Source organism: Atractosteus spatula, chromosome 17, assembly GCF_055471065.1.
Source record: "Atractosteus spatula isolate fAtrSpa1 chromosome 17, fAtrSpa1.hap1, whole genome shotgun sequence".
NCBI lineage: Eukaryota > Metazoa > Chordata > Actinopteri > Semionotiformes > Lepisosteidae > Atractosteus > Atractosteus spatula.
Window position 1 is genome coordinate 11435330 of NC_142722.1, and position 267517 is coordinate 11702846.

At 41.4% G+C, this 267517-nt stretch overlaps 2 protein-coding genes across 4 annotated transcripts in view; one reads left to right on the plus strand and one right to left on the minus strand.

Moving 5' to 3' along the window:
• Window positions 1–17487, plus strand: part of rflna (refilin A) — an 18852-nt gene extending 1365 nt beyond the window's left edge. For all 3 annotated transcript variants that reach the window (XM_088935962.1, XM_088935961.1, XM_088935960.1), the window contains exons 3-4: window positions 10131–10240; window positions 11634–17487. In XM_088935962.1, the coding sequence (XP_088792088.1) occupies window positions 10131–10240; window positions 11634–11967 (444 nt within the window). In that variant the 3' untranslated portion in view covers window positions 11968–17487. The remainder of the gene's footprint in view (window positions 1–10130; window positions 10241–11633) is intronic.
• Window positions 17488–26979: 9492 nt separating this feature from the next.
• On the minus strand, window positions 26980–206646 carry ncor2 (nuclear receptor corepressor 2). The gene is made up of 49 exons (XM_088935499.1): window positions 206164–206646; window positions 170857–171035; window positions 167610–167737; window positions 148377–148554; window positions 129438–129620; window positions 120234–120347; window positions 114458–114514; window positions 111791–111843; window positions 106248–106314; window positions 102923–103095; window positions 101516–101606; window positions 100782–100805; window positions 98647–98825; window positions 92179–92233; window positions 90538–90636; window positions 83477–83649; window positions 78782–78942; window positions 76138–76200; window positions 68278–68420; window positions 67557–67683; window positions 66133–66589; window positions 63365–63485; window positions 61331–61682; window positions 58190–58237; window positions 56535–56705; window positions 56121–56260; window positions 55354–55459; window positions 54804–54914; window positions 53030–53136; window positions 51056–51203; window positions 50179–50328; window positions 49631–49717; window positions 48750–49087; window positions 48239–48566; window positions 47316–47546; window positions 46499–46744; window positions 45801–45953; window positions 45287–45430; window positions 44253–44427; window positions 43417–43862; window positions 39820–39972; window positions 37835–37971; window positions 37036–37241; window positions 36356–36487; window positions 36124–36266; window positions 35935–35988; window positions 32949–33176; window positions 32001–32177; window positions 26980–31876 (listed from the first exon to the last, which is right to left on the minus strand). The coding sequence occupies exons 2-49, from the start codon at window positions 170959–170961 to the stop codon at window positions 31707–31709; spliced, it is 7632 nt and encodes a 2543-aa protein (XP_088791625.1). The 5' UTR covers window positions 170962–171035; window positions 206164–206646; the 3' UTR covers window positions 26980–31706.
• Between the last annotated feature and the right edge of the window lie 60871 nt (window positions 206647–267517).

A 267517-nucleotide genomic window follows, 5' to 3' on the forward strand; every position in this document is an offset into this window, starting at 1 on the left:
GTGGTGGCTATGATTCAGAACCATCCACATTATATTATGCACCTGGGTCACCTATACAGATCATCGATCTGTTTATGCCATTAAAGTCATAAATTGACAACAGGGTCCTGCAGCTAACGTTTAACCAGAATGGAAACCATTCTGTTACAGTTATTTCTTAATTTTGGACTGCCTAAAGCAAACGTTGTCAAGTTTTAGACGCAGCTTCCGAAAATAAAGGTTGGCTGTAGCAAAACAATATACTTAATTTAACATCTTTGTATCCTACCAAACCATATTTAGCAGGGAAATAAATAGATGACTTTCAAGTGATCTTTAATGTACTGCACAGTCTTAGCAAAGCAGACCTATACAATGTTCTTCGCATAGAGTATTTAATGATCAAATGCAGTTTTACTGACCAAGCAAGCAGTAATGTATCACAAAACTGTAATGTGTTCTCACATAATTAAAAATTAATTAGATTTGTCTGTACAGTTCTTTATAGATCACAGATAACTGCAAAAAAGCCAATCTGGAAATCTGGAACATGTGTTAACATTTTTATATATAAAATTGTATATACTATATTATTTACTATATGTTGGAGCAAAAATAGTTTCTATTGCAGTTAGACAAATTAGATTCAAGACTGTATTTCAGTCATGCAATCACAATTACAGATTTCTGTGGTTATCAGCTATGTCACTTTTACAAAATGTACTTTGTAAATCTAAACATGTCACCCCAAAACCTAAATATATAGGTTTTAGAATTTGTGATCATTCATTTTCCTTAAAATTTGTAATGAATATCATGTTTCTAAAGACTGTACATAGAATGCAACACGTCTTTTAAGAGAGTAGCTCGTACATGGAGAAAAAGGTTTAGCCTGTAAACTAGTGAGTTTAAGTTTGCATGCCCAAAACAAGGAGATGAAACAAATCAAATTCCTCTCAAAAGGGGCCAGTATCAAACCATATTCTCTAACCCCAACCCCCTCAGACACAGGCAAAGTGTTGTCTCTAGGACTTGCTGTAGGTGAATTTACTGCAGGTGGAATTGTTCTACAAGTCTGTTTGACTGAGTCCTGCAGCTGGCTATTACTATTTTATGTTTACTGAAGAGTCTGGTAAGAATCGCTGAAACAGAAATGTGACTGCACTTAATTACAGTATGGAACTATTTTGATCTGAGAAGCACAATGCTATTCCATTTACTTTGGAAGAGCCTTAATTTAGTAAATTGTTTCTGTATACAGTATCTGAAATAGTAATGGGCAACCTAGGAATCAATTCTAGGGCATTATGTTTATAAGGAGCCCCCACTGAGCTCAATTTCTTATTATGTAACTTAAGTAAACCATAACAAAGATAAATCTGAAAGGTGTTTACTGACCATCAAAACAAAAATAATGTGTTTATTTCAAAATGTTAGGTATTCTTTTTCCAGTTTGTGTCTTGTATGGATTAATTATTTTGTACTGTAGAGATGACAATCAATAAGGCAGTGGGGTTTTAGTTTGGGTTAAAAGTTAAGCTTCATCAGTACTTAGAAGAATGGCTCATTAGAAATAAGGAATCGTAGCTAAAGTATTAGAACTTCTTAAAACCTTCTAAAGCATTTTTTAAACAGGATGTGGTATTAGCTAAACCAAATCTTGTGATATAATTTGCTTAAAGTTTTGCATTTAAGAGTATTTTCAAATTTAAATGTTTCACTGAGAAGTGCTACCTTTTCTGTCATTGTAAACGCATCGACGTGCTCTCTTCACCAACATATATGCACAAAAATCCAGTTTCAACATACATTATTTTGCAAGCTCTACATATTATTTTAAAATCTCTGTAAGCTGTTACCTGTTTCCTACAGGGACAGTTTAAATCAATGTTATAATAGCACACAATCTATTAACAGACTAAAAAATGAATCTGCTCTGCATTAACTCATGTTAGCTTGCAGAATGCAATATCATTTGATTAACAAGCTATAGTAATCCCATTAATTTTGGACTAATGACATTAAAGGTGCAGCTAATGTCTACCTATTAGCACCCTACTAGTAGCTGTGAAAATGCACTGATTACTTTGCTGAAGTCCACCACATGCCTGCACTTTCCGAATAGCAGGCTGACATGCGAGACGATGCAGGCTGTCAATCAGGAGCTCAGAGGGACAGCTCCTGTTGCCGAATGAGTTCAGCTATTCTCCCACACATCTACATTTCACTGCAGCAGGGAGTCTGGTCAACTCTGAACAACGTGTAGTTTCAGGCCAAATTTTGTCATTCAGAATTTCTCATGTTATTTGTTTTAGGACTGAGGAAATACGTATCGTAGCATTCGTGAAGTACTGAGTTGAATTTCTTGAGGGGTTGGAAATGCAAGAATTATCCTATTAGTTGTCTACTGCTGGTACTCCTTTGTTTGAGAAACTGCGTAATAGTTGCACATGTATTAAAAGAATTGTGCGCTGATACAGCTGAGTACACCTGGGTAGCTGGGGCCTTGGTTTGCTTGCTTGGTTGCGAGCAAGGCTCCGAAAGGGGTACTGACAGTGCACCTTTGAGAGTCCACTGATTTTTTGTATCACAAGAGCCACCCTGCAGCATGTCTTATTAGTGTTCCTGCTAATTGGCTTCATGATCAACCCACAAATACACCACATAAACATGTTAGTACTGTAGGAAGAAGATATGAACTAAAACACAGATGAAAGAATGAATTAATTTGAGCTTAAGATTGAAATTGTCACTTAAATTGCCAGTACAATGGAATGCACTAAGATAAAAAGCCTCACTGTCATGTATAAAGCACTAAAATGTACATAAAAGCTAATGGCTTTTATTCAGACTTGAAAAGTAACCATAACATGTAAACAGGGCTATTTACTTATCACTAGCACAAACACTGACATTTAGTTGGAATAAAAGGTAAAAAAATGACCCAACTGGCAACTCTCATTTCCTCTCTTAGCAAAGTGCTGTTCACAAGGTGGCTTATACTTTCACGCCAAATTTCACCAGACTACGCAACAGAAGAGTGTTATTCAGTTTAAAAAGTAGTGCAGTTTTCACATCAGGTCCAAAATTATTTTTATCAGTCTGGCTTTTATTTTTTTTTACTTTAAATCCTGAAAGTTCTTTAAGAATGCAGCACTGTATATTCATTCAGCACTTACAGGAAAAGCGTTTTTAAAAATCTTTTAAAAACAAGATAACATACAGTAGCTTTAATTTTCCATTTTAAAAATTTGCATGGTTTTAAAATCTTCATCTTGAGGGGCGAACTAAGAGATTTTGAGAAGCTCTTAGCTAATTTCCTGAGATTACAGTTGTGTGATTTGGTTGCTTTTAACCCCAAAATTAGGGATCTTTCGCAAATCCCTTGTATGTCACTGGCTGTTAACTCCTATGCTCTGTGGTTTTTCTGGATAATAGGTGCTTTGATAATTGATGTTTGGCTCAGCACACTGTAACCTTTTATAGTGTGTTAAGGAACAGTAGTTTTGCTTGCATATTGGTTCAGGGTTTAGCAATGACTGAAGTGAAAGCCTATTTCCAGGCTTTTACCAGAAGTATTACTACAATACTAGCAAAAAAAACATTTAGAATACATACTCTCTAGGAAGAGGGTATTGAAATTCCTGATTTTGCTTTTAGAACTTCAAGGCACGTCTTCCTGTCTTGGAATAGAATTAAGACATTTTTGAGAATGACATTTAATGACATTATTCTCTGCTAAAACTAATGTACCTTATTGTATGAATACTGAAAGACACTTTGTGCCAAGATGCTAAGTTATGCTATGTGGAATACAATTTAACTTCATTTACAATTTCTTGTTTTTTTTAACATTTGTATGCAAGATATTGTGATTCAGGTTATTCCAAAAGTTTTAGGTAGGTGAAAACATGCCTTAGTTTCCTCAAAAGCTGACCGGTTTCTGAACACAAGTGAGATTCTGTGTTTAAAAAAAATGCTGGAGCAAAGCACATTGTGTTTGACTTCATCACTGGAATTAGGAATGTGATGCTTCAATATATGCAAAAGAAAAAGCTTTGTACTTAATCTACTTTCTAGTTTTACGTTTTGAAAATGAGGCAACCTGTATTTTTATACAAAAGTTGTATACTGTAGTTTTTACCACTCCACTGTAAACCAGTTGCAGTCCACCCCCTGAAATACCATTACACAGTTTCTCTTCATGAACGGCAGAAAAAAGCACTGGCTTCCAGTGGGATAAGGGTTAATATGGAGGGAGCATGTGGACCAGTAGCGAGCATTGGGAGGAAGGTCAATAAACACTGCTAAAGCAGTTAAGCTTATGAAGTGTTATCTTTTTTCCACTCTGGTTTATTTTTCAGTTCTGATTTACAGCAGTTCCAATAGGCTTAGCCGCATTTGTCAAAGTTAAATTCCCAGATGTGTTTCTTAGCCATAGAGAGAAAGTCAGAATGCACTGGCTGGATGCACTCAAGTAAACAATATACACTATTTTCTTTTCCAGGGAGACCAGGAAACCAGCCTGCCTCACCTGAGATAAACTTTCAGTGCGGTGTTCATTTGAGACGTCATGTAATGAAAACGGTGGCTTCATTTCAGCTATAGATTAGGGTTGCATTTAACTGCGCAGTTAGTTAGATACTGTAGGGCAGTCAAATTCAGCAGCACTGATTCTTCAGCAGTCAGCTCCTTATGTGTGCCTTAAATGTATCCCATGAGAGGACTAGGGTGTCGACAGGACCCAAGGCCCTCCTACCATTCTGAAGTGTTTATGCTTTAAAACTAGGCCAAGACATTTGTGGGTATAAACAACCAAGCTGTATTTATGACTACAAAAAGAAAAGACAAGTTTTTGGTGAGGGTGGAGTATCACTTCTGGGGTAATTAACGGCTTTAAAGGCTAACAGCACTTTGGAGAAGAGTAAGGACCTGGAATTTCTGGTTTTGAAATGCAAGCTTTTGCAAATACTTATTATATTGTGCCAGGCTGTCATAAGTAGATATCATACTCCTGTTTCTGCATGGCTGTCAGAAACTACTGTAAGTGTGATGCAGAGAAAATGATTAAAAGACTGCTTATTTTTAAATTTTGCAGTACAAGATGCTAATTGTATACATAGACATTTTTCTCAAGAAGATGCACATGACTTAATGCTTGTAGTTCTCCCTGTTATTGTTCTGGATTGACTGGAAGCAAAGGTCTGTTTTCAAATACTTCACTCGGATGTACTGTATATTTAGAGAACAAATATAATTACTGAAATAATTCCCCTCATATTTTGAATAATCAAATAATCTCAACTTGAAAATACTGTAATGCACCTGTAACATACAACAGTATGTACAAGTACAACACTCAGAGACAGGTATAGGAGTAAGGAGTAACTTTTTACGGCTACTCCAGGGCAAACTGTAAAACGTTCTGTGTTATGGCCACATTTTAATTTCATATGACCAATGACAAGTCCAACTTTCTAAACGTCCTTCAATAAATTAAAGGGAAGGTGGTTGCACTTCTTATGAGCTCATAAAAAAAGTGTTGCTCATGGTGTCTTCAGGCTCTATCAGACATTCAGACAGAGTGCCTTTATTAATTTTACAGATTCAAAGTCAGGATATGGAAAATAACCAGAGTCCAAAGCTGAAGCTTGAGGAGTCGTCTTGCACAGCCTGGTTTTGGGAAAGTGATGTGGAGGGGGAGTACCGTAGGTCACAATTTGTATTTTGCAGTCAACCGTGCCAATATCCACAATGACCCCTCCTGCACCCCCACCCACCGTCTCTGTGGTGTCCCCGATCCACCCTGTAGTCTGCACATTTTTTTAGGAAGAGCCTGCATTTGTACTCCCCAGCCTAAGAGCCTACAGAATATACTAGTTCTGTTCATACTAGTGGCAGTAAGACTGCAGGAAGAAACAGCTGCTGGCAGCACATGAAAGGACTGATTAATTTTGCACTGTCAGCTGCAGCTGCATGTTTAAATAATAGAGCTCTCTCTTTTTTGCTTCGATTGAATCAGCTGGTGTTATTAGCCACACAAGGTTAATCATTTTATTAATGACTATTGGAAATAATAGACAGCTTGGGATAATGTTTTTTTATTAAACAGAACATGGAATCAGGCTTATTATTTAAGTTTTGTTCAATTCAATTTCAATTCAATTCATTTTTATATAGCGCCTTTCACACAAGTTGTGCACAAGAGTTCGCCGTAGATTTACAGCATGTTGGCAGAGTCTTAACAAATGTTTGGTTCACTTCAGTGCATACAAAGGCAAAATCATAAAGTAAATATTTTTTTGTACTGCTTTTTGCACTACAAACTGGCACATCTTACATGTGAAACTGTTGTTGTTTCACTTGCTAAAATGAAGTCACATCCTTCAAACACCTGGGAGTGAACAGTATGCATAAGTACTGTACCTTACCACCGTAACATTTCAAATGAAAATCTGTTTAAAAAAATAAAGCACCCTCAAAAGAGAAAATGAGCAGTAGAGAACACAGGAGTTACATAATGCATTGTATTTCCTGCTGAATATTCTGCACTCTATATCACACATGTTTTTCTTAGGTTGCTGCCAGTAAATCATCTCCTGAACCCAGCCTTTTGAGGAAAATGCTGACAGTGTTATTTGTTCAAACGGCTCTCTTTGTTTTCTTTAATCTCAGCTAAAGGTTCATGTGCAGGGAGCAAAGGTTAAAGGTAACCGGAAAAGCAAATTTTGCAGCTTTTGGAAAGATATGGAAATGTTTATGTTGGAAAAGGCGCCATGATTTGATTAAACCGGTTTTGTTTTTTTTTATCAATCCACTCCATCACCCACTTAGATATACAGCAGTTTAAAAGAAATGTACTGTAGTGCCGCACCTAAATAAGGCACAGACATAAGAAACACAACAACATGCTGGACCACGGTTTGGCGCAGTAGTGTTGTTTGGAACAAGTAGAAGGATAAAAACCAGCATCAGGAAGAGAAAGCGAGCAGGAATAATAGACTGCTGCCTTGACATTTTGACCATATCTTTGATAATTCAGGAATCCTTAATTCTACTTTTATTCTCCTCGGGCTTGCAGGAAAATGGGTGAAGTGGCAGGACGTTTTGCTGTTCTCGCTTTTCACAAGCCACAAGCTGCCCTGCATTATAACAGCGGAGCTTATAGTTCCCTCTGTGTTGTGTGCAGAATCATAAAATAATAAAAATGATATGTACAGTATATGGCCTCCAAATATCAGCTATGTTCAGGAGTACAGTAAAAAGCCTGGCTTTGATGTCAGTATTGTAAACTGAACATGAATGAAGAAATACTGTAAATGCTGCTTTGACAGTTTTAGGGAAGTTATAGGAAGAACTGTTAGATTAGGGACTTTTGTTTTGTCCAACTTCTGCATAAATGCAGGACAATGTGAAAAAGTAAAGATTAGTTTCCCCGACTGCATTCAAAAAAAGATGAGGCTGTCTACACTTAAGATTTCAAAGTGGTGTTCTTTCTGCACACAATAGTTTGAAGGTGAAAGCAGACAGAGAAGCACTACCTCATAGGGCCACAAAACGCAGAAAACATAAGAACTCAAATATACCTTTCTCCCACCCAAAGTGCACGGGGATGAGACGACGAGAGTTTGTGAGAAACCTCTCTGACGTCATTACACAATTTTCAAAGCTAGCTGGAAATAAAACTGCAGATAACTCTTTTGGCAAGCTAGCCGGCCTCTCCAGCGCCTGGAACGCGCTCTAACTTGTAAACAGTATTATAGTAATTTATTGATGTGTGCTGATGGCTTGAGCAGGTGGACTGAAACTGGTGCCCTAATGGGGGAGACTAGGAAGGACAGATTCCTGCTCCTCCAGCTACAACAAAAACAGACGGGGGAGCTTTCTGTTTACTGTCAAATATTCTGAACTGAGTCTCTCATCTTAAGCAAAACACTTATTTGCAGTACTTGAAATCATTATATTAAAATATTAAAACTTAAAATACCAATGGGCTACAGTGCTTTGTTTAAATAGTACTGCCAGTGTGACTTATTGCATTTTTAAATACGCTTCGAAAAGGACCAATTCTTAATCATTGGTGGTGGCAGTAATGGACAGGAAGGTTTTCTGTTTTTTCCTAGTGTTGTAACATTATGAGTTACAACATTGTCACATTAGAATTTAGTTGTTTTTAATTAGATATATAGTCTTTGTGGCTGCAGATTAAAGGATTCCACACAACCACCCTCCTGCTATAGGGCATCTATTAAGTCTTTATGGTGTGGTTATTACAGGTGGGACCTAAAATATGTTCTGTTTTTAGGGTGTTGACCTAAGAATACAGTTTTATATGCTGGTTCCCTCCCTGCTAGTTATGCACTGTAAGCAAGAGTGAAGATAACTGACTGGAACATCCCACACTATAACAGCAGTTATGGACTCCCATGGTCCTGCACTGCAGGGCAGTCTGTCTGTCTGTAATTTATGGAAATCTAAACCCAAAACCTTTGATGTCAGCAGGGAGATAAATGTCACCATTCCTAGCTGATAAGTATAGTGCAGCACAATGCTGAACACTGCTTCTCTGGCGGAATGTGCAATAGCATATTCTTAAGTGGGAATCTCAGTTATTTCTTGAATTCTAATTTGAGGTTTGCTGGAACAATACTTGATCATTTGCATAATGTAGTCTCATCTCAAAAATTATGGAACAGAAAGGAAAAGAAGACACTGACAAAAAACTGCAAATTCATCTCTATTTGCCTTTTTCAGTTAATCGTAAATACGTTAACATTGTAGAATCGTTAATACTCTATCGCAATTTTCCCCCAATCTTTTAAGATCATGTCAAAAGGTAAAAATAAATCCTATATGTTTAAAAGGTTAAAGTACATATTAAGTATGCTGTATGTGCCAAATTATTAATTTAAATATGAAGTTTACAAGAAGACTAACGAACTGTCTTTTAGTTACTGAACAGTGGCATGGCTTACTGAGTTATAAAACGCTTTGCAGTTAAATGACAAAAGACCTGATCTGACATGTGCTTCGTCAAGCAAATCTCTGGCTCCACTGCAGGGCTAGACAGAGGGATTGAACATTAAACCCAACTGAATTACAAAAGGAATATTGTTCTCACGTTTCTGCTTAGTTCAGCAAAAGAACTTTCAGCTCCAGTGAATAAAAGACCCATGAAAGGGTAACATGCATCGTATCTTAAATTATATTTACTAATGACAATAAAAGATTCCACAGGTTAAAAGTCACTAGCCGAAAACCTGCTCTCACATTAGGTTTAAAAGCAGAAACTGTATTAAACAATATCTGAATATTGCATACATGCAGCAAGATGTACTGTATACCAACAAAAGACAAGAGTAAGACTAAAGCAATTACAGCTGTGACAGCATTTTGAAAATATAAATCCCATTATTATTATTGAAGCAGCGACTGTGCTTTTTGTAATTTAATAAAGTAGTAGCACTCTGTACGTCGCAAGTACTTTTGGCAGCCCACCCCTTTTAAAACAACACTCTCTCACAAAAAGAGTAATTGCACCTTTATCCTGTGGAAGGATTTAACATAAAAAATAGACAACAAGGGTATTCTTAAAAGCCACCTGCTATATCTGAACTAGTGATTACAGAAGCCTTGGATTAGCAGCATTATTTTGTCCTTGCCGTTGACTGTTAATGTGAATGCTGGGTGTTCCTGTCAAAAATTAAGGAAAACCATTTGTCCTCACACAGACTTTCACAGTTGCTGCCGATTCCATTAGTGAAAACTTCACTACTGCTTTCCTTAATGCCTGACTACAAGCTGTCCGAATTCCAGTTTCTGGTTGCAAAGAAGCACGATGAAAAGGTGGTTTCCAAGGCATCAGAGCAGAAACAGTTTATAGATCTGGATATCAACGAAAAATGGATGCAGACAGAAAATAGGAACTTTGGACTGGCAGACAATTATCACACCTCAAATGCATCTATAATAATGTTGCTCTCGGAGTGCTTTGGCCACTTAAGCAGTAGAATATAACTTCCAAAAGCCACAACATTCACAATTCTTGGGTATTTTTGTCTAAGTACTGTTTTTTTCTGGATCAGAATGTGTCATTCCCTGTTGTGCAGAATCTTTCTAAACAATCTGTTGTGCTTGCCTTCTATCCCCAGCTGCCTTACCTGCTGCTGAACTGCTCTGGGACGGAGATGAAATCGAGGATGTACCCAGTGTTCTTTGGGGAGAGCATTGAGGTCTGCCCCAGGCCAAAGCGTGAAGTCAGGTGAGAGGCCTGTCTGAGGAATTGTATATATATCTATCTTTCCAAAAGAAGCATGGAATTGTGCATTGCATTTGTAAGACTAGTGTAAAAAGTGAATGCATGTTTTGTTCATTGTCATTCAGTGATTTTCTAGCATTTCACCAATATTGTGAGATTCAAAATACTTGCAATAATTCCACTTTACTTGTGATGAAAGTGTACTTTTGTCTGAACCTCTATTCCTATATAGAACTTTAGTATCTGATGAATTACTTGTGTTCTTTAAAAGTTTTCATTTAGTCTCAGAAGGATTAAGTACTGTAGGTACTGACCAGTAATGAAACACATACTGTACATTAAGAGATTTGATCAGTGGAAGTATTTACTTTTGAATAATTAAATAACCTAGCCATAAAGCATTAAATTATGGCATTTTCCCACCATGTACAATGGCTGACTTTATTATTATATGAAGCAGGTTTATATAGTACATAGCAAAAATAGGGCTCAGTGGTTTTCAGAAATTCAGTTGGATACAGTGCCATCTAGTGACAATATCTGTAATTATTATTCCCTTTGCCAATTTTTGTTGGAAAAAGCTCACACCTTGAATTTCAGTTTTTTGGGATGAAAACAGCTCAGATTAAAGAATCTTTTCAGAATGGGTTATACTTTTATCGATCCTACTCCATTTAAGGTCATCTAGACTTATTAATCGATTCAGATCAATAACAAAACTAATCACTTTCTTAAATCACCAAATGCTCAGAAAGTGGGTCTTAGCGGGAACTTGCATGAAAACAGAAAAAAGGAAAAGTGGAGCTAATTAAACACGTTTTAGTTAGAATTCGGCAGCCAGAATCCTGACCAGGTCCCATGCAAGTGATCACTTTACTCCTGTCCTGGAGTCCTTGCATTGGCTTCCTATCAGGTTTTGTGTTGACTTCAAAATCCTCAAGCTCACCTATAAGTCTCTTCATTGCTGGGATTCTCTGACACTCTATGGGCAATAGGGCCTTCTCTTGCTACATCCCAGAGCTCTGGATTTCTTTCCCCAACGATATCAGAGAGTCATGTTTCCTGAGCGCATATCCAGACTCAAAACCTACTTCTTCAGAAAGTCTTTTACTTAATCAGTTCCTTGTCTGCTCCTTGCACCTTAATCTGCATTCTAAGCCCTTGTTTTTAATTGTGCTAATTTTAATTCTTCTTCTACCTAACTTCTATATAAAATATATCCAATATATCAAATACATAAAATAATTTATTAGATAATATGATATACAATTAATATATAATTTACTATCATTATTTAATTAAAAGCAAACAAAGGTGTAAAAGCAGGAACAAGCGTGAGGCAAAAGTTTTCATTTACCTGCCTTATTTCTTTGCTGACCTGTGCTGGAAATGACAGGTGCAACTCGGAGGTGAAGTACGACTCGGACAAACACTACAGGGACAATGTGTACTGCGCCCCAGTTCCCACCGTCACCTCCTACAGCGAGACCGTCATAGCGGCCCCTAACTGCACGTGGCGGAACTACAAGACGGAACTGCAGTTCGAGCCCCGGCAGAAACCTCTGCGGTTCCAAAGCACGACCATCATCTTCCCCAAGCACGCCAAGAACATTTACAGGACCACCCTCAACTACAACGGCTCCAGCGCCGACAGGTGGTTTGTCTCCCGCGTTCAGCTGGAATCCAGCGAGGATGCCAGCCCCTGTATAATCTACACCGAGGACCTCTGAGTTCCCCACCGCCACCTCCTTGTGTAGATTGGCAACACGCTTCAGTGAGCGAGAAGAGGAAAGAGAGAGAGAGACACTTGACATGCTGCGCTAGAGGGCTCTTTGCTATCGGTGAATAGGTACTTGAAAACTCAATGGCAGGACATGAAAGATGCGAATGAGTGCCTGTGTGTCTGTGTCTGTCTCTGCATGTGTTGCCACAAACAGGAATCTGAAATTATATAGCTTTCTTTTTCCTTTAAATTATTGCTTAAGTCCAGGTGGTATAGGGAAACACTCTTTTGTGTGTTTTTTTTGCCTTTGCTGCAATTCTGTTTGCTGCTGATTTCTGCAGTACGGCTCTCCTTTCGCTTGTAGAAGCTTCTGAGTTTGACCAGATCGGGAGATGCTTTTCCTTCATTCCTACAGCAGGGCACTTCTGCTCTGGCGGTCAGTGGCCCATGTGTGGCGTTCTTTAGCAGGACAGCGTGATAAAAGTAAGCGAGGGATCTCCCACATGAACCTTGAGAACCTTGAGACAAGGGGACTGTCAGGATTAGGCCCCTGCGCCAAAACAACTGGAGAACATGTAGTTAACAGAAAGAGTCAGGAGGGATCTCTGCTTTCATTTTCAACTTTAAAAAAGTGATTAAACTGCAGAAAAAATATTAAAAATGGATATGGAAAGAATAAAAAAATTGGAAACTACTGGGACAGTAGAAACCATGGGATTAGTGTGTAATTTTGTCAGCAGTTATGTCCCATGTTAGTAAAGGTTTTTGATATTTTATTGTAATTAATATTTTAACTGTTTTCAGCCACATGAAAACTACATATCAGCTACAGAAAAATAGTTGTTACATGTCAGAACTGTCTGAACTCCATTGGTGTAAAACTCAAAATGCCAGGATATAACCTTAAATATTTACATTTTGAGATGATTTTATCCTATATAGCATTGCTGATCGCCAGAAAGTATATTTAGAGTTTAAGAAAGAAAACCAACTTTAGCAATTGTATATCTGTTTAAATAAACAAAGAGAGATATGCCAGAATCAAGACTAGGCAATACATTTTTGTACATGAAAATGTGTTTCCTGAACAGCTTTTGTATGTTCTAGAAAAAAGGTGAGTGTTCAGTTAACATAAAGGAGGCATCACTAACACAAAAATCTGTAGTTTTATTTAAACTAGTACGTTAACATCTGTTGCAGATAAAAGGTCACTATACATTATTCTGTGAACATACTGCCTAGAAAATGTCATATACTGCATAATGAATTCAAAGGAGAATGTATTTATGAAGATTAATAAGGTCAGACAAGTATGTGCTACAACTGATTATTGCTGTGTAGGGAATGTAACATGATCATTAGTCATAAAATACAGTTTAACGCTTTGATTATATTTCTTTAAAATGTTTTAAAACATATACACATTTTTCTGACAAAGAGAAAATTTGAAGTATCTATCACTTTTAAGGCAGGACCAAGTATTTAATAAAACAATAAAATCCATTAACTCATTTTGTGCTTCTGTCACACTGTACTGTACATGTATTAGTCTGTGCAGTGTGATCAGGTGAAAATAGTCTTATTAGTCTGATTGTGTCTGAATATTTGTCATGTTTTATTTCATCATAATTGAAACACCTCATAATCACATCATAAATTATTCTTCTGAATAATTATTATGGAAAAAAATTGCAAAGACACTAATATTATACTCTTCAAAGTTTTTCAACTTTTTTCTTTTAAAAAGACCTTGTCTATTAAGCAATGGGTTAGCACTATTAGAAAACTATGTGGTAGGCCACAGCTCACACCTCAGTTATAAAGAGCTTTTGACTGGGTTTTGCTTCATTTACCTTCTGCAAGTTCTTTGTAGTCCTTTTTATGTAGAACTAGCTGTTTTATCACAGCTAAAAGACTAGTGTAAAACCAAAAAGCGTGGTTAAAGGGTATTTATAGTGAAATTAGATCTCTTTTTCTATAAATCTGTCATTACAAAAAATATAAATTGGCCAACACAAACACACAGCCATAATTTACTTCTGACTGTTCCCTCATTGGCGAGTGCTTGGACACACAAGTGCAGTGTTTGTACAGAAAGGGCTGTTTTCCACACCTAATTCAGATGGGCTTCTACAGGGGCTGAACTACTCTTCATTCAGCAGGAATCGTGACCAACCTTTTGTTGTTGTTTTTATTGCACCTCTGGCACCAGGGCCGGAGTTGGGTGTGTTAGGAGGCCGAGTCACACAATTTGGTTTTTGTGGGACAGAAAATAAAACAGATAGGAAATCCCTTTAGTGAGCCTCTGCTTTGAGATTTTACAAGCCTGGTACACTGGCTTGGCCCAAGAAGTGGGGGATGAAGCAGGAACTACAACAAATAATAAATCTGATTTTTACAGCATGTCAACAGTGTTTATAAATACTGCAGAAGAATTTTAAACGAAACAAAACAGTGCAGCAGCACTGCCTGTCCTGCCCAGATTCATGTTCCTACTTGAATCTACGGAGTCTCAGATATAACAGTTATAATGAGTTATTTCGAAAAGTTTTTTGAGTTAAAAGTTGTTTAGTAGAGTTTACCGTTAGGGTCTTCCTTACAAGAAAATCTATCAACTAAGTTACCAATTATTTCTTATTTCACTCAGTTGCTCACGAGCCACAGAAACTTCCTACGTAACATACTGTGACATAGAGCTCATCTCTCAACACAAGATTGTTATAGTTTAAATACAGACTAAATTCAAAGGCGACTGGAGTCAAGAGGCAGCGTAAAGGAGAAGAAATTAAGAGTAATTTTTGTAATATTTCCTTTTTGTTTGCCGTGCAAACTGGGACATCTTTCCCACAGAAAGCTTACCTAGGCAGGATAACTGTACTTGCTAGGTAACCAGACCAAAACAGTTTTTAAATTAACAGGGCAGATCTGTACAAGATGCTGTTCCTCTTGGGATAATTTTAAATAACCTTTAAAGAAAAATAACTTTCCTCATTGTCCCTGGTGCAGCAGCTGGGAGAAGGGATGAGGTCCTGCGATTCAGGTTGGAAACTGAACTGGAATCCTAGAAATGTGGCAGAATGTCTATAACACATCCTCTTTATGTAGGTGATTCAGGCTTAAGTCCCAGCAGCTACTGTAAGATATTTTAATGGATATGTAAGGAACTTACTTTATAGCAGAAGGAGGTGCAGCTAGAGAGATTCCAAAACCATTCTTTTTGCTGAAGCTTCAAGTACTGCAACCATCTAGTGCCAGGAGGACAGGGGAGCACACATTCACAAGCAATTTGTTAAAAAAAAGCCCTTTTTTACATTATAGAATGACTGGTGCCAGTTTTATTTAAGCTGAACTCTTTCCAGGTTTCACATTTCATGGTCCACTAATGTTTTCTTGTTTGTAAGAAACTTTGTAGTACTTTTTTCTGCCAATATTAAAAAATACATTGCCAAGTGAAATTCTCCTAAACTGTCAAATCCAACTGGCTTCATCCCCGTTACCATAACCTATCAATTAACCTCAGGGCCCGTTAGCAATAAAGTGGCACCCTCCTCCTGCAGCAGTCATATTGCTGCCGTAGCTTCACTGCAACGTGGCTACAATATAATGGGAAAAAACAACAGCTTTCTGAACAGTACAAATTTAGGATGAATGGCGTAATTACCATGAGGAATGACGTACTTCAAGGACTGCATGAATCGTTTGGGGTATACTGTAGCACAGTCTATAAATCAGCCTTCTTGATTTTCAGAAACTCATGGTTTACACGTCTGAAATGCCTTCATCGCAGTCTTAGGGAAAATTAAGATCTCTACAGGCAATGCTGTGGACATGACTGTTAACACCAACTATGGCCTGGGTTAGAATTATGACCTATCAACAGCAAATTCCAATCCCAGTGCTTGATGGTGGCTTTCCATTGGAGAAACCCATGACTTCACTATACAGTCCCAACATTTATAATTGGGTTAGGAATTTGGCAATGGCTCAGCTTTACTTCTAGGCTCATGTCAGCCTTAGTATATTTCAAGACTAACCTAATAATTATGCTTTTTATAAATATAGTACTGTAATTACTATGTATTTAGAAACACTTCAACATGGAGCAAAACTTTCACAGATCACAAATTATGCAACTGAATGAGGCAGGTAATGAAGTATTTGGTATCTGAACTTCTTTCCTTTATTTTCTTCAATTGATTTAGATTGAAGTTCTATATACATTTGCATTAACTCAATAATTGCATTAACTCAATAATATGTACAGTACATATATATAGTATATTGCCTGCCATACTGTAAATAAAGACAAGACAAAATCCTAAATTGTGAACCTGGCACTGGATTAAAATTCATTAATGGTTTTAACTAACATGGTTTATGTTTATGCTGTACAGTAAGAAGCTGAACATGCCCTGGGAATTACTAAAAAATAATATATATTCTGGTAAAGATGGACTTACTCTAATGATGGAAGTATAAAAAAAGGGTCTTCTCATTTTCATTTCCAAATAAGTAAAAAAGTAGTCGCTATTAAAACCGACAGTAAAACACTTTTTTATACTTCTACTAAGCAGAAATGTGGTTTCACAAGGATGTTTGTAGTATTAGTAGTTCAAGAGTGATTTAAGGGAGGATGCAGATTTTAAAGACTAAAGCTCTGTAGCTTGTATCAAAGCCATAATTACAGCCTTAACATTGTTGGGAAACAATGTTCTTATGATGAAGACATTTTACGAGTGCTGCAATAATGATAAACGTTTTGGCTGTTGTATATGGTGAGAGATTAATGGGGATCTTTAGCATTAACTGATTAAAGCAATCATTAGAAATCTGATGTTATGGGTTATATTGTTACATCCATCAGCAACAAGCAAGAGCAATGTGGCTGTGTAACTCTATAAACATCTTGTAATCTCGTAATGAAAGGCAAGATTTTCATGATATTTATTTTAAACTTTAAAAACTTCTTGGACTCCAGAGAAACCCTTTGAAAATGACAAGATAGTTTATTGATCATTTGTATTGTACCTATTCTTACTGTACACTGTAAGTGGTCATTCAATAAAAAGTTATTGGACATCCCAGAAGAAGAGATACTGGTCTCTCTCTCTCACTTCTGGGGTTCTTTCTGGATACAAATTCAGGATTTTTTCTGAATGTGTTTTACCTTTAGAAAAATTGAATTTCACTGTGCCCAGACCTGTGCTTTTCCAATGGCTGAGGAAGTTACCGATGGTTTGCGTAGAGTTGAAAACAGGGAGAGAGGAAGAGACGGATGAGGTTCTAAGACTCTTAATGCATAAAATTGTACTAGATTTTATTAATGGATTTTGATTTTTTTTCTTAACATCTTGACATTTTATGTGCTTGTAAAATACTTTTCATGTTGTATATGTGGCAATAAGGCACTTCATAATTTCCTTTATATTTTTGTATCTTTCCCCAAATATGCTCTTCTTCAATGATGGATAAGAAGATAATTTAAAGAGACAAATGTGTATCATAATAAAACTTTATAAAAACCCCATGCCATGTGTTTTCAATCTGTTTTCCCCTAAATATCATATTAATTAGCTGTGTCAATGTGTTATAGTATATACTGTATAATCTGATTCTTTATGGCAGAATAAAGAGGAAAATAAAGTGGAATAAAGAGGAGATGCTAAATTGGTCATTTGTGGCTATTTACCAGTGTTGATGCAAAATCACTACTGTATGTACTGTACCAACGCATCGAAAAACTGAAGTATGCATTTTTACCTTAACAAAAATGCCAGTACTACACTTATTTTTAAATGTTACTCATAAAAGGTGCTCCGATATTTCAGTGTTAAAGCAGAAATTCACAGCAGTGCTTAAGTCTTCATAGGAAAATGGAAAGGAATAAAAAACAACACCACAATCATTCATCAGAATGCACTATTTTCTTTCAAAGCTCATTATCAAGAAAAGGCATTTAATTTGTCGTGCTCAGAAAGAAGGAAATTCTCCAGACATCCAGGGGACTCGTGGAAAAGGTCATATAATTAATGTGGCCAGCTATTAAAACTGAAAAATCAGCCCTAACACTTCAGAACAGTCAAGCAGTCCCTTTGAAGTGAGTATCATGATCTCCAGCTCTACACTGGAGTCAGATCCCTTTCTCATTAGAGTACCAGCAGCATCAGACTTCACTCTTTAAATCTGTCACCATAGCCCACAAAGACTTCATCCGTTCTGTTCACATGCATATTTATTTTAAGGTGGAGACTTCTTATTTTTTCCTGTGATGCTCTTGAGAAGGAGGTCACTTAGTGTATCTTTGCAGCAGGAGAAAAGTCCTTAACATACTGAAAAATGTACGTTATTTTGAGAAGGGTATGCAAAACTGAAAGCTTTAATGTTTTGTGTATAAAACAGAAAAGCAAGAACCATTCAACAGTCCTCCCTCTACATGTAACTGCTTTGCAGACAGATATTATCAGTTGGGACATTATTAAGCAGAGTGTCAGAAAGCAGACAGTACAGAAAAAACTGCACGCATCATCTGTCTACATGGATAAAAGAACCATATTTCTAAAACTTTTCAAAGAAAAATGCCCACTGATTCAACAATATTCTAGCTGGATGTTTAAAGGAATCATATAACATCCCCTTGTAAAAAGTCAACAGAAAAAAGTCCTTCAGCCTTTGACCCTTCAGGCCAATCTGCAAACCTTCCATCAGTAGCTCTGAGGCCATGTCTATGAATTTACTTGAACTCCTTGACTGCTTCAGATTTACAGTGGAACGGAACAACTAACACAATACAGTTTTCACACTTACAGTTAAAAAACAGTTACAAGCAAGTTGAATATTAGCAATTACAGTAATCCTACATACCAATTTACATATATGTTCCTAGCGATGAACAGAAAGTCACATCTCTTAAAATAACATGACCTGAAGAGGGCTCCACAGCAAACATTGTATTTCTTTTCTTCTCTTTTCAGCATGGAATAAACCTTTACTTGTTCTCTTAAAATAACGCCAAGAACCTTTGAATATTACCTTTGGAGTGGTATCAGGTTCACCCAGAACACACAGCAGAAAGCCCTCCAAGCCAGACAACGTCCTGAGTCATTCTGGGCAAAAGACTCCGAAGCAAAAGTTGCTGACAGTAGTTTAAGCAAAATGGAGCCTAATCTTAACAAGATCACATTTGCTTAAATGCTGTGGGACACCATGATGGGAACAATACTGTACAAATACTGTATGTACGTTTATACGAGTGAACTCACATATCATGTACTGTACGATGTAATATCAGTCACTTCTTACTCTGGGATGAGAGCTTCAATGAAAACCGATGCACCTGGAAGAAGAGAAAGGATTTAGGAAAATCAGAGATTACAGCATAACAGTGACCCGAACACAAGGTGCAGCAGGTGATAGCATTTTGCCACCCGCAGGACCTGATGCAGATGCTCATAGAAAGGGCTGATGTTTGAAAGGCTGGTTGAAACTATGCTGAGGAATTCTGCTATGAGAAAATGGCAGAGATGTGTTTCAAGAAGACCTTTTGTGAGAAGGGAGTAAGGTTGACAGCTGTTTGACTCCAGGGAATCTCTCCCTTCTGTGTCCAGATGTTGCGATCTTTTAGGCCATTCCCAAACAAAAGGCACTCCTGGGTTTCATTCCACTACACATCACAGCAAATAAAAAATGATCATTACACAACACCTTAAATAGTCTTTTACAGTCTTGTAGAAGGAACCAGACCCTGACAGCTTAATGTCCCCAGTTACATGGATATTGTCACAAAAACACATCGACTCCAGTGTTCACAAGCACTACTCCCACTTTAGGTAAACTGTACGTACATGTGAAGCAGCGCATGTATACACAGTACTTTATAAATGGCTGTGTCAAAATTTAACAAGAAGCAAATGCTGTTGGCTTTTTTCATATTTAAGGACAGGAAATGTGTTTCACTTGAGAAATTTTAGTTGGCTGCATGTTACACAGCACAGACCCAAATAAAATCTTAGGGAAGAGGTGGCTTTCATGAAATGGAAAATGACTGAAACAACATGCAGAAGGAAGTCATTCTTCTGCAGCAAAAACTTCACAGAACTCTACACTCTGAGACTTTTCAGCATTTATTGTATTTTATATAGAAACGAATTAAGCCAACCAAAGATAGTAAGGTCATAATAATGGCCAATATTTTGCACTTTGCACTTCCAAAGTTACAAAGTAAAACATCTGGTCAATACTGTTGTCAAGACACTATTAGCTGTTGTATTAGGCTTTCCTGGCTCAATTCCAAATCAGGTTTCCACAATCAAACCTAAACATGCATGCTGTCATTTACTGTACTTAATCACTTCTTTACATTAATGGCTGAGTGTTGTGCTTTCACAGCAAAATGGTTACTATAAAACAAGACAGAGTATCCAAAACCATTGGAAAAGGACCTGAATTGCCACCTTACCCTTTGTAAACATTCTATTGTAAAATGCTTTGGTATCCCTTGAAAAGTAAAAAAGACATACTAATTCAAAAGGCTTATTTCAAATATTACTAAGATCTGGACCTTTGCTGTATTTTATTTTTTATTCACATGATTTTCATCAGAATGTAAGCTGATACAGTTTTTAAAATGAAAACATAAGAAAATGCTAAATTGCTTTGAATTGCTTGTGCTATTACCCACTAGAAGACAGAGGCTTTTAATGGCAAAGCCTCTAAATTGATGATGACACATGGGGGGAAAAAGGTGTCTGACTGAGATTTTAGCATGCGTCTGTTTTTATTAATTTATTTCAGTGTTCTAATATGTAAATCTCCACATACTTTATCAATCAAATAATACACCAAGAGTAATAATGAAGTAGCTACATTTCCAGAGAGTACAACTCCTTCTGCTAGCAACAGACATTGCAAATGTAGATGACTATGTCACAGTAAGTAAAGCCCATGTGTTAAACAAGCCATCCAATTCCAGCAGTGCAGACCTTTTGGAAAGAAATATTTCTCACTTAAAAGAAAGGAGAGGCAAGACAATAAGAAAGAAGTGCATGCAAATGAAAAATCAACATGTTACCCCAAGTCTCTGGTGCCACAGACAGAATGACCTCAGTTTCAACCCATTCAGTGAAGAACAGGAAAAAGATCCTTCTGTTCTCTGGGGCTGCCTGAGATTATAATTCTCTTTGTCTTTCAACAGTGAGCAATATCAAACCCTTGAATATTTATTTTACCATTATTCGTCCATTCATCCATTTTCTAACCTCTTTATCTTGTACAGGATCGCTGGGGAAGCCAGTCTGTTCTGGCAAGCAATGGGTCCTGGGCAGGATACACTCTGGACGAGTTGCCAGTCCACAAACGCACACACCATGGCCAATTAACCTGCCAGAATGTGTTCGGACCACGGACCCAGAACTTGGGGAAATCACTTCGACTCTAAACAACACTTACCATTATTCATATGCAGAGTCATTTACTTGTAAGGGATCAGGTTATCACACATCTGCGATTTAATTAATGCCATTGCTTCTATCTGCTCTGCAGTAACCCTGATGGAGTGGCGCAGGAAAGAGGGAGGAGGGACTGAATGATTATTAAAATCCAGATCTTTTTAGATTTGGGAAAATATTTTTAAAACAGAACAATTTGTGCGATTTACATCAAATTATACTTTTGTTACTATTGCTGCCTTCATCTCACAATTCACATGTGAGAAATACAGTAACTGCAGTCTGTTTCAACATTAACTGGAAAACAATGATTTTGAAAACAAAATGCAACTGTCTTCTGTGAGTGTAAAAGCAGAAACCGATATTATACGTAATGAATATATACTTTTATTTTTCTCTTAAGTATGGGTCTAGAATGAACCAAGTCTAACATAAATAACCTAAAAATATCACATTTACGTAATGTAAATTATCACTGTCTTCAAAGTCTGCAATAAGCTGAAGGAGTATTTCATTCTAGCTGCTGTTTAAAGGTAAATAATGTGGTCCTGATTCGTCTTTACACAAGTAATACATTTTTAACATGAGGCACTAAACAAACACTGCTGAATTTTAAAATATGAGATACATCTAATGTGTTCTGTGGGTTCTGATGCATGTAAGCTTATATCACTGTCTGCTTTTATTGGTAACTTAACCCAACCAATATAGCAAGGCTATGCAAGGGACTTCAGAATAAAGATTTATTGCTCTGAAGCATTCAGTAGCCCCATATAGCAAATGCAGCAATGTTTTTTTGATAGTCTAGCAGTTTATCAACTTCACAAGTTCAGGAGCTACAGCACTTGAAGGCCCTCAAGGAGTGTATTGTATCTTCAGTATACACAACCAGAAAAGTGTAAGCTTTAATGTAACATTATGTGATAATAATAACGGAATACATAAATCTCAGACTTGCAAACCAGCAAAAGGTAACAAACTGCTCTTCTTTTGATTTTTTTAAAATTAAAAACACATCACATTGTTTTATAAAAATTGCATGTAACTCAGATCAGAAACCCATTCTATAAAATTTAAGAGCTTTTTCTCTTTACATACTGTATACTGTGCTCTCTGACAAATGGGTAGTGATAAATGGTCTATTCAGTAAATGTTACCACAATAACACCTCATGTACTGTATTATTATTTGTAATACTGTAGTGTATTATTTCCTACTGTATATCACAATACGGACACTTTTGCAATTTAAAAGCATTTATAATCTAAAGGGTGACAGTGGCCTTTATGCCAGACTGGTTTCTGAAGAGGTAAGATCATACCAGGAACACCAGAAACAGTGTATAGCCTGTCAGTTAAGAAGGTTTGAAGTGCAAATGCTGGACTCAAAGCAGCTGCAGTCATGCTGCATCCTGAGGAACCATGAGGTACGTGCTGGAACAGACAGACAGTGGGCGACAGATGTCTGAGAGAAGCATTTCAATTCAGCTCACATGGAAATCCTGGACCCTGCCTGATGCATGTTCTTCACCAGCCAAAAAAAAAAACAACAGCTATCCACTTCCCACACTGCTCGCTGTAAACACCAGCCAGCCTGGCCACCTACACGAAACACAATCCCTTTAATAGGTCAGAAAACGAACACTGACGACCTGTTTAATATCTGTGTGGTGTCTGGGAGAGAGACCTAGCTTTGGCTGCTCAAAAAGTAGACTTTTCCTGCCCTGACAATTAATTCAGGACACTAGATTCTCTTGCTTGTTTTTTAAACAAAGGAAATGCGCCCACCTCAGAAAGGCTAGCACACAATCACATATCTTCCTGCTCTGGGAATTCATTTAGGACACTAGCCACTCGTGTTTGTTTGTTTTTTTTAAACAAAGGAAATACGCCCCTCTCCAATAAAATGTTCTAATACACAATAGAAGCAGAATGAAAGGCGCTGCACACTGCTTCGTTAAACCAAGAGTGAAATTAGTTATCATTACTTACTGTAAGTGAAAGGTCTTTGAGCGAGTTTTGAAAATGTCTCCAGACTGTTGCACTGTCTAAACTAGGATATGAGCACCTACATAGACGTTGTGTTGGACATGAAGGACAGGAAAGGACAAGGTTCTTCTTCCCATTGCAAGAAGACGGGTCTTTGCCAAAATCCGTGCTTAGGCCTGAATTAACACGTCTCAGAGAAGATGGACCACTCTATAATCATATACTAAATCATTATAATTCAAATTTTGAACATCTTACTTACAGTATAAAGGCAGTTATCCACGTGGACCTTACTTCCAAACTGCACTTACAGAACACCCCAAACGCAACCGCATAAAACAACATATTGTAAACACCCACCAATGTGAAGCACCCACAGAAACACATGAAAGACTGTCTTATCTATGGCAATATCAGACATTGATGTTCAGAAGTGTTAGCATTCACAGAAAACAGCGGTAAACATTTTTTCTTATGCCTTACCGGGAACAGAGCTTCCTTTCAGTAGTGGTAGCATCCGGTGAAATGAAAATCAGCCGTCAGCTGCGCATTTTGAGGTTTTTTTTTCCCCCCTTTGACAAGAACAGACTGGTCAGATTTTGAAATAAACGGTTGCCGTGCGACTCGGTGTCGTTTTGCATTAATTTGTGGTTCGGTTCGCAACTTATGCAAGGAACTAGTACACCTGAAATGTAGATGATACACCTGTCGTTTTCCCTACTGTATGTAGTTACGAGGTTTTGACTTTTCCTTTTGAAGGTCACGAAGTTTGGAATTTAGTAAGATACAATAAATGAGCCATAAACGCAGAGTTAATCCTGGGTCTTTTTGGGTTTTATGTGAAAAAGTTAACGGCGCAGTTGCAAACCGGTTGGAGGGAGTTTAAAAATCCAATCTCTTTGTATCTATTAAATTCTTCACAGTGCCCTTCTCCGAAGACTGCTTTATTCCACATTGCACACCTCTGAAATGACAATTACGCACAGTGTATTTAACAAAAGCATGTAAGTTTAAGGATTTTCTGGGTCAGCTGCTTACTAGAGTCTGGGTTATTGGGCCTTTTTTCAGTAAAATAGCTTGATACAGTATGTTCCGTACCTCTTGTTTTCCCTTGTGCTCATGGGTTGATTTTGTTAAAACTAAGGATTTTTAAATATTGCATTGATAAAGTTCCACCCGACTCCGTGATTGGATTAAAAAGATTTACAGGACACAACAGATTTTTCTTTTAAATAATAGTCAAATACTTTGATATTAAACATACAAAGATGTAAAAGCTACATGGTGCCTGCTTCGTATGTGCTCTTTTTCCCCCACCGCTAGAGGCCACTACTGCTTTATGCAAACTTTGGCCTTACCTTCGCAGGTGAGACAAGAATCGTCACAAAATGGCGGCATGCGAGCCCAGACAAAACCTGTTTTTTTCCTAAGTAAATGATATGAAATATAAATGCATCTAGTTAATTTGTTACTTTGGTGAACGCCTTTGAGGGAAACGGACTAATACACATCTTGGGCATTTCAGATGGTGAAAATGCCGCTGAAACCTCATCGCACAGTAACCCGTTATAATGAAACGGGACTGCCCTGATGCCGTGAGAGGCACTGGAAAACACCAGCGACTGGCAAGAAACATGAGCTTCTGAGTATCTCACCTGCAGGCCCGTATTGCCACTGCGACATGCGTGTACAATGTAAATGTAGAGCAAGGATACTGGTCACCGGACGACTGTTATAGTTCTGGTTCTTCGAAAAACTCAATAGTTTAGACAGTCTTAGAGTTAGCTATTTGCTTTTGTGTATGTCTTTTTCATGAATGCCAGAGGTACTCGAAATGTTGTTAAAAGAAAAACGTTTTTTTTGTTTTGTAAAAAACTGTGTGCTGAGTTTTATTTTTTACAGGAAACGCATGCATATTGAAACTAAATTTTATAAATAATTGAGAAATATTAAAGCAAGGAAAATATGATACGTGTAAAATATACAATTTGATCACATAATTACTTAATTACCTCTGGTAGTTAAATGCTTTTTTCTGCTGCGTTTTTTTCTCTTGTACATGATTCTGATCCTCTTGTTGTATTTGTATCTGTAAATTCTATATGTTTAATAAAAATTAAAAAAAGGAAAAAAAAATACTGTTCACCGGACTGATTGGTCACTTGTGAACAGACAAAAAGCATCTTACAAACCACTCCAAAAACGCACACCAGCCAACCGCCACAACAAACGCTAAATGCTTAAGAGTCAAAACGCACAATAGACCTTTTCTCCTCTTCACCTGTCTTACGCTAAGTGCAAAAAAAAAACACAACGTCTTTAGCCACTTGAAAGTTGCTCCGATGGGTAGCGCTACTGTATGTTCTCAATTATAAACCCATGTCGCCGCTCCTCAACAGTTTTTCTAGGCGAGTTTCGCTGGAACGAAAATTCAATCATATTGCACGGTGTTCCGTTCTTATAAACAAATCACCTAAACACATTTTTAGATTATATGTAAAAGTTGTAATTAAAACTCATAATAGAACTGACAGTGGAAAAATATATTTTTAAAAAATGCCAATGGTTTTGCCATCTTTCTTTAGTCGCGACTACAGAGATGACATTTTAAACGCGAATTACAGAAGTAATTTAAAACATGACATATTGTATGCCGGATATGAACCCCAAAGTTAAAAGGACCTGAGTTTATGGAATTTATCGATGTGCTTAACCTTCACTCCGATTTCTGCCTTAGATACATGAAGGTCTCTAAACAAGTCAAGGTAAAGACTGACTTCTGAAGCTTATCATTTCCCTCTGCTACTGAACTAAAATACATTTTAGATTGTAATAACAAAAATTAAAAAAAAAGAGCAGTCTAGGTAAAATAATGTAAATGATGAATATAGTTGTTTCAGCTCAAAAAGAATGAGATATTTATGGTTTAATCGGGAAAACAAATTGCTTATCCCTGTGATTCTTACTTCTCCCAAATTATACTATAAACCTCCCCGGATAAGGTCAAACATTTTAACAGCAAAACTGCTACAGAAACTTTGGCAAACTATTACAGCCTGATCTTTACACTGCAGATTGTGGAAGACATTTTTAAGGGTTTTAGATGAGTTAATCCAGAATAAATAGTGACCCCTAGTGGAGCATTAGGGAAATAGCCTTTTTCTACCTCGATTTATCTGCCCTCTTAACGAGAAGACGAAGTAAACACCCCTCATTTTTCACTCAGATTTACATCGATCGCAGTTGACAAGTGTACAAGTACGGATTTTTTTTTCCTTGATAGCAGCAATGCTCTTCTGTTGTGTCGGCGCCTGATCCTTGTTCTTACATTTATGTGTCTTCTCTTGTCCAATTGCCTCTCTCAAACTGCGCTTATCTTCAAAGATCAATGTCGTAAAAACCTGGAGTGTCTGTGGAGACCTTGGTAAATGAAATTAAACTGATTTCCGAGGTGTCCTTCTGATGTGACTGCACTGTTTTCAAATGAAATGCCAGGAATCCTTTACACACTAGCACGTGTATGCTAACTGAAATTCTGCCAGTGTTAGCTATTTTGTCTAGAATCTGGACAACACCAAAAAGAGCATCTTTAATGGCAATAAGCTTTTTTATTTAAACATTTAAGGCAGTGTTTTTACACTGCTATCCACAATGCTTGCTGGTGGGCATATTGAATAAAACAAGTGAACAAAATCTTCTTCTGTAGAAGAAACCAATCTTGCAGCAAGCAACATAAATATTTACATCTTTTCAGTTCTATATACAAACCTTTCTATTATACACAGGGTTCGAAAAAAAATCATTATGCACAATATGGTTGTACAAAATATACGTTTTTTTCTTCCCATTGTACATTTGTGACAAGATTGGCCTTTCTTGTTCCTTTTTAATTACAAAAGAAATAACACTAACATCCTTTGTTGCTTTCAGAGTAAAAACGTTCTCCTGATTGCACAGTCAACTGATATCAGAGCAGGTAGCACAAAAAAGACACATTCTGCCAAAGAAATGAACAACAATAACAAAAAGCAGACATTGTAAAAAGAACAAAGTTTCTTTTTCGCAAGTGTTAAAATGTGAATAGTCCTGATTTGTAAGTCTCATTCCTGGCTATTTTCAGTTTTAGACTAAAACTCCACAGTTGTCAGTACTGTGGTTCAGAGTTCTAAACCAACAGGCACAGGTGTATTAAGACAAAAAGGGTATTGTACAGCAATATGAAGGGAACAGTAGAAAAAGTACAATACCACAGGAGGATTTTTGTTTCAAACATTATCTTTCAAGAACTACAATAATGAGCTCCTGTTCCAATCATAGTTTTTTTTTTACTGACCCTTTCTTGACTGAGAAACCAGAAAACAACAATATGAACAGGTCTGAATTGCTGATTCTTATTCTTGGCATGACTTCACCTGGATTTTGGGCAACTATTTTGTGGTGGCTGCTATAGAAGCTCACCTTGTCAGGTGCAAAGGAATTTGCAAATAACTTGTTTTCCTGATTCTTCACCCTAGCACTCCCTCCACTCTGCAGGAACTAGTTGGGCTCCGCATGTTTCCCCCCCCTTTTGAACCAGAAGGGGGCAAAGATCTGATCTAATCCAAAGCAAGGACAAATACTCTCTGAATTACACTAAATGTGTGTTAAAGCAAAATAAGCAGCATAGGACCAAAAGACTGGAGCTGCCTTAATGGAAATCAACAGAAATGACACTTTCACAAGTAACATTTGATACCACACTGTAACACTGAGTTGTGCATTCTTCAATCTGTAGTGGTGTAGTAGCCTGTCTTCCTTCCCTCCTACAATAGGTATAAAATCACTGGATAAAGAATGCACAAATCAAATATTCTCACTAACAGAAGCGTGGGTAAACAGCTTAATTCAGACAAGTCATGTTCGAATTCAGCAGCCTTTGCTGTGATTAAGTGCAATGAGAAAAAGGAAATTAAACCCACAAAGGGCTGTGTTAGACATCATTAGTACAGCTCGCCTTCTACATTTCCAAATTACTATAGTATCAAGATGGATTTTAAAACACAAAACCCCCATAAACTATGTATTTTTCCCAAGTGTATAGATAATGGTTTGCCACAGGAGGAGAGCGAGGACGAAGTAATGAGCTGGTAGTTTAGTAAAGGCTAGTAATCTCTCCTTGTGCCTTTCCCTGTACACACATACAGAAACCACTCCATGTGTAAAACAGTTTTTTTAAAGTCAGTTTCGATAAAGCATTTGAGAAAGGAAGTGTAAACAGCACATTGGTATATGGACTTTATCCCTGTAATATTGAGTATATTTTAACTTGCAAAAATCTTTAGATCAGCCCAGCATGGTTTTGAACTTGGCGACATCAAATAAAACAGAATTTGCATTAAACAGTGTTGATGCTTTTGTCTCTGCTTACAAAAAGGCTAGAAGAAGGATCCTGGGTGGTGTGTGATACCGAAACATTTAAAGATGGAAAAGTGTTGTTATCATTCCTTTCCAGTTGATTTTTTGCAGTTCCAGCTATGAAGATGATCAGATCCTTTCACAAAGAGGGATGATCATGTATATCAAACATGTACAACTTGGCAGCTCAAACACTTGTGCGTAGTCACTTGGTAACATCAGTTCTGTCTACTAAAGAAATGGCACTTTTAACACTAGAAATACTTAACTGTACAAAAAAAAAACTTACTCCACCCAACACGGAGAACAGGTTCCGTCTGTAACAACTAAATACAAATGATTAAGACTGGAAAAAAAAAAAGGATCCTTGGGCAGCTATTCAGACTGACAAGATGCTACAGCCATGAGGTCTGTGTTTAACACGCATGTATCCAGCAACAAGTTGGAAGAGCCTGCAAGGTTAGGCACAGCCTTAGCAATGGCAGTAACTTGGCAATAAGTGTTATCGTTTGAGTGCATTCACCATGTTCTTAACCAGTTACCTTACACTTGATCATTTTTAGAGTTTTTGCACATCCATTGCAGCATCATATTACTGGATATTATGAGAAATGCTTATGCAACCAATAAGCAGACACTTTTCTTCTGCACAGTGTGATCTCCCACTGGATTTATGCTTTGCTGAAGTGCAGTCTTGAGTAAATCAGAGATATACCAAAGGAAGACCTCTGTTGCTCTACAGTATTCTAAATCCCTGTATGTACTCCAACAGCGCTAGACAGATGTGGACAAGTTGCAGAAAAATGGAGGGTGAACAAGGCAAGACCCCCATCTCTCAAACTAAGAAAATCACCGTCAGTAAAAGACCACAGTGGGCTCTGATGGCAGCAAAATCGGATAATGCTGTAACTGTCCGATATGCTGTAACGGCTATAAGGCGCAAAATGTCAGGATGGGAACTAGAAATCCGGTTCCATCCAAGTGGTAATGTGAGAGGTCATTTCCAAAGTGTTTACATGACCATATACATTTCTGAAACAGTGACTCTTACAAAATTTGCAATATATACACACCTGTATGAGCAAACCTAAACTGGGATGTAGAAATGCTTCTAAACCGTTAAACCGGAAGTAGCTGACATGGGCTTCTGCTGATCAAAGCAACTTATGGGCAGCATACTGTATGTCTTCATCTTCAGATGGCATCATAACACGAAGTCCCAGAAATCTGTGCCAGTATGAATCCAAAACTCAGTAACTCTAAACCCAAATGTATTTTTACCTGACTAATCTGGACTTTCACGAAACAATGAAGATTTATGACAAAGTGACTGATATCCAAAACAGCTTCAATACTGTCAATATGATACATTTTTATAATAGTAGTAATTAAAAGGAAACAAGCTGATAGAAAATTGCCTCCTGGTTGTTAATCCACACCAAACAGGTTTCTCCAACTACATCTTTCTACTTCAGGTATAAGAAAAACATTTTAAAATATGGCTCCATCCATCCTAAGACAAAAAACCTCTCAAGACATGACAACACCAAGGGTGTATATCACATTTACCCTGTGGACCAAGAACATGGATCTTAAAATAATATTGCCACTAGAAAAAAACCCTATCCTTTTCAAGAGAAGCTCACTGCTGAGGGACATCTCAGTTCTAAAAATGGACTGTGTTGGTTTGAAGTATCAGTTAAAACAAGCAAGGGAAGAGGAAAAATGAAGAAACAAGCTGCCCCTTTGGTAAATCAGTTCCAAAGCCAGTATACAAACAATGAAAACAGAGCAAACGATGGGTACATTCAATTATGGTGCATATACAATGAACTCTTCCCAGAATCACTCTGTGCCACTCCATAGACATGTCCATGGGCACACGTGTCTAAACAGACAGACAATGGATCCTGAACAGTCTAGAAGGACACAAGGACACTTTTGCCTGTAGAGGAGAATGATGCCACAAAGGGTTATTTCAAATTGTATTTGGCCCTGGTGCACTTGTTCCACTTCGATCCATTTTGTTTGTTTATGGGATAAGGCCAGAACATTGTTTCAGTGAGAAGACCACTATGTGTGTGTAAATGTATATATATAAAATATTTCCTTTTTTTCCCCAAGGTGTTTGTAAACCAGTCTTAAATGAGCAACCTTCACATTCAGTTAACCTGATCATTCAAAAACAAAATTACAAAAACAAAACCAAAATACATCTGATTAAGACTATTTGAACAAAAAGGAAACAAAATAAATCAATATGTTCTGACGGCTTCAGTTGTTTTTCCCTATGTTCCTCAGACCCTGCTTAGCTCATTCATTAGCACTTTTGAAGACGTTAATCCTGCCCATCCAGCAGTCTGACGGGACGTTTCTCTTCCAGGATCTCTACAAGCTCAGCAGTGCTGTACAGTTCTCCCCTGTCATAGTCTGTACAAGGGCTGGTCCAGCTGAGCTCACTGGACTATCAGGAAAGCCTTCACACCCATGACAGGGACCGGGGCTTTGTTATTGTATGACAAGAGCCTTTGCATACTGTTACTTTGTTACTGGCATTTGACTAGGAGTCTTGGCAGTCCTTTTCAAGGTCAGAGAGAGAGCAAAATAAAAAAAAAACTGTCAACAAATGTTTTCTTCCCCCATTATAAGGCTGTCAAGAAAACAAAACACAAACTGGATACTCCCCAGAAGAAACCAGGGTGTAAGCCAGGGGCAACCAGCAGCAATCCTGGAAAAAGAAAACTGGTAAATGTGCCGTGGCGCAGGTCGAAGGTCATCTTCCGCCATGCCAGGACTCCATGAGTGTTCAGCAGCCTGGGAGGAGGGGAGGCTGTTTGAACAATTCAGCAGCAGAGATGGGGTGGTTGGTAGGGGGCGATGGTTCTCCAGCATGCTCTCTCTCTCTCTCTCTCGCTCCCAGCTCACTCGCTGTCTGACAGCGTCTCGTACTGGGAGCACAGCAGCGGCTTAGACTCTTCTTCCCAGGCCCGGCTCTGAGCGCCGGGCGCCCCCTGCTGCATGGAGGACGGGGCGGGGACCAGGCCTGAGGGGTAGCGCATCGTCAGTGGGTTGCAGGGGAAAGGAGTCGAACCTGTAAGTGACCAAAACAAAAAACAAACGCACGCGTGAAAAAAAAGCAGACGCACAGTCTAAGTCTAAGGTGGAGGGGGAAAAAAAAACAACTTTTTTTACAGCGCACCCGCCGCTCGGCGTACCTGTGGACGAGGGCCTGTCCTCCCAGACGCGGTTGGTCAGGGGGGTGCGCCGGTTGCAGTCACCATCCGAATGGACCGACGACACGGAGGAGGGCCTCTCTCCTCCTGCCTGGCCCGGCCCGGGGGACTTCGCTTTGCGCCCGTGCGATCTCCCACTGCCTTTGGGCTTTCCACTACCTGCAAGCACAAGACGCGTTTGCCTTTTAGATATAACATTTGTCACAGCTTCAGCTGCGCTCATTTTCCTCAACGGTCTGAAGGCATGACATGACAGGACATATTTCGACATGCACTGCAGAGCTGGGCCATCCTAAAGTTATGCCTCCCCTAAGCTTCTGAGCAACGCTTCAGTGCGGGGGGGGAAAAAGACTATAAACGTGCAAATCTAAAGCAAGACCAGTTACGCACACTCAAAACAGACACTGACCTCTGTCAAGCTAACAAATAGATCCTAGCTTGTTTTAATATGGTATGAGTCTAAAAAAAGATATCTGGGAAGGCTGTGGAAAAAATATTTAAATTGAACTTACTCAGAAGTAAAGTCTGATCTTGAAACCTCCAAAATAGACAAAACGTGTGGCAGCGTTTTGGTTTTCTCAGCCTTTGCACCAGTGTTCCTAACCCTGTACTCTGCCATGCTAAGGCGAGGGACGCTACTACGCAATAAGTTTATAAGCTGTAGTAGCTGAGCGAACGACGGCATTACTGTTTAAGGGTGGTAGCAGCAGATGTAGACATTAAGAATAAAAAAATGAAGATTATCATTATTAAAATAAAATGAAGCTTGAAGCCTTTTTGCGGGAGTTTTGAAGGAAAGAAGGGTGTATGGGGGTAGGATGGTATTGGGGGGGGGGGGTAGGATGGGGTAGGGGGCAAGAAGCAAAAACAAATGAACAAAAGACTACCAAAAGACAAAAACGTGAGTAGTCCGGAAAGGGGAATGCAGACCTGCCAAAGAATAAGTGTCCTCAGTCCGTCCGTCAGCAGGAGCAATGGGGATAGCAGCAGCCACGCTTGCACTGGCAGCCAGAGGGTTAATAGCATTGGCACTGAGAGATGAGCGTTCTTCCCCCTGGTCATCATATTTACCCATTAGGGCCTTCCTAATAATTGCTTCCAAGCCTATGTTGTTACCGGAAGTTTCTGGAGTGGTGTGGCTTCTAGTACTGATCGGCCCTGGGAGGGGGGAGGGGGGGTTGGTGAGGAATAGGGTACCAACAGGAAACGGGAAAAGTTATCGAGTGAGGTGAGGTGAGGTAGGGGGACAGGAGAAGAAATAAAAGAATGAGAGAGAGATAGAGAGAGAGAGGGAGAGAGAGAGAGAGAGAGAGAAGGGAAGAACAAAACTGTCAGCACATTCTTAGCCAGCAAAAAACTTTTGTCACATCTGTTGTCAGTGCAAGTGAGTGGGTTAGGTTTCCTAGAAAGCCCGTGGAGATGATATCACTTTACACCTCACCCGCCCTTCGGTACCAGACAGGAAAAGTAAGAAACGAAGCAAACAAAAAGGGGTGGGGGGGAATTTTTAACACATTTGGTCTTGTACGTGTATGCATGCCTTTGTGTTGAAAATACACAGCAGCCAAAAGCACAGCTCGGCAAGGTTATTTCACTACAGAAGCTATAATGCAAGTAGCGCAGCTTAAAAACAAACAAGAAAATGCTGACAGAAACCAATGAACCCGTTTCCAAAATAAGATACTACCAATTGTACAATTACATAGGAATCCCCCCATAAAAAGTGCAATCTGAAAGGTGGAAACTCCGAAATCTTCTTTACATTCTTGTCCTTGGCTTACATTTCAAAAATTAAATCACAATGCCCACGTTATAACATATCGGCTTCAAAACATTCCACTATAAACTGGCATGCAGAAGCTGTTATAGAACGGTGCTGTTCGAGTGTTTCTCAGTCTCTGTTCTGAACGGAAGAGAGGCGATGGATTTCCAGCACACTGCAGGAGCTCTCAGGCTGAGGAACACAAGGCAGTCCTGTTGCAAACGAAGGCCAGATGGTTTCTGAAGCGGGCAGAGTGAAGCCATCTGGCGCAAGGCAACAGCATACTGAGTTATAAATTACTGGCTTTTAAATATGTCCATAGATGCTCAAAAAAATGTCAAACAGACATTACGCTCGATTGAAAATTAATACCTATTAAGCGATAATTTTGTATCGCATGCTCACTACAGCTGTGTCCCCTGGAATAGCATGGTGTCCAAAATAGCTTCAGAACTAGATGTTGTTAGGGCCTTCTCGCCTTAAATGCATCACATAGAGCAAGCCGTTTCTTATCATTTTGGGTCCCCAATATGGGTGCAGATTTTATTTAGTTCTGGTTCTTGTGACATTAATTATCTAGTGGTCTTAACTTTTACTGGACTCTAGGAAGTTTAGTTTTGCCCTTATCTGGACTAAAAATGTAATTGCATGCATCCCAGAAATGGCCATTTTCAAGTAATGTATGAATATTTATAGGTGATACAACCTGGCAGTTTGAGAACTGAACACAATTCAGAATTATTTGTCTAATTAGCAATGTAATAGCTAAATCTGGGTTTCAATTTAGGTAAATCAAGTTCAGCAGAAACTAGAGTCATAAGGACCTACTTTGGGAAGCGCTTATGTTTCAGAAATGAGGACAATGATTAAATTGTTCCAATTTAACTTGTCTTCACGGGTGTATGCAACTGTATTATACGCTGTGGATGAATTTTAGAAACCCAAAAACCTGGATTTGGAGATGGGGTTTTTATAAAGTACAGTGAAACACACTGGACAGATCTGCAACCAAAAAGCATGCTGATTTTCTGTGCCCATCCCAGACTTTCTGCTGGCCATCCCATCACAGATCCATGGATTTGGAGTACATAAGATAACCCCTTACTATTACTGCCCTCACGCAAAGGGGAAGGGACACTTGTTTCACGAAATGCAGCACCTCTGTCTAGATGCATCTATTCTAAACCATAAATGAAAAGGAGAAAGGGATTAAGCTAAGGAGTACTGCCGAAATAACAGAATCTCACAATTAGTTGAAGGAAACGGCTGAGACCCAGTGACATCACTTGAACTCACCCCCCCACCAACGCACATCTCTCTCCCAGTTTTAATTAAAAAACATAATGGCTCAAAATGTCTAAGGAGGCAGATGGACCAGCCCAAGCAAAAAGCTGAAAATCAAGTGGTGGTGTAATTGCACCTGGCTGAAACTTTTAACAATCTGTAAAGGAATAACTTTATACATGCAAGCAATACAGTACATGTGGGGAGCCTCCTACAGACCAGCCATAACAATATTAATAACAACAAAATTGCTTTGCTACTTGAGCTGAGGTAATGAGCTGTATTGACAATCCGAAGGGGTCTTGACTGTGCACAGCCTGGGACTTGCAAGAGTAGCTTGGCATTGCAAGTACAGTAGTAGCATATGGCAAAGCCACAGAATCAGTAGAATCTATAGGAAATCCCAGTCTTAGTAGATACCATCCAGACTGATGCTTCAGTGAAAAACAGCAAACCCTGCATCTGATTGGTGGGACCAAGAGCAGCCAGCATATAGCCAGCAGCTCTAGTACCCTGCAACTCACAGCTGGTAGCACACTGAAGCTCAGCAGGTGAGAGCCTGGCCAGTACCTGGATGGGTGATCTCCTGGGAAAGCTAAGGTTGCTGCTGGAAGAAGTGCTGCTGCCACCAGAAGGGGCGCTCACCCTGCAGTCTGTTGGGTCTTCATGCCCCAGTATAGTGATGATATACTTTACTGTAAAAAAGGTGCGGTCTTTCGGACGAGACATAAAACCAAGTTTTATCAGATCCATCAAATCGGAGTAACTGCCCCCAAGTGGTGACTTGTTCTGAACGACACTACCGGACAGTTAGAGCTTTGTTAGGAAGAGATGATTGTGCTGTCAAAAATGACACTACTGCAGGTTTACCTGCAGTCGTGGAAGCCGGCATGTTGAATATTTCAGTCCCTGGTTGTCCTGGGTCTGCAACGAGAAGAATGAAAGACGTTTTCTTAATCAAATCAAATCTTTTTGAAGGGTAAAGGTCTTGGATCACTTGGACACTCCCAACATTGTTGGTCCACAATTTAATTAACAGAGCTGCGCCGAGGAACTCACTGAAGTCAGGCTCGCTCCCACTGACGGTCATCTTCTTGATCATCTCCTGCTTCTTGGACTTGACAATGGCAGAGTTGCTCTCCGTCAGCTTGCTGAAGAAGGCCGGGGGCTGGGAGTTGCTTGGGGACAACCGGGAGTTTGCCCTGCAAGACGGGGACAGCCCGAGTGTGAACCACCTACCCACACGCAGGTGAGGAGTGGCGACCCGAGGAGAGAGGGCAGCTGGCCTTACCCCTGATCGGCCTGCTCTGCGGGGAAGGTTGCTCCATGTGACGCTGGCTCAGATATGCCCCCTGCTGGAGACACCGGCTCAATACCATCTCCAGACAGGCACATCTGAGATGCTTTGTTCTGCTGTGGAGACCTAAACACAAACGCAATGTGCTTGTCTTTTTCTACATTCTCATTCGTCCACACATACTGTCAAGTTTCCCCATCTTTCAGACAAACCGTCAAATTTTCCCATCTTGAAGATATTTCATTGCCAGCAATTCCTGCTGCACGCTGTATTGTTTTGCATTTGACTAAAAAAACGTTGATTGATTGATTGACTGACATATCCACCCAGATTAGTGTAAGCAACACCAGAGGAGAACGGGACAGAGATCAAGCACACTGTTCCTTGCCATACAGGTCAAACTACAAAGTAGCAACTCATCCCTTGATGATAACTAGACTTTCGTATTGTTATTTCAACAAAGAGGGAGTTCCATTATTTCTACAAAGTCTTCTTCAGCCCATGAGCAATATAAAACAAAGCAAAATGTTGTCCTCCCTGATCAGGGTTACACACACGGCCATGGGCAATCTGTGGGGACAGTATGATTTGAGGCGACCAGAATTTGGGGAGTCCCGCTTATTCATATTTCAGAGTAGGCGGCTCTCTGCTGAAAGGCTGAAAAACAGACATACCTATCTCGGCCCCTGTCTCCAGCAGTCCCCTCTGGAGTGTAGCGAGCGCTGGGGTTGGAGTCTTGAGGCTGCATTTGCGGTTGGGAGTGTGGGTTGCTGGGGGGGCGGGTCAGGTCCAATACTGAGGAGCTCTGGTAGGGGTAGCCCTGCTGCTGGGGCTGGGAGTTGAGCTGGTACTGCCGTGTGTAATCTTTCGTGATCACTTCCTGTTATGACAGGAAAAAGAGAAAGTCCAGATCTGTGATGACACACCTAAAAATCTGGCAATACGCAAACTCATCAATGCAAACAATGCTATTTACAGATCCTTGGTAATTAATCAGTCACAGGAGCTTGTAACATACCTTACCTTAATTATTACTTTGATGTCAAATTAAATATCGGCAAAACCTTTTCTCCAACATGACCCATCTAAAACTAAGAGGTATACAGGAGGAAACAACGCAAAGCTAAGACTCGACTTCAGGAAATGACAATTCAGCAATGGGTAATGAATAAGTTCCTTAACTACTGCTCCATCTTGCCTTAAAAAAAAAGCATAAAGCAGCTGAGTTTTGGTAGGAAACTCAATTAATTAATACAGGTCAGTTCCTACCAGGATACTGACACACTTTTAATTGATTACAGGAAATAAAGACTTCACAAATGGAATTTGCATCCCTTAACTTGTGTGTAAGTGTGTGTGACCCTCACCCACCAAAGGGTACTTTCTCCCAGAACACATAATGCAATAAATGCTATTCCAACACTGATGCCTCCTAATGGACTGTTCTTTCCTACCAGCTCAGAGGACACTTACGCTGATGTGCTGTGCCAAAGTGACAACTCTCTGATTGCCTTTGTAGGGCTGGGAAGAGTGACTTGGGGACTGGCCACCTTCAGGCGCCTGCCGTAAATGAGGGTGGTGTGGTTCTTGAGAGGACAGCTTCTGTTGAGCTGGAGGCCGGAAACAAAAACGCAGAGAAAAACGAGTTTGGTCACTGCAATCCGCCAGTTCTCAGACTAGGCAGCACTAAGCTGAGAGTGTTGAGCAAGTTCACTGATCTAGGGGTCACGTCATGGATAACAACTGGACTCCAAGATATCAGTGCCTGACCTATGAGGAGGTCCACTCATTTTAGTCTGAACATGATCTTTGGTAAGAACGTCAAACCCCATGATACAAAAAATGAGTATTTTAATAGTTCTGAAATGGAGAAATAAAACTGATTTAAACAGTGCAGTATCAATTTGATGATGATTGAAATGGCGGAACTGAATGCTCAGAATTTCTTCATCTGCTGAATGTCATTTTCAAGGCTATCGTAAGGACTTTGTGCATGAGAACAGTCTTAATCCAGGGTCTGCTGATTCTTCTCATGGACAGCACCTCCAAATCACCCATATCCATTAGAGCTCTGTGAGTGTCGACACTTTCAAAAACAAAGGTGATAGGTTTAAAGAGCTATAAGGGTTAATTTTCATGGTACCTAGAGTTTCTCGAAAAGGGCTTAGAAATAAAACTAACATTATTTCTGTTGTAACACTGATATTATTAATCATCATGCCAATTACTGCATGTTAATTTATACATTTCGAGAAGCAATTTATTTATTTTTTCAATTAGTTTATTTAATTCAGTGAACTGTGTTCTGCTAGTGACACCAGCAAATTAACATTCTCCTTAGGTTTTGTTTACTTAAGTCGACAAACCTATCAGTATTAAACTGCAGTAAAGGCAACAACCGGATTTGGTTAATAGAAGTCTACTACAGCTATAAGAAGATGGATAAAACTCTTGAGATAAAACTCTCAGAAGGAATCGGAAATCATTAGCATTTCAGCAGTGGGAGTAGTGGAAATCTGAAATAATCCCTGGCAGGTTAGAATCTCCGAATTCCATTTTGAGTTTAGATGTTTTAAAACTAAAGTGAGATTTTTTTTTTTTGATAGCAACTTTTTTTTAGGGACGACAACAGATGAAAAGGGTCAAGCTAGGACCAAGCAACTCCGTGGACACATTTTAATTATGGGAAGCCTGTAACATCGCAACCATTGAGGTTTTCAGGTAGCTACCTGCAAGTCTGCTAATTTGTGTCATCTAAACTAGCAGACCCCAGCTCCGGGCCTGAGGGGCCACTGTCCAGCAGACAGGCCCCTTCAAAATCTCCAGCTCCTTAAGAACAAGTAAAGGCTTCAATTCGTCCAATAAAGCAATTAATGAGTTCAGGGATTCCCATCCTGGTTCTGGAGGCACAGAGGAGGTTTTCATTCCAGTTTAATTACCTAACTGAAGCCTAAACTGAATTAATAAGACCCTTAGCTGGAACATGTGCAAGTCGTTTTTTCTGACTCAAGAGTTTCAGATTCGATTTTAACTAGGTGAGTTAAAAGGCGACCTCCAGGAGGTTTTAAATCTGATAACACTCATACAGTTCAAATTTACCCTTTGAGTAGGTCAATTACAAATCCAATGGTTTAACTGAAAACTTGGCTGGAACAAAAACCAAGAGGTGTGTGGGTCTCGGGACCAAGACTGGGAATCCCAGAATTAGGTTATCAATGGCTCAGGTAAAGCAACTGCTAAAACCCTCTGGCCCTCCAGGACTGGAGATGTGCGCCCCTAGAGCTAGTCTCCTTATCTGTAGCACAGCACATGAGCTTTTTTCCCTGGTTCTGTCAGCTTTTATACTGCACTGTTTCATTTTACAATGTCTCCTGACCTTTTTTTTAAAAAAAAAAGGCTTTTTTCAGGTCTTGAATGGGACCTAACTAGCCAAGCACACTGTACTCTTAAAGCCTGACCTTGTGGTCTGTGCCTCTTGTCTATAACATTATGCCCTTTGTCAGCTTGGTGGTTCTGTTTGCGGCCTTTCTCATTGAGCTGTACGGGCGAATTAGCTGGACTTATTGCCTCAATCCCATCCGAACTATTTGAGTTATAGCCGCCGGCTGGACCTGTTAAAAATCGAAATAGAGCATTAAAACAAGGCAATGCAGCACTGTTGTTTTCACATTGCGATACACATAAAATTAGGTTTAGAAAGAACCACCAATGTATTAGATGACGCTCTGATATAAATCGCTACACATTAGTGGACGAGTACTTGTTTTTCTTTCAAATATAAAAGGGTTTGGAACAATACCAACCCAACAAAAATCTATATTCCAGCAATGTGTTCAGAATTTTTAACTCTCCTGTGGTTTATGAGCTTTCTTTAGTTTCCTCAAAGACGCGTAATGCATTGTTTAAGTCCCCTCTCTATGGCTGGGGGATTTGTTGCCAATGTGACAGATGTTTCTGTACTTCATGATTCCCAAGTCAATAAGCAGAGCCAGGAAGAGGCCAGGGTAGATTATACTGTATGACCACTTCCAAATGAAAAGGGGATCACAAGGCATTGTGCAGTGTGAATCCCCTTTGCAAAGGGCAACCCCCTGCATCAGGAGTGCGGGCCTATAGCTGAAAGGTTGCTCAACTACAGAAGAGGAGCCGCAGGAGTATGTTCAAGACACTGGGGCACAGAAGAAAGAACTGAAAAAACAGTCCTGCTTGGACACACCGTACAGGCTAAAGACACCTTCATCATGAGCCATACCACAGGAAGATTAAAAACTGCAATCATTTGGATATAAGTACAGTTTAGTAGTTGATGTTCTCTTTACTAAAACCAAGAAAATTTGTTCAGTCCCAAGGGAATCTGAACTCTATTAAGCTTGATATATTCAAGTTCAGAACAATCATATTGTACTACAAAGATGATCAGGTAACACAATGTGCAAAGCTCTTTTGTGTTTATTACATGCTCAATAATCTCCTCAATATCATTTGGAAGAACCCCCTCAATATAAAATTTAAAAGAGTTTTCTTTAAACAAGCTAAAGACACTATAAAAACATTAAAAGTAGGTACTTAATACATATATAGATATATAGATAGATATAGATATATGCATTATACACATATCATATTCCAAATTCAGTAAACCTAGGAAATGTTCAGTTACCTCAGTTTGTTAATGCATAAAAATATTAACATGTATGCATTTGCACTGTGAAACATTAAGCTGTTTCTGTACTAAAAAAACTTTGCTACACATTTGTAAGTATCATACTTAATCTCTTATTATAGTGCCCTATAAGGTCTTCCAATATGGTTGCACACAGCTCTTAACTGCAGTCAGACATCTAATCTAACTAAATCATCTTTGATTGACAGTATACACTTACAGTATAGCAAAGATCAAAACAGAAATAGAGTTAGCTCAGAACAGAACTAGATACTACAGGCCATGATAGCTAAAACCATAAAAAAGAATTTACATGACCATTGTAAAACAGCAATTTTCAATGTGACAGTGTTAAACAAACTCTTAAAGTCCTTCCAGAAAATCTGTTATTTCCAATCATTAAAATAAGCAGAATGAAGAGAATTGCATCCCTTGAGAAACTAATAATCACTGGGATCTGATTACTACTCCAGGTTCTTTAATGCAAGGAAAACATGAGCATCTCTAAAGCCAGTTCCCCATTAACTACTGTGGTTTTAAGAGACACTGCACCGTTTAAGTCCTGCACAGATCATACTGTTCTCAAATATTACTGAAACCCTACACTGCCTCCTCATTTACGTGACACTCAGGAAGAGGTACTGCAAACGCTATATTAGGTACTTCTGACAGTGTTTGTTTATCCTCAAGGTAGACTCCAAAATCCTAGGACTCACTTTACATAGTGCAATAACTGCATATAACCATAGAAATGTTGCAATAGAATTTAATCAATTAATATGAATTACTGACCCAGCCTCTCATTTGGCAACAGGTAGTGGTTTATTTTCCTGCATTTCTTGTTACAATAGCATCTCTTCAGTTTATTTTACCCAACAGGCATGGAAACATCCAACTATCCTATGTCATTCAACACCCTGAGAGATCTTGGTTTGAGACATGTGGTGGTTGCAAATTTAGTCTCCTCCACTCTCGCTGCTTAATCACTGATCCCCTGCCAATCTGTATGTACTCCACCCCACGTGAGCATGTAATAAACAGCGATGTGCCGACCCCAAAAAACAAAGCGAGGTGTTAAATCAAAGCACTGGGAAGGGGATCTCAGGAAATCTGATTCTAGTCAGGCATTGTTAAAATAAACAAGAAAAGAGTACGAAAAAACATTGGTCATGCATGGAACAAGGCAAGAAGCTGCAGTGTCTCAATGCCATCCCAAACACAGGCTGAGAGCACAGGAGCATGGAGCTCAGTGGTGAGAAGCCAAAAAGGCAACATCTGTGCTTGCTACAGTAGGTCACCTGGACCAAAGACAACCCTGGAGAACATTTCAGTTTTAACAGTGGTCTCTTCTGAAATACAACGTTCACAGTTTCACCACAACTACTGCATCTGTTTCGCCTAACTCACTATTACAGCATTAACAGGTTATTGCATCATTTCATTACAATTTAAACACAACTTCTTTCTAATGAAGCTTTAGAGTAAAAGGTCAGATTTACACAACTACCAAGAACCCTGCATTGAAGTTCATGAAAGCTTGGACCAGCTTCATGGGCAGCTCTTAAGCTCCAGCACCATGTTTTGTATTTATTGGAGACAAAAAGGACTGCCTGTGACAGAACTTTGCCAAGTCCATTCAACGTACAAATCATAGAGGAGCACACTGTGCCCTTATGCTTGAATTAAGGCTCAGACAATTTAGACTACTCACACTAGTGTATTTGTAGAGGTCTTTAAAGCTTGACTTTCTGCAACTGATAAATGCAAGTGATAATGTTTATACAGCATTAGAATATTTGTACTAGACCACAATTCACACAAGGTAAAAGAAACTGTACTGTGGTACACATCTAAAACCTAAAGGTCAAATAATGGTAAAATCAAATTTGTGTTACAGGTGTGATATAAGGAAACATAACTGCTACACTAACGCGAGATTTTTAAGACTTTTCTGAACTCTCTCATAAAATAAAATCTCTAGAGCCGTCAGGAAGATTAACGCTGGTTTGAATGCCTTATTCTAACTTGTAGATTAGAAAAAAAAACCAAGAGGCCACCACTAAAGCTGAGATCTTCAGTGAAAACTAAAAGCCGAGGAGAAGGATCTCGCCCATCTCCCCTTTCTTTGCATTTAATTAAGCAAAAACCCCACATCAATGATTGTATTAAAAATCCAGAAGTATTTCCATACATCTGCTCTAATACCGATTTGATGATGCCAACCACCACAGCGTGCAATATGTCACAAATGGGGACCGCTCGATCCCGGGCGTCTTACCATCACAGGTGGAGTCGGCAGCGAGCGAGCCTCTGTCTAGCTTCCCCGTATCACAAGAAATTTGACGCATGATAATCGCGTTTATGAAGTTGGCCGCTGTCATGGTGGTCTTACCGAGAGCTCGGAGCTCCTGCTCCTGCAGGGAAACCGGTTTGTTTTGAGTCTTTTCCCTACTGGGCGGCTGCTCGTGGGCGGGCGGCTCCAGGCAGGGGGCCGGCGCGTGCTGGGGGGGCAGAGGCGGGAGGTTTCTGCCCTGAGGGCCGTGGGGAGGGGGGTAATAGGCCGCCGCGCCCTGGCCAGCGCCCGCCGGCTTGGGCTCGCCTTTGGAGGAGGCGGCGGCCGCGTGTTCCTGGAGGTGCTTCGGCCCGCCGCCACTACCCGCCCTGCCGTGGGCGCGCTCGGACTTGCTGCCCTCTTGGCCCCGGGCCAGGTCCTTGGCGCAGCTGGCGTCCAGGCCAGCGGGGTACGGCTCTGCCGAGGCGCCCGCCCTCTGGAGGTGAGGGCTGTACCCCGGGTAGCGGGAGGAGGAGGAAGAGGAGGAGCCCGCGGAGGACAACGGCCTGCGACCACAAAAACAAAACAAAACAAGGAGTAGCAGCAGTGGAACGAGTGGAGTAGCAGAGGAACGAACCAACGTCTGAGCTACAACCCTTCCGTTCTTCTTTAGCAGTCGTTCAAAAGGGTCAGAACACTGTAGGGGCCATGTTTATTTATTTTGTCCATCCTGGCCCCGCTACTCATCAGCCGATTCACTTCCTCACAATCATTTCCTCGACATTTTAATTCAACTACATTCTCTGCCCGAATCTGTGAAGCACGAAGTCTGCATTTGCGCACCCCCCCGTGTTAAACCCCAACCAGCGCGATGAATAAAACTACGCGAAAGGAACGAACTCCAAACCCCACCACCACCCACCCCCACCCCTCCTCCTCGCTCTCAGTAATCTTACCTGAGGACAGAGGGGTTGTTGGCGTCCCCTCCTGCCACAGTCAGCGTCTTGCCGGCAGTGTTGTGCAGCACGCTGGGCCTCTGCTGCACGTTGTCCTGGGTGCGAGGGGACACGGGGGAGTGCTGGTAGGTCTGTGCAGAAGGACGAGCGCTGCTGCTGCTGCTTTGCTCTGTGCCTGCGAGGGAAAGACAGGCGGAGACGAGCTGAGCCCGGGCTGCTGCAGGCCTCTGTTGACAAAGTGCTTGCCCGCGAACATGTCCCAGGGCATTTTCACAGACTTCATTCACAGAACCCCTTGCCCCCCAGAAAACGAGCCTCACATGGACAGAACGAAACGACAAAACAGAGCAGACACACGCCTGTCGGGTAGAGTAACGCGGTGCCTGCTGTCGACTCGTACAGGATATGACAGCGCAGGCAGGAAGCGCTTCATTCTACACCCCTTCATGTCGCCAAACTGCAAGACACATCGATGAAGCGGCTTCTACGAGATCTCACAAGAAAGGCTTGATCCTTAGACTAAATTGCTGCTAGGTTACCAACAGCCAAGTGAGCAAGAAAGGTGTCCTCTCTTGCACCACCTACACTGTGTGGCATTGTCTGTCGCCCTGTGTCATCTGCTGTACTGTGCACGTCCTGAGAAAATAGCGCGAATAAGAATTCTAGTGTACATGTACATATGGCAATAAACTCCACTCCTCTACTCATTTACATAACTTGGGTTTTGACCTTAAGAGGCTGAAAACAGGAGATTTGGGGATACTTAGTAAGATTCACAGCCTGTTCCTGTAAAGCTTTGCCATGTCACAAAATGTTGCCTGAAAACACCAAGGCGAGAGTAAAGGCAATGGCAAAGGGGGGTGTTTATTTTTTGCATCTGGATACATAGGTACATGGAACAGCGCTCCCAGTTTGTGTTGCCGGGCACTTCAGGATTACCACAATATTTCCAACTGGGTCAAACGGGTGCATCTCATCCACAAATGTTTCACCTCTGCTAAAAAGCTGTGTAAGCCAGGGAGCCGAGCTCTCACCAGGTCTCCAGATGGGTGCGTGCTCCACATTCGCAGGGGTCTTCTCCCTGTCCCGTTCTCGTTCTCTCTCTCGGTCCCGGTCCCTCTCTCGCTCTGAAGACGGAGTCCCTGGAATTTTGGCCATGTGAGACGGCCCGCCTGAAACTTAAAAAACGACACTGCATCATGTAACCGACTGCACTGTTCGAGACGGTAACAAAATGCCACCTGTAACTAAGGGCCCTATGTGTCCAAACACGCAGCAAACACAGGATTTCACAAAGCAGCAGTGAAGAACAACCACGAGCAGAGACAGACCACAGTGCTGTTCTCCTCATGAACGCATAGAAATAAAAGGATTTAGAAACTGTTCTCTCTGTTTTTTCTTTGTTTTGAAAGGTAACTGTTTTTATTTGGAGAAAGCCACTAAGCTGGATGTCCCTGACCTGATCCGTTTTTACAGTATTCCACCCAAGCAGTCTCGCCCTTGCGGTCTCTTAATTTGGGTGTCAGAATGTCCTGCTGGGGCCCCTACCTGGAGAGATGGGTGGGGTAGCGTAGGTCCGGCTTGCAAAGGGACTTGGGGCTCCTGGGATGTAGGTGATGCGATCCATAGGGGAACTGGACGCCCCAGCAGAAGGTGGGACCAGCACAGGCAGATGTGGTACCTGAGACAAATCGATGATGCCTGCACACAGAAACACACAGAACTTTACAGTGTTGAGTGCATCCCTGAACAGCAGGACAGCAATGTTAAGAGACCTACTGTACACAATCTGAGCTGCCAACGCGGGCTGTGAAACAGTTACAGTGTTACATTGACAAAACGGTAATTTAACATGTATTTAATCCTGAAGTATAAAGGACTCTGCACGAAAGAGAAGAACTCTTACGGAGATAATGTACTGTATAATAATCACACTATATAATAATTATACTGAGATGGATTAAAAACACTGCTGGTTCCAGTACTCATCTGTTATAATTTCATTTCTCTCACTATAAAGAAAGCAGACATCTACAATACAAAACGGAAAATGAAGGAAAACTAAGCAGCCTCACTAACGAAACGCACACCATATCATTGCCTGAATATGCAATTTCAATTTAAGAATACACTTTTTAAATCTTTTGTGACCCCTCCCTAGACTGCAGACTCCATGCCTCGCGCCAGTATTTTAGCGCAGGATCCAATCTGCCCCAGGAGGGGGGGGGGAGGGGGGCATTCCCTACCCCGAGGCGCTGCCGAGTAGCTGAGGGCCAGGGCCTGTTCCCGCGGCGACAGGCCGCGCAGCAGGTCCGCCCGCTGGGCCATGGCGGCGGCGGCATGGTGCATCTGCTGGGAGGTGATGTAGTCGTTCAGGATGGTCTGCCTGTTCTCCAGGGCGGCCGTCTCGGGGAACCCCCGGATCAGATAAGGGGGGTAAGGATGAGCGTAGCCGGGGCCCGGGGCGAGGTGCCGTGGCAGGTAATAGGCAGCTGGTTACAAGAAGGCGACAAGGAGGGCTCAGGCTGGGACACGCGCAGCGGTTTCCAACCCCACACCTGCACTGACCAGCGTAGCTTACTGGGCTGTCCATTCCTATTTTAATCTCTCTTTCCCCTAAAGACTCATTTATCCACTTGCACCTGTCTTTTCATTTGTGATTTACAAAGCTGGCTCCTTTTAATGGATCCAGTCGATTAAAAGTTCTTGTTTTTTTTTTTGCTTTTTGACAATAACACAAAAGCACGATTTTATTTTAAGTGTCGACGCTACACAGATGAGGAGCGCTGAAGAAAACCGTGTGCTGATTAAAAAAAAGGTGCTTTCTCGGCCAAATGATGTTGTAGGGCAAATGCCCAATGATGGTAGTAGTCACCTATTTAACAGGTCTTAATGTCTTTCCAATTCTTAAAGTAGCTTGCATCAATAGGACGTTTTGACGAAGGTTTAATAATAATAATAATAATAATAATAATAATAATAAAAAACTTTATTTTATATAGAAAAGGTGGCTTCTCAAAGCGTTTACTGTTTGAATGCTTCTGCTATCAATCTAAATTGTACCTGGGTCAATGGGGATGCCCCTAGGCAGCGTCGCAGGGTCAAAGGTCAGGGGGATCTGCCCACGGTAGATGTCTGCTGCCCCTGCGCCCTGTAGTAGCCGCTCATAGGAGGCCAGGGAGGCGTGGTGCTCCGGGACCCCTGTCAGTGGGGACTTGGTGGCACTCATCTCTCGCGGAGTGGGCGTGGCCTTTCTCTCCTGGGGCGGAGCCTTTCCTGAGCCCATCCCACCGCCTGTGGGGAAAGAACAGCAGCCAGCGAACAACTCCGTCAGAAAGTTAGACTGCAGCATTACACATCCTAAAGAGCATTAGCAATTCCCACCTGCTTATGGGCAAAAATTCCCATATTATTATTAAATTACACAGCACCTTTATTAAATGCTTTTTTCTTTTAGCTGAAGAGGTTTTCCAGTATTTAGAAGTGTGTATCTGATCTATCCAGGGATAATTCTTAAGGCATTGATAGAATGATTCTAATTCTTAGGGACTGCAGGAAACGATACTGTACATACACTGCCATGATCAAGGGAAACAAACGATTAAAAACACAAAATCACTAATTGCCTCATCCATTGGAAAAAGCTTTTTCCAAGGGTATCTTACTATTAACCCTCGCAGAAAATGGAAAAAAGAAACGGATGCAGTCTAACAAGGTGACACAGAGAGAAGGCAAATAAAAACATTTTTGTGGGCATAAATAAATAAACGTTTGTGGGTGAGCACTACAGGAATTGCAGCAATTGTTGTGTCTTCTATCACTTTACTTCCTAACTAACCAAGAACCTGTTGCACAAATCATGGCCTGTGGCTGGGAAGAGAAAAACCCTTAACCGACACAACTGAGGAAAAGAAAAACAAGCAGGAACAACCTCTGAGCAAGCGAGCACACTAAAGGAAAGGCGGGAAAAGCTGGAGGGCCCCTACCGTCGTGCTGGCGCGAGGCGGAGTCCCTGGAAGAGACGGGCGAGCCGCGGTGCGCGTGCCCGGAGAAGGCGGCGCGCAGGGACCCCTTGTGGTCCTCGTAGGCGAGGGGGCTGCCGTGGGCCTTCCCCGGCTCGCCGATGATGACTGGCGACCCGCGGCTGATGGAGCCAGCCGAGCCCACGCCCGAGCCGGGCCGGCCCTTGAGGCCCTCCTCGTAGCGGGCCCGCTCGGCGTGGTGCTGGAGGGCCGGGTAGGAGCGCGAGGACGACCCGATGATGGAACGCACGTCGTGCCGCTTGCCCCCGCCCTCGTGCTTCATCGGCGTGCCCTGGGAAAACAAGGTGCCGGCGTCACGCCCAGGGCTGCAAAAACGAGACGCCCTGCAGCCACCCGACACGAACAAAACATGTCCGATACAAAGCGCGGGCTCCTGGGCACCTTTCCCTGAGAGGTTAAACAGAAATGCGTTACTGCCTGGGGCTTCATCTCGATGGTCGGTTTGTCGACTTACGAGAAGCTGGGTAACGAGCTGCGAATGCGACTCCAGCGGCCGTGGGCGACCCAGGCGCACCTGCGTAATGGATCCCTCCTTGGCAGGCTTCGCCGATACCTCCGGGATCTGCCGCAGCTCTTCCCGCGGGATCTCGTGGATGGACCTCCCGGGCTCCTTCACCGTAGCCATGAGGCCCTCGTGCGGCCCTCCCGGGAGCTTGAGGGCAGCGAGGCCGTCGTGGGCGCGGCCCTTCAGGGCGTCGGGCGGCGGGCCCCGCGGCGGGGAGCTCTCGCGCTTCAGCTGCTTGGCCTCTCTCCGCATGTACTCCTCTGGGGGCTCCATGTGACGAGGTACCCCTGGGGAAACACGGCGCCCGTCAGCCGCTGCTCAAGGAGGAATTCAACCGGGGACACCAGATGCGAACGTGACAGGCAACCGTGAACAATGCTGTCGCTTTAGTTTCTGTAGCTGCTGGTTTGCTCATGAACAGCAGTGAAGTCAGCAGTGAATCCACGAGGCACAGCTGAGGGCTGCTAGTCCTTTTCAACTTTTAAAGTAAATTCTAACCCTCCATCACCCACCGTATGAGGACGTTAATGTTAGGTCAGTGGCACATTTAAATCTAATTTTGTTCTTTGTTTTTTGAGAACACTAGACTATTTTTTTGGTCAAATGAATTGACAGAAGATTTTGTGCACAAGTCAATTAGTCCAGATTGCACCTGGACTTGGTTTTAGGGTTGCGTTTTCTGCCTTCTTCTTCTTCTGACTGCACAGATGACCAGGATCAATACAGTACTGAGAGCGGTGTGTCGTGTGACAGCAGTGTGTGCAGTATGAGAGGGGCGTGTGCAGGATGGACAGTGGCGTGGGGGACGGCGAGCGCTGTTAGTTGCTGACCTTGCGAGATGGAGCCTGGAATAAGATGGGTGTCCTTGAAGGGGTGTGGGCTGTGGCGGTCCTGCGGCAGGGCTCTCCCAATAAGACCTGATCAACACAGCAAGAAAAGCCATTGACACTTCCCCAAGCCAAGCCATCAAAACACACAAGAATACAATTCAAGTAGGGAACTCCATCAGCATGTGCAGGCTGCAAAGGAACAAGTTAAGGTTTATTCCCTGCTGAAAGGCAAAGAAAAGAGACACAATGTTTCCAAAACCTCTCTTTTCTTTTCAGCATGGAATAAACCTTTACTTGTTTCTCAAGAGAACGGAATGCCCATCTCTGGACACTCATCCAGCCCGAGCACAAGATGGCTGGGAAATACCATTAAATTTAAATATTAAAAATGGGATATTTTTGTGCGGCTTTCACAAGAAGCACAATCAAATTCGCTCTTTTGACCTAGGATGTTATAATTTCATGGATTATTTCACACCAGATACTGTCCAATTAAATCTAAAAGAGCCTGAGTTGGCTGCTTGGGCTACAGACTGCGCTGCTTGTACCTTCACAGTTAACAGCGGCCATGGCGTCCCGGATGGGCAGCCCCCGGGCGATTCCCCCTTCCATTACGTCATAGGGCCGCTTCAGCCCAGGGATCTCGCCCGGTGTTCCGGAACCCCTGCCTTCTTCTTTAGAGTTCTGCCCAGGAGCCCCTGCAGAGAGACACGAGCCAATCACAACACTGAGGGGGCAAACGCAGCCTTGTGATTGGACGACTGACCAGGGGTGGCTACAGCTGGAGAACAGCAGGAAAGGATGCAGTATTACAGTAGAGACACAGATGATGAGCAGACCTGCGTGAAATATGTCTTGATATAGAATTGACAAACGCTCCTTGACAACTTGAGTGTGTCTCTGCGTCTTGGTAATGGCAGGGAATTTCGTGATGGCTAATGAACAAGATTCAAAGGGAAGGGAAAGCCATAGCAGACCAATTTCTGCTGTGTCAGAATAATAACTCCCACAGGACGGGACTACTGAGCTGCTGCAAAGTGTTTCTGAAGCCCGGAACTGTGCAAAGTGTAAAACAAAGTGAGGGAAAGTCATTCAGAAATACAGTACAAGGCCTGCAGGGCTTTCTCTTTAATCTACAGATCACAGCTCTGCGCAGCAACACATTGTGCTAAACTGAACTGTAAACCCCTAACTTTAACAGCGGAAGAACCTCATTTATTTTGCAAACAAAAAAAAACAACAGGCTTTTCCGTTTTAAATTTAAGATTTTCAGACAAAAGGACAGTTGACTGCTACCATATAATTGAAGAACTGTCCTCTAGGTGGCGTCCGCAATATGGATCTCTAATTTTAAACCAGGTTCACAGTATGGACTCTGGTGACAGTCCTGTTACAATCCCAGCAGTTGCCTGACCCCTCACTCACCATCATACGACAGGATATGGCCACTGATGCCTTCGTAGATGACGTGCCCTTTGGACAAGGCCTCCTCCCTGGCGCGCTCAGCTCTGCTGGGGCTGTCTTCTATCAGCCTCGTAATCGTGCTTTTGTACAAAACCTCAGCTGGAGTCCCCTTCAAGTTAAACAAAACAAAACACTTAAGCAATTCAAACATCTTTTCTTTACACCACGTAGAACCTTACCTAAGATACAAACAGTGCACCTCAGTCGCTGTTGTTCAAGGAACTCTGTCATTACAGCATAAAACAGAATTTTGATGAAAATATTGGAGAAGAGTCTTATTTTAAGTGTTAGCCTGCGCTGGAGTCATACTACAACTTTCTGCTTCAGAAAAAGTGACAAAGCATAGAGCCCCACATTCTATAACCATTTTGGATGTCATTTCAAATATTAAACAAGGTACTATACATCTGAGGTCAAGGAATGTCAAAAAGTCAGACAAAGGGTATCTCCCGTGGTGTAAGTTTTGTGGAGACAAATTAGATATCTAAATCAATTAAGTGGATATTTACATGCTAAATGCAAGTGCAGAGTGGGATGCTCACATTCTTAATCTTCAGTTTTGTTTCTTTCCCTCATATTAGTACATACAGAAGGAAAAGACCCAGCTTTACAAAACTAAAGTAACAGCTGCTTGTTAAAATGATTTATGACTTTTGAGGATCAGGCTGGTGCTACCTCTGAGGTCAATTTAGACTGTATGACTCTGGGTGAACAGAGCTGCAGAGAGATGCTCTACCTGCCCTGATTGATACCCGGTCCTCATTTTCCCAAACTGCTGTAAACACATTACAGCATTGCCTTTTTTCCCCACACATCTCCAGAGATCACATACCTTTAGGTTTGATTAAGATACTTCCCTGAGGTAGATTTGCCTGCCTGCAAGTAAGAACTGGCTTCAGCCTGGGCCCATACAGCCAAGACATACTGTTTTCATTGCCTAGAATCTGAGCCTTCTCTCTATCTCCTTTCAGGAGTATTAACAAGGACGTAAAAACATCTCATGTAGCTTATCTCTACTTAAGCCTGTATCACTGCTCACTGAAATCACCGGAGATTAAGTCAAATAACAAAATGACCACGTGATTTGCCTCCCCCCCCCCCCCCAAGCAAACGTGTTTTCATTTGCCTAACTGCCCGTTTGGGTAGAAAATTGCCTCCACCCCCTCATCGCGCAGCTGTGACGCGGGGAGCTCTCTTCCAAAACACACTCGCGGCGCACATCAGCCGCTGGGCTGGGATGAAAAGGGGGCTGAGGCAGGCAGGATCTCTCCGTTGCCATGGGGACGGAGATACGGTGTGATTGCGTGGTTATGCCATGCAAGCTGGCTAAGGTCAAGCAGCTGTTTTTCACTCCCACGTGTCACAGTGCCTGCCTCCGAACGCTCTCCCGACGCATCGCCCCAAGCCTCTTTTCAACACGACGACGTTTTCCCATCCCTTTCCCACACCCATCACTATTACACACTCAAACAATTATTCTATGCACTGGACTGAATTAAGCAAAATTATTCCTTTAATTTAACCTTTAAAAAACATTAACAGTTCACTTGAATTTACAATCACTAGACATCATCAGGCAGGTATCATGTACATAAAACCATGACCTGTACTAAAAACTTTTGAAAAGCTCAATGCGGATTTCAATTATCTCCTGATTTTAGGATTGAATTTCCGAAAACTTTGGGAGCCACAAAGTGCCCTCAGCCAGCACTTTCAGAAGCACAGAAGGCAAGTCGGCTTTGATCTCCTCTTCAGGAGACTGCGGTTCCTGTGACAAAATGCAGTGAACACCTGGGCCCCAGACACATAACCCCCCTAATCAGAGCGCCAACACGGCGTTTTACTACAGAGGAGATGAATGGAGAGACCAGGTGACCCACGGCCATGCTGAACGTCTTTTACATTCATTGAGCCCACTGCCTCCTTGCACCTTACCTGAGTGATGGATCCTCCTCTGCACGTGATGGGAGCTTCCTGATGGATTCGAGTGCCCGGAATGCCTTTGGTGATGCTTCCCCCCTGCATTGCCAGGATGGCAGAACCTGGAACAACACCCCGTGGATGAGTCTGTCAGCAAGAGGCCAGGTGGCGAAACAAGCTTTCTGTGGTTTCTCCAGTATTATTCCCATTCCCAAGCAATCGTTTACAGTGTATGGCTAACACAATACCTAGACAGGTTGTACTGCCAACAGCTTGTCGGCTCACAAGTCTCTTTTGAGCTTTTCTTCCTGTTACTAAGGACAAAGAAAAACTTCATGTTGTAACGTAGCTAGAGTAACATACATAATGTTGCTGTTGCGGTTGAAAAATAATCAATGACAAATTTGTACAGCACTTTTCATCCCCAAAGAGCAATATATACAGTATAAGAAGGCGCCCACTTCAGCCCCATCTAGGTGATACCAGGTGAAACTGGTAGACCAACTACACCAATGGAGAAGTGAGAAATTGAGAATTGCCTAAGCCCAAGAAGGAAAATACGCAGGACATTCCTACTCCTGTGAACAAAACCACAGGATCTTCAATGTTCAGATACTCAAGTCATTGAGTTAATGTCTCATCTAAAGGAAGGCCACCAGTCTCCCGGTCACCATACTGGTGCACTTATTTGAAATGATGTGGTCCCGGGGGAAGAGTGTCACCTACGGGGGTCCACCAAAAACATTTTACACCAGCCAAGTGGTTTCCCTTCCTGGTCTCCTGTCTCATTCGTGACCAGGCCCCACCTTTCCTTCAGAAACGCTGCTGGCAGGAACAAGGCATTTTAAAGCTAATTTCAACAACGGCTCCAGTGAAAAAGAAACTCAAATCGGGTTCAGCAACACTGAGAGAACGGAACAGGTCAACACCACCGCTTTCGTTTTTACTTAAATTTAAAAACATTTTTTTAAAAATCAACCTGTATGTTTTGGTTCAAAACAGGGCAACTTGGGCATCTAAAATGTCCAGGTAATCCTCCGGAAGGAAACCAGAGTTTAAAATTGCTGCTGATTTAACCTGCTCCTTCAATTCCAAGAAGGTTCGGGGGGGGGCATAATAAAAACACAGAAGCGATTCCAATCTCAGAAGGGATTCTATGCGATTCACGCATGGCCCCTGCCATCCGCGCGCTTGTGTTTCATAGCTCGTGGCAGCGAGCGCAGCACGCCTTGTGTGCCGCCTTTATTGTTCTGAGGGGGGGGGGAGGCAGGCAGTGGTGGTGATACTCTGTCCCTTCCTTTTTAATTTTCATTAAAGAGATTTAAACAGCCAACAAAGCTGAAGGCGAACTTCCTCCCTGCCCAGCGTCTCCTTATCTTGTAATCTGTACTGACACACGAGCCCATCCCTTGGGCTCCAGAGTGGTTTCTCTGGGAAAAGCCTTGGCTCAGAGCCGTGCAGGGGAAATATTACAGCACACAGGCTGCAGGTTCAAACACAGGCCATGGCATCCCTCCCTCACTGCAACCCATGTGTTGTTCATTTTTATTTTCACAGAGAGGTTTTTCTTGGACGTTTCTCAGAGTCATGACATTAAAGAGCACAGTTAAACCTCTGGCACTATGGTCAAGCTGTAAGGAGGGATTTCAGCAACCTGCCTCCAGGTGACTGCCTCTTTCTTGCACGGAAGGCTGATGAGGAAACTCGAAAGCCGTGAGAGATTTCTGAGCCCAGAGCTCGTTTTAGATGCACAAGGAGCAGAGGAAATGGAAGAGAAGCAGTGTCGTACCTCTCATGATGGAGACTTCGTGCGCTGAGCCCGATGTGCTGAGGTTTTCCGCTTGGCTCGTCTGGCTGCGTGGAGAGAGCTGCTCCTGCTTCACCAGCGGGAAGGGCACGGCTGCAAGGGGAAGGACATAGCATCCCAAAAAAAGAGAAAGGAAAATGAGACAACAAAACTCACCTTTTACACCGCGTCCTTAAACACCAACATCTCCACTCGCTTTACAAAACGTAAAACGGGAACAACAACGACAAAAACAGAATGGCAAAGATAGAACAAATTCAGAAGAGTCCATTTTCAGGCAAGATGGAAAAGCACCAAGCGTGACTGAGGCCCAGAGTTCTTTCGAGATGGTGATCGCAAGATTTGAGGCAGAGCAGCACAAGGGCAGACATGACAACGGGAACACATAGTGAACCAGAATCAGATGAGCAAAGGTTGCGTGAAGGGGAGCAAAAGGGGTGACAAGGAAAGAGAGAAAAGAAAAACAGTACAGCTGACTTTATCCTATGACATCTAGCGGAACCACACATGCCTGTTATACTGGATATCTCACCCAGTTTTTTGGGGTCGATCCTGGGTATCCCCATTGGCAGTGCTCCAGCAGGAACTTTCCCAAGCTCAGACCTGTATGCGGAGCTGTAGAGCTGCACAGGAGTACCCTAAAACAACAAAAAGCATTGTGAAGAATATACTGCATATCCTAAGCATTCAAGAGCTCTGTGTGTCAACAGTCATTGTTTACACTGTTTATTTAACAGTGCGAGTATATATGTAGACCTATCAGTTGTGTCAGGTGTTTAGTTAATTCTTACACAGCCATGAAACACTTACACTAGGTAACATTTAAGTCAATGTGATGTTGTCTTTGCAAACTAAATTCAAGCATGCTTCCTCTGTCAAGTATGATGTATACTACACAAAATGTGCTGCACCCCTTACTGAAAATATTTTGAAGCGAGCATTTCTACAATACATGAGCACTTAATAACAATCCTTACACTTACACTCAAGAAACACCCTGGGATTTTTATCACTATATTGCTGTACTGGAGCATTAGGACCCACACAGACTGCAGGGAGAGCGCCCTCTACTGGTCCCCCTAACACCTCTTCCCTCAGCACCCTCAGCTTTCCCAGGAGGTCTCCCATCCAGGTACTGACCAGGCTCAGACCTGCTGAGCTCCAGTGGGCTGGCAGTTGTGAGTGGCAGGGTTATAAAGCTGCTGGCCGTATTTCATTCTGTATATGAAATAGTGAATGGCCACTGCTTGGTTCTAACCTTAGACAGCAGTGGAAAGTGCGTACAGGTGGACAGGTTACCTCTGTGATGGAGCCCCCAGACTTGCCGGAGGAGATGAGCGGGGGGGGCTCGGGGATGTGGAGGGGCCTGATGGCTGCTAGACGCCCGCTCTCCTGCTGCGGGTTCGAGGGCATGGCCGGGTGAGGAGACGACGGGAAACCTGCAAACACAACACACAGGCCGGCGGGCATGACAAACTGAAACCTTAGGGAAAAGGAAGAGCAGAGAGGAGGAAGAGGAGAAGGACAGAAGGAGAAACTGGGAGAGGAGGAGGAGGCTGGGAGAGAAGGGGGAAATGAAGAAGGCGAGGATGGAGACCACGAAGGAAGAGAAAGAGGCAGATGGAGAAGCAGAAAAATAGAGAACTAGAGAGAGGGGAGAGGGAGAGACAGGAGCAGAGGGAGGAGATGCACTTTATTGGAAAGGCGACTCACCTGGGTTATAGTGCAATAAGTGTGGTTCGAGGTGAGAGGAGAGCTTGGCCATTTCCCTAGGGGAGTGCTGGAACGGTGACAGCGAGGGCCTGCTCAGGTTCGTAGGCCTGAAATCCGGCTCTGCAACCTGTCGCTTCCCTTCGGCATGAGGAGAGAAGGACCGGGGTTTATCTAGAAGAGGAGGAGCAGCAGTTCAAGATCACTCACTCTCAAGAGCTCTCAAGTCACTGTTTAAACATCAACATATGAGAAGAGATCCATTTAGAGTAATGAAGCTATTTTTTTTTTTTACCAAAGCTGGTATGAAAATTACCAAACAGAACCAGGAACAGAAAATAAATAATGTTTAACATCTGCTGAAGTGATCTGAGTCACTGCAGCTGGCAAACTGAATACTCAGAAGGCCCCCTGTAACAGCAGGACCTTGAAATGACTCATCTCACTGGAGACCAAATCCACAGAAAAAGGAGAAGAAAAATGGAGAAGAACAGACGTTTCCACATCTGTCTTCTTCAGTGTTATCTTGAGGATTTGCTTTTCTGTTGATGCAATGACCCCTTCGAGAAAACTAACTATGCAAAAGCAAAAAAGTAAAATAGGATGCCTGGAGGAACTGAAGAGGTAAGTCGTTAAAGCAGCATTTCATGTTCCACCTTCAGATGATGCAGCAAGTTGAGGTAGTGTTTGTGTTTAACGTTTACGGCTGGACACCAGAAAGAGCTAAAGAGCGTTACAGAAGGCCTGTGGGCCCAAACACTGCTCTCATTTATCAAGGGAGCTAATGATTTTACTTCACATAGCAATGATGGTTGGATATGATCTGTAAATGTTACTTCCTTTGACTTAATGCTAAGCCATCACTAGATCCTGTATCCCTCTTCGTGTTGTCTTTTTCATTAATGTTTTCAATTATTTCCACGATTTAAAATTTAAAACCCAGTATTTCCAGTTTTCCCAGCAAGCCACCCATCCATTTTGTTTACTCCAGAGTGGGGAGTTTGTCAACAGATTGTTCAAAGTGGAAGTAAGGACCACTCCTTAATTTTGCGCCTGAATAGTTCTGTAACAGCCGACGCGCTGTGTTGAGGTAACGTCTTTTGCCAATCTTTCAGTTTCTCAGCCAGCTCCCTTGAAAAGTTCCCAGCCAAATACAGAAAGTGGAACAGGACAAGTTGAGACTTTGGTGGTGTCCAAGAGAACCGTGGTGATGAAGAGTTCACTGAAAGCCCACACCCACATTGAAGTTCAAGGGGCGGACAATCCTGGAGAACCTATTATATACAGAAAGGATAAGAAGATCCATCACCCACACATTTCCCCAGAGAGAGGTGGCAAAGTGCTGATGATATGCTAAAAGGTTCCATTTTCAAGGTGAAAGAGGAGTTTCCTTCAGGTGTGCTGGTCAGTTTCCTCCCAAGCTGAGTTACACAATGTGCCAGTCAGTGAATGCAATGTGCCACTCTTTACCCATAGCAGGAAACTGGTTGGAAGGTGACCACGCATGAACTTGCAACACGTGCATACAATAACACAATTTTAAGGGTTAACCATTAAATGAAAACAACACGTTGTTTTTTTATTTCTTTAAACTTAATCTAGAGAAAAGAAAAAGTGCTACATTCTCTACACATAAAGGTGGTAAATGAATAACCTACGTAATCCATGTAGAAGAGTCTGCAGCCATCTCTCGTTATCATCGATTTCTGTTGGGACACAGATACATATCCTTCTCTTGAATATGAAAATGCCTTCACACACATCCACTACAAAAAGAGCTTATTCTTTCATGGTAATGACTAAGACAAGTATCGTCTTTAATGGTTTACTCTTTAAGTCATGACATACGGGCACGCAAACTACAGCTATTCTCATCATTGTTGTGTGTCAAATGCCGCACCCCTATTGAAAACAGATGACACTTGCTTTGCTAACTGCAAAAACATAACATGGAGTTGCTGAAGCTGTTGTGCCAAACCACCGTGTGCCAGTTTCCAGTTCCCCTGTCAAACAGCCTAGTTAGCACTCCCTTCTCCTTCAGTCCATTTGAAGGGACATGCCACATGACATCGCATGTCATTTAAGTGCAGCGAGAACAGACTGTCCCAGACTTCCTGCTGTGCACAGAGGACATCAGTTGGACTGAAAAACACCACGACTGCACAAAAAAAAAACACAAAACCAGCAAACATCTCAATAACAATCGAATCTGTAGGAACACGGGGTGAGGGGCATGTGAGTTAGGGGGGCGGAATTAAGACCAGCCTGGAGAAAAAAATATTTTTTTTTATTGGAGCTTCTTAAAGAAACATCCCAACAACCCCACATAGTGTTATATGACTGTCTGCTGCAAACATGTTTTCTTAAAATGCACGTCTTAGGTACAGCACAGTGCAACAAAGCTGTAAAGTGTGTGTCTGTGAGTGAAGGGGGGAGCACATGCATAACTTTCTCACGCCTGGTGCTGGTGTGTCTCCCACTCAACTGGAAACAACAACTGCTTGGTCACACAATTTTGAGAACTCAGACAGATGGGCCAAAGCATCCTCTGCTTAAAACATCATAAAACAGCTTATGAATTAACTAGTTAACTGGATGGATACCTTCGCCCTTATTAACTTCAGTACTTCAGATGTGGATGTTCAGGAGGATCAACATCCACATCTTCAGATGTTTTGTGTGACAAACACTTAAATTAAAGGGAAATTTAAGCTCAGGTGTTTGATGCACCCAGCCCCAGGCCCTCCACATAAGTTTCATTTGTGCTAATAATGGCACTGCAATCTTCCTGCCCAGCATTTCTAGAAAAGGGGGTTACATGTTCTAAAGAAAGGAAACAAAGTTGTTTATGATTATGAGAGCAACGCACCCAAAACTACACAAACAGCTCTGGAGTGGTATTACTCAATGCACAACCGCAAGGCTCAGGGAGCACTCTTAGAATGAAAACGAGAAACAGTACACTGGGTTTAGGGAAAACGTGACAAATAAAAGGTAGGTTAAAAAAAACTGCCATTTGATGGGACGCAACAACTTTAAGAAAATTCTGAGCACCACAGAATAAGACCTGGCAAAGCAAGGGCTGTTGAAATAAGCTCCAAGATGCCCTTTTATTATTTGCCAACCCTCTGCTTTGCTGAAGTGTGTTCAGATTGAGCAAGAAGGAAGTGTACAGTATGTGCAGCTCTCCAGCTGCCACAAGGGCAAGAAAAAACAAACTGGGCCTCACAATCTCAGAACGATGATCCAGAGAAGTGAAAGTGCCCGTACTGTCTTTCAGCAAAGCTCTTTCTGGGAGGCTCCAACACTGAGCTGTAATGAGCAACGAAACTAAACCAGAATTAGAAAACTTGGCTCTTCCTCCAAAATCGCCGCCAGGTTTCTCAGTTCACCTGTACATGCTGTGGAGCTCATGTAACAGCACAATGGGATGCTACAGCTATGTTGGCGTTCAGTGCACTTCTGTCTCCATGACTGCCACTGTGTGGCGGCCAGCGCCAGTTAATTCCATGAGTTCAGTAAAACCCAGGCATACGGAGCGTTTCATCCAAAAAAATGTGAGAAAGTGTTTTACCTTGCTGAACCTAAAATCCTGCATTAGGAAAAAGGAGTTTGGAGAATACAACTTCTTTGGCTTTAACATGAACACATGGCCACACAGAGCTGAGAAAATGTCCAGAGCTCTCAGCAAGCATCTACACTGACAGACTGCTATCGCTGATCAGATGCACCTGCAACTCTGTACTCTCCTGGTTACTATCCTATAAAGGACACCTCATGCTGCTACTCTAACACCGTAATTAACACAAAATGCCCCAGGAACAGAGTCAAACTTGATTAGTGTTGGGCAAGATATTGCGATTTTTCTTTTTCCATCATTAAACATATGTGGCCCAATTTCTTCCATACATAATCTGATTTTTACTTTATAAAAAAGCAAAAAAGAAGGAGCAATAAGAGATGTTTTATAGAAAAAGGTGGCAACTGTTTCTGTGTATTTACAGTTAAGACATCTCCTTTAAAAAATAGCAGACTGCTTGATTTTTCTTGTTATGGTGGGACATACTGCACATGGAGCACAGATAAGTTGATGACAGAAAACACACAAGAGTTCTCCTGCTGCTGCATATAATAAGAAATAATCAGGCTATCTAAAGCTAAAGGTTCCACCGAGTTACACCTGGTTCTAAAGAAAAGGGCATGTAGCCAGGACACAGACCTGTGTGCCCCAATCATTTACAAGGAGAAAAGCCTTTAGGAAGCACAGACTCTACAGAGAAGAGGAGACACATGATGCTATTGTTTACAAAATCACGATTTTTGAAGACTACTTCAGTTCTGCTCTGAAAGGAAACAAATCCACACATCAACGTGTATATACAGTATGTTCAGTCTCACTTTGCTTGATCTTAATTCAAGTTCGAGCTATGAATAGAAAATTAATAAATTTTTAAAGAAATCGACCCATTTATAAATGCTGTAAGGCATCACTCAATGTCTGATACGCAGTTTGGTTCCATTTCTTTTAGAAGAAAATGCATTCTGCCTCGATTTTTTTTTTATCCAACTGTTTCTCCCAAAAACATATCACTTGCAAAAAGTGAAAAAAACAGCAACTGAGTGAATTAATACACATTTGGACCCATAAGTTTTAGTTTAGAGAGTTTTGCTTCTTCAGAAATTTCTGCAACTGAGTCCCTCCGACAAAACACTATCTGCTTAGTGTTAACCTGGCCAGAGGAGGCGTAGTAAGTACTACCGAGTACTGCTAAGGAGGGCAGAAGAACATGGGATCCTACCTTCTCTGTCGCAGGTGGTGGCAGGGCTCCTGGTTTTGATGAGAGGACTCCTTGTCCTCTGCTGCTCTCTTTCAGCCTGCTGCTGCTGCTGCTGTTGTTGTTGATGCTGTTGCTGCTGTTGTTGCTGATGTTGATGTTGATGCTGCTGCTGCTGCTGCTGTGTTGGGTGCTGCTGTTGCTGCTGTGTTGGGTGCTGCTGTTGCTGTAGCTGTTGTTGTTGCTGCTGCTGCTGCTGCTGCTGCTTGGAGACCGGCGAGCCCTCTTGGCACAACTCAACTGCCATAGTGATCTCGTGCTGGTAGAGTGCCAAGGCATGGGGGCCATTTCGCCCGCCTCCCTGCGAGGCCATCTCCTGCGCCCCGAGAACACAGACAGACATAGAAAACCTTCTCCTGGTGGCGCATGGGTGGTATAAACAGGGCAGTGGGCACAGAGCTCCCGCCACCACACACCCCTCTCTCCTTGAACTTAATTATTTACCAGCATCGTTGTCTGCTGTCACTCTACACCTAGCAGGCCCACTTAATCCCACTGGAACAAGAACAGCCCTAATCTCTGGATTTAATTGCCACTAATGCCGCCAGCCCCACACGTGGCTTCACCGCGGGTTTCTCTGGAGTAAACAGCTCAGACGAGACCGTCTGGAGCGACTCCCACAGCGCACAGGCAAGGGGATACCCAGGGGCAGGAGACCGGCCCGCTCTTTGTGAAATACGACCGGCCTGGGTGGCAGCGTAGCGAGGGGCAAAGACAAACGCAGCATTTCACAACGGCACGCGAAGGGCGGGCCAAAACGGGGAAAAAAAAAAGACAGCGGTAAACATGAACAACTATAAAGCTTCCCCTTCCGCGAACTAAATTACAGCCCCTTTCCCCACCAGGCGCTAAGGTATTTAACTTGGAAAGCCACCTCCTGTGCCTGCTGATAATGCTCACCAAGGATTTCAAGTTTACTGAAGAAGAACAATCACAGAGAAGACTTGGCTTCACTTCCTGAAGTGTCAACTGACTCTTCTACTTCAAGGAAGAAAATAATTATGCGTAGATTTAAATACCCCCAAGAAAAAGCCAGCGGGATTGGCTGCTTTTCACATATAAAATAAAGCCTTCAACTTTCGAGTGGCTAGTTAACGGAATGCATGTGGAAACAAGGAAACAATTTTGCACTTGGCAAGTAAAAGTCCAACCATTTGATCTTCCCACAATACTCCTAATTATCCAAGGAACTGTTTACCTCATCTGCTTACAAAGGCCCTTCACATAAACACCAACTGACAGACTTTTGGAATATCACTTGCTTGTTAATGTACTTGCATTAACTTACTATACAGTAATACAAGCAATTACTTAATGTATTATTGTGGATTGTTCAAGTTGCTCTGGTGAGGGGCACATGCTATAAGGAAATATGGTCTTGTAATAATAACTTGGTCAATATGAAGTAGCAAAAGCTGAATAAGAAATCACACTCCCAACACTGTCAGGCTGCTAACTTGCAAATTCATGCTTCATACCGACAACATTTTGCATATTATCCTGTGCACTTTCATAGGAGGGAAAGCACAAAGAGTCCTGTTAAAGACAAGAAAGAACCCTGCAATGCACTTTTAAAGGAGTCTCCCAGGAATTACAAGACTATGAAAGACACATTGGCAGCATACAAACAAATTGCTCTAGCACGTAACTTTTCGCATAACTAAAAAACAGGATCAAATGTGTTCTTTTTGCGAAGGGAAAAAAAAGATTTTAAAGAGGTAGAAAAAATGATCAATATAGTTCTCTTACTTTTGAATCTCAACTATTTCACTAAGATAATGAAGTCAAACTGCCTAAAATTGGTCATGGGACACCACAATGTGCTTGATTTAAATTCTTATTTATGAACAAAACCTGCACCTTGGTATACAACATCCTTATTTAACAGCTTCCACATGTGCCCAAATAGCCTTTGACCAGTTCTGTCAGCTATTATCTGAATGCAAGGCTTTGTGATGGTAGTATTTTAAATGGAAAAAAAAACGAAACCACACTTACAATTGGTGGAATGGCAGCCGCCCTGTGTTTCAGCTGTTTGAGGTCCATGGGTTTCTGAAGAGGAGAGCTGATGACACTGTCATGGGAGTAGTTCAGCAAGCTCATCCTGGGCGAGGTCATTCTGCAGGCACAAGCACCACTTAATCACTCTGTGACCCAGGTCCTTCCCAGACAACAGGGCAGCAGTGCTGTGCCATCTTTATTGATCCCTTGCGCCATTACAAGGGATTTCAAAGACATAATGAATATGGCGAGAGGTCTGCACAAGTGGACAAAGTGAAGTCAGTTCTGCCAATAATGACTAAAACAACAACAACATGGTCACCATTACGGTAATACCGCACTCACTGAACTCCATGGCAAAACTTTACTAATTTAGCAAGGATTTTTATGTACTTCGCAAGAAATGCCCTGCACCCTGATGAAGCTACACTGTGACAATGGCTGTAAAAGAGAAATTCAATTTTTTCCTTTTGCTTTCACCACGCTTACTCTCACCTAACTATGAGGGGCAATGTTACCCCAGTTCCATGCCTTATGTATTTCAGACAGTACCGGAAATTACGACAGTCCTTAATGTCTTCAAGGCCTGAGGGCATTTGTCAGAGCTACTTCTTTTAATACAATCTAAATGACCAACAGGCTCTTCAAATAGCACACAAACGGTAAAAGGTAAAATGGACCATCTGAAAGGGCAATGCGAGGCAGTAGATGTCTTACTTAGGGAGTTTCATAACTAAACAAAAAAGCTGTTAACAACATACTGCCAGCAGCCATATCACCCTGCGACTCACAACTAGCAACCCACTGAAGTTCAGCAGGTGTGAGCCTTGCCAGTACCTGGATGGGAGACCAGTGTTAGTGGGGCCAGTAGGGGGCGCTCACCCTGCGGTCCTAATGCCCCAGTTAAGTGACGGGGACACTATACTGTAAGCAGGCGCCGTCCTTCGGATGAGATGTAGAACCCAGGCCCTGACTCATTAAAAATCACAGGGAGTTTTTTTTTAAAAGAGTAGGGGTGCTTCCCCAGCGTCCTGGGCAAATTTCCCATTGGCCTTTACCAATCATGGCCTCCTAATAATCCCCATCTCTGAACAGGCTTCATCACTCTGCTCTCCTCCCCAATGATAGCTGGTGTGTGGTGAGCACACTGGTGCATCATCCAGGGGGGGCTGCACATTGGTGGTGGTGGAGGGGATCCCCATTACCTAAAACGCTTTGAGTGGAATGTCCAGAAAAGTGCTATACTGTATAAGTGTAGGCAATTATTACTACTATTATTATTATATTGATCAGCCTGTTAAGGGCACATCTTGCGACAGTGAAACAGCTCCCCCTAATGCTCCAAAGCTCCCGTCCATCATTCCACAAGGGGGCCCACTAAACATTCAGACACTGGACAGGCAAAGTGAAAATGAAACAAACAACATTCCTAATTGCCCCTGGCTTGCTGGCCCCTGTATGCGAGCTGAAATATCAGCCTGCAAATTGAGCTAGATACTCCTGGGCCCACCTGGCCGACTGCCAGCCTTAGACCACAGCGTAACTCTTCCCCTGCCCTGTCAAAACGCATCACTATCATCTTGTGGAAGCACTGCTGCTTTTTAAGCCTGCTTCACCTCTTATGTACCCCCTTCCTCAAGTTTCTGGCAACCCAGAACTTTCCGAGAGGGCGTTCCAGGCTGCACAGAGTTGCGTGTGACCTCGGCCAGGCGGTCATTACTCGTACGTGAAAATGCAGCGCAGGTGTGGAGCACAAGACGCAGGTGTGAAAAGGGGTCTGATGGGAATTTTCCAAACCCGGCCCTGGCTGGGAAAGGAAGGGGTCCAAAGGGAAGGTACAGTCAACTCATTCCTCTGTCGCAAAAGGACAACAAACAAGGGCAAGCTCTGAGGTTTCCAGGTCTGGCAGGAGTAAAGAGTGCAGGTTCCAGTTCCCTGAGAGTAGGGCAGCCTTTCAGAATCAGCATAGTGGCTCTGCCCCAGAGTTCCTGCCCACATGGAGCCCAGAAGCCTTTAAAACACCACGAGATTCACGGATGACGGAGGTAGAGAAGGGGGAGAACCTGGCGGCGGAACTGGGCGGCACATAAGGCAAGGAGCAACTGGCATGACTCTACCTGAGCTAAGGTACTCTTGGCAATTCTGCGCCAATAACAGCAAAAAGAAAATGAACAGTTTTGTTTGAACAGCGCTGTTAAGTGATGGAATACAACACAAAACACTGGAGTGTCAAAGCAGACTGTAGTTATCCAGTATATAGTAGCTTAGCAACCCTATAGATTCCTTCTTAAATCATATTGCTCCCGAGCTAGGGAGTTCTCCATACTGAATTTCCTATCCAAAGGAGGAACAATAACAACTGTCTCTAGACTGTTCCTATGCACTTTAGTGTGTAGGTCTGTGTCCCATGTTTAAGTCTGCATTGCCACAACATTTCACAAGGAATAAGGGCTTATCGAATAAATACTGGATGACAGGAGATTCCCCCCACAAGATTAATAAAGAACAGAACCAAGAAGTATGAAGGCAGACTTGGCTCTACTATTACCAGTGTGGGACAGTCAGGAAAAAAAGTGCTCTTTGAGATAATTAAAAACTCTGGCAAATAGACCAAATGAGTCGTGTTGTTGTACCGCTAAGACAATTGAAATAGGAAATTAAAAGGAAAAAAAAGGTTTGAACAATACAACTCTGTGAAACACATCTGACGCCTTAGACTTTCAGTGTTGTGTCCCTCTCTTGCGCAGTGAGGCCAGGGGACTCACCTATTCTTGTCAGAGGTGTCGGGCTCTTCCACTTCATCTGCACTGCATGTGGCGCTGGAGTCGCTATCGACATGGGAACCGGTCTTTTTCGCACCCTTCCCCGCACTCTTCTCCACCTCGGCGTCAGCTGGGGGTTTCTTATCACTGCAGTCCATTTGCTGCTCTGCGTCCTCACTCACAGCCTCGCTCTTAACCGTGTCCTCGGTGAGACTTTCCCCAGCGTCCATTTTAACCTCCTTCTGCTCCTTCTCGGGTTTAAGGCCGGGAGGACGGGGCTCCTCTTCCGCGCTCTTCTGGGAGTCTCCTGAAGCAGCGTCCTCCATGCTGGCGCTGGCTCCTGAGCTGTTCTCCGTTTCAGACTTGGGCCTGCTGTTCTCGCTGTTCTCTTTGGTTTTGCTGTCTTCCGAAGATCTGGGAGAGGGGAGACTCTCTGTGTCTGAGCTATTATTAGCTGCAGCTTGAAAGGGAAAAATGTAACAGAAGGGGACACAGAAAAAGTACATATTAGATGTATAAATAAGGCGGCACATTACATTTAAGTTTATTCATTCAGTGTCTGAAAAAGATTAATAAAACCGACAGAACTCAACATAAGCTACTGTTGTTGAGTGTTGATAATCTAAGGCTCTGATGTTTTGCCTACTAAAAATCTCCTAGGCTTTGACTTAAAAGGAAAACAGCTTTTTTTTAAAATAAAGCAGCATACAGTGAGTCCTTTAGAAGCCCGATACACAAACTGAAAAATGTGGTATCTGGTAATTCAGATACAGAAGTAATGCAAATACAGGGCACCTCAAGTCCCTCAAGGATAGGTTTTCAGAAAAGGTCTATAATTTATTCAACAGCATTCAAGCTCTCTCATCAACCCCCAGAACTCTCCAATCGGCAACCAACTTTTTCAGTTTATCACATGCTTTGAAACCCTCAGCTGTCCAAGGTAAATATTTACTAGCCATGGTGCTACCTAGTAACCTACAATCCACACATGAAGCCATTCTGTTAATACAAACTTTCTCATTGTATTCCACGACTTTTCCAGGATATTTATTTAACTTTTCTACAAACTTTTGGCCTGGAAATCTACATCCTGTGACTTTACCCGCAAGACTAAAGAGCTGCAGTGTCCCTCCCAATAAGATCTGCCTGAAAATCACGATAGGGACCACAAGTGGAAGCTGCATGCAAGTGCATTTTAAACCGAGAACAAGAGGCCCTTCTTTACACAAAAGGTGGTGGGAGTGTGGAACAAGCCGCCCAGCCATAATGTTGAAGCCAATACCCAAAAGCTACTACCAAACAAGCTAGATGGGCCAGATTCTCCTTTGCAACCATTCTTCATGTTCTTATATACAAAACGGTCTCCTCCAGCATTTTCCGCCTCCGAAGCAATCGGCCGGCTCAGGATGTGGCAAACGGAAACATACTCTCTCCATCCTCGGCCATCTCCTCCTCGTTGCCGCTGGCCCCCGACCCCTCCATCTCCTCCTCGGGGGCGCTGGCCTCCTCGTTCTGCGCTGCCTTCTTTTTCCTGCGGGCCTTCCTCTCTTTCTCCTGTCGTGAGGCGGGGAGGGGGTTGGGGGTGGGAGTTGTGGGAAAAGACCACCAGTTCAGAGTCTCCTCAAAATAAGCAGGAACAGCCCAAACGTTCAGTACAGTTCTTTCGTGTCTGAGGGAAACGCTTCTGTGAAATTATAGATTCCTTTCTACAGGCTTGGGGAAAGTCAAACGTTATCTTTCAGCATCTGCAAGACAACTCTAAGGCCTTTCTCCAAAAATATGTCAACAGTGTTTCTCTATAAATGCTGATATTTGAGTTAAGATTCAAATAAAAAAATAGTATTCATTAGAATAACAGAAAAAGAAGAAAAAAAAAATGTCATAAAATGTAAAACCTATTATTACCTCCAATTTATGTATTTAGACCAAGTTGGGAACGAAACCTGACAACGCTCCTGTAAAGTCACTCTGTTACACAGGGATTCTCCATGACATCACCTTTAGCTTCAAAGGTGAAAATTTGTCACTAAGATTTAGCAAAAGGCGATGGAAAAGTGGAGGCCTTTCTCTTGCTCTAGTGTGTGTGTAACTGTGGCTTTCTCAGACCGCAATCTGTCTGATGCTGTGACAATGCTGGTTTTGCCTTACCGATTTCATTTTGTGCTGCTGCAGAATTTCATCCAGTTTCTGCCTCTTCTTGTAATTAAAGTAGAAGTTCTTGCACTGGGACACTGTTTTGGAGCCCACCATCTTGGCAATAGATGACCAGTTTCTTCCATACTGAAGCAGCCCTGAAAAAATGAAAATTCAAGTACATCAGAGAAGGAGCTGAGAGACAATTCCTAATTGAACTAGACAGCAAGCTGGACAGCAACGGGACAGACTGCAGGATCGTGTACAACTTATGCCAAAGTCCAACACTGGGCTATGAAATTTAGCACCTTATTGCGAGTCAACCTCCACAGACAGGTAAGTAACATTAATATTACACAATAACTAGTTTTCTTGTGTTTCATCGCTATGCATGCAAGAGTGAGCAAACACTAAAATCTGAAATGAATTGTATTGCTCTACAAGCAAAGTCTTAATTTGCTTCCCCAGGTACAGTTGCAGGTTGAAATGAGATTACGTTTCAGTCTCTGTACCATGAGGAAAAGAAGATGAGTGAGGAGGAGAAGGTAGTTTTAGTTTTCTTTAGAAAGTAGGAATGTTTCTGTTTTCCACTGGGACCTGTGAGACCAGTCAAAATGGAATAAAACAGGTCATACTGTAGCTCTAGGCAAAGTCTCTAAATTGCACATAAAAATAACTGCATCTCAAACAAAGCAATAACTCTGATCCACTTTATTAAAGATCTTACAACGCAAAACTAAAGCAGCTATATCAAGCTGCAGCTCTCAGCTGGCTACCCACTGAAGCCAAGCAGGTTTGAGCCTGGTCAGTACCTGGATGGAGACCTCCTGGGAAGCTATGGTTGCTGCTGGAAGTGGTGTTAGTGGGACCAGCGGGGAGCGCCCACCCTGCTGTCTGTGTGGGTCCTAATACCCCAGTATAGTGGCGGGGACACTATACTATAGTGCGTGCTGTCTTTCGGATGAGATGTTAAACAGAGGTCCTGACTCTCAGGGGTCATTAAAGATCCCCGGGCATTTCTCGATAAGAGTAGGAAGTTATCCTGGTGTCTGAAGCAAATTTCCCCCCTCGGCCTTTACCGTGGCCTCCAAATTGTCTCCATGTATGATTGGCTTGCACTGGCCCTGCGATGGACTGGCGCCCCCTCCAGGGTGTACCCTGCCTTGCGCTTGTTGCTTGCCGGTTAGGCTCCGGCTTCCCGCGACACCGTAGGGTATAAAGCGGTTTTGGTAAATGACATGACAATGCAAAACTTTTAAAGACTGTGGCCATCAGGCAAACGGTGAAATGCTGTTTAGTTTCTAACTGCAAAACATGAACCATGCTTTTTGGACATCCCTGTACCTGATTCAATGAGTCCAGCAATGCCTTGCCTTCACCATAGCATTCTCTGCTCTGGCAAGTATTTTAATTACTCCCATCACACCTGCATAAAAGCAGAAAGTATATTTTGCCTGTAATGCACCTATGGGCAGGGTGGAAGCACCTTGAGCACACTAGGCCGTAGGTCGTGCGTCCTTCTATCTGGGAAAACATGCAAGCTCTCAGCCAATGCAATTGTGGGATGATACAATACGTTTATTGCAGAGCCAGAAGTTTAATTATAAACTGCACAGGAAAAGGAACTCTCACAACTCGCTTAATTAAACAGAAGTCTCGGAAGATCCATCCTGGCAGATGTGACTCCTCCCATCAGTCTCCCACTGCAGAGGGCAGCTAATCTACACAAACCCTGATGAATGCATTGTTACACAGCCACGTTCGATACAGTATACTCCATTTCTTCTACAACGACAATTTAAAAATATGGATTAGACAAAACTCCTGTCTGGAGTAAATTGACTCCCCATTATATTCTGCGGGAAAAATACCAATAATACTATTACAGGTACCCCAATAAAACTCTTGCATATTGCTCATATGTAAGAAATAGCTCTCCTAGGAACGCATCCTCATTGAACTCAGGCTACAACTGCCTGTATGAGTGCAAACTCCCACTATGCTCCTCTCTCTGAAATGCATCCTCCTTTAAGAGACACTGCTGTACTGGGTTCAAAGGTGAAGAATTTGATTTCAATTCCTAACTGAGGCAGTAGGGCAATGACCTGTACCTGTTTACCTTAACAATGGTAACGACTGATTGCTTTGATAATGTCAACACATCCTACATGTGAAAAGGACTTGTCTTGGCAGGTGCGTTTGCACCTGCTGTAAATTAACTGAGGACAGAACAAATTTACAGAAGGTGCCTGGGTAAGACTGTTTTACAAGATGCATCAACAGTTCTGCAACCGATTAAGAACTAGCAACCAAACGAGCCAGAGGCACAGAAAGGCCACCTCTCAATTGCAACCTCTGTTGTGATCTTTGAAGTGTTTCTCTCCCAGCAATCAACAACAAGGAAAACTCCCAGCAAAGTCTAGCGGACACCGTAGAAGCAAAATTCGTATCACGGTCAGGAACCCGAGTGTTCTGCTGAAAAATTCACAACAAACAATCGAGACCAGAAATGTGCTGCATTCTTAGGATGACACCAACAGTAAAGAATCTAGAATCTGCGAGGTGATAAAGGCTGCAAGCTGAACCTAAAATACAAAACTGTTAACCTTTGGTAGCCAGTGAACATTTAAATAAGCCCGTGATAAATAATTTTGATAAAGAATGTCCCGCAGCCACATAATGCCACTAAGCCATAATCTGTAAACTGTTTGAATAGCAATCCGTGAAAGGATTTTTTTTTTACTATTATAAGGAATACTATCTTCCTCACCTCACGCAAACTCGACACTGCATAATCCAGGTGCCCCTTGTTAGTTTCCATGTTTATACGCGCCACTTGTTTTTCCAACTTTCATATAAACGACCCCGTTTTCCAAGAATATCCGCTGTGGCATGGAGCTCAGGATATTTAAAACCATACACTACTGACACGGGACGTTGCCAGAGAAGGAAAATAAGAAGAGCTTCAACTCCCACCCAGGTGCTTGAGGTCACATGAAAAAAAATGTTTAAAAAAATAAAACAGGTGCTTTCCCGTGACAGATTTTTGCCTCGTGACCTTTTCCGGACTCGCCGGCTTCAGCTCACATATTTTCCGTTCCCGTTGCCCGTATCCCTTGACGGAACAGAGGTCCCTAAAGCAGCTACTCCCTCTCCTGGTGCCCTCCGCGCTCCTCCGTTCTGACGCGGCGCAAGCGGGGCTCCGAGGCAGCAGTCCCAGAGGTTCAGAGGTGAACGGAGCCCCCCTGGGCGAACCGTCTGGCGCCCTCCTTCCCCCCGCTGACACCCGAGACTCGGCGACGCCACGTGCTGCGGCCCCTCGGGGCGAAGCTGCCGGGGCAGAGGGGCAAGACGCCTCTAGCGGCGCAGCTGACAGAGAACTGTCGGAGCGCCTGGAACCCGTATCTGATCCCCTCTAGGCATCCTGGGTCCTCTTACCCATCCTTTCCCTGCCACAGAGCCGACGACACGAGTGAATGCCAGAGGAGTCCTCTCAACAGCCTCGGCTCTGCCAAGTAAACAGAGAGGGATGGCGGGGAATGGGAGGCGGAACGGGGGGGGGGGGTTGGGGGGGGCGGGGAGGGGAGTGTGGGACAGAAAAGGATGGCAGCCTGGCAGCACAGCAAAGAGCCGGCCACTGGCGAGAAGGATTGATGCCGTTGCTATGAGGAGGAGTCGTAAAGCAGCTCTAATCTTTCCCCTGGCTGACCCGCATCTCAGCTCGTCTGAATGTGACCTCCAGACTGCGCTTTAATAACAGGAGAGAAAAAAAAAGTGGCAGTAGGCCCGGGCTGGCAGAGGCTGTGGAAGACTTGGCCCCCACTACTCTCTTTTCTCTCGCTCGCTCTCTCCCTCTCTCCTTTTCCCACTGCCTTAAACGTACAGCACGCACTCTGGATGTCAGCAAGGCCAGGCCGGGGGGGGGTGGTATGTGGGTTCGGGGGGGCCAAACAAAAGCTTTCCAGTCTGCTCCACACAGCGGGATTCACTGAAGTGCACTGAAGCTCCGTTGGTTTTTCTAGAGCAAGGCAGGAGGTGATTATCTGGCTGTACGCGCTGAAGGAACAGCTTGACAGATTAGGAGCCTTACATAAAAAGTGACCCAAAGTGCAACAGGGTTCGCTACATTTTTTCCTTGGGTTGTTTTTTTTATCTGCATCTCTATTTGTTAAGGAGTCAAGCCCAGAAACAGGAGGGGTGTACATTCAGCAGGAACTTCGACACAGACATGTTTCCTTTTGGAAGACCTGTCATCCCTTGTGAAAATAATAGTGCGGAAAAATTTTTTTTTGGCAGGATTCCTGCGTTTTCCAAGGCGCACAATGGAAAAGTCACCGGCAGACCTGTGACGGACTAGGGAATGAGGCACGAATGACATGACTCTGAGCACCGTGTTCTCTGGAGTCGACACGTTGCTTCACCTTTCCGAGCAACAAACAAAACCGTAAGAGGAAAGACAACAAAGACTGGTACTGCACATTTGCGCCCTGCGGGAAACAGCAGGTGCTCCCGAATATGGGCCTCAAGGGCACCTACAATACAACCCAGCCGGCTTTTTGGATCTCTAGACTGTCAATAGTTTAAGCCAGTAGAGAAGGTTTAATAGTCCTGATTAGACAATTCAACCTCACATGTCTTAAACTGAGACTGAAGCCCTCAGTAACCAGACCCCAGGGGCAGAGTGAAGACTACAGTACAAACTGCAAGCCTTGTCCTACTACACAAAGCCCACAGCCCTTTTTTTATCATTACCAGACCTGCAAGAACACCACATAATGTGCAGCGGATGTAGACCCTGTAGACATACTGTACAACAGAGTGTATTAAAGTGTATGTAAGTCTCTAACACCAAATCCCTCTCTATATGCTAGAGAATGTAGCTGCTTTATCCTCTGACAAAGCAGTTTAGGCGTCTAATTTTTTGGACTGGAGTTTTGAGTGAATAATACAAAACAACACCTGCCTGACAGCAGTAACCCTTTTCATTAAATTAAACAGGCATCTGATCATTAAGCCAGGAACTACAGATTCTAGTATTGAGGGTTTTATAGGAAAGAGGGATAAACCCTTTACAGTAATACCTCATTTGGCTAAGTTAGGCACATCTCATTATAAAGTGCTACATAATAATGCTAGAAAATCAAACCAAAAAAGCTCTAAACGAGAGACACTTCACCTCTCCGGCTGCATTCCAAGACATGTATCCTTTTTATCTTAATGGAAGTTACAGAAATTATCTTAAAATCCGGCAGATCCTATTTCTACCAGCTCTGCCCCACCCCCCACCTCTTAGTTACATAAACCTTTTGGAAGTATCTAGTTCACGTGCGCCCTGCGAGTAAGGCTCACCCAGCCTCGAGGACAACGATGCCTGCTCATCTCCCCGCAGTGGACTGGAACTCAAAACATCAGGTTAGATTACGAGGATGCGCTCCAGAGCAGTCATTCCAGGGTGGGATCACCCAGTCATGTGAAATGGAGGTGGTGGTGATGCCCACTTCTGCACTCTGAGGGCCTGGGGCACAAACACCATGTTGGAAGATGCTGGGCTGACCAGTTTTCTGACGCCTCAGATGGGATTACTGGACATAGCTGTCAGGGTAGAGGCAGCACACCACTGCCATCTCACCGTAGACTGAGCACAGAAAGCAAGATTTCAGGGTACGTGGAGCCCTTGGGGGCTGTTTGTTCAATTGGACAAAGTCACAGACATAGAGGGCTGTCGGGGAGAAGCCGAATTTTAGTTTTGTTTTAGTCATTTTTTAAGTCAGTTGGGTATGAACGTTCATTTACAACAATACCCATTTTCAAAACACAGTGTGCTGCCAGGGCATATATGAGCATCTTGCTGAAAAGTACAACAGCTGTACCCCCACTGGGATTTGAACCCATAAACCTCTGGGGTCTGCTGGATTCCAGAGCCTTAACCACTACCGCACACACGACTGAGTAGAGAAAACACAATACTGAACACAGAGCCGGAAGAGTGAACACAGAGGCTCACCCCATCATTTTTTTTTTATTTTCTGTCTAGATTTGATCTGTGATCTGACTAACTTTACCTGTTCATTATCTCAGGGCTCTTTCACTACCACACACACACACAGGGCGCTGATGGTGTTTACTGAGAGCTAAACAATAGTCATTAGACAGAGTTGTTTTTGCCTTTTTTCCTATAGTGAAAGAAAATAAGAAGTAATGAGTCTTCAACGGAAATCCTGCCTCCTGATGTCGTATCTACAGTTACAATATGCAGAAGTACCAATTAAATTATCAATATAAGGATGCATCTTTAAGACCACCAGTGTACCATTATTTATCCGCAAACAGGGTTTGAAACCTAATGGTAAACCCACCTTGAAAATGTGACATTGTGAGTAAACAAAGTCAATGTGGCCAGCATTACAGTACATGCTCAACAGTATTAAACGGACAACCTTCAGCGCACAATTTTGGGTTATGTTGCCATGCATTGCTGTGCATACAGATAAATCCCTCATGTCTGCTTGCATGCTACTATTTCTGAGCACGCATGTGTGGGTTCCTTTCGCTCCAAAGTCTGTGGTGAATGAATGAAAGGAATGGCCAAGTGTCTAACTATGTCGCCAATTTGGCTGAGAAAATCAAGGAAGATACAAGTACGGCCACCATGGCCCTCTTCAAAGACAGATTTCAGGACGCACACAACTAGACAAGGCAAAAATGTTACCGATATACTAACCACTATTAATTATATTATTTACAAGAAAAAAAAAAACTTGAAAATGTCAGAACTGCAAGGAACTAACAAGTAATAAAAGTGGTGACTTTTTTCCTTGATGCTATTACAAGATGAAAGCTACCAGCTTGTTTCTTTTAGCTTTCATGATAAAACACTTGGACTGGAGCCTCATCCCACAAGAATCCCACAAGGATGTCTGGATAGTCAGTTCCAGGGTCTGGTCTGAAACATATTTGTCTGAATGTGTATTCTTGCAGCTGATTTTGGAATCATGCCTCAATGTACTGTTATGTTCTAGGATGCTTTGGCAATAACGTTCACGCTAGGAGTAAACTGTAAAGCACTGTATTGCTGTGTTTTTAATTTAAAAGACCGTGCATCACACTCAGAGATGAAGGCCTGCAGTCAAAGGGTTTTGCTCATTGCATCTAAAAACATTTGTGAAAAAAGCACAGCTTAGTTTGGAAAATCTCCCACTTTGTATAAAAAAAAATCACAGAACCAAGAGTTTTTGTTTGCCTGTATACGCACGATATACAGCAGATGCAAATCAACACAAGTCATTAAAAAGCCCATAAAACATTCCTAGAAAACTTAGCAAAAAATTACACACAGGCACAGTTTACTGGATAAGAAATAGAGCACCGATAAACCTTCCTCACTCACAAAAAGACATTATAACCCTCTTGCACGAACACACCGCGCTCACCCGAGCACCGATTAGATGTTGCTATCTCAGAGCTCATTTTTCATTGTGAACAGATGACCGAGTTCGAAAGAGATCTGTAGAGATGTGCGGTGCTCGCCAACGTTTGGGAGCACTAAAGTGCCATTTCCGAGAACGCTTAAAACATCTGGGAATGAACGCTGGTACTCAGTGAAACCTCACAAGAGTACGCTAACCTTCATTGTCGCAGTACAAAACTTCAGGCAACAGCAAGTGAAAAAGCTCCTTTGGTACAAAAACAAAGGCGCAGAGGGGTCAAAGAGCAGAGGACTCAAGCAGACAACAAAAGTTGTCAAACTTCCTGCCGCCAGCCAGCTTCCACTCCGCAGTGGCTGCACTGTACGAAGAAGGAAGCCTTCAGCAGACTTCATTCATGGCTGAGGGAACCACGAAATCCTAAGGAGGGGAAAAAAAAACTTGCACTCACCTTTTTTGGCGGTTTCCATCTCCTCCTCTGTCCAGCGAGAGCTCTCGTTCATCTCTAGATTAGCTGCAAAGCAAGTATTTATTGACGGTGAGAATTGCAGAGAGCAGGCGGTGTTAGTGTGCTTCAGACTGCCTTTCAGCCCAGTTTGTTTAATCAACTAGGAAGCAGGAAGCCCACATAAAATTCAGTTAATCATTACAGTTATTACTACCATGTTTTTCTCTCTTACCTCTGTAGTCCCCTGCTTGAAGCAGAACAAGGCTTAGGCCAAAATCACCCACAACCCCATCCTCCACAGGCAGTATTCAATGCAAAATACAGAGGTGTGAGTTTGTGTGCACTGCTGAGAGGGGCTGTTGTAAACTATTATAAAACCACAAGAACATCAGACCAGACGTTACCTCAAAGGAACCATTTTGTTTCAAACAGGCTTTAGTTTTCCCTCAGAGATCAAATAGATCTGCTGGTCTTTTACGTGTAACACTACTACAATACAGAAGGAACTCATACGAATCACCATATTTTACATAATCTGAACGTCCGACTCTCTTTTCTTGGAAAAAGAAGTGCACTTTTTAAAATCCTAGTCCTTAGTTGTAGGAGACACTCATTCAAAATTGATAAGATAGTAAAAGAAATATGATCTTCTTTCAGAGTTCCTCGAAATAATTATTCTAATGTAATTTTATTTGATGGATATGATTTATTTGTAATTTTCTATATGACACAATGTGCCATACATGTACAGTATGTACAGTATCAAAAGCCAGCTTTGCTGACAGTTATGGGGACAAGTCTATGGGTGGACACTGGCTCCCTCTAGTGGACATATGATGTCATGTTGAACTTTTCAAAGAAGTCACCTTTGCTGGGGTGATCACCTCCATCATCCATCAAGACAAGTGTCAGAATGAATGCATGGGCTGAAAATAATTAACCCAAAGATAAAAACCTGAGCTTCACCAGCTTTAGGTGGCTCATCTGAAAAGAAAGCCCCACACTGTCCTTATCATTTCTTTATTTTCTAGCACATTACTTTTATGCAATGAGACTCGGGAAGAAGATCCAGCCCTTCTGTATAGTATCAAAAAAGACAGTCCATACAAGTCAGTCACTGAACGCTATCTGATTGGTTCAAAACCTGTAAAAAATCCAAGGTGTATAAATCATTTTATAATAATCGGGCATGTTTGTCCATGATGATGATGTCCCTAACAAACAAAACGTTTTTAAAGCCTCATTAAAGACTTAACTGAATAAGTGTCCAAATGCGGTCTCTGAGAGGCCAAAATCTGGAGCATTTCTAAGTATGGTTAAATCCTTACATGATGAGCTGTGCAAAACTGATCAAACACAATCAGTAGGATAACAGAACAGAAGTAAAACAACATATCCAGATTCTATGGAAAATCAGCTATGTCATTGTAACTATCCTTTAAAATTCTGAACTTAAAATATTTTTTGGCAGATGAGCTTTAAAATGCATCTTTACTAGCCCTTTAAAAACCGCTCTTGTTCTCTCTGGGACCAGAGAAATAAAGGCAATTTATTTCCCACAGGCACTGTAATCTGCTCTGGGGTGCTGTACCATTAGCTTCCCATCAAGCTCAGGGTCTCTGTGAAGGTCACTATGAAGCCAGTGTACAGGCCGACACCCCTGGGGATGACAGGTTTGGGAATGGCAGCAATCACTAGGACCAGCCTGGTTCCATTCCAGCTTCGTGACACCATCAGACAAAGGGATCATTCTCTTCCAGGCAATCAGGAGGGCAGATTAGTCCTGGACAAGTTCCTGACACAGCTGCCTGACTACGACACTGCCTATAAAAAGACTGGCTTTGTCAGACACTCAGCTGTAGGGGAGCCTACAGCTGCACTGGCCCGTCACACTGCCTTCCCATCATGCAGCACTCCAGGGCGCACAGAGTATCCTGAGCACGGGGATGCAAAAGAGCAGTGGCCAACCTGAACTCTCCTCGGCACGACTGGCATGAGCTCCTTGTGCCGTTCTGTCTCGGCTAGGTGTGGAGTAATTTAGATGCAAAAATACTTCTGTTGCACATGAAGCTATTAAATACGGAACAAACGACCCCTGTCTGTAAAAGAGGGCAGAGGGCAGACTGGCAACTTCCTCTTCTGCATCTAAACATAAAAGTACAGGCTCAACAGTTTCCCCACTACTAGTTTCATAATACTTTGACAAATTGTGCAAGCTACAAACTACACACTCCGCAGAGACTGTCAGAGTAAATCGATCGGAGGACAGACAGTCTCAGACATGTACACATCCATCCCTCCATTTTCTAATGGCTTTATCCAGTACAGGGCTCATGGGGGATATATATCCCCTGGACAGGACGCAGGGCAGGGAGACCGACACAGACGTGCTCACAATCACACCAGGGGCCGTTTTCCCAGAAGCCAATGAACCTGCTAGTGTGACTGTGGACTGTAAGAGGAAACAGGAGCATCCAGAGGAAACCCACACAAATGGGGAGAGAACACTCAAACTCTTCACAGATAGCAGCCCGAGAAACTGAACACACAGGGCTTCTAAGAGGGGCTGGCTGAGGCAGTCGCAGCTTGGCACACCAAAGCACATAGCAGGCGAGGTCAGCCGGGCGGCGGCGCGCAGGAGCCTCACCCAGCTCGTTGCTGAGCGGCAGGGCCGCGGCCTCCTCGGTCTCGTTGGCCATGGAGCGGGTGATGCGGCCCTTGCGGCGGCCCTGGCTGTTGGCGGTGCGGCGGCCCTTGAAGGCAACAGCTGGCTCCTTGTCCTCCCCGTCCTCCCCGGAGGTGTCGTCCCTGCGAGAGGGAGAGAGGGGAAAAAGGAGAGGCGTCGGGAAAAAGGCCCGGGCTGTTTTTCCCTCAAGCCGTGTGATCCTCAGAGGCCACTGGTGTGTAGAAACAGCTGGAGCCGATTCTGTTTGGATGAACCTGGACAGTGTTTAAATGAAGAAGTCGCCCCCCCCCCGCACATGGGACCACGTCCTGATGCAGAGGTGCTGTGGCGCACAGCAGCTGCCTCTGCCCTGCTGGACTGTAAAGTATCTACTGTAGGCGATGCACTTAGTCCAGTAACTGGTTTGGTGTATTACATTTCATCCACTCTTTGCCACAGCTTGTTATGTCATATATTTTAACACAGAGTTTTCTACAAATTACCATCTCGGTAGAGTACTGGATATTAATAATATAAAAATACTAAAAGAAGTAGAATATAGAATATCAGTATAATATTTCAAATATGATCGTTTTTTAGAAAGAGCAAATTAGCTCAGTTCAGAACACTTTTTTTAATCAGTGATAGAAGTCAAGGATAACACCATTTCTATCTCCATATTAGTTTCTCCTGCTGAAAAGCAGGATTTACTTGATGACAAAGAAAAAACGCGGCTCTAGTGCGCCCATATACACACAAAATAATTTTTGAAAGAAGCAAGGAAAAAAAAAAAAAAGACTCCCCAGAAAATGGTTCATCCAGGGAGATGAGCCACAAATATAGGTCTTAAACTGCGAATAAGGTAATGCATCTGTAAAGCTGGTTTTTACGAGCTCCAGAAATCTCCTTCAGCGTCCTTTATGAACCAGTCATTTGTTTCAACATAAAGTGAAGCACTGTGCAAAAAGAAGAAAAAAACGGGCTCACACTGAAAGGACCTTCAAATAGCTTTCGCACAAGCTTGCATTTCCAGCATCAGCACAATCGGCAAGCTGACAGTAAGCTATTTGCAAAATGGCCTTTCTGAATTCATCATTCCTGGCTCCTAATTAATCTTCCTGAAAGAAACCTGCTGCTGAACTTCAGGCTGCACTAAATATAGGACAGCCAGATGTTCCCTCTGGTTGCAGCTGGGTGAGAGAGTGGGCCCTCTGTCTCCCCCCATTTGAGATTTCAGGGTGAAAAAAATACCTCTCTCCTGCACACCATGCCCTATATTTAACCAGCTCCGCATCTTCGCCACAAGTTTACTACTGTGGTTCCAAAGCAATGAGCAACAACTCCAGCACTTCCAGTATTTCTTACACTGGGTCACCATTCCAGCATCAATCAGGAGCACCTGAAGGCTCAAAACCTACAAACCTAGACTACAACAAACATTTCTGTCACATACTGTATCAGTACTCTACTGTATAATAAGCTTTCAATCACAGAAAAACGCTCAGCTGAATCCAGATATGTCTATCCCCGAAAAGCAAATGTACAATATTACAGGACCTCTACTTTAAAACAGTTTTCAATACTAACAGCAGCAGAAGCGCAGTTGAACTTCATACTATTTTTATACACATTTTTACATTTCGCAAAACATGAACATCACAAGCAACACGGAGACCACAGTGTCGATGTGAAATTTTAAGTAGCTAAAGTTTCACAGTTGCAATTACCAGTCGCTGTAATGGAATACAATTGTGACCACTGGTGCCGAGTGGTTGTGGAACGTGTCATGTAACTGAAGTAATAAAAAGAGACCTTAGGAGACGCTGAGTTGAGTCAATCGGATGTTTCAGAAATTTGCAGCAATAAAGATTTAAAACAAATCTTTGTGTTCATCAGGACGAGGGGGGGGAACGAGGCAGAGCAATCACACCACACTCGACCCCAAGTCCCACAAAAAGCCTTTTAGCAACCCATTCAATCTGCGTACAAGCATAGGAAGCATTAAGTGAAAAAAATTGTGCTGTTTTCTAAACCTTCATGCTGGGCAGAATAGCAGTTGTGAAAATGGCACGGAAATCATTAATAAAAAAATCTGCACTTACAAAAAGTGGAGAACTGTGCTCTGAACAAGAGGCGTACTGATGTGAACTCAATATGGTAAAGCCCCAAGACCCAATACTAATCAAAAAGGACTTTTACACACTGATCTTCTTTCTTAATGCATCTGCTAAAATAAAACTGAAGCTGAGCCAATACATTTGATACAAAGCACCTCCAACAGGGAAATAAAGCAAGATTTTTTGTGTGTGAAAGGATTCCATTAAAACAAAGGCCATGATTATAAACCAAAACCTTGATCTCATCATTTTAAACTCCAGCTCCATTGCCTAATTATGAATTATTTTAACTATCAGCTGTGCTGTTTGGAATATGTCTCAGTTCTTTGTTCTTGTTCTTTTCCTTCGCTTCTTCATGTGGTTAGCACTGAACTGGCTGGCACAGACACTTCTGGAATGCTCTGGCTGAAAATAACTTGTGAGGAATCCATGAAGAGAGGCAATCAATAACCTGAACGCCCATAACTGCTGCCAACATGCTTAATTTGGTTGGATTTTCAGAGAAACTTTCAGAATTAGTTAGGATTGAGGCATTCCAAGCATGGCAAAAACAAAAGGAAGAAAATTAATCACTGGATAGGCATTTCCAGGAGAAAGGCATTGGTGATAAAGATATTCTGGGCTGTGATTTAATAAAGGGAGGGGGGAAGGAGTCATACCTCACATTCACACAAAGCTAGTTCAGTTTCCTGGACAGAATCCCTGCATCGTTATGTCTGACCAAAAGAACAAAACAATTCAAGGCTTCCTTCGAATGGAAGTTACTTCCCAGTAATTAATACATTTAATTTATATTGCACATTTCATTACAGTGAATGCCAATGTGCTTCACATTAATAGGAGAAGTCAAGGAACTTAAAAATCACTAAGAAGAACAAAGGAGATCAGACTGTTTATAGTACTGGAAGTTGAAAAGCCTGCTGGTTGAGAACATTTTAATGATCTCAGTTGAAGCTACTTGTCTGAGATGACTGGGGAGGCTGTTCTCTATGAGCAGGGAGCAGAGACGGAGAAGACACCGTCATCCACAGTACTGTATGTAATCCGATTCTGGGGATTTACCAATCATGGCCTCCTAATAATCCCCCTCTATGAATTGGCTTCATTACTCTGCTCTCCTCCCCACTGATAGCTGATGTGTGGTGAGCGGTTAAACTGACCTGACTGTACTTGAATACAGTTGTTGACAGGCCATAAAGTTCAAATAATAATAATTGCTTACACTTATATAGCGCTTTTCTGGACACTCCACTCAAAGCGCTTTACAGGTAATGGGGACTCCCCTCCACCACCACCACCAATGTGCAGCATCCACCTGGATGATGCGACGCCAGCCATAGTGCACCACACATCAGCTATCAGTGGGGAGGAGAGCAGAGTAATGAAGCCAATTCATAGAGGGGAATTATTAAGAGGCCATGATTGGTAAGGGCCAATGGGAAATTTGGCCAGGACACCGGGGTTACACCCCTACTCTTTTCGAGAAACGCCCGGGGATTTTTAATGACCACAGAGAGTCAGGACCTCGGTTTTACGTCTCATCCGAAGGACGGCACCTGTTTACAGTATAGTGTCCCCGTCACTATACTGGGACATTAGGACCCACATGGACCGCAGGGTGAGCGCCCCCTGCTGGCCCCACTAACACCTCTTCCAGCAGCAGCCTTAGTTTTTCCCAGGAGGTCTCCCATCCAGGTACTGACCAGGCTCACACCTGCTGAGCTTCAGTGGGTTACCAGCTATGAGCTGAAGGGTGATATGGCTGCTGGCTGCACTGTATGCAATCTTCATACAGCGTGTAAAAGAGAAAGCCTCTGACGGATGTGTTGATGCACCACTCCACTTAGGATATGCTTTATCATTAAAAGTGGATTTGCTGTCTAATAATTGCACACTTAAATTTGGTTTCACATTTCAATTGATAAGATCAATTAAAAATGAATGAAGTCTCAAGAAAGAGATCCCCTTGTTAAAAAAGCTTTTTGCGCTGAGTTCCAAATCATTAAGACCACATGGAATCAAGGCACGTAAAGCAAAAACCTTTTGTTGTGAAGCCTAACAAAAGTACCTGCACAGAAATTATGGGGGAAAAAAAAAACCTCTTACAATGACAAACTAACGAGACGTGGAACTTCACCCCACTGAAAGTCTCACCCAGACAAAATTTGTAAAGAAGACTGCAATACGATTATGACAATAGTATTCACAGAGAAGCCAGGAGCTTAAATTGCTCTTGAAACACTAAGGGAAAATGTCCTTTGCCGAGATTAACGTCTGAAAACACTGGAATTTGTCCAACATTTTTAACATTCGCCATGGAATCCGCACAGCAGGTTAATGATGTACAAGACTGATCTGTAGTGTCACATGTGATACAGACAGACATGCGATTGACCAAAACGTTCGTTTTAGATGGTTAGCTTTCTGTATGTTTGTGTGAGGAGGAATTTGCACTGCATTTCGCCATTGCTTAACCAGCGGGAACTGTGCCTATCCAGATTCTCCAAAGGGTTCGGTGCAACGAAAGAGTGAGGAGAGAGAGAGAAGGGGGGCGACTCACTTCAAGCCCTCTTCCTTGTCGTTTTCCGTCTCAGGCTTCTCCTCCTCCTTCTCTCCCTCCTTCTCCTTGTCTTTCTCATCCTTGTCTTCCTGGCTGCTCCGATTCACCTGCTGCTGCTGCTGCTGCTGCTGCTGCTGTTGTTGCTGCTGCTGCTGTTGCTGCTGCTGCTGCTGCTGTAACACAAGACCAAGACGTCAATATGACATCCTGGTGACCGGAGAGAGAAGCTGAAAGAAAGCACGCAGAGGAGAGAGACCAAGACGTTCCTCTTCGCGCATAGGCAGGTGGGTGTCTGCAACAGGATGCCCAGCCAGACTGCTGAAGCAGACTCCTTGGGACTCTTTCGAGGAGCAGCTGGAGATGTGGAAGCTACAAGCAATTAACTAAATCTCATGTTCCGAAACAGCCAGTGGCGACGCCAGCCCGCACTCAGTTGAGCTCAACAAAATCATTAAAAGGCACCAGTTTTTACACTGGGGCGGCTGTTTTTTAAAATAGTTTCGCATTGTTTTGTTAGCATGGGGTATGAAAACCATGGGGTTAAATTTGGTTTCCAGTGGAGGGATGGGACGAATGAGGGATCCCACCACTCATCTTGGCATGGCCCTATATCTTCACATTGAGAAGACCCTGGAAAAATATTAAATTTGTCCCTCTGAGCCAGTAACTGTTTACAGCTAATTTAAACAAGAGATTAAAGATGGGCTTTGACACCCTCTATATACTGTACATAAAGGTTTGTAATGACACATGACAACATTATGTGAAAAGACTCATTAAGACCAACCAAAAACCAATTAACTAAGCGAGAGAGCTCCATTAATACCCCACCTGCCTGAACACTCATCCTAGACACCCCTAAGGTCCTTTCCTTTTAGTGAAATACCTGTTTCCAACCCAGCCATGACAAAACACAACCTGTTTATCCAGCCTCAGTGATTTTTTTCCTCTACACCAAGACCTACCCTTCACAACATGTGACATTTGAGGCCAGCCAGCGAGAATCTTTCCTTCGCCAGACTTTCACACTTTTGGTCTCTATGACTGGAAGAAAACTTTTTTTTTCTTTGCTCCCCCCACCCCTCCCTCACCCCCATGTTCCTGGCTTTGGTGCAACTTCCTCGCTGCTGGAGAGAGGAATGCAGATCTCTAGGAACAGGGACAGATACTCCTGGCTTCAGCAATATCAACAGCTAAAACCTGCTGTGGATCCTTCATTTACTGTAACTGCTAAACCCATGGAGGACAAATCCATTTCTAAAGGACAACAGACTTAAGGCCTACAGATTTCATTCCAAAGTTAAACTTTCTTAATTGACCTAATTATTTGCGGAAGAACTCAAATGTGCTCCTGATCAGTTGGTTACTGAAACAAGGTGCCTCTAAATAATGTCTTTTGGCCCCCACTGACCGAAGTTGTCCACACTTGAGTTACAGCCATTCACATCTGGTGCACACCGCACTATAATGATAAATAACGGAAAACCTACAGGACATTTCCGTTATGATGAAGACAATAAGGTGTTCAATCCAGCTACTGTATCTATTATCCAGAAAAAGGAGTATAATTCTGCAAATCTGAAATGTTTAATGCTGCAAAAGACAGAGGCTCACCCAGATGTAATCTGAATGATCAAAAACAATACATTTATAATTTTGTATATGTAGCACATTCATTAATTAGATCTATGTAGGCATACACAACAGATCTCTTTATTATAATCCCTGCTGGTGCGCCATTGTCTTCTGACTCAAATGAGTTAAAACCACCACGTCATAAACAGATTCACTCTGAAATTGAAAAAAAAAGTGAGACAAATTTGCTTCTGCAAACACAGGCACACACGCCTAGCAGTAGAAGAGAGCTGACACGTGTCTCTTGTTTCACGGAGTTTATCCCAGGCCAGCTGAGAGATAAACAGTCAGTCAGCCGCTAGGCCACACCACACTACCTGACAAGCCCGCACAAGTCTTTGCTAGACACCAAGGAGGCGTTCCTTCTGAAACCGTCCCTCTCCTGTCTCAGCTGATCTGAATCTCTACAGGCTGCCGCCCACAGGACTGGACATCCCTGCGCTGTTATCAGCAGGAAGCCTCCTTCCGAAAGCACCAGCCACGCGGGGGTTAAGAAACGCACGACAGCACAAGCCAAACTAGCCTGACATTTTTTTTTTCCCAAAACCCACCTTCTGTTCCGCTGGGTCACAGCAAGCTGACAGCAGCCCCGAGCTCCTCATCGCAGCTGAGCACTGACTCAGTGAAGCCTCTGATCTGAGCCCCTGCTAACATCTCCCTCTCTCCCTCTCTCGTCATGCTAAACTAACTGCTTTTCTCTCCCTTTCCGTTTTTTTTCTTTTCGGTACTTTGCATACTGAGCCTGTCAACTAACCACAGCATTCCAGTTATGATTTTGCAATTTACTGGAATACTGGAGTAGCTCAGAGCCTGGCCTATGATTCATAATCTAAAAAAACCACAAGTGGTGCAACCCAAACCACAGGGCTGCTCGGCAGTGGTGATTAATCCTCAGGGACACCGATTCTGAAGAGCAGCGCAGCACTCTTCTTCTTCTTTTATTCTGCACTTTCAGACAGAGGGAGACATCTGCAGAAAATGAGAGCTGAGCTTCTTACCTGTGCACCCCACCACTCCCAGCCCCTCCAAACACACAGGCATCCCAGAAAGTGACACTCGCACTCACAAGAATACAGCACACACACAAGCATTCTACAAGCCAACGAGCAACGTGCGGTTATGACTCATTAATACAAATCCTGTCACAAAGAAAACTAAGGTTACCCACCTTAGTTACCCAGCTCCACCTTCTCACTACTCATTATCTGGACAGTAAAATGTCTTAGCTTTTTTTTACAAATTAGAAAACCAAACCTTCTTCCGAAAGATTTAAAAATAATGTTCCTACAGTAAATCTTATCACTTAAAGAGTTGTTCTACATTACTCCTTGTTAATTGAAATTCAGTGACTGACACACATTTCTGATTTTTAAAACTGGCAGGTTCTCATTTGGAGCGCCTGCCTCAGGCGACTATTAAAAGCACCCCAAAATGACTTCCCTTTTCCTTCGCAGCGTAATGTTAGCCCACGGACACCTCCACTGGGAAACGTTTTTTTTCAAATCTGTTTGATTTTCTTAGGCCGTTGCAAAGGAAAAGTAAACCACACAACACAAATGTTTCCAGCACTTAAAACAATCCCAGTGGAGAAACCGTGGATTTAAACCAAGAAGAACAGGCGCATGGCTGCATGCTTAAAATCTAGCCCTCTGGCCTGGTGGTCTCTGAAACTCTTCACATACCAGGCAACTCCCCAGGTACAGGCCCACAACTGCAGGGACAATCTGTCCAGAACCTGTCTAGGGCATACGAACTATGGCCCACCTGCCCATTCTTAAATCCAGGAATGTTCCAAAGAGGTGGCTTTGTAATTGTCAATTGGCACCAGGGCCCTAGTGTTCACTGAATCTGGCCGAAGACTGGTGCAAGGTGCGAGGCGGGCATCTATAAACAAGCTGGTACAAGACAAAGATCTCCTATGGTTATCTTACAGTGCATCTGCGCTCGAGCGAGTGTTGAAACAAATCATGATTATCAACTGAGCTGCACCTCAGGACTTATCTCTGGAGGGACTTATCTACTGCCTCAGATTGCCACACTGTCTTTGACAGAACCCGCCACCAGCTTCCTGCAGGGTCTTATCGAAGGAAACAAAATGCTACTCGTTGATGTGACTAAGCTTACCAGTTATTAAGCCCAGACTTTGTTCAGCAAACATGCACTCTTGTAGATCCACTGAAGGCTTAAATATGTGGAGAGAAACCAAATGACTGATTTTACTAATGAGGTTTCTACAGAAGCCCCCACACATCCAGAGGATGGGGTAACGATAGAAAACAGGCCAGGTAGCTCCGACGGGGGGGGTGCAACACTGCACTTAAAATCCAGCTGCAACGGAAATGCCAGGCCTCGTTCACAAAAGGTTCTAATGCGATTATCAGCTTATATGTCAAAGATAAGGGGTGCATAATGAAATGCCATGTGCACAGGCCACGAAGAGTACCATCTGAAAGCCTGCCACACAAGCGCTAACCTAGATGGTGCTGGATATGCTAAATGTACAGTAATTTTTATGCAAATCATGTGAAAAGAGAAGTGATGAGGGTAATGATACACATAGAGAAGTCACAAAAACTAACTACGGGGCATGCCCGGCTTGGGTGCACATCTGCACAAATGAAAAGCAGGTGTAACAAGCCGAGATCCTTCTTATCAAAAGCTGCTGTGCAGCACAAGTGATTTATCTGAACACAAAGGCACTCCTAGCGCACATTGAGAGGTGCTGTTATCAATGAAGGGTGGAAAATTGACGGTATTACTCACAATATTATGTTAAATACTTCAGATTGTTTTCATATTCTCCAAAAAAACCCTACTTCCTCCACACACTGCTCCTCCCACACCTTTAAACAAACAATAAGTCTCTGTTCCTTACAGTTAGTGATGCTTACATTCATCGTCATAACATTTACTGTAGTTGTCCATTATCTTCACAAGCATCTTCTTACTGAAACATTTTCATATGATCTGTACTTAAGATACACGCACATTTACATGTGTGCAGCCATCCCAGTAATAATCTATGACTTCCTATGCCTAGTCTGCATAAGGGGAACTCACCTAAGTGAATAAAGTATGACGTTATGGTTATCACACAAGTCAAAACAGGCACTGCTTACACGTGTCTTTTGTCATTTTTTACCTTATCTTTGTGAATAAGGTACTACTTCTGTAAATTCTATATCACAGGAAAATAGGCCCACAGTATTATGCTACACTTCCTTACAGGACTGACAAATTTTATTTAGTTCATATCTATCAGTTTAGTTTTATGTTTTGTTCCCTTACTAGAAACATTTCTGAAGGCACATTCTGAATTGAGACATCTTGTAACTGATAAACCGAGGGCCTGTCACGAACACACACCACCAAAAGCTACAAGCTAAAAAAAAAAAAAAAAAAAAGAATCACTCTAATCAGTGCTTGAAAATCACCCAATTTATTGCTGCTTTGCGTTCTGCACCTAAACAGATCGATAGCCACGTCAAAGCCTGCTCGTTAAGACCGTTGATATTTAACGATTCTGTGAGGTCAATGTTGCTATTAAAAAAAAATCAATTTAGACTTCAGACTCATTATCCAGCTCTTTATTGCAATCTTCACTTTCATTCACATAAGGCTGTTGCTCTTCACCCAGGTTCTATACGAGACGCTATTAACATCACCTTCTGCTAACGTGTTCCTGATTAAAGAAAGGTGCTTAGCACTGGAAGACAGGATGGTAATGAGAGGGAGTGTTGTACAGGCAATGCAAAGCCAAGGGAAAACTACAGCTTACAATAATTTACACTTCTTTTTACTTAAGCCCGGCACAGAGAAAACATAATGATTCACCATTTAATAATGACCACATATCAAGAGCCCTGTGTGGACCAAATCCATTAACTTGATGATAATATACTGTCAAAACTAAATACAGTGAATATTTTATAGTACACTCATCTCTTGCCATATGAGCACAATTGATTCCAAAATTTGTTTGTGTAGGTGAAAAACTGAAAAATTCCCATTAGTAGTTCAGTAGTTTAGGTGGGTAGCTTTTTCATCAACAGAGGATACCCCAGCAGTGTTACTGACAGGGCCCTTGCCCGAGCCAAAGCCTCAGACCATCAACTCAATCAGGAACCCCCACCGTAACAACCACATTCCTTTGGTGCTTCCCTACCACCCCACTTCCTATCCCCAGGACAATTAACAACTTAACTTTTCCATCCTACAGGATGATCCCTCCATTGGGGCCCTCTTTTCTGACCGCCCCATCATCTCATATCGCCGAGCACCTAATCTGCGCAACCTTCTTGTTCACAGCTCCCTTGATTGCCCTCAGCAACCATCCACACCAGGCACTTTCCCTTGCAACAGAGCTCGCTGTATCACCTGCAAGTACACATCCAACACCACACTCATTCAAGGCCCCTCAGGACAATTCCGGATCACCCAGACGGCATCTTGTACCTCCAGCAACCTTATTTACTGTATCTCTTGCAGTAAATGCCTATCCATCTACATTGGAGAAACAGGAAAGAGACTCGGAGACCGCTTCAGAGAACACGTCAGGGCTGTGAAGATTAAAGATCTCTCCAAGCCCATTGTCTCTCATTTCACCTCTGACGGCCATGACCACTCTAATCTCTCCTTTGTGTTCTCAAAGACAGTTTTCCGAACTCATACATCAGAAAGACTACAGAAACCAAAATTATCCTGCAGCTAGGATCATACCTTCTCCCTTCTCTTAACGACAGACTATTCTTCTTCTAAATTTTCTCCATTCATTGGAGGTTTCATTTCACACCTCTCTACACCTATCCTGACTTCACACCTCTTGACTGGCCTCTTTCTGTCCCCTGCTCCCACCTCTCGCTCCTCCTCTCTCCCAGCCTTTGTTGGCTATAACACTTTTACATTTTATGTTAAGACAGGAGTAAAAAGTAAAAATGGAAGAATGAGTTACACACCTGGAGTTCGAATAATTGAGTGAAGCTAACGGATAAAAAAAAATAGGTATGGATATGCATTCTTGTTTTAGCAAATACTACTCTGAAAAGTGCTCTTTTAATGAGGGATGAGTTTATATTTTCAGGACTGACCTATTTATTCCACTACTCTTAGGAATACATACAGTACCATATTCATTTTTGTTTGAAGCTGCTGTTTAAACATTTATGTATGCCATGCTGTAAGTGGCAAAATTACTAGCACACAAACGCTTTCCAGCGTTTCACTAAGGCAAGAAACAAGTTCTTTTCCAGAACCGCAAATTTAAGAAGTACTGTTAATTTTGGACAAGCTTCTGAGATAAGTCAACATCTGTAAAACCAAGAACAGCAAAAAAAAAACAACACTTTTGCAGGTGACTAGAACATCATGAAATATGAACTATCATGGGTGATATGAAAGAAAAAGGGAGCAAAAGAGAACACACTTACCTGGCTTCTCCCACGGCGGCGATAATTCCTTCGGACAATGTTTTTGTAGTTTTCATTTTTCTTTGTTAGGTAGTAAAACAAGACGCAGTCGGCCACAGTCTGAAACAACACAACACAGGTTCATCGAACTCTCTGCGCTCACCCACCACACCTAGACACTTTATCCTAGACAATTATCCTTCAAGGAACAAATTAAGCCATTTCCAGAACCCTGCCAGGCCGAGAATCTAATTAGTGAAACACTTGCTCTGCCTTATTGCGGCATTGCGGTGTATACAGGCAACAGACAGGTGTTCGGGTGACAACGAAAGGATTCAGACGCCTTGAAATGCAGAGTTTTGGAGTCTGACACTGGGAAGATAAAGCAACTTGGTAGAGTAACTGAAGCATAAAAGCTGTATTCATTCTGACAGCACATCAGAGGTTATTAAACAAGAAAATAAATCTAAAGACCAGTTAGATCACACAAATCTCCTCGTTAAGGTTGACGAGCAACTGTTAATAAGGACCTGAGGAGCATTAGCAGTGCCTGTTACCTCAGCCGAGGGTCTTCTAAATCTGAGGTAAATGAGGGAAGAGACTCAGTGTGTGTTATCGCCATCAATGTGAATCTAATTAATAGCTCCTGATACCCAGAATGAAAACCTCTTCTTTTATAACACTTTCCCCTTAATTGACTATTGAGGTGTTAAAAGATTACACATACATTATTTAGAGTTCTAATTCCAGTCTTTGCCTCATTATCCAAGAAATTAATTAGCTTTCTGTTTGTTTTCTTTGTTATCTTCCCATCTTACAGCCATAGTGCAGAATACCAGCAATAAATTAATAACCGTAGTGGAACTAGTACTAAGAATATTATTCTTATAAGATTTTTTTTTTCAAGGGCAAGGACAGTGACATCCAGAAAAAACAAGCATTTACAGACCTTTGTGGCCCTTTTGAAATTCGTCCGCCATTTAATTTCCTCTCTTTTATTACATGTTCAAGCTTCTAATTTTCACCCTACCGCTTCTGTTTTAATTTGGCAAGAGACGGAAAACATCCTTCCTCCAGAGCAAGATGAAACGCTTTGCATAATGAAGTCAAAGGGTTTGATTTTGAACACAAGAAACACTTAAGTATTTCATGTCAGATTCCCAGCTATCAGATTAAGGAAATGAAGCATTAAATTCACCAAGAAAGATGTTGCAAGAAGCACGTTGACAAACACATGATAGGTGTGTTGTTAAAGGGCATAAACCAAAATAATCTACTACTATAATACTTTTAAAGGACATTGTTTTTTGTAAAAGGAAAAGGAAAGGTTTTAAATCATATTCAATTAGTTAAATTTTAGTTAAAAGGTTAAACATAGAGCTATATGTTGATCAAACACCCAGAGAAATAAATAATTCTTACTGTATATATACACGTGTGCACTAATGTGAATACACACTAACTTTAGAAGACACTTCCTGCATAGGCATTAAAAGCTGATTCATTAGGATCTTCCTCCTTCCAACTTTAGCTTCCATTAATCTGATATCAAGACCTAAGCCTCTTTGCACAGCTGAATAAAAGCATATCACAGGAAGACTGTTACTAACCCACAGTGTGCAGTTTCTCAGTATAGTCTCAGTTATAAGGAGGGGCTCTCACCTTTCTCTCCAGAAAAGAAGCAATTAAACCAAAGTTCTTCGGGTGCTGAATGAACCTGTTGACCCAAGAAAGAAAACAGAGCGAATTAAAAAAAAATCGGGATGTTCGGACATATGAATTGTTTATTCCTGACCCCAGTGATGCCGGCGAGCTGTGCCTCGGTCAAGCTGAGTTTAGAAACTGGACCAGGTCCTGTCTTCCTTGACCTGGGGCTTGATCTCCGAGAGAGACCTGTTAATTAGAAATCTGTGGATACGTCTGCATACATGTCTGTGCCTGAAGTGCTATCCCCACTATTGCTTTAGTAAGTGAATATATACACCCTTCCCAACCACCACACGCCCACCAGTACATATATCAGGAGTCCTCTGTAAAGGATGGACAACAAAACCTTCTTAAACTTGACTGCCAAGCCCAATAAACACAGATGTTGTCAATACCTAAACATTATGTAACAAACGGTTTCAAATTTTTAGCAACAGTATGATTTAGGGGCATTAAGACAAAACCAAGCTATTTTATTTTGCTGTTCAAAAAGGCTTCACAATGGATAATGGCCTCTATTATTATATTCAGTGCACATAGGTCTTAATAAGGCATCATCAGTATTTATTCAAAGATTATGTCTGTTACAGCAAACCTATCACCCTTTTTCAGAAGAAAAAACACTCCATGAGTTGAAATAAGTTGTACACTTGAGTAAATGTCTTACTAGGTAATGGTACTCACTTACTTCTTCACCTCGTTCTGTTACCTCATTCTCAAGCGCAGAATATAGTGCTGTGCATAACTGGACATTTAGCCTATTTTGTGATGTAAATTGGAGGTTTAGAAGTTACTGTGTACATTTTACTTTTATTGTGGTTTGCAATGCGCTCATCAGCGCTGATTCTATCTAACCCCAAAATATAAAAATAGCATTGCTGCGCCCCTTTAAAACCAATACACTGCCTTCTTTCAAGGAAAGCCTTGATAAGATACTTTGTTCAATTAACTACTACCAAACAGGTTAGATGGATTCAGCTGGAACTCTTCGCTTATTTTCTAATACACAGTAGGTCTGCGGACAGCCACTAGAAATTAGAAATTACAGTACAGGCAAATTCTCTGGAAGGACATTTCTTTCTTAATACAGACCTGCAAAAATGTCACGATTTCACTTCAGTTCCAACGAGACCAACACCCTCTGTGTACTGAGGCCCACAGCAAAAGAAGCCAGACATAGACTCCTTTTCTATCATGTAAACAGAAGTACTGGCACACATTCTGGGCTGGCAGTGAACACTGTAATATAAAAGTCTCGGGACTTTCTTTCTTACTTAAACAGCTTTTTTTGCACTACCCGTGTGACATGTATTGTGCTGCATGGAAATAACACGTGTATTGTATGAAACCAGCTCAAAACAGAAGGGAAAATCTCCTCTTCAACAGTTTGACGTGATTCAAATCTGAATGAACTGTGACCAAGACTGACTGTCTGGAACTGACAGTAACATTAGCTGGAAGTTAAAGTAAATAATATTCCTGAATACAAACCCGTTCAATTAGAACATGGCAGTTTAAACTTTAAACCATAACATTACATTTGATCTGTAACTGCATCACTATACAGTTTTAGTGAATTATTAATATGATTAGCACACACCCACAATAGGGCATAACATTTGAAAATGTAAACATTCAGTGCAAGTTTACTTGAACATAAAGTAAAGGTATATGTTTAAGTAAAATTAGGAAAAATAAAACTTCAGTAAAGGTAAGTACTGTACAATAATGCAAATGAAGTGCAATGCAAGTACTGCACAAAAACCAAAAATGAACTTAGTACACTATCTTGGATTCTTCACCACTCTTTTACTGAGTGACATGATCACTTCTGTGAGTCGAAGTCTAGCTGTTGAATTCTGAGCATGCTACAATTTTAAGGTAGTTTTACAAACTCTTATAAGTAGGGTTTTAATAAGCGATTTTTGAAAAGACAAACACATGGACCACTTTTCCCCACTACAGACAGAAACCACAGTATGTAGCCTGGCAACATTTCTAAGAATGAAAAGCAAATGTCTTTACAAATTCTGCACATGAGAACGTTCAGAATTAAAGAGCAACAGAAATAATTCACTAGTTTAAAAAACAAACTTGGATTCATTGTTCTTGGTGAGAAGACAGCAGCTTCTGAAAAAAGAAGTATCGACAGCCTCCAGACAAAGTTATCAATTTCCTTTCACAATCTTACAGAAATATCTTAACACTGCTAGTCCCATGAGGCAGAGGTTAAAACTGAAATAAGGAGGCCAGGAGTTCACATCACACAGCCTCAAGTCTTCAATACAGGGCTTGTACTGCAAGATATTATCTACTCATGGCATGGCTGACCTCGAGATATTAAACATTCATAGCCTCACTCCAACACCAGGGATACTTTAACAATGCTTCACTGAAAGACACCATTTTCATTTTTTTTATTTTATTGCAGAAACAGACTGTAGTTTTTTACAGTCTTTTACAAATGAACTAAAAAAAAAAGTCAAGCTGACTCAAGTTTCTCAATCACAGCAGCCATCTGTTTCGGAAGTCATTTTTATATTGCTCACAGTCTTGATCAATTTTCAAAATCAGGGTTAAAAGAGAAAAGGAAAACTATCATAGCTGTTTCTAAATCTATTTCTGCCAAATCCTTAAGGCGCAATACTTTGGCTTTAAAAGTTCTAACTGCAGATGAACTTGCTTGATGTGGACATTTTGGTTGAAACCAATGGTGTACCAAAAAAGTGACAGCTGACCTCATTCAATTCTCTATTTTTTTTTTAATGTGGTTAGCTTTGAGACTGCATGCCAACTAAAGTCTTCCAAAGCCACTCCTATAAACCATTTTCCTGAAGGAAAATTACATTAAACTTGGCCTCAGTTTTATTCTTCTTCCTCAGAAGGCATTTGAGCAGCAGAGAAATGCCAAGGAATTCAACCGGAAAAAAACAAACAAAATACAACTGTGTATAAATGTTGTTTGAAGTAATTTTCAGGTCCATATGGGCAAGGAAGCATAAGGTCAGTTTTTGGCAAGATAATTAAAAATCTGGTAAGGGGATTCATCAGTCCAGTGACCAAAATGGACAGTTGTCTAGGATGTTCTTATAATGCCAACCCTTGTTCAAATAAATTCGGGATGTTTGTGTGCATTCAACCTAAAACTAGACCTTAGATTTAGCCAAGCTTATTAATTTCCTGGTCTTTCTGTGCATACACCCCTGTACCCCTGAGTATTCACAACGCCCTTCAGAGAAATATCAGGAAAGAGAGGTGTCAGAACACAGGACTGCCACCTCACCAGGGATCACATCAGCTCTTTCTCTTATGTTAACTCATTTCAGCACTGAAAAGACAGAAAGGAAGTGTATATGAAATGGCACTGAACTGTTTTTAAAGTAATCTGGTCATTTAAAAAGACAAAACCTTATTTTATAAAGGGTTATTCTAAAGAAAAATCTATAAAAATATATCTTGCAGGGTTGGGTAGAGTGTGATACAGTACATCGCCAGATCACAGTTGGTTATCACTCATTTGCAGAAAATGCTCTAACGGGAAGAAGTACATCTAGGCTACATTTTGCTGGCCAAACTACTCTTCTTATCTTAAACACATTTAATTAGCCTCTCCTTTTTCTTTTTGTGTGTGAGCTCACCCGTTTCACATGTTCCTTTTTTATGTTGAGTTTTGCAACCCAGAGCCTTTACTGTTTATTTTTCACCTCCTCGGTCACAACAAGAAGGGATACAGAGGTGATGAGAGGAACTGGACACACATCCCTCTGTGTTTATAGCAGGATCAAGTCCGGTATACTCCCGAGAATAAGCCAATGAGTGTTAATGTAACTAAAGGCTAATTCAAGCTGGATACAGAAATCTCTGAAAGGATATTCGCCGTAACACCTAAAGCTGCTTTCAGGTTTCTTCATAGAGCAGAGGCACATATTAGGTTAAAACTCAATGAAGATAAAGCACTTAGTTGCTGCATCCGTTTAACAACTAATGCAATTTTGTTACCGATCGCAACTGATATATCTATCGCTGGCAGCATTTACCCCCCCACCCCCTCCCCACTCTGTAATCTTAGCCAAGGCTATTTCAAAGTGACAAGGGAGAGCACACAATGAAGGCCAAATTTAATAAGGCTCTGCATCTGAAGAAAATTGGCACCATTTTCCCTTTAAGGGAAATATTAACCTGCTGCTTTTTTCTGATCAGAAAGTGGTACTAACAGCCTAGGTAATACTCAGGGTTCCTGCGTGCATCCTAAGTGATGATGTGCATCATCCAAGAGAGATTGAGTTCATTTTTTAGGAAAAAGAAGAGGAGGTCACAACATCGATACCAGTGCAAAGCTTAGCTGTCCACTGATCTGCCTGGCAAGCGACAAGAATATTTTTTACAGCTTCAGGGGTTGCGGGCTGGATCATTAATTAAGTGACTGATATGACAACGTTTGGGACCCCAAGTGCTCATAGCTCATTATTCAACTTCTACAATCATTTGTCTTTGCTACCTTTACTTCTTTTTGAAACTGCAGACCTGTGAAAACCATTTCTGCAGCTTACTTCATGTACACAAACCTGCTGGATAGTACTGTCATATTTGCTCAGCTTCAGCTTGTGATGGTGTCACTGACTAATTGCATTTACAGGCTGGTGGCGTTGACCACTATTTACAGCACTCATCTATAGATTGAGCATTGAAGCATATATTATATAACACTGAAGCACAGGAGTATGTTTTATGGAAAATGCCAGTCAGGTAGTGCAATATATCCAGTAATGCATATTGGACTCACTTGTGGGTTGATTATAAAGAGAACTGAGCTTGTATTTCTCACGTCTGCCAAGCCATTTAACACTTTCGGGCTGCAAATTAAACTTCTAGTTGGCTGCAACACAGTGATTATTTGCATATTCACACTGATCAGCCTGTGAGGATCATTTTTATTTATCACAATTTACATGTCTATACTCATATCATTACATCCATGCTTTAATAGGCACTGTTTATGGTCGGCAAATATTATTCCATCCATCCATTATTAGAAAATCTCAAATTCCTGGTAAGGGTCGAGGAAATCTGGAGACTACAGGATGCAAAGTTGGGGAAAAAATTGCTTTATGGGCTGCCATCCTTTGTAATTAATCAGATTGTCTTTGGAGGATGGGAGGAAACCGGAACATGTGTTACAAAACTCCACACAGAAGGCACCTCAGACCCTGAATCGAACCCTGAACCCAAAAGAGGTGAGGCAGCAGTGCTAACCACCACACCTCTGTGGCACCCACATGTCTTACTAGTTGTGAGAAAATGTACCAATCTATCCCAGATGGAGCTTAAATCAAGCCAAGGCAAAAGATTAAATCAAAGCTGAAGATTTTCTTTACTCTTCTTGAATACCCATATTCTTAATCCTGTTGAATAATGCCAATGCCTCAACCTTTTCTTTGTGAATCACCTAGGAGGCAGCGGACTTGGGTATGTTTACAATACATTTTTCCTACCTGTACTAAAGGTATATTCTGCTCTCTCTCGTCTTCACTGCAGACTGACGCTAAGCAACGCTCTTCCACTCTCTGAACTGATGGTCCAAGTAATGTTTAACCCAGAATGCTGGATCTGAGATTTTGGAGCCCATGATTTCTACAGCTTAGGCACAAGCACTCGAACCCTTTTGAAATCCCCGCACACATCCATGAGCTACTCATGGGCCTTGAACTCCCCCTTTCATTATCCTCTCCTCCGTGACTAGTGGTTGTTCTGTCCATTCTGGTGTACGCCTTTGCATGATGTACCTATTATTGATTATGAAATCAGTCCGTGGCAGTTTATTGGAAAGGACATTACACCAAACAAAAATCGAACTGAACTGAATTATTAAACAACAACATGCAGGCAAAAGCGAAAGTTCTGCAGCAAGAGACAAAGTTGTATCAGTGCAGCCTTTTCCGAGGTGTATTTGCTCCAGAGGAGGCTATAAAGTATTCAGAGTTGAAAAAGCCTCTTGTTTGATCACAAAACATAAGAAAGTATTTTTACACGACAGGCACTTATTATTTGCGTTATTATGCATTTATCTGCATTTCACAATTCCTCTGTGACCTTAAAAAGTGCATCAGTGCGACATGCCTTACATTTACATTGAATTCACTACATTGTCCTCCTCGGCACACAAGACTAGTGCAAAAGCATCCTCGACACAGAGAGAGCACTAGCGATCAAACAGTTTAAAAAGTGAGGAAGAACACATTTCATCAGGCAGCAAGCAAAGGGATAACCACGAGAGAGAGAGCAACTTCGCCACGCGAAGCACAAACAGGCACAAGTGGAGGGCGAAGCTCAGCCAGCACCTCCATCTCCCTCAACCCCGAAGGAGGCGGACTCAGTCCACAGGGCAGAACCCTTCACTTCTTTCTCTCCAGCGCGGTCACTTACTTCTCGCGGAAGGTGTCCTTCTCCTGCTCGCTCCACATGTTCATGACCTGCCGGTCCTTGTAGACCTTCATGGGGTCGTCCATCAGCCCGTTCATGTTGATGAACTTGATCCTCTGCTGCTCGGCGTCAAACAGCATCGGGGGGATGACGGCGAGCTGGCGCATCTGCTTCTCGGAGTTCTACAACCAAGAGGCCCGTTTAAGTGACCGAAGGAGGAGAACAGGAAGAGAACAACGTGACGGCTGCACCAAAATAGCTTTGGAGATTCCAGTTGCAAATCTGCAAAATTAAAACTATCTCCCCCCCTAATTTGTTTGAGAAATGTTATTAAAACTGCGACTGTTTGCAGGTAGGAATCTTATTATTGATGGTTTAGATACTGTACCAGCTAATTGTTTTTAATATTATGCTGCTGGAAGAGTTCTGACTGAGCGATGCTGTTTAAGGTTGTTTTGTATTTTAGTTTTGTACTGTTGTTGTATTGTATTATGGTCATATATGTCATATGTTTATGAGCAGGACAAATTCCCTTAGGGACAATAAAGGTTAATTCAATCCAATAGTGCTGTTCAGATAATGCCTCCTGTGAAACAAAACCACTTCTACACAAAAAGCAACAACCCTCAAAAGGATCTGAACTGCTCATTCAAGATGTCACACAATTAGCAATTGCTAGAGAAGTTGGCTACGTATTATTAAGCAATGCCAGCAGTTTTCATGCTTAAAGAAAGCCCATTGTGTGGCATGGCACGTCTGCTGCTCACAAGCGTTATCGAAAAACAGCAGTGGAAGAAAACGGTTTTCAGCCACAGCGAAAAATCCCAAAGCCCCGATGACAGCACATGTAAGATTAAGAAGCCCTCGGTAATGAGTTTCCACCGCCAGACTGACAAAGCACAGAAGAGCAAAAGTGGATGTGAGGAGAGAGGTAGGACACAGTCAGAGGGACAGTAAGTGCGCCTGGGGGCCATCTGTAGCCGCAATCATAAATAATTGCAGAGAAGCTCGCCAACAAAGGTATACCTGACTCTGCTGAGGTATCACACCAGGCTAGCAAACAACCTCACACCAAGCCTTGCTGCTCATGCATCTGAAACTGTTAATGCACTGACTGCACCGCCCTGGGAACTGAGGCGGCAAAAGAGTATAAAAGCAGTAACGCCTGGCTGTCCTTCACCCCACTGCCTTTTCAGCCTTTTCAGCTAGTCTATTTGTGAGTCACTGCCCCCATCGACTTCAGAAATATAACCATTTCAAAAACCTGCTGTCTATATACTTTACCGGCCAGGTTTATATTTTTCAGCTCCCCCGTTATGTAACGATGAGAGAATTAAGGTCGCCGGCAGCTCTGGGAAGCAAAATTTGATGCGATTGACAAGACGAAAAGAAGTCGCTAAGGCTGACGACGAAAAGGAACATTTGCGCCTTGCACTAAAGCCAAGTGCTCCAGACACGGGGAGCACACAGAACGGTCTCCGTCTGGCACGGCCATCATGAGCCCAGTGAGGCAATGAGACCGGGTTGGTGAAAAAGAGGTTGTGGCTGGATGATAAGGTGGCACAGCGTCTTTCACAATTGCTCACTGCTCGTGTGTGAAGGTGAAACTTAAAACAAAAAGGAATCATTTTGGCCTTTCAAGAAATGACCTGTAACATGCTGCACAGGACTTTCATTTTGATTTCATTTAATTTACTTGTCAGCGTATCTTTGAGAAATACTACTCCTAGAAGGGATTTCCATTTTCTGTTATCCGCCTTTCTCAAAGGTGTAGTAAAGAGTTTAATCTTAAACAAAGGTTTTGTTTTCAGTGCCTAAATTACAAGGCAATTACAAAACCTAAAACAAACAAAGCAAACATAAAACCTAACATCGTCTCTACACCTACAATGAGTGTTTATCAAGCATTAAGAATAATTTAAAACAAAAAACTTTTTTTAGTATATTGCAGCTAAATGAATGCATTGAATGACTAGACCTTTATTAACACGTTCCTTATGCTTAGTTAAAACAGTCAAATGATGGAACAGAACCAGGAGGTTAAAGACATCAGTTAAAGGTGTTAATTCACAGTGCCAGTCTGCATCACCCAGAAGCCTGCAGAGTAATACAGCAGAAACAAATTGCTTACTGCTAACCTGACGTACAGCAGCTGAGGAAGCCTGTGGGAGGAGGGGTAAGACAATAAAGAACTCGAAACAGCTCCTGACAGCACTTTTCACAGTTGGATGGTTTGAACTCTTGACAGAAAGAAGCCTGCACATGTTGTTTTTCTTTCCCATTATTCTTGTTTTTTTTCAAATAACCGGTTACTTTACTACACCCAGTGAAACTAGTGCCCGGGCACTGACAGAAGGGTGTGCGATTTATTTATTCCACACGTCTGTGGTTTCCAGACTGCGGTGTGCTACTGTCGCATAAGAGGGCTTGCAATTTTGTCACACGTAGCTTATAACAAAGAACTCAACTCACACGCATACTGTATATACAAGACATGAAAACTACTGAGAATACTTAAACAAAATAGGAGGAATTTTACAAGTCATTTTTTTTACATACAGCACGTCATACAGTAACAGTGATGGCACACTGATTCTCTAAACTAGAGAAAGTTTCATCCCACATTTATTCACTCAAGGAAGCAATCTGTCTGACAATTTGCTCTGGCGTGGGCTGACTTCATTCAGAGCCAGAGATTTGTTTGGCGTTTTCAGGAGGGAAAGACGACGTCAGAAAGCAAAAAATAAAAACAACACCAGCAAAAAGAAAGCAGATGTTGCCTCAGAAACTAAAAAAAAAACGAAAGGTGATTTTTTTTTCCTTTGGTTGAAGAAGCACATACAGACAGATTTGGAGAGCGGTCGTCTCTCACCTCTTGCTCTGAGATGCCATCGATGATTTCTGACACCTCGTGCTCGCTTCTTGCTGCTGATGACGACAGCGCCCCACTCCTCTGTCCGACCCTGCTGATAGACAGCCACTTCAATTCATACCACAACGCCACACACTGGTCCACACCCAAAGAACCTTGAGAGGGTACCCCAAAAAACCCACATATTGTATTTGTACACACGTGCAAGAGTACAACTTACTTCTAACAACAATGAATGTACAGCATTGCTCAACCCCACATATGTGCTGCGTAGAACTGGGCCATATTTATACAGCCAGTGCTGGCGTTTAGCATAGGCAGGTCTGAGGCTACCCGGCCTTGGTTAGCTACTGCCGCTTGACTTCAAACACACGAGCCAGAGGTACAGCTAAGACAGTCTTCAACCCAGATGAAAAGACCAATTAAAAATTATGATACCAGCTTTTCAATGTAGGAAGAGGGAAAAATATAATCCATATAGAACAGTAACTTGTTACTTGACAATCCATAGAGATAACAAATGTTTTATTTTTACTTTGGTATTCATATTAGAATAAAGCAGACATTAAAATCCCAACAAACAGCTTGAAGAGTTATTAATTAATGTGAAAAACACCCAAAAGTCCAGTCTGATTACATGCAGAGGTAAGAGGTTTTAATAATGGCAATCCAGAGAAAGCATTAATGACTCCTAGGCTCAATCACTGTAATGACCTCTTACTCAAACTGTCACAAGAGAAGAAACATGGCTTTTTCATGATCAGAAGACAGTTAATAGTCCTTAATGTATTCCTGCCACTGTGCCAGTTAAGAATACTTTGTCTCCAGCCCACAGTGGGTTTCAGATACAGAAGGTAATGTGAACCTCTGAAAAGACTTTCCGAATGATAGCATTTTTCATTTTTAAATCAGTCTGCACCTCTAAAGACTAAAAAAGTGATTTCTGAAAGGAACAATACAAATACACCTTTGTAAAGGTACAGAACACAAACATAGTGTAATAAATGCCCTATTAAAAAAAAAGGTTTCTTTGCAACAAACAAGCCTTTAAGAAATTAACTAAACACATTCTTGCATAACCTCGCATTATTTCAGGGCCCGTTTGCTTCCTACAGTGGCCTTCACAGAAGTTCACGTATAGCAAATCAGCATGGGAACTTCACACTTCTACCCTGCCACATGAGCCCCAAGCATGCCACTCACATCCACCTGTGCTTTCACAAAGCTCCAAAAGACACATTTCCCCATTTTATTCGCAACAGATAGATCAGGGTCAGCACGCCTTCACCGTGCTTTTCTACACAATGCAGGGATAACACCATTACTACCGTGGAAAGCTTCTGAAAGGTCAGCTGATTGGGGTCCCCCCCCCACCCCACCGCTCGACTGCCACGCCCCGCCACTCACCTCTGCATGCGTTCCTGGAGCTCCCTCTGCTTGCGGATCTCGGGGAACTGCTTCTCGTAGTACTCGCGCACTTTGCTCTCCTTGGCGCGGCGCCGAGGGTTGTTCTCGATGCGCTCCACTTTCTTCTCCCAGGCTTCCATCAGCTGGTCGTAGCGCTGGCAGAACTTCTGCTCCTGCTCGGAGGCAAACGTGGGCTAGGGGTCACGATTCTTAGGCGCCACGCCCCAAAATCCATCCACCCATCCTCTCCCCGCTGCATCCAATTCGGGGTTCGCGAGAGAACTGGAGACTATCCCAGCAAGCAACAGGTGCAACAGATGGACAGGATGCCCCTGTCCATCACAGAGTGCGCACACACTCATGCCAGGGCCAGTTTTCCCAGAAGCCTATTCACCTACTAGCATGTTTCTGGGCTGTGGGAGAAAACCCACAAACTTACTTCTGTTTTTAAAGAATAATTCCATTATCACCCACAATAATAATTTTCCACAGGCATTTCTGATCTTAATGAAGTTACAGTTTTGAGGTTGAGGTTAATTCCACCCTGGAAAAAAAAACATAGGAAACATAGGGGATGTTCCAGACAAATAAAAAAGAAAACCTCTTGTCCTTTACTAAACTGCTTCAGAAAAATGGTACGGAATATTGTATTTCACAGCATTTCCAGGTGTTGATGAAATTAAATCTCGTGTTTACTTATTTAGGTAGAATTCTTTATGGTAACAGAAGAAGACTGTTCATCTCGCAGTTTTGCGGTAAGATTTAAAAAAAAAACGCAGCAATAATATTAACACTGTTCTGGTACATCCCCCAGATGTGGCCTAATTATCAGCTTCCCTTTAAAGGAGACTGAAAGTTGAAGTGCCCCTCTTGCGGTGTGTCCAATACCGTCCCCGAGACACCGTAATGAAACGATAGGTTCCCTTTTCTGCGAGGAGTTCAGCTCGGGACAGAAGTGCCAGTTTCGCCTCAGACAGACTGCTCTCGAGTTCCCTCACTGCTCCTCTCCCTTTCGCCTCCACTGGCGTCTGTCATGCGATCACACGACTCTCCGCTGCTCTGCAGAGTCAAAACTGCCCGGGCACGAGCAGGTGGGTCTCCAACACTGCCATAAGGCCCCATAAATGCCCCGTAAAAAAACCGCAAAAACTCCCTTGGGCAGAAGGAGAAATACTCATCACGGAAATTAAAATTGCTAAATCAATTCCGTCCAGAGAAGATGAAGTAAAAATATCCAAATGAGTCAGAGCATTAGACAAAATCAGTCTGCTTTCTAGGTCAGGAGAACAAAACTACGGTAAAAATAACAAGCAACACTATGAATGAAAAATTAAGAAATTGAAATAATTAACCTTTCCTCTCAATGGCTGAGAATATTTATGTGCCAACTTACAGTACATACTATGTTTGAGTCTTGCCAGTACAGAGTGAACGGGGTATGTAATATATAAACACAACTGCCTGATCCAGTCTTTACAGAAGAGCAGCTCAAGTGTCCAGGCCATGAAGATATATTCAGTTATTCACAGCCATTCCCTTTTACCTGTCACAGTTAGCAAGATACTATTTTCCAAAGACGAACACTTGCACAGTGTGCCAACACCAGGTCAGTAGGACATAGCAGCAGATTACAAGCAACAAATCTGATGTGAACCACAGTGTGTGACTCGGTAGAAGCCATGCAGCAGTGTGTAAAAAGGCAGATCATTAACCCAAGGAAATAAAGAAAAAATGATATTGCTCAGAATTGACCTGATATACAAGCTAGGAGTTGTCCTGGGTAACTACAGTATTTAGATATCAAATTTTATGACAGACAGTACATCTTAACTTGCTCTTGCTTTATTTGAATTTGTTCTTATAGAAAAATATGCTTTTGACATCCCTGTCCAGTTGTCCTTGTCCATACAGCTCCTTGCCAACTTCATTTTCTTTAGAAAAAGACTCAAAAAAAGGGAAGAAATTAGGAAGAAACTGGTTCTTTTTTTTTTCTAGGGAAACCTCCTTCTCCAAACACTGCTCTAATTGAAAGTGCTGACCACATGCTTTTCTGTATCTTCTTTTCCTTCAAACTCAAGGCAGAGAAAGAAATAATTGACAGCCCTATGGATTTTCTGTCAAGAACCACTGCATTTAAGATTTCTGTGTGTCTGTTTTTGTATCGGATTTGGACAATCAATCTCTGCTGTATTTATAGCCCATTAACCACAGCTTTTTTTGTCACAGGCACACTCAAGGTCTAATGGCATGAGCCATACTGTAGTCTACTAATAGCACTACTAAGTTATAATCACTCTACTATGTTCTTAGTACAGCTAAAATTGATTTGTTTGATCATTTTATTTTAAAAAGTAATTAAAAATGCATTTTAGAATAAATAAAGTCTTACCAAGAACACCATTCTGATGAAGTCCTTGTTTATTCTGTCTGGCCTAAATCAGGGCTGCTTCTGACTCAGAGTGAATTTCACATGATGTGCTTAAGACCCAGTCTGGTGTTTAGCAAACTTACCACAATTCTTTCTGTCTTAAAGGAAGGGCAACCAAGACAAAGCACTGTGAGTGCAGTCTCATGTTTAAAAAGGGGGGGACTCTGACTGCCACAAGAGTCGTAGAAGAGGAAGCTCTATTTAAGCGAAAGTTCAGAAACCTTGACTTCCACCACCTAAGAGAGTCCTGGAGGCCACATCAGCAGCAGATCATGAATATGACCCCACAGCCGAAGACGAGCAGAGAACTCGACTATCTGACAGTCACGACTCTAAGAGCACTTTTGCCAGCAACAGCATCTCGGAACATTCCTCTCTAATGAATTCTTAAATGGGCTCTCCAGGATTAGAAACACAAATATTTCTGATTTATGGAAGTTTGGCATGCGGTCGGCTCCAGGTCTTTTCTCAGAAATGCAGAAGTGATAAAATGAGTACATGTGAGAGGAATACAAGAGCCCAGCAGTTCGTTGTCTCTAGTCAAGTACAGTATCTGTTTTCCAAGAGACGGAAATCAGCTGATCGTGGCTGTAAAAGACAAAAACTCGCAGGGGGGTTACCCTTTTGTTTAGGATTTTAAATCCTGAGGCCTTAAAATAGAGATAAAATCACACTGATTTTTAGACAGACTTAGATTTAAGAAACAAATATCATTTTCAATCACCATCCAAACCCAGAAGAACAGATTACCTAATGCAGTAGAACTAGACTTTTTGTTATTACAACACCTCTATCTACACCAATAACAATATGTTGACCATAATCTGTGTTCAAAGAGCTAGTTTGAAATTTTTCCCCTCCCGTTTGTGTTTTTTTTGCTGTGTTGTTGACACTCACCCACTGCTTACGAGCATGGTTTCTTCTTTTGAAGTACAGAATTAGCTTCTTCCGCATTGCCTGGTTTCTAGGAGAAGAAAAAAAAATCAATGTCATGTATCCGCTGCCTGAAATACATCAACAGGCTTGAAAGAATTTTTTAGAAAGCAATGAACTCCGTGATTACTGAGCTTCCTTTGACTTGGAAGAGCGAGAAAGGGACAAACGGCAAAGATATTTTGCTCCTCATCAATGATAAAATAAAAAGAAGAGAATTGTTACTGCATCCAAGGTTAGAGAATGGCCCTTTGTTTAATACAGATCGATAGAGAAGAACACACTTGGCAAACATTTGGCAAAGCTAAAAAGAAGGGTAAAATAAAAACTCTACGCCAACTATATATATTGTTATATTGGAATTTTTGTAACTGTACTCTTTAATGACGTGAATGTTTTGAGTTATGGACCTTAAGAAACATCTTACATTTTCTTATAAGAAAAAAAATCATTTGCTTGTTTAATTGACAACTGAGTTTGAAACTAAATCCAGAAGATCCTAGGCTCACCATGAACTGAGTGTGACACTCCTATCCTAAGAAGATTCAAACACTTGCTTCACTTATTTTCCTAAGAGTTACTTACAACAATTAATTTCTCAGCACAAAGCTACTGAGATTTCTCTCATGTTGGACCTTCACAACTGTTTAGGAATGACACTGAACAACAAAAACAGAGTAGCATTTCCTATTTTTAGATATTTATTGGCAGGTGTCTCACAGTTTCTGAAGTAATAACTGACCAAGAAATGGACCAATATATGAAGATAAGAACAGTTACAATCAAGAGGGAGCAATTTGCTAGGCTGTTTGATATAGTTAATAGCTAACTGATCCAAGGATCTCTTCCAGCTGTTTCTTAAAAGCCAGTGTACCGGCTTCAACAACATGGCTGGGCAGCCTATTCCAGACTCTCACAACACAATTTTTTACCCTCTAACACTGCATTCCTTTCCTGAAGAATACAGAGCCCAGCAAGACATCAGACAAATTATACATCAGACAAGCAATACAAAATCTATTAAAGGACATAATTTTGTCCATTTTCCCATCTACAAATTGACTAACATTACAGTGTCTCTGGTTACTGGTTCAAACTTCTAATTACTTGTGTAACTGCATAAGGTACTATAGTGCCAAAATAAGTTGCCAAACCTATAGACTACAGCAGATCTGGAACAACTCTCACAACCCTTTGGGGGAAAAAAAACTGCCTTTTGTTCTCAGGTTTAAATGCATTTCCACATAGGTTACCCTTGTGTTTTATGATTCATGTTTCATTGTTCATTCTGAAGAAGTTCACTGGGTTTGAAGATGCTGAAAACCTGTATTAGGTCGCCTTGCAATATTCTCATTTCAAGACTAAAAATATTCATTTTTTGTCAGTGTAGGACATTCCCTTAATCCTCAGAACGTATCTGGTTGTGCCTCTCTGGACAGATTCCAGAGCAGCAATAACATTTCTTGGATCAGGTGAGCAAAATTATATACTCTAATTGAGACCTTACTAGCGCATTACACAAATTTAACATAACATTCCTTGATTCAAATTCTAAACATTAAACTCTATACATCCTAATCTTTTATTTGCCTTTGAGCATTTAAGCAATTAAACTTCCCCAGACTCTCACCTCAGTCTTTTTCAGTAGTAGCCTCTTCTAACTCAGCATTTCCCATTTTGCATGAAATGCTGAAATGAAAATGTGAGCTGCAAAAGCTTGAGCCAATGAAGGAAAACAGACTGTATGTAAGCTCAATGTAACTGTCAATAAATAAACACCTTTGTCTATTCTTATTCTTTGTCAACACATACATGGAAAATCTAAGTGAAGCGATCAGAAATCTCACTCTGATCTCTAGTAAAGCACAGCAAAAGCATGTGGACTAAAAACAGAGGCTGGAAGGAGAGAACTTCTTGTATCTCAACTTTCAACTGCTGCATCTTAACGCACCCGATGAATTTTAAACATTTAAGCTGATTGTATTGCTGATTGTATTTTTCTAAGCTTATGCTTAGAAGGATGTAGAAAAAAACAGCATTGAAAACCAATAAGTACAAATATCAATTAAAATGAAGGAATGCAGAAACAATTCTTATTCCTCATTTGCTCCCCAGGAGGCTGAACTTTGTAGTGTGCAGACATACAGTTTGTGTGTATACCCTACACTCCCCCGCAGATGGAGACACTCTGATATTACCTTAGTTTATGGTTATATAAATAAAAATACAATATTAATAATGATCATGTTAAGAAAAAGCTATTAGGAAAATTGTTACTATTGCTCTAAAGCAAAAAAAACAAGATCATTTCTTAAACATAGCATAAAAAATTCACATAAATGAAAGCTGCTAATTTTAAATTGCTCCTCTCCGCGTGGAACACCACCTGCCACTCCCTACAGCACATACCCCAAAGGACAACTCCTCGATCATCATATCGTAGATAGAAACTGTGGAAACTCCTTGTTTTCTACTGTAGTAAAGGCCTCCTGAACCTCTGCCAATCTCCAGACATTTGTGACAGCACAAAGTGGATGAACTTGAAATAGCTCTGAAAAACTGCAAACCCGGGGAAAAATAGCCTGCACTTAAAGCTCAAATTTTCAATTAAAGGTCACAGAAGTAATCAGCTTATAAGGAGTCATTCGTCTCAGGCTTGGCATAAAATGGATTTTTTGACACTTAATCTCTGTCAGCAGTAAGGTCAAGTTCTACCTGATTAATGGAATCTTAGTCCACATTAATTACTTCAATAATGTGGCCATAACCTGCAGAGCTGTGTTTGCCTTGAAAGAGATGAATGGAAAACCTGATGGATATCAGCATCACACGACCACATGAGCTGAACCCATATCCTGGTGGGTTTGGATTTGGGAAGCATGGTTTGTGGCGAGGAGACAGCTTAGAAAAACAGCAAAAGAGATAGAGCAGCCTCGTCTAACAAGTGTCTGGAAGAGACTCACGGCTGAGAAACAGAATTTGTCAATAAGGAATGAGACGGCACATTACACATAGTACTGCCTATTTTCCGTAAGAGGCTTTTCAGTGATGCTGCACCTATTCTGTAGTTTAGAGTTAAAACTATTTGAGTTTACATCCGTATGTCAAGGCCCAGAAGCGAAAAAGGTAACACCACATATTCACCTCCAGGGAGTACATTTCTGCTTATTCAGAGATGTCAAGAAGAACACTGTAGTTGCCTCTTGAAGCACCATAAGTCTAGGACCTCCAATACTCTTCCATTCCCAGGTTCACCTGTTCTGTGCTCATGACTTTCACCTCGTGAGCCTTAAGGTTTTTGGAAGTAAGGAAGTAGACACGACTGGGAAGCGAAGAACTGCAGGGTGAGCCCTGGTACTCCTCTTACACGTCAGGAGATGGTGCCAAGAAAAATGGGTGGACAAAGCTCTGCCTGTTCGGTGATCAAAGCCCAACTGAGGTATTTAATAACAGAGGCCTTCATAGACCCAATAAGCATGAAGATCAAAGGGCTGGAGCGAAGAAAAAAGTTGAGGGTAAAAGCGAATGAGTTGGCACTTGACCAGTCGTTAATTAATTCCCCCTAACTCTTCTCCTAAATAGACCGACAGATTTGGGTAACAGTGGCTTTTCCTCTTCAACCCAAATGTCACAATGGATCTTTAGAGACCGGGGCATCTGTATTGGAACAGCAGAGAGAAAGACTGGGTGGCAGTGCTGACCACCGGTCCAGTTGGATGATCAAGTATTGTTTCTGCAGAGTGCTAAGCGCCACCCCTGGTGGCACTAGGTTCGACGAGACTCGGGGAAAGTGTGGTACTAGTGTCTTGGGGCTAAAAAAAAAACCAACAACCAGTGTGTCACAATTTTACAATGTGTACAAAATCTACAATTGTCATCAAACAAAGAAAAACCTTTAACCCTATGCAGGACCTTATCAAAACAATGTTCACAGAAGTAGCTGGAAGACTTCGGGAAACATACTCGGTACACGGCACTCGTCAAACAAATATGGACTCTGAAAATCTGTCTGGTGTTCAGCAGCTTGAAACTGTCTCGACCTTGGCGACTTGCTACAAACTCAAAAGGCAGCGAAGCATTTTGTGCCTTAGTGCGATAATTCTCGCTTCTTCCAAATTCAGCTCTGCCAGACAGGCAGGATCAACGTTGCTTTGATCTGTTGTGCAACCACAGCTGACACCTATAATGCCTTAAAACACATGGTGAACCATTACACTCAAGATGAGTATGAGTCATGCAACACATGCATGCAAAAGAAGTCTCAGATTCTCATTCAAAATGTGCGTGTGATTGTATGCGCCCTTATGCACACAGAAGAAAACACTGCCCTTTGCAATGACCTCCTATCATGCTCAGCCTCACATCACACACCTTTCAAACTGGATCATCCCAGAAGCGGAACCCTTTCAGAGTTTTCAGTGCTTTGCATTTTTTCTCTTTCTAGATTAGGAACCAACAGTATCTATTGTACATAGTGATAGGGAAACAATTCAGGGTTATACAAAACAAATCCAATATTGTTGCTGCTGGTTAGTTTTGAAAATGTGAAAAATAATGTCCCTTATTTTAGGGATTTATCATCTAAATTTTATAAATTGCATGTAAATAAGCTGCAGATACCCAAACTTATGTAACAGCATTAATCACACTTTTATACCGTATCAAATAAACTACTGTAATTTCACACACAACCTTACCCCAGTTTGCTTGCGTTAGCATAATTTAATATGACACCCGTGTTAAAGACACTTAGTTAAAATCTTCTCACATTTATCACGGCCAATCTTGCACAACGCAGTCAAGAAGCATTACTGAATTAACAATCCAATTTGCATACACTTGCATATAAATCAGCAGAAATGCTGGGTTCTATAATGTAGCATTTTTCCCCCCATCTCCAAAATCCAAAATACTTTCAATTAAAAAAATCTACTACTAAAGTACAAAATAGTTGCAATACAGACATGTGACAGTGGTTTATGGATTTGCCAACTCACCCTTGAGAGCTGGAAAATCAAAACTCTAAAACTGGAATCATTAAAGACATTTTCCTTCTCTATTACAAGAAAAGGGCTTACCACAAGCTAATTTAAGCACAACTGACCCCATTTCTTTTCAAACATTTTTCTAAGTAAAAAAAACCTCAATAAGCAATTATTTATGTGGTTTGAAATGCTGTGGCGCTTCAGAATACATTAAAAATTAATTTTGTAATCTGGACACATACAACAGAGCTCTAAGAGCATTTTGGCTTTCGGAAGGACGGTACAAAAAAGTCAAGCTGAATCACAGCAAGTGCTTTCGTTTATTGAAAAATAATTATACCCAAAATAGTAAAGAAGGTACTTTGCAGTGGGCATTTCGGGTATTTTTAGAAGCAACCCCTTAAAAGAAATTGACAGGATTCTAGTTCAGCTTTAGAAGATGAGAAATCAAAGAGGCAACATTTTCTGCGTACATCAAGTTGTCCCCTAACCTGACATTGTGGATTATCACCACATACTTACATTTTTATGTTTTCATGGTATTGCTTGGTGTCTGAAGGCTGGTTGTAGAGTGGCTGGAAAAAATGAAAAGATGAAAGCATGAACAGAACAGTCAGACATTTCAAAGGGCATACTCTATGGATCTGAAAGAAGAAAGTTTGTTTCATCACAAGAAGGTTGGGAAGCATCTATTCCCAAAAATGTTAGTTTCTCTTAGCGAGAACTGACATTTGTATTAAATGTCTATCCTACCTACCCAACTATCAATCTATTTGTGTGCTCATCCATCTTTTTTAATTTAAATCTAGTCTACTTCAGCAAATATAAAACTATAGCGCAATGAACTGAATGCTGTTAATAGATTTAAATTCCTTGTTTGCGGTTTTTGGATGATCAACTGAGAGATATCCTTGGGGAGAAAAAAGCTCTGTCACTATAATTCAGTCTGGAAAGACTTCAGACTTCAATGGCTTTCCAAGAATTCATTACAAAGCATCACAAGACACTGGAGACCGCTCCTTTGGGGGAACAATGAGTATCATTCTGGGAGCGTGGCATGTACGCCGACAGGAAACGAAAAATATTTCTCTGAAACTGAATCTAGACATTAAGAAAAAAAAGGAGTAGTTCATACAAACTTGATAAAAAAGTCACCCTATAAGCACCATATCTGGCTGTGATATGAGCCAGTTCCTTTGCAAAACAAGATATACACTAACATGACCTCACATTTCACAGCTACTTCTCTTGACTGCCATTATGTCCCCACTACAGAGAGCTCTGTAGCAGCCTACTAGAATTTCCTGTTCATCTTGCTCCTTGGGTCTGTACAGTGTTTCACTTTGTCCACCACTGGGGTGCTGTCCCTCCAGCCAACTTGCAGACGGGATTGAGGCTCAAGGAAGGAAAGTGCTACAGTACATGATGTTATCAAAATGTCCTCCTTTTTCAAACTGGGTTTATGGGATCTTTAAAGACCGTGTAATATGGACCAAGGATTAACATCTCGTATAAAGAACAGCTCCTCCTGCAGCATGCATAACCTCAACTTTAAAATCTACTGTGGACCTTAAGTTTTAATTGATTTTTATAAAAGTAAAACAATGGACAATTACTGCAAACATAAACTTTTATGTCAGTGTGTGGAAGGGTCACATTTGTAAATTAACTGCTTTTCTGTAGCAGGCAGCTGCTCAAGTCAACGAGATCTCCGATTCAACAGCCTAACTTGTGAAGATAAAACCTTTTTTTCTGTTTTGGGGTTTTGTTCCATTTAACACAGCCCCAAATTTGTTTTTTTTTTACAACTGCGTTCCAAACTCTTTTATGCAGTTTACAAGTCAATGACAATGGTACTTCTGTGAACCATTAAGAGTTTCTAAAGATTCTTTTCTAAAAACAAAGGAAAAAGGTCAATTTACAAATCAGATTTCAATTCACCTACTGGAAAGGTTGGTTTTGAGAGTAATAATAGTTATTTTTCCCTCTTGCATTTGGATTGTATTTTTAACCCAAAAGGTTCGCATGTGGGAGGAGAGATCCACGTTGCCCACTACTGAGGTGTTGCCCCCACCTCAAAGGTACAAAAGATAACTTCCCAGTCAGACTCCGAGTGCTGTGATACTTCCCGAGATATCACTGACCATTGTGGAGCATAATCACTACTGCTCATTTCTTAGTGGCTTGAAAATAATAACATAAAAACCGATACTGATAGCCCTACTTCTAGGGTTGCTTCTAAGGATGGCTATAAAAGGATAAGGGAAGAACTGTCCCCTGCAAACATGCTGGGGATACACAAAGTCATTCTGGATTCCCACATCTGGATAAACACACAGACTGGCTGAGTGATATTTTACATGCTAGATATGTTCACACAGGCTCAGTAAAGAAAGGGAAAGCGCGAGGCATGTGAGCCAGGGCAGAGCAGGGTAACCATGCATTCATCTGACTTACCCCTCAATGTGTTATCTTGCAAGTCACGGGTCTAACCACAAGCAATATCACCAGCCTAGCTACTCACACTACAGCAATCTCCGACTGTTCAAATGGCCCCACATGGCCACAGTTTATGAAGCTCCAGTGTTGCTATAGTAGGACAAAACAATCTAAACCCCTCAAGTTGGCAATCTGATAAAATATACGATGTCTGACCAACTTGAAAAAAGTTAAATGAATAATATACTATTTTGGGTATTGCACTGTTAAAGGAAGATATACCAACCTCAAAAAGCTCTTCCTTTTTTAAGATAACATCTTTATAGCTCTAATGTCAGAGGCCATAATTAGTTCTTGGAGAACTGCACCAGCATATCAATCATCATTGTCATAATACTCCCAATTAAGCAACAGTCAAGTGCCACACACCGTGCAAACCACCGTCCTGGCACAACAAACCAGAAGTTGTACATCAGTAATAAAAAATGACAAAGCCTTCCTCTGGACAGCTCAATCTTATTTCATCAACCTCAACACCTCAGTAGCCCTTCCCTTGTCAGACTGTTCCAGCACAAGAGTTTTCAGAGGGTTTTTTTTTTTGTTTTTGAGACTCTAAACCCACAGAGTAACTCTTCCTCCTCTCTACACACAGCAACTTGTGCTCATCTCAGCGCGACGCGAGTCAGAGCGAAAAAGGGGGCTGGGCAGGTGTCCAGCACTTTCTCCCATTGAAAGAGACGCGCAACTCACCAGCTCCACACGGGGACCCAAGCCCTCCAGGATGCGATGGGCTTCTTCTGCCTTTTTCTGCCCAGAATGAAGAGAAAAAAAAGACCAGAATCAGACAGTTATCACTACCTTCTTCCCATTCGCACAGTGGTAGTACTGTGGCATTAAGAACGTAATCCTGGACAGTAAATGCCGCTAATAATCTCACCTTAATCAGGGCCACTGTGTATTATGATTATAGCTTTTAACAGAAAGCACCTCTCTACAAACACACAGCCTATTGCAGAGAAAAGACTTGTCACCTTCAGAGTGAGTACTGAGACGAGACAGCACTGTAATTTACAGCCTCATCCGGTACAGACCTGCTGACAACACCGTCAGCGAGGAGGACAGAGGAGAAGCCCTCGTTTTCCCTTTGTGCTTTACAGTGTCTCCGCAGGTCAAAAACTCTCTCGCGCCAGATCTGAACGAACGAGCATCACATACGGTACTACCAGCACCTTCTCCTGTGTCTTTTTTTTTTTAATTTCAGCTCCCACAGCCTGGTACCGTCTCTCCCTCACCACCACTCTGTTCATTCATTGAGTCGCCTCCCCTCAGCGACAGCTGAATTCTCTTTCACTTTCCGTCCCACTTCATTTCCTTCAATTACCTCAGCAGTATCAGACAGAGTGAGAGTGAGAGAGCTGGAGAGCCCGTTTGAGAGAAGAGTGGGGGGAGTGCAGGTTGAGCAAGCGAGTGAGAGAGAATTGCCCTTTTCTATTTTTCATCAGCCACTACCCCATGTGGTTTTGGTTCAAGTGCTAGGTCCCTCCTCGCTGCTCAGAACACCTTGAGCTCTGGAGACAAACAAGAGCAAGTGTCACAGACAGAACCACGGTTACTAATCAGTGCCAGCGCAACCTACACAGGGTCATCGCTGGAGTTATTCTGAATAAAAGATGATTTCTGTTGGGGTTTTTTTTTTAACAACCCAGCTTTTTTTTTTGCTAGAAATAGGACAGCCTCTTCCCTTTTCTCCTTCCAGTCCAACAACACATTGCTGCACTTTAAGGTCAGGAAAAAGAGGAAGACCTTTTTTTTAATACATTTTAACTCTGGTATGATCAAGGTCGGGTAAAGGTACAGGGATAGAAAGGAGGGTAAAAGCATGGCAGCGCGCAGACAGGCGTAGTTCAGCACCATACCAAAAAGTGCATTTGATTAGAATGGGAAAAATCCCAGGAAAACATGGATTGTCCATTGCTCTTTACATTCAATCAAGCATGGTGTCAATCACTGCATGCCACTGGTCCTGTCTTGGGGCCACTGCTTTTTATCACTTATATTCTTCCTCTTGGTCAGATTACACACAAACTTGGTCTTCAGTTCTATGGGGATGATACTCCGATTTCCGTTAAAACCTCTTCCCCCCTATGATCCCCTGCCTTTCTCACTTCTCTCGATGCATGATGGCTGACATGAACATTTCTTGTAGCTAAATGGCGACAAAACTGAAATTTTACAGCAAAGGTCAGCTGGAAAAGCTGGAGAGCTACACAGTAATTCACTTCTACATTCACCCATCAGCCGTAGTTATGCTCGTTGCTCACCTGTCTTTTAAACCTCATGTGAAAAAACTGAATTACGAGCTCATTACACACAGTGTCTTTTTATTGCCATGCAGGATGGAGAAGACTACGTCATGTTACTTTAGAAAGACTTTCGCTTATTATTTACAATACAAATACACACGGACCGTATAGACACCTGACTGCAACCACAAAGCACCAGCTTGGACATTTATTCAAAACCACTCAAATCTTCATAGAGGAGTTGGAAGTTACTGGTTTGAAAAACTGTCAAATTCAGTGATGGAAGCAACACCATGGTAATGTTTTGCCAAACAACAGAGAGGCAGGAATTTGCATGGTATCACATTCCCGTGATAGAAAAGATTTTCAGTTTTAAGGATTTCATAAAACTTCCAGCCTTACAGTAACAAGTCTCTTTCTCATCTGTTTCAACAGTTCCTCAATGCAAGTTCTGCAGCTGCTGAATCCTTCTCCAAACCAGGGTCTGCTGCCTTTGTTCGACATATCCCAAAGAGTTAAGGGACGTTTACTGTACTAAACCCCAGCCTTCCAGCACTGCTCATTCAAACTCAAACAGAGGATGTTTCTGCTTAGTATTTACAATACAAATACACACAGACCGCATAGACACCTGACTGCAACACACCAAGCACCAGCTCGGACATTTACTCATAACCACACAAACCACGCAAATTACAGCGCAAGTCTCCAAGACTGTTGACACCAGCGCTCTAATGCAAAGCCTATTACAACGATTTAACAAAGGCCAGTTTGCTGGTGACAAAATAGCTTTAGCCAGAGTGCAAAATGTAATGCACAAACATCAGCTTAAAAAAACAGAAGAGGCAGCTATAATCAACTCCACAATAACGCTGATGTAAACGAACCCTGGTCATAAGCTTGATGTGCATGCATTTCAGTAAACAGCCCATGCCAAGAAAACTGTTTAAGACATAGAAGTGATGGTGTGGCCCCCTTGTGGCCAGAAGTGATCTTACTACTACAGCTGATTTTTCTTTGTGACTGACATTCAAAAGGGTGCTCGTCAGCCTCAGAGGAGAGAATCTACGATCAGCATGTCAAAAAAAGTATTAAGGAGATACAATCATCATACTCAACTTAAGAAAAGGGAACTAATTTATAACAAAATACAAATATTCTAATGAAGTCACATAATACTGTTTAGAGAATACAGACTTTGGCCTGCTTTTTCCAAGAGTAGGTTGTGGTTTGAATTCAGGATCAGCTGTGGTTTTTGTGCATCTAATGCAGATTATGTAGGGTTAATGCAAATAAACACCTGAGTAAAGCTGAATATTGAATAATGAATCACACCATTGCACTTTCTGTATTTAATTCTCTAAAAATATTACATAAGGTAAAAAAGTAACAAGTTTTCATGATTTTGGGAAGCTAAGGGACTGCTTGAAGAGGTTTTTTTACTCAGTTACTTCAAAGCAGATGTAGTACATGTGTAGTTCAAATCCTACTCTGGCCAAGTCACTCTGAATAAGACCAACAGCTGATGAGCACTCGTCATAATCATTGTTATTATTAAGGTGTAACTCAACATACTGAACTACACTGATATAAATGGAGAGCAAGAATTTGGACTGGTCAGGGAACTGTCCCACTATTTAAAGAAGATAAACACCTATCCTCATCATCCCCTCTGCACCCACTAAATGAGACAAGTTGAGCCTACAGTAGGTCCAATTCACTCATCGCCTGCTAGGGCACCTTGTGACTCCCCAGCGCCCAGAAACAGGTACATAACACACCTGTGCCCCCTAATCAAAAAATAGTAATAGAACAGAAGCTTACAATGAATTGAGACCCTGTACCTATAAATAACCACACTTGTTGGGGGAGGAGGGCATGCAGACTGGCTATTTCAGAGAAACAGGAAAAAAAACAATGAACCAGAAGAGTCAGGCAAGATGCTTCCTTAAAATAGCCTGCATGTCCTGAAACAGCTGCCCTCCCCTCAAGAAAAAAAATCAAGGGCTCTGCAGATCGAAGACAGCCAGAGGCAAACGGCAGCACTATTCCCTGGAAAGCCTGCAGCGCCATTCTGCAAACACTCCCAGAAGCTGCGCCGGGCTGAACCCAGCCTGGCCTGGTTTTAATTTCTAGAAGTGTGGAAACGGCTTGACGCGAGAGCGGAGCTGGCAAGAGAGGCGAGGATCGGCCAAGGGGGACGCGCGGATCTCCGGGACCAGGGGAGGCCCGGGCAGGTCCGTTTCTCGCCACACCAGCGTCTGTGCCGCGGCCCCTCGACAACAGCCATCCGTCTTCCAACACCTTTGTCTCTCCAGACCGCCGTTCAGGAAGGACCACCAAAGCCACCTAACCCCCCTGCTTCTGCTTCTAACGCCTCAGCTGAAGTCAATGTCCAAAACCTCCTCCACCCTCCATTTCTGCGCCCTTGTTTTGTCCAGCTTGCCCCACGATGCCACCCACACAAGACAAGATGGACAGCTGCATATGTGAAGCTACCTGTCTTGATAAAGACTGTGTGTGCAATGATCCCAAAACCTGTCCCCCATAAAACTCAACTCCGCAGCTGCTTCTATTCAAAGGCATTTGGTAATTAGAGTCCCTTATAAGAGCAATTAACCTATCACTTCCAGTAGCCCAGCACAAATGACATTATCACACATTACCTTTTTTAATCACTCATTAGTGTTTTCTCTCTAATTCCCAGCTTAGCACAGAAAGGTGAACGACAATATGCTGCAATACCTCAGTTATCATATCCTCTGGGAATGAAACTCCATTATCATTAAGCCGAATGATTCTTGAAAAAAACACATTCAGAAATTGCGTGGAGGGTTTCCGAGGTAACCCTGCCTTGCGAACGCAACCACTTGGGATCCCCTTACGCTATCAAAAGCAAATCAGTGAAGAGGGGGCGCAAGGCTACCATGTCTGCCCCTGTCAGGCATGAGCTTTGCCAGTCGGCCGTCACTGTTACTCAAGCTCCTCAGAAAGGAGCATGTATTTAATGCTGTGTTTGACAGCACTCCAGTAATTTTATTACCCCATTATGTCACCCAAACGACCAAAAAACAATACAGATCATAAGGCAGGTAAAGGCGGGAAAGATATAAAGTGAAGTAGCTTGTTCATTTGGGTTAGTGCATTCTATATATAAAAACCACTTTAAACCATTCACACAAAGTGAAGACTTCAGGCACATTTGACCTTAATTTCATTAGTAATTAATGACACTTCAGTTAACTGAGGCATCATTACGCACGCACCATTCAAAGTGTGCAATGCGTGGCCATCCATTTCATCTCCCCTGTAACCCACAATGTCAGCATTGCTAAGAGGAGCATTGCACTGGAGAGAGGAGGAAGCTCACGCTCAGGGCCTCAAGTTTATCGGTATCCGATACTGGGTACTTGTGCAGGAAGCTCATGATGCCATGATGGCTGACCCCCAACAGCCCAACCCTGCCAGCCCATGCCCTTTGGCATGTCAGCACTTCAGGACCCTGGCTCCCGCCAGCTAATGTCTTCACACCAGCTTAAGATGAAACAGACTGCACTGATCCTCCTAGGGTCTCGGCCTGCTCCTCTTCCTACTAGGTTTTAATCAAAGAGCCTAACGTAACTGCAGCAACTCAGTTCAACACAGCGCGATGAAGGCCAGCTAGCTCATACGGGGACATCCCCTTGCGTTTGCAGTGATGGCACTGATGACAGACCCGCACTGGCACGGAACTTGGGGGCAGCTGATGTGGAACAGTGGCTGCACTGTGCTGTGCTCAGACCACCCCATGCATTTGAAACAGGCTGCAGTTCAGACCCTGAATGGGAAGGCTCCTTCACCTTGCCGCCAGGGATGCATTTTAACATTAAGAGGTTTAACTGGCAAAGCAAAACCTTGCGATGAGGTCAGATAACTTAGCCTGCATCACAAAGAGCAGTCTTTAACCCAGCGCTGATGCAGGGAAAGATTTCCATGCATTCAGGTGTTGGCCTTGATTTTTGGATGAGTTTTCCCTCCCCTTCTTCTCACACGGAGAGCGTTTTCAAAAGCCCCTGGCTGACCAGAATTCCCTGTGCCTGTTTTTAAATGCAGGCCTGTCAAATTTCCCCCTAACTTTTCCAGGATTCTCCCTCATACCCCCCCCCCCCCCCGCCATTCGAAAAGTCCAGCGCTGTGCAGGTACGGATCAGACTGGGCGCCGCCCAGAGGCCCGGTGTGCTCACCCGGTTCTCGTCGTAGATGATCTGGACCAAGCTCCGGTGCTTGGCCTCGCTGGGCGGAGGGGAGAGAGGCCTTTCCGGCTCCTGCGGTTTGGCAGCTTCCTCCTCCAGCTGTTGCTGTTTTGAAAAAATGATAAGAGCATAGCAGAACAGCGACGTTATTCAAGCTCCTTCACTCCATTTTGTCCACATGCTGTATGCCGCGCTATGAACTCCGCCCTGGAAGTGTTGGTATTCATTTTTTTTCTTCTATAGTATCTTGCAAAGGAAGGTAATCAATGGAGCTTCATGAGCTGATTGCTTTGGAATCTAAAGAGAAAAGTCTTTACAGAGGCAATACAAGGAAATATGGTAACATGCTAATGGGCTTTGTTTTTTTAAAACGTTTCCAGATATTAATACATTAACTATATTATAGTAAGCTACAATAGCTCTTGAATCACCATTCACCATTCCACTAATTGGACACAGACTATTTGCAGAAGCCTTTCTTATCCCAGGTCCAAAATTACACAATACATGAAGGGCCTCTTCCATACAAGTCACAACATTTTTCTGGAAAGAAACACAAATTTGCTCTGCTTCGAGAACGTTTCCAAGGAAACCCCTTGTTTTCAGCCACTGCTTAAACCTCCTTGTCAGCAGAGATGCCGGCTGAGAAGTGATAAAAGGCAAAAAATTTAATTATTTTAAATTGCTCTTAATTCCACAGGGCTCCATTAATTAAAGGGTTTCCATGGCATTATATAAACAAGCTTTAGTGACAAATATCTGAGATTGCCTTGCGTGAGCCTGGTGTTGCATGGTGAGCACATTTTTGCTAAATGAAAATTAATGTCTAGAAATAATGAATATTGTTTTAAACAAAGGACAATTCTTTAAGCCTTAATCATTCCTTATTACTACACTGAACAATGCATACAGATTCATTCTGCTTTTATAGTATTTTATCCCATTTCGGGGGAATTTCCCAAAGAAATTCAAGAAGTCAAAGACCTTAATAAGCATTGCTTTATTCTTCAATTTGGACATTTTTAGCCACTACATCGTTAGTTTCTTTTCATTAATTTAAGAAATGGTGTGCAAATAATTAAGTGGTAAAGTGCCTCATATTGCAAATGACTTTTTCAAGGACATTTATACTGAAATCGTGTCATGTCTGTTTCCATCTACAACAACTAAAATGTAGTATCAAAATACTTTAGAAAAATCCACACTTCAAATGAATTCCATTTTATATGTACATTATAAGCAAAAGAACTTTATATAAATTGACTACACAACAGATAAATCAAAAGGAAGCTATTTCTTCCAATATCATGTAACACCCACCTACTGTATAATACCACAGATTATCCACACACAGTTTAGGAATGAACCTAAAGTATATTCAATTATATTGCTTCTATCTTTCCAAATAAAGGCACTGTAGTATCTGCTTTCTAACTGATAAATTTGTGCTCTCTTTATTTCATCAGCCATTCTTCACTAAGCAACTGCGCCTTTGAGGGGGGAAAAAAAAGCAAGAAGTGTGAATAAGCATTAATAATTAAACAAATTGATAATAAATTACACATCATTAAAAGAGGGGGAACTTCCAATAGCTATCTTCTGCAGTGACGCAATGTAACAAGGTTTAATAGGGTTTAAATCTCATGGTGTAATAGCCTCCAATTAAAAATTACTGAGCGTTTTCCAACTCAGAAGTCACATGAAATATGAACTCTACATCAAAGGACACCTTCTCCTCTTTATAATGACAAACCGGACTGCAGTGTAGCCCTGAGAATAAACCACATCTTAGTATATAATGAATGAAGGCAAAATGAAGGGCTTCACTTTCATTATGAGGATGAAAATAAAAGGGATTTAAAAACGGGGCCCTTTTGCCTAACTCGTAACACATGCTTTCCACTGACACATTCCTGCAATGACAAGATGTGTACTAAATGCAAAAAAGTTATATTTGCAATGGCCAAGTCTGATGGTTTTGACTATGTGCAAGATGCTATGTTTTTTGCATATAGATGCAAAAAGGTCATTCTCCATTCTACACTGCATGGCAATCTCTTCTCATCTGCAATCACACTGTAGTCAGTGGAGCAGAAGAACCACTGTGCATCTGGGAAGGTGCAGCTGAGCTTTTGGATGAGCTTTGGAATCTACTGGTTTCCTCATCTCTGCTGCTGTGTTCCAATGCTTTCCATGTTGTTGTCAAGGACTGCACCCACATACTGTACTGTATATGCACTCAGCTCTGGTAAAAGCCCACCATCTGTGGCTCATATCTATGGAAAGCAGGCTCTTAGATTCAATGCGTGTAAAAAACATTGACACGAAAAAAAGAAAGTTTAATAATCCTGACCATTCAGCCCATTTTATTAATCAGGTAATTAGCACCTGAGCTACTCAAGAGACCTTAAGAAATTAGTGCAGACATCATAAAATCTAATCAATGCAGTACCCACCATCCCCCATGGTCTCCAGACCAGAAGTGAAAGAACAGACCTGGTTAGGGATTTATTTTAACATACTGAACAGCTGCAATCTCTCGAATGCACTCCTGAATAAGTGGACATTTCTTTCCCATGGTGCATCACAACCTTACCCCTGTTAAATAGTTGAGCACCTCACTCCTTTGGCCTTTGGCCTTTGGCCAGGGGGAGGATGTGGCAGCCCTCCTATGCCAACACACACTGTCAAAGACACCGGGACAAGGGAAACTGGAACTTAAAGAGACCTCCTGGTATTTCGGCTTGGGCTAGCAAAGTTCAGACCTGGATTAAAGCTCCACCTGAAGCACTTGCTTTTTCCTGAGGTTTAAAAGTATCAAAAATGTACAAATCCTGCTTTTCCAAAGAAGCTTCTATGCAGACTCAAGGTATACTGATTAGAACACCGTTAGTCAAGGCCTAAGCCATGAGCTGACTTCTCGATCTCCTGCCCCTTCTCCATGTGCTTGAATCCACCACATGCATTGCCTGCCCAGGAACAGATGGCAGATGCTTCCTGAGTAAGGCCTCACAAAGGCACCGGAGCCCTCCCACTACATGCGCAGCGAGCACGATCATGCAGGCAACACCACCTCAACTTGCTTGGATTAAATAAGTGATGTGCTAACCTGCCGCGAACTGCAGGCATTTGTGAGAAGCTGGAAAACAGTACTGAATCAGAAGGATTAATAACATCCAACAGGCAGATGATGCATGTACAGTAGCACACACCCTGGTCACGATCAGTCTTTTAAAACATCCACTACAAAACTTTTTTTGCCATACTCATCTATAGTACAGTATTATCTGCAAAACCATTTAAAAACCATTTAACCAACCCCTCAGGATTCTTATAAAAAAATGCCCAGCTTTAAGAATTGACTAGTGTTTTATAACTACTAAGAAAATGCCAGGCAAGGATATGAACACAGTGCTCAGATGCCAAAATCCAACAAATTTTATGTTGATGGTTTTATGTTTAATTTAATTGTTTGGCTCACTGCTGCAGGCAGCTATCCAATTCATGATCCACAGCTATGAGGACGTTCATTAATTTTATAAAATAATACAAATGTACATTCCACAGTCACAAAATCATTTAAATATTAATTCCAGGCAAAAAAAAATAAATACTAGTGCTAAAATCTCTACAGTGGGGGGTTAATTCAACTTGATGTAGAAAAGACTCCATTAATATGTTATTGAAAAGAAAAATTCCACAACTTTCTGGGAAATGTATTTATGGAAAGTTACAGAGTATATGACCTTAAAATGATGATAAAACATTAAGAGTTTGTGGAAAGGATTCCTCTCACTGGTCCTGCACTGGACATCACATCCATTTAGCTGCCCAGTCCTGAAAACCTGGGCTGAGTGTTTGAAACTGTGTGCTCCTGAACACAGCTTCAGGCGCAAAGAACAGCTGGTAAAAAGCACAGGATTGTAAGGAATGGACACAATCCTGCTCAGCTACGAGATATCCTCAGAGGGCAGCCAACAACTGGAGATCCCGAGGCAAGTAAGCTGTGTTTCTGCTCCCAGAGCCTGTATAACTATAAGCCAGTAGTCGCTACACTGCCGAATAAAACATTCATTTTTGTTGCCTGCGGACTGGACAATGCTTACACAATGGGAATGGCCTTTGACCAGGTATCAACACACAGGGCGCAAGCAATCCTCTCCTGTTATCTACTACCCAGGGAAAAAAAAAATACAGTGTTTGCATAAAAAAGGAAGCATAACATACAGTCTTCATACAAGTCAATTTGGGAGACGTTATCATTTATTTTGTTTTTCCTCATTAATTCAGTAATAGAAACACCTCAAGGAAATGATTTAATTTGAGCCAGGGGCAATACTGGGGCGGAGCGGTGGCTCTGTGGCTAAGGATCTGCGCCTGTGCCTGGAAGGTTGCCGGTTCAAATCCCGCAGCCGGCAGAGGAATCCTACTCCGTAGGGCCCCTGAGCAAGGCCCTTCACCCCAAACTGCTCCAGGGGCGCCGTACAATGGCTGACCCTGCGCTCTGACCCCAAGCTTCTCCCACTGTCTGTGTGCTCTCATGGAGAGCAAGTTGGGGTATGCGAAAAGATGAATTCCTAATGCAAGAAATTGTATAGGGCTAATAAAGAAACATTAAACTTATGTGTTGGTTTAAATATACTGTGTCCATTACACGTCCTGAAGTTTCCATCAGTACAACACGAATTTGCTTCAGGTTCCCATCACCCCTTCTGTCATAAAAATGCGCACACAGCTTGTAAGGAAACTCCTGTCGGTTTCCTGAAGCACAGCTGTTCGCTGTTCACCTGTCCCGTCTGAGGCCAATGATTTTCCATTTTTAAATTAACTAATTTCTGTGTTTAGCTACATTCACGTGTACTTTTTTTAGACACTACAGAACTGCAATATGTGAAAAGCTAACTCGTGCAGAACAAAACAACTGTAAGACCATACATTTCAGAGCTCAGGGATTTCAGAGTCACTTTTTAGTTGACAGATTTTTACGTGTGTGACTAAGGACTAGACTACAGATATCCAGGGACTGAATTTAAAACAGCTCTGAGCTCGGAGCTCAGAGATCAATCCAGGCAACGTAATTTAATTCCAGATTTATACCACGTTTATACATTTTGATTGCCAATACCAAGAGCTTGGAGATCAAGGACAGAGCATCTGAACACAGTAATATGCTGACTGGGGGTGTAGAATATTATGAATTGTACCCCATTATGTCTAAGTCCTTCCTATACACCAAAGCTGCTACACCAGAACATGTTCTTGAAAGAGCATGAACACTCTTGAAGGACTTGGGCATCGGGGGTACCACCAGAAATATTCTCCATGGTATGCACTGAATTCACCGACACATTGCATGAGCTAGACTATACTATATTTAAGTGGATATATTTAAGTATATACACCCATCTTTTCTGCAAATAACACAATCAAAAGGAATAAAACATTAACAGTATATGAAACAAAAAAACGGGGAGGGTAAAAAGTTAGAAATGGGCAAATATAAAAATACCTGCAATCATAGTTTAAGGCTGCAGGGGACAGAAGCTCATTTATACAAATGCATAATGGTGTGAGTTGCTTAAGAAATCATGAAATTAAATTTGCGATGGGGAAAAAAAGACAAATTCAGTTACTCTGTGTATTCCATTGACTATAATCAATACAAAAAAAAAGGCAATGTGGCTACCAGGAATAACCACAGCACGTAAGTTTAATTCTTAATGATACAGATATTTGTGCTAGATTAAATATCTTTGAAAAGAAACTAACCAAAGATATTCTGTGTGGAGCACCGCGACAGATTTAATTAGTGATTGTTAAAAAAAATGTAAAACTTTTGTTTAGAACTACACCACGTCTCCTCTACCTAACAATATAACAGCAACAGGCCGCAGAACATTCAGAGTGAGAAGAAACGGATAACCCCCGATTTAGACTTCATGGCTGAGTCAGGTATGTCTGCATATTAATATTCGTTTTGCATACCACACCAGGTTTCAGGAAATATTTGAAAGATGTGGTAGAGACAGTGCGTGTTGTGTGTACAGCTGTGGGAACTCTTGCAGGGAGTTACACTAATGCAATAGTTTCATTACACACCAAGGGACCTGCAATTCTCTCTCTGACATTACAGGGGGTAGAATACCTCATTACAATGTCAAAACATGACCTTGTATGAAAAAGATGTACTCGTTGGTATACCCCGGCTCCGGCACGCTACACCTCTCATTGTCATTTGGGAGGCAGCTGAAACATTGCAGTTCGAGACGCCATTTCAAACTAGCTGCAGAAACGGGGTCAAACCTATTATTAATCAGGCAGTCAATCAAGTCAATCTTCATTTACAACTAAGACCTGCATACTCCTTTACACAGCTAGGAATTCCCTAGTTATCTGCTTTTCTCGTCATCAAGCATACCATCCCATTACGATGTGTATAAAAACATAAGGAAGGACGCACATAACAGGAAACCATTCGTCCCATCAGGCTCATTTGGTAGTGCATAATTATGGATGCAAAGATCTCACACAGCCATTTCTTGAAGGAATCCCAAGTATCAGCTTCAACCACATGGTTGGATAGCTTGTTCCACACTCCCAAAACTCTTTGGGTAAATAAACGTTCCCTAACCTTGGTTTTAAATGCCCTTCCACATCGTTTCCACTTGTATCCTCTGGTTCATGTTTGTGATTTCGGATGTGTGAGCTAAAAGTGCTTGCATAGGACTGTCCTCTCCCATACCTCAAACATTTCATAAGAAAAGAGAAAACACGGCAGTCAACCTCATACAGTATCTCCGCATTGGCAAAATACAGCCGCGCTGTAACCTAAATCCAGGCCTCTCTCCCAGAACTATTAAAATAAAGCTTTACCACACTTCTTAATTGCTCCAGATGTTTTAAAGCTTGAGGAGGCAGGGGGGGAAGAAGGTAACTGCAGCTTAAAAAAAGAAGTTGTTTTATTTTATATGGTGCCACAGTCTTCTCCGAAATCCCTTGCTAAGCCCCACTTCTCCCTTCCTCCCCATCTCCTTCTGTACAAAATACAGGTGTCTTTGATTTATGAAACTGTGCAGTGAATTGCTGCCAAGTGTGGGAAGGAGGAATGGGAGTCAGGCCGTATACACCACTGGGAAGAAAAAAGCCCATTAATAAGAAAGTTGCTGCGGAATGCTGTTTTATAAAACATGACATGGCACAGAGCCAACGGGGAGTCAGTTAGGAAAGAATTTGAGTGGTTTAACAGGCACAGAAAAAAACCTCAGCCGTAATCTCTTGCTCTTCTGGGAAGGTTTTATTTATGGAGTTATACATTTTTAACCTAGTTTTTAAAAGTCACTTTAATTGTCGTGTTCAGAGGCAGTGCACAGATGCGTCTCGAGCAGGGAAAAGAGCTATTATTCCAAATCACATTACCGCAATGCATCGGCTCGCTCCGAAATTCACACACTTCAAGACGGAAAGCCAAAGAAAATTATACTTTTCAAGAACTATTAGCCTCAGTTCCCGGGAGTGTTTTCTGAACTGCTGGCAAGAGAAGTAAACGTGGCAGTGTTAACCCAACTCTCGGCAGGTTCCAAATCTTCCCGATTTCTCCACAGTACGTCTGTTTATCCAAGCACCTCTAAGCTACTTGCACAACTAGGTGCAAGGAGCCAGATTTAAATTCTGACTTACAGCACTTCCACAGCCTGATGTGCAAATCAAGTCAACAGCACACGTGGCCCGCAGATTCACAGGAAGCAGAGCAGGTCTGGGAGGGTGACGTGGGAGAATGCACCTGGTGTTTTTGGAGGTTGCCAATAGCCCTACCCCTCCACAGAATAAAACTGTAACTGAATACAAGAGCTGTGCGGCACCCACCTGGATCATTTGTAACTCTCTGTGCAGCACACAGGTGCTGTCCAGACTGAAAGCAGGGTTAATAAAACTTGCTAGTGGACAATATGCTAGCTTCTATCCAAGAGAATTCCCTTTACTTTCAAATCTTGTGTCTTTTATACAACTACAACTGTCAAACTCTAATATTTGTTCTTGCATAACAGCCTCCTTTGTGTCTGCATTTTTGTACTAGAATGTAATTTCTTTGGTAAACTTGCTTAAAAATTGTGTTGCCTATAAAATGCTGTTCTTTGTAATCTTAAAGACTTGTGATCTTCTTCCAATTTACAGTATGGAACACTAAAACTTGTTTGGCTCTCATTACAACTCTTCTACTGCTGTTTAAGTTCTATCTGAATCCATCTCAGCATGACCTGGGATAAGATGAGATTTAATGAGGTGATGTAAAAAGTGGAGTACACCAAGGATCTCTACTAGGACCACTGCTTTTTTTTAAATTTAGATCAATACGCTAGATTATGTAATAGTCAAGAAACTAGGTTTGAAGAAGAGCAACTACTTAAAAATTTAGATGAGATTCAAGACTTGGAAAACACTTGGCAGATGACAGTTAATGTAGATACGTGCAGGGTTTTGCACACAGATAGCAAAAACAAATACACTGTGGGAGAAGCCGAGTTAAAAGAGGCTACCTATGAAAAAGACTTGTGTGTTTAAGTTGAGACACTGTTTACATCTTTTAAACAATGTGGGGAGGCAATTAAAAGGGCAAACAAAATATACATATATTTATAGGGATCTTATGTTAAAACTGTATAAACACACAAGCAAGGCATCTTTTAGAATAATGTGTACCATTATGGTGACTACACTACAGTATAAAGAAAATATTGCTGCCCTGGAATCAGTCCAAATAACAACCAGATACAGTACATTATGTGGCTAAAGGGAATTTTGTACACTAACAGGCAGAAGAAATTTTCAGTCTTCAAAAGAGAAGACTACGATGGGACCCAATTCAGGTATTTAAAATCCTCAAAGGCATTTACAAAGTCTACCCAGAGGTATTCTTCAGGATGAATATTGAAACAAACCAGAAGGCACAAGTCAAACACATGGGGAGGTGCATTTAAAACCCAGAACAGCCCAGATAAAAGGGCTGAATGAAACCCCTGATTTAATTAACTTATTACCAAATTGGCCATATGGGCTGAACGACTTCGTTTTGCTCGTAACCTCTCCTTCACAGTCGGCATGTTAGAATAAACTACAGCACAGAAGAAAAACAGAGAATTTACCAGGGAACAGAAAGTAGGGACGTTCTAGGAAACGGAACTGCACTATAGCACCAACCTGTTTTTTTCTAAGTTTGCAGATCTGCTGCTCCACCATAGTGATCTCCCGATCCACTCGGTCCATGTTTTGGATCAGCTCCTCCTTGGAGAATCGGGCTGGTACCAGATCAAGTTCACCGTCCATCTGGGCTGGACTCACAGGGGAGATGGGCTCCAGCTTCCCGAATGTACTGTTCCTCTCCTAGAAAACAACAAAAAAAGGTTGATTGGAAACTTCAGAGATTCACAGTCATAGCTCAGCAAGCCTGAGAGGCTGCCTACAGCACAGTAAAACTACCAGAGGTTATGAAAATGATTACGCAGCACATGGCACTTGTGCAACCAAACCTTGGATGCGTTGTAGATTGTTTCTCCCAATTGCAAAATAGGACAAAGACATTATTACGGCAAAGAGAAGCTTCTTGTAAGAAGAGGTTAGAAGTACTAGAAATGACTCTTCAAAAACAAGAAGGAATCAACCCCCAGCAAAAGCAAGAGCAAGAGTAAACGGTTTCCTTATGGCTGTTGGGTTGTTTTCCCGTGACACCTAAATATAAATCTTTTACGTGACGGCCACCAACCCGAAACAGAACTCAAGACAAGCTTTCGTCAAACATTTCTTAGGTTAGCAAGATACCACTGTTCCCGAATGGTGAACCATGACTGAAAGCTGTTCTTCCCTAAAGACTAACCTACAATAAAGATCAGAGCTTCAGGACAAGGGCAGGCTAATGACAGTGATCACTCAAAACAATTCACATACTGTATAAATCAATAAATCCTCCAACTGTGCCCGAGCGAGACATTTCTTCACAATGTTCAAGGACAGCTTTCATAAGCCACTGTATACACTTTTGCGAACAACAAATATACAGCTTTAATTCACTTTGACTAAGAATTAAACATGTTATAGCTGTACCACTTATTAGATTTTGCTTAAAAAAAGTATTATTTTCTTTGTACATGTATGCAAACTATAATTAACTCCAGCAAAGGAGATGCCTTCATTTGCACCCCAATACAAGCGCAGACGCATATAAAACAAATAAATGTTGATAAAACGCACAAATAAAAGTTTGTTGGAAGGAGCTTCACTGTAGGTCAAGCAGGCCTAACAAAAAATTGCAGGAATCAACACGAACCCTTGATTCCATATTGTGGTCCAGACCACATCAAATGAGCAAAGAAAATTTATGACAACTTGTTAATTAAATCAATGGAAATTTACTTAAATTAAATAAAAGCTTCCGTGTCTGCATGCAGCTCAATCATCAGATGAAGTGCTTGCACTGAGCAAGCACATATTCCTTTTTGAAGTTTTCCACACCTCAACCAAAACTCAAATGAAGGGCTTTTTTTAACCAGCAATAGTTAATGTTTTGAAACAAGGGTTGAAACAAAACTTCTCTAAAGTCCTCTAAAAAATTCAAATAAAACTATATTTTAGGGTGAGATTCTGACTTGGAGGCGATCCCAATGTTGGCTTCACAATATTGGCTCCTGAAGCAAGCACAGACACCACATGTCTGAACCTGTGGCTCCTATTGTACTGCAGCAAGGTCAGACTGTATGTCGTTAAAGGAACCAGAACACTTACAATATTAATACAGTATCTGAGACCTGGAAACATACTGCAGGACAGCACAAACAGTGTAAAACCTCTCAAATCAGGATAACAATCCCTGGCCTGAATTCAAAGGCAGGCTTACCCACCCCAAGAAACCAGGGCTCTGCGGATCTCTCCCAGTGGGGGTGTGCTAGGTGGGCACTGTCATTCACTTCCTCCTGCAGGCTGTGGCTCAGGAACGCACCCCTTTCTCTCAAAGCCTCTTCTCACCTCACCCAGAATCACACTGCAGCTCCCTACACTGTTGTCCCGCCCCACAAACCCACCACCGAAGCCTGCCCGGCTCTCACAGCGGAGCCGGCTCAAAAGCATCACGTTTCAAATTTCGACGCCATTTTCCACAAGCTATGATGGCCTTAACTCCGCATTTCAAGAACGGCTCGTTAAACTGCATTTTAATGGATGTGCTTCAGACTCAAAAACAAAAATATGATAAAAGAGGAAATTAAATTCAAAACGTCTCCTGCCTGCCCACCCTTCCCCCCTGTATCTTTAGGGGTAAAAGTTTGACACAAGTCGCGTTTACTAACCTTAACTGAAGTCCAGTTAGGTGCGAGGTGAATAGTTTTGGGGGGGGGGGGAGGGGGGGTGGAGGAAAATCAGGAGCATGCTGTGGTAATTCTAGCTCCACAGGAAGCCTATCCTCTGAATGTCAAGGGGAAAGTCATTTTATGCCAATATCAGAGACAGAAGGGTGTGCAAGTATCGCCTGTCTTTTACAAAAAGCCCAAGCCCTGTCATGCAGCATAAATGGACTGTACTCAGAGAAACTTGTTGAAGGACATGCAGTAGGTCAAAGCAGAGACTGTGGTCTGTGAAAACCTACGTGTCCATTAAGCACAAGAAGAGAGACAGTTTTACAGTATAGCTGTGACCCGGTTAAGCTATGCTTCATATCACGTTTCTAACAGCTAAAAACATTACCAAGTTACCTATATAAAGTTTCACTGGATCCTTCTGTGCTATAAAAGCTTACGTTACTTACACATTACCAGGATGCAGGATTTACTGTACACATACACATTACATAAAGTAAATTCCTTAACCCTGATGAAACTATAGAAGAAGAAAAAACTATATAATGGAAAGATTTACAGATTAGATTGTTTGACTTGATTAAAACAATTCTAAAAGTGTTGTACCGTGATCATCAAACCATTACACAAAGCGAAAGCACATTCATCACGATTAAAGTCCAGAAAACACGAGGATCACATTCACATCCCTGTAGTTAGTGTTTTGTAAATCTTCCCCTGGCAGGGATTACACGTTCTGGCACATCTGAGGAAGGAGTCTTCCAGGCAGAACTTCTCCAGGTTTTTTGGGTAATCTCACACACACCGAGTGTATATTATCTAGATTTATGTATTTCAACAAAAAATACTGTTAGTGTACACACTGTACATTTTGGGAAACAAACCACACTTCATTTCTGGAATTCATTTTATAATTTCTTGTCTTGTGTGAAAAAAAACAACACAGGGGCTTTCAGAGGTAAATAATTACACTTTCAAAAACCAACTGGTTTGCAAGATCTCAGCAATCTAATATCACGCAATTGGTACATTTTTTTATATTAAACAGCGAAAAGATCACTGTATATCAGGACTAATCTACTGTATGTGCATGTATAATTTTCATTGTACTGCTATTTAAATGTCAGGGCTGAAGGGCCAGTGTTAGGGGTTGTTCAAAGGTTGTTACTTTAAGAGACCTTTAAGAATATAAGAAAGGTTACAAACGAGAACAGACCAGCCTGTTTGGTATTTTATAGCCAATTGATCTAAGAATCTCATCAAACCATTTCTTGAAGGAAACCAGGGCATCAATTTCAACAACACAGCTGAGTAGCTTGTTCCAGACTCCCGCGTCAGAATTCTTACTCTCCAATACTGCTTTCATTTCTCAATGTATACAAATCCCAGTTATACAGAGGAGGACAAACTGTACAGGATGATGTCAAGGTTATACATTCCGGCTTTCAAAAAAATACTAACAGTTCCACGTTAAAAAGTATTGAATTGAAGAAAGGTTACAAACGAGAACAGACCAGCCTGTTTGGTATTTTATAGCCAATTGATCTAAGAATCTCATCAAACCATTTCTTGAAGGAAACCAGGGCATCAATTTCAACAACACAGCTGAGTAGCTTGTTCCAGACTCCCGCGTCAGAATTCTTACTCTCCAATACTGCTTTCATTTCTCAATGTATACAAATCCCAGTTATACAGAGGAGGACAAACTGTACAGGATGATGTCAAGGTTATACATTCCGGCTTTCAAAAAAATACTAACAGTTCCACGTTAAAAAGTATTGAATATAAAGCTCACACAGTTTTCATGAGGCTTCACAAAGTCTGAAAAATAAGGGCAGTTTTAATTGCGTTTTTTTTATTTCTTTAAAGGCTCGAGCTCTCCTTTATCTGCGGAGTAACCTAGTTAATGTGCATGCTTGCCCAGAGCCAGAGCAAAGATGATAAACACAGAGAGAGTGTCTCAGAGGAGCAGCAAGCCTGTCACATGTCTAACTTCAAGAAAAGGCCCAAGGACACTGCCACTCACTTGCAACCTTCAGAAAGTTACGGGCAAAGCCTCATCCAGTCACATGCAGGCAATCTGACATTTGTGTGGTTATGACTGTTGACAGAAAAACAAAAATTTAATTGCTAAATGAGTGATTAAATGTTCAAATTTAGCCATGTTCCGGTGTATCAGATAAGGGTAGATAAACCCGGAGGACACCTTGTTTGACTAAAATGAATAGAGAGCTCTTGGTGATTTGGGGCTCTTCATCAGAAGCACTGTTCTAAAAATGTCCTGGAAACTAAGTGGTAATTAATTTCTCCTACTCCCCCCAAAAAACAACCTGATCCAGATTTTTTACAACGGGACCACTGAGTTGCAGTCCCTTCTGTATCAGCCATGAAGCTCTTCCTTAATTACACCGGTGCCGGACAATTGAGGTCTGGTGTTTTTCTTAAACTTGATTTTTCGTAGTATTGGTTTTCAAGAGATAAGCATTTAGTGAATGCTTTGCCAAAATCATCTTACATGTACAGTGCTGTGGGCCTCTTCTGTGGTTAGAGGGATTTTTTTAAAATTATAGTTGCTAGTAATGTGTATTATTCAGCCCTGTCTCTCATGGTAGAATCATTCATATGTCAGTGGCATATAGAAATGTTATGGAAGAAAAAAAACCTTATTATCAGATGCCAGAATATAGAGAATCTGGCTCTGTTAAGGAACTGAGAAAACAGCCTACACATCACTCTCACGGACTGTCGTTTTTTCTGTTAATTGCGCTGCAGTGCTCTCATGTGCCAAACAAGATTAAGCTGACCGAATCCAGACCTCTGACAATGATCTTTATTTATGTTTCCCCAGCAGTGTCGTTCCCCTAGATATATATACTGTACGACTTGCTACCAAGAAGAAAGGAGGGTAGTAGCAGGAGGAGCGGAGACAGAAAAAAGGCATTGAATTATTATCCTTGGTAGTGATTTTCAGAAGCTGGGTAAGAAAAGGAAACGCGGATTTCACATGCCTTGCTTATAATAACAAATCCAAAGAATATCAAGTGATTGTCAATGCGATCAAAGATCAAAATCATTGATGTTTCAGGCAGCTCAGTAGTCCCTGACGAAACCAGAATGGCAGACAGGGAACTGCAGTCTTGATTGCTAGACTCCTGTCAGGACCAAACAGGCCATCATGCTGATTGGCATCATTTTTGCTTTGTATTGACTTTTCAATGCTTTTTTTTTTACAGTATGGCAACACTGCCATTGATTATACCTTGGGGTTGGAAAGCAAAGCACTACTGCTTTAAATTTACAAACTACCACAAAATACCCTTAGCAGGTCTTTATTAAAAAAATGTCCTTTTATAAACTGTATGGCTCAGTAATCAGAATGACAAGACAGTCCTCTTGAGACACATTCACCAAAAACAATTTATTCCAAACAAATCACTTAATGTGCTGTAGCTCTGTAGTAAAAACCAAAATCTGTTCAACATGAAGATAAACGGAATGGAACACAAGCTTCATAAGGCCTTTTTATATATATATAGTCTGAACGGCAAGCTCTTTCTATACACAGGAAACTCTTTTATTCCAGATTCCTCTTCCAGAGGAAATATTTTCAACATCTTTTGTTCGAAGGAACCATGCTGCTGGCTTTATCCAGCTCTTTTTGATGGATATGTCATGTTTCCCTCCCTTAGCTGGATGTGGGCCTGATGATATAACTTGGTTATTTTTTGTGTTTGTTTAAGCCTCAATAACAGATTTTTCCCAAGACAAGGAGGACCCCTGTGGTTATATCCCCAAGGCTTCCAGGAGAGCAGGAAGTTGTTCCTCGAACCCCACTCCGTTTCCAGTGTTACGTTTCAATCTTTGCCAGACACAGGAAAACTGTTATTACAGTCAGCAAAGGTAAACGACAATAAACTCTCATCCTTGTTGAGATTGGCAAATCCAGAGCAACCCGATACACAACAAGATTGGAAAAAAATAAAAGATCAAGGCACACACATACTCCAGCAATGCAAGGTTTAAACATTTCAAAGATAACACTGTAGTCGTGTCTGCCAGTATATAAAGGGAAGTGCAACTGCTTCTTCTACCAGAGAATTCTCTTGGGACTCAGATGATCCTTCAATGTCTAGACCTCCCACTAATTTCACTCTGTGTCAACAGCTTTTTCCTGATGCCAATTCCTCTGAAGCGGTTATGTCTCCAAGATTTAGGCACGATATTTGTATGCTCTTGCAGGCTGTGGAGTTTTTTTTTTGCATGCTTAAGCCTTATATCCATTTGTTTGGCTAGTAACCGCCCAGAGCATTCTGTGTGAATTACATTAAACTGCTGTTGAGTGTCTTTGAAAAATGCTGTATTGGAACATCAGATTACTTTTTAAAAGGCCAAGGCAAAGAATAAACGGCATTTAAGAATGGATCTGTAGTTCCTACCTTGTTTTGATTTCTTTCTAAAAGAAGTTCTAACATGATGAGGAGCCTTTACTGTACATAGTTTCTTGTTCTGATGTGTTTTATCACAAAAGGCATTGTTTATACAAGCTGAAAGTGTTCATTGCTCCTTTACTAGGAGTGTGGCAGTACTGGCAGGACTCAATCTGTAACCAAAAATAAGTAAAGTCAGGAGACAGACCACACATGCTTATCTGATCCTCAAATAATAATCAAGCAAAATATGGCCACCAGACATTACAAAAAACAAACGTGCCATCCACACTCAGTTTACATGATGCATTAGTTTGTGTCCACTGCAGTCTGTAGAAAGCGTGTCCATCATATTTCCAAATAGCGAAGAGAGCTCTGTGTGAAATAAACAGCACCTCCAGAGGTGATGCAGGAAGGGTTTAAAGAGCTGCTGGTGACGACTGCCAATATTGGTTCTGCATTTTATAAGAGCACATTTAAGAAAAACGTCCAAGAAAATGTACTTATTGAATACTGGCATACAGTATTACTAAGGCTTTGTAATTCTCCTGCATTGTAGGTGAGCACTACCTGAGGTCAGAGGGAAAACACAAACGTGTGTGCATCACCAGCCCATGGATTCAGAATCCGGCCTTGCAATAAGTTTCACATTTCCAATGCTATGCCAAGCATAACAGACATCTTCCCTTGTGCGTGCATGAGTGTGCGTGTATGACAGCACATCCTCCTCCTTCACAGCCCTTCGTGAAGAAAACAACCTGGAACACTGGGAACCTACAGAGGCCGTCTGCACAAAGAAGGCGGCTTGCAACTGCATCATTGCACAGAGAAAGACAATGCTGATGAACTGGGCGTGTCTACAACACAAGTGCCTGCCAGGGTGTGTTTTTATGAAGGTCATAAATCTTCTCTGTGGCTCTCGTGGCTCCACACACCAGACTGAGCATCTGGTATCAAGCCCCAGCACTTCCAGGCTTGTTTTGCTCAGGCTTGCCACTGCTAGGCTGAATAAAACCCTGAAGTTACACACAAAATAAACACAGAGGCTGCCTTCAGAAGTGGAGATATGTTGGAACATATGTATTTTTCTACCCTCAAAAACACAAACCCTGAAAGCACTTCTAGTCTGCAACAATCAAGGAATGGCAGAAACACAACCTTGACACACAAGAGTGAGCGAACAACAAGCACAGATAACAAGGCACCTTGACTGTTTTTGAGCACGCTTACACTGTCAGCAAGAAAAGGGCAATTTGATCCACGTAAATCGACTACATCTGTATCTCTCTCAGCCGCACCCAGTAGACACCATCCAGTCTGTACGATGTGAATCGCAGTTCAAACCGACAAACCATCAGGACTGTACTTCAATGACAGCCCACACTGTATAAATCATTCCATGAAAAAGATGCCTCTTATCTTTAACTGTGAAGTGCTGTAGCGGAGTATCTGGGGTACAGTATCATACCTCTGTATTTCTCCTTCCATCGCTTTCGGGGAATAGTACCGCACTGGAGTGATACATTTTTAACAGGGTCAAGAGAATGGCTCACAAAAAGACAAATTTCATGTATGATTCATTAATGTATTGATTCATGCAGTTTTAAGCCTTTCACAGCAATATTTAGGTCATAAAAAATCCCAATTCTCCCAAATTACTTACATTCATCAGAAAACCGAGCTACCTATTTGTAAGGGGAGCTGGTGACAACAGACCAGAGCCCTAACAAATGACAAAGCCACACAGCAGCAGCAGAAGGTTTTGTTTCTAAGCTGCCTTCTCCTCAAGAGCACACACAGGTTTTTTTTACTGGGCTGCAGCAAGAGAGCAAACTGGCCAACCTGATGAACCGTCTTCAAGTTAGACGGCGAAGTCAAAAGCTGCATACCGCTCCTCTGGAGAGAGTAGTCTCCCCTGACAGGTGAGCAGTTCCCCCTCTCCTTCTGGGAAAAAAAGCAGGGTCTGGAGGCTTCCACACCAAGATTGTCCAACACCTACGGCTGGGGGGAATGAAAGCACATTGTGGGCAGAGGGGAGCTGGGAAGCTAGCACTGCTAAACATTAAATTAGCCTAACTTTTAACATAGTATCCTCTGCAGCAAAGGCAACACCTAGAGCAGGGGTTCTCAATCCTGGTCCTTTTCATTCCAGCCCAGTTTAAATATTTAATCAAAACCTTAAATCGAACTAACAAGTGGCCTGAATGGACTATTTGCCATTGGGATCTTATTTTACGTTTACAATCGTTAAAAGGTAATGTCAAACAAATTCAAGAGCTGAAAACCTATTCCTATTAACTCTAGAATTAAGTCAATACTTATTTTTTTAATTTTTTTAATTTTTTATTTTTTAATTTTTTTAAAGTACTTGTTTGAAAGTACTTGTGTTTTTCAAAATCATTTTCTATAGGCAGGAGAGCATGGAAGATGAGAGTTGGTGTCAGAAGCTTTTCACATCGACCTGAGCGACAGAAAACTAAGGGGAGGTTTCAGTGTTATATGATACTGGAACATTGCAGTGGGAATTGGCAAGGTTTACAATACTGTTGCAGGATTCTGACTCGATGTTGACCGGCAGAAATCCCTCCATCTGCTAGGTGGCAAATTAAAACATTTCCCAATCTTCAAACTGTGAGAAGTGAGACACGAAACAGACCATCGCCCACGGGAGACTGAGTCACAGAGGTGTGACCACAAAGTCGCCTCTTTCAGACAACTCCTGAACCTATTCCCAGAGCACGAATCTTCACACTAGCACAGAAAGAGCCTGGCGAATACACACGACCGTCTGAAGGAGACACGTCACCCCTCTTTAGTGAGAGCACGGTGTATTCATCCATTTCCTTGATCCAGCTTCTGACCTCCTCCATTTAGAAAACGAATACATGAGTCTTACTTTGTAGTCGTTACTGATGTTTAGTACTACAGGGGGGAAAAAGGACTGTAATTGTCATTTTCACAAAGTACCACCAAAACAAATTCTTAAAAGGGCAAAATAAATGTGATATATTGGGACTAAAAAGTTTGAATAATCAAACTGTTAGAATAAAAAAAATAAATCTTCTCGCAGCACACTCGTAATCCTCCAGGCTGGAAATGATCTGGAGGGGATTTTATGAGCGGATATTTCCTTCACCATCTCATCGCAGGATGAATGGAACTGTCTATGAATTCAGCACAGAAGAGAGAAAACATCCTGCCTCGGTGTGTAACAATCTATTTGCAGGGCTCAGCTCTCGGCTTCAGTCTCCTTAGGCAGCTGATAAAGATCTCTTGCTATTCAGCACCTTTTACCACCAGGTCGTTTTCGGTTTTGTCCTCCCCCCTCCCCCTCTTTTTTTGTGCTATATATGCAAAAAGCCACTGGGGGTTTCCAGTCAAGGGCACATGGTGGATCGGAACAGCTGCACAGTTACAAGGCTGCAACAGGAGCTGGAGACCCACAGCTGCAGGGACACAGCAAAGGCTGCAGAACACCCCTCTCTCTTCATGCAGACGGTGCAGAGCAGGATTTTGTGCAGGAAGGCAGAATACAATGCACCCCAACACCTCCCAGAAACCGTAAGGCATACTGGAGGCTGAGCAACAGCCTGGATTTAGCACCCCAGCTTGAAATATACAAAGATTTCTACATCAAGGGGCCTATCTGCGGTTTAAGAGGCCTGTGCATTCAGTGCAGTCATTTCTATTTCTGTTTTACACATTATGACTAGGTCATGTACAGTACGTGCCTGGCTCCGCTTTGCTCTCACTCTGCCCTGCATTATCATCACCCATAAAATAAAAAAATATAACGGACAAAAATATTTAAAATATTTGAGCAACTTTACACTCTTTTGCAGAACGCTGTTTTTTATGTTGATTGACCAACAGTAGGTGAACTACAGGTCTCTGTAGTAGGTAAATGCTGGAGCTTTCTTTTTTATTCATACTGGATTATCTCTTTTTACCGCAAAACCTAGTGCCTCACAGGGGCCAGAACATTTAAAATCCAGTATCTTCTGACGTGGGACACTAGAAATGACAAAGATCACCTTCATTTATACAGCATTTTTATCTCAAAGGCTGCCACTGCATTTCACACACAGAAAAGGAGATCACTTGGATTTGCTGTGAGTCTACTGGAGCACAAAGGCTATGTATCACCCGGGTGGGGGCTGCACTTCAGTCACAGATTAAGAGGAGAAGTGAAAACATTTCTTCACCAGTTAAATTAAAGAAGAACTTTAGAGGGGCCAGATTTACAAGTCCAGCACACGGGTGTTAAAACCTCTACTCTCTCAACCTTTTTAGTCAGCAAGTCAGGTTTGCAGATGACACCAAAATGTGAGGATCAGCAAACTCTATAAAAGAAGAAATCAAAAATAAAAAATATTGAGTCAGTCAAGAAGTTCTATTTAGAAGTCAAGACCGGCCAAACACCTGGCAGATGGTTAATGCTGACAAGGGGGGAGTATTATATGACCGCAGCGAAAAACTATAAATACAAAATGGGGTAATGCTGAGCTGGCAGAGGCTGTTCACGAAAAAGGTGCGTCTTACATAGTATTTACATCTTCTGGACAATATGGGGAAGTAATAAAAAAAGACATACAATAGTAGGAAATGTAGTTAAAAGGAAAGTCAAGGAATTGGACTGCACACTACTAAAACCTCATTTAGAGCACTGCATATGATGTTGGTCACTGTGAAAGGCATTGCAACTGTGGAATGAGTCCCAGCGTTGCCAGGGATCCCCATCCTGGGGATTGTCCTACACTTCACTACGCTGACAGGCTGAATCCAGTGGACGTCTTCAGAACAAGCAGCGCAACACAACCAGTGCACACAAGATCTAGCCACATGGAAATTTATTGCATGTAAAACCACGAACGGGAATAATTTCTGTGTCCAAAGGGTCAAGAGAGCATGAAACAGATTACCCAGGTGTGTGTTTTTTTAAGTGAGTTTAAAGCTGACAGACTCGCTTCTTTCAAGAAACAGCTGGATGAGATCTTCAGATCCATTAGCTACTGACTACTGAAGGGGCTAGACAGTCCAAACAGCCTCCTTTCATTTGCAAGTGTTCTTATGGTAACGACACCACCACAGGAACTTTAATACTCAGATGCTCAATTTAAAATCTCATTCAAAAGACAGGACCTCCTCCTTCACAGTGGTATTCCAGCTCAGAGGGATGAGTTCCATCTACTGGTCTACCAACAGCAACTACAGAAGCAACTTGGAATTCCTGAGAACTTTCCCCACTCTAGTGCTGACTAGGTTTAGCCCCCATAGGTTCCGAGATCTGATAAGATCAGGCTACAATATGGTAACACTGCTGCCAAGATCACTGGATCATTGACTCCACTACCAAATCAAAACTACATTACCACTCTGTTTCTGTGATGAGGAGCATCCATAATTTCAACATGTGCACGGTCGAGTGTGATCTGAGATTCAAAAGGGTCTGCTGAAGTACCAAGAACTACAGTACCTCTTGGTCTCAGAGCACCTAATATGCATCTGAAACTTCCACAACAGGAGGGAAAATGTCTGGTCAGCTCTGCACACATTACCACAAAGAACCTTAGAGAGCAAAGGAGAATGTAACACTCCTGTATTTTCTTAAAGAAAGGTACAAACCATTTTCCTTCTCATTAACAGGAATTCACAGAGAAGACATGCACTGCTAAAAAAAAACACGTGAAATGCTCACAACTGGGTGTGCAATAAAAAGCTGTCGCTCCTGATCAACCCCCCCCCCCCCCCTCCAGTAAACACTGACAGAGAGCAGACAGGCTCAGGGCTAGACAGAGAGCCTGCTGATACACCTAGCAGATACAATCTAGGTCAAACAAATCTCTCCAGGCGCATTCACCTGACATCCAAACACAATCCTGAATCTGAAAGCATGGTAAGCAGGAACATATGCAACGTCTCTTTAGGTTTACATTGATACCTGTAGCCCTCTGCAGCTGGTGATTTTACAACACCTTGCAAGCCCCTTAGTTATTTTTTTGCTACTTCGTGAGTCACTCTCCAAAATCCATCATCCCTTTCATTTAGTACTTTACCATAAAAGCTGCTTTTAATTACACTACCGGGTACATCACTTTGACAAGATTAGTTCTATGCATGTAATTTTTAAGATCTGTTGCACACTGTAATTAGTAGCTGTTTTGAGCAGCCCCATCTTATCTTTAGAACTAGCATGACAAAACAAAATAAGAAATGACCTAAATTTGAAATGATCTTCATGATAAGCAATTCAAAACTGCGATAAGATGAGATACAGCTGCTTCCTATACATACTATGAAATTTGGCCAGCTGCCTTAAACAAAGTTTCCCAAAAAAGCATTATTAAATCAGCAGTGGCAGAAAAACACAAACAAAAAATGGAAATGCAGAGCAAGCTTTGCTTCAGAAGCAGTGCAATCTTTAGGAAATGCAAGCTATTCAGTTTGCACTTTGAAGGCAGTAACCTTGTTATATAAGACCTGTCAGATGCAATCAGTGAATGGCGAGAGAAAGCAGCGATTCAAGCAGCCTGCTGTACCCTTTTAATAATGTACGCTTCACAGGATCCCAGCAAGAGACACTTGTACGCCACGGTGATTTTACCTCAGGAGCTGAAACTAGCACTCGGTCCTATTTCACACACCTCTGCAGACAATAACCTAATACAAAGTGCTCTAAAGATGTTTAAGGCTCTGCAGTCATTTCAGGGTCCCACACACTCTGTCCAGGCTATGGGAAATACAAATTCAACAATACCACTCTACAGCCAGTTTAAAAAAAGCCATTATACCCTTAGGGTGTTTCTTATGTCATTCACAATTAATGACACAGAGCCAGGCTGTTGCAAGTCCTGGTGTGGTGGAGCTGTCCAAAAGACGTGTGTGATTAATTACATGCATCAGAACGTGAATTTTCAATAGATTTATTTACATTAATTCAGTTAAGAACAGAATCAAGCAAGATCATTTAGTTTCAATGATATAATTACAGCCTATCCACACATGCACAATCAGAAAGCTGAGCATTCTGGGAAGGGCCAGGGTAATCTGGAGCCTATCCTGGAGGCAAAGAGCAGATGGAGGGACCACAAACACACACACAGACCGTATAAAAACACCAAGAACACCCAGTGAGAGCCCAGGCAAACAGGAGAACAGACATCCTCTGCACAGAAGGCATTCCAGTCGAGAATCAAACCCATGACCCGCAAGCTTTCAGGCAGCCACGCACATAATAGAATTATAATAAACCTTTATGTAATCAGATAAGTCAATTGAGAACAGAATCTTCTTTACAATGATGACCTGAAGATACCCACTGATAAAACAGGGCCATTCACAAGTCTGGGTAAGAGACCCAGCTCAACACAACAAAAGCAATCACCCACTGAGGGTACGGACCCAGTTACAAGTCCAAAGCGTTAACTACTCCTCCACTCTGCTGCAGGCAACAATAATCTCTAGTGACAGCAAAGAAGTGCTCTCCAAACGGTAGAACAAGCCCAAACAGAACAATTATACACAAAAGACAATACCAGTTTGTACATGCATGCAAACTCATGAGTAGCTGTATAAAGTGCAACAAGTCAGAGTGTGCATAGTATATACGCATATGCAAACAAATCAAACCCCAGACCTCAGAACATCTTTACAGCAACCGATGGGCTCTCCTCATAGCTCACCTGGCAGATCATAGGAATGTGATATGAGAAAGTGCAGTGCTAAAAAAAAAATTTTCTGTATGCACAGCTGACATTCACAACCAGCTCTGCCCTCACCAGAGACTGAAATCATAATGACACACTCAGGTGCTGTCCCTGCAGAAACTGCTTCCATATGGAATCCACTGACTGCCAATAAAAAAAAAACAATGACCCACTGCCCATATCTGTAACTAACAGAAAGATTGCCAAGATTGCTACCAAATGTTAATAAAACAAGTATTTATTACTTGAAAAGCACATATGGTGTCTTTTGACCCTTTTACCTGTTGGTTCATCTAAGCAATTGAATCAAATCTGCCATGTTATTTATTGAATCACCACCTTTAATGGAGATCACAGTTAAAGGGATTTAATCATACATATCCACCACAAAGTGAATAATGCGCCACAGTTTGTACTCTGCATGAAATCACAAAGCTTCATCGGGAGTGGAGGTAATATTAAAAGGGGGCATCAATGCGATTCTTCAGCTTCTCACGGGTTCTAGACATGTCCAAGATGGGATGCTCTGAAACACTGACTGGAAGAGCCAAACTCACTGGAAAGCAGTTTGCATGAGAGAAGAGAGCGGAGCCTCAGGCTAATGCCGTGAATCTCCTGGGCCAGAGGAGAAAATCCTCTCAGCAAAATTTAAAAATAGAGACTTAATAATAATCCCTCGCATTTACATAACGCTTGCACCCCAAACCGCTTTCCACATATAAGAGGGCGTCACTGAGAAAGTGTGGCATCCACCTGGGTGATGTGCAGCAGCCTCCAGGCACCAGCAGCTCGAAAACAGCTTCAGCTTTGCAGAGGAAAGAAGCCAAAGCATTTCAAAAAGATCTAGATGCGATTCAAGAAGGGGCAAACACCTGGCAGAAGATGTTTATTTTAGACAAGTGAAGAGTATTACACACAGGCAGGGAAACACTCGAAATACAAAACAGGATCGACGCACCAGATCAGTTGAAGGAGAGAGAACCTGCTTCACCAGTTGAATTAAGGTGGATCTTCATGTAGGCCATACCGTTTGAGCCTGTTCAAGAGTTTCTAATTAATGAAAAGGTTATCATAATTACACCGTAAAAATACACGACTGTGCTACACTTAACCTGGATCAATAAATATTTATACGCAAGTGTGAAGAAACTATAGCTGTCTAGGGTATGCATCATCACCGCTTCTCCTACTGCTGTCTTGTTACTACATGAAGTCTCTAGAGGACTGAACTTGAGAGGCAATCTTCATGTGCCCAGATGTGTCTGCTCTTCAAATTCACATACGCGCAATACAGTACATCAAGGAGAAGGAGGGCGATCTCCGAGAAGGGAGGACCCTGAGTCTAGAATTCTGATGAAAAGGCACACGGCATGCTGGTAAAAGTGGTTTCAAGTGTTTCACAGCACAAGTCTCCGAAATCAGGTTTATAGGATCAGCATTTCCTAATGCCCTGAGTTTTTTAAAGCACGAGTACCACCCCCTTCATGGGGAACCCCTTGGTGCTGGGGACATCCCCAGAATCAATAAGGGGGGTAGCAGTTAATAACCCACAGGCTTGCAAGAACCCAACCCTGGAAGGAAGGAGAGGTGGGGAGTGCGTTTCCAGTACTGCTAACAAATGTACCTTCATGCTAGCAAGACTCTTCACGGACCAGTAAGACTGCTGGCTTTCAGTTTCACAACTGCGTCACCTAGAAGCAAGTTCCACTCAATCTGCAGAGAGAAGGCAGTTGCAGCCCATCCAGATTCCTTTCCTAATGGAAAAACCAAAAATGCTCTAAAGACGGTAATAATTCCAGACCACTTCCCAGTGGTAGACTGGGCCATCCACACAACTCTACAAAGCAGCAGCAAGACTGGCGTCACTATGGGAGGATGGGATGGGAATGGGCTCATGAGGCCAGTCTTCACAAAAGGCTTGCAGACGTGAGATATTAAATAAAAAGCAAAAGACTCCACTTATTGTAATTTAAACATCTCTTCTCTACGCCCCCTCCCTACATAACTGCCTAGCTCAGAGCATCTACTGTCCTGGATCCAGCGTGAACATTGTTCTTCCCTTTAAAAGGTTTTTCCCGTGTAATGGCAGTGAGAGCCGAGACTCAGCGCAGAGCCGAAGGAGAACAAACAGTTGTCATGGCATTTGAAACCGCAAGATTCCTAGAGCTCTATCTACAGAAAAAAAAAAGACAGAGGAGCCATTATAGCAATCATGATCTACTCTGCATTCTAAATGAATGGAATTATCCTGCTGATCTTTGCAACATTACATCATGCATTCTGAAAGCACTGCTCTCACTTAGGCTGCACTGGGAGTCTCAGCCCAGCCAAATGTAACAAAAAGGATAATACATCCACAGACAGTGGCCATGTATCAGGACCCTTCCACTACTCCAGATTCACTAATGACTGTCCAACACTGGACTCGCAGAAAAAAAACCAACACAGATTTCTCCAATTAGCAGTTTAAAAGGTCTTCTTACTTAGGACGGCATATAGACAGATCAGTAGAAATGTATTTGCTTCAGAGAGAGATTAGACAGGTGGCATATATTCCAGTAGGTTCTGAGGACATTCAAAGCGAGTTAAGGTCTCTATGTGTAGGCAGACTCGGCCCACGTCTCAGAGCAACTGAAATCGAAATTTAAAATAACGTGGTGATACAAGTGCAGTCCATAACAAAATCTAATAAGATGCTAACCGAGGGGGAAAAAAAAATCAGGCAGAGCAAACAAGGTCACCTCACCTGTAATTGCATGAGTGCAGAGAACTAGGAGAGGGGGAGGCGGAGGGGGGGGGGGGGGGGGGGAGCCTTGTTGATGTTTTTTCTCTCCACTGCAAACAGCTCCAACGATTCCCGAGCCCCCGGCACAGGGGCGCAGGACCACTCAATTAGAAACGGAGCGCCGAGACGCTGTGAAAACTCCCAGCCCACTCGGATGGACGCCAAGTCCCATCCTTGTCACTGCCAGCTCCGCTAATCGCTGCCTGACCCAGCCCACTGGAAAACTCGGCAAAGGTTAATCCTGGCAGCAGAGGCACGCTCGCATAGCGCTGCGATGCAGAGGAGCCCAGGAAACGCGAGTAATCCCACCGTACGGAATCTTGGTTGGCCTCTGGCTGAGGCTCTCAAGATTACAAAAAAATACAAACAATCCAACAATAACCTATAGAGTGGAAAATATATGGGCTATGTAGAAAAAGGTAGGTGTCTATGTGACCACAATATTTTCATCGCCTTCATCACAATGTGAGCAAAAAGAAAAGTGTTAAGGAATGTAGTTATGGGCTGAACTGAATCAATGGATGTTACGTAAATACCGTAAAATGTGCTAATAAGGCCTCATTTAGAAAGGGTACACACTACTTTACAAAAATGTGCTCTTATGAGAACCAATATTTCAGGATTCTACAGAAGGATGCTATGTTTGGAACTCTTGACCAAACTACCTGGGTTTCATATCGTATTACCTTTTTGCTGATGCACATCTTTAATGAACTTTCTGGTGTAGGTGTGGACAGTTTCGTTCCTGAGGTAAATCAAGCAAACTGCATTATAACCAACCACACACTCATTCTAAACCTGTCCTTCAGAATAAATCCGAGATCTGTGCCATGTCATTGCTTGCTGCCATTAATTTTAAACATTGCACTGTCTAAACATATTACATTGCACACTTTGAAGTTAATTGATTTCTACAAGTGATTAACTTATTAAATACACCACCTGTTCCTGGTTTGCCTGCCACAGTTCCAGATACAGTAGGCTTACAACAACTTACATTATCTAATCGACAACCACACTTGTATGACATGATAAATAACTGGAATGTTGATTCAGAGAGCTCATATTGCAGAGGGTTTTCAAATAGGAGGTATAGTTAATACAGTAGATATAAAAATACAAGAAGTGCCCAGCAGATATTTGAAAGTAAAAGAATCAAAGACCATTATTCTAATAACAACCTCTACTTCCTCACAACTACCCCTACAGCAACCAAATTATTTTAAGAACATTTTCACAAATTAATTTACAGTTCCACAAATAACATATATAACAATATATAAGAACATTCTCATATATACTCACTGCAGGACTACTTTTTCTGAATGCCAAATAACGTAAACAGTCCGTCTTTGGACTGTGAGAGGAAACTGAAGCACCCAGAGGAAAGCCATGTACAGTAAACACAGGGCAAACATACAAACTCCACTCAGACAGCACCTAAGGTGCCACGGTCCCAGCACTGTGCCAGAGCGCCACCCCATTTTTTTCTCTATCTGGGCAAATGGAATAATTCTTTACAAACAGAGTTCAATAAAATTAAGAGCTTATACAAAAAACTGCAATACTGTATATATTCTATATATGAGCAAAAATTAAAAATGGTTGAGTCTTTATTTATGAGTTTACAGAAACTGATCCAAGATCAGTACACATATAGCATAAACCAAATGCTGGTGTTATTTTTCTTACACATTTGTTTAATGAAAGTTTTTTAATGAACTTTTTCTCATATAAAGAACCAGAAGAAGTACTTCTCTCTACAAATCAAATAGAGTAAAGAAAACTACGTTTTCTTTTTAAATATCATTCCCCATGAAAACTCTGCCAGCAATCCATCTCATATGTCGGGTCTTGGAGAGAAACGCCCTACTGACCTTTGACATGTCCTCGGCTCCGCCCATCTGAGCTGGGGTCAGGTGAGTGGGGTGTCGTATCAGTGACTCCGCCCCCAGGTCCAGTCTGGGCCGTTTGGCCTCTGCAAACTCCACTTCGGACTGGCTGCTGGGCTCCTGCATGTAAACGTGTTCATAGCGTATATGGGAGTCTTGACCTCTGAGGGGAAAACATACAAAAAATAAGGTTACATAAAAAGTGATTGCCACATTCATCTCACGGTTGCAAACAAACCTCTATTGCCCTTAAAATATGAACTGTAGCTTTTTTACCAATTCTTAATTTAAGTCACATTGAGATTTCTTGTACTGTTATAATTTGGCATGTTACATTTCTTCATTGTCTCATAAGGGCACACAAAACACACACTTTTTCCATCCACCCATCTTGTGCTTTATTCCAATGGTTTTATCGGTAGAGCTTTTTGTTTATATGAAATTACTGTGAACAAGTAGAAGGATTGTTTACATAGCAATATTTCAGTTCAATAATATCATTCAGAAACTTAATGTACATGGAGAATCCTTAACTGTTTCACTGCAGTGATGACGTCATTAACCACTACTGTATTTCACAGGTGTTTCTGACTTTAACTGAGAGCACGGAGAAGTGGCCAACTTTTCAGAACTTCTGTGGGCACTTGGTATACTCCTATCAACACGTAACGCTGGCACTGCTGGGTGATGCACAGAATGTATTAATGTTCAAGCGGTGGCGTTTTTTGCAGTACAGGCATCTTGTACTGTCAAAGCACAAAACAACCCGTCACCCTGCCTTGAATACTTTACAAGCAGTTCTTCGGTGCAGTTAATACATCTAATAAAAATATTCCACTGGTGTATTGAAAACTAGGAACAGCAGCTATTCTTTACACTAAGGATTATGGGAACCCAGAACAAACTTCCCAGCCCTGCTGTGAAAACTGACCCAGGCTGATTTCCAGAAACATCTGGATGACGGACACCTCTCGTTCGAAACACTTCAAAACGGATACGGAAGCTTTTCCCTTTGCTTCAGAAATCCCTTTTGTGTTAACGAATACCTGGAAAAACCCAAACTGAATGGGTAAAAAAATTTAAAATGCCAATTTCAGCAATAAAACACGCAAACATAACTGTCCCATCGATGTACAGTTATCCGACTTCATGTGGCAAGACTAGCCGGCCCGCTGTTTGACCAACTGCCTTACTCTCTCATTAAGTAAGCAACAGCTATAAGGAGGTCCAAGATCTTCGCAACCGTTTTCCAAACCTTCACATACCTCTTCAAAAGTGCCCGCATGTCTGTATACAAACCCTTTTTTTTTTGTTTTTTTAATAACGCATCATTTAGTTTGCTAAACGACCAATTAGGATTCATTTTGCGAGAGGAACAAAATGAACAGGATAAAGAGCACTCGAGTGCAAGCAAGCCTCCACTTAACCTATCAGGCGGACAGCTGTCGCCCTCCTGTCCGTTGGAGAGCGTTCCTCCGCTTGCCTGTGCTCTTTAAAAACAAGCGTTGCAGCCGTGACGGCGGGCAAACCAGGTCAAGGCCCCTCGGCTTAAAAACCTCTTCATGTCGCACAGAGAGCCTTTATCTTTAATCCTAGCAGTTGTCTTTCAACTTCAACAACCAAACACGGTCGAGGAGGGCTGCTCGCTCCCCCCCACAGAGAAGACAGACATTTTTTTGTCAGCCCGCGTCAGCCTCTGCCTCGGCCTCTTTCTTGCTCCTCAGGGCCGCGGGACAAGAAGGACAGAGCGCTGCAAGAAGGCCTTCCCACTCCTGCTCCGGTGAGAAAGTGCCATTTAAAACCGTCTCTCAGGCAAGAGACCACATTTCAGCACTGGCCAACATGGGAACAAGGGAGCGTGGGGCACAGTAATTGAAGCTTAATGGGAATCCATTGTAACCATGGGAACCAACCTAGACCTTACCCATAGACAAACAGGTTGATTGTGAAAGGCCTGTTTCACTGTGTTTTCATATATGCATGGCCTTGTGTTAACTTTTATCTTTGTGTTATTGGGTAAACATTGCTATCTGGGCTGCTAAAGGGCTTGAATGTTTATGGTACACTTTCTCAAAGCTCGGAACTTCTAGAGCACGTATTTGCAACCCAACCTCTAACATCAGAGTAATTCTCTCAAGATCTTTGATTCCCCCATGGAAATAGCCTGACTTTAAACAGCCAATGTAATACAGATAATTATTTTTTCTAAAAACCTAATAGAGGAGGTTTCACATGTAACCAACAGGACAGAAAGAGAAATGACAGCCACTGAGGTATTTCCAAACATTGCCCTTTCAATGGAATGGATTCTAACCTTGTCCCCAGTAGACATTGTCTAATTAGGCAGCTGCAGATGATTGCACTTAACACAAAAACTGTATCTGAAAATATATCTCCAGTATTTTTTGTTGCTGCTTCAGCATATAAATAGGGGCATTTGTGTTACCATATGCCTGAGAAATATATCTAGTTTACTGCAAGAAATTCTGAAAAGACTTTCTAACCCCAAATGAGCACATATACAAATCTTTGAAGATGTACAGTTTTTGCAGAGCTGCTCAGTTGGAATTTGGTTATAATAAGGACCTTCTCTACAAGGACGTGCAGTGTTTCATTTTTCACTTACGTTTTTAAGGATGGAGACAAACAGAAACAATCAACAGAATGAATTGTTACTGTATTCTTGCACTAAAATTACAGTAATGACAAGCACCACAATGTGGCTAAAGTGTAATTCAACCATAAGATCACATAAAGATGCAGTAGAGTAAATACCTAAATAATAGGTAGCATATACAGCTAGAGTGGATACAAAACAATAGCAGACTGGAGGGTATTTAATTCAGGGTTATAAGTGCCACAAGACCATTACATTAACAAATTCAGAATTAAAACCATTAACCTAAATTTTACGAACAACTAAGAGGTTCAGCAAACTATCTTCTGTTCTAATAAGCTTTTTCCTCTTAAAAGTTCCTGAAATGGCACTCTTTAAAACACAGCAAATGCATTTTACAATGGTGTACTGTCTCTCTTTATTTTACTTTCGTGCTCACTTTCTCTTGGTTCTTACAAGCTAAAATCACTTAGAGCACACCGCCACACAGATGCCATGGTTACGGATATCATTTAGTCTCCTAGCATGGAAATACCATTTGGCCCCTTAAAGTGACAACTGAAGACGTAGTGAAAGCTCATAATGCTCTTCAGGGAAGGCTGTCTGTATGGTCCTTCTGATGTTTCTGATGGTCACGCACTGCTTTTTCCTTTGAATGCTCCTCTTGGAGGCTCAGAATGTCTGGAGATTTTCATTTCAGCCAAATCTTAATTACCTAATTGAAGCTCTAATTGAACTAACAAGTATCGTGAGTGATGCATGCACCCGTTTTTTTTATGTTTTGTCCCGAACATGTTGGAAGTTGAACACTGTCAATCAGTTCACATTAATCCTATTATTAAGTCAATTAAGGGCTTAGTTGTGTAACCAACAGCTTGGCTGGAATAAAAAAAAACAGCAGGTGTGTAGTCCAGGACCAGGACTGGGAGACCCTGGCTTTACCTAAGTAGTGGCTGGGCTTCATCTTTATATGGGGCAGTATATTTGGAGCAAACGGGCTCTTTATATTTTGTTATATTAACAGCCCTATATAAATAAAGATTAATTTATTAAATACGCAAGCCCCCAACAGCTTGCCTGTCTCTGGTTTATTATCTGGCAACACTTTAAAGAGACGGGAAGCAATTTTAAAGCTGATGCACCACATTGCGCGTGACACTGTTTTTACAGATCTCAAATGCAAAATGAGGAATCGCAGGATTTAACTAGGATGTCAAATCTGATATCGTCCAAAAAAAGTACATGGAAGATCCATTCTAGCTATGCTCCACTGAGTGCAAGGAACTTATTATAATCTGCTAATAATCTGATATCCACTCCCTTCGGTGGTCAGGCAAACAAACTGCCCTCTGTAGGCTGCATCCACAAGTCATAGAGCACAGAAGAAGGATTACAATTACCCACGTCTCCCTGCGACACACAAATACAAAATTCCTAACTAAATGGTTCCACAAATACCCATCCATCCACTCTCTAACCACGTTATCCAATACAGTGTCACGGGGGAGCCGGAGCCTACTCCTACAAATAATCTACTGTAAATATAATGAAATAAGTATGACCCTGACTGCTCAAAGTACCGGATATCTTTGATAAGACCGTCCATTTAAAGGGTCTGTTTTACAACATGCCAAAAACCATAGAAATAAGTTGTGAGAAGTGTCTTTACGATCTGAAGATGTTCTGAATCCATTCCTACATGCAAGTAATCCCATACAAAATGACCTAATGACCACATTGTTGTCCCTTGTCTGTTCCATCATTATGTGTCAGAAGACAGACACTGGCTTGCCCCTGGTGTAAATGGAGGCTCACCTGTCCTTCCAAGAGGTACCGGGCGAGGAGCTCAGGGTATTTAACTTGGGACTTATGGTGTGGCAAGTCAGTCTCATCTTAGTTTTGCAAAGTATCCTTGTCTGTGTGTTGTTACACAGCCTGGGTGAGTGAAAGCCTGTTGTTTTGAAACTTGTAATAGGAAACTGCTTGGTGAAACTGCAGATTTTTATTTTTGTTGAATGTTTATCTTCCTGTTTTGTACCTTTTCCTCTAGTACCAGTGCAGCTCTTTTAGTAGACTGACACTTTTTGCACTTTCCTTTTGGATGTCCTGTAATTTGTATGACTTCTGTGACCACCCCTGGACTTACGGACTGGTGGTCACAAGGGTTTAAAACTGATCTGCTACTATACACTAGTGCTTTCTTGAACACAAATGCAGCACACATTATACAGTGAGTCCACATGAGATATCAAAACAGATCTGTGAACTACAAGACAGTCTCAGGTTTGATAGGAAATGCCAACCTAGCTGACAGTCTGACCTTTACTGACACGAAAAACCCTCATCAAAAGCACTGACTCGCAGAATCACAGACACAGGAGAAAAAGTCTTCTCCATACATATGAGTGTCCATCTGTCAGACAACAACAGTCACTGGGAAGAAAGTTTTTGAACACCTCCATTGTACTTGGATCTAACTGAATCCAAACCTATATACTGGTCACCTGCTTTATATGGTACAAGGGATCAATTAAGGTGAGGTCTCTGGAAAGTGGCTGGTATGTACATCAGTAGCAGGTTCCCTGTACGTACACATGATTTGGGGAAAAAAGGAAAAAAAGAAAATGCAACATCAACCTAAAAAAAACAAAAACAGGGACAGCATCTGAGAGATGGTTTATATATATATTTAGTAGGTCTTACATACACTGTATCAATACATTACTTTTCAGCTGCTTAGCAATTCCCCAAAATAAAAAGAACAAAAGGCAAAAATCTGGGATCTGTACCTAACACTAGTATTCAGGTGGCAAAGGCTGTAGCAGAAAAAAAAAGAGGAGAAGGACATGAAGAGAAAGTTATCTCTCCGTCTTCAAAACTGCTCCTTTTTATCCCAGGCCAAAAACCACAGCACAGCACCCTTCAAAGAGAGCCTTCGGGTTTGGTGCCAAACTCCTGACTCATTTTGACAGATGCTGAAAGTAATCTTTTTGGGGAAAAAAAAAGCCTTCCCCTTCATTTCTAATGAAAAGGCTTTTTGCGCTTATTAGCATGATGAGATAAGAATTAAAAATAACCTTGGAAGCCTCACATCCCACCAGCTCAGAACATTGCAGGCCTGCATCTGTGTGCGCGCTCGTGTAAACCAGAGCTGGCAGCTGATTTAAACACCAAAAAATACCAGTCTCAACCTTGCTCGGACCTTCTGTCTGTTGCACACGCAGATGCGCACGAAAGAAACATGTGCTGGCCATTAATTCCAGCCCCTGTGTTCCTGCAGTCAGCCAGCCATCAAGATCAATTCTTGCAGCAATCTAATAAACTCTGCGGACAACCAGTTACACAACCGTCATCACTGAGCATACATGTGCAACCAGACAAGCCGCTACAGAATTAAGAACAAAAATCCACTGCACTGATTCCATCACCAAGAGGACGCCCAAGTGTAATGAGAACAGGCATCCTGTAAGAAATCTGGGGCACCGAATTCTTGAAAAGTTCTGCGAAAGAAATCACGAACAGCATCTGCCTGATCGCACGTTTTGTAGATAACAATGCAAAGACATCAGACCAAAGCTGTACAATAATGCAGCCTCCCTGGCGCATACCTGTTTAGATCCCTGGGCTACTGATCCTTGATCCTATCTGAGCTCAAAATATCTTCCTGCCACATGACCTTCTCTGCTCCTCTGAAGAGGGATTACACTCGCATCCTGGGAGAGGGGGTAGAGCTGGACAGTGAAGGGTCTTCATTTATCGGGGGTGATGAAGGAAAAAACAGGTAAGTTGATCCAGGAATAAGCCTCTCATCCACAAAGCTGTCATTCCTGCTTTTCAGCACAGCTCCCACACAACTCCTGCTCATCCCCTTTCTCTATGATGTCACTTATTACCCATGATTCCAGGCATCTAACTTTACCTCGACTTGCCTACATGCCACTTGGGATGGGGCTTTTTAAACTTCCAGACGCAAACTGAAGGGGATCTTAATTCCGTGGAAGCATAAACATCCTAATTATGAAGTTGTATATTGTGCACAAGTGTCATCATATACAGGTCGGACCATTATTACTTTATGTGCCTGTTGGCTTAGAAAGCTAACATCCTTTCCACATTCACTATCGCAGCTCTCTGTAGATAAGAGCTTGGTGAACAAAGAATGGATAGATTGCACTCGTTTAATAGAAAGTCAGGTTACATCAATTGGCATGACTCTTTCTTTAATTACCATAAGTCGCGCATCACATATAGTTCAGGGCAACCTAGATCTGGTGCTCAATTGTAAGGATGAAGAATATTTTGAAAACAGCAGCACACATGATTTATCACTTGATTTACTGCAGGTTATCTCAAGAAAATTAAACTGTCTCTCTTATCACCAGCAGTCATATAATCCCTTTTCCGATACCTGCCACTTTGTGCTGCTGCTGGCCAGAACTTCAATGAAACATAAAAATGTCTGTGATCACTTTGTGCTGTTTAAGGAAAGCAGTTGACAAACACAGAAAAAGCAAATCAGACCTGCAGCTGTTTTTGACCATGGAGCTCACATCAGCTCTGCTAGATGTAGCCGTTGCAGCAGAAAGACTGGTGTTGTGGTTTCAACCACAAAATTACAGTTTAGTGGTAAGCGCCTGTCTCTTCCTGTGAAAATAGTGGTCCAGCACCAACAATAATGATTCTCACTCAGAAAATAAAGAAAAAAAGCATTCATTCATCCACCCATTCATCCATACTCCCATACATAAGCAAATAAAAACCAAAACCCGTCTTTCCTGTCTCTTCAGAGAATCTTGGAAGGGAAAAGAGGAAATAAACTCAGAGGTCAGTCTCCAGGGGGGACTGCGCCTCTCTGCTGAGATAATCACAGATTTGAACTGCATATAAATACCTTCCTTCTTGACTTAATGAGCTTCTTTGGCAATTCCTTCTGAGATGCCTACCTTAAATAACCCCAATCCCCACTCCTATCCACACTACACTGCCCTGTTCTCCACACCAGTCTGATCCAGGGAGAGTAAAAGGCTAATTACAGATTTTTATATTTATATATGACATGTACCTACACTAGGATATTTGGGTGTAGTCTTAGTCCACCTTTGAATATCATTTTGAAGGGGCTCCCAACAAGCCTGTCTGTAAAAAAAGACTTGTTTGGGCGAAGGGCAACCGGTCACGGTTGAGTATGGGAGATTCCATTAGCTCAGAATGGGTGTGGCAATTCACAACAAAGCAGCTGGTGTCGAGTGGCTTTGGGCTGGTCTAGGTGTGACCAGTTCACCTGCCTCCATCACTGGTAACTCTGTACGCATTTCCAATCCCTCGCAGGCCTAGAGGAAATGGACAACAGCAGAACCCCAGTCCGAACCCGGGATTGAAAACCCACGTGTGACGCGAGGAGAACACACCAACCCCGCCCAGATTGGAAATTGCAGTTTTAAGAAACTAAAAATGAATACGTTGCTGTGTCAACTGAAAATCAACTGAATCAAAACCGTTTACGAAATGTTTAATATCGAAAACGATATTCAGGAAGTTTAAATCACAGTTATTTGGGTTTCAAGGAAATTAGACAAAACTATCCACTCAGTCTCAAGCCAATCCCCATGATTTCTCCATCGCTCTCAAGCTAAAGAAATAACATTTTTTGTAACACTATCCTTGGATTACGGCATTTACTGAACATGCTGTATTTAACTGTCGCTTTCCTCAGTTAGAATGTCATACTTTGGAAACGACGCAACTCTACATGTCCGCTTCAGGACACAGGTTAACTGCAGCCAGGGAACACAATACTCAGTTATGGATTTCATGACATAATGCAGATTTGACTCAGCTCCAGCTGTCCTGTTCGCACTTAACTCTCTTTATGCCAAAGATAGGGGGAAAAAAAACCAAGGCTGGGTGGGTTTCAAGACACACTTCTGAATCAAATCCATGTATCCAATTCAAAAAAAGAAACTTTGAGAAAGGCCTTCTACACTGGATTTTCTGAAAACACACTGCCATGAAGCTTGTAAAAAGTATGGTTGTGGCTTGTTTTACTTGTTTTACTTGTTTATTAGCCCCCGTTTGTGAGATGGAGTTTTTAAATCCATACACACCACAGGAAACCCTCAAACGTAAAACCCAGAGTTTGTCATTTTAATCAAATAATACATACTACAACCACATCCACACAACAGTGTTAGTATATCATGCGTCATATTAACAGGTCATGGTCAGGCGGATGCGCATATCAACACAGTGTGGATATGGGCATGCTGTATACTCTGCACTAGTGCTTGTTAAATACTCTTCGAAATAGTATTTTCTGTGCTCTGTCTAAGGTTTTACATTGCATTCCAATCCTTTCACCTACACGTAAAAGACCCCAAGCTTAACACGGCTGTGGGAGGAGACCCAGACAAACACAGGGAGAAAAAACAAACTCCATGTAGACAGCACCCGAAGTCCGGAACTAAATCCAGGGCCCCGGCACAGCGAGGCAGTAACGGTAACCGCCGCTCCATCGTGCCGCCCAATGCATATCTTGGAACGTTTCACAAAGAACTAAGTTCAAGAACAAATTATCCAATTTAAATAGCAACAGCTGGAAAAAATGAGGCATTTTTTAAACTGGACATAAATACACAAATCTGCTGTTTTAGATTTAATACAAAACCCCTGGATTCTACTCTTTACCCACTGACATGCTTTACAGGCTCCAAAAGCAGCTCTACAGAAACGTAAAATGAAGGATTTAGACAAGAGGAATTAAAAAACTCCCTTTAGCACATTACAGTGTCTTTCAATGCCACTGTGAAACTAAGCAGCAGCTTCCAGTCAGAGTGGAGAAGTCAATAAAAAGTACATCAGCTGAAACTTGTTTTCTTTCATTGACTGGTTTTAGTTATTTTGGGTTGGCACTGAAAACAGCCACCTCAGCCTAACTTAACCTTAAGAACAGTCTGAGAAACGTCACCAGGCCACATAGACACACAGTTTACATATTCCTCTCTTGTCTTCTTATCATGCAGGCATGGCTGCAATTTAAGCTTAAAATGCAGAATTAACAGCACAGAAACGTATTTCTTGAGCTGTCAAGTTGTTAATTTGTGGTTGTTCAAGCTATATCTTCAGGGGATGCTGCATTTCAGTTCTGTATTCACAGAGCGCTGGAAAATCCCTTCGGTACCGGATGCAAAATGCGGAAAAACAAAGCTGTTTGCTTTTGTTAAACGCTGATTATTTTTACTCTCAGAATGCATATTCCAGGACCCGAGAGCAATTCCAACGCGTCTTGCCCCAAAGCTATTAACTGAGAGCATGAAGTGTACTACAGCACAGTGATGACATACAAATAGTTGTCTTTTTATCTTTCTTTATGCCTTTCCCACACTTCCTTGTACCTCAGCTGCCAAGAAGATGTTTATTCATGGAAAAGCATTATGGGTGCCACTGCCCGGCTACTGTAGAAAACAAAGCACTTCGGAGAAGTCAGGATAGCTGTTAAAATGGCACCAAGCAGCACTGAAAACATCTGGTTTGTGGGTGTGCGTGGGGGGAGGCTTCTTCTAAGAAAGAAATCCATCCAGTACTGTACTTTACCGAGCGGCATAAGTGCCTGGTACACAGGGCTAGACGATGAGCTTTCCTCTAATACTGAACAAGTGAAATGCACAGTTCTTCCATCATTAACTATTTTAACAACACGGAAAAAAATAATGTTGTAGTGTTTAAATAAAATCCACCTTGCTGAATTCCCAACTCCAAAAGTTGAGGACATTCTAAGATGTAATAGTTAATGAACAAATAGAAATTGTAAAAAAAAAAAAAAAACTCTGGAAAAGCCAAGAATTCATTGTCAATATAATAGTTATATAAAGGGAGGCTGGATTTCCATGGCAGAGATGGTGGTTGAGGAGAGTTTTCCTTGCTTGTAAAGGTCATCCTTCCTTGCATCTAGCAGTTTTTCTACAATGTTGTCTTACCGGCTTTCACAATCACACTATCGGGTCATCTTTTTCTTTCTCCTCCTAAAATAAGCTCTCATGCACGAGCACACACAATAATACAATAATCTCATCCCTGACACACAACAGATAGCTCTTTTCTACCCTAGATTTGCCATCACGTTAAGGGCAGATTACCGGTTGAGACTGGCACTGCAATAATAAAAAAATACACGTGGTGTTATCCCGATGCCTGTGGCACAAATCCGCAGAAATGAGTACGAACTGATCCAGCACAACAGGCCTGGGTTCGAGACGGAGCGATAGTCCCAGCTGCACCCCTCACACCACCAAACATTCGGAATATGGTAGGACCTGCACCTGGCCCGAAACTCCCTCTCACCTGCTCCCTTTCCTCTAACTGGTAGCGGCTCATTCCCGAATTTAACCTGACCTTCCGAGTTGTGGTTTTCACAGCTGAAATGTGTTGGGAGCGTCATTGTGACGGTTCTTATCTCACTGCAGGCATTAACTGCTTGGCCAATTCCATGCGCTCCATGCGAACCAGACAAGGCAAGAAGCTATTCCCAATGCAACTGAGACACAGAGACAGAAATGGGGAGCGATGGATTGTTCTGGGGAGATGAAGTTGTGTCTTTCTCTGTTATGCGCGTGACACACTAAGGTGAGGTCCTGTCTATTTGGCAATGTAGATCCCACTGCACTGTTTAGCATCAGCCTCAGATCCAGCGTATTAGCTATATTTGGAAACCTGGTGTTAGCAAGGGTGTTAACCCCAGTGTACTGACAAAACACCAAGCTTGGTTTCAATAACCTGACCTCGTTTCTTCTCATTTCACCTGGCCTGCTGTCACCCAGGTGAGCCCTGCACTTTCGATGGGCTCTCTTGTCTATATAAAAGGGCATTGGGATCCTTTGGTATGAAAAGCGCTATATTAAAGTGCAGTTAAAATATATATATAAATGAAAACTGAATAAGATATAGCATTGCTTCAACACAGAATGAAATCTGAGATGTTGTCAAGAGTATATTTTTCCTTATCTTTTCTCTTCCTTGAAAAACTTTACATTTACAAGTTAAACATTTTCTTCAAATGAGAGTTTTTCTAAACATGAGACCCAGGTGTTAAAAAGTTGTAAAGGGCCAAAAGTTTATGACTCAGTATCTTCTAAGAAATGGCTTGATGAAGTAAGATGGCCTCTTCAATTTGATCTTTCTTGCACTTTCCCGCAATTATTACACCAACAAAAGATTTCAGCAGATTTGGTATGACGGTGCGTGAAATGTAATGGAACTCCATTCTGGGATTAAGCTCATGCTGCTTCCCCTCATAGGCAATATCTTGGTCATGTTCTGAAGCTACATAAAGAAAAGCTGCGGAATGGATTACAAAATGCAATTTGTTTCCTTTTGTCCCCATGTTTTTTAAGTAGCAGTAAAGGCTTCTCTCAAAACTGACCACTGCACGCAACCGTTCCCTATATCAGAGTGTGTATTATTAATACAACTGGGAATGGTGGTTTTTATTTTGCAGACCCTACAGAGATCCACAGAGTGAGAAGCACAAGGGAAAGAACAAGTAAAAGGTGCAGAAGCTAAAAGTTCTTTAAATTGTTTGGATTAATGGCATTAATTAATGGATTCTTTCACAGGAGGTCTAGCAATACGTGAATGAAGGGCCTTCAATGTCTTCCAATTCAAACTCGTTAACTGATACTAGTGAGTGGGAGGCATCACCCTGGATAAGCCTCCACATACTATGACCTTATCTTTTCACATTTCAAAGTCTTGAGCCATTATCACCTTCACATTAAATAAAAGGGCAGGGAAAGACTATTTTATCTTCCACCTCCACAGAGATTTGCACAGTCACCTCACTCTCTCTTACTCAATAATTTTGAGTCTCACTTTCCGTAGACTCTACGCAACTTCCAGAAAGGAATATCACCCTTCTGCTCATAACAGTGTTAACATATTTACAGGATGTGATAATCGTCAAAAGGCTACGGATTAAATTATCCCTCTTCCCCTTTCAACACCAATCTGCCAATAATAAAAAAGGAGACTGGATCAACTGGGCACATAACCCAGAGGTCGATGGATCTGGGGCGGAGCAGTGGATCTGTGGCTAAAGATCTGTGCCTGTGGCTGGAAGGTTGCTGGGTTAAATCCTGCGGCCTGCAGAGGAATCCTACTCCGTTGGGCCCCTGAGCAAGGCCCTTAACCCTAGCTGCTTCAGGGGTGCTGTATAAATGGCTGACCCTGTGAACAAGCAATGTTTTTTAGCCCGAGTCTGAAATCTCACGGGTCCAACTTCATCCAAATCCTAATTTTCTTTGCTTGATTATTACCCATTTGCTTGTTGGTTCAGACTATTTTCATTAAGTGTGAAATGGAAAGACAACCATAATCTTACTGGATTAGAGTGCCTGGAGGACATAATTGAACATTCCAGACTTAGAAAACCTAACTAAATGGTATCCCCTCTAAAAAAACAATCAAAAAAAGTGGAATTGCTTTACAGCTGAAAAATCACTGAACAACAAAGAGTTAACCAGATCACATATTTCCAAAGCACTCTAAGAAGGTTCTATTAATAATAATGGCAGCTCAAGAACTCCTCGGGTGCCTGAATGACTAGATGGCATTAAATGCCCAAGAAGTTTCTTACAAGAGAACTATATGGTGCCATGTGATTGCGAGACGAAAGGAAGATCTCACTCTACCCTACTTTGCTGTCTGCTCTCTTTTTTATGATCAAACAGCCACTGCAGACACGTTTTCCTAGGTACCCTAACCAAAGTGTCACCCTAACCAAAGTCACTTTCTTTCATTTCCTTCCCTTGGTATGCGTCATGGTCTAAAATACTGTTTGGAAAGGAGAGACGATTGTCATATCATCATACATCAAGAGAAAAAAAAACATCAGGATATCTTATGTACGTTGACTTTAACAAAAGGAAAGAAAATCACTGCTTGTAAACAACGTACGCAGTGTACATACCGTGTTGAATGAGGAATTTCAGTGCTCAAGCTGTTTATATACTTATTAGACAAACTAGTGTGTAGCATGGAAAAATGCTATCAAAAATGTCTGATTTTATTAAAAGAAGGTGGGGGTGACTAGATTAAAAAAAGGGTTTCTCTTTTTTAGTCTTAAAGATAACTGATCTTGATAGGACAAATAAAACGAGCCCTCTAACCATCATTAGGACCGATGTTAAGATACAATGTGACTAAAAAGGTTATTTTTCACTGAGAAAGCACCGAGTGACTCTTGTTCCTCAAGTCCCACAACACCCTCTTCAGAAGGATAACACTAACCAAACCAGAACAGACGTCATCATCCTGCATGTGATATTAGCAGTTAAGAGTCACAAGATGCTTCCTACAGACATACTGTAAGATTAAAATGAGAACTTTCCCCCACAGTTTCACAAAAAACCCCAACTCATTTTCTTGATTTAAGGTGTTCTTAAAGGATTTTGGAAACAAGGTTTCAAGCACATGGTTAAAACTACAGTAGATGTCTTGGCAAGGATGAAGAGCCTCCCAAAGAAATACCACCTTAAATGTTTGGAACAGAATGTCAAACTAAAAACTCTCTGCAATCAAGATTTAGTATAAAACTGAAATAATGTATTACAGCTTTAATATTTGTTTTTTTTTTTATTTTAGCCAATAGCAAACTATGAATTGTCTTGTCAAAGAAAATGAAGTAAAAAAAAACTTAATTCTGCATTATCAAAGTAAAACAGAAACAGCCTTTTCAACATGCATTTCACATTCATAGCCTTACATCATAACCACAGGCTTTGTTCATAACATCCGTCTCCAAGAGATTCACTTGATCTTTTTGCCACCGTTATAAAAAGCACATTCACCAAATAAAAACAACCGTGAATAATGTTAAAGGCACTCTGTTATTCAACAGTTTAAACTTTCTTTTCATGGTAAACTTTTGCAGCTGATGCAAAACAGCTCAATTTGTGGGCCACACAGTGGTCACTCACTAACAACTTTTGACTCCTGATGGAAGCTTCATTCTCTACCTGGGTTCAGTTACATGTCAAAATGGCTATCTGTAGCCTCAGGGACGCAAACCTATTGTATTCCTCTGATGACCTTTAAAAGATCCATCGTCCCGTCTTCAGGAGTTTACCGAGTTTTAATGCACCCGCTTGCCATACTCCAGAGCACTGTCCACCATCGCTCCTTCGCTGGGGGTTCCCTAGCTGAAGCGTGTGCCAGGCTGCCTCGCTTGCTACCCTCCCACTGCCATCACAGTACAAAGTAGGGCATCTGCTTGGCCAGGGGGAGCTGGCATTGTGAGCAGATTAGCATGCAGCAGATTAAGCTCAGATGAACTGTTGCAACCTCAAACACCACTTTGCACACACGGAAAGTGGGTTTTGCCACCTTACAGCAAAAAGCTCTCGGCCGCCTGATTGCTGGGTAGCAAAGCTGCTAATCTGCCTATGCATCAGAAGGAGGTCCAGCTGGAAACTAAAAAGCAAGGGGGGGATGCATGGTCCAGCGAGACACTTACAGTCACAATGGATTTTATCCCAGTGATGCAGACGGTGGTAGCAATGTCATAACAGTAACATTCCTATGATCTTGGAATACTCAAAATAAATCGAAGATCACAAACGCATCAGAGCTGTTATTGCCACACTATAAACACTAAATGACTGGAGGAAAAGCTGTTCACGGTGTTTGTTTTTCTTTAATCGCAGCTTTATTTGGCTTCAGAAACAAACGTAGCAGCCCACTGATGGGACTGTTCTTGATATCAGGCCAAGGAACATGTAATGTGCCTTTGGTTTCTCTAAAATCTTCACTCTTAAAGATCAGCCAAGTATTTTAGAGTAATGAACCAGTAATGGAGCAATGACAGGACTAATAGTATTGGGTAAGATGAATCCCATGTGTATGTGTATTCATACTCTTCCTAGCCAAGGGCTGGCAAAGTGGGTCTGTCTCTTGTTGGGGCTGTGTGGGCTGGGATCTCAGGGAGTTCCATCACCTGTTCTGAGCCGAATTGGCACATATCTAGTACGTGGTCCTTATAATGATGTTCACTTGTTGGGTAACTATTAAGGACTCCTGGCAGACAACTATAGCAAAGGGTGACCGTCTTTTCCTCTCTTGCTGATAAATTTGAAGAGATGCAACATACCAGTCTTATCATGCCAGATTGTCTCTGAAGTTTCCTCAATGATTCATTTACTCTCATATCATGGCATTTTCAAGAAATACTTACAGCAACCAATGCAAGGTGCTCAGATTAATCTTAAGGGCCTATCAAGGAAGACATATCACTTATTATACTTTATGACACAAAGCAGAGGCCAGCTTCCTAAAATCATTGATCCAATTTTAATATTAGATTTCCCTTACCCCCGAGTTTCATGAAGAGAGACTAATATAAATGTTACAACCTGAGCTGGACCTTTCATTTACTGAAGAGGCCAAATAACTTTGGCACAAGTCACTCATTCCACATCATCTTCTGTCTCTCCTCACATGGGAGAGAGTTTATTATGATTTCAGCTCATCAAGTTCTTTATACTGCAGGATCTGCATTTACCACCACTGGCACCAAAAATCTGCATTAAGTCAAGTTCCGTAAAGCAAAAGGAAATGTGCCCTCAGGTTTGAGAGTTTTACTGTGTAGCTCCTTCTTGTTGGAAGGAATCTAATCTGGATATTTTACATACAGGTTCCTATCACTGTTTATACATCATTATAGTTCAATGCATTTATTTTTTGTTACTTTTGAAAATCAGAAAACAAATCAATTGTGCTGTTTCCAATTCCAATTCTAAGGCACTCAGATTATTGCTTTTAATGGAGCTGAAAAAGCTTCCATTGGCCTTGGTACCCCAGTGCACTCAGATTTTGCTCTGTTCTGTGTGCTGTTACTAAAATCCCTCCTAGCCTCAGTCTTCCCTGATAATTTATTCCACATACAGCTGCTTCTGCTGTAGTCCCTACCAATCTCTAGTAAATACTGAGCGCAAATTTGAGGTGTCTGCACGTCCGAAATCAGCAAAACAGAAACAAAAACCACCACAGCACTGGAATCGTAAAACATCCTCCTCAGTTTCAGAACAGGTGCTGTCCTTGACGGTCTTCATCATTACACCAGGCCTATCACCAAGAAAGCTTAAAGAGTCAAGAATTTGTCTTGATTTTCCAAAAAACTGATGGGACATTCGCATGATTCGCACATAGAAAGCAATAAACTAAGGGCACATTTCTCAAAGACAGACTTTGAAAGGCACTCGTTTCCAAAGATCTGTGATGGGGAGATAAAAAAAGTCGATCTGCCCGTGGGCATCATGAGACTGCCTCTGAACAAGGAGAAATCCTTTTGCTACTGTTCAGTTATGAAATAAGAGGGTGTGGAGTGCTTATTCATTTTTTTTTCACATTAGAAAAACACAAGGATGTTATTTATATTCTACTTCCTAAATACAACCAGACTCTTGATAGAGGATGGAGGAGTGATCACTTAAGACGACTGAACAAGCATCTCACAATGCACTATACATGGAGGGTGGGGGGGGGAGTAAAGGACAATCATTCCAAAGTAGGCAAGAGATGAAAAAAGAAAACTGAAGCCAAACAAAGGAGGGATTCAGGGAAAATGATAGTTCAAGTTTAGAAGCACCAGCGAGAGTAATTTTATAAGGCTGTTCTTAAATCACGGTAGTTCACGCTTTAAGTGCCCCAGAATAGAGAGGTGTTTGATCAATGGAAACCCTGACTTGTCATTATTGTACCGCCATGAAAAGATCTGTATTATTTCAAACCTTTAAAGAAGCTGAAGGACACTGATTAGCATTTCTGAAACCGTGCCACTGCCTATTCATTAGCCTGGCATCACGTCAATACAGTCTTTTTTTCTGAAGGCGTCTTTCACAGCAACAAAGAGATGGGTTGTCTGAAATCCTGGGCTTTTCACCTGCACATTAAGCCACAGTACCTGTGCTTATTTGTATGCAACTTGAAGCTCAGCTTTCTTTTCTTACAATGCAAGTTCTTTACATCCTATAATAACATATCATTTAAGGAGAAAGTCCCTGATGTCTTTTTACGCACCTGTTGAAAATCTTAAATGTGAAGACGATGGCCCGATTACACCACAATACCTGTAAAAAGTACTCAAAACCGTGCTACCGTTCTAGGACATCCTGGAATTCGTAGTCCGACGTAAATAAGGGACAAATATTCTACACAAAAGCAAGAAACAAGTGACAGGTGAACAAATATTTACCCAGAAATCTTTCTGAGGTGAAATAAAGCCCCAGAGATGAAAAGCGGTACACTGCAACTCGGGGGATTGTGCTGAACAGCGTGTTAGTAAACGCCTCCAAGCAAACCTTCCAGCAATTATTAGAATGCCACTATCTCAACACCGAGAGCACAAACACCGTCTGGAGGCACGAGAATACAATGCTCCCAATTTCAGCTGTTATACAGCTCCAACTGTCAGACCTGCCCTGGAGGGAGCACTTTCGCTTGAGATTTTAATTTAATTCAGGCCCTGGCCTTCAAAGGCAACAGAAGACAAATGCGACTGTCTACAGAACCAGCCAGGGCTTATTTTTATTTAACAATGCCCAAACCATGCCAGGAGAAGCTTAAATGCTGCCCACCAGGGGTGGCACTTGTCAATTACCGATGGAGCTGCTCTCTGTGCAAAGTCCAACCTTTTTGTCTCACTCTGCTGGCCTGGCTCTCCATCTCATGCCACCTAATGTCTGAAGGTGGACGGTGCCAAATGGGGGGGTTGCGTGTGTCCAAACCGTCCCCAAATAATTTAGGTTTAATAAGACTGATTTGAGGCCACTCCACACCAATTTTGAGTTGATTGACCCTTATGGATCCAATGTTGATTTCTGGGAGCCTGCTGTAGATGAAACCTGCCTCCTGGAGCAACATTCTTGTTTGTTTTATACAAAACGTGGGGCAGAAACAAAAGAACCTCTAGGCTAGAATCCTAAATACCTTCCAACAGCACCATGTCTAAATCCTACCTTTCACAAATGCTCTTATGTCAGCCCGATGCTTACAATAGGCTGAAAGCTGGCAGCAGCCTCTTCCCCTCCATGCAAAATTTATATGATGCCCACAAATAATTTATATCCCCTGGCAACAGATGTTTGCAGAAAACTAAATGTATCTGCAAGGCCCCAGCCATCACAGAGGGAGAACAAGAGGAAGCCTCGCACTTAAACCTGTCAGCTGCACCTGGGATCCAGCATCCAAGATCTCTTTTCATCCTTTCACTAAGCTTGTAAAAGCACAGAGACTTAACGGAACCATCAAAGGCAATCGAGCACATAGCAAAGCTGAAAGAGAGCAATGTCCACAGTGCTGAATTCAGGATGCATGGAAAATTCTTACAAAAAAGCTCAAGAGTCAACCACCTTCTCTCTTCAGTTCACACAATATGTACCGTAGCTGCAAACCTTTTAAGTGAAGTGAGGAGCAGCCAGCTGACAGCTTTTCGAATGGACTTGAGGCAAAAACATTGACGTGGCTCATCAGCGAGGAGAGTCAATCCCAGGCACACATAGGGCCATGTTTAGGGTATTTAGCGGGGTCATCCAAATCAGAAAGGAAGCGCATACCTTTCACTTCCGGGCTGGAACTCGGACAGCAGGGAAGGCCTGCGGCGATGAGGCGGAGGCAGTCCTCCATGGGCGATGTGGGAGTTGTAGTCCCGAGAATGAGCATGGTACTCAGGGATTCCGACGTCCTAGAAAAGGCAAAACCCCAAAAACGTTTAGAAATGCACGGCACCACTTTCATTTCTGCATGGAGAAAGATGCACTCGAATCACGTCAGGCTGCGTCAGCCTTCTTTGGCGTCTCTGGGCATTTACCGAAGGAAGTGTTTTTTCGGCGGCTGTCAGCATAGGAAGCACAGAAAAATGAAATGACAGGGGGGCAGGAGGAAAAAAAATGTAAGCTTGCTTTCCAAGCTTAGCTGCAATAACAAGGTATTAAGCAATGGCTGACAACAGAGGCCTTGATGTGTGCCTCTACCTCTCACAAAGAAATATTCAGATTGCAGATGCAATACAATCTGGTGAAAAAAAATTAAGTCAAGACCCAAGACAGAGACCTTCCTTCTGGTAACATGGTCTCATGAGTCAATTATTGGTGTAATGCCTCTGCTTCACAGATGCGTTCATCAGAACAGTCCTAGGGCTACAACTGTTGAGTCATAAATTAAGCAAATGATGCAAAGTTACTGAATTGTAATAACACTACACAATAATGAGTACAGCAATTTACAAAGTGCAAAACACTGTGCTGTGGTTTAACTGCATGTCGTACAACTGCCATCTCCTATTATCACAGGCCTGGAAAGACGAGAAGAAAATGAGAGGAAAAACAAACCAAAACACAGCTGTGCTGATCCAGGGAGGTATTTCTGTGTCCTTTAATTGTTGATGGGAGTGAACTGTGACAGAGCGAGTGCCATGTGACGCCTTTAAAACGCAGTTTTCCGAGGGCTCACCAAGACAGACCGGGCTTAATCCAGTCATTTATTCAATTATTTAAACCAAGTGACAGTTGGGGATGCTGGTCACTGCAGCTAGACTCTTCATGGCTCACCCTCCCATGTAAAGAGTGATAGAGCACACAAGGGAGGTTTCTTTGCAAGCACTGCCTCGCTTTAATCTACAATAAGCACAATGTTCTCACATAAGAACATTTACAAAAAAAGAGGAGACCAGTGAGCCAATCTAGCACATTTTGTATATAGTAGCTGATTGATCCAAGAATGGGTGTCTGCCAAAATCCTGAGACCCACAGGCCTTTATCTCACACACTTGTTTTATTTCCCCCAAAATGTGTGCTCATCCGGTTCAATCCTTCAAAATATTTGGAGAATATTCTAAAAAATTAAATATTCTTATATTCTTATAAATAAATATTCTCCGTATTGCTCTTGCTAAACGAGCGTGGTCTTTATTCCAAGGCCAGACTTGCACAGACAGTGTACCACCTGCCACATGTAAAGCTTTCAGAGTTCTCTCAGGTGCACCCCTGGAGATCTTCTATAGAGGCCTCCGTGTGGTCCCTTACGACATGGGTTCTCAGAGCTATTGCTTGTACTATGAAGGAATCCTTAGTCTAGAATCTGATTTGCTGGCAGACATAAGTATTTAATACTTGCATTTGTCTTTAAAAGCACGGGAAAAAATACTTTAGTCCTTATTTTACCCACTTGTGGGCAAATCGCCCACTCCACAATACATCGATGAGATGGCCTGTTTGTGATTAATATACAGAGACCTCAGCTACTTGTCAACTCGCCATCTCTCCACAAATATTACAGACGGGTCTAAAAAATTGAGGCAAAGAAGTTCTTGTCACACGAATGAATCAAAAAATATATTTCATTATAAAAAGACTAGCTGTGCAACATGATCACAGGACACCAACCACTACAGAATGCACCATGCTGGTGAGTGCCGTTCATATCACGTATGTTCATACCATTGAAAAGTTACTTCACATTCACCAATTACTGCTAGATAAACACTCCACACCGCCTGGATGGTTTCAGGTGCCCTTGGTGTCACTGCTTATATCCTGTCCCTCTCTAGCAGCATTGAAAGGTTTTTACAGCACTGGAATCAATCAATAAAGACCTTAACCTCAGCATGGCTATTTCTGGAACTGATGTGCAATAAAAACAGAAAAATCAGCCACACACCCAGAGGTGGAAAGTTGTGGCATCTGGCTTGTAACAGAGGAAGCCGACATCAAGAGACAACTGGGAAGAATGAAGAGCAGGTCGAAGGAACAACAGTGTAAAAAAAGCCAAAAAATAAGTATTGCATTTTTAACGTTAGCCTTTATCAGGCAGATAACATTTCAGAGTTTAACAATCTGAGCAGGAAAAAAAAAGTTTACGTAATTTTCAACATCATTTGTTATCATCACTGTATCTCCTTAACCACTATTAGGTAACAGATCCTCATTTAAATGTTATATTGCATAGCCTTGAGAATGAGGCAGGCACAGCACTGGGTATAAAACAACATGAAGCTCAGCTAGGTCTGTTATCTTGCCCTGAGACACCATGCAAAGCCTGTTGCAGATGCAGTCAGTTGTGCAGAAGGTTGAAATATAAACCACATGGGGGAAATTGGACTGTTTCACCTTTGATGTTGTTTTTGGAACATAATTTCACACTTACACGTAAACAGCATCAAGATGCAACACATTCTAACGCGGTTATAAAAAGAATGTTTTGCTGCTATTGTAAACAGCAATAAGACCAATAGGGGTTCATTGCATAAATGCCATGATGAAGGAGCAGCTTCTAAGTGTCAGGGTGAGGACAGTTAAATGGACACATGCTCTCACGTCCAGGCAAGATGATCCATGCTGCCCTTTTCCTTACAAATCCTTAACTGTTCTGGCCCTGTGCTATTAGCCATCAACACTAGTGCCACTGAAAAATCACTTGACTATAAATATACAAGCATGAACTCTCATGAAAGTAAGTGTGCTATTCGACTGAGGAGCAAACCCATTTGCTTAACCTGTGTAAAGCAGCTAAATAATCTGATCTGTAAATCATTTCACCCTGCCTACATTCCCATAGCTGTACAGAGTTCAGGCAAGTGCTACAATATCAGCTTACGTCTGTTTAGAAATCCCCAACGAAACATGTGACATAGTTGCCCCATTAGATAACTGTTATTCTTGCTACAGGGGGGAAACTGGCAGGCAGGAGTGAGGGTCTGCCTGCAGTGAGCAGTGATGGAGTGCTTTGTTAACAAAAGCAAGAGCAGGTGACCTGTCCAAAAACGCGGAAGTCGCGGACAGGTGCGGCGCAGAGCACTTAGCTTACCGGGTGGGCTCTGGCCAGCTGAAGTGGGAGCACAGGGGGATTGGCCAGATGACGGCTCTCCACCGGCCGCCTGCTCTGGGGCACAGGCTGGGAGTGTCCGGACATGTCGGGGACGGCACAAGTCCCTCTACAGGTGGCAAGTGGGCTTGGAGTCACTGCATGCGATGCTCATGGTCAACCTGAAAGAGATTGGAGAGAGAAACGAGCATTACTGGCTGCTCACTGAGCTCCTGCAGCTGGTAGAGGCACACAGAGCCATCCGTCTCTACGTGCACACTTTAGGACTTTTGCTTTCTCTGCAAGAAGGGGACTCTGTCAACCTGAAATAGGGTCCCACCCGCCTTTCAGGCCAACAATGCGTTATTTTCCCAAATCGCGTCTGAAGCGGCAAAAAAGGGTGGTATTTCAGGCTGAGCTGTCTCCGAAACGCTAACCTGGCACTTTTGGTGAAAGAACAGCTTGTTGGTTTCCTATTAGCCCCTGTGGGAAGAGGTGAAGAAAAAGAACAAAACTGCCTCAGCTCTGGCCGGATGGATCACTCTGAACAGAATAAAAACCGTTTTTCCTTATTGTGGCTGCATGAGCTAGTGGTCAGTTTCTATACCAGGGCCACAGCTGAGCTTTTGTACTCAAAAAAGCAAAAACGACCATCCACTATCAACATTGCCCCACTAACCACAAGCGACATATTGAGAAACAATAAGACCGTGCAGGAGCTACACAAATGTTAACATTCCTGGGGAATAAGAATAAGAGGCATATTCCTGGGGAATAAGAATCCTTAAAGTGCCAATGCTACCAAGGGTCAAGAAAACCTTACACACATTGTGGCTACTGTGGAAGCTACTGTGCAGTCCTTCTCCTTTGCCCCTGGTCTAAGTATCAGCTAACTCTTGAGGTCCTACCACTTACTTTGATTGCATTAATAAGAACTCAGACTGGGTCAGAACCTCCCCTATTTAATGTCACTATCTGTATGATGAATCACTATGTCCTTTTCACCGTGCAGAAGGTGCCTTTTTCAACTGTAAGATGCAGTTCCGCCATTTATTATCTTACAAGCAACATAAGGTGGATATCTGCTGACTCAGGCACAATTTCGGGTCTCGAGTTCACAGCAGTTGCAAAAAGGATGAAAGTGTTCACATTCGTGACGCTGAATCATTTCCGTAGAGGGAGCAGATCCCAGGACCGCCAGAGAAAGTGCGTAACCTTGTGATACACATCATCGCTTCTGTTTTAGATGTACCCTTTCAATTCCATTCATTCCCCAACAGCACTGTCCACGCATGTCCAAAGGCAACTGACTGACAACTGCTTGTCTTGCTATTTCAGTCTCCAGCCGGACCCCGCTGTGACCAGTGTACATCCTAAAGGACAATTCCCCCCCCACCCAAATGAGCACAAAACACACTCCTCATTTTGTTAATTTAAAAACTTGAAAAAATTAAGCTAGACACTTCTGGTAAAAAAAATATTTTACCTTCATTTCGAGTTTTAAAAAGTTAGCTGGAGTCGGGAAGAATGGAGGGGGGTGTGCGAAAACCTAGAAATTGTGGATCTCAACACTGTGGTCTCACTCAGCCAGCCCACTGTCCTCCAATAACTCCTCTTCAGGTTCTGCCAGCCCCTGGGGAGGCACAGTGGAGGATGAGACTTCAAAATGCCCCGTCAGCTGCCAACCTGCCTGTTGTGCGAATGCGACTCTGCAAGGAGTCGTGGCTGGCAGCCATTACAGTTCTCCAGACACTGCCGTCTTCTCTTGTCTGAAGTTCCCATAGAAATGAGCAGATCGGTGATAATCTCACAGACTTCAAGCAGATCCCAGAATAGTACAAAGAGGCATATTTTCCAAACACCACCACCGTACTTTAAGCAGGGATACTAAACTGTACATGTAGGAGGCACTGTCTTCCATCAAAACCTGCTCCTGGCTCCTTGGTCATTTGACAGAGTATGGGCTCTTAACTCAAGCGCCCTGGCTAAAATCCACTCGGGCCTGCAAAACGTGACATACCCTAAAAGCCCACCATAATGCATCCAATTAATAGAGTAGTTACTCACTTCTCTACCTGATCTGCTGGCTCAGAATGCCTGCAGTGTGTCACCCAGGTGTGTGCTGCAGTAGACCCTTTCATACATGTAATGGGTTTAGGGGCCTTTTGGAAGAGAAGAACTTTATAGATGCAATAAATAGATTAATAGAAAGCTGCATCAGAGTGCAAGCCGCTAGGGAACAAGCAGAGATTAATTCCATGCTGAATAATAAAATGAAAAAAACATTCTGGTGCTGAGCTTCTTCAAGTGTGTTCCAATAACTTGCTTGGGAGCTGAACAAAGCATGAATAGGTCTCTAATTACGTAAAATCCTGTAGTGCGTTTAAACCAAATTTGCATACCGTATAACAATGCACTCCCTCATCTGTGTTCGATGGCCTGTAGCAGACTGTGGGAAGGAAACATTTTTTTATTTGCTTATTAATTTGGTTCTCCTTGTACTATAACTATAAATCTAAAACCAAACTTTTGTATTAATGACTGCTGAGTGTGCTTGTAACTCTTTTTAAATTGGAAACTCACCAAATGGCAATCTCTTTTATTGCATATCACTAATGAAAGGAGCAATTACACAGCATGAGCCACTGAAGCCCAACTGACTGCCATCTCAATATGTTCAATATGTACTGGCCAATGACACTGAAAATGGGGTCCACCAAATGAAAGCAAATGAGGTAGATGTTTGATTTTAAAAAATCCACTTCGATATCTTATCTGTACAGGAAACAGGGAACGCAAATGAAGGGGAACTGTCCCTCTCGTCAGGGTTTTATCAATGTAAAAATTTTTAATCTTTTCAGTTGCCTTGGAACACGCATGACACACTGCATCACTGTATATGAACAGGTCTGTTGCGGCACAGAAGAAGCCCAAGCACGGTAACAAGTCTGCTCATAACAGAAAGTGTGAAAGCGATCTGAAAACCCCACTGTGCAAATAAGCGCCAACTAAACAAACACAAAACACAGCATCTGATTTTCAAAATCAACAGAGGAAAGGAAGCTACATTGTAAGAGCAAACCACAGATACCACCACAGACTAACAAGGCCAATTTTCACAGTAATACAAGAGCTAGAATTAGCAGGCCAGGTTCTCATGTAGTTCTCCCGAGACCGGCGCCAAACACAAGTCCAACAGGCTCAGACACTGTAGCAGAAACCACTGCCTTAGCTCCAGCACTTCTGAGAATCATCACTATTCCTTCCGCACTGTGTCCAGTTTCAATCCCTCATCCTCAAACTACGACAGTCTGGGAATCTCCGTCTGTCGGTCTCTGAGGAACAGAGTGTGGATGAGTTGTGGCTTTCTAATTAAAGCCTTGCAGCACAAACCCATTGGGTTTAATCCAGAGAAAAATGAGGACTAAACCGTCAGCTGTCTTCATCTGAGTATTAAAATTAAACCTGCAGGTGGAGTTGAGCTGGGAATAAGAACATTAAGTCTGAAGTGTCAGTGGTTAGAGGTTCACTGTTTTGCACTCAGCACGGCCTCACAAAGGAAATGTGAATCATTTTAACTGGGCTCTCACAAAAACATGCTTTCCTGCCCGTTACCAATACACAAGCACACTCACGCAGTTCAGACTGCCATTTAGGCCAAGGCTGCTGTGGAGGAATTAGCTCTCCCCTGAAAAACACTGGAGAAATAAAAGGAGGCCAGAGCACAGCATTCTTCTTATCCAACTCTTGATTTTTAGTGCTCAGGGTTTCTTCTTGGATCCCAAAACTGCTCTTTTCCTCTCTGAATTTCTACAGCTCACCATGAAGATTCTTCCTTCCCCTATTCCTATCCGCTTCATATGTGCCTATGGCACTCTTCTCAAAAGGCAGAATGCAGACAGAAGAAGACAGCACCTCAAAGCCAAAAAGCAGAGAAACATGAGTGACTATGCACTAAAGAATACGCCTGAAAGCTAGTGTACAGCAATTTTACACTTCCTCACTTCCTCCACTGAGTCAACACTGAGCCACTCTTCTGACAAAATACTGTTCAGCAAGGTAATGATGTCCTACTACACGAATGAACCGAATGTCTAGTATATATCTTCCCTTTAGTATAACTTGTCAGAGTAAGGGCATGAGAAAAGTAATTAGATACGTAATAACTTTAATTATGAACAGAGCCGGATTTAAAATATTAAATACCGAATCAGATCACATTACACTTGAGATGGGGGGTGGGAGCTCGTGCATCCAAAAACATCTCAGCTTACTCAAGCATTTCACAATGTTTAGATGGTTATCAATGGCCAGAGGATCTTTGTCACAGAAAAAAGTGTGTGCTCATAGAAAGTGGCTAACCTGGTGCCGGGATTCCTTAAGAACGCAAAAACGGTCAAATCCACTAGGGCGAACAGCATGCCCAACCAAATAAAGCTAAACATTGTGCTCAAGCAAGCACATGGAAACCTGGCAAAGCAGAATGAACACGCACTCATTCACCCCAGATCAAGGCAAGGCATCTATGGTCTGGCGCGACGGAGAAGCTCAAAAATGCGCGATTGTACTGTAATTAAAGCGATATAGTTTCAACTTGGTGTGCAAGTGAAACTACATTGAGAAAGCTTTGCACAATCACAAACATTGCCCAATGTACTGCAGAAATCACAGTGTGGAAAAGAAAGCCAATGCCTTACTCAGCAGTGTACCTCACCACACTTTTGCTGTCCTATGGTTGAAAAGCAAGTAGTTTCATAATATTAGGGTTACCTGTGGACAGAAACATGTTGAACTACTCAGATTTCACAAAACAGAATGCACATTTTATGGCTTATGGTACGTACACTCCATTTTTACGTCCAGTTGTACCATTAAAACAATCCAAAGGGCAGGGAGTTCCAGCTAAAATTTTCAGAAGAATGTTTCCTGGGTTTTTGAAAAACATGATACTGTTTTATGGGGACGTCCGGAAAAGACTGATAGCCGGTGTAGCCCACAAAGTTAAATAAGACGTAAGGGCAAGGTATAGGCCTAAGGAGGCATCAAACCAGTTAAACATCGCTTCAGAGTACCGCCACAGGCAAAAAGGTAATGTTCCACAGAAAAATATTGTGGGTAACAACAGCAGCACTGGGGCGTCAGGAGCAACATAGTACTGAGATAATGGCAAAAAAACACTCTGTGCCCAGCTAACTTGACTTCAAGAGCAGCACCGGCTACAGAAAACTTCATCTTCATCCTACAAATGCACAGTACATTTTTACAGGTGCAACTTTTTCATTTGCTTTATTTCAGTTTCCCCACTGAGAACTTGGCAGCTCCAGACAGATTCCTTGTTCTCCAACTATGGCTATCTGCAAAACAACACCTATACTGAGGCAATAACTGTACGGGTTGTAGTATTCTGAGGAACACTCCCAAAAGATACAGTACGTGGTCCTAGAAAAATCCTTTCCTGTCTCCGAAGGAGCAAACGGTCAGTCTAGCAAAAACAAAAAAAAAATACTAAGCTGTTAATATAGAGCAAATAAAAAATTCAAGGAAGGGCTTGTGAAGTACTGGAGGTCACCAGGGTTAACCAACAGCCTCTACCTCGGACTACAGTACCTCAGCGATTAAAATCCAATACAGGGTGGAGCAGGAACATTTAAAGGGAGGAGAAACCAGTGTGGATGTAGAAGAGAAAAAGTTACCATTGAGGCAAACAGATGATAGAATTCCTGCTGGCACAGTCACTGTGAGCCAGATTTCATGAAAGCTTTAAAGCTTCTTTTTATTAAGGTTGCATTTTTATATATATATATAGAAACATGACAATTCACACAGAATTACCATTTAAATTAATCCTTCTAATTAACACTTAACAGGAGATGACGGGTCACAGAATAAAACAAAGCAGCCCACTTTCTTGTTACCATGGCATAGAATAACATGGATTTGTCACAGGTTTATGAAAATACCCCCATCTCATGGACAGCCGAAGGAAAAAAGAGTCTAAAAACACACAAGTTATACAGGCTACACTTGTAAATTTCTTTTTTCTCAAGTACTCCATTGCAAGAATTCTTATACATGTGAATGTCATTTAACATTGAACACTTATTCCAGTTACTTTATCCTTATATAGGGTGCACAGGGATGAATGACCAAGTTAATGTATAAATTACATTGTGCAGGGCTTAAAAAAGGTAATGATTAGCTTCTTAACTAAAAAGTATTGTATGTTTCTGGTTCCATGCACCTCCGTGACACAGTACCTTATGCACAGTAAAGGTAACAGAGACAGAGTCCACTCCAGCACTGCTAATGGATAACTTCACTACCTTCATCCCTGCTACAGGCCCCCACAACCACTGCCAGTTTACTATCACCTCAAATATGGGGCTGGAGAGAATAATACAGTGAAGAAAACGTTCAACTTCCTGTTTTTCTCCTGTGATTTTCTGCAAAGTACACGCTAGGCCTAGAAAGGGCTCGTCAGTGCCCTGTTTTCAAGAAGTACTGGGATCAGGCTGTTTATAGATATTTTTTCAAGGCCTGCATATTTGTGCTTTTACAATTCCTCGTCGAGTTTGTAATTAACGTTTTAGCAGCAAAGTGCTGTGTGCAATGTCACCGAAACAGAGACAAAGAACTACAACACTGGCAACACTCATAGTACAGTAGCAGCCTGGGTTTCATAACCTAGACATATGGCAACAGCAGCTGCTGGAAGTGACATCATTAAAAATTAAGGCAGTTGTTTGGGGGGGGGGGGTATCCTATTCGTTTTGAAAAAATGAAATCGCTTCACTGTTTTTCAGCCTCCCCACTTTCATTCCACCCCCAACCTATAAAAGAACATTCTCGCTGTGAGTGAGGGCTTGAACCTTATCTTGTCAAACAAGAATGTAGCACCCCATGAAAATGCACGAAGTCTTCTGCAAGACCTTCATTCCAGAGGGCTAGGGCTGGCTGAACATGTTATCAGTGGTGCTTCAAGGTTGATCTACCAAAGATGTGCTTTGCATTGTACATCTTATATGAACACTAAGATCCAATGACTGACACCCAAAAATTTATCTATCCAGCACAACTAAAAGAGTCATTTGGAAGATCAGTCACCTATAGACAACCATCTCTGCTGAAATGAACTTTATGAGTAAAAGAAAGAACAGTTGACCTCATATTACAGATGATTTCCATGTTCCACAGGAGATGAAAGCTATAGTAATTCTGATCTTATACTGTAAGCAGCGAGCGGGTGCAGTGGGGCGAACACTTCCACCAAACTATTCCAACCCTCAAACCTCCACTTGCTCTAAAGGGGCCGGGGAAAATGAGAAGACTTTCCAAAATGACTCCATTAAATAGCCAACGCTAAGCCGCCACTGTGGAAAGAGCAGGAGCATCAAACAAGAAAATCTTGGGAAAATGCTTTTGAACCATTAAACAATGCAGGCTAAACTCTACATCATACAGTCCCAGAAGCAATATTTAACCTAAAGCAGTATTTACCATGCTACTTACACAGAGCTACACAGCGCAGGAACCCTATCTTGGAAACTGCGATGGCAGAGCACCATTATAATGAATCCACTTTAGGGGTACAACTCGGTCTTTAACCTGCCTGACAAACAATTTTGTACTTCTCCGGGAATCTACACCCCTTTAATGACAGGAGAGCACAAAAGCACCACAGGCTTTTAAAAAGCACTTGCATGAGCATAATACACTGCCAGATTAGCGTCTTCTACTAATTGTTTAAAAAAAACAGGAAACAAGTGTAACCAGCTGTTCTGTGTAAGTTCACAGAGTTCACCACTTATCTAGAGCAGAGATTCAATTTTGACAGCTTGCCTTTCCCTGCACTGGTATTGGCTGGTTTACAACGCTATTTTGTGTAAAAAAAACAAAACAAAAGTGAACTCTGAGCCTGACATGAGACAAGGAGCACAAATAATAAAGAATACAATACGAGAAACTCGCCAGTGTCGAGTCACAGTTTCCAGCCTGGCTGAAGGTCATGCCTGCGTTTTGCACTAAAAAAAAAACAGGAATTAAAAGAAATAATGTGCCATTGTGAAACATGAAAAGCAGCAAGACCACTAGGAAAAACTTAAAACAATGGTGTCAAAAGTCTGCTGATTGCCTGGTAGTTAAGGTTCCACAATTCAAGAAATGGCTGGTTCTGATCTGGACTGGCCCAGTCCAATTAGCCCAGTGCCACAGGGATTTGCTGGGCAGCAGTGAAGAGCTTGCCGAGTGGGTTGAGGTGAGACTTGGCCAGGGTGTCCTATGCTTGTTGTGTAACCCTGACCTCCATAGACAACTGGGCACTTGAAAACCCTATAGCCTCGTGAAGTAATGGTGGCTGCCTGTGTCCTCCAGTCACTGTATTGCTTGGCAGCTTGCACTAACTTTCAAGATGGGAGGCAGTAATAGAAGTCGCTGATAAAGTTGATAAAACGCTGAAACAAGAAATGTCAAATAGTAATGGATGACATTTCAAAACACTCGATACAGGGTGAAGGCAACATGTGTTTGTCTCCACGAGCCCCCAATCACCCAGAGAGGAGCATGACTCCACATTAAAGACTGTTAGGTAGGTTCCTAAGACCTGCACAGCAAGGCTGTCTATCTGCAAGCATGTGGTGCTCGCACACAGCACGCTCCCCGTGTCATGATTAACACAACCTGAGAAAGCGGTCAGACATGCTCAGAGAGACCTGTTCCAGGAGTAAGAGGAAGGACCCATTTGCATAAGAACTCGCCTCAGTGGAACTGTAGAAAGTGAAAAAACATCTTGTGGGGGGGAGAAATGTTCTGTGGAACATTTCTCGTTTTGCATACGAGAAAGTGGGGTGCAATGCCAACACGATGCTCCCCAAGCTCTCCATCAGGATCTACGAGCATCCACTTTTTTTAAATCTTTTATCGCAGGCAAGATGAGAGCTTTTTGACTGACTTCAAGCCACCGCTACATTAACTACGCTGACATTGTTTTTATTTTTAACATATATTTGCATTAAGCCAATCAATCACTCGCAGAGCTAATATGCTTTGGAAACACTGGAGGAATAAACATTTTTATAACAGAACTGGCGCATTCTTCCATCCTACAGTAGCATCGCCCTAGGAACTACTGCTACTGCAGTGCATGAAATTCTCATTAAACCCACTCGGTTTTCTTTGTAAATAGCTGTTTAACTCTGTTTCTCCTCAAAACGGGAAACAACAAATCAAAACACTTCTTGCAACTAAGAGACAAATGCTATTTTCAAAATGATAGATGCTGCATATTTAGCTGGGCTAATTTTTTTTTCGTGGTGCATCAGAAATAACTGGATTTTCTGCAGGTGTATCATTGAACAGAGTTTTGCGTATTGTATAGTCCTACATCCACAAACACTTAAGGTTACAACTGCTGCTGAAAATGTAAAGAAAAAAAAATTCCCCACATCTTTGCCAGTTTATCTGAAGTCATCTGGCTCTAATGGTGTCTGAAACAGTAAATTTAGCCACAGACACCAGCAGTGTTTTTTTTTTTCCTTAAAGAAACTTTTCAGATAAAATAAACTTGAAACTTGTGCCTTTTTCTTGCGAAATCTTTCCATGTGCCATATCACTTGGCTGTTAGAAACTGGGATGTGAAAATTGCTGCTCTACTGAAACACTAAATCTATGTTATATTGCCAAATTCCCTTCATTGAGATAAAGGTTACTAGAGGTTGTCAAGGTAATGCAAGGTCATCGTCAGAGGAAATAACACTGTTAAAAATAAAAACTGAAATTGCAGTTTTCTGGCATTAGACAAACTTCACAATCTCATATATTTTGCTACTGGAGAAGCATGGGATACACAAGTCTTGACTCGATGTCAACTTATGTCATTTAAAACGCCAATGGGATGACCTCAAGATAAAGAAAACAACACAGACCCTTTGCGGTCACACCTTTTTCCCAGATTTTTGGCAGTTGTAATGGAAAAGAATTGCTTCAGAAATGTGAGCAACTGCAGCTGTAATTAACCTCAGCCCTCTACATAAACACGGATCCTCTACAGCTAACATGCAATCCTAAACCGACACCCTATCTGAATTTTTAAATATTTTAAATTATTAACCACAGGGTGGCCTGATCAAGATGTGTCCTGTTTCATACGAGCTTTCGTGTCAGAAACCTGCACAGGGACACTGGAAAGTTCACAAAATTCCACTCTGATACACATGTCCAAGAGACTGGACTCAGACTGCTCAACCATGTGCACTTTACTTGTTAGAGGCTACTGGCATGGGGTTAATCTGCAACTACACATTTGCTCAGAATTTCAGAGGCCAAAAAAAGGAAAATGATCCCTTCCCATAACACAATCAGTGACGGAAAACAAGAAGGCAACATGGAAAAGGTGGCTGTTGCACGTTGAAATAATGTTGAACTTCTGTTTTTATACTTATATTCTTTATCCCAACATTGGAATGGTGTCTTGTATGTTTGTTTGCAGCACATGGGGGGGGGGGGGGGGAGGGGGTGACCCACATACTTGAGCGTCCACAAATCTTTAATATAATAATCCAAAGTAGCCATGCCCATGTCAAGAGACACTTGCAGAGGAGTTTTTTTTTTGCATAAGAGCACAAAAATGCATTTTGCTGGAACAAAATGGACCCAAAACCCCAATGCACCAATTCCGGACCACAAAGGTAAACTCACCGAGAGATTACGCACAACCCGCCCACAATCCTTCTGGGCTCAGTACATCGTAACCATTGTTTAAAAACCTGCCGATATCACAGCTCCTGTCACCACCGGGAGTCTGTAAATTGTGACACAGGCTTCAGTGATAATAATCTAAGCCACAACATGCTTATCAGACTTCTCTCGCTTGTTGTGAAAGATTTGAAGATAGCAGGGGGGGTGGGTTTTTGCAGATTACTATCCAGCACAAGACCCAGCTGGAAGAAACTCGGCAGATACTAATATGCCTCAGCATCCTTCAGGACACAGCTGCACCAGCCAGGAAAATGTAGGGCGATTTGATAATCCTGTTTCACTGAGCTCACATTTCCAGTGCTTAGCTCTCTGCATAACAGCCTTCACTGAAGGTCCAGAAAGCTCGCTACACTCCTTGTGCCAATTGTCCTATTTTTGCTTTCTGAAAGAAAAAATACAGTCCAGGAATGCCTTGTGAGGTCCCAAAACAAAAGCCAAAGGTTTCAAAGCCGTCACCATTTACACCAAGAATCCACATTTTATGCTTTTTGTCATTAAACTGACCAAACAAAGAAAGCATCTCTGGAAAAGGCAACCAGGACGACCCAATCAAATAATGGCGGAAAAAAGAAGATACAATGTTCCATAAAGGGCCTGCCAGCCAAGGGAAACGACTAACCGTTTACATCTGGAAAAAGTTTGCTGCTGTGGAACCCCTGTGACACTCCCAACACAGAGCTGCTTGAAAACCAATCACTGGCTTAAGAAGTTATGCCTCAGAGATAGCAAAACCTTCATTTCTGACAATAATAAAAGGAACAAAAATTGGTTTGCTGGGAAAGCCTGTCCTGCGAGACCTTTCCCTGCACTAAAGTTGACACCCTAAAAAAAAAAACAAATCCGATTTTATCAAGCAATTGTCAAGTCACTACTTAACTGTCACTGGCTGCGCACTTCCTCGCCTCACTACCACGACTCTCCAGTCTGGGTCCTGGAGGGCCGGCGTGTCGGTAGGATTTCATTCCGGTCGAACTCTTTACAAGGGAAACGGGCTGATTACTGGCTCAAAACGGACTAATTTAACTGCCTCTCCCAACTCTTCATCTGCTTTGGGTTGAAAAAGACCTAGCAAACCTGCAGAGACACCAGCTCACCAGGACCAGGAGTGGACTGGAGTGGACTGGAGTGGACTGGAGTGGACTGGAGTGGACTGGACTGGCAGTTTAAGCCGAGGTGAAAGCCAGCAGGTGGAGAGAATGACAATATGTGGTAACAAGAACCAGCCTGGCCAGAATGACTGAATCCAGAACGTGTCAACATATGCCAGCTCATCTCCCACAAAGATGATGCTCCTCACGTAATCAACAACCTTAGACGCTCGCGCTGAGAGTGAATGAAACCTACACTCTACCACCCACATCCACCTCTACGCTACAATGCAAAACCAGTAACCCTCTCTCAGGAGCGGGTGTGTATTTTGAAGGAGGGGGCTGGGGGGAGTTACAACACTGTTACAATCTGTCAAACCAGATGGTCAGATTTTTGCTGGCAGGTTAATCAACATTATCTCAATATTTGAACAGCCTTGAAGAGGCTACACGGGCATAACACACACTGCAGAACAAACAGCACAAATTGGCTAAGCTACGAGCGCAAGTCAAGTGTAGAGGTTACATGTTTTTCGGCGTTCTGTAGTAACCCGCCGACACTCACAAGGGATAAAAAGCATTGAAAAGGTCTTTCCAAACCAACCCACAGAGTAATAGGTCATGGGAAATCTAGCTTGCCTGCTCTAGCAGCAGAGAGGATGGTGTCAATTAGGAACTAAAATGATTGACATAACAGCTGTGGCAGCAATTCAGAGAAGCTTTTATCCCTACGCTATATACTTCTGAATAAGCAGTCTGCAGCCTCACACTGTGTATCAATCACCTACAGTACTACGTAACTCCCCTGCGATTGCATGGTTTGATACCTTAAGATACAATCACAGTTTGTCTTTCGACTGCTTTGAGGCCGACATCTACTACAAAAAAAAAATTATACCTAAATTCTTTTCGAACTAATAAAAGCACCGGTGCGATATCCTGGTGGATCATGACATTTTCTGCCAAGAGGATCTTTATTAATGACCTCAAAGTTTAGGTGCATTTTATTTTGAAGTATCTTAAATCAACTTGTGTATGCTTGGGTCGATCAGTGCGTTACACAAAAACGTAGACAGGCTTGTCTTTCATTATATTATAAGCCCCTTTGAGGCGACTTGAATAAAAAACCTGGAACAGAATAGAGATAAAAGGGCAGATGCATTAAAAAAAGTCCTTCATTTGGCTGCCTGCTGTTAAGTATAATCACATCTGGCATATTCACAACTTTATTTTGGTGTAGGAATGTAATTTAGCATCTACAGGAAATCTATGTAGAATTTAGTTTACAAGTAGGAATTCCATTCCATCTAAAAGCCTAAGATCTAATATCTATGCTTTCAGCCATATTAACCAGTTATTTTGAGTCCAATAACTTAAAAAGTCACTACAACAGTTCTAGATCATCACTGAAACTGCCGGAATAACTCTGGTGTTAGCACATCTGAATAACAACCTAATTCAACAGAAAAGTAAGGAAAACTGTGCAAAAAAAAATCCTTAAAAACACAAATCGCTCTGAAAAATAATCACAATCACAAACGATCCCTCTTCAGTGGTGAGGGGAATGCGCTTCAGCTGTGAACCAAACATTAGGAGGCAGCGGATATAAGGGGCAGGAGGGAAAGGCAACTTGAACATGAAGTAGGGAGAAAGAAAGGTTATAAGACAGGGCTGAGACGCAGCACAGCGAGCGAAATGAAAGCACTGTGCGGGCACAGCGGGACAGGGAAACCATGGGGATAACCGGGAGCGGCTGCCAGGGAAATACCAGCGACCCCACATGCCTCAACACGGGCGCAGACTGCCAGACTAACCGAGCACAAGACTGAACCACCAGGGCATCAACACCAACTGTGGTCAGAAGCCTCGGCCTCAGAGCAAGAAGTGCAACGCACAACAATTTAAAATAGTAACAAAACAAATGTAAGAGACTAAAGAAGTGTGGACCCAGGTGGGGAGAAAAAAAAGTCTCCTAGCTCTTGCATATAAATATTGAAATATGATCGCAATTGTGTATTCAAAACCTGTAGCGTGGCACAAAACTCCCCCTAACTGAACAACTTCCCCTTCAGAAGATTCCCCCCCCCCCCCCCCCACCAACTCTCCCTCTCTTCAGCTTTGAAGCTCGTGACATCTCAACTACTTGCCAAGCCCGAAGTCCCGTCAGGGTGATTCCCTGTGCGTGCCCTTTCGAGAGAACAAAACAAAACAAAAACAAAAAAGCAAAAGAAGAAGGAGAAGAGGTCCCAACACGGGAACACTCCTCACAACCCAGCCATTTCCAAAGAAGAGGCCGGCCTTACCTTTTAATCCAGGAGGAAACGCGAGACACATATAAAACACAGGAATACAAACGCACCATGGAAAGAAAATAGATTAGCCGGATATGAATCACAAACAAGACTCTCAACAAAGGACAGAGACCTACCGGCTCTAGCCTGTGATGTGGGCACCAGAGCTTTTAATAATTTTCTCACTGTTTCTCTGAGCCTCCACAGCCTGTAAACTGTGTGGATTACATAAACCCACTCCTCCTGCTCAGAAGCCAAGAGTATATGCTTTTATTCTCAGTGCTGGCAGTGAGTAATAATTCCTGGTAACCATGGCGGCATTGGAGCACTGCCAGCAGACACTACAAGAGCTGAAATCTATCACTTGGGCCCTTTTACAGCTCTGCTCAGCAACTTCTCAATATGAACAGCTATCTCCTGGGCAACAGACTAATATCCTCTGTTTTCTTTAACCATTTCCTTCCTTTATTTGACACTCTGCATTCCTGAAAAAAACAGATCCTTCTGAACGTAAAGGAGAAGCATTTCCCTGCATTTTTTTGAAGTAAAAGAGGAAATACCGTTACCACTCAAGCCTGCTGGAAAATTTTAAAGCAGGTTCTTATACTGGCGCATCACAGAAAAATGCATTTAGGTTTAACAAATCATAAAAAAGAGCACAGCCTCTACAAATGGTAGCCACACAGAAGATAGGAAAAGAGATTAGAAAAAAAAAACATTTTAAACAGGATATTTTGGTTAAATGATTTGAACAGAGGATGACATAGTGGAAGCACAGTGGTTAGCACTGCTGCCTCACAGCACTGGGGCCCTGGGTTCAACCCCGATCCTGGTGTCCTATTGGTGTGGAGGTTGTACGTCCTCCCCACGTTCAGGTGGGTTTCCTTGGGCACTCCGGTTGCCTCCCACTGTCCAAACACAGACCGGTGGGTTAATTGGTTAATTGGGAAAACTGGCTTTAGGCATGAGTGTGTGTGTGTGTGTGTGTGTGTCTCTGTCTGTCTGTTTGTGTGTCTGCCCTGCGATGGACTGGTGCTCCTGCCCGAAGTGTACCCTGCCTTGTACCCCTTGCTTACTGAGAGAGGCTCCAGGTCCCCCGCGACCCTGAATTGGAAGAGGATGTGGATGGTTTTGAACAGCTTAGTACTACATTCCCACAATTATAATGCCTTTTCTTTGCATGGGCACTTACCACGACTGTGTTGTATGATGAATAAATAAAAGGCAACTGTTTACCCATCCTGGTATTACACACACTGCAGAAACCACCAGAGCACAGCAAATACAGTATGAGAAATTTCTTAAACATATATATTAACATAGACCTGAAGAAGGCTCCACGGCCGAAACGTTGTGTTCTCTTTATTCTTTTTTTCAGTATGGAATAAACCTATTACTTGTGCCTTTGCAGCCTACGCATACTGACGCAGCTCCCCACCTGAACATATATACTAATATACCAATTTTAGAAGTCCTTGTTCCTTTCTTTGCAAGGTTTAAGTATTAATCACTGCAGGACAACACTGAATGGCAAGGAAGAAACAACAGCTAGCTGACCACCAAAACGGGCTGAAACAAGGCAACAGAAGCGTGTGGTACCAGAGAAACATAAAAGGCCCTCAAAAAAAGCAAACCATTAAGAGCTGTCTTGGTATGAACAAAATAGGGCAACGCTGAGGCTGCAGTTCTGACTGTGGGGAGACTGAGGGAAAGAGACTGCAGCCAGTGCCTCTTCAAAAAGCTCTCATGCAGAACACGTGTGTAGTGCCGCATACCCTGCCACACCACTTTCCACAACCTCACCTGACAGCTCCCCCATTACTCAACAGTTCCCAGGCGATTTACCACAGGAACAGCCATAATCACTGCTAGCGCTCTCTCTGTGGGCTCTACCATGGATTAAGGTGAGTAAACATCACCTCAGACATCCATGCCAACCACCTCCACCGTACATGCTGCTACAGTATCCTACACATTTATTTATACCCTTTATTAATTGTAAGTGAAAGCGTATTTGAGATATATTGGTGCAAATCAACACCAATTAAAATGTAAGAGGAATGTAATATAATAGAGCTTTAAAATTTACATTTTTCTAAATGCATAATTTCCAAATGTATTCACACCATGCGAATGTGTGGTTCTTTCTTCCTTCTCCTCCTTTTTTTGCAGATCCATTGATTTCTTCATCTTTTTGTTGCGTTTATCCAAAAGGAAACTGAAGAATTTCAAATTAAGCAAAAGGAGTGCCGTATTAATTAACGCTTTTAAGTCATCTAGCAGTTCTATAAATCCTCAGAGGGTTTATAGAAGCTTCTGGGAAAGAACAAGATTACTACTGTCTATAAAGAAGACAGAACTTTGAAGCAAACGCTTATTATCACTGCACCATGCAGAAATGGCATCTTATCTGAAGATCAAACCAACAACTCCACTAATTCCTATACAAAACTTTACAGGGCTACACAGTACCTAGTGTGGTTTCCACATTCAAAAAGTTCAAGGATAATTGAATGGCTCCTAGCCTACCAGGATCAGAGTGTAAGAATGTTTTATTCACATGTATGGTCAGAAACGTTGTGTAGGAGGCACACAGTCAGATAAGTACTTTGAAAGAACATGATAAAACATAGGCAGTAGCACAACACTTGTTTCATCTGTCCAAGAATGATCTATTTTTTAAGACAGTATCTCTGAAGAGAACTGATCTGTAGCTATGATAAACTACCTGGATACAAGAGTTACTTGCATTTTATTGCTGTTTTTGTTGTTTAACAGATTGATTCACACCATATATGGTTTCAATTGCTTTGTTAACTTATGCCCCACAAAAGGTTTAACACCTTCAAAGATGGGACCAATCCCAATACTTTGAACACTGTTTTGTGTTTTGTCCCAAAACTTGACAGCTAAAGTACACAATAGCAGGGTGGCATAAAGAAATTATTTTAAATTGGAAGCACACCTTGGTTCTCTAGCCACAGACAAAGTCATGGCACCTGTGTTTTTTGAAGTCTACAGATGACTATCTGTACAAAAACATTCATAGGGCTGCTGGCATTCTAGATGCAATTTTTAGATCCTCAAAATGGCCCAGTCAAGCATGTGACCATTCAACAAACCCCCTGCAAAAGAAAACTGATCTTAAATGTTTGGCCTTGTTTCACACCAGACCTCTATCTTCCACTACGTAAAAGATTAATAAAATCAAAAGCTTTCAGTGGGAATTTTCCTGGATTTGGCTGCTTTGACATGGAATGACCCAACGTATTTCACTGCAAAAGGCCACAGTGCATTAGCGTTATGTCACACATGCCTCACTGCATTGACTCTTGGCCCACTGGGCAGAAGGCAAAGAGCACACCCCCTTCTCAGCACAGTGGATTCCAAAGAGCACAAAATATCAAAGCAAATTCCAGGTCTTATGCTACCGACGAGCAAGCAAATACATGTCATGCGCCTTTGTCCAAATGTTGCACGCCTGCCTGCAAACTGTAGATCACGGGGAAACTGAAAGACAGGGGTGACAAAGGAAAGCAGCTGAAACTATGGCCGATTTTTGTTTGTGCTTCATTTGACACACCTGGGTTTAAGCACCGGCAGAGAGCATACAAGGAGGGGGGGGGGAGGGAAAAAGTGCCCAAGCTCACATGTGTCTCATTAGGCTTAAGGCACAGGCTGAAGAAGCTTATAAGAAGTGCTCAACAGCCACCAGATGAGGAACAATACTTCATCAATCCCAGCAGAGAAAAACCTGTTACAAAACACGTTAACAGACCAGGAGCAGAGAGAAATACAGAAGTGGAGTGGGCTTACCCACACTAAATACTAATTTTTAGTCAAGTCACCCTGACCTAACTGCTATCTAAACAAGGCTTCCTGCCTCCACTGCAGTCTTACTTATTATCTGGAGATCTACATGTAGAGCAATAACAGTTGGTGAAGCGTATCGACCCCGCTGACTAAATTACTGGAAATACACTCGCTTGAGAAACCCCTACTGCTACGCCCCCTCCCCTACCTTCCCTGAGCAAGAACAAACAGGAAGCAGTTGACATTTCTGATAATGAAGCTGCAAAGAAGAAAAAAAAATCGCAAGGGAACAGACTTCAAGGGCGAAGGAAAGGTGCGAGACCTGTCTGTGGGCTAAGAAACAGCAAGGAGCAACTGCCTCAGATAGCACCTCACGAACGGCACAGAGCCGCACAACGAAGGACAAAAAAAACAGCCATTCGCCCAGGAATCCAAGTAAAGTCCACGACCAACTGCGTCTTGGTACAGTACTGTGCCACCCCAGATATCATTCAGATATCCAGATATCATTCCTTTGGATCCGCACTAAGCATGGAATTATAAGGACAGTTACCAAAGGGAAGAGATGGCCCACCTAGCATGTTTAGTTGTTAATAGTTAATTCATCCAAGGATCTCATCCAGCTGCTCCTTGAAAGAATCCTGGGTGTCAGCTTTAAAATAACTGGCTGGGTCCCAGACTTCCACACCCCAACGGAAAGGTCTCAGAATGGAGACACCCCCCCCCACCACCACAAAAGTCTGCACTGCTCTCTTCATCGGCCCCTGGTCATTTGGCACGAGACACTCTGGTGGACCGCTCACGCCTTACACGGATAGTTTCGCCCCACTCTTACCCCTGCCTCCCTGGAACTCCCCTGCTTCCACCCCTGCCGTTTGATGAGAACGCCCACAACCTATAAATCCATTCGGCCAGAGTGTCATCTGCGCTATGAAGCCCCAAGAATAAACAAGGTTGCAGGTCTGTCTTGCCATCAGACTCCATTAACCCCTGGGTCAGAGACTATTCATTGAAAGAGTGCAGGCTGTCGTCCAACCTCCCACCCTCTCTTGCTCCCTTCCCCCTCCAACACCCCATCCCCCAGTTCTTTAACGAGTTCCACAATTGGACAATAAATCTCTTGGCTGCTAGGAGCTTAAGATGAAATGCATTCGAGACAGGTTAGTCTAGCAGGGGAGGAAAGGGTCCTGCAATAACTACCAGCCCCTTCCCCCACACCTCCTTCTCTGTATCATTAGTAAGGAGGCTCCAGAGAATGGCTAAGGGAGACCTCAGACAGTCAATATTTACTGTGAGTCCCAGCAGGTCTTTTCTCCGTGCTGCTAAAAGCTAGCAGACACACAGGAGGGAACCGCACATTCGCCGTTTCATTAATGTGCTTTGAAACAGTTCAGCATGAAGCCCAAGAGCCAGGAGTGAAGCCACAGGACATTAATGCACTCTGCAGCACTATATCTAACAATTAACAAGGGTTCCATTTTGAATTCAGCAGCAACGTATATCTGCGAACACTCCGGCTATTATAGATGTGAACAATTACACAGGCCAGCCAGTTCTCCAATCCACTCCATTTGCACCAAACAGATTGTTCATTTTGTGGCGATACCCGACAACCTGCTTTGAAAAAAATCAACCAATGGAGGCCAACAGAATAGATTCCTCCTCACCGAAGACGGGAAAAATAAAAGAAGAAGCCTTAGAGTATAAAATGATCTGCTTCTGACCCCTATGGTCCACAGAACACAAAACAAAACCTTGAGGAAAAAAGAAAGAGGATTTTCTTTGGCTTACAAAGCCAACCTGAATTACAGTTTTGTAAGCCTTCTGATCTTTTGTTTTGCCATGGCATCATGATGATTTTTCTACAGCAGATGACCAAACACTGGGACTTTCAGATCAACAGACTCAAAGTCTGATCTGCACATGATCACACGATGGGCTGAATTACTCTTTCCTAATTTTAATCTTTTTTTTTAATAAAATAGGCTATTATGGCTACGTTCAGCGATGAGCACATAATTGACAAAATCCCCATCGTCTATTAGAAAACGCACTTTTATTTAGTAATATCTAAATGCTGGCAAACGTTCACAGGGCTTCTAATTTTACAACTCCTTTATTGCTGTGCTACTGAAAACTGTAATTAACTTCTGAAAAAAAGGGGAAGGGAAAACTAAACCCTAAATTATGCCTAATAGCCTTTAAACACATTAAGACAATGTGCAAAACTCTGTCGGGTCAGTTATGCAGCTACTTTACTTGCGCAGCCCATCCCCAAAATTAGAGGGCTTCGTTAATCATAATAGCATTTAAATGTAATCCTCTTCCCTTTCTGCATACAACGATAAAAAAAGTGTTATCACATCGGCCATGATCATCAGATGAAGAAAAGAGCCCCCCAGCACCTAACCGTAAGAATTCCAGCAGCGCTCCCTGTCCTGTTATTGCAACAAGAATAAAGCATGCTGGCAGATCGCAGAGGGGATAACACCCTGCTCCCTCTTATCTGGCAGAGCCGTTTTTAATCATCTCCGATAGCAGCCCGTGATCAACACTCCGGCACAATGAACAAATGTTCAGTTCCGCTACGGTTATCCCAGGCAGGAGGAAGGAGGCCATGCTGGGTTTTGCAGAAGGAAGTGACTGTCAAAGCAGAAAGTTCAAATGGTAACACGGTACTGTAGTGAAGCTAACCCCCCTCCGCCAACACCATACATTATGGTATAACAACAACAACGTCATTAAAGGCACATGAGCGTTTGTAACAAATCATTACAGTTTCAGCTATTAGCTATGAGCAGAACTCCAGATAGAGAGAAGTGAAAATATTGAAAGATACCACTATGAACTTCTGGACAAGGAAGGGCTTTTGTTAAAATCCAGCTCAGTAACAACGGTCCTGGAAGGTTTCTTTGAAACTGGGGGTATGTACAGCAATGTCTACTAGACAGTGGCTTATGGGCTTGATTCCCTGCTACAGACACTTCTGTTGTTCGGCTAAGTGCTTCACCCTAGTTGCTCCTGAGTGGGCTGGTGTCTGAGGTGCTTTCCTGATGAGCCAATGTGGCCCAGATGTGCAAAATACCTCCGTACCGTACCTGTTTTTTCTGCATGTTGATTTATTGTGTTGTGTAGCACCTATGAAGGAGATCTGACAGTGTTTGTTAGCCTCAAACAGCGTTCCGATTAGCGGTGCCTTGCTCTTGCCTTTAAGACGGCTAAATCAAAAGAGTGTTGGACAAATGTGTGAAGCCAGTTTGTTTTTTAGGGCTTCCCAGGACAAACCAGAAAAGGAGGACAAGCTGAAGAACTGAAGGCAGTTCCATTCAATTTTCACTATTCGAGCCTGGTGAACCCCTACTGAATTATGTCCATACATACACAAAATATACACCATATGTTATATAAAATATACACCATATGTTCTGAATCTCCTACCGAGCTTCTGGGAATCCTTTATTCGAGGGTCCCCAGTCGTCTACCGAAAAAACCCTCCCATATATCTGGACAGCACACTACTTGAGAAAGGAAATGACAGCACCCCGAGTTCAAAGAGATGTTTGAAAAGGCTGTCTAGTTGGCATACTTTTAAGCCACTCAAAATTGTGCTTCCCTACACAATGCACACAAAGTGTGGTGCGCAAGTCAACGAGGAACATATGTACGCAAGTCAACGAGGAACGAGGGAACATATGTAACAAAGGCTTTGGTGGGATAACGGCTAAAAAAAAAAAAAGCCTGAAACGGTTTGTCCTGGAGCCCCTTCAATACGGAGCACTTTTTCCAGTTCAACTCCCCCGTGGGGCGTAGCAGTTATATTCCTGAGCAAGGTACTTCACTCCTACCGCGCCAGTGAATGGGCAAGCTCGAGATCGGCACTGTAAACGGAGACCTGTTCTCGCTTGATTCATCCTGTTAAAGGACTAAAATTTTTTTTAAAAGAGCTCTTAAGCGGTTTTTCTTTCTCAGACTGACACAGCTCTTTCACTGCTAGCCCATCACACGCCCTAACCCAGCTCACCTCCACTGACAATTCATCACTGTACAGGGTGGAAGTCAAAACCATCCATTTCAGGCTGGAAAAAAAAAAGAGGCAGATGTATAACACAAACTTATTTAGCTCCCAACCAAAAGCAAAAAAATATATATTTTCATCAGTTCACAAATTTTACAAAGGCATTTGGATAGGAAAATTAAAAACTTTGAATTTAAAAACTTGATGTTCATTTTTATTAGGTCCTCATGGTACAATACATTCATCAGATCCCTTAAAAGGAATTGGAATTTCTACTTTGCAGGAAATCAGACAAGGGTTTTGCTCATTTCCCTACAGGAAACAGTGGATCAGCTCATTCCACCAGAAGACACAATAGCTGACATATTTACATATTTACAAAGCTGGACCAAAGCTACAGCTTTAGAACAAGCACAAAGTCTTGCACAAACCGAGGTCACTTACCCTACAGTTAAAATCGTACGTTTGTTTTCCATTAAAAAAAACAATCTAAAATGGAAACAGCCTATTGTTCACCTCTGTCTGGCCCCTCAGGGGAGCAGAAGTGACTTCGGAATTCTGTGAACACCTTCTCCTGTTCAGCATGTTTGTTCACATCAAGGTCAAGTCAGGTTAAGAGCCAGCACCCCTCCCGCCTGCCCGTGTCAGAATATCCCCTCCCGCAGGTGAAGGAGAAGTGTGGATGTGCTCACGCAGACTTTGCTACAAGGCGACTGACACGGACCGCACAGCTTCTGCCCCAGCTCCTACCGTGGAACCGTCAAGACCGTTCACTATCCTCTTACCCTTTGCCTCTGAGCGCCATCAGAGAGGAAAAGACGGAAGTAGCAACTGCAAAAGGTGCAGCACAGCGGCTCGTCTCGTTTACGATTTCTCATACGGCCTGAGGTAATGTCTCGGAGCTGGATGCAGCCTGCAGCGTCTCCACTGCTGATCTGCTCCAGGGCTCTGTACAAGGTATAGCCACAGGGCTTATAATCTGCAAGCCATTCTGCCACAGGACAATCCAGAATGAGTGAGAACGTCAGTGTTTCCAGGTAGAGTGATGGGCCTCTCGCACTCATAGAGATCGCACAGCGGTTTATAGAGGAACCAAGTTCCACAACCAACTGAAGAGCTGGGAATGGTCCTAATAATAGCCAGTAAAGTCACTAGTTGATTCACTGAAGTCAGGCTAGACAAAAACCCTGAATATCCAGCGTCTAATGGAGGATGAAATCCGAGGATCCTGCGGCTCTCCAGGACACAGAGGATCACCTCTGAGGCTGTGAACATTTCATCTTTCAAGCTTTTCATTCTTAGGATGAAATGTACAGGGGGCAATGTCTAATATTCCATACGTGCCCAATACTGCACACGACGTTAAAGAGTATATGCAACGAAGTGTCCATGGCGGTAGTGGAATAAAATATTTTCAAATGGAGGAGATGTGTTGGGCCCATAAAATAAAGTTACCACTGCAGTGCTCAGGAACAGGTAACAGGTTTATTCCCTGCTGAAAAGTAAAGAAAGGAAACACAATGTTTCGGCTGTGGAGCCTTCTTCAGGTGTGGGCAGTGCTCAGTCTGTTTCAGTCTGTCTGGAGGTGAAAGGTTTGACTTAAGAGAGAGAGACAGAACGGGCAGCAGTAGATGGCATTACCTGCGCTCTCTCTGTTTGTGGAATCAATAGTGTCCTCAGGTCCAGAGCTTTGCCTGGTAAGTGAACTGGTCAGAAAGGCCTTGGCGTGGCTGGAAGAACTCAGCAATTCTAAATGCGATCTTTCGTGTCGCATTTCCCATAAGCTCACTCAGTGCAAATGAAAGCCAAATTCAGCTACACCTGAGAAAAGGTCAAGACCCTGTAGCATATATATCTGCACCTGAGAAATATTTCAAATGTGGAACTGAAAAAGGGAAGCGAATTTCCCAGCATGGGCCTAACCACAAAAAGCAAAGTGTCACCTTCAAAATAGAAGACAGCTATTTTTGGCCCTCTATTACAACTTCACAGAGATGTCCAAACTGGTAAAAAACAGTAAGCAAGCTGAAGCAGACATCTTAGTTAGCTTTCATGTCTAATTCTGAAAGGTATAATTAAAGCAGTTATACAGACAACAAAGTGGTAACTCAATGAGATCTTTTCCAGAGCACTGAAGGCTATAGTACAATTGGCGTTTCCCCACTACCAGCCTACACACATGCCGGAGGAACTACAAATATTATTTCTGTTAATCGCATTTGCCATTGCTTTTTCAAAACTGCATCTTCTTCGCTACCTTGAAATGCAAATTATTTTGTCTCCTAAACTGTGCTGTTTGCAGCATGCTCTAAAATGTGTGTCACTGCAGTTTCTTTAATCAGCAAGATAAATGACTTCATAGCCGCGCTGAGACCTTCTTTCTTTAAGTTTTTTAAAATAAATAATAAAGAGTAGATGCTAAGCGCAGGCCTGTTCCTCAGAAAGGTAACAAAAAGAAACAAATTGCCTGTAGACAGCACTAATACATTCAACTCGGTCTGTGAGATTTACTAGACCATGCTTATCTATGCGCCTCATTTCTCTGTCATTCAGAACCATTCTGAGAGCAAACCTGGAAAGTGTCAGCATTTCATACAAATCAGCTTTCTGAAGCTTTGATGTGGCTATGAACCCCAGTTCAGTGAACAGAATCAAACATCCTTTAAGTAATATGCTGTAAAGCAATCCGAGCAAGAAGCTGGAATGACTTTATTACACGTCTTTTTGTTGTACCTTATGGAAAGGAAGAAGACTATTATTCTTTTTCTCCCTACGAAATCGCCAACTGTCAACTTGGCAGCAGTTACAACACCCATCTGAAGAAATGCAGCCTGGCCTTCAGGATACACACAGACATCTCATGCTGATTGTTCCTGGATGGCTCTGTGCCACAGTTCTTATTTGCACTGAGTTGCAGTCCATCCCACTACTAACTCCATTCATGGCGTTTATTTTTAATCAGGTGACATGCCTTGAACTTTACCATTAGCCAATTCTGATTCCCAGTTAACACAAAAAGCCCTATGCCCTACGAAACAAGGGGAGATACTTTTCTATTAACAGCTGTTTCTATTAACAGCTTCTGAGTGCTCTGCCTCATCACTTCACACAGAGCTCACAGGTAAAGCTGCTTGCTACTCTCAGGGCCCGTTTGTCTTGCATTTCAGACATACAGTTTCACAGTTGAGCCTCAAGCGTTTTTTATGGTTGCAAGCTCATTTTTGCCAGCAGTGAAATGACACGTTCAGATGAATGTTCTTTATGTAGTGCATAATTATCATAAATACAACATTTAAAATCATTATAGCTAATAAGATTAGAAAATCAACCTAAACTTCGAAGGCAACAAATATCTGTTACTAAAATAGGGTTTAGTGAAGACCCAATGGCTAATTACTAATTAATGGGAGGTAGGCAGTTGGAACAAATACTGAAAAACTCAATTTAGCACTGAAAGGCTAGGAATCTTTCAAGCATGCCCCTTCAACAGCAAATTCAAGTAAACTCAATTTCTAGACATTAAAACCAAGAACAACATGCTTTGATCTATCGCAATTTTAAATCAGTTGATTAAACACAAAGTACAGGCTGATTCATGTCTGATATGCACTTATCCTAAATGCGACTGCAAACTTCATAACCGAGAAGAAAGGGTTTCAAAGCTTCACTGCCGTTACAGGCCAAAGAGCTGACAGAAAATCTGATGTACTCCTGTCCACAGCAGGGTGGACCAACTGTGGTCCTTGAGGGTCTGAAACACAGCAGAAGAATCCTAAGAAGAGCAGGGAAAAGTTGGTAAAAGAGTCAAATTAAGCCAGTAACGACCTGATTACAAGCCAAGAGGAAATTAAAGGTTGCAGACACACCCTTGTCCACAGCATGCATCAGCACATTGTTACTTTTAGACAGATCCGCAAGCCCAAGTAACCTCTCACACACTTAATGCACCTCCAGGCAAATTGCACATTTGGGCGTCCTGGATGCAAAACAAATTAAACGGGAAAGTTAACTCCTGTGTGAGTGATGACAGCTCTTTGTCAAAAATAATTGCTTGCTAAGCTTTGCTTCTATTTGTTTCTTTTTGTCTGTTGTTGTGGTTCAAATGGGCAATACCCAAGTAATTCTGCTGAATCGGTTATATAATGCTTTCTATATCCCAGATGAGCTGCAACATTGTTTCTGTTTTGAACTGGAGTGAGAGAAGGGAGAGACGACCAGTTTAAGTTAGAAGTATTTTTAATGACAACAGAGACTGCCATCCCATCCTTTAGAAGTTAGAACTAAGGAAATTTAAAAAATAATAATACGTTTCAGGTTCTGACAAGACCAAGTTGTGTTTAAAGTTAAAAAAAAAGGGCAGGTAGAAATGCTTTTCATTGAAGGATTTCTTGCATCTTTTATGCACTTCACCACAAAAATGGAGGGTAAAAATCACAGGTTTAGGAGTGAAAACCCTTTTACTGTAATGAAATAAATATTCCAGCTGAGACACTCCAAGAACAGCATCAATTTTGTCAGTTTTCATTTTAATTCAAAGAACTTTGTCCCCATACACAAACTGACATGGTCATCAAACAAAAGGAGGAAAGAACAGAGGTAAATTACCCTTCAGCAAACTGAGAAGCCATGTGGATTTTGAAAGCCACAGTGGAATCATTTTTAGCCACATAAAGAGCAGCAGGAGGCGATAAATACTGACTGAATTGCTATCTAGAGGGAAATTACTTTCACCCGCAGGTAACATGAGTCATGCAATAGCAGTCCGGTACAGCCACACATCTTATTCCCGAAACACTGGAGGCCAAAGTGAGAACAAGCCTCGTGAAGCTGCAGCTACCCCTTAAGTCACCGCACACAACGGTCTAGGTGACCAAAGAGAAGGTTTAGGCCTCCTCGTCATTTTTTTTGTCGGACTAAATTTTTTTAAAAAAAAATATCAGCTCCTCTCTCCGTTTGGCTACGACTTCAAGTGAATTCTGGGATTCGTTTGTCGATGTCATCCGGGTCTGTGCTTTGTGCTCATTAGGGAAACAGCTCAGGGTTTAAGGTTAACACTGGAGTATTTTTTATATTCCTTTAACTTCTCTTCAACAATTGCCAGTAGATAACTGAAAACTCCTACTCGCACAGACAACACACGCAGGCCCCCTTTCTTTTTTCACTGAACAATACATCCCATTGTTAAGACAACCAATTTCAAAGGGCAACAGTACAAAGACGGAGTTTTAACAAACACATTCCGACAGCGACTCTGGTTCGTCTTGGAGTGCATTACTGGACAAAAATGCATGTGATGTTACAGAACAGATTATACACTATCAATACCTTTGTTAAATGACATTTCAAATAAAAAAGAACTGTATTCACGGAAAATGGCAACAGCATTATTCTTATTAAGCATGAACGACTGCATTTCAGCCAGGACAATGTCTAATGTCCAACAGTTTATTTAAAATGTGAACAATTACATATACAGTGCGCAGTGAAGCATTCCTAAGCCTGTTTCATAACAGCATCAGGTTTCATAATGCAAGAGTAAACCATAAACCCAACCCCTGGCACCAAGCACCACACAGGATTACCAGTCTACTGCTTTGATTACTGAGCGCAAGCTGGCACTAGGGAGAAGGCCACCGCATGCTCGCACTCCAGGCATCAGAGCTCAGCTCTGACATGGTCTGTGTGCGGTAGGGACGTCACACCCGGGGCTTAGCTGAAGACTCCAAACCACCAGAGGAATCCCATTAACACCACTCCTTCTGGGCCACTTGCTTCATTTTTGACATTTCCTGACTCTGACCAGCCACTGGAATGACAGAGGAAAGGGAATTTCCTCTCGCAAACTTTCCGACAACACAAGAAGAAACCCCGTCCTTCCCATGAGCCACCTGCAAAATCGCACAGCTCGCGTCTTTTAATTAATTAACCCTTTCAGCACCATAAGCATGCACGTATAACCCTGTGACTGGGCTAAACATAATGAAAAATGCACTTCAGTTTACAAATGGATGTGTTTTTTTAGGGAATTGAGACTGGAAGGGAATCAAATACAGATCCTACTAACAACCTGCTTGGTATTCCAGGACATTCTTACCTCAAGGTAACACAGAGCACAACTATACAGTTGTTTGACAGAAACCTCAGAAATCTCCAGCTGTAATGCTTGTATGAGGAGGATTAGTGGGAAATTACAAGGTTGGAAAATAGGAGACCAACGACTAGGAAGCTCCTGCTCCCTGAAATTCTACTACACTTAAGCTGACTGGAGCAAAAGACCTTTTTATTTTATAAAGAAATAGGCTAAACAGACATGCGCTTATCACCCATCCTCCCGTGATGAACACTGTGTTGAATCAAGGGTGTGGGATTCTTCCCAGGACGTTCTAAATGAAGCAACGTTATTATTTTGGATATTCTGTCAGAGCAAACAAACAAACAAACAAAAAAGAATTAAAACATGGAAAGTGGCAGTACATTCTGTAAGAGGCTCCCACAGCATCAGGAAATTGTCATGTTCCAAGTCCAATCTAATCCGCCAAAAGCCAGCGCAGTCTGAGAAGTGAAGATGAAAAGATCCCTTATCCTCCAGAGGCTGTCGATTATAGAGGCATGAAGGGATTCGTTTTGGTTAATTAATATGTAGAACCTAAGCAGTCATGAATCTGAAGCAGGGCTAATGCTGCCAGCTAATTAAGGGATCAATAGAGTGGCATTTGCATATCAACACGTCTCTCCATTCCAGACACATACAGGTCTCATTTATTACAGTGGTGCATTACTTTATAGTACCTGAACCACAGAAATATAAAGGACTTGATGTGCACATACAGTACATACACACTGAATGGCAATAAAAACACACCAGATGATTGGAACCAATATACTATGGAACAAGCACATTTCAGAGGAGCTGACAAAGAAACAACTAGACTACACGAAGAACACCATAAGAACATAAGAAAAATTACAAAAGAGAGGGGGTTACTTTGGGCTCATTTATCTGAGGATCCCATCCACTCGTTTCATGAAAGAAACCAGACTATCTGCTTTTAAGACATGGCTGGGTAGCTTGTTCCACACTCTCACAATCCTTACCCATCATACACAAATACATTAAACTAATGAGATAAACCTTATAAGGAAAATACGTCTAATACACCTCTTATGGTTATTTCTGAACGGAGAAAAAAAAAACATTTGTATATTAAAAAAGAAAGCCCAATTCAATTTTAAGGCATTACCAGCTACCAGCATTTCTGTTTTTAGAATCTAAAGGACTGACTTCAATCCTAATAATAATAATTCCTTAGTTATAAAGCACTTTTCTGGACAGTCCACTCAAAGCACTTTACAGGTAATGGGGACTCCCCTCTATCACCACCAATGTGCAGCCCCACCTGGATAATGCAACTGCAGCCATAGTGCACAAGTACACTCCCCAAACGCTAGTTTTCAGTGGAGTGGAGAACAGAGTGATGAAGCCAGTTCATAGAAGGGGATTATCAGGAGGCCATGATTGGTATATATTGATCATCACTATACTGGGCATTAGGACCCACACAGACAGCAGGGTGAGCGCTCCTTACTGGCCCCACTAACACCTCTTCCAGCAACAAGCGTAGCTTCCCCAGGAGGTCTCCCATCCAGGTACTGACCCGACTCACACCTGCTGAGCTTCAGTGGGCTGCCAGTTGTGAGTGCATGGCGATATGGCTGCTGGCTTACCTTGCTGTTCTACCTATTCTATTCCTGATAAGGGTTGTGAGAGGCCAGAGTCTTTCCTGGAACCACAGGACACAAGGTGGGGTTTCCCCATGGACTGGGCACTAGTTCAAGGCAGGCCTCACACACGCTTAGCCACACCAGATTACCCAGCAAGCATGTCTGTGGGAAGCAGAACGAGACTGGCGTACCTGGAGCAAAACAACACAAACATGCAAACTCCACAGAGTTTAGGCCAGGTCAGAATGAAACCCGAGACCGAGACACCACTTCACCCTTCCACTGTTCTTCATAAAAGATGTTGTTTTTTTCCCAGTTGATTTTTTTAATTGAATTCTAGCACTCATTTCTCAGGGAGGGGCTATACAGGCAGCAATACCGAGACACACACACAAAAAAAAAGATGTCCATTAAATTGGAAAAAATACGAAAGTAAAAGATGGCTTTATAGTAAAGAATGTAATAAACACATCACCTACTAACATGTTTTCAGCTATTATCAAGTGTTCACTGAACAAAACAACAACAAACACAAATATGGTATTTTAGACAACCACGAAGGGAACTGTCCCTTTTTCCCTGTTTTTAAGCCATTTATTGGGTGTTTTTTTATTATAGCAGTAACAAAGGTCTAATGTTAAAAAGCTTAGTTTTTTTTTTCCCCTCCCCCCTACAGCACACCCGAAAATATTTGTCCCAAATGTCAGGGGTCCCGCCTGTTAACGAGATGCGAAGCCCCAGTGAAGCCCACTGTAGCTGTAATGGAACTTTTCAGCCTGGCTGAGCAGTAAGAGAGGGGGGAGCCCATTTCCCTGAGGGACAACACATGCTCCTCATCACAATCCTCAGCCTGAGCAAAACGGCACATGGCACATTAATAAGACAGGCCATTTAGGCTGCTGCCCGCCACAATAATTCACCCTTCACAGAAAAATCAACACCCCCACAGGCCCACTATTTTCTCTCCCTCCTCCACCCCCCCCTCTGAAGAGAGGCTCTACCCACATCACCTCAATTAAGGATTTTAATTTCAGCCAAGAAAAAAAAGTGTAGGAGTAGGATTGTCCTATATATAAATTATGTAAAGGCTGCGTTCAGTTCTAAGTACAATTACCCACACTGACAAGTGCAGTAATTTAACTTTCCATTACATTAACCAACAAGACTGCAGTGGCTGCTTAACAGACTCCGGCCTTTTCCTCCTTCAAAGACCTCTCATGATACACACATAGCCCGATTTCCAATCGGTTAATAGCAAATAATTTTTTTTTTTTACAAGCTTGGCTTCCCCATTAATTCAGTTTTTGTAACAGTGGGCAAGTATCACCTCTCAGAATATCACCAACGTGGGATAATCACACATACACAGCTGGGGTGCGAATCATTTTTAAACACGACTTCAATGTGATGACGGCTGAATTTCAGAAGGCTTTGGCCCGGTGTCCAGGTGAAATTACAAATGTATTCACCCTCCTGTATTTTGGTTAAGCAGCCAGGATTTGGAATAAAAAAAGCTGGGCTGTGCTGTTCATCTGTTCTTAGGAGGAAGGAAGGCAGCCTTGTGGGGCACCAATATTGCTAGATTTCAGTGCAGAAGTGCCTGTGTGCTCCAGTATGGATTCCAGAAGTAGAGAAGAGTGCCAGAGGGAATTCAATTGGAACTCCCCGAGAGAACCTTTGGGGTTGTCTAGAATCAGGTGTCATCATCAGTACAGTACTATCCACCAATTCTAAGCAGGAGCCACAAGGCTGTTGTGCTTTAAGGCAATATAATTGCTTGCATCCCACTGTAATGCACACTTTCATAACATTCTTGACAGTCTCAAGAGGCTGTTAATATGTCCCTCAAGGATAGGAGAGACATGTAGAAAGACACTTTGAAAAGAAGGGCACTTTGTCATGTCTAAGTCTTCAGGTTTTGCTTCTTGGCAATTCAGCAGAAGAATAGGTGGTCAGTGAAGGTCAGTATAATAATGGTTTTCCTGTAACTGCCAAAGGCTGTAAGGTTTAGAAACACATAATGAAAACAGCGTTTGCCAACACTGTCTGCCAAGTACAGCATAGGATACATCCCTGACTTCACAGTGACACAGGAGGAATGCAATTTCTAAACCAGTTTACCTTACAAGCACAGCCTTGCACACAGTGAGTGCTTGCCAAGGCTGTTACACTGCGGTTACATGCATTTCAGAATTTCTGTAGACAGTAGACTGGGTTCTCCACCCTGGTTAGCAGCTGTTAGCCCATCTGACTTCTTTATGCAAATTTGGCATCTATAGGGCAATTACAGACACCAATCCCATATTTAAAGGACACATACAGTATAGGACACAAAATTAAATGCTCAAAAAGTAAAAGTGTATGCCTAGTAAGTCCACTTATCTGATCAGTAGGGATTTTACTTCCCGAGCAGTTATTTATGGATCAGATTTTCACTAAGTCTAAATTAATTGCTGTTGGCTTGAGTGTTTGTCATTATTTGAACAAGGAGAATCCCTGTCCATGTTTAAAATAAGGGTGAAATTAAACATGGATTAAACCAGTCATTCAGATATAGTTTAGTAGTTTAACTCATTCATTGTTCTAGGATTCAGACTATTTTACGCAATTTATTTATCTTCAAACGTGTTTGATTTGTTTTGGCTGCATAACAAGAACCTAAGAAAAATACTGGATTGGAAAGGGTTGTGTGCTTGAATATAAAGCCCAAGCACAGCATTCAGATACGGTCTATAATGTCTTTAACATGAAGAACATACTGTGCTGTACACAATCAACATGGAAAAGAAATATTTAAAATTTAACAAGTCATAGAGATGCACAGAACTCACTGGTGGCAAGTTCTGGAGTTGAACCCACTAAAAAGTGATCATATAAGCTCTTTGTAAGTCAGTACCAAGTGAAAAACCAGACCCTTCTTAAACCAAGAAGAACGCATCATTCCATTTTTTCGGTCATTACAAACTCTGATTTAAGCAATATCTTGCCACTAGCAATTAAATTGACCATTTTTTTCTGTTTTCAATGGACAGACCTTTATTTAGCCTATCAATTGGTCTTCCTAAAATCCACAATACCCCAAAAATCTGTTTTATGGTATTGCTTTTGTTTTTGTTTTTGTTTAAAAAAAGCTACAGTACTTGAGCTTTCCTGAGCTAACAGGAAACAACATACATTTTTTAATAACATAACTACCACCTTAAAAACAAATAACACTACAACCTTCAATACAAATCTCTCAACATAAACAATAACTCAGAAACATTCTTTAAACACAATGCAAGGAAAAACAAAACAAAAACAGCTTTGTTTTAGAGTTCTAAAGGCGCTAGCTGCAACAGCAGTGGTATCTAGCTATCATTCAGCGCCTAACTAACTCCAAGACAGGATTTACTGCAGACACACCTGTCAGCAGTTAAAACACTACAAACGGATATATCACTGATGGCTTTCAGATCAATATGTCTTAACAGGGGGAAAAAATCAGCTTTGATTGCAGATTGTATCAAACAGTTTAAAGTCTGTACTGCTTATTCTTTAGACCAAATGCAAATGTCTTTTTTTTGCCGCCTGGCACTGAGGAACAGTACAATAGTTCAATCAGGCTGAACCATGATTGGCAAATGGAATATTTTCAAGTACGGTCATAAGATTTTATTTTGCGAGGCCTGCCACAAAGAAGACATCTGATGTTTACAAGATCGACGGTAATTGCAGCAGACAGGCTTTAGAAATCGACCACACAGTTGACTGCGCAGAAGAAGAAGACCTGGAGCTACGAGATCTGGGCAGAAAACCAGCCAGATGTGTCATGCTGTGCAGCTCCTTTCGTTAATTAAGAAAAAAATAAGTGTCCGGGAGATTAAATTCAAAAGCAGCAATGATCTCTTGCACGAAAAGCGATGGGTCAGCTTTTTTTTCCCCCTTACACATTTGATACAGATACAAAAGGAGACTAGGTCATACTGACATTCCAGGGCCTTCTGCATAGACTACAAAGTTGCTCAGGGAAGCACTTCTTCAGTCCTAGATCAGTGCACTACAGGATGTCCAGTATTGGCATTAACATAAATCACTGCTCTCAAGCAAGTTTTATCTTTTACAACTTGGAGCAGAAAGTAATGGCAATGTAGCGACTGAAATAGTTATAGCCCTAGGACTGTTTACTAGAAATAACATTAGTTGGGCCACAATTAGTGCCAACTGCGCTCTGTAAAAGCAGTGGTAAAGAGTTACCTGATCATTGATTTGAATCAATGCATTGCATTCTATTGTGAAAACACGCATGTCTTCACTTTATTTAAAAAAGCGATATGCCACTTAATATCGAACAGATATGTAAAACTAATAATCAAGTCTTCTCATCACATCGGTTTAGCTGAAGCGGTGAAGTTTGTCTGTGATGGTTTAGGAACCAGTCTATTCTGGGAACAAACTGGTATGTTTTAATTAATTTCATAATTTTTAAAACATTCACAGATGGCCCAGTATTACGAAGCACATCCCCCAAAATGGTGTAATATTAACAAATCTGCATGCTGGTACGTACCTACAGATGAGAGCAATCACCCCATCAGAGATGGCGCTATCAAACCGTTTCATTAGTCAACATATACATTAATCCTTACTGTAAATACTTGATTAAACTTAATATTATCATCGCATAAAGGCCCTACCATTTACAACTGAAAACTACAGCACTAGCTAGATTTAAAAAAGTAAAGCGTCATTGGAAAAAAAAACGCACCACGAAATACCACTCTCTTTTAATTTAAGTTAGTAAAAGAAAACTTTCAAGAGTCGGGTTTATGAGGCGTTTAGTTAGAAATCCCATACCTTGTTTATTCTGGCGACAACGCCGCCGGTGCGGTGAGCCCTACGCGCACGTCACAATGAAATTCCATCAAAGCAAACGATAAACAATATTGCGCCGACAACACCAGTCTCAGCACACCGACGGGAAGTCCCCCTTATTCTAAACTCAATCACCTGCACACAGGACGGGCGGGTTAGCTACAGGACTTTTACGACCAACATCATAGGGGTTAGACGCGATATTTACCATCATTCAACCGTAATGGATGGATCAACCCCCGTATCAAAGATGAGCAGGGAGAAATCAACTGCACTCAGACGGGCATAGTTCTCAGGAACAGAGGACTTAACTACCATCTCCTCCTCCTCCTCCCCCCCAAACGCTAACTTTTCACACAACAGAAACCGTCTGAGCGAAGCTAGTGGTGTTTGATTTCATCACAATCTAGGCTACCTCGTTTAAAACCGTGCGCTTAGTCTGCACGAAATCCGCTTGCTTGCTTTAAATCAGTGACACCAGTCGGAATATCTGGATTATATGCGATTTTTAAATCGAGGAAGAAAAAATAAAACCATAAAGAGGCATTAGCTGAGACGGGAAAGTAGGCAAGCTGTTGTACGCTGAACTCACGGGACTGGTTATTGCTTCTACTTTCTCCAGTTACTGTAGACCGCACAGCATCCTTCAACTACAATTAGTGCAGAAAACAAGTGTAGTGGCTCTGTAAATAGTGTCTTGATCCGCGAGTTCCCCTCCGAGGGGAGGGGTAAAAAGGCTCACTAGCCCTTTAAAAGCGCCTCGTTTCCGCCTTACCTTCTACTAAATCCGATTAGAAGACCTTCTCATTTTTGAATCCCGGCTTCTGTGGTCTGTTTGGGTTTTTGTTTTCAAAAATCCGTAAGCACTCGTCCACCACGATTGTTCCGCATGGACGAAAAATGTCTCTCGCAAATCTGTTTTTTTTTTGCGCTATTATTTTACAGTAATCCACGGATCCGAGTGTTTTCTTTGCAGCCTGCTCTGTTTTCTCCCACTTGCTAAAAATGTCGTGTCTGGTCTGTGCCTTGAATGTGCGCCTCTCTCTCTCTCTCTCTCGGCTGTTCCTGCTGTCTCTCTCTCTCTCTCGTTCCCTCTTCCCACTCACTCAGGCAGGCAGTCGAATAACTTTATGGTCGTTTTTTTTTAAGTCTGCAAGCCCCTCGTCTAAGATTCAGTGAAGGGGTTGAAGGCTCTGGTCCAATACTGTTAGCAAAAACAGCACCACCACTCAAGACGTAGCTCTGCTCACTTCCCCCTTAAAGGGACAGCACACCCCAGATTTACGGATATTGCCACATCTTCTGTACATGCAGGAGAGGCGTTTTCTGTTTCATTTATCATGCAGCCCGGGGCAACACACTGTGTATCGTGTCAGCCACTTTGCAAATCAACACTCGTTTCTGTGTGTACAGTAGTCAGTAAAGGATTTTACATTTCCTCAATAAGGAAAACTCTTTAAAATGCTGAGTTTCCATATGATGTATAGTAAAAGCAACGTTCTGCTGATTTCAAAAGTTTATCCATCCATCAGTCTTCAAACTACTTTATCCAGTTCATGGTGGCAGGGGACCTGGCACCAGCCATGACAAGCAGTGAGTGGAGGCAGAATACACCCTAGACAAGACACCAGTCCATCGGAGAACAGACAGACACACCTAGGGATAGCACTTCTGCCTCACAGTGCTGGGGCTCTGGGTTCAAGTCCAGACTTGGGGTGCTACTATCTGTATGGAGTTTGTATGTTCTCACCTGTGTTCACATGGATTTCCTCTGGGTCCTCTGGTTTACTCCCACAGTCCAAAAACATACTGGTAGGTTAATTGGCTTCTGGGAAAATTGAGCCGTGTGTGTGTGTGTGTGTGTTTGTGTCTGTGTGTGCCCTGCCTTGTGCTCATTGCTGGCCAGTATAGGTGCAGGCTTCCCCGCAGCTCTGGATTAGATAGCTATATCAGTGTTTGAGGACTGTTTTTTTTTTCCTAGATTACCAAAAACTGGAATTTACATTACCTAGATTACCATAAAAAGAAAATACCGTGTTAGCAAAGCTAAGCGTGAAATTCTGTGTCCTGGACTTCCACATGCATTGAAGACCTTTCTTCTGCCTGGGCTACCCCTTGTGAAGTTATATGATGGTATGTAAAGGTGAAAGGTGAATGAAGTGGAAGAATTGTGGGACCAGTAAGAACGCATCATGAAAACAATCACACCAGTTAAAGTGTTTCACACAGAGTTTGATCAGTCTCCGAGCTGCGCCGCGCTATGGTGGAGAGCTCTGCTGCCTCACAGTGTTTTGGGCGCTAGGTTAATTTCGGGACGCAGATCCTTCTGGGTGGACCCTGCACGTTCTCCCTGGGTCTGTGCCGATTTTCTCCGGGTGCTGTGGTTTCCTCCCACCTTCCAAAGACACGCTGGCTAATTTCTGTTAAAGTCTGTTTCCAAATCACCCTTCCAGGATAGACTTCAGCTTGATTTTTACCGGGTATGGGCAGCTTTCTAGTAACGCGTGGATGAAAAATGATGAAGTCTGGAGATGAAGACTGATAGAACCTTTATATGAAATTGGAAAAAACAATCTTGGGCTTTCTTCCAAATTTCTAATGTGGTTATTTTTTTCCATAGTCCAAAAAGCAGACATAGCTGTACAGAAAAACAAATACGAGAGTACATTTCTTTACTTATAGCAAAAACAGCTGTCATTTGGTTTTTGAAAACTAGAGAACCACAGTGGATTGCATAATGGAAACTGTGTATTGTAAATGATATCGCTAGACATACTCTTCACCAAGCTTAAACATAAAAGCGTTATGCAGCTCTGGCAAAAGAAACAATTGACTAACTGTACAGCCTAGAAATACAATAGATCAATTATTTACTGTTTCTGGTGAGTTATGCGATAATAACTCAAAGCAAATAAATGATGTATTTCCTGTAAACCGATATCCAGTGTAAACGAAAAAAGTTTTTAAAGTTTAATTTTATTTAAAATGTGTTATTATTATATATACAGTATAAATAGAAAATGTGATTTAGTATCTTCCTACAGTTATTTTAATCAAACGAATTCCACCATGTCCGCAATCTTCTGTATACTTTGATTTAAAAAATGCAATTAAATAATTTGTTTGAGAAATTAAAAGCACAGTTAAATAACGGAAAACTAATTTACAGGTACATTTCTATGTTTTCAGACTAAATTCTTCAAGAAATTCTTTTACTCATAGACCTAATATTTAATAAACTGTTATACACCTATTAATATAAAATGAAATATTTGTTTTAAAATTGTCAGGATTCACAGATGATTTAAATCTGATTCAGATGTCCAAAAGTTATCAATCTGGAGCCCAATTTTAAATAATTAAAAAAATCTAAATGTGTTTGTTGTTTTGGGGGGCTGTAGACTATTGCTCTTCCTGAAAGTACCAAACTCTGATCTAGCATGTGATCTTGCACAGACACAGTCACTCTAATTATACAGAGGTTAAAAAATATACATTCCCAAGAAAGTAAATATTATACAGCAGCAGAATACCAATCTGTCTACACATACTGTACCTAGATAGTTACAGCGAGCTCTTCTCTTTTGCACACCACTTTCTGAGCATAGCTGCTCCAGAAGGGAATGATTTATACTCGAATTGATGCAATCTGTACACATTTTGCTTTAGAATTGACAGGGTCCAGTCAGGTTCTGTTAGAACGTTTTGCACATTGTTGGACTGGAGTCTAGAGCACACATACAACAAAGAAAGTCGCTCTCTAAACAATGATAGTTACAGTAGGTCACTTTTCAGGACATAGAGGGGAATGGGGGGCAAGGGCCACCATTTCTCCTCAACCATCCAACACTGGAGGTAGAGGTGATGTGGGCCTATTACTCCCAGAAAGATTATTTGGAAAGCAGGCTGAGTGGACCTGGGAGCTGTCTGGAAGGAATTAGCACTTGCCCTACCTGGGATTGAACCCGGGATGTGCTGGTGAGGAGCTAGACGCCCTTGCCGTCTGAGCTACCACAGCTCCCTCTAAACAATTAGCTGCTGTAAGTCCATGTCAAAGCTGAAATGGGGCACGTACACAAAGAAAGGTAATATCATCAGGATATATATCTTGACAGACTTGCCTGAGCAACACATGAGGTTCCTAAAGAATTTTCAAATAAAAGAAAAAATACCTATACTTTAACATGGCTTCCTAATATCAAAAAACAGATCTTTCTTCCTTGTGTGAGCAGCCCTGATATTTGCACCGAATGTGCTACATTAGAGGAATAGCCACACGGTTCCTCACTGCTAGTGTAAGTTATCCCAGTTAGATAACGCAGAGGGTGAAGAAGCAGGGAACAGTTACATTACTAATCCAACCAATGAATCCAAGCAGCCGGTCAAACTCTGATTGTTAAATATGCAAATGAGCCCGATGCACTTTTTCACAGGAACTTCCAAAAATTCAGAAATGATTGAACCACCTTTACAATACTTTTGGAGCAGGCGATGCTCTTGTGGGCTTAACAATACGATTCCAACTTCTCTTTTTCAGGCACAGGAAATAATAGGTCTTGGGAGAGATTTGACCAGGGATTGTGCGTAACCACTCTCTCGTCTTGCTACATCTGCCCTGGGGCCTTTGAAGTTGAGACAGCAGGCAGAATTTCAGTGTAGTGTCTAATCTGAGGGATAGCACTTGGAAGATCACAGCATCTCATGCTGTGGTCTTGGCAAATGAAGTATGTCCAGGCTTTGCCCCTTTAATGATCTGAAACCTTTACCCTCTCATGCAGAGAAATTCATACTCCCCCACTATGAGCTCCTCACACCTACATGTGAGCATACAGGGGTGCCCATAAGTACACAAGCCCTGTGGTTGCAGACAAATCACTCAAATCATTTAGCTGAGTAATTGTGTGGGAAATTAAGGCCAACTGCACATTGTACCTAAGGCTTCCATGTGAGACAGGCAGTCAGACATTTCCAGCATGGATCAGTTTTTTTTCCCACCTTCAGTAAATGAATCTTGATATGATCATCATCAATTGACCCTTTTCTAATTAGTTGGACATTCTGTGGCCAAAACTTTCCTAAAGTTTCCTACCTATGACCGTGAAAGAGTGGCTTATTTGTTTTACCATGTTTAAGCACCTGATGGTATGGGTGCATACCATGCATATTACAGATACTGGAAATGTTCGACAAATCAACTGACATTAAAAATGTTTTTTTTTAGTTTACTCATCATATCTTGTGCTGATGTCTGAGAAGTCATTCTCACTCTCTAAACCCATTCGAAAGCTAACAATAGGTAATTAATACTGAAAATAAAGCCATTGGCTATGGTAGTTGAATTAGACCTACTGAAATTATGATATTTTATATTATATTGCTGTGTAATATACTATAGTAAAAGGATGATCACACTGTAACTTCAGTCAACAGGCACGGTACTTCAGCACTACAGTCAGCAGCAGTAATTCAGGCTGGCATGGTAAAAAGTGAACTTTAATATGTCAAAAGCCATTTCATGTGCTCTCTGGATTTGCACACTGACATTAAACATAGTGGAGCTCCTCTCTAACCTTCAACTGGCAAGCAAAACAAATTACTCTTCCGTAACCTTTGAAAAGTCAAGTAAAACAGATGCTTAATCTTGGGGTTGGCTCTTTTTATAAGCTGTTAACCAAGAGGTGAGCATTTCTTATGTGTTCCTAGTACAAGATTCTTTTTTTTTCTTTTTCATTTCTGGGAGTTCTATATTTATACTGCAAATGTAAGGAAAATGGGAAAAAAATAGTGAGAACAAAATGTATGCCAGAAGATGTAGCAAAGCTTTTCAAGAAGGAAGGCATGTCACATTTTTCTTATGAAAGTTTCAAGGAGGTTTGTATGACTGTGTTTATCTCAGAGACTCTCTGCCCTTATTAATATAATGATTAGTCTTACTGAAAGGTGCGTTTGTGTGTGTCCTTGCCTCTCCAGTTAATCAATTCAGATACATCACAGAGACATTGGCCAGCCTTCTTTAGAACTGTCTGTTCGTTGTCGGACACAATGTTCATCTGGAAAAGGACTCCGCAATTCTGGGAAGCTGGCTTTATTTTAAATACACATTTTGATAAGTATGAGTTACTTCAGAAAGATTTAGAGTCCGTGGAGGGTATTGCCCTTCCCACCCCACTGAGTCCATAAATAATGCACAAGCTGGCTGACAGTAATATAGACACTGGCTGACAGATCAGTTCCACATGTTTTTCTTTAAGAACTGAAACTCCACAATTAAACTTCTACTGCATTTCTACACGCTTCTGTTTGCTTAGTTTCAAAGCGAAATCAGAAATTACATAATCCCCACGTCTGAATTGTCTGTGTTTCTCTTTTTATTTTAAGTTTGAAATGAGGCCCTTTGGTAAGGTCATTTGAAGGGAATATCCTTGTTCCAATATCTTGCAGACATAGTTAAAATCTGTTTTTCTTTTACAGGCTATTTTGAATGACATAAAATGACCGGGCATCTTTTTATAATTAAAATTTACTGAATAGATGATTTTATCAAACCAAAAGAATGCTTAGGAAGAACAAAATAGTTCACAGTAACATTTCTGTGGGTTGTATCATTGGACTGTTTTCTCACTGTGACTCAGATCTGACTACAATTTGCAATCTAGTCAGTTGGTAGATGTGGAATTTTTGCGGTTCCGTGGAAATTCATCATACTAAAACTGATTTTATAATTTGGAGTACCACTTTCTTTTAGCATTTTAAAATTTAATTTCCTTAAAAAATTGTTGGGCAGTTTACAGACCAATTGACATGGCAAAAACAAAATCTTGTAGCTCTCAAAGACTTCCAATCTTGACTTAACTAGACCAATTAACTTAGCAAACTGATTAAAACTCAGATATGTTCCAAGACTTTGATTTCAAGAATCGGTGACATAAGGGTGATTTATAAGACCTGCTTGTTTTGATCCAGGCTGTGCTGGGTCACTTCTATTGAAGATTCTTAACATTTTGATCAGTGAGTGCATATGACAAACAAAAACAATAGTGGTTTTGTTTAGTAGGTGTGCACTGATTGTTTTTCATTTTAGAATGATCGGTTATTTTAAGGTACATAATTTAGAACAGTCGATGTGTGTTTTCCAGGTTTCTGCTTTGCTTGCAGCTTACAAACCCTGTGACCGCACACAGGGGAGAATGAGGCCGCCTCCATGCCACTTGTCACAGGAAGTACAGCCCTCCTTACCGCAGGCTCAGATCTCATTGGAGGAGAGGCGTGTCTCTCACCAACAGTCCTGTATGAAAGGAAGCTGCCTGGAGTCCGCATGGGTTGTATTAATCACAGCCTGCCCTCAGTAAACCTCAACCAAATGTTCTCTGCTGCTTGAGAATCACATTCGCGGTCAGCTAGTGCCATGACTGAGGCTCGAACCCATGTTTGTAGAGCTTAGCCTGTGTTGAGGTGATTGCCTGTACTAGTTGCAGTGCACAATATATCTGGTGCCCAGGAATAAAAGTAACTAATATCAGCTACGCATATTCTGGCTTTACATGAAAAATATAAAATAATATTCACCTGCTTTGCCACAGTCACACCTGTCAACAGTTTGACTTTTAAATGTGTTTTTTTTTTCTTTTAGACCCAGGAGTTTTCCTTGTGAATGCCAAATACTCGTTTGGTGAGAAAACAGGAGTGTTCATGTAAATGTCTCTGGTAATCCTCCAGTCTGGACTTACTGATATCATTGATCTTTCATAACCTGGGTTCAAATGAGAATTTCAGCTGGAATTGTGAAGAAGGTGAAAAATCCTAGCTGTCTGGTTTGATTCATTTATCTGATAGATGGCATATACTGTTGATATAGCGATGACCTACTGTAGAGTGTTGGCAAGCAGTGTGATTTTTTTCTTTTGTCCCCAATCAGATATTTTGTTTCTATAAGTCTGGTCAATATACCATGCCTGTTTCTGTGCACAAACCCAATGGGTTCTGGTTCTTGTTCCTTTCTTTTTAATATTTCAATTCTGTTGTTACATTACCAATGAGGGAAGACCATTCAATCTATCTAGCCTCATTTGTAGCTTGAGAAATTAGTCTAATGTGTACATTCTGCGTTACATTTTAGTACAATGAAAGAATCTTACAAATCAAAACGGTATATAAGCTTGGTCATTCTCTCTCCTCCTGATAAGTTATATAATCACAATATGTCTTTTTTCTCTTTAACTGGCAAAATGTGTACCAATGGTAATAAAAGAGCATTCAGAACGGTTAATACTCACAAGGCACAGATAGATTCCAATATTGAGCCAAAGACTAGAAAGTGTAAACAATTTCCACATAAAAAAAAATGCACGCAGTTATTTTACAATTCCACAGATTTCCTTTGGAAATCAAGTACTACCGTTAATTGGAAAAAATATTGGTGGTGAGGTGACTTCAGAAATTGTAATAAGCAGCAAGAATGAGCAACGGTATTCTAGAGAAAGAAATATCGGAAATGTGCTGAAGCAGGACCGCTGCACAGATCCACTGCTTACAGTAGAGCAAATGTTAACACAGGCCTCGCACTCTATCTACAGTTTCAAAGGTAATTGAAAGGAGGCTGGTCCATGTGGTTAAGTCAGTGGGAGGGGAGCACTTTGTGCCTCAGAGGTATGAACCAAATAAATGAGGCTCCTTTGACCCCCAGCCAGCACACAGCTATTTCCCTTTCGTTTAAAGGCTCCAAAGTCAGGCCCGACAGAGGTTTTGGAAATATGTTAAACACATTTAAAGCAATTAAAGCTAAAGCTGCTGCCAATTCCTGCTCATGAAATCCATCAGCCAGTGGGCCATGCCAGTCCCTCTCCCAAAATTTATTACCTTCCTGCAGTACCAGGACCCCAGGTAATAAGTGTTACTGGACATGGCTCAGTGTAGGTGTCAATCATTTAAGATTCAGAGCTGGAATTAACTTGTATTTGACAAAGTTATTCATTTAGAAACACATTTCTACAAAGTAAATCCCCAAACGGCGCATGAATGTTGCATTTACAGGTCTGATTTAGTAAGGTATAGTTTTACCTCTGTGGTTAGAAAAGTCTGAGATGGCAATGTTCTGAATTCAGTCATCTAAAACCAGAGAACAATAAATTAAATATGAAGAACAGTTATAGAAATGTAGCTATACAAGTCTTTTCTTAAAGCAGTAAATCTGTTACACCAGCACTATTTCTACCTTGTTTTTTATCTGTACTCAAAAATGCCAATTATAGCTATAGTTTTTTATATATTGTATATAGCACTTAATATATACAGGTATATACTGTAAATATCATACAATGACCACCATATGTATATTGACACACATGCACTCTCTTAAATATGATAAAAGTAGATAAACTGCATACAGTTTACTCTATATTTGTATAATATACTCATATATACTGTAACAGGCTTTTGAGGTGTGTTGGAAAAATGAAGCTATTGTTCCTGTTCAAAACTAAACAATTCTAAGTCATTCTCTCTTGAGAAATGCAGAACTGACTCATAAATGACCAGTCTTGAAAGAGTTATGCTGTGGCATTAGAACGTCCTAAGCCTGCCAGATAACAACAGCAACACAGCCTGTGCCTTCTCCATTAAGCTGTAGGTCCTTCTGGGAACCATGAAGCTTGACAGTTTGTGTTTTTTATTTTTTTAAAGAATTAGTTTCTCAAGCAAAGCGAATCCATTTACAACACCTCAGAGTTAGTTTTGGCCAAAGCCCTAGCCATAGGAAAGAAGTCTTATTTTTTAGGAAAGACTGGGAAAGTATTTGTATTATGATTTCACACATACTGTACACGGATGGTTCACCCTCTGTCAGTCCATAGTATGTTCCAATAGTATCCAAAGTATGTTAAACCTGTGATATTTTCATAGATGAAAGGAAGATGGGATTCTTGTTTGTTTTGCTGCAATTTCCATTTATATGACTTGTTCTGAGTCAGGATTGAGTCAATATGTGTTGGATGTATTCAACCTGACCCACAGGCCTTGGATGGATTTGGGGCCTTTCCTTTGGAAGAGTTTGTTCAATATTCTTGCATTCAAGTTCCAATAATACGCAGAATAATTTATCCTTACGGGACTAAGGAGGTGAAATAGGGTATGTATTTCCACAACATGAGTTTAAAGACATAAAAAAACAAAACTGTGATTAATGTAAAATGAGGAAGAAAAAAGATTTAAAAAAACAACAAGCCGGCATCATCATGCTGTTGTATTTGACCATTTATTCCAGCTCAATGGAAAGAAATGAGTTTGCTTTTTAAAGCAAAGAATCACACTCACACAAAAAATGATCTGTCTCTAGCTCCTGTTGTTTTACTTATTTCTGCAGAAAAGCGTGCATTACTCACCAGGCTTTCTTTCTCACACCGCCTTCCAGATCTCAGTGCACATATCAGATAATTACCACTCAGTCTTTTCCAATTGCTCTAGGAATACACATCTCCTAGGGGACTCAAGCCAAAAAAATGGGTTTCTGTATGCAAAGACTGGATATACAGAATCCAGGCCAAGCTAACAAAAGAATATAAAACAGGCGGAAAAAAAAGAGGAGGCATTAAACTCATTTGGCAACTAGTAACAGATTGATTCAAGGAGATCATCCAGTCATTTCATGAAATGAGCCCGGGCGTAAGCTTTGACAATATGACTGGGTACTGTAGCTTGTTCTAGACTCCCACAGCTCTCAGTTTTTCAGTGTAGAACATTTCCTTAAGCCTAATAATATATTTGGTTGTTCGTCTGGACGGATTCCAGAGTAGCGATATCTTCTTTGTAACAGGATTATCTATGCATTGCATAAACAGTACCTAAAACATAAAAAACGTGAAAATCATCACATTTCTATTAAGGCTTGAGTTTCGAGCAGTTTACCGCCTAGATTTTGGTTAATCAGAATGAAAAACTTGCAGACGCAATTATGGCTGATGACATAAAAGTCAAAACGATTTTTTTTACTGAAGTATCAAGAGTGACTTTGAGCATAGCCTCTAAGTACGTAGTTAAAAGAGCACAACAAATAAAGTTATTAAAATATGGTAGAGTAAACAAATTTGCAGTGGAATAGCCAAATAGAAGAAAAGAATTGAAGAACATTTCCTTGTTTTCTTTAACGAGGAAAAAACAACTTGTTTCTGCATTTTTTTAAATATTTAATCTATGTGATTCATCTGAGTCTTTTTTTTTCAGCCATTTCAAAATAAGGTTGACAAACCTCAGTCCATATCATCTGCCAAGCTATTAATTAAGAAAACAGCAGTAAGTGTGTTTGTGAGAGGAGCTGGAAAAAAACATTTTTCTTAAGTAAAATTAGAAATCACAAGATTTCTTGTGATTTCCTACATACAAAAAGCGGCTCTGCTACAGGGCAAGAATTTAGAAAAGAGCAATGAATTCCCTTGTTTACTGGATTATTGGTTTATTGCTGATTTGAAATTATATGTAATTAAGTGCCTGATGTTGGTTAAGTGTAAACAGAGCTAATTAGATTGAAGTGATGCCTGTAAGGGAGAAAGTGGTACCAGGGGTCATTATGTGTAGACAGTGCATGTTGAAAAGGCGCAGCTATCCAGGGTTAGGACTTAAATGTGTTCTGAGAAATGCAGCCACGCTGATTCCCTTGTGAGCACAGGCAGATGCTGTGGGGGGTGACAGCTGCAATCCGCAGTAACGACAAATGAAAATGTAACTAAATAGTGGCTGTTGTTTTTGTTTTTTTCATTGATCCAAGGCATGAAAACGAGGGGGCGGATGTCATTATATTGCTATTTGAAGTGAAGAAACGGGGAGTGACTGTTATGATATGTCCTGCACAGAAGGACGGAAGAACAGCACATGGTCCAGAGAAACAGTGGTTAATAAACACGGGGCTTCAGATTTCTGAACCTCTGCTGCTGTTTCAGAGCAGAGTTACGGATAGTGCTGCTGAAACACACCTCACGGCTCCTGGGTTTGACTCTGGGACAGCTGCATGTGTCTGTATCTTCTTCAGTTTCCACCAGGTATGGACAGGCAAGACCACTGTGCCGAAAAAGGCTCAGCATGTTCTGGATTGGCAATGCAAGACTGGGCATGTACAGTAAGTTAGAATGATTGTTTTTATCCAGGCAACTATCACACTGTCATAAATACGTCACAATATCTGACACATGAAAAAGGCTGTATTTTAAAAAGAAAAAGCTCAAAATTACTTAGTCCTTTAATCTATATTTTTATGAAGATATTCTCAATAGTAAGAAAATTAAAACAAAGACAACAAAGAAAAACTTTGAGGTGGATTTTGCCCCTTTCACAGGTCTTGATAGTGGTGGTCAATCATGTTGCCTTACTATATATATATATAAAAAAACACACATTCCTGAAACCAGAAAGGTGTTACGAACACACTGCTGAGGCAGCTCACTCTCTGTACCTACCTCTATTCCTGGTGGAAAAGCACGCTCTGCCTTCGTCCGTCATGCCCAACGAATAATGTAAACAAAGAGAATAGAAACTGCACACACTGGCAGGTTTTATTTTGTCTGCGGTGTATCAATAATGCCAGCCTGTCCCATCCACCTCAGAGCGACAGCAGAGCTGCTCCAGCAGCTGGGGGTTTTCATCTCAGACGGAAGGCAAACAATCCAGTATTCCTCATTCATCAGGCTACCAGAGCGCATCACAATGTCACCAACATTCAAGAGAGCACTTTAATCTCCCAGGAAGTCATTTTTCTACGTCTTATCCCCCCCATAAATCTCCCCTCTGCACGGCAGTTCTAATTAACAGAGCTCTGGGAGGCACTGGTGACAGAAGAAGGTATTCCTCTTGGTTCTCCAGTGCTGTGTGCGCCATCACAGTTTTGGCTAAATTTTATTTAAGTGAGAATGCAGAACTATACAAAAAATGTACCATTTACATTTGCATTGATAAGAGATTGCATGGAAGTATTTTGGGTATATTCTAGTCCACTAAATTTCTTCAGCTCAGCCACACAAGTTCATTTAAAATAAGCTAGGTGACAGCAGCAGGAACTCATAAAATAAGTGTGTTATGGCAACTGCACATGAGTATTAAAGAAGAGTGAAACTTTATAAATCCAGGTGTTAGCAGGATGCTGCCAAACTCAGCAGTAGTTATGAATCCTTGCCACTGCTTTTGACCTTGACGGACGTCACCACCATAATAACTGGCTGTAGATACCTAAGCACCATCTTGACCAAAGTGATGTTCTAGACTAAATTTATAATTTAGTCGCCATGATAGCCTTATTACAACCATATGTCTCATATGAAAATTGTAAAGCAAAGTTATTTTACATTCCTGCGCCTTGTATTCATCAACTAGAATACCCTACGGGCTGGACTGGTCGGTGTCCAGTCTTTCTTCTGCCACAATCCTCTGGTGTGCGTCTACTTAAGGTCTTAGGTTTAGTGAGTCTGTGGCTTTGGCTTTTCCCTGATGTCCTGTGCTGTTTCCCATGTACTGCAAACTCTAAATTGCTTTGCCAGGAGTGGGCCTGAATTTTCATCTAGTGCAAGATCTGTAGGAAAGTGCACATCACAGCCCAAGTGTTGAGAACAGACCATTCAGTTAACTGTGCTTGTGGCCTTTAAAATAAAATTAATCAACTTTTTTACAGTACTTCTGGATATTTTTCCCACATGTTCTCGTATCTTACGTGAAAGGCAGTTACTCACAAAGTTGGTATAAGAAGACCCGAATAATGTCAAAACAATGAAAAAGAAATGGTTTTGCTTTCTAGAAAAAAAGCACCATTTGGTTACCCCTAATCCTTTCTAGTTTATGAATTTCTGACACTAGTCGAATTGGTTTTATTAGCAAAAAGAGATCAACAACAAATTAGTGTTATCTTTAATCTATTTCTGTCTGGGAAAGTGTGAAATGGGCACCAGGTTTATTGCAGGGTAAAAACAAAATAGACTGAAAGTGATTTTTTATTGGCAATAATCACCATGGGTTAAAAAGTTAGTTGTTGCCCTAGGTTGCCCAACCTAAAAAAAACTCATAAAACTTCATCAGGAGTTTGTGTGTGTTGTCAATTGCTGAAAGATTTCAAAGCATCCTTTTAAATTAAAATAGAAACTGATGACCACCTAATATACCATGTTAAACACAGGAGGTGTTGGCAAGGAGCCATATAATTATGTACCCTTTCACTTATAATTCAGTGTTTGTCAAAAGGCTTTCTCACCTCTTCCAAAGTGATCGTGAGAGTTTCCGACTTTTTAAAAGCATTCTTGTGGTTACCAAGCTCAGCCCTGTTCGCCTTTGTGCTGTGGAGATGAATAAAAAAATAATTCTCACCTTGTTGCATTAGTCATGATCCATCGTCTACAAAGGCTGCGTGAGAGTGGCTGTGAAAGATGTGTGCATTTATCACTGAAGCTGGAGCAAAATAAACCAAAACTCTTTTACGCAGCTACATTACACTGTCACCTCGTATTTTGTCCAAACAGACAACTCAGTAGTGATCCAATCCACTTAGTTCGCATCGTTTCTCCCTTCAAAGCAATTAAGTAATTAAATCTGGTGAGTAAAGTGCTCACACTCTGCATGTTGGATACAAATGGTGTGTTTAGGAGTTCTGAAACCTAGGATTGTGGTCCCAGATGCCAATCCTAACACAAATGCCTTTTGACGTCTCCAACAAAACCAAAGCTCCAGATATGTAGAAATAATACACTTAAAATTGATTCCATCTGTCATACCAGAAGAAAATCTGAAGACGAAAAAGGGGGAGAAAAATAAAATGATAAAAAAGGTGAAAACTGAAAAGTCCAAGTGGAATTTATTTATTACGCTGTTGTGCAAAAGTAGTATGTACTGTATGTTAAGGGAAGCAACAATTTACACAAAACTTCCACTAGTGTTTTCTACTATTTAATAGATATTTGTTATTTATACTGTATACTTAAGATAAGATAAATTCAAGCTTGTCATGAAACAATCTTGAACTCAGATTACTCAAAGACGTGATCACAACAATTAAAGAGAAAATAGCCAAGATGAAGTGTTGTCACTTTTACCAATCAAATCTTCACGCGGAATGACAAACACCCAAGATGAAAGCGTCATGGAGCGAAATTGTGGCTTAACCTGCTTGGCTGAGGGCTGGCCTCCCGGCCTGAGGACAAGGAGACCAGGACCCCCCTGCAGGGCGACCGAGGGGCAGCGGCAGAGGTGGAGATGGGGTGGAGGTGGAATGCAAGAGACGGTCCAAGAGAGAGAGAGAGGGATCTCGTGGGTATTTATAGCGTTTGGGAGAGGAATGGACTGTCAGAAGTGATTGCTAATTACTGACAGCTGTGTCTGATTGAGCTTGGTTGTTGTCATCCCTCCCGAGCTTTTGTCATAAACTCCATTAATTGTAAGTTGACTCTGGTCAGCTGTTCATTGTAATTAACATCATTTGCTCCTTCCTGCGAATTAATCAAGGTACAGTAAAAGGCTACTCATACTGCAAAATACAAATCTATCTGGATTAACTGTTAGCTACAAAAAGGCTAAAATTTCACTGAATGATCACCATACCAGTGTGTTTCTGAATAAGCATTATATTAAAGAGCATTAAAGAGCAGAGCAATACTGAATGTCTAAGGGTTCATGTATTTTTTCCAAGTGCAAGCCAACCCAGCTGCTGCCTGTCCTGATTCAATCTTTATTTTTATTCCTTAATTTATTTCTAAAATTTGCTCTTAACATTTCTGGAATGACACTTTTCTTATAAATTTACAACATAAATACTGCATGATAACTAAATGTACCATCTGGAAGGCTATGTGCCTGGGCAGGCTGTATTAGATTTCCTTTTCTTGACATGATACGGAGTTTCCTCCTCGTCCTTTCCCCAGTCGGTCCCCTTTCTATGTCAGATTCAAAGCAACATCAGACTCCTTGAACAGTAGCAAGAGCCTCCACATTACAACAGCAAAGACAGGTAAGAGACACAACAGTTCTCTCTCTCTTGTCTGAAACACTTTCCAAGGAGGAAAGAATAGCCCCATCCTGCATTAAAGAACAGCACTACAGCACCTTAATGAAACAACGGTGTGCATGCAACAGCCCTGTGCACAAGAAAAGAATCTCTCAGAATCAGAATTCTCAGAATCACAGATCTCTGCACAGCCTTACGTTTTGATAGGCTACATTAGCTAAATTCCAGTTCTGCTCCCTGCTTTATTGTGGACACCAGCCAGTATGTTTTGCACTTTTTATTAACTGCATGTGTTATTTTTCTTCCAAAAGAGATGATCTAATTCAGTGCGGTTTAATATGAGCTTCTACTACAGTGAGTAGACCAACTGGGAGAATTAAAGCTTATTTTTTCATGTTTGGCTGCTATTCGTGGATTTCATTTCTGTTTCATTTCAAGAATTCGTATGAATCTTGAAAAAAAATGGTAGCATGTATAAGTGATTATGTAAAGCCCATTAATAAGTCACACAGTGAGGTAGTAGGGTAGATCATTAGTTTCATTTTATTCATGACAGAATCTCATTAGGGAAAATATAACGAAGTAGTACTGATGACTTGGAACGGATTATGTCACAAGGTCTGCAATTAGCCACATAGAATGAAAAATAAATTACACGATTAAATATGATTTTTTAACAATTCAAAATTGAAAGTAGTTTTAAATAGCATAGAACACCTAAACATGGCCCATCAGGTTTAAAGTACAAAACCTGTCCTGGGATACAAGAAGAGTTCCTGCATAGGAGGGAGTTCAAGCCCTTCCACATAGTGTCATCTACTTGACTGATGTAATTTTCCTCAAACCCATCACATGGGCAAGCGGTGATCAGCTCACAGCTCTGTCCCTCACTTTATCAGAGTACCCAGAGCACAGGGCCAAAGGTCTGATGATACAACTACAGTATAAAGCTTCAGATTCATACGGTACAAGACAGCACATGTACAGAGCTGTTCAACAAACTCCAGCTCTTGCCTCATACCTGTTGGTCAACAGAAACCCTTCCCAGAGCACTAGGCTACAGGTGACACACGTATGGGGGTTCATCGGAACATGCAAGGCCCACAGCAGCAAGCTCCTTGGAAGAAATGATGCAAAGTGCTGAAGTGGGTACTTCAGCTCCGGACTGGCAAACTGGTGTGGTGGTTCCCATCTTTAAAGAATAGGACCAGAAGATATGTTCCAGCTGTATTAGGATCACACGTCTCAGCCTCCCTCCCAATGCCAATGTCAGAATGTTTCCAATCACCTGTTAAATTTCAGGTTTAGGAGAAACAATGCAGATTTTGGCCCGTCCGTGGCCGCCATGACCAGCTCTGCTCTCCTGTTAGAGGTTCTGTTTGAGTACAGATGATAACTCTGCTGTCCTGCCTAAATTCCACTCCTGGCTTGACAAATCTGGCTATTGTTAATTTCACTCTTTATTCAATTGGTAAAACAATGTCTCATTTCCCCTCCTGTCACCCATATGGGTTTTGTGCTTCATGGGTCACCACTTGTTTGATAAGGTAAAGGGCTTGTTCTCTTAAACAAGGATTGTATATGCAAGAATACACTTAGGGGCAACAGAATTAACAGTAAAATGATTAGAGTTAATTCCCATCCAGACTGCAGCCTGAAAAGGTGTTGATGCTTCAGATCTTCAGGTTTTCTCAGTTGTGTTCTGTATACCTCATGCTGAGGTGAAAATACAGTAGCGCTTTCTATTATGTCTCAGATCACCACTTTTGAATGTGCTTTACATAACCGCCAATGTTTCTGAAATGAGTCTTGATATAGGAGTTTCATTCCAAAACTCGGTTTTCAAAGACTGTCAACACACTAAAAAAGAAAGTACTCTCCCCAGGAGAGATACCACTAAGTCATTGTTTTAATTGTTTTTTCCCCTGTTCTCCATGATGTGTAGTATACAGTACTACTGCCTGGATAAATAAAATGTGGTGACAGATGCCAAAACGAGAGGTGCAGTTTCACCATTCTTTCATCCATCCTTTCCCTTCTGCTTCTTCCAATGCAGGCTCATATACAGTAAGTGCCAGAGCCTTTCCCAGCAAGTAATGGGCACAAAGCAGGACACACCCTGGATGGGGTGCCAGTCTATTGCAGGGCAGACACACAGAAGCAGACTCACACTTACGCCAGAGCCACTTTTCACAGATGCCTGTAGGTTAACCTACCAGCATGTTTTTGGATGTGGGAGGAAAGAGGAGCTCCCCGAGGAAACCCACGTAAACACAGGGAGATCATACAAACTCCAGGTCCAGAACTGAACCCAGTGTCCCAGTGCTGTGAGGCAGCACTGCTAAACACTGAGCCACTGTGCAACCTGTGCAGTTTTACCATTTCATGGAAATGTGACTTCTCATGCTGCTTATAATGCCTCTCAACAGAACCAGAGTCAAAGCACATCAGCCCACTCTACTCACCCTCATTCCTGGGGACAAGGACGAAAGCGAGAAGCATGACTGATCTTTCAAGATCACTACACTCAGAGGAGCATTTCAGATCATTACCCACCTGCAGCTGTGTTCCTACGTGACGCCCTTCCAACCTCTTCCAAACGCACAGAAATTATACAAATCAATACGTCCCTCTTTCTTTTCTTTTCTGCTTTCTTCTGACATGTCATTTCTCTTCGTGTGCACATCCAGCAAAGCAGACAATTGAGTGTAATTTCAAAATTTGTCTTTCCAAATCAACTGATATTTTTCTGTCATTCTTTTAACTTGTTGTGACTCAAATAGATGGCATTTTATCTGTATTACAAAGAACCAGCATTTCTTTTAAATAAATCATATATAAAACAATCAGCATTTCAAACTGTAAACAACAGGCAAATACAGTTCTTCACACTCCAGGAAATAATACAGACTCAGATAACCCATAGTGGAATGCAATTGAAAACATAGGACATAGAAATAAAGTATAAAAAAAATAGAGATATTATAACTGTTAATAATCAGAGTATTCAAATAGCAAAGATGACACAGAGAAAGGGAAATGAAAGCTAAAGAACCTAGATGAAATGATAAACCCATATAACCACCCTTTAAATATATAATTGAAGGGCAATTTCTTTTCTGAAGAAAGCTAAGCTCAGCACTTACACATTATATTATTAAATTCAATCCTTGGGCCCTGTGCTCACGGTACATGACTCATGCAGTGCTCAACTTGACGTGGATGGAAGAAAAACAATCATTTTATAGGTATACATTTCACTCAATCTCTTGCTATTAACATAATACATAAAAATATACTATATAATACAATAACATATACATAGTAATGCATTCAGAATATGGATACTGTTAATAAAATGTAAAAAATTATTAGGTGATTAAACTACTTCGGTAATTACTCCTACACTAAGAATTTAGGTACAGCCATTGAAAGTGCGTACTTGTGACAGTGAACAATTATGTGTGTGATATGACTCCTATGAGTCATGGGTAAATGAGCTAGAGAGGAGAGCTAACATGTCAAGCTCTTTACTTATGGAACCCCCTCACAAAATGCATCAGTCTAGATCTACATGTGTTTTTAAAATCCCATTTCAAAACATCTCCTTTCTGAGTTGGTCCTTTTCAGTCTGTAAAAATGCTTTGAAGTCAGTTTTTGTGTAAAGATTCCTGTTGTAGTGTGTAATTAAACAGGTACACAACGCTGTCTTCCCTTCAGATCTGGGTTCATAGGATAGTAGAAGAAAATGCAGCAAAGCCAAGGAGCTCCTAGCTTTCTTCTGAGTCATAAGCCACCCCAAAATTCAGATAAGATGTAGTGAGCAAAGACATTTATTGGCTCAAGCACCAGCAACATAACGCAGTTCCTTGTATATTTATTATTCTCCCTCATAATCGTAGCCTTGTTGCTCTGTGGGTCTCTGCTTTGCACATCCAAGTTAAACAAAAACAAAACAATAGGAAGGCTCAACTACACACAAAAAGCTGGAGCACTGCTGTGGTGGTCATTAAGGCCTTAGAGGTTTCAGGGTTTGACAACAAAAGGTTATTTTAGGTTTTGCAGTAGTGCTCTTTTCTCATATGCTTGACAAAGTTATAACTCTGCAGGTTTTACAAGGAACTTAATGACTACAGACCTGGAAGCGATTCTAATAAAGTCGCCTTTAGCCAGTTATTGGCTCACTTGTGTTATTTAAGAATGAATTGCAAAATATCCTATGACTCCCCATGACCATGAGTAAGGATCCCCACTTCAAAGGTTAGGAGCGAATGCTTTATGTTAGGGGATGCAAGCAAATCATTGTTTATCACTCCTGTGGTTGATCAGACTGCGGCCGATCAGCAGGATATAAATATTGAAGTAACATTGGAATTCACATCATCATCACATCACTTTCAATAACTGCTGACCCAAAACAGGGTCATGGTGGCCTGCAGCCTATCCCAGGCAGCTTTGGCTGCAAGGCAGGCTACACCCTGTACAGGACGCCAATCTATCGCAGGGCACACAGCCACAAACACAAACATGCACACACTCTCACCAGGGCCAATTTACAGAACCCAGTTAACCTACTGGTATGTCTTTTGACTTTTGGAGGAAACCGGGGCGCCTGCAGGAAACCCGTGCAAACAAGGGAAGAATATACATTTACCTTAACACCGCTGGATGGAAACAGGGTAACCACTAACCACCGCGCCATCAAACATTGTAATTCAGAACTCAAAATTGAAAGAGACAGTGTGGAAAAATGGGTGACCTTCACTTAACAAAAGGAAAATGCAAAGAATAACTACAAAAAATGCTTTGGTACAGTCTTAGGAAAAGAACGAACTAGCTACCATTGTTTTTTTACTTTTATCTAAGCATAAAGGAGGCTCATTGCGTGAATATCTTCCAAGACAGCTGTCATAAGCAGATAGAATATTTTTGAGGCAAATTAAAAAAAAAAAATTGTTTTCCCTCCAGAAGATGTAGGATGTAAAACCTCATTCAGTGTACAGCGACATGTTCCCACCACCCACAGTTTTAATTACAGGAAACAAGGCCTTCTCTTTTCACTTAAATGAAGAACAACTGAAGATTGGCAGTGGAGGAGAAGCATTTTCTAGCACGGCAGGAAGGTTTGCCGTTGTTTCTGCCTCAGCGGAGGTGGAGAGGGAGATGTGTTTGTACCTGTTTGATAATGAAAGGAATCTGAATTTTTCTCCTGGGCTTATCAAGTAAGCATTATTTACATGACCAAGCACCAGACCTCAATGTGGATCTCTTAAAGTAGATTCAAGCTAGTTACAGGCCAATAGAGCAGTACTTTTCTTTCAATGGCTCACAGTGGATAAAGAAACACAGCATCACAACTCTGGCACTTTTTAATCATACTGTTCCTCTACCACACCTCTTTACTAGGAAACACTGTCAAACACAGTTGGAACCACTATATGAAAAAAAATACAATTACTCAAGAGCATTTACACAGATTAACAAATACACTGTTGTGTGACCACAAACATTTGGTTCAGTTCATTGAATACATGAGAGAATTCCATTTTCTTGCTTAGAAGACTTTCTGTACAAATTTGATACCTGGCTGTACTGCCTGTCCAACTTTCTTGTTTTAATCTTTCTCAGGGTTATTGTTCTGGCTCCGTCTTCTTAAGCTGTCTGCTTTGCCAAGTAAAAACAACGGAGGTATAGAAAGGCTGAGCCAAATCAAACACAGCCTGTTCAATGCCTTCTTCTGGCTGACTTTCATCTCTTAAAGTGGTACTGCTGACTTTGACTTTGTCAAAAGAAGAGTCGCTAGGTAGTGTCTCAAGTGACGTTGGAGCAGCTGAGGTAATCTGATGTTCTGCTCTCCTCTAAACATGCCTTGCTCTGCTCTGTTGAGACTTTTGAATGTGTAAATGCCCTTAATGGACAGCAACAAACCAAATAGCAGGGCTCAGTTCTAACCACATAAACCATTTAAAACATCTTCACTCGTGTTTGAACTATCCGATATGTAACCAATAATTTAAACATAGTTTTCTGAGTTACCTTATTTATTCCACTTTGGTGTGTCACTTTTAGTAGGACCTACCTCATGGATTGTGCAAACTAGCAACTGAAAGGGAATCTTAACAAAATAAATGTTTTCACATGTGAATCTGTTGTCAATGTGACTGCACTAAATTTAATAAAGCTGGCAATAAACCTGAGAGTAAACTAGTCTTGACAGCTTTGGTTAAATAAAATTCCACTCTAGGGGTTGTTTGGTCAGGAGGGGGTTCTTATTATATAGTCACATTACAAATTTGCTGTTTTAGTATTAAAGTCTGGATTATGTTTGTTAGTTTCTATTCTTTTTACTCTGGGTCAAATTAGCTGGCCAACAAATGTTGCTCCCTTAAGAAGATCCTGGGAAACACTATTCTAGTGTCTTTCAGTATCTCCCAGGTGGCTCAACCAGTAAAGACCCTTGCTCAAAGTAAACACACAGCTCCACGGTCCAGATGCCACAAGCCTGAGCCCGTGTCACATCACTGGCTGACTGAGAAGGCAGTTTGCTCAAGAGGCAGCATCCAATGGGCTTGGAGCCATCGTGGGAACTAATGTGATACTGGGATTAGAGTTGGCATTATCTTAGCTGGCAAGGGCTCATTCATCTCTCAACAACACAGCAACCCTGCGAATGCATTGTCTCTGACGAGCTTGTAGTAATGACAGAGTGGGACCCTGCCATTCCTACAGTCAATGCTATGTCATAGAGAATCTTGCAGGGTGTCAAAAGATGAAAAGAAAACAGGAAAACATTTAATCAAATACAAAAACAAAGATGCTTTTTTCTTCCGATTTGTCCCAAAAATGCTGCAGTGGAAGGAAAACCAGAAACACTAACAGCAGAGGTTCCTTACACACAATCAAAAATCTAGAAACAGTGGATCTCAAAACCAGGCCAACAGACTTCCAAGTCTGCAGGTGCCCATCTCAGGCAAAGAAGATTACAGAGAAAGTTCAAGCTTGTTGAAACTTGAAGGAGATTTACGTTCCTGACTCAAGTGAAAGCTTGCTTCAGCCTTTTAACAGTTTATGGAAATCTAACAAGGACAAAACGCTTACAAGTGAATCATGCATTGAAAATCTGGCACCAAATTTCACTTAACCAAGGGAAGTGATATTTTCCTACAAATTCCATCAAGTGTAATTATGCCAAGTTCACTCCACGGCTCATTTGTTCTGGCTGTTTAATCTTCGTATACTTTATCACCAGCACACCAAGTGACTACAAGAAGACCCAGAGCTGTTTGTTATTTCTTTTTATGGGACACTTTGATGAGTCACAGGGTGAATCTCTCTATAAATACCAGACAAATGACATTTTTCATGCAGTAATCAATCACCAAGGGGGATACTTATAAACAGAGCATGGGTCAGCTTAGTACAACCACATTTGGGAATTCCTTAAGGAATACTTTGGAGATGGCAGCTGTTGTTTCAACGCGTTAGAGAAATAACACAAATGGTCAATGAGGCATTAACCCCTTTGCTGCAATGTTGACAACAATATCATGAAAGGTTTCTGTCATGTGCCTTTGGGATTTTTCAAGCAACAAAAACACAAAATCTTCTAATATGCTATCAACTGCCCCCTCCATCCCAAACAAAACAAGAAACAAAAATGTGGCTTTAAATTAGCTTTTACAAGGGCAGTAAACTGGTTCATTTAATAACTAAAATATGTTAACTAATCATGGTGCAGTTTCCTGAAAGAACTCATCTGGGTTTTACCATAAGTGGGTGTTTTGCATATGCTTTTCTTTAAAAAAATACACAAATCATTGTATCCCTCGTGCCTTTGAGGTTTGTACACACAAAGTATTACCAGAGATTGCACAGAGAAGTGGTAAAATGAGAGGTGGAGAGAAAAATGGAGAAACTGCGACCCTCAAGGACAGGAGCCTCTGTTCGCTGGAAACAATGAAAGAGCTCGATTCCATCAAATCCATCCCTCTTTTGTCTAACGGCTTTATCCAGTACAGGGTTGCTGGAGAGCCAGAGCCTATACCGGCAAGCAAGGGGAGCAACGCCGGATACACCCTGGACAGGGTTAATTCAGTTCAGTTCATTACAGGCCACAAACACAAACACACGCTCACACCAGGGCCAATTTACCCAGAAGCCAATTAACCTACCAGTATGCCTTTGGACTATGGGAGGAAACCAGAGCACCCAGAGGAAACCCACATGAATATGGGAAGAGCATACAAACTCCATGCAGACAGCCCCTCAGGTCCAGAATTGAACCAACTGATTGCCGTGAGGCAGCAATGCTATCCACTGCACCACTGTGCCACCTGATTCAATGAAATAACTTGTTCAATTAGGTATGCGACTGAACAAACAAGAGCGCAGCTAGATGGAAAGCTAGCCATCACCAGGGTGATGAGGACCTGGGCTGAGACGTACTGGGGCCAACTGGACAAAGTAACAGCTGCACAGGAAAGTGAGCTGTGGTTCAGAAACCAAAGAAGTTCGGGGACAGGACAGAGATCTTTGGTAAGAACTGATTTAGTTCTCAACATAACAGTAATGTGCATTTGTAAAACGCTCCTGTTTATCAGAACCCTCATGTGCAGTTACTCATTTATGCTGCGTAGCATTTAAAGGCACTGTGTGTAGGCTGGCAGCCTTTTCAGACCAGAAGTTTCACGAGGAGGTAGGTTAGGTGTACATGTACAAGGTGATTTCAGTAAAGATGTGACTTTTGCTTCTTTAGTTGTATTATATGCTCAGGTCTTTTCTTATTTTTAACACATAACATAGCTCAGTCACCGCATCCTGCTCAGAGATTTTCTTAAAAGCATGCGACAGAAGAAATCATCCCCTCAAGACTTGGCACCTGCTGTGAGACCGTTGAGAGGCACTGAAAAAGGGAAAAGCAGGCCAAACTCCCATAAATAACCATAATGAAATGGGTATTCATTTACAGAGAGAGGTTGAATTCATGCCCACGGACCATCTTGAGGGACTGATTTATGTTCACTCTTTGTAAAACTAGTAAGGAGATCCATTTCAAAGATCATCAATAACAAAGGCGTGGCTCTCCTGGAAAACAACATGAAACCTCTTTAAAGAATATTATATAATGGGACCGAAGCCAGATTAATCCACCCAACTGGGTTTAGTAAGAGTTAGGTCTCACTTCTCACAGGTAGGAGGGAATTTGGAGGTGGTATAGTATTTCCTCTTTCTAAAAAAAAAATCTGAAAAGAATAATGGAGTCCTGTGTTTTGTCTTATTTTATAACTTGGGCTTCTTTGGAGTGTAATGACATCACTTTATGCCTTCATGTCTAGATGTCTGGCTCAGATCCTTAAAGGTTATAGTTGTGCTCCTCACATAAAAAAAACAAAACTGAAAGGTCATTTGTGTGACTTGGGAAACTTAAAAATAGGATTTCGATCCCTTACTTATGTAACACTAGTATGTGTGACAGTTTTAAAAAAAAAACAAAACAAAGAAAAACTACATATCTACATATCAAAATCAGTTTCCCGAGCAGGCGGACAGAACAATTGTTTTCAATAAAGCCCTCTGCCTGGACAACCATTTGATGGCAGGAAGGGAAAACTAAACTGTGATGTGAAAAATGAGAATGAAATAAGGACAAGGGAGAAATGAAAAAAAAAATCCCCTTCAAAATTCTAAATGAACTGTCTATACAACGTTGTGCTGTAGACGTAGTACAGGTAGGTCAAGCACTGAAACCACTGCTTATCCTCATAATTCTGAGATTCAGAGCACAAGGAGGTACTGTACAATGGGACAGTGTCCAGACAAAATGACTCAAATCATCCTGGGGCCCATTTTTCTAACAGAATAGTTGATGATCAATAAGTGCACCTCCCTCACCACCACTCCACAGTGACATGGGCAGCCAGCACAGTCATCAGCTGCAGGAAGAGTTTACACTTTCTTTCCCTGACAGCATTGTAGAGTCGTTGCGCTAATTATTGCAACAGCCAGCTGAAAAAAGCTGCAAGAGGAAGTGGCTTTAATCACTACTTTAAGTTTTAAAATAACATTAATGTTAAATCTGGTGTCTTGCCTGAAACATCTTTTAAATCGCATTAACCTTGTCTGGGAAGAGGTGCTCTATTGAATCGCAGGGGAGACAGAACTCAAGTCACACAAATCCAGCCCATTCAAGGGGGGAGACAACATGAGGCAACTTCAGTTTACCGAGATTTACCAGTCCCCAGATGATTGTGTGCAATCTGACAACAACGCAGGGATAAGACGTTTCCACTTGTACTCCGAGGGGAGGATAAATCTATTGGTTTACAGAAATGCGATGCTTTTAAACTCAGCCGAACTTTTTTGACTTTCAGTTTAAAGTTCAATTAACCAGCCCATTCATGTAAACAGTAAAAGTCGCTGTAGGACAGTTCTGAAGATGTGAACCTACCATGGTGGGAATGTGTGGGTGTTTAACATCAGGGAAACATCAGGGAAACTAGAACAGCTTCACTAGAACTATGCCTTCCTCCAAATCTCTTTCTAGATCTCTTCGTCATACCTTCTCTTCCTCCCTGGGCCACTTGCCCTCTTCTCTCACTAAACCAGCATTCCGTCTCTTCACAGCTATCTGTTCCAAGACCAGGCTTTCTAACCACCTTCTATTCCTTTACAGATGTCGTCGACATAATATCATTCCTAAAGGATTTCGCCTTAAATTTAATACCTTTTCTTTTGACTCTGATACCACCCAGAGTAACACTCAGAGACTTCTAAAACAATTTTCTAGGAAACTAATGCTCTCTACCATTTTCTCCCTCAAAAAACAGATTATCCTTTCCGACAACAACATCAAAGAGGCTAAGGAATTTCTACGGCTTACAGCTCCACATCATCTTCCCTTCATAACTAACCTCATTAGATCTCTCAACTCTAAACTCTACCAGTTTCTCACTACAGAGAAGGACAAAAAACTCAGTCATCTTCTACAGAAGAAAACCATCAACACCCCGAACACCCTCACCAACCCTAACCTTGTTGTCACCATACCTTCTGACCTTTCCCTTTCACAGGATGAGCGATCCCTCCTCAGCAAAGGGCTCAGTTTTGTACCAGTTCCCAGGAAGCTGGACATCCCCCAGACCAATGTCGACCTTAACCGCTTTTACCGCAGGATCCGTCTCAGAGCACATTTTGCCGACAATTCCTCTTCACAGGCAGCTGATAACAACCCGGTTATTGATGTCATTAACAACATTAATCCCAAACAGAGCTGTTGGACTCCCTCCTCTGGCCGTTTTCCACCAGTTGATTATTTCATCAACCAATGCACTAATCAAGCTCCCAAGGCACTCTCTATACCCAGTAAACATAGGTCTAACCTCACCCAAGGAGAAAATCAGGCGCTCCAGTCTCTCCGCAACAGGGATGATATCGTCATCAAACCAGCGGACAAAGGAGGCGCTGTTGTGGTGTGGCGTAAGGATCTATACATCTCTGAAGCCTCTAGACAACTAACTGACACTTCTGCCTACCTCCCTCTCCAACAGGACCCTACCACTGACTACCAAAAGGAAGTGGTATCCACCATTTCTCTTCTTATCAGCGGTAATGAGCTCCCCCAGGAGGCAAACCGGCTCATCATGGAACATCCACAGGTATCTCAATTTTACCTCCTCCCCAAAATCCACAAACCGGACACCCCTGGACGCCCCATCGTATCAGCATGTAACTGTCCAACTACTTACATCTCAGCCTTTCTCGACAGCCTCATGAGACCGCTGGTTGAAGATCTTCCCTCATACATCAAAGACACCAACCACGCGCTCCAACTTTTTAATGATTTCCAATTTCAGGGTACCGAATGCTACATTTTTACCATGGACATCACATCTCTGTACACCGTCATTCCCCATAATGACGGCCTTACAGCACTCAAGCACATGCTGGACAAACGCACAGTGCTTGATCCACCCACCCACACCCTGGTACGCCTTGCAGAATTGGTCCTCACACTGAACGCATTCTCCTTCAATAATCTTTTTTACCAACAGGTCAGTGGAGTTGCCATGGGCACCAGAATGGGACCCAGCTATGCCAACATTTTTGTCGGCTGGGTAGAAGAACGCTTCTTCGCTTCCTACACTGGCTATGTCCCTGACCTCTACAAACGATATATTGATGACTGCGTCGGTGCCGCCACATGCTCCAATGATCAGCTTGAGTTCTTCCTGCACCATTTCACCAACTTCCACCCGTCCCTCAAATATACGATTAACATATCTTCCACTACTCTTCCGTTTCTAGACATCCACTTGTCTATCAACTACCCCCGACTGTCCACTTCAGTTTATTACAAACCCACGGATTCACACAGCTACCTCCTGTACAGCTCATTTCACCCCAACCACACTAAAAACTCTCTTCCTTTTTCACAGTTCCTTAGGTTACGACGGTTATGCAGCGACGACATCGACTTCGAGAACCAAGCCCTCGAAATGTACTCATTTTTCATCAACAGAGGATACCCCAGCAGTGTGATTGACAGGGCCCTTGCCCGAGCCAAAAACACCCCCCGGACCATCAACCCGATCAGGAACTCCCGCCGTAACAACCGCATTCCTCTGGTGCTTCCTTACCACCCTAAAACACTTCCTATCCCCAGGACCATTAACCACAACTTTTCCATCCTACAGGATGATCCCTCCATTGGGGCCCTCTTTTCTGATCGCCCTATCATCTCATATCGCCGACCACCTAATCTGCGTAACCTCCTTGTTCACAGCTCCCTTGACCGCCCTCAACAACCATCCACACCAGGCACTTTCCCTTGCAACAGAGCTCGCTGTATCACCTGCAAATACACAGCCACCACCACACTCATTCAAGGCCCCTCAGGACAATTCCGGATCACCCAGACAGCATCTTGTACCTCCAGCAACCTTATTTACTGTATCTCTTGCAGTAAATGCCCAGCCATCTACATTGGAGAAACAGGAAGGAGACTCGGAGACCGTTTCAGAGAACACGTCAGGGCTGTAAAGATTAAAGATCTCTCCAAGCCCATTGTTTCTCATTTCACCTCTGACGGCCACGACCACTCTAATCTCTCCGTTTGTGTTCTCAAAGACGGTTTTCCAAACTCATACATCAGAAAGACCACCGAAACTAAAATTATTCTGCAGCTAGGATCACACCTTCTCCCTTCCCTTAACGACAGACTACTGTTCTTTTAAATTTTCTCCATTCATTGGAAGTTTCATTTCACACCTCTCTGCACCCATTCTGACTTAACACCTCTTGATTGGCCTCTCTTTCTGTCCCCTGCTCCCGCCTCTCACTCCTCCTCCCTCCCAACCTTTGTTCTCCCGCTACTTTACCTTTGCCTACTGCCCTGTCTCTCTCACACCTGAAGAAGGCTCCACGGCCGAAACGTTGTGTTCTCTTTCTTCTTTTTTTCAGCATGGAATAAACCTATTACTTGTTCCTTTGCAGCTTCACTCCCATTATGAGCAGTGCATGAAGAGAATATGATACAAGCTGATGGCTGCATCTTTAAAACTACACACAGAGGTCTGGGAGAGCAAGGAAGAGACAAATAACTTCACATCTCAACATATTTTTGGCAAAAAGATCTAAAGGATTTCTATGTTTTTGGCCTGAAACTGCATGGGTCCCTTTCCCTTGTGCTCTGGTGTCTTCCAGTGACATTACATTCCATCTTCACTTGCTTACACAAGCACTCCCTGGTGACCACCCTTACAAAAACCGAGATGTTCTGTTTTCAGTTTGCCCTCTTACACACACTCTCTGTTTCTGTGCGTGCTTGTTTATCTGTTTTCCCAGAAAAACGGTACGGAGCATTTCAGCCTTAGACAAATCTCCCTCATTGTGCCTGGCAGGATGAGAATGTCTCGGAGCCTGCCCATATCTTGAACTTGTACTGTAGCCAGCCTTACATATTATCTTCTCCCTGCCAACTGTAGCCCTGGGCCTTACCCCTGCAGCCTTGGAGACATCAATTGCTTAAGTACTAAGACACCAGTACTTCCCTAAACTGAACAGCAGTCAGCTAAGGAAAAACCTCAAACACGTCTTCTGTTTGCTACTATTAACCAGTTGCTAGAGTCAAGCCACTTGGCTGCATTTACTGCCTAATAGTCTAAGCAATTACTTTTTGGAGTTTTTCACCACCAAGATTGATAAAATCAGACTCCTGCTTGCACTTGTGACAAACACCGTCGACGAGTTGATGAGCTTCAACAAGGTGTGCCCTTAGAACTTACATTTGTTGGTGAGAATTGCTTTTCACCAATGTTTAAAAAGTAACTACTAAACTTACTAATATCTACTATCCACTTAAGCAATTTCAAATTTATTTCAAACCTTCCATTATTTTTTAAATGTGTTGTAGTACAATTATGAAATAACCAACTTCTGTTAAACTTGACAAATCACTTTAATCAGACTTTGGACTGCTTCATAGCTCGAAAATAGTCCATGTCAGGGCATAAAGGGACTAAAGATGCTGAATGTAGCAAGATGTTTCTTTTCCCCACTGAGGTCTAGGTCATACAGTATGCCCAGATATACAAATACATATTTTTATTTAACAAAGTCCAAATTATTAAGGAATATACCTTTCAACATGCTTGAAATAATTAGAATATAAGTGAAATAAGTCACCAATATTTATATTACGAAGTTTAAGTAGTTTTTTTCGTTTGTTTGAAATATCCCTGTCTGCGCCATCTATGACTATATAAAAATGAGATAGGAGGAAAAAATGCTTTCAATATTAGATCAAACATGGCTTGCTCATTACAGCTCAATAATAACAAATAACAAATGAGCAAACAAGGGAGACTCTGGATGTCTCCTACATGTTCTGATGAAAAGGCTGTGGCCACTCACTCACAAGGACAGCACAATGCAAATCCACTTGGTACTCACCCACATCTTTTCTATTCTGAGCACATGTTCCTTTAAATAATAAAGCACAATTGATTACCTTACAGACCAGCTTTTAGTTTTAAAGCCTAAATGATTCATAATGCCACGTAGTTTGTAATTATTGTCTACAGCACAAGATAAATTTGGAAACACAAAAAGGGAGAGAATCTTTTATAATAGGACAGTAACGGTATTTTTAGCAGCAAACAGATAATTGAAAGGTGCTTTTCTGCAGCTGTGAAAACAATTAAGGAAAGAGTGAATGCTTTGTAAGTGAATGTAAGCAGATCTTCTCCTATTTGTAGAAAAAGGGCCATTTCAGTCCAATTTTCAGTTTACATACAATAAATAAGTGATAGGTTCAAATACAGTAAATAAGTGAACCCCTTGCACTTGCTTGTCCATTGCAGTAACCTCGCATCAGGGGCAAATTCATAAACAACTTCATTCAGTCTTCTAAACTGCAAGCTACTTTTGTGTGAATGGGGATGGAGTGCTATTGGGGCTATTCTAGGAGCTAGAAGCTTTCTGGTTAGAGGCACATCATGCTTGACTGCCTGCCCGTAGCAGTTTCGTACTTAGAATCATGAAGTGACAGGTTTGTTATGGCTGGGTGAACAATCTGACTCATTAGTAGCTCAGATGCTTTTGATTTTCAATAGCTTTTGCTTACTTTTCAAACAACAAAGGTCAGGCGATCGTTTAGGAAACAGGAGAACAGGCTATGAGGAGATGGCTGCATGAATTACAGAGAATAAACTTTATCTGTGCATTGAGACAAGAAGGTCTTAGAAGCCAAACTGAAATCTAGCAACATTCAATTTCAGAATAATTTAATATGTGCTTTTTTTATTTAACGATGAATATCTGCCATTTTTGCAAATGACTCCTTGAGTAAATGCTTCACTTATGGAAGAGCCTTCAGCCAGTGATGTGTACAATGCACAAAGGTCAACATTCTGAAAACTGAAAATAAGTGGCTGAAAGTTTAACCTCCCTTGGTGATTGGTTCTCTATTAACAGACTCTTATAATTCCTTAACACATCTAAAATGTTAAAGTTCGATTTTGAATGGGAAAAACACTCACAAACAAGGTCCAAAAATCAATAGCAACCACCAAAGCACAAACAAAAGGGTAAAAAAAATCATTGCTATGCTTGAAAAGGTATTGCTTATGAATAAATAATAGCTCTGGCATTACCTGCTACAGACAATTTTAAATGTAGACTACAGTAGGATTTCAAGGTTAAATGTCTATGAAGCCGACATATACAAAAGTGTATTATGTATTTGCTTTGTAGATGCCTTAGACACAGACAATTGCTTAGCCAATAAATAATAATGTCATAAAAATAAAGTACTGTTTTCCAAAATATCAAGGATACTTAAAATACAACAATAAGCATTAAGATAACATAATCTTATGTTTATCTCTTCCCTAAATGACTTCTAGGTGCTTGTTGTACGTCACTGGTTTATTCTATAGCTCTGCTCCTTTAACAGTCTCCTGGGCTAATATGGCCCTTCCTTCATGCAGCCCCACTAATGCGGGCTTTGTTCCTTGGCAAACATGACTCACTGCTGCCTTGCACACAGCCCTCAGACAGAGGAGCCAGCTCTTCAGGGTGGCTACAGAGATCCGAGCACTCTGTTCCTGAAGGGCATTCTTTGAGGGTTTTGAAAAGCATTTTCTACTGTGTCAGTAATTTCCCAAGGACCAGCTACCGTCTGGGTGAAATGGTAGAACACACTGCACCCCGATTTGTTCGGGGATTTGGAATTCCAACGACAGAATTCTTGCAGGGAGCATTAGATGGGTCCTGATGTTCTCGTAAAAAAATAATAACTTCTTCCTGCTTTAAAACTGAATCCATGTACGGCTCTTGTTTTCCCTTGATTTTTGTGGGCGAAACACTTGTAACAGTACACAGAAGCTTGCCAAAGCCAGAGCAGATTCACAACGTAGCAAGCTGCAGTCAAATAACGATGAAAGCACAGTTTGATGTGTAGAATAAACCTCTCCTAGTATCTACCAGCACAGGAAAAGATGGAAGAGCAAACGCAAGTGTATTATGTAAGAATTTTAAAACTGCAAAATACCAGGCATGTTAACAGTGGTGAAATTTTTATAAGGAGGAAGCAAGGAGAAGGCCTTAGATATTTTTCCCTGTTTTGTTTTCTTTGTGCATCTTGTTTTTTTTACATTTTGAAGCATTTCACCTTCTAAAAGATATTATCCCTAAATATCAATATAATCATAATAAAAGAGCAGAAAGCACTCAGAAGCCAGCCCTGCTTCTTTGAAATGAAAAAAAGTCATGCTGGAGTTCATATGCATATTGTTTTTATGGTAATGCTCATTGATATTATGCATTTACATGTACAGTTCCGGTGTAATTTGCATATTCACTCTGCACATTTCCTCCAAGCTTTATTATTTCTACTATTCTGACAGGTCAAACCTGCTAATGTGATGCTACGTCTCAATGCTTTCACAGTGGATACATATTTTAGCATAAATAAATACATTAATAATAATCAGCCCTATCCTCTTCCAATTTAAAAGGCATTACACCTGAGTTATTTCATATGGGGCTAACATCTGGGAATTTACTTTTGACGCTATATGTCTGTGGGTACTACAGGTAAGACTGTAAGTACGTACTGTATGACTAATAAAAATATTGCACAGAATTAATTTTGAGAATTAAGCAGGAAACTAAATGATTGCTTTATAATGAAAATAGTTATTTTTATTGCTAAGGGTTGGCTTCCTGCTCATGGGGAGGGTGGTCACATGCTCTCAATCCAGCCCAGTACCTTGTGCTTCCAGAACAGGCTCCAGGAAGAGGCTACAGTACCTTAACCAGGGTGAGTGGTTTACAGATAATGGATGGATAGTTCTCTTAAAACAGATAGCATTCAGTGAAGGTGTACATCCGTTGGGAAGTCACACAAAGTCACCATTGCTGCAATAGTTCAGTGTCTGAAGAACATAACGCATTGTTGTTGTCTCTTAGACTTCACTTCCAGTTCTCATAAGTGACTGCTTCCAGCTGAGTTTTACAAGATGTCCTTTTCCATTTGTCTAGGTAGTCTCATTGTCTACACCGTCCTTGTGGTTCTGTCAAGAAAATGTGTTATTTTGCAGTATCTTCCAAATTTTACAGCAAATTGTGGAAAATAAAGAACAGACGTTTTTGTTAAGGTTCAACGGTATATCTATGTTCTGATTCCAGATATAAGGACATTCCAAAACGAATGATCACGTGTGTTTGAAAATACCAAACTATTTCTTTACAGTATCTCACAGGTTACCATTGAGGTCCACAGCACAAAAAAATCTTCTAACCCTTTTTATAGCATCAAATGCAAGGAAAACAGTTGATCAAAAATTGCTCTGTTGTTTGGAGAAATGTCAACACTTAAAATTTGCCTCACAAATCCATTCTGTGTGAGATTCTGGAGAACCAAGGGAGTTCCTTGTTTCCATTTCACTCTAGTTTTCAGTACTGTAATTACTTCACTTGCTGGCTGTGATTTTTCCAAGTCTGTCACAGATGAGTGTATGAAAATTACAAAAAATACCCTGCATGAGGTGTCTTGGCCACCACTGTAAAATGGCGTGTCTTAATATAGAAACATGGAAGCATTCCTTGTGATAAAATACCTTGCAACTTTAGGACAATGCCTGCTGTTGATGTACTGTTGCTCATCGCAATGATCTGAGGATTTAATAGATGTGATAAGAGGAATACCCAGAGTACAATACTAACAGTACATTCAGCTTCTGGTTTCTGAGCTGTTTGAGATTTCAAAACAGATTAAATGAAAAGGCATTCAATAGGTGTGTTCTCATTATGAGGCAAACGAGGAAACCACTCCTCACCTGTACTTTAACAAGGGAGGCTGGGATCCATACTGTGTCTGAGGAGCCTTTGTCGTGCCCCTCATTTCTGAGCGTTTTAACCTTAAAGAGCAGTGAAAACGAAGATGGAGGGAAAAGCCTTGACCACACATCTGTGTTAATACCAAGCTATAAAGGTCAATACGCCCTCCATTAGTGCCTCTGACATCTCCAAGAGGTATTCTGACTAATGAAGTGGAGAGCATTAAAGACAGCCCCCCAGATAAACTCACTGAGAAGATGATGTTCTAATGCTCTAGTTGCGCTGAAACAACGATTTCAAGGACTCTCTGTGGTGCAGTGGGAAGAACATATGCCCAGCAGTGTTTTGCATCTAAACAGGAGATGATTTTGTGGCCAGAGACAAGAAATAAACCAGCAACAAGGTAAAGTACTGGCCTGAATCCAGGTGGATACATATTGTTCCCCTATAACCAATCAATCTGAAAATCAACTCATGTCTCATCTGAGTGAAAACAGGACTCCAGTTTCTGAAGCCTGAAGCCCCAGCTTGAAGACGATGATTTATAAAATACTAATTGGAAACTGAAAATTTCCCTTGGTGGTTTATATCTACAGTATCTGTTCGGTGTACATCATATTATTAAGAGAAATGTAATCTTCCTAAATCCTCAGTACTCTTTTTATGTGTATTCACTGCAGCTATTATATGCTGGAAATTGATACTGTCCGCACATAAAAATGTCAACTTTATTGGTTTCCTTTCTTTTAAAGGTGAAAGCCTCATCCCATAGTATGAAAAACGAAACATGCAAGGCTAACTCAATGTCAGCAGATTTAGTTTCTTTTGGTATTGTGATTTGATAATGTAAAAATTAGTTAAATAATGAGCACAGCAAGTGTCATTTGTTTCAACCTTTGTCAATAGGATTTAGTTATTTAAAACAAATGTACGGTATAAAGTGCTATTTTTTACATGTGCAGATGAACACCTCTCAAGAAATTAACAGTAAAAGACATAAAATTGTTCCTCAGATCATTACTTCCCACACATCTTTCTTGATGACAGCAAATTTCCCCCTCTCTTTTGTGTCCACATCTGAACATATGATCAGGGTAGCTATTTCAAGGCTTGTTTCTCTGAGCCTGGCACTTTAACCAGAAAATAGACACAAATAGGTAAGATGAGTCACATGAAGAAATAATAACTCTCGCTTTTGTGAGAGGATATTGAAAGGAAATACACTTTCCTGAGACTGACAGGTTGTAATTGCTAATAATTCCCATGTTGTCATAGGGGAAGGAAGGAGAAGAAACTTTTATATTCAGCTGTGTCTGTCCATTCACACCATCCTGAGGGTCACTGCCCCATGAATAAGTCTAGTAGGGATCGGAAAAAAAAATCTCTTCATATTCCTACTGTGTTTCTTTCTTACAGCGAGAAATTAACTTAAATCTGGATGCCTTTTACGTTGTATAAAATCAAACTGTTTTATTTTCCGAGAAATCATTAATGCCATCGTTTCCTTTTTAGCCTTACTGATAGGGTGTCTCCTCTGCTTATTTACAAAGCTTTCTTTCCCTTTGAGATATCATTGCCTTCCAGAAACACATTCTTTGACTGTTTTTAAATCTAAACTTAGAACCCATCATTATGTTAAGACTTATGGTTGACTGTTTACAGTACAGTTTGTCTTGTATGATTGTTTTTATTAATTTTTTAATCAATTTTATTAAGTCAAAATAATATTTTCAGCTGATTTTTACTGGAACTTTCCTGACTATCATTTGCTTTATTTGACTTGTTGACTTCATCTTTTGAAAAGGATCTAAATAGCAAAATGATCGCATTTTGCTTTGATGTCTTTAAGGCCAATGATGGAGTGACCGATACATTTTTAAATCTCCTGATTTTTGTTTTTCCTACATTTGTTTGAATCTTGGCCAAAGATTGCAATCACACAACAGAAATGATTTGAGCTTTCCCTACAGAACACCATTTCTTATTAGAGTGTCTTGAAACATTGATAATCTCTCATAAAATAAAAGCGAGCTAGTAGTGATTCCAGTTTTGGCCATATTAGGCAATGGTTTCTTTTACTTGGCAGTAAAGTTTGAAGCTCCAAACGAACAGCTGTGGAGGCAGCTCTACAGATTGCGAATCAGATCACATCAACCTGTCACTTTGTTTACTGTGTTTCTCCCTGATCCCTTCTTCACTCAAGTGGAGTGAAGGCATCGAGCGTCCCCAAAACCACACTGCAGTTCAGGAGAAGCAGAGCCTTTCTTCTGCACCCTGGAAAGCTTTGCATCTTTGGATGCCAGACCGAGATGTTATAAACTCAGTCCAAAATCTCCTATTTGACGACCCAAGCTTTAAAATAATAAGAAACAGGTGTTTAGTCCATCAGAATCTCTCAGGAATAGAAAATATATTGTCATATTCATGGCCATCACACAGGAGAGGCAGGGATTGGGGCTGATGTCTGACCCTGTGTTTGATATTTGTCTCCTAGTGCATCAGTCCCCAGTTCTGAATGACGTCTGGAATCTCTTGAGCTGCCGATTGAGAAGGATTGGACTGGTCTTTCTCTAATGTCTGCTTCCCTTCTTTCACTGGTCTCCAGCTTCTTTTTTTGTTTTATTATGTTAATAATTGGTGCCAAGTCTGGTGGCAATAATATGCCCATTCTCAGGCATTTCCTCAGAGAGGCAAAGGTCATTGGTGATTAACACACAGGATGCGACCTTTAGCCCAGAAGCAGTTCCTCGGAACATTAATCTCAGCCTCGCCAGCATTCAGGCTCAACAATGGCACGTTAATTAATGATGTTCTTTACAAAAATAAAAAAGGCAAAGTAAGAAGTCAGCATGACACAGTGCTGCTAATGTGTGAAGGTTAACCCTTTGCTGCACTGACCACTTTTAAGTCTCTGCTGACTTTCAACTGAAAGCAAGAACTGTTCATTATGAATTGGTCATTTTTCAGGGTGTTAGGCTTGTGTTTTAATTGTTAATTTGTAAGAAGCCTAGGCAATTTTTTAAAAAACAGAGATAAAAGTTTTTTTTTTCTGCATAGAACAGAACAATTCATTTGAAAAATAGAAAAAATGGAAAAAACACAATTGGTAAATCCAAAGTGTGCGATTACAACAATAACTGAAAAAAATCAATCAGGAAAATGACCTAAAAATGTACTTTTTACTAGAAATGTAGTAGATTTCACCAAAACATAAAATCAGCAGGACATTGTGTGATGCCACAGAGATGTGCTTCAGGCATCTATGAACAAAGGAGACATACAGTATATTGTTTGTGAGTAGACATATGACAGGTGTGCTAATTCACCAGTCTTTGTTTATTGAAGAGCACGAAGATAAAGGGGCACATGAGAATATATATATATAGCAACTTTCTTTTCATGTAGCCTTTAAAAAAAACATAATCCTAAATAGACAGGACTCATTCTGCAAGCGTAATAGAGTTGTCAAGAAAAACCAAGGTAATCAAATTATCTTTCAAGGGCTTATAACGCAAAGAGTAATGAGAAATCGAACAGAAGAGCCCTTCTTTCACAGAAATAGCACTGTGACTTCACCACAGCTCTCTTCACTCTGCACTCTGATGGCCTGCCCCTTGAAGTACAGTATACAACCTACTGTAATAGTAATAGTACATATACTGTACAGTGGAGCACACATAGGATAAGAAATACAGTACATTTCTAATACAGGATGTGACTTTGTTTTTGGAAGTGTGTATTAATTATACTTCTTTTTTCCTCTTTCAATTTCAAATAATTCTTATTGAAAGCTTTCATCAAAGGTATGGTTTTAACCTTAGATGGCATGGAATTCACAAGCTTTCAAATGTAGCACTGTTCTCTAATTGCATTTGAGAAAATTAATCAACGTTCTCTTCAAGACCTTAATTAAGATAGAATGACAACTCATTTCTCACTAAACAAAAGATAACGAACAGCCTTAGACGTAAATAAACTACTATAAGTGAACAGCGATAAAATGTAGATTTTATCAAGCTTTTTATGTAACTCGTGACTTTGTCACCCAGCACAATCATTTCATAATTACTGTTGCTAGAAAATGCAACCGGCAGACATGGCTTTGAATATTACTAACAATAATGTGGAATGATTCATCACGGATTAGCAACCAATGTCAAGTGATGGGTTGTGAAGCTGGTAAGGAGAACAGGAAATTGAGTTTGCTTGTCTCTTAAACATAGTATAACCGAATAGATACTGTATGTTTTTAAGAAAATCTCTTATATTATTAAGCTATATTACAATAATCTTCTGGAAATGTCAGCGCATTATTTAATGTCTCATTCCCTGTCTAGCCCGGATTTTTTTAAGATGCACTAACCAGTAACCAAGAAAGCAGTAATTTCATGGCTCAAGACAACTTAATGAAGGAGACACACTTAAGGGGTTGAACCAAATAAATCTAATAAACCAGTTTATTTACAAGTCATAAAACCATCCCAGTTTGCCAGTTTTTCCAGGGATTTGTGTGAACAAAGGTGAAACCTAGATGTATCAATTACATAAGAATTGCTCATGAAGTCCTATTTTTCCCTATATAATAATCATCAGACTCTCTAACATGATTTTAACATGACAGAACTAAAAAAAAAACATTTTGTCAAACAATTTAACAGTACTAGTGCTACATACAGTACTACAGTTAAGAGTTTTGCCAAATTCTTGGCCCACTGTCAATGGCTCCCAATGGTATGTTAGTGACCTTTGTGGTTCTGCCAAATGACAGAGAAGAGGGAGTGTCAGGCCATCATTGATGATTGATCAGTTAGTGCCAGTTCTCTGCTGGAGCCCAGGAACTAATCAGGCCCTCACTGATGGATCTTCATGCTGATCACCACAGGGGTTGGTGGATGGTTCACATGTTCTACAAAGGATGAGCAGTCAACCATCTGATAAGGCTCAAACCCTGAGTACCTCACAACCAAGAAACTGAGACCACATGTACCCACACACAATGAATGGTACGGCAGTCTGAAAATCCCTCCAAACCTTTAAGAAAATATAAAACTCCATCTGACCTACAGTATGGGTATAGCCTCAGTTCTCCTGCTCTGTTTATTTGTTTAAGGCTTTATTTTAGCTTTGGACTTCTTGCACTTAAAGAAGAGCAATTTGACTTTGCTGTGCAGTGGAGATCTAGTGGGATCTACATGGAAGTAGAACAGACAGGGAGTAAATGGCAGAAGGAACATGGTTTATCACAATTTAACCATGTTTAGTGGAGCAATTTTCTTTATTTTAGGCAAAACTTAAACTGTTTTTCTCCTAGAACATGTTTTGCCTGCCTGTAGGCACTTTAGATAAGGTTTAACTAGGTTTATTTTCCTTCATCATTTTTTTCTGGATGTAAACAGGAAAAACGAAGAAAGAAGGAAAAGAAGGAAACACCTCTCTATGTTATATATAACAGCGCCTAAGACTCTGAAGATAGAACATAGAAAGATAGAACATAGAACATAGAACATAGAAAAGTATACCAAGCCTATATTGCAAAAGAGCCTAGATTTACTGCAATATAGGCTTGCAGTATGTTTACTGCAAGCCTATATTGCAGTAAACATACTATTGTGAATAATTCATGTTCTTATAACAGACATCAATAAAATGACCCATGTTATGGAACACATTCCAGCAATACTACTGTAAGTCTTTTTAGCATAATTGACACTGAGCTCGCACAAAGGTTATGGCACCAAAAAACTAATAAATCACTGGGTATTTTACTCGTTGTACTTAAGGAAGTGAGGATTGTTATTTTGTTACTCCTATAATTCTATATTATGTACTAGCTAGGATATTTTGGCTTATACAGTACTTATAATTGGGAGCATTACCTAAAGATAAAGCTGAACCAGGAATTTATAGACCAATCAGTCCCACTTCTCTGACAGGTGAAACTACAGAAACAGTACTTAGATTTGAATTATAAGAATACTTACAAAACAATGACATTTTAAGAGACTGCCAACATGAATTTTTAAAAGGAAGGACAGGATTATCTACATTAGATTTATCTAGAATTAGAGAGCGAAAATGACAACAGATAATACTACAGTATATCACACGATATAGTTTTCCAGAAATCCTTTTTGTTGAGACAAAAGCTTGATTCAGACATTAAAAGGCAGAGGGACCCAAGACAGTTTACAGTTAGTGGCATAATGGCCTCTTCATGTTTGCCAGTTTTCTTCTGTTCTTCTTAAACACATTCTAAATGATCAAACACTGTTTCTCACCATCGTTCAGTAACCACGCACTTGTTTGCCTTCTTATATTTTGGGGGATTTCCCATTGACTCTCATTTTTTTTCTATTCATTTACTACTCTAGATTCCACTCCAATGCAGTGTCATATGAGAAGAAACCATTTGATGAAAAGTCATTTAGATGTGTGATAACGTCCTCCTGTTGTATGTCAAGAGATACTTACGATCCCTGTGGGGATATTTTCTTAAAACTTGCCTCCAGTTTCATAGTAATACATGCCAACACACATACTGTATCTCAGCTATTAACCGTGTCACTTTGCAAAGGCTGGAATCCACTATGGGATTTGCAATAATATGAATATCAAAACTTCTATTTATGTTGGGGGAACCAGTAGCTAGCAGCAAAGTGTTTTTTTTTACATCTCAGCCCCTTGAAGCTGGAGGTTACTCCGTTAACATTAGGACTGTAAATCTGTGCCTGGAGGACAAGGTGTAGAAAAAACACAAATTGCAAAGTTCTCCTTTTTCCTTCACTTTAAACTCTACACGCTTCGAAATTCATATCAGCACACATCAAAACTCGGCACTTTGCCTTTCTTTAGGTGGTGAGGAGAGGGACAATTCCTGCTGGTTTTGGCAGTCTTGACATCGCAAAGATTTTGAGTTAAAAAGAATTTCCCAAGTCAAGCAAAAACACATGCAACAGATTGGCAAATTAAGCTGCATTGGCGCGGCTCATCAGATCAATAGCAGAACTAAGCAGCAGCTCTCTTGATTTCCCCAGACAAACGCAATGCCCAGGAACAAATCTCATATCTACTTTTTACTCAAAACCTTAGTTTAATGACTACAGCTCAATTAATGACTGCAACAGTAGAAAAACACATCAAATAAAGACTATCATCTTGATTTCCTTTTAGGATTTCAGCTACTGAACTCAGCATTGTTTTGCATTCGTTTAAGAATTTTTTTTTATTTCAACCCAATGCTAAAATAAAATATAATGGAGAGTGCTTTATTCATTACAAATCATATAAAGCTTATAATTTTTATTTATGCAGGAAGAAAGTCTGTGTTTACACATAATTTTTATGTAACCAACTAATAGGATGTCTTCTAAAATGGCTCCAAAAATATTCCAGGGTTTTGTGTCTTACATACAGTACATTTTCAGATTTTAGCTGTCTATAAACTTTACTAGTCAAAATATTTTGGAACCCCATACCAACACATTAAAAAAACAACTTCAATAGAATATAGTACATATTCAACAAGGTTTTGAAATATTTGTAAGCCAATGCCGGTTTTGTGGTAATATTTCAGTCAGCTGAGGCTAAATTGAGAATAGTAAAATAGCTTCTGAGGCAGGACAGAGTGGATGGCAGAGTCACCCCAAGAGTAGGTCATCAAAGCAGAGACCTAACTGATTTGACAAATCAACTAAGAAACAATGCAAGGAGAAAGCTTTATAAAATGATTAAAAGATCCAGGAATGGAAACAGTATAATAAATTGCAAACCCAGGTAAAATATTAGAAACATGAGAGATACAAAAGAGAATATTGCACCGGAGGTTTTGAAATAAATAATATAAAAGGTTTTTCCCATAAGATGACAGCAAAAGAACAGGGAAGGATGAATCTAAGTGCCTCAGAGAAAATAAAGGGAACATTTTAGCAGATGAAATGGGAAAGGTATTAAATGTTTAAAGTGTTTACCAATGAAGAAACTGACAATATAGTTGACAATATGTTTGATATAGTTCCACATAAAAGGGTAATTTTTAAATTGAAGACTGTATACATCCAAGATAATGCATATATTTGGATAAAGAAATGGCTATTGGATAGTTACAGATAAGAAATGAATTTTAAAATCGGGGTGATGTCATTAGTGGAACATTACAGGAAGTTGTGTTAGGACCACTACTCTTCCTAATTTATATTACATATTACATATACATGATCTAGATTGGGGAATAGTAATTATACTAGTCATGTTTTCAAATTATACCTAAAAAAGAGGGATGGCAAACACAGAAGACGTTATCTTCCACAAAACCTAGAGAGATGTAATTTACAGCTGGACAAATGCCAGAGAAAAGCAACCAGATTCCTTATCTGAAAAGAATGTTCTACACTGCCAGGCTAAAAGAACATTTTTAATTCTGAGCAGAGAAAACTACAAGGGAACCTTATTCAAATATTTAAAATCCTTAAAGGCATTTACAGAGCCAACGGCCTTTTCCGGAATCATAAACAAAACGCACACCAGAGCACACAGGTGTAAACCAGGAACAGGAAGCTACTGCTGAATGGCAGTGGGAGTCTGGAATAAGCTACCTAGTCATGTTGTAAATATCATACTTCTTAATTTTTTCAAGAGGTTTGAAGAGATCTTGGATTATTGGTTACTTGCAACTAAACGAGACAGATGGGTGAGTGAATTCCTATCAGTCTTAAACCTTTCTTACACAATGTGTCACTGAACTGTTCATTGTTTCACTACATTTCAAAGAGATTGAGAGCTAGGTACTGTTCTGGAAAGGGGACATACTGTAAATATGTAAAAGTCTCACGCTCCTCAAACAAGCCAAGAATTACCAGCCATTCAAAGAATATCGGGGGTTCTTAATATTTTGTCCAGTGAGTGTACTTCGCATTCTTCAAAAAAAGGGCTAAATGGCACTATGTCCATGTTCATTTATATGGACATGGTGGGAATTAAATGGCCTCTACTTGCTTAACATGTCTTCACTTTAAAAGCATGTGGCCCCAGGTTGGCTTGTGCTCCTCGCTTTCCTTATTGCTCACAATAGGATGAAGATTAAATGCATCTGATGGCAAGCTGTTCAATATTTTACTAGCTGTTAAGGAGACTAAACCTGGCAATGTCAGTGAATCCTCTCAGATAAAAGGGCAGGTGAAGAAGAAACATTCCAAATACAAAAACATTTTTGAAAGCCTCTAAGAGGGTCTGCAAGAGCTCCGTACCAGCCTCAAGTCACCTCAAATTCTCTTCCAAATTTTATGTCAACTCCTCTTCCTCACACCACCATCGCTGCTTCCTCTAAATGCACAATGTCAAAAATAATACTAACACTAACATTTCATTAGTGTACTAATAATCCATTATACCATACTAACAATCCATTACTGAATACTCATGTTGCATTATGGCATAAACATAATCCATCATTGCATCTTAATACTCCATTGTAGCATACTATTATCCCATTGTACAATGGGGTTCAGTCTTAGAAACAGCACAGCCTTTAAGATAACAAAACGTTTTTTTCCCCCCATCATCAAGGCTTCAAAACAGCAGGCTTATGCTTTTGGAAACGGCACGAAACCTAAGACTTGCATAAGAACATGCTGTAACACCAATAAAAAAGACACTATACTTTGAATATAAAGATGGCCTATACAGTATGTGCTTCTTAGGTACCTGGCAAAATCATTCATAGCATTCATGATAATTACTGCTAATGCCTTTCACTTTGCAAAGGGCTTTCTTTTCAGCAGCCCTGATTACCTTCTTATGCTTTTGATTAAAAACTACAGAAACCTGGTATTATGCATTCGCACTGCAGATAATAGTACTGCCACAATACTTCACTGTGTGCTCTGAGCTGTTTTCTTTTTAGAGAACTATCATTAGCATCTAGCTCTGAAAAAAAAAATTACAACAGCTGCTGTGAGGCATATTGTCTTTAATGCCACATTCAGCCAGCATCGTGAGGAGATATTCAATAAATAATTCACAGGTATGTCCTGTAATTGTGTATCATTCTGGAGCCTATTTTTAAATTCCCTGGCCACATAAAACCTCCACGCTCCTGCATTCATGAAAAATGGAAAATGGTCAAATTAATGCAGGCAACCAACAAAGAAAAACTAATTTCTCAGATAATGTTAAATGCACTGTATAACTGTCTGACTTGAGCAGACCTGTGGTTTAAAATGAATCCTATGGCATTATTTAGTTGCTGATATGTTTAAACTCAGTCATATCAATATCTTAATGCTCATGATTTTAAAGTCAAATTCCACCTATTTCTGAAGTACAGTGGGCTTCACAATTTGTTTCAGAAGATTTTCTCATGGGCATGAAAGTGGGTTTGGGGAGCTGCTTTCAAGAGGCACAAGATATCCAGGTAAGACAAGCTGCAATTTGGGAGGGATAAACACCACCCAAGAACGAAATCTTTGAGTGTTTACCCATAGTGAGATCTGACTGAACCCGCCTGGCTGAGAGCGAACAACCGGGCTGTATGAAGAGGAGCTGGATCCCACAAGTGGACTGAGGAGTTAACCAATGGGTAGATTGGTGGAGATGGGGTGGAGGAGGGATACAAGAGATTCACACAAAGGAGAAAAGGCTTACGTATGGTATTTCTATTATTTATTTAGGAAATGACATCAGGAATGATGATGAATTAAGGCTGCTGAGGTGACAGCAGCGTGAGGTCTTTCTGAACTTTTATGGTTAAGTCCATTAATACTTCTATGACTCAAAGAGAATAAATTATGTACATTTGGGGACGATAAAAGCAGCTCCTATGCATGACTGGTTCCTTGCTTTACAAGAAGTGAAGGTTTACAGTTCTCCATATCTAGTAAAAGTGCTGCGTCTCCCTTTTCCATAAACAGTAAATTATTCCCTCTACAGGTATCCTGCTTTAGAAGAAGAATAGCAGAATAAATAAAAAAATAAGGACACAAGAGAGGGACACAACACTGTTACTGAGCTGTACACACTGTGGTCAGTCTGTCTTGTAAGAGGACATGGTGATAGAATGACCCTTCAGAGCAGGGATCTCTCAGCCCGGTCCAGGAGAACCCCGGCTCAGCACTAGTTCAGTACTAAAGAACTGGAGCAATTTGCGATCAATTAAACAGGTGATTTCGTAAATTAATTCATTTAGAGATGAATTACAACTAAAATCTATGACTACTCTTGAACCTTCAAGAACTAGAGTTCTCTTAATTAAACAGATTACTTGGTTGAATCATCAACAGCTTACAGGTGTTGCAGATTTCTAAAAACTGGTGACCTATAAGGCTCACTGGATCGGGGCTCTGCAGGACCAGGGTTGGTTTACAGGAGACTGTTGTGGGAGGCTCAACACTACCTTGTGCCCACTGCCCAGCAAAAATTAAAAGTGCCTAAGTATGTGGTTCCTGTACTGATGTGGCCAACATGGAAAGAATAGAAATCACAAATGCAGCCCTCTATTGGTATAGTAGAAACGTACATGAAGAGCGTAGACTTTAAGTAAACATCCAAATGCCATTCCTACTTGTCACCCTGACCAGTTCCTGCCAGATACGAGACCTTTACTGCAAGGATTATTACAGTATGTATTTCCACAATTTAATTACCATATCTAAATGTAATTACCATACAGCGGCACAGTACTGTACATTCTGTACAGTTAAGTGAGCTGTATGAACGGGGATCAGCATTTCCTGGAGGATGGCTCTGTGGTTGACTGGAGTCCCAGTTCAGGGTGGAGTTATGTGTCCTCTGTTTCACTTACCGCCATGGAAACCAGTTTAAGCTCTGGCCCAATGCGCCATTGTGGGTTGAATATGGAAATTACCTACCCTACCGACTGGTAATTGAATGGAGCGGGACGAGGGCAGACCCCATATGTCTGATGTCAAGCCTTGGGGTTTGTCATTTGTTTCTCATCCCACATTGAACAACAAACAGAAACTTGCCTGGATAAAATTCCTCCAGCCACCGACCACTGTCTCTGGTTTGTGTGTTATTATTCTCAACTGGTTTTGATGGCTTCAGACAAAACACTTAGAGCAGCAAGGCAACAACGCCTATGACTATACGTATTACAGTTCTGAACAAATAGCATACATTTGAACAAAATCATTGCCTTTAGAAACATTTTATGTCATGAAATAGGATTTTAATTAATAAATGATATTTTAGTCGAACAATGAAAGCTAAATCACAAATCCCAGCAACCTACAGCAGCATGAAAATATTTCTGTACTTCAGTGTATTTTAATTCGAAACAGATCTAGCCACCAAAAAAAGATGTGTTTGTCATATCTGTGGGATCTGGCCTTCATATTTCGAAGTATTACTTTGGCAGCAGAAACTGACTGAGAGATATTAAGTGCAGGACTGATATCCGAACATGAGTTCTAAGCTGAATTCCTTTCCTGCTTTCTCTGTCCCACTCTCTAAATTTGATTTTACTGATTAATTTTCAAGCATCCTTTGAAGCCAGGTAGACTTTTATTGAGTTAGAAAGGGAAAAAACTGAAAGAAATCACATTACATTTAGAGATCCATGACTAAATTATGTGATCCCCTTGTGTTACTTCCTTTATACCACAGTCTGAAATTAGTTTAGAGCTGTATATAACTCCCACAAAGAGATTTATCTGTGCTTTTAGAACAGGAGAGTAGCCTCTTGATTAATAGCTTCTATTTTGCTCTCCTCTGAGTCAGTACTTAAAGGTAATATATTGAGATGTCAACCAAGGTGATCTTTAGGATGTAAAAAGTTAGGATCTTATCGCAGTCAGCAGAAAAAAAAGATACCATGGTGTTTCCTGTACTAAGACTTGTTAAGATATTCGATTGCTAAACCAGACAAGATAAGCTGGTCAATAAAATCACTTAAAGAATGGTAGAAACACAAGAACTTGTTTTCTTTTTTTTACAGAATTAAGACATGAACATCATTGTTGAGTGTTTCAAAATAAAAGAAAAAAGAAATAAACAAACAGGTTTCAATAGCAACCAGTCGGTTGGACATCTTTGCAACCGATTAAAAAAAAAAACGCCTGCTCAACTGAAGGGATACACTGTGCTTTTAGGGGACTCTGATTGTTTCACATCATTGAAGCACACTATTTCAATAATGCCTCCAAAAGAAAGGTCTTTGCGAAATCTGTTTTGTGCCCTTTTCTTTAGAAAGCATTGCTGAAGCCCTTAATACTGTTTCAGATTGTGTGCGAAATCCTTATCAGGCCAGGGACTGGTTTACCACATACTCTACAAAAGCATTGTTGACCTCAGGAGGAGACACACCTGTTTCTCATCAGATCTCGCACATTCCACGCATCACTGCATGTTTTATAAAACATTTATCATTCAGAATATGGGGCAGGAAAGGATCGTATTTCTGTACAAATAAATACTGACATTTGGTTTAACTTTACATTACCATATGCTGCCCTTCTATGGATGTGAAATTTCATTAATGCAATTCGAAAGACGAAATGTTTTTATTTATTTCGCAACAGTGGTTGCTGTATCTTATATTCCCAGGGGAGTTCAGACTGCTGGAATTTTAAATGAGTATACACTCACAAACTGCAGCCATGAAATACCAAAGCTTAGATTTCTGAGGCAGTCTACTTTTGATCACATTATTCAATGATGTTGGGAGACATTATCTTTAATAAATTACTACAAAAAAGAGGATCATCACTAAGTTTTCAAAAAGGCCCATAAAAAAGTATAATTCCACCGCAACTGCTTAACTCGAGTAACACACTGTCAGCAGAATAGAGTGGTTGAAGAGTTGTTTTGTTACTGCCTTTGTGTGCAGGGGAGACATTCTGTCACTACAAGGCTTTGTTCCCAGTCCAGTTTGATTACCTAAACAGATAACAGAATACCAAGATGGTAAATGACCTAAAAGTAATAAGTCGACATCAAAGAAAGACAATCAGGTTTAAGAAAGGGGGTTCTCATTGTTTGAGTTCAATGTGTTCTAGGGAAAAAATGGGTTGATTTTTTTGTTTGACACTTTCAGTATAGTCTGCACAGTACACAGCTCCCTGGACAAAGTCTTTTTTTTTGTCTTCAGCTGGATAAGACATAAGCTGAATGAGCTTATTCTTATTAATTAAGTGTTATTCAGTGGTTCTCTGAGGAAATGTGAAGTTTCTTTTGACCGTTTTAATAGGTCGCTGGATCAAGGAGAAGCTGCCTGCTTTTGAAGCGTATGATTCCTAACATTTTGTGTTTTCATGTCGCAGAAAAAAGCGGCATTTGTTGTTGAGGTAGTGAGTGTGGGAGGACACTGCCCAAAACAGATCAATTGCCCCTTGGCTTCCTCAGATATCTACAGTACATCCAGCTGCTGTGACTTACTGAGGCTGGGCAACCTTTAATTCACACAAATGGCCCTCCAGCATTTCAAGGGTTAACATCAGGCTTGGTGAGAAAGGCATTTTGAACTAGGCCCCCTTGTCTTGTCAAGTGTCAGGAAATATTACTCAGCGCCACAGCCTTTCAAGCCCCCCACCTGATGCGTGGAGCAGGGCTGTGGTGGAGCTGAGTGATTAACACTGTGCAGAGATGGGGGCCTAGGTACATCAGGGGAAAAAAAAATCGATGGCAGTAAATGAGGGCCTAGGCTCCAACACACCAATAAATAATGTCCTGCAGAGAAGCAGCTACACTTAAAAATGCTGTTGATTAAATCTGTCTACAGGAGAGAAAGCTCAAAAAGATGAGACTTGTCTGCTAGACCAATTCCTGTCCCCCTCCATTTCCATCTGAAGGCTCCTCTGCTGACATTTGTGTTTCTCTTCTTTCTCTGCCTGGCCTACAGTATCCCATTGGGAAGTGTTAGGCTGTCTTTTTCAGCTACATGCCTGAAGGCTTTGTTGAGAAGGCCCAGACTTCCCCCACTGATGCTGGCTGTCACAAATTTGTTTCAGAACACCTTTCAAAGTGTTTCACTAAGATTGATCCTTTAGCCGTCTTCAAAAGGAGGGGCGGTGGAGTCGATCAAAATAAACAATTAAACATTGTCCAACTCACATACCAGTCATTTATTTGCCTTCATCTTCAGGTGCCGTATTTGAATTTCAAAACATATGGTGCACGTTTTATACCAGAAGAATTTTCTATGCGCCATTCACAAAATGTAAAACTGAAAATGAGCTTATTATTAACCAAAATTCTTAAACATTCATTACTGACAGTTATTTGAAAATAGGACTCACAATGTTAATTTATTAATGGTAACATGGTCTAACCTTCTGGCTCTTAATAGCTTTCCAGTAAGTGTAGAATATCCATAAAATATAATTATCCCTTTTAGATAACTTCATGATCATTATTTTTTCCTGCAGGCAAACTGACCGATCTAAATGAGTAAAACTGGCAATTTTCTCAAAGCTTGCCCAAAGAGAAAATTAGTCTCAAAATCACTTGTGAGAGATCAAGTAAAAAAAAAAGACACAGGAACAAAGCATTACATGCTTTTTGTTCTAATTATTTATGACTAATAATCAAACAAAGTCTTAATTTCAGCAGCTATAATGAGAGCTCATACCTTTTTGTTCGACATAACTGTACATATCTACAGTACGGTCTGGTCTGGCAGACAAAATACTAGCGATCCAAAACGCATGTCTCTCTACTGCAAATCTCATTATTTTCTCAGAAGGAATGCTAGAACTACACACAAAGGCAATTGGGTGAAACTATTTATTTGGCCTTTGCAATTTACTAAACATAACTGAAGATAATGACTGAGTGTTAGACTTTATGGGTAAATGGTATTTACACTAATAACAGCTTCTATTCCTAAAAATGAGCAGGTGGACACAAGCTTCACTGTTCCATGATAAAAGCCACTTTTGAGCAGACACTGAGCCTTTAGTGCTTTAGCACAATCCACTGACTGGATTAAGGACAAGACACAGCAAATTTATTATCTGCAACAGTGCAAATCCAGAAAGACACTGTTCCCACAGAGTGCTAGATTTACCGCATTAGTGTAATGCGGTACAAAGTAAAGGCATCAAGACTGTCCTGAACATTATTTGAATGATTAGATGACGTCCCTGAAATTGCTTCCTAACTATCAAACGAGCTAGGCCTCAGTGGTGCCTTCTTGTTTGTAGGCATTCTTATGCTCCTACATAACCAGAAGGTGAGAGAAGCTCAGAAGTCTCTTTCAGGGATTTTTAACACTGCTAACTTACTCCTAAAAAAGCACCCAGACAGTTAGCTTGTCAAGGTATGTTTTTTTGACTAGAAGCACCAAATAAAAACCCTCTAATGTATGTGTTAAATTAATTCCACCAACACACTGCGCAGTGCACAGCACCATTGCATTGAGATTTGTCACTTACAAAGTCATTTATGACAGACCGATGAAAGCATGGATCGGTGACACATGAATCAGTAGTTTGCGTTGCTGGCTGTGACATCTGCCTTCTCATTTCTAACACTCAACAGTTTCCATGTCACTACTGCCAGGAACAATTGAAAGTAATTTCATTTTCAGATGAGCTGTAGTTAAACCCCTCTGATTTATAACAGAGCAACAGCAGATTTTTTTCTTTCACTACACACCTGTAAGAGCTCCTCAAGTCAGTAAACGTCTTAAAAGAGAGTAGCTGGATGAGTAGACAAGTATCTAGATAATCTAGAGAGTATCTATGGCAATAGATGCCATATTCTAGTTTGAACACAGGGACCTGGACCTCTCTGAAAAAAACTGGTGTGTGTTGGTTGTTTCTGATTAAATATAGTTTATCTCTTACTGAGGTTGTTATCCAGTATGGTGTTTCCTGTAACATCTCCCATGACGTAGCTATCACGCAAAGATTTTATCTTCAAGGATATTAAGGACCTAGAGACTTCGAAATCCACTAGACACAAGCTAGTGCCAATGCAAATGTCACTTGATGCCTACAGAATTGAAGTGAGTTCGATCTAAATTCCAGGATTATTCCACAATTTGATGATGAAAACAGTCACTTATAAAGAGCCTTCTATTGGAAAATGCAAACAGTTTGCCAATGGATGAATAATGGCAGTATGGGATTGAAGTTCATTACTCATACCACACAGGATGCCAAAGACATTTGCTAGCTTCGAAGAACAAAATCATGAATCACCCAATGGAATGAAAGTTTGAACAGAGAAAGTCTGCAGTACCTTGTCTGAAGTTTCACTGTTCTAAGCTTTCAAACTCTCCTGGTTGCCAAATGTGAAATTTGGGGAGATGATCATACTGAAAGGGGACAAAGTATAGTATTTATTCTCAAATGTATGAGCCGGCAGAGACTCTTGAGCCAAGATTGATGGACACATTAAGTTAACCTATTAACTTAAAACATGTAGTCACCTAAAATGAAGTATTTCATTTAAGATAAGGTAGTGTTCTGTGCAGACTGGGAGAAAACAAATCCCTGGTACAAACAAAACAGATTTGCTCATCATAATGCTGACATCAGAGTCCTCATTTAGGCCCTTAAAATTAGCACTAAATAATCAACTTTAGACACAAAGAGCTGCAACCCATGGCACTATTTTGAATGTGTTTGTTGCCGGCCAGATCAGACATTGCTAACAAGCTTCTGGCTGATCTGTCTAATTCCCTGGCAATAAAAAAGACCAAAATGCTGTCAGGTTTTCAGCATGTTTGTCCAGACAGACATATGAAGGATCAGGAGAATGAGGGTGTCATGCCTATACATCTCGGATAGGGAGGGTGGCTGAAATTTCCAGTGAGAGAGTTCAAATCAACAAGCCTGCCAGAGTGAAACCAATCATCTGAGGTTTTCTTTTTTTCCTGCACGTGGTGGAAAACCCGACTAAGCGTTCATTAAAGCACCTTTCACCATTACATCAGAAAATCCTTAGCAAGCCTCACAGATGTCATAAACCTCTGCCAAGCATCTCCATCCTGACTGTGTTCGTCTGCAATAATTTAAGTAGTGAAAATATAGTTACTATATGTTTCAAAAAAATGTGTGCACACATCACAAGCAATTTATGTAATATTTTGTAAGAGCTAGTTTACATAAGCCCTAATCTTTACAAAACTAGTACACATCCCAATTTTCATTTTTTTTCTTGCTTGTTTTATTTTCCTTTGTCTGAATATACTGTATAAAGAGCTTAGTATTTGTGAACAGGTGATCAAATCGTTTCTAGTACTAACCAGACTTATCTTACATCTCCGTTTTCATTTTTTTCAGCATACCATAATCCAGTATTAAGCAGCCACTTGTTTCTTTAAAAAGCCGTGAGTGGGAACAGTCAGTGAATCACACAGACCACTTAGAGCCCTCTGTCTAAAGACATGATTTGTCAGAGAGCCAGTGCAATGTGTTCATCTCTGATGTGTCACTGCGTGCCGGTTCTTTGCTAAATGTCTTTGACCTTTACTTGAAAAATCACAGGTCTGTGTCTATCAGCCTCAGAGCCAAAACAAGCTTTCACTGTGCATTGTGTTTTTACATTTTTGTTTTTTTGCTCTTTGAAGCCACCACCCTCCTTCTGTTTCATTTCTGTTTTCTTGAAACATCATTTTGATGAGAATAAAGGCAATAAAATGTTAACATTTTATAACAAAAAACTATGGATACTTCCAGAGTTGCTACAACATCTGTCCTGCAACAGAAGTACAAAAAGAGACTTAGGTGTATGAGGATAGGGATGACTTTCTGATGACAGCCGTCTCATTTCTCTTACCTACAGCTCAGTCATGCAGATAGCATGGAGAACACACATTTGCTATGCTGATTTAAGCATGATTCCCATTTTTATCTTTCTTAAAAAAGGGGCAGATATTTAGGAGCAGATAGCAGCACATAATAAACCACTGCAGCATTTTCCCATCCAACAGGATTTATTTTTAAATAATGCTGACTAGAGAAACTGATGGTAACTAGTTTTATGCATGTTATGGATTTCCTCACATGAGGGCAGTAAACCTCATATTTTACTGTGCACTCTAAACAATCCTCATAGCACATGTCAAGAGGGTATCTGTGCAACAAGCTTTCTGTATTTATCTGGCATACACAGTACACTGTGCCAGCACTGACTTTCATCTGCAATTAAAGGTTATGGTTAAAAGCTGCAACACAAATGAGACAATTGAGGACTCCTCACTCTTTCATCTGAAAAATAAGATATTAATTAATAGACAATATTACATTTATAGTTACTGCCCATTTTACTCTACCTACCGACAATGGATCAGATTGTGTGGGATGTCCTGTCTTGAAAAGCAGTCTGTGGAAGTCATCCTGTTGTACTTTATATCATGGACACACCTCACCAAAACATGTCCATCCATCCATTTTCTAAAATTCTTCATTCAATTCAGGGTCAAACTGGAGCCAGAGCCTATCCCAGCAAGCAATGGGTTCAAGGCAGGATACACCCTAGACAGAACACCAGTCCATCACAGGGCAGACACACACAAACTCCAGGACTAAGTTTCCCAGAACCCAATTAACCTTCCAGTATGTTTCTTGACTGAGGGAGAAATCCAGAGCAGGCAGAGGAATCCCACACGAGCATGGAGAGACCATACAAACTCCCTGCAGATAGCACCCCAGGTCTGGAACTGAACCCAGAACTGCAAGGTCACCCAGCAAAACGTGTATGATTTACTACGCCTTTGTGTACTCGGTGTGTTTGTCCCTTCACGCTGGTCTTCTGAATGGAACTGTAGTTCCACATGGTGGTCAAGAGTGGTGATTTGACCACAAGTCACTGGTGACTGTAGATAGGGTCTAAAAGCATACCATGGCCCTTAAAAACCACTTTGCACATCCTCACATAAAACTTGAGACAGTATTTCCTATTGGAAATACTAATTACTCCTCTATATGGCAATGGGCCACAGAAACACTTTAAGGGACTATGACTGATGTACAGTATGTAGTCGTGTTTCTCTGCCAGCGCAGAAACAGTATTCCGCAATTGCATTGTTCAGCAGCAATGCATAGGGGGATATAAATATAGTCTAGGACCACCATTGAGAACTGTTTAAGCTATACCAAACATCAGACAGCATTGCTTTGCTTAAATCCCTGATTATTTTTTCAACAACAGAGAACAGGAAAGGAAATTATAAATCCAAGATCAGATATTATATGTTCTGCATTGAGGACATTGTACATTACATGCAGGGAACGTAAAAAATTGTTGCACACATTTGCCTGGATGTGATAGCACAGTAGTGGAGCTGGCTATACAGACATCCCATGAATAAAAATAAGACTCCAGACAAGGTCAGGCCTACAGCGAGGATGAAAAACGATAAAGTGGTTTTGCCTGTCTTGTGGGGCGATGGCAGGTGTAATAAACCCAGGTTAGTCACTGTGGGAGAGTTGCAGATAGGTCTGAGAGTGGGGGTGTGAAATTAGTGCTAGTGGAATCTTTTCAAGATCCAGGTGACATTCTGAAGTTAACTGAAGTGGAGCATATCGGCTGCAGCTCTCCTTCAGAGCGATTACAGTACAATCATGTCTCTTGGGAATTACACAGGGACTGAGGGGCATCACTTAGGATAATAGACCTGCCCTGAGCTTGCTTGCAGCTGGAAGTGAATGAGGTTTCTTAGTCCTTCCTACTTTTTATGCATATAAACCACACATACAGGAGTACCTGATGCGCTGGAAAAACTGTAACACAACAGAATAACAGAATAGCCATTATACAGTAAGATGGGAAATTTTAAAATCTGGATAACTTAACTCTCCTTCAGTAATTTGACACAGATGTGCTATCTTGTCCAAAACGCATCATTCATGCAATGTTACATAAATGACAATCTAAATCTGAAAGGGTCTTTGGTATTTAATTGGTTTCAGCAATAAAATATAAAATGTTGAAGTTAGTGAGGGAGGATATACAGTACCTTGTAAGATTAACTGTGACGACAATACACACTATGTGCATTTTCTTACCCAGCACAATCTTTCAGAGCTGCATTATAATTAATAACAGAGAAAACACCCAAAATCAAAGACTTACATGTGTCCATAAAGCTTGGAGCTCCAGTTATCAATTTTCTGTTAGCTTGTCCTGGAAAGGGTCATATATATACAATAAAAATCCCTCACTAATAAGTTAATACGTTAGTCTCCACATCTGGAATTAAGAGTTAAAGAAAGGACATCACAAATTATATGGGACTGTGGAACTGTTTTTTTTGTCACGACAGTATTTAATTGCATGGGGACAGGCTTGCCTGAACCATATTTTTATTCTTTCTAGTGTTACAACTCATTCAATTTTGGAATGAATGCCACTATGACCTCCTTTAAATCAATGTCCTGTTGATTAAGTAGACAAGTCTGCTTCAAGATTTATTTATGTACCTAGATATAACCCCCCCACCTCATGCATTCCTTAAGTCATTCAATTTGTCAGCTAACAGACAACAGCCGAAAGGTTTTAGACTTTAAACCTAAAAAGCCCCAACATACAGTATGTTGATGCACATTAGAAACCCGTTAATGTTCATTTTAATAAATCTGATGCTATTTTAAAAACACAGAGTCTTCCCTTTTACTCAATTTGTTGTGATCATTTTGCATTTACACCATTCAGGTCTTCGAACTGTGCAAATGAGCAGAAATGCAATTGCATGCAATTTAAAAACAGACACTCCGAGAGAAAATCTGTATTGCAAATGAACTCTGAGAGAAGCATTTTTAAAGTAAAAATATCCTAATATTAGATAGAACTGTATTATTTGTCTTGATCAATGTCTTGGTTGTCTTTTCTGATATTTGCTGAAAAAATGAATGGCAGCACTATTAGCTATATCACATTACAGACCTATGTTTGTATTAGAATGTTAATTGACTTTTGGTAAAAGCATGGCTGATGCGTTATTCGATGCAGAATGAGGTTTTGCCACTGTAGTAGTGGTACTCCATTTTCTGCTGACCTAGGTCCATTAATAATGTGTGTATCCAACTGACCATTTCTTTTAAGTCTGCTAGTGCTTTGTTTCAATTTCTAGTACATCTGGAGACAGAGCTGAAATGGGAAGAGAACTGTGAAATTACCTTGACGCACAATGGTGCTTCCCTGTTGATATCCATCACACAGCTTGGGGAGAGTGGAATAAAGCCTGGAGCTTTCCTGGTGGAGTCATTGCTCACACAGCTACAGGCAACAGACATGGTCCTACCTTTTCAATACTCATTAACTTTTAAGGATGAGCTGTAGTGCTTTCTCCAAGCCTGCCACAGTCCTAAAACATTTAGGCCACTGTAATACTATACCATCCATTCATCATGTGTGTAGGTTTAAAGAGAAAGACAAGACAGACAGAGTGATATGAGGTCATTCAATTTACTTAAGCTCCTGAAAGGAGGCTACATTTTAAAAAAAATGTAATGGAGTGGCAGCATTATCTAGATTGTGTAATTCCCCTGTTAAATGTTAAAATATTTATTCAATGTTATAGCGTTTATTCATAGGAATTCTATGAAGTGCTTAAAATATTACTGGAGTAAATTTATACACTAAAAAAATTCCCCATCAATCAATGTGAATGACGAACATAGCTAAACCAAGATAGCAATGATTCTTATGTTATGTGAAAAAGAAACGAGTATTATTTGTGAGCACATATCAGGTTTCAGTTCAAATATGCTTCTATTGCCCAGGACCACTATGACTATTACTGCAAATAAGATAAGATCACTTTATTGGCCATGTACAATTTCTTGTATTAGAAATTAGTCTTTTTGCATACCCCAACTAGCTCTCCATGAAATACACAGACAGGGAGAGAAGCTTGGGGTCAGAGCGCAGGGTCAGCCATTTATACCCCTGGAGCAGCTGGGGTTAAGGGCCTTGCTCAGGTGCCCAGTGGAGCAGGATTTTTCTGCTGGCCCCAGGATACGAACCAGCAACCTTCCAGCCACAGACGCAGAACCTCAGCCACAGAGCTACCGCACCGCCCATGGTGATATAATGACTAATAAGGAACATTGGAAAATAAAGACATTACAGCATTTAATCAATCATGTTAATGGGAGTTATATTAATCTCAGAGTGTGTGCAACTGTTCAAACCCAGGTTCATGTCCTTTAACCTCTTTTCCCCCCAAACCATTTTATTAGTGATTCCTTCCAACATCTCTAGTTTGCATTTAAATTTTTTGTAGTCAGGAAGGTTGAACTGGGTGGTTGGAGGCCTTGGTTAATGTCAGCATGGACAGGTACTAAATTCCAGGAGGCTCGGTATGTGTTTGGATATATGCTGCCATTGCCCAGCCAGGAATGAGATGACAGAGGTCCAGAGAAAAGAACACTGCCTGTGTCTCAGCCTAGAGACCATTCGCCAGAAGCTGTGGGATACCATGTGCCAGGTGAATAAAGTAACAAGAAAAAACAACATAAAAGCAGAAATACCCTTTTCCCCATTGAATCGCAGGATAAACAAGAAAAAAGAACAATATTCAACAATGTGCGTTCTTTACATGCTATTTTTACAGCACTCTGTCTTGAGGGCTGATAGCAGAACATTAATCTATTCTTTTATGTGAGGAATAAAGCAATCCTTATTAAAAAAAAAAAACTCCTTTATCTGAGTAAACTAGCATTTTTCACAACACACCGTTTACCTTATTTTTGTTCAGCTGTCACCTGTTATCAAACAGAGCCAGAGTGAGGCTCGCTGACACCCATGCCAATTATCCAGCAATGGTGAGGAACTGAAGCCAACAGTCATGAGTCTGCAAGCTCAAGTCTAAAATGATTGGGATTCCTGTTTTCAGTAGGCGATTAAACACATTCTTAGCAGTCTTTGCCTTTTCTTTCTTCTATGTTTTCTGCTGATTCTTCTATTGTTTGCTCTGTGGTCTTCTCGTAGAATTCAAAGGAGGAGGGTCAACTAATGGCAGAGCTGTAAGCTGCAGTACAGGGCCTCAGTGCATTAAAGGATTTCTATGTACTAGAAGAATAAATTGCAGCTTAGAAATTCATTGACCCACTGCTATGCTGTTCTAGAGAACAAGCAAGACCGATCTACATTTAATGCATCTAGCAAACACTGGTATACTTCATCTCTTGAAGCAACCACATCAGAATACAGCATGTATTAAGGATCACTGAACTCAGTGCCACAGAACAGTTGTAAACAGAACACATTTAGATATATGACAGATGTATCGATATACACATTCATTCAAATGCAGTTGCATGTACAGCAATACCGTACGTGCATATTTTATTTAAATTATTTTTGCTTCGTTATTTGGTATTTGAACGCCACAGGTCTTCAACCCCCAGTGCTTTTTCTGTGGGTTTTTTTTGTAAATAAGCCTACAAAAACAACTCTTTCTCCTCAACAAGAACAGCAAACCAGATTGTTAATGTGAGAGTAATAAATTGTTTCCTGGTGAGAACATAATGGGTGGGGGTGTATGGAAATTGGACTGTTTGTGACTCTTTGAACGAATTCAGTAATGATGCCTGATTCGTGGTATTTGAAGCCTTTAACATCATTTTATGTACCTTCAGCTTCTATCAGTACTCCAGAAATGTTCAACATACAAATTAAAAAATATACATTAGTCATTGACATAATTTAAAGCAAACTGTTCACCTCAACAAAAAAGAACCTTTGAATGATGAGCAAGGAATAAATGTCTATTTCCTGGATTTTTAAGCCCAGTGCTGTACTGTAGCTTGCCACCTTGTGACAAGACAAGTCAAAATCTCCTTGCTCTGTCAGCTCACTAGGTGGGTTGTCTACATTTCAGGTCCAATATCTGACAGCTTTTCCATTTCTACACAGCCTCCAGCTGAAAATACTCAAACAGAACAAAATAATCCCTCCAAAAAACAGATACATCTCTTTCTTCTTGCCTTTTTTTTGACACATTTTCATTTCATGCAGCCCAAATGCCTCCAGACATAGTAAATATTTTATTCAAAGCTGATGCCTGGGAAAGGAGAGATGAAATCTTGTATCTCGCTGATTCTGCTTTGATTTCTTTTCCTTTTCAATTTTTTTAGAAATGATGCTGTCAAAAATGTAAATATCAAACTGTGACTATAAAACCTCACTCTAACAGCTTGCTGTTCATTCGGATGATAAAAATAAACATTTTTCAAGCAGTGTACAAGGAATGACTTTGCACAGTTCCTAATTGCCTCAAATCAAGACCTTTTTAATGTTTTAATAATTCATTCAAATCTTCCCTCAGTGTTTATGATCCACAGTACCAACCTTATGATCAGGATATTGGAAAGCATTTTTTTTCCCTAACTGAAATAACAGCAGGGGTGGGTGGATTATGGTATCTATATATAATATAATGATTTCTATTGAGAGACTCATATTGTAATGCTGACATTAAAGTACTTACAACAGGAGAGCCAAGGGCTTACCGATACTTTCAGGGAATCTAACCTGGATTTCATACTCTTTTATATTAGATCTTTCATGTAAATAACTTGACTTCCTTGGTTCAGTGGCTCTCAAATGAACAGAATGATACATGGAAACATACTGTATAAGATTAAATCCATTCTGTGAAAATAAATGTACATTCATATGTCAAGAAAACAATATTTTGTTGCTGTCCTTCTCTATCTTTCTCAAAGCCACAAATTTACATTTCACTAACTTCACAATGAAACAGAACAAGAAAAAAAGAGCAGCAGAACATTTTGCTTATCACCCTGATGAAATGCGACGTACTGTAGTTCTCAGCCACAAACAGGCAAATGCAATAATAACAGTTCTGTTTTTTTTCTGCAAACACTATTACTATCAGGCATTGATGAGGTAGGAGAACAAATGCTACTATTGGCTGTGTTCCGAAGTTTAGCCTAAGGATATGATAACGGTACTTTCCAGTCAAATACGCTTCAGTTGTAAATGTCAAATAACACCCACTCAGAGTAGTTGGAGGATCTTGAGAGCTCATCCATTTCTACCCGTGAATTGCAATGCTCATTCAACAACCATATTGTGGGTTTACCAACACAGCAGCAATTCAACATCATTGTGAATAAGTTTGAATGGACAGTAATGTATAACAAGTGAAAATCTGCACGGCGAGACCAGTACTGCCTGTTACTTCACTCTCATGTCTGCTAGCTAATCTTTGGATTATAAGGTTTCTTCTTCAACAAGAATGGAGACTCCGAAGTCCAAATACAGCGTAAGACCAAACATTAAAGCAATAACCAGCAAAAGAAAGAATTAATCATTTCTCACCTCTGACCAGCTATTCTCAAATCAATTCACCCCGTGCTTCCCAAACTGTGCGCCACTGAATCAGGAGAGATCCAGTTAAAAAATATGGATCATACTGTATTAAACAGCTTTCTGAAATAAGCTATCATTCCACAAATTAAATTCTAGGAAATAAATTGCAACCAAATATTTCTGATTGTAATTGCAGTCAATGTTTCAGTTCAAAACAAATGTTATTTCTTGCAAGATTAGTGCTGATTATGTTCAAATCATTTGGCAAATCATCTCAGATGGTGGAAGTATCACAAGTTGAAAAGGTCTGAGAAGCAAGGAATTAGATAATAATGGGGAAACAAACCAGACATTGGACTGGAGGGATGGGCTTGGAATCTGACTGTGTTGCCTTTTTCACACTCCTTATATAAAAGCTTAAAGAGGGAGAAATACAGTAGCTGAGGTCGGATTGTTTTTGCTGAATGAAGAGATTCAAACGGAGAAAGATTCTCCAATCAGAAGTGGCATCTGATGTGTATAGATGACGTACCGTATATTGAGTACAGCACTAAAGTGAATCCCAACACAAGGGGTTCGGAAGGCAAAAGACACCCAGGAAGTCAAACAAACAAAGACTAGCTCAAAGACATTTCACCTAGGCTTTGACAAAAAAACAAACAATATTTCTTCAACCAAAGCCCATTTGATATTACATCAATGCTCTAATTAAACTAAACCTGATATACTGTATTTCCTAAGAATGAAATGGATCTTGCTACATTTTTCCCGCTGGGGAAGAAGCCCTCTCTTCACAGAGCTAGCAGCTGCAGGATACTGTCAGCGCTGATGGGTAATCCCACTGGAAGCTGACGCCAACCCCTGTAATGCTGGAATGCGATACAGAATCAGCTTTGTGGGTTGGAAATATTTGGAAGCATTGAAGCAACTGCACAGCACTCAGCCAAGTGGAATTCCTAAAAAAAAAAAAAAGATGAGAAAGCGAGAGCGAAAAACACCATCAGTGTTCCCTCCTCGCTGAACCCGAGTAAAGGCCGACTGAAATCACAATCTGCTGGAATCCTAGACTCCCAGCCTCGTCCGT

What these genes read in the sequence shown, in the direction of transcription:
- ncor2 (XM_088935499.1), bottom strand. Translation starts at nt 170,961, where the DNA reads ATGTCCGGACACTCCCAGCCTGTGCCCCAGAGCAGGCGGCCGGTGGAG. An exon ending in AAGGACACCTTCCGCGAGAA is followed by an intron (nt 92,234 to 98,646) that starts GTAAGTGACCGC and finishes TTGGGTCAACAG; the next exon opens with GTTCATTCAGCACCCGAAGA. An exon ending in GGCCGCTGTTAACTGTGAAG is followed by an intron (nt 49,718 to 50,178) that starts GTACAAGCAGCG and finishes TGTGTTGATCAG; the next exon opens with GTCTTATTGGGAGAGCCCTG.